Genomic DNA, 288,358 nt, shown 5'->3' with positions numbered 1-288,358 from the left:
GAATTACTTTAAATTTATGTTAGCATACCAAATCAACAGATACACTGTCAAGAATTCATCAGATTGCAGCAAATTTTGGTGAGGGAGATAACTCGCAAATTCTTAGCTGCTGCAACATTGGAGATTGCCGAGAAGTGAAGATAAGTATTTGCTAAGTAACTGTTTTGCCCTGGTATATTGCACTACAAAGACTTAAATTTTTGGGTTAAGTTTAACTGAGAAATTTGTAATAATTATGGAATGTGGTAGAATACTTCATTAAAAACAATAAACATTTCTTTCAAAATTTTAAAATGAAAACTGCCTGGATAGATTACACTATGTTCAAAAGGTCAGTATAAATTCACTGTCCTCCCCCCTTAGTATTGTGATGGATAAACAATGTAATATTTACGACACCCAGCTCTGATGAAAAATTTCCAATTTCGACCCAAAAATTTCGAAGGCTGATGAAACATTAAGAAAAATATTTTGGAACAACGTTGTAACAAGCTAATGCTGTAACTAACTTGCATAAACACTTGCATGATTCTGACGAAAAGTGATGAAGTTTTAAGCTGGAAATTGTTGAGGGAAAAAACAATAACTATAATCTGTGAAAGTAAAGTGCTACCAGTCTATACTCAAAAGATGTATAGCATATGTGCAAGAACAACTATAAAGATGAGCAGAAGCATACAAAAATAAACTACCACTGTTTAACAATAATAATAACATTGCTATTCACAGTGCCTCTGAGCTGTGGGTGCCTTCCCCGTTAGTTGTTAGTACCATAGTTTATGTTAATTAAAAAACGAAATATGCCTCCAGACAAATGAATACTTCTTGGAGAAGCAACAGCCGTGTTTAAACATTTTTGTCTCTCACAAAATATGTGAAAGACCCTGGCAACACTTTGGCAATGTATATTGCGTTGTCATGTAAGGCTACAGTTAGAGAATGAAACGTGCTGTAATTCTATGATTTACACAAAGTAATTAGCTATATTGTGCTATGTAATTCTGTATCCTATCTGGGTTGTGGAAAAGTTATTGAGGGGTTATCTTTTGCAGTTATTTTAAAACAATAGCAAGCTGATTCTGAAGTGGGTTACGCAGTTTACTGTACTTCATGTGAAGAATTACTGAAGAATTTTCATTAGATTCGCTTTAATCTTTGTCATGTTTTGTATGACAGAAAATACTGGTAGATGAAATCTAAGACTATTTGAAACATTATTACAGTATCTTTGTTGAAAATACTTTTGGGGAAATAATTTCATTCAATGTCTTTTTGGTTCATTTGATATTCAGTTTTATGGAACTGCTTATGCATGTTTCTGGATGCATTAGGAGAAACATTTGATGTCGCACATGGTCTTTTACTCTAGGTTGTCTGCACTTTAACAGAATTGTTACGAGAACTGAATCAGCAAAGAGTATTTTGCATTAGGTATTATTAACCTGAGGTGATGTTAATAACTTTTTATCCCATCCCATCCACGTTCTTGAGGTGAATGTTGTTTCCTGAGAGAGAGGGGATTGCTTTTCAGACCACATAGGTGGAATCTGAAAACTATGTTAAAAGATGGGAGAAAGGAAAACGATGAACAGATACTGAGTGATTATAATTTGGATCATGTAAATGCCTTGGTTAGAATATTTTCATTTATTTTTCACTGTGGAGGAGATTGCTGTTATAAGGTGACTATGTGTGTTGATAAATGGGGTGATTAAGGTGATACTGAGATGATGATGTACTGGAAGTGGATATGAAGAATATGACAGATAAAGTAAGAGAACTTATTCTGGTTTATGGTATGGTACATGCAGTTGTAACATGAAGTATGTTTTTACATGAGATGATAGCTTATAACATACTTACTGTGGATTTGGTAAGTAAGAGGAAAATATTAACTGGATTAAATAATTTTAGACATAAAATATGTGATGAGCCAAAAAATATAGAAATTCTGGAAAATACTCTAATGTAATGAAATATTGTGACCAATAGTTTGGTAAGACAAAATATAAAAAGCGAATAGGATGGAGATGATTCGTAAATAACATGAAGTTGAAAGAAATGCATTTTTCATTGGAAACGGAAATAGATAGCTTCTTCTATTAAAGAAATATTGAAGGACAGATTCACAAATTATGAGAGTAATGTATATAGCAGTAATTACAATTATTTTCATTATTTCGTTTGCAATCTATCAACTTTGTATGATGATGTAAATGAATCCTCCTGAGGAATATATATTCATTTGCATTTTATGTGTTTAGTTAGCACAGGGCCTCAAGCTGTTGTAGCAGTGTTTGTTCCTTGTTTTCCACAGTAAGTCCAGTTTGTTTTTAGATCTGTCAATGTTATCTCTTTTTATTGATACTGTGTCTCTTGCATTTGAAGGAATAATGGTTTTGATGCATACAAATTTTGTTTTATGAATTGTTTTATTATCTGCTAGTCTTTGTTGATAATTAAAGAATATTTGCAACATGTTGAATATTGAGTCAGTTTTTATTACAGTTTCAGAATCAGTTGCTGAGCATTTATTACTTGTATATTTATATCAAGTTCTATATTTGTATTTTTCTTTTATGTGTGAATATACATACTTATGATCATTTTTACATCTTCTCTGGCATGCAGAGCTAATAAGTTCAGACACTCTGGTCAGTGACAAGGTTTCTTACACTGTTGTTAGTGCATTGCCTAAAACTGTCTGTTCTGCCAGTCTGCATTGTGAATTTATATTGGTGGATGGATACTATCGGATGCTACTCAGCTTTATTTTTGAGCCCTTCCCTTTCATATTCTTATTCTTCGTTATCACTGTTGCTATCCTTCTTTATGCTTATGCTGATGAGCCATAGTTTTTTTTAAAGTTCTCGAACAGTACCAGCTTTCTATTTTTCTTTCCATCCACTATTATGAACCAACATGCTCCCCTTGTTGCAATATCTGAAGTATACTTTCTCTTATTTCCTTAACCACTGACTTTCATGTTTCTTCTGTAATTAATCCATTGTAAAGTTATGCAGTTACATACAGCTGAATGAATTTTTCTTTGAAAGCATAGTCAATATTTTATAATTGATGTGAAGAATGCTACTTAAGAAAATACATTAATGAAAAAGTCATACTAATTAGTCAAAAGATATTTGAATAGGTATTTCTACATGTGTTGTTACTGAAAATTTTTATGTCATTCTGAAGATGGGTCAGCCCTGGTACACTGTAGAATCACAGTCAGCATTTGAATAAACATTATCATGGAAGAACTCAAACATTTCTAAAAATCTTATTATCAATGAACACATTTAAGATAAATCTTATGCATATTAACAACTTTTAAGTATTGTCCTAATGAAATCATGTAATTAATACCCATTAAGCAATGAAACTGACTACTTCCTCACAGTATATTATTTCCCTCATGAAGTTTGTCATAAGTAACCCACTGCATTTCAAGAGACACAGTAACGCGCATAATTACAATACTATAAGGAAAAAGGAGTTCATTACTCCACATTAAGGTTGTCTTTAGCACAAAAAGGCACAATGCTGCAACTAAAATTTTTGATAACTTATCTAGTGATATAAAATGGCTGAGAGATGGCAAAGTAAAATTTGAAAATAAACTGGAACAGTTTCTCCTCAATAATTCTATTTCATAGAAGAATTTCTATTATTGTAATGTGTAAAAGATGGTGACTGGGAATTACTCTATATATATATATATATATATATATATATATATGGCTACATGCCAAACATTTGTAAGTATATATATATATATATATATATATATATATATATATATATATATATATATATATACTTACAAATGTTTGGCATGTAGCCATATTTACAAATTAATTTGCGATGCGAATGTTAAATCACTGGATCCATATCATTACGATTTAATGTGTAAATGATCTGTGAAACATGAAACTAACTAACAAACTAACTAACTAGATGGGAAAAGTGTTAATAATGGTAATAATATTTTATGATGGAATAGTTGACTGATATGCATGTACTGAAATTGAATGTAGTTTAACTATAAATTCACAATGTATGGAATGGTCTATAGTACGAAGATTATGCTTTTGAAGAATATGTTGTGATGATATGTTTTTGTAGAGTCTTTGTATGATAGAAGAGCAGATATGATAATAATTATGCTGTTAATAATGTTGATTTTCATGTTGATGATGTTGATGAAGAGCTTTAAGTCAAAGTCATGTGTGACTATGGGAACGTGTGTGTGTTGGAAGCTCATTACACAATTACTGTAATTCTGAAAACTGAAAGAAAAAACATAAAAATAACATTGAATAATTATTGTAATAAAAAGTAACTTGGGACAAAAGAAATGATAGCAGTAGTAGAAGAATTGAATGTGAAGAAATATTTGTAATATCAGGATGTGGCTGACAATTTGATAACAAAAAAAAGTTGAAACAGCTACCAAGCCAAGATGTGAGAAGACAGACTACAGATAATGATATTATGTATACCAAGGATATGGAAATGACTGAAGTGAACTGAAGTTGGTTACGAATGCGATAATGTTTCTTATCTTTCTTGTAAAAAACTTGTATATTTGTCAACAAAAATTGCATGAACAGAAGTGAAAACTAATATCTTTCTTCATGTGTGAAAGACGATATTTACATGTTATTAACTGCTATGAGAAAGACTGATGAAGTGAACACTACTTATAAAAAAATTTTCTGAAAAACTTCTGCCCTAAATGTGTTAGCATTCAGTATTGTTTAATTAGTTAACTAATCTTTTTCTTATGTCATTTGCAAATGTCTGTTTCACTAATTATGTTTATAATAATACTTAATCACCAGAAGATCTCCCTCTACATCTACATTTCGCACCCCATCATGAATAGTGACAATTGGAAAATGCTCTACATGAGAAAATTCAACTTAAATATATAATTCTGTAAAAGTTATATTGTAGTAGTTTAAATTTTCTTTAATATTTAGGAGTTGTTGACAGTAAATTCCATTATATCTTTCTTGTGTATTTGGACACTACAAAGGTATTTTTCAGTAAATTGCATTTTTATTGTGCCCTGTACCTCTACTAGTTATTTCCTTTCTTGTTGCACTCATAAATAGTGCGAGGAAAAACGACTGTCTATATGCCTTCATATGAGCTCAGATTTCTTGTATCTCAGCTTCATGGCCCTTACGCGAAATATATGTTGGCGGCAGTAGAATCGCTCTGCATTCACCTTAAAATTTTGATTCTCTAAGTTTTATCAATTGTATTTCTCGAAAAGAAAGTCTTCCCTCCAGGGATTCCTAGTTGAGTCCCCAAAGCATCTCCATAATACACTCTAAGACGCAAAAAAAGACACACCACAAATTGAACCGAAATCAGTAGACGTGATTTACACGTACATACAAACAAATGATTATAATTTCAGAAAGGTTGGATAGTTTATTCAAGAGAAAGGGCTTCACAAATTGAGCAAGTCAGTAATGTGTTGGTCCACCTCTGAGCCTTACGCAAACAGTTAATCGGCTTGGCACTGATTGATAGTGTTGTTGGATGTCCTCTTAAGGTGTATTGTGTCACATTCTGTCCAACTGGCGTGTCTGTGCTTCAAAATTACAAAATGGTTGGAAGTCCCTACCCATAATGCATCAAATGTCCTCAACTAGGGAGAGTCCTGCGACCTTGCTGTCCAAGGTATGGTTTGGCAAGCACGAAGACAAGCAGTAGAAACTATCTCCGTGCATGGGCAGGCATTATCTTGTTTAAATGCAAACTCAGGATGGCTTGCCATAAAGGACGACAGAACGAGACGTACATTCTCTTTGACATGTCGCTGTGCTGTAAAAGTGCTGAGGATGACAACCAAAGGGGCCTTGTTTTGAAAAGAAATAGCACCCCAGACCATCACATTCGGTTTTAGGGCCATATGGCTGGCAACACACTCTTGTTGGTATCCAACGACTGTCCAAAGCGTTTCCAGATGGACTGGAATCTCATTGACTGGAGTAGAACTATCTTCAGTGATGAGAGCCTCTTCAAATCAAGCCCTGATGAGCAGTGAAGACGTGTCTCGATTGAGCATGGGTGACCCAGTGAAGGTGTGTGTGGAGATGTTGTCGACAGCAGTGGTATACAAACCTTACTGTCGCCCGCTATACAGCCTGACAGCCAGGAGTGATAGTCTGTGGTGCCATTACTTTTCAAAGCAGAACCCCTTTCATTGTAATCTGTGACAACATTACAGCACAGCGGTATGCCCTGTTCTGTTGCCCTTCATGGTAAGCCATCCTGGGGTTACATTTCAGCAAGATAATGCCCGTTCGCATATAGCAAGACTTTCTACTGCTTGAATTCATGCATGCCAAATCCTATCTTTGTCAACGAGCTCACTGAATCTCTTCCCAATTGAGAATCTTTGGACCATTATGGGCTGGGCTTCCCAACGAGCTCGGGATTCTGATGATCTAACGCGCCAATTGGACGGATTTTGGTACATTATCCTCTAGGAGAACATCCAACAACTCTGTCAGTCAATGTCAAGTTGAATAACTGCTTGGATAAACGGTAGAAGTGGGGCATGCGTTATTGACTTGCTCAATTTGTGAAGCTCTTTCCCTTGAGTGAATCATCAATTTTTTTCTGAAATTGTTATAATTTGTTTATCTGCACATGTACATCATGTATCACATCTACTGATTTCCATCCCACTCAGATAATATCTTCATGGTGCGTGTTTTCTTGTCTTAGAGTGTACTTGTAAGTTGCTCGAACCGAACAGAAACAAATCTAGCAGCCCACCTCCGAATTGCTTCGATGTTTTCCTTTAATCCGACCTGGTACAGGTCCCACACACTGGAGAAGTACTGAAGAATAGGCTGCACTAGCGTCAGATTTGCTGTCTACCTTTCCTTCTCAAAATTCTCCCAATAAACTGAAATCGATCATTCACCTTCACCACTACAATCCTCAGATGCTCGAGGAGGATTTTGTTATCGTTTTGGATCGTTACTCCCAGATATATACACGAAGGACACAGTTCACTTTTAGAAAGTGGTCTCTGATTTTCTGTTTGTTAAAAACAAACTTCGACAGTTTCGTAATATTGGTGTCAGAATTTTGTCTACATATTCGTGCTTACAAAATTCTCGATGGGCTGTTGTAACAGTAGGCCTACTGTTCAATGCACATCTTTTTTCGCCATGAATCTGAGAACCCCGTACACTATAACAAAGAATACAAACCAAAGAGATAGAAATTGTAACTTATATATTTTCTAGAATTTTGAGTTTTGAAGTGTAATGCTTACATAAAACATTTTATGAGAAACAATTAATTCTGTATTACAATGTGCTTTCCAGTTTTGAACGCTCGTATTTAAATTTTGTATTATAATTATCTACTTATTGTTTTCCATAATTGTTCAAAAAGAAAAAATCAATAGAAGATTGTCTTCCTCTTTGCTTTTATGAAACATTAATCAGTTGTAATTCTTTGGTCAAGGACATCGATTATATCGATCATGTAAACATATCTTTGCATAGAAACTACTATATCTCTGGTGTTGTTCATTATAGTGGTTTTTTGAGCAAGACAGTTGAAAGTTAGTAGTTCTTGTTAAAGAAGTATGTTAATTTCTGAAAATAGATAAATAAGGAATAAAATAATTTAGAAGAAAAAATAAGTTCCTGCTTTAAGGTATTACTTAGTATTAATAAAAAGAACATCTTTGCAGCTTTAGCATGCAGGAATCGTTAACCTATATCCCAAGAGAAAGAAGAACTTAACAACAAACGACGAGAAATAAGTTAAGTGCAAAATTCTTTTTACCAACATTCTCTCTTTCTCTACTTCATACTTTTACTAGCTGAAAACTTATAATCTTCAATGCACATTCAGTGATTACGTAATTTTTTTTAATAAGTGACAACATTGCAATTAAACTTCGCTATTTTTTCGTTGTAAAGAGAAAACATGTATCGGAGAAACAGAACATAACTTTTACATTTGACCTAGAACATAGAATCGTTGATCAATACGACATTACGGCATCACTGAATGCGGCTATAAACAGGAATGCAGAGAAAGGTAGGAGGATCTTTCTGTTTAGCAACAGTGACAAGAGAGATTTCAGGTTACTTGACACGTCAACGCGAAAATTTCATCTCCTTTATTGAAAATTCTGAACACTAATGAGCAAAATTCAAGAACATCATACATTATGTGATCAAAAGTATCCGGACACCTAGCTGAAAATGACTTACAAGTTCGTGGCGCCCTCCATCGGTAACGCTGGAATTCAATATGGTGTCGTCCCACACTTAGCCTTGATGACAGCTTCCACTCTCGCAGGCATACGTTCAATCAGATGGTGGAAGATTTCTTGGAGAATGGCAGCACATTCTTCACGGAGGGCTGCACAGAAGAGAGGTATCGATCTCGGTCGGTGAGGCCTGGCACGAAGTTGGCGTTCCAAAACATCCCAAATGTATCCTATAGGATTCAGGTCAGGACTCTGTGCAGGCCAGTCCATTACAGGGATATTATTGTCGAGTAACCACTTCGCCACAGGCCGTACATTAAGAAGGTGCTCGATCGTGTTGAAGGATGCAATCGCCATCCCCGAATTGCTCTTCAACAGTGGCAAGCAAGAAGGTGCTTAAAGCATCAATGTAGGCCGGTGCTGAGTGCCACGCAAAACAAGGGGTACAAGCCTCCTCCATGAAAAATACGACTACACCATAACACCACTGACTCCAAATTTTACTGTTGAAATTACACATGCTGGCAGATGACGTTCACTGGGCATTCACCATACCCACACCCTGCCATCTGATCGCCACATTGTGCACCGTGATTCGTCACTCCACACAACGTTTTTCTACTGTTCAATCTTCCAATGTTTACGCTCCTTACACCAAGCGAGGTGTCGTTTGGCATTTACTGGCGTGAAGTGTGGCTTATGAGCAGCCGCTAGATCCTGAAATCCAAGTTTGCTCACCTCTCGCCAAACTGACATAGTACTTGCAGTGGATCCTGATGCAGTCTGGAATTCCTGTGATGGTCTGGAGAGATGTCTGCCTATTACACACTACGATCCTCTTCAACTGTCATCGGTCTCTGTCAGTCAACAGACGAGGTCAGCCTGTACGCTTTTGTGCTGTACGTGTTCCTTCTCGCTTCCACTTACCTGTTACATCGGAAACAGTGGACCTAGGGATCTTTAGAAGCGTGGAAATCTCGCGTACAGTTGTGTGACAGAAGTGACACCCAGTCACCTGATCACGTTCGAAGTCCGTGGGTTCCCCGGAGTACCCTATTCTGCTGTCCCACGATGTCTAATGACTGCTGAGGTCGCTGATATGGAGTACCTGGCAGTAGATGGCAGCGCAATGCACCTAATACGAAAAACGTATGTTTCTGGTGTGTCCGGATACTTTTGATCACATAGTGTACAATATGCTTTAGACTGGTACGAGCCGAGCAAAATTTTCAGGATGGAAAACACCCACCGTGGTTCTAAAAAGGTGTTAGAAACCTGCTACGAAAGCAAAGAGATCTTCACTGCAAATTTAAACGTAGTCAAAGCCTCACAGACCATTTAAAAACGAAACGGAGTCCAAATTAGCGTGAGGAAGGCTATGCATGTAGTGTTCCACGCATTCGACGGTACTACTGACTTGACAGAAAAATCATAAGAAGTTTTGTCTCATGTTAAATATGTAGGCGGTTTGAAGCCACCTGGCCGGATAGTCTGTGACCATAATTGCACTGAAACAGAGGACGACACAGAAAAGACCGAAATGCTAAACGTCTTTTTCCAAAACTATTTCACAGATGAGTAGCTCACTGTAGTTCCTCCTTTAAATCCACGCTCAAATGTCAAAATGACATATCGAAGTAAGTGACCAATGATGGAAAAGCAACTGAAATCGCTCAACAGAGGAAAGGCCACTGGGCCTGATCAGACACCGATTCTACGCATAGTGTGCTCAAGAGCTTGACCCTCTTCTAACAGCAGTGTACCATAGGTCTCTAAAGGAGAGAAACATTCCTTACGATTGGAAAAAAAGCACAGGTCATTTCTCTTTTCAAGGAGGGTCTTTAACAGATACAGAAAATTGTAGGCCTATATCTGTGATGTCGGTCTGATGTAGAATTTTGGAACGAGTTTAATGCTTGTGTGTTATGACATTTCTGGAGATCTAAAGTCTCCTCTATAGGAATGAACATGGGTACAAAAACAAAAACCGTGTGAAACGAAGCTCGCTCTGCTCATTCATGAGATCCAGGAAACAGCAGACACAGGCACCCAGCTAGATCCCGTGTTCTTTGACGTGCAGAAGGCTTTTGATATAGTCCCGCACTCCTACTTAATGAACAAAATATGAGCATATGCAACATCAGTCCAACTGTGTGACCAGATTCAAGAGTTTCAAGCAAACAGAACATAGCGGGTCATTCTGAACAGAGAAAAGTCTTCAGGTGAGTTTCAAGGCAGTTTGATAGGACCACAGCTTTTCACAATATACAGGGTGTTAAAAAGTGTCGAATACTTTGAGATGTCGTAGTACTCATGGAAACAAGAAGAACAAGTCCAATAAACATAGTAAATGCATACTTTTCGAGACAAACACTTGTTTGTAATAAGGTCTGCGTGGTGCTTGGTTCTGGATATTAGCACAGTCGTTGCACTGGCGGTCCGTCAAAAGTATCGGCATGGTAGTATGGCGTCTTACTCACAGCACCCTACCTACCATCAGGTGGTCTGCAGTCAGCTGTGTGGTTCGAGCCGTGTTGTAGGCTACGTTACTTTTCGTCCTGTTTCTCTGCCTTATTGTATAGCACTGTCGACCCTGGGCACGTATCATGGTGGTTTACCTTCTTTCAAACGCGGATTCACTTACGTGTTTACTGTTATTGCGCTGTTTGTACGTACAAATGGTAGTAAAGTTGCATTTTCTCTTTTCCATTACTTGTTAGCAATTGAAGCCTACTACTTGATAAGTGAAATGGCGCATATGATCTACTAGGTATACTAACTACTGCTTCCCAATATATTTATTCCCTAATGAAATTTGTCATTAAAAATATATCACTTTTTCAAACCAACAGCTCAATTCATGGAATCAATAGTAGAAATAAGAATAATCTTCACAAGGATTTAAAGTCACTTAGTCTTGTACAAAAAGGTGTGCATTATTCAGGAACACACATTTTCAATAACTGGCCAGCAGCCATAAAAAGCTTAACAACCAATGAAATTCAGTTTGAGAGAAGCCTAAAGGATTTATTGGTGGCCAACTCCTTCTACTCCACTGATGAATTTCTCAGTAAAACCAACTGATATATATATATATATATATATATATATATATATATATATATATATATATATACTTCTGCACAATTTCAGTGCAGTAATGTGTTCATTGTAAATGTGTGTGTGTGTGTGTGTGTAAATACAATCTAACTTCTGCGCCATTTCAGTCTAGTAATGTGTTCATTGTAAATAAGTATTATAGTAGTTGTATTACAAGTCTATTACCTTATAAATAAATAAAAAAGTTTTTTATTTTAAATCCAGTGCATTAGTATTTGTAAAATGACTCTTTCATATAGTGTTAATTAAAAAATGACGATCATTCCACTTGGGACCTGTGGAATGGTACATTAGCTTATTTGTTTTAGTTGTAAATATTTGTCATGTATTGTTGTTTTTCTGACATGTTCTACATCCTGGAGGACCTCCTCACTACGTATCAATTGGAATGAAAGTAAATCTAATCTAATCTAATCTAAGCTATGGCTTTGCAGATGGACATAGCCTGCGAGCCCGTGCCCTCTACGCTGAAAAATATCCATAGTGCAGACTGCCCTCAGGTAAGCTGTTCGGCAAACTTTACCAGCGTCTGAGGGACACAAGTACCCTTGCACTTCTGAAGAGTGACAGTGGAAGGCCCCACACAGTCCGCATGCCTGACATGTAGGAACGTGTGCCACGTTTGGTGAACGAAACCCCTGGGATCAGTGTGCGACGATTAGCAACAGCAGAAGGCTCTTATTCGCGGATCACTTCGTGAACAATTGCTGTACCCATATCATCTACTGTGCGTTCAGGCCCTAAGACAACAGGATCGTCACGGCAGACGGCGGTTCTGTGAATGGCTGTTGCAGAAGTGTGCCGCAGATCTGCTGTTGACATCCAGGATTTTATTTACCGATGAGGCAGGGTAAAGAAGAGATGGTGTTGTGAATTTCCATAACCATCATGTACGGACATATGCAAATCCCTAGGCAATTCAAGAAAGAGGGCACCAACACCGTTTCTCTGTCAACGTATGGGCAAGCGTACTTGGCAATAGATTAATAGGGCCGTGCGTGCTACCACAAAGGTTAACTGGGGCACATTATCTGGACTTTCTCATTTCCAAATCACTCCTCCCTCTTTTGCATCGTCTGACACAACCCTAACAAGGTATTTCTTACATCGTCATCGTCATCATCCCTCTGTTTTGTTTGATCCAAATGATTCATCCTTTTTAATTATTACTAGAGGCTTGAGCTTCGCATTAACGATAGACACGACAGAAGATATTTTGAAGCGATTTTGCTACATCTTTACAAATCATATGTTTCTAGTTAATAATGAGCATATTTCCACGAGTTAAAGCGATAAGGTCGTTTTACACAGTAATTTACTTATTTCGTGATAAACGCGATATTACATGTACATCGAAGAGTAGTTGAACGGAATGGATAGTGTCTTGAAAGGAGGATATAAGACGAACATCAACAGAAGCAAAAGAAGGATAATGGAATGTAGTCGAATTAAGTCGGGTGATGCTGAGGGTATTAGATTAGGAAATGAGACACTTAAAGTAGTCAAGGAATTTTGCTATTTGGGGAGCAAAATAACTGATGATGGTCGAAGTAGAGAGGATATACAATGTAGACTGGCAATGGCAAGGAAAGCGTTTCTGAAGAAGAGAAATTTGTTAACATCGAGTATTGATTTAAGTGTCAGGAAGTCGTTTCTGAGAGTATTTGTATGGAGTGTAGCCATGTATGGAAGTGAAACATGGACGATAAATAGTTTGGACAAGAAGAGAATAGAAGCTTTCGAAATGTGGTGCTATAGAAGAATGCTGAAGATTAGATGGGTAGATCACATAACTAATGAGGAGGTATTGAACAGGATTGGGATGAAGAGAAGTTTGTGGCACAACTTGACCAGAAGAAGGGATCGGTTGGTAGGACATGTTCTGAGGCATCAAGGGATCACCAATTTAGTATTGGAGGGCAGCGTGGAGGGTAAAAATCGTAGAGGGAGACCAAGAGATGAATACACTAAGCAGATTCAGAAGGATGTAGGTTGCAGTAGGTACTGGGAGATGAAGAAGCTTGCACAGGATATAGTAGCATGGAGAGCTACATCAAACCAGTCTCAGGACTGAAGATCACAACAACAACAACGACAACATGTACATCTACATCGATACTCTGCAAATCACATTTAAGTTCCTGGCAGAGGGTTCATCGAACCACTTTCACAATTCTCTATTATTCTAATCTCGTATAGCGCGCGGAAAGAACTAACACATATATCTTTCCGTACGAGCTCTGATTTCCCTTATTTTACCGTGGTGATTGTTCCTCCCTATGTAGGTCGAGGTCAACAAAATATTTTTGCATTCGGAGGAGAAAGTTGGTTATTGGAATTTCGTGAGAAGATTCCGTCGCAACGAAAAAGTCTTTCTTTTAATTATGTCCAACCCAAATCCTGTATCATTTCAGTGACACACTCTCCCATATTTCACGATAATACAAAACGTGCTGCCCTTCTTTTCGATGTACTCCGTTAGTCCTATCTCGTAAGAATCCCACACTACGCAGCAGTATTCTAAAAGAGGACGGACAAGCATAGTGTAGGCAGTCTCCTTAGTAGATCTGTTACATTTTGTAAGTGCCCTGCCAATAAAACGCAGTTTTCGGTTAGCCTTCCTCACAACATTTTCTATGTGTTCCTTCCAATTTAAGTTGTTTGTAATTGTAATTCCTAGGAATTTAGTTGAATTTACCGCGAAATTTGTAGAGAATAACGAGTTTGAAATTTTGTTCTAAGGTTATATATATGAAGCGAAAGGGATGAGAGAACAAAAATTCCTCAACAGGACAGAAATACCTTTTATCTTTAATATTCCTTAAAATCTCTTAAAGGCATGACGCAGAAGAGTAAAGGAGTTTAGGGAGGGCCAGTTGTTTTCTAAGTAATTCGGCAGAAATACTGCCAACTTTGACTCAAGGCTTCTTGTGAAATGGAATGTTCAGAATGTCGTTCTTTGGGTGACTGGGAATGCCACTTCAGCCTTTATTCTCATGCTACAGTGCTAATAAAAATGGTTCAAATGGCTCTGAGCACTATGGGACTTAACATCTATGGTCATCAGTCCCCTAGAACTTAGAACTACTTGAACCTAACTAACCTAAGGACATCACACAACACCCAGTCATCACGAGGCAGAGAAAATCCCTGATCGCGCCGGGAATCGAACCCGGGAACCCAGAGGCAGGAAGCGAGAACGCTGCAGTGCTAATACTCTTGGAAATTCCTCATGGCGTCTGCTGGCTGCTCAGCCGATTGCACAAGGGGTTGTGTTTCGTCTTCCAGTCAGTACTATGTGGGAACTGTAACTTGGCACGCGGACTTAGAGTAGATTAGATTAGTTTTTCGTTCCATAGATCCGTGCTGAGGAGATCCTCGTGGATGTGGAACATCTCAATTTTTATAAAAAAGCTGAAATAACAATACTAATAGTATGAATATATACAATACATCATTTGTTTCTATTAAAATATTCCTCAATGGAGTAGAAGGAGTTGGCCACTAGTAAGTCTTTCAGGCTCCTTTTAAACTGATCTTTATTTGTAACCAAATTTTTTATGTTTGCTGACAGATTATTGAATATGAGTGTTCCTGAGTAGTGGACCCCTTTTTGAACTAAAGTAAGTGCTTTTAAGTCCATGTGCAGATCATTTTTGTTCCTGGTATTGTATGTATGAACTGAGCTGTTTGTTGGAAAAAGAGATATATTATTTAGGACAAATTTCATTAAGGAGTAAATATACTGAGAGGCAGTAGTTAGTATACCCAGTTCTTTGAAGAGGTTTCTACAGGACATCCGTGAATTTACTCCACAAATAATACGTATTACACGCTTTTGGACTCTGAAAACTTTTGTTTGACTTGAAGAGTTACCCCAAAATATTATACCATATGACATTATGGAATGAAAGTAGGCCAAGTATGCAAGCTTTTTCATTTTTATGTCACCTATGTCTGCGAACACTCGAATTGCAAATACAGATTTGTTAGGCGTTTCTGTAGTTCTGTGGTGTGCTCCTCCCAACTGAATTTATTATCAAGTTGTAATCCCAGGAATTTAAGACTGTCAACCTCTTCTATCTGCTCTTCTTCCTACTTTATGCATATGCTGGGTGGAAACCTCTTACAGGTTCTGAATTGCATATAGTGAGTCTTTTTGAAGTTAAATGTCAGTGAGTTGGCTTTAAACCATTTATTAATATCCATGAAAATATCATTAGGAGATCTTTCTAGAACTACACTCAACATACTATTTATTGCAATACTTGTGGCATCTGCAAACAAAACGAACGCTGCTTCTGGCAGTGCAACTAATGAGAGATCATTAATGTACACAAGAAAAAGCAATGGCCCTAAGATGGAGCCTTGTGGGACACCACATACAATTTCTTCCCATTCTGATGATGACTGATGACTTAATTCACTAGTCCCTTGCACTGACATCCTTTGTATCCTGTTAGCGAGGTATGACTTGAACCATTTTGCAGCACTGCCTGTAACACCATAGAATTCTAATTTATTTAAAAGGATGTTGTGGTTCACACAATCGAATGCCTTTGACAAATCACAGAAAATATCTGTTGCTTGTAACTTGTTATTTAATGAATTAAGTACATTTTCACTGTAGGTGTAAATAGCCTTCTCGATATCAGAACCCTTCAGAAATCCTAACTGTGTTCTTGATAATACGTTATTTGTGGTCAGATGGTTGAGAAGCTGCCTGTACATTACTTTTTCTGATATTTTTGAGAATGCTGGCAAAAGTGAAATCGGTCTGACTCCATAATTCTGATCGGTAGCAGTCGGAAACAGTCAGGAGACTTCGTGCCATAGTGACTTTTAGATGTCCATTGCCAAGTACCAACCAATGTGGAGTACCATTAGCTGTTTCTAACTTTTCTAATTCCATCGTCGTCTGCTTTGTTGCTGACTTGTAATGTCATTGCGTGTTTTGTTGCGTTATTTTCATTATGATTTTTTTCGAAAATGAGTGATGACGCAGTTGGTGGTGCATTGCAGGGTTATCTTCTACTCCACTCCAGAAAAGAAAGCAGATTATCAGGAGCTCGTGGAAGCTCAAAACTCGAGTTTGTTGCCTGCACTGCATACTTACAATATATGGGGGCGGAGTTTGCTTCCTCCCGCATCCCGCTTCCCCCATAGCACACCCCACCCGCTCTCCCCACTCCCCTCACTCAAAGTTACAGTTCACGAGTTGTAGCGAAGATGCGTCATTCGACAAGTGTTACGATGCACAGTGGAGCTAAACAGTTTGCGAGTGAAGGTTTATACGTTTCGGAAAGCAATATTTTAATGTGTAAATTTTGTAATGTTCGTATCGAGTGGGAGAAAAAAGATACTATCTCAAAACATTGCTCTAAAAATAAGGAACATTTATATCGTAAATTCAGCAGTTCAACAGTCAAGCGGCGGACAACAACAGAACTCTCATTAGAGAAGCAAAAGAGTGCTAAGAGTGAGAAGACAGAATTTATTCATGAAACGACTGCGCTGCTACTCAAAGCCAACGTCTGGTTGGAAAAGGTAGATCACTCTGCAATACGGAAATGGCTTCAAATGTACGTACCAGGTATGAACTGTCTAACATCACAGTATGTTGCCCTCGACACGAGTGTTCATGAGATACAAAGGTATCGTCAGGAGTGCCCCAGGGAAGTGTGACAGGACCGCTGTTCTCTATATACATAAACGATTTGGCGGACAGGGTCGGCAGCAACCTGCGGCTAGTTGCTGATGATGTGGTGTATGGTAAGGTGTCTAATTTGAGTGACTGTAGGGAGATACAAGACGACTTAGACAAAATTTCCATTGGTGTGATGAGTGTCAGATAGCCCTAAATGTGGAAAAATGTATGTTAATGCCGATGAGTAGGAAGAACAAACCTGTAATGTTCGGATGCAGTATTACTAATGTCCTGCTTGACACAGTCAAGTTATTTAAACATCTGGGCGTAACTTTGAAAAATGATATGAGGTGGAACGAGCATGAGAAAACAGTGGTAGGGAAGGCAAATAGTGGATTTCGGTTTATTGGGAGAATTTTAGGAAAGAGTGGTCCGCCTATAAAGGAGACCGCATACAGGACACTGGTGCGACCTATTCTTGAGTACTGCTCGAGTGTTTGGGATCGTTCCCAGGTCGGATTGAAGGAAGACATCAAAGCAATTCAGAGGTGGGCTGCTAGATTTGTTAGTGGTAGGTTCGAACACGTAATTGTTATGGAGATGCTTCAGGAACTCGAATGGTAATCCCTGGAGGTAAGGCGACGTTCTTTTCGAGAAACACTATTGAGAAAATTTAGAGAAACGGCATTTGAAGCTGACTGCCGAACGATTCTACTGCCGCCAACATACAATGCGCACAATGACCTCGAAGATAAGACACGAGAAATTAGGGCTCATATGGATGTGCACAGGCAGTCGTTTCTCCGTTGCTCTATTTACGAGTCCGCAGTTCGTGGTCGAGTGGCTAGAGTTGCCTCTGTATCGTGGAGTTCCGGGTTCGATTTCCGGCCAGGTTGGGGATTTTCTGTTTTCTCTGCCTGGGGACTGGGTGTTTGTGTTGCCCTCATCATTTCATCACCATTCGTGAAAGTGGCGAGATTGGTCTGTGTAAAGACTGAGAATTTATAAGAGCGCTGATAAGCGCATAGTTGAGCGCCCCAGTAACCAAACATCATCGCCATCTACAGTACTGGCCATTAAAATTGCTACACCACGAAGATGACGTACTACAGACGCGAAATTTAACGGACAGGAAGAAGATGCTGTGAAATGCAAATGATTAGCTTTTCAGAGCAATCACACAAGGTTGGCGCCGGTGGCGACACCTACAACGTGTTGACATGAGGAAATTTTCCAACCGATTTCTCATACACAAACAGCAGTTGACCGGCGTTGCCTGGTGAAAAGTTGTTGTGATGCCTCGTGTAAGTAGGAGAAATTTGTACCATCACGAATGGCAAAACGTATTTTTTTCGGATGAAACCAGGTTCTGTTTACAGCATCATGATGGTCGAATCCGTGTTTGGCGACATCGCGGTGCACGCACATTGGAAGCTTGTATTCGTCATCGCCATACTGGCGTATCACCCGGCGTGATGGTATGGGGTGCCATTGGTTACACGTCTCGGTCACCTCTTGTTCGTATTGATCGCACTTTGAACAGTGGACGCTACATTTCAGATGTGTTACGACCCGTGGCTCAACCCTTAATTCGATCCCTGCGAAACCCTACATTTCAGCAGGATAATGCACGACCGCATGTTGCAGTTCCTGCCTGGGCCTTTCTGGATACAGAAAATGTTCGACTGCTGCCCTGGCCAGTTCATTCTCCAGATCTATCAGCAATGGAAAACGTCTGGTCAATGGTGGCCGAGTAACTGGCTCGTCACAATACGCCAGTTACTACTCTTGATGAACTGTGGTATCGTATTGAAGCTGCATGGGCAGCTGTACCTGTACACGCCATCCAAGCTCTGTTTGAGTCAATGCCCAGGCGTATCAAGGCCGTTATTACGGCCAGAGGTGGTTGTTCTGGGTACTGATTTCTCAGGATCTATGCACCCAAATTGTGTGAAAGTGTAATCACATGTCATTTCTAGTATAATATATTTGTCCAATGAATACCCGTTTATCATCTGCGTTTCTTCTTGGTGTAGCAATTTTATTGCCCAGTAGCGTATTTGCAAGTGAAACAGGATACGAAATAACAAGAAGTGGTACAAGGTACCCTCCGCCACGCACCGTAGGGTGGCTTGCGGAATATATGCGTAGATGTAGATATAGTATAAGTGGTGATAAAAAAGTTTCCGTTTGTATGCCATGCAGTCCAGACGCCAATCAGGCAAAACTGCTGTATTGAGGCAGTCAACCCACTGACACACTAGGTTGAAGATGCCCATTAGGTTACACACTGTGTCGTGCTGCATAAAGAAGCGCGTAACTGCCTGCTGCACACGCTCGACCAACAGAAATGTAGACCCTTCAATGCCTTCCTTAAGAGACTGAAGGCATGAGAACTGCACGGGGAGAGATAAGGATTATGGGGTGGGTGCTCGAGTGTCTCCCACTTGGGCTGACATAACTTCTGTGTTATGACATGCGCGATATGGGGATATCGAACTTGGCAACAGTGGTTTAGACATACATGCTGCCCCATGCACGTTCTGCATTCTCCAGTGGATGTCTACCTGTGTTTGTCTTTCCTCATTTAGCGCATGCATGCCAGAAAGTCACGAACGCTACACTAAGCCTTTGCCAACACGTCAGTGCTCATTTAGCCATGCTACGTTGCATATACACTGCAGTTACGCCCTCAGGCAGGAACTTTCTGATTGTGCCTTATAAAACTAGGATTTCTAAGACCTCTTTCTGATAATTATTTTTCTTTTTTCCATTGGTTAGAATCTGGAGACCTTCCCACAGCCAACTAACTAAGTAAGAAATACGTCTCACGTTTTCCAATGAAGTACTAGCAAGTATAAAACAGTCTTTGTAAAGAAAATCGGACTTTGTTCTTATCTGTGGCGAAGCTACAGACTCTTCATCTCACTGTGTGTCCTTGTCTTGATCAAAACTCAGGATGCAGTATCTGAATAGGAAACACTTTTGTTAGAATGTGCGTTCCTAGATACTGCGAACAGCAGAATGTGTTCACAAACGGTCCTGCATGGTTTGCATACTTTTGAAATTAACCATGAGAATGTAAATTATATAGTAACTGATTCTGCCCCAAATATGTTAAAATGTGTTGAACTGCTGAAGGGAATTATGGAAGAACATTTAATTCACAATACTTACTGAGCTCAAATTCAGCTTGTTCGATCATGTCTTGCAAAAGATTTTGAAAGGGGTTAATGCCATTGTGTCGAAAATAAAGAAATGTTTCCATATGCCAGGAAAATCAAACACTTGTTCCGTTCATACCTAAACGAAAACTTCCCAGATGTGTGAATTTCGTTGTATCCCATGCCTGTGTTGAGTAGACTGGGAAGTTGGCTTAAAGCCGCCTGTCATATGCATATAAATTTAGACAGCCTCCAATAACTTTTCAAGCAATTATCACTGAAATCTGCTCCCATGTTTTGTGTCATCTCGTTGTCACTGTGGGCTTGTACCATGGGAAGCAAGGAGAGGGTGTTGTTTAGTGGCCAGTAACCTCTTTCTATAATACAACTGCACACATATATTAACAGGGTTCTTTTGACCAAGACAAGAAGCTATTTATCTTAAGCTAGTCCATGTGCTATAAGCTGTACTGCAATAGTCCACGTTAGCTTTACTGCTGGTGAACTACAACTCCTGCTATGTACACTACTCTGGTCACTAGGTACTGACCGACTGATGACTTGAGTTGTTTGACTCACTGGATGACTGACTGGGTCCTCCAGTCCGCAGCGGCGATGTAATTACTGGCAGTCCGGGTAGCATTGGCGGCACGTTTCTTGCGAGTTCGTCTTTGGCCTCTCTCCTGATACGCGCGATGCTTGTGCCTACTATCGATCTTCTCGCAACCTCTTTGCCGCCTGGTGTGCTGGCGACAGCTTACGCAAGCACATTCTTCCCCCTCTGAAATGCTGCGCTATTGTCACATAGTGAGGCTGCCAACGACAACGGGGAGGGAGGCAGGACGCTGGACATAGAGATGAGTTGGGAGCCGTAGCTGTTGAGGACAACGTACTCCCAACCGTACCCCGCCATCTAGCTTCCGAGGCAACAGGAACATCCTCTTGAAACTCCTGCCAGGGCACAAGTCCAGGCCTAAGGTGTTTCCTGGGATTTCCTGGGGCGATGACGGCGAGGGCGATGGCGTTGGCGCGTTCAGATACATGGGGTTGACGAGCAGGGACGTCAGGAGCGAGGGGCATTGTCCATCCTCTCCTCCTGGGGTGCCCAGGTGGCATCAGCAGGCGGCTGCGAACGCTGCACGCTCCCGTGAAGTAGTGAATCTCGGGAAGAAAAGCAGCAGAATCACGGGGCAAATAACATGCGCGTATTTGGTTCTGGTGGCGGCGCTGCAAACCATGGGGACCTACAATCAAATTCATACGTACTTCCTGGATGACGCCTCTTTCCCAGCGTCCACGGTTGCCACGAACCATGAAAAGAACAAGATCGTGCGGCGCAAAGCGACACTTGCAGACCATTGGCGGCGCCGGATGCTGGGGTGGGTGTAGCAAGTGTAGCAGCGTCCGATGGCGGCGGTCGTGCAGAAGTTCCGCTGGTGATGATCCGTCTCGTGGGTGGGAGCGGTAAGAGGCGAGAAAGAGTTTGTTTGAGTGGTGTGAAGCTTGGCTATCTCTTGCTTAAAAGTGTGTACGAAGCGTTCTGCCTCTCCGTTGGACTGTGGGTGAATCTGAGCACTTTTGTGATGACGAATGCCACTGCGTTCACGAAACTGTTCAAATTCACGTGAAGTGAACTATGGTCCACGGTCTGACAAGTACTTCTGTCAAACCTTCTAAGTAAAATATGGAGGGCAATGCTTGAATGGTGCTATGTAATGTGGTAGAGTTCATAGCCACCGCGGATGGGAACTTGCTAGAAGAGTCTACCACTATGAGCCAACGAGTGTTCCAAAATGGTCGTGCAAAGTCAATGTTAGGATCCTGAAGAACAGAGGACTTGATGGAACTACACAAGAACTCATAAAAGAAATTCTGACAGACACAAAAGCGAGGGTGAGAATCAGAGGAGCACTGTCAGAAGAATTTGAGATCAAGACTGGTGTTAAACAAGGAGATGGATTGTCACCATTGTTGTCCAATATAGCACTGGACGAAGTGATCAGGCAGTGGAGAGCAATAAACGAGGAAAAGGGAGTACCAAAGACCCATGTGGGGGACAAAAACGACAACAGCGTTCAAGTGGACTGCCTAGCCTTTGCAGATGACATAGCAATAGTAAGTCAGACGGAAGAAGACGCAAAGACACAACTCGACAACTTAAGTAAGGTAGCCAGAAAGGTGGGACTGAGGATCGCCTATAACAAGACAAAGACATTAAACACCACTGCAGACTGGGAAACACCGGAAGGCACTGTGCAAATAGTGGCCAAGTTTAAATACCTTGGGAGAATTTATAACAGGAAGGAACAGGAGCAAGGAGGGAATAACAGAGAGGATAAAGAAGATGAGGTCGGCCTTCTGCATGACGAGAGAGATATACAATAAAAAGAATACATCCACGGAGGCAAAGACAAGCCACTACAAGGCAACAGTGAGGAATGCAGTATTATATGCTGCTGAGACGATGTCAGTAGGAAGAAATGGGGTAGAACAACTAGAGAAAGAAGAGAGAAAAATACTGAGAAAAATACTAGGTCCCAAAAGAGGTGGAGAGAGGTGGATGCGAAGACCTAGGGAAGAATTGTACCGTAACATGAGAACAATATCCGGGGAAATCTGACTCAAAAAGGCAAGGTTTGCTGGGCATGTAGTTAAGATGAGTATGGACAGAATGACGAAGAGAGTGTGGGAAACAACAGGAAGGACAAGGGGAAAGACAGCAACCAAGTGGATTGTTGAACTTCGGAAGGACTGGTTGGAATTGGGGATCAGGGTCGAAGGAAAGGAAAATTGGAGGAACAAATATACACCGACAAATATGCCGGAGATCAATGACAGAGAAGAATACAGGAAAAGATTAGATTGTCACCAGTGGAGCCGCCAGGAGAAACGGAAACTGAAGATCTCGGAAGAAGAGCGGGAGAGAAGAAGAGAAAGAATGAAGAAGTTCTGGGAGAAGCAGAGGAAAATGCAGTCCACGAAGGGGCTACCCGTGGTCCTACAGATGCCGTAACGCAAGAAGAAGAAGAAGAACGTGCACTCGTTGTCATGGCGATTCTGTCTTAGGCCAAGCTGAGAATGTCTGTGGTGGAGCGGATTGGTTTCCCGCATGCGCGACACTGACATCTGTTCAACGTGGGCGTCCGTGCCCTGTCAAGTACAGTGCTGTCAACCTAACTGTTTAGTGCGAACAATTCCCCAAAATCCTTGGTGGAGCAATCGCAACACATCCTTTTGCAGCACTTTGGGAATAAGCGCACGAGATCGTCAACTGTCTTTCTGAACTAGAATCACACCTTGTTGTACCGAAAGGTTATGCTGACGAGCAAAGTATCGGCGTACAACTAGGTTTTGGATACTGTTCAAAGAACGAGACCAAGATGTGCGGATGTAATGCGACAAAATCTTGAGATCTGGGCCGGCTTCCGTAGCCTGTTCTATTTTTCTCTAGTGCAAGAAAAAAAGATCCTAGCAATTCAGAGTCCTCCACATCGATTTGGCAACAAGATGCGACACCGAGCGAGGTGGCGCAGTGGCTAGCACACTGAACTCGCATTTAGGAGGACGACGGTTCAATCCCGCGTCCGGCCATCCTTATTTACGTTTTCCGTGATTTTCCTAAATCGCTCCAGGCAAATGCTGGGATGGTTCGTTTGAAAGGGCACGGCCGACTTTCTTCCCTGTCCTCTAATCCGATGAGACCGATGACCTCGCTGTCTGGTCTCCTTCCCCAAACAACCAATCCCAACGCAACACAAAATGCAGTGCACGTAGGAACCAGCTTTGAAGGATGAAACAAGGACTGCAAAGGCTTTTGATCTGTCACTAAATAGAACTTGAGACCATACAAATAGTGATGGAATGAATAATTGCACTGAGTTTGAGTTAACAACTTTGAGGCAAAAGCAATAGGTCTGTCTTGTACACCAATTCTGTGCGAAAGCACAGCGCCGATTCCGTAGGAAGAAGTATCGACTTCCAAAACTACCGGCTTGGCAGGATCAAAATGCACTAAACATCTGTCGCTGAGCAAAGCATTTTTGAGTTTCTGAAATGCGTCTTGAAAGTCTTTAGTCCATGGAAAAGGCACTGGAGCCGCGACCTGAGTGGAATTCGGTATGAACCGAATGTAGTATGTCATTTTGCCTAGTACTGGCTGCAGTTCAGACACATTGCGAGGAACAGGCAAGTCACGGATTGCAAGCGAATGAGAGTGCAGGGGTGCACGCCCTAACTGTTTATTACACGACCTAAGTACCATAGTTTAGTTTGAAAGAAGTCACTTTTCGAGACAGCACATGAATAGTAGGCAACTTATGTGTCACGCCACTCTGCATTGTTGCCAGATTTATTCAAGATGGTGGATCCAAGATGGCGGTGATAGATATGGCAATGTCGCAATGACGTCATGGCGGGAAGTTCAAATTTTGGCGGGAGGATAGGTCACTTGGGCTACCTCCACTAACCTAAGTCATCCAACTGCCACCTCTTCCTAGGAATTGGCGGGAAAAGGACTCAGCCTGTACTGGACTGCTGGTTAGGATGGCTGTAAGTCTTTGTTTTGCATCCGTGACATTTAAACAATTTGCATCCGCGATATATGCACATATACAGACACACAGAAAACAGAGCAAACGAACTGCAAATGTGGAATATGTGGTGTGGTACAATCGTGTACAGTGCTATACTGTGCTTCTCATCAGTGCATTTGTGCTAGGTGTTGGCAGCTGTACTACATTAACAAGCAATTTTACAACACGGGAAGAGACGTCATGTCATGATTGCATGGGTAGAAGTGACATAAAAAAATCGACAGGATTGCGGAAAATACGTATAAATCGAGAGAAAATACACCAAGATGCGGGGAAATTGAGGATGTTCTGTCAGGATGCATCAGTTGGTGACAGCCTGTGTTCGACTCGTATACAACTGCGTGTGTCTTAGAGCAGTGTCTGTTTGCTATCGTTAACAGCAAATCTTTTGGTCATCAGAGGACTTCCATCTCATGTGTGATGAAACATGATATTTCTCTAAACGAACGAAGATTTATGTAATGTACTCCAGTCCCCTGTCGCATCTTGAGTATAAAATCAAGACTTCAGTGTCGTAACTAAGATTATTCTAAGTTAACTATAGGTTTTTGTGAGGCACTGCAATCCCCGTGTATACATTTGCCCGGCAGATGTCCTGTTTAGAGTTAATGGCGGCATGACATGTAATTTCACATGTCAAACGCCGATGCTATGCATTTATCTGCTTCCTTCTAAGAGGTATTCTCCGTTACTAAAGACCATTTTATATAAGACTGATGTGGGTATAGTATAATTTCTGAACCGTAATCGGATGTGAACAGTGGATGTGCACGTACCACACAGAATCGATATTTTAAGAAAGTCGTTTTTTTCATTTTAGGGTTTATTACTATAGTTTATCGTAGAGAAACTGGCAAGAAGGATGCATGTCATGCGGTGGAAATATATTTCTTACATTGGAATATTAACAACAATACATTCTATACGACTAATAGGTCGGAAACTGGAGCGATCTAACATTATAGCCTGCTTTAAGTGCGGAACCATGTAGCCTTAGGGGTGCGTGTGTGTATGTTCTCTCTTACCAATACCTTCCAGGTACTGATCCCAGAGTCTAGAACAATACTTTAGAGTTGATAGTGCGGTTTATTTACGTAAAAATTCTTCGAGCTCCAACATGCACAAAAACCAGCCGTTCCTTGTTCTTCTTAACCGTCTGCTATTGCATCACAACACTTTCAAATATGTTACTATAAACCGATAAGGGATGCTAACGTCCTCGACATGGGCACATTTGGAGAAATCTTGTGTACTTGGATGGGCGAGGACTCAGCTAGCTCCATTCATTCACAAGATGCGGAATGTAGTGGTCTACTTCTGGTCAGCTGCAGATTAAATTGGTAACGGTGCCGCAGGGCAGGCTGGTCAAAGACAGCGCGAGGGGGTCTTTCAGTCTCTAATGTTATCGTAAGATTGCGAGAATGCTCTGTGACTCCCATCCACATAGAGATAGATCGTAAATTATGCACTATGCTCGAGGTGCTAGAAATATGCTTGAGGTGCTAGAAATATGTAGAGCACTGTCTGGTATACTTTGATGATGTATGTGTTCGAGAATTAACAATGAATGAACGTACTGCACCGTCATCTATCTACATTCGCAATGATAGTGGCAAAGTAGAGAAGGGGCGGTTTAGCTATGAAATTGGGGAAACATGCTGCCGCATCATTGGTCAGTGTAGAAATTACTGTAAAATTGCTGATATTGTTTGCACTATCAACTGTGATGCTTATTATTACAGTACATAGACGGTGTCTTTTCCATCCCATTCGTCCACTGATATACTGTTGGTTACCGCATAATGATTGACTGACATCGCTTGTTTGAGATGGAGAAAGAGTTTTGGTGGAGGGGCAACGCCTTCTGGGGATGGATTGTACTGAAACAGTGATCACATACAAGACTGTAACATGAGGAATCAGTCGAAATGGAACGCAGAACCATCAGCTATTCTATCACTGCAACACATGAGTTTAAATGTAGAGGTCGTCAATCACCTTTGTACAGCAGTTTGGAAATTCTCCACAATGCCGCCAAACTCTTCCAGTTTCCTTATGTAGTAACTGTCTTATTTAAAATCATCCAGTGTGTGTGGTGTGTTATAGTAGCAGCAGCAACAACGTGATTTACACCTTGCAACGTCTAGTTTTCTGTGAGAAGCAATGGATCAGAACGTGTTCATGTCAGTTTAGAACCTGACACAGACCTCGAAGTAAGGGTGGGAAAAGCAAAATGTATGGCAGTGTACAAAGTGTGTTACAGCAGAAAAAAACAACAGGGGTCACAGGGAGGGTCTCTTCGACTTACAGTATAGTTTGTGGGATACGGTTATCCTCCTACAGTACAGGCAATGCAACTTTACACTGGTTTGTGCAATGAATCAATGGCTGTATATTTAATAGGATCGTCACATGTGCTCGATGCCGGCACGCAGACGGTATTTGTTTTCGATATATGGGAGGAGAAAGATGCAGTAAAAATCTTATCAAGTTCTCTATCCGATGAAGTTAGTCACTCTTTTATAGTTCGTAATTTTTCTCTGTTGGATGGTACAGAATAATGAAGATAGCATGGTGGGCTGACAGACGTGAATGGACCCTGAGGGACGTGTATCTGTTTCGGACAGCAGTACTTGTATGTAGTTTGGGGATGCACCACAATGCAGCAGCAGAATCCTCGTCCTTCCCCATTTCCCGTACTGTCTTTTATACTACCTCACGTTGCAGTAGCAGGCTTCGTTTGGCGCTGGCCTTACACATCGTACACTGTTGGCAGAGCTATGACAACATGTTCCCATTTCCACTGAGTGGTCAAAACACAGTCCTGTCGAACCAACTCTGGTCACTGTTTCTACATGGGTTGCAGGAGTTTGTGGATATAGCTCTCTCCGACTTCTCCTCAGTTCCGACTTAAATTGGAACGATCATATGTGCAAAACTGCAGAGGTGGCAGCAGTTACAAGAGACACAGGGACTATCTAAAATTCTACTGTAGCTGATAGGTACGAAAAAGGTGACTCGTTTCAGGATGTGAGAGTGCCAGAACTATGATTCACTAGTGGCTGTAATCATTAAAGGACTTTTCCATATGATCCAACGCAGTTAAGTGGTTGAATAGAAAGACTTGATTCCAAATCATAGACATCATTTCTACCGGAAAGCGTAACACTAGAGATCTGAAAAGCTAGTGTACGTTTCTTGAGACCTAAATCAGCATACCATCTACTGTTTGTGATCCTTCTCAATCAACGATCGTCTGTAACCCAGTCAATATATCACTGAACATCGGACGTGGCATCGAGACAGAATACATTACGAATACTGGAGAAATATCTAGGGGTGGTGTGAGGGAGCTGCAAATACCGGCTTCATACCACATTCCTTAGCTGAATCACTTTCTAATTTCGGTGATTTTATCATGAGGTTGCACAGTCAGCGACGTGTAACCGCACTGTTGGTCTGATAATATGCGCTCTGGCGATCACCATCTATATTCAGTGTCATGGTATTTGTCTGGAAAAAACCACTTCATTCGGAGGTAATGCGATACCTCGATTTATAAAGCCAGTATAGCTTTTAACATGAGTACTTGTATTCCCCTGTAGAACCAAGACCGATTTTGATGGTAATATGGTTGTTGCAGTCTTGTTTTTTAACATATGGCGGTTTGTAAGACGATTACGCCTCTCTTTCTAAGACACAGTGGTACCACTCCCAAGAAAAACTTATGAGACATGTCCACCCATCGCTGATTTTCGGTCAGTTTTATTTTGTATCACCAGCTATCAGTTATTGTCCAAGTATTATACTTAGTAGTAGGCGATGCGTGATAGGGACGCCTTGAGCATCAGGCTAGTGAAGTATGTGTGTATTCCGACACGTGCAAAGGAAATGACCATATCCTGTCGTAATGAAGGTACGGATTTGACGAGGAATACTGTGACAGCGAAGGAGAAAGTATGTTAAGTCATAAGAATGGTACAGAGCCACAGCCATTAGCAGGGTGTATCTCCGATACTTCGCTCATTCTTGAATGTCGTACAATTGAGACCGCGATCGCAATATTTAATTGTAAGTAGAGTGATAAAACATATGTGGGCGGTTTCCTAGGATGATTTGTCTATGCATGCTTGGCGTGCAGCGCCGCTGGCCTGTGGCGGGAATGATTCACGTTTCTGGCTAACGGTAATACCTGTCTGAATGGAGAGGCCTGTTGGGATGTACGAATGTAGCTGACTTAACCGTGTCGTCCTCTAGACGGCCGAATAGCGAACTAATACTTAGTATGTGTTGGACAGCTTTCGTGATCGCGTGGAAATTTTAGAAGATTCAATATGGACATGTGTTTCTGCTGAACCATTATTCCCTCCCATGTGCCGGCCCTCGTGGCCGAGCGGTTCAGGCGCTCAGTCCGGAACCGCGTGACTGCTACAGTCGCAGGTTCGAATCCTGCCGCAGGCATGGATGTGTGTGATGTCCTTAGGTCAGTTAGGTTTAAGTAGTTCTAATTTCTAGGGGACTGATGACCTCAGATGTTAAGTCTCATAGTGCTCAGAGCCATTTGAACCAACCCTCCCATGTAAATTGCCCAGTTGACTGCTTCTACACATTTCGCGCCCTTATTTAGTTGAGGTGACATCGATTGTGGTGTGTGCATCTAGCAAGTGAAAGACAGGTGGAAGACACGTTTGTTGGTTCTGTAGACATAAGAAACACCCTAGTTGACTTTGTACATTATTAGAATGATATGAAATCTGTTACGTCACCTTGGCCGGCCTAAGTGGCCGTGCGGTTAAAGGCGCTGCAGTCTGGAACCGCAAGACCGCTACGGTCGCAGGTTCGAATCCTGCCTCGGGCATGGATGTTTGTGATGTCCTTAGGTTAGTTAGGTTTAACTAGTTCTAAGTTCAAGGGACTAATGACCTCAGCAGTTCAGTCCCATAGTGCTCAGAGCCATTTGAACCATTTTTTGTTACGTCACCAACATCGGTAATTGCGAGTGGAAATATCAGTATGCTCTATTTTTTTCCGAGTTCTCACATAAAGGTCTTCACAGACAGGATAAGTTCCCAGTTACTCAGTAGTTTACAGCACACTCCACCTTGCTAAAGTTTTGGGTTTCTAGAGAAATAATTTCCGGTCAATATCTTCAGAATTATACTGTATGAGCGATACTACTGCAATGCAAGCGATATTGCTGCGTGCTTGATATCGAGAAATATCGCGTAAATGGTACGATATTCCGGCAGACTATTTGAAATTACACATGTTCTTCTAATCCCAGAGTCTGGAGATGGGTGTAGAATACAAGCAAGCGTGCAGGTCAGGGCCAGAAACATTAACGGCTTTGCAGAACAGTTCGGAGAGTGACTTTAGTCGGCTGAGGGCGCTCTGGTCACGCATTGGGAGTGGCAGACTTGTGACTGCCGGCTGTGGGAAAAAATCTAGTGCTGCGATGAGTATATATGGTGCTGCCTGTCTTTGCGGTATATGTTCAAGTGTCTAGCGGTCGATAGCTATATGAATGATGCAAAAGGAGCGATTTTGTATGGCGCAGGATACGAATTGTATGTTTACTACATCGACACAGTACACGATGGTATATTGTCGACTTGGAGATCGGTTTCACACTCTAATATTTAAGCTTCTGTCCTCATTGGCAGAGCTGTGTATTTGAGCAAGAGTTTTTCCGTATTTGACGATATGTGAGGCACTTTTGCAGGGTTTAAATATCAGTGCAATATGGCGATGTGTACAAAATAGTTTTTGGCCACTGAAAGTCTCGTCTGCAGAAATAAAAAAAACAGGTGGACAGTGGTTCCACACTGGCAGCATCAGTAATTTGGCTTGTAAATTCAGTAAGAGCCAATCAGAATGCTCAGTTCATACAATGGGAACGTCTGCATTTCGAAGATGTTTGTTGAAAGCATGACTTTCCAGGAAGGGTAACACGTGATGGACGGGGTGCCATGTTAGGACCATCAGGAGGAATGCATTGGGCGTTATTCTGAGCTGTTTTCGTAAACAGGTTCTGTTAGGACAAGAATTTCCATGCTGACAAGCTGAGATATCATGAAAGCTACTACAAAAGCGACCATTAACTATTTCTGTGACACTTTACAATTTCTGAGAGGTCGACTTGGCTCTTATTTACATAGCCATGTGACATCAGTATAACACTGAGAACCTTTTAGATGCGCCTGCAATGGTGAGACACTACGATAACATTTCGCGATGATGCGTCAGCCATGCTGGGGAGGTAAATGTGTGCACAGCTAGATGCAGCTCGCATGTCCCATTAGAATTGCTAGGAACAGTGCCCCCTGTGGGAAGTATTGGAACAGATTTCTGTAGCGCAACCTGTGATGTAAGTATTCACAGGTAGAGAGGTATCGCATCAGCAACAGTAATCATGTGCCTGCGACCCAGAGGCTTCTCGCATATGGGACCAGCCTGAGCACGCCACCCGGTGTGCACGACTGAGTTCTGTAGGAGGGCAGTTCGCTGATCTGTTGTGGTTGATGATAGTTCGAAAACGTTTTCTTCATGCAATGATTGTCCACTGCATTATTTTCGGCTATTTAAGCGCTGTGACTGTGTTTACATAGAATTACACATACATTATCTTTTGACAATTTACGAGTTGTTTTCGTGTCTGATGCATTATTTTGTGAACAGGTGTGCAGGCTGTGCAATGCATAATTTCGACAGTCGACAATTAGCAAGCGTGTTTGCAGAGCCTTTTACATGAATTATTTTGACAATTTACGAGTTGTTTGCGTCCTGCACATCAGCATACTGCATTGTTTCGGTGATTTACGAGTAGTTTGCAGGTCTGTAGACTATTTACTGCGACCTCAAGCACGCCAGGAGAGTGTTTTGTATCTGTGTAATAAATAAACTATGTGGAATCTGTCCTTAAATAAACTGTTCCCAAAATAAATAAAGTACACTTCTTCCTCTCTCCAGCAGCCCAGAACAAGCCGAGTCCTTTTCCCGCCATTTTGTCCCTCAGACCGCCATCTTGGATTACATCACAGAAGGGACGACAGCGCCCTCTGGTGGCGGTACTGTGTACTAGGTCAGTTGGACTTCAGACCTCATGGTGAATACATTGGATGGAGCTACTGTATCAAATTGTTTAAATAAACACTGCATGCAAAATAAAGGTTTATATCCATCATATCCAGCAGCCCAGCAGAGGCTGAGTCCTTTTCCCCCCAATTCCTAGGAAGAGGTGGCGGTTGGATGACTTAAGTTAGTGGAGGTAGCCCAAGTGACCTATTTTCCCACAATTTTTTTAGGTTAGTGGAGGTAGCTGTGGTGTGTTGCATTGTCCTGCTGGAATTTGAACTTGCCGCCATTTTCTGGGGAGGGGAGTGGGAAGGGGGAGGGAGCCCAATTGACCTATCTTCCCACCAAAATTTGAATATCCCGCCATGACGTTGTTGTAACATTGCCATATGTATCGCCGCCATCTTGATTAAATTTGTCAACTGTTGGGTGGCCGACGCAGCTTGTGCAGCCAGTAGTTGTTGTACCGTCGTCAGCAAGGTAGCAGTTTCTTGGTTCTGAAACTGAAAACCTATGTTAGATCCATCACATTGGCCATCTGCAGCTGAGGCGCATGGGCAGGGGGTGGAGGGGGCGAGGTAGCCATGGTTCACGCAAATATGTTATACCACAAAGCAAGCAAAGCCTCTGAAAGGAGCAATTTTATTAGGTCTGCAGCTCCCCTCCTAAAATACATGCAAGAACACAACAACAAATTAGCAAATAGAAACCCACAAGAGAAGCAAGCAAAATCAGCACTGAGCTACACTCGTCGCCAGATCTTTGTGTCGTCTCGTTTTCACTGTAGGCTTGCACCATAGGAAGCAAGGAGAGGATGTTGTTTGGTGGTCAATATCCTCTTTCTATAAAACAACTGCACGCATATATTAACAGGGTTCTTTATTAACCAGGGCAAGAAAATACTTACCTTAAGCTTTTCCATGTGGTGCAAGCTCTACTGTAATAGTCCACGCTTCACTGCTGGTGAACTACAATTCCTGCTATGTACACTACTCTGGTCGCTATGTACTGATCGACTCTGAGCTAGAGGATGAGCTAACTGAGGCTGGGATTCCCACTGGGTTGCGACTGATGACTCGACTTGTTAGACTCACTGGATGACTGTATCCTCCTGTCCACGGCGGCGATCTAATTACTGGCGGTCGAGAAGGCATTGGTGACGCATTTCTTGCGAGTTCGTGTTTGGCCTCTCTCCTGATAGGCGCGATGCTTCTATTATCGAAACCACAACCTCTTTGCCACCCGGTGTGCTGGCGCAGCTCACGCCAGCACACCGTGGTGAACTGATCAACAGCAATGGAAGATGCCAGAATTTGAAACCTGGTAAAGTTGCAAGCAGCATTTGTTTTCGAAAACTGCTGGTTTATTTTGACATTTGGAATTAGTATGGTGTGATTATCCCTATTCTCACTGACTAGTGTCAAAAATAGGAGAACTGATGGCTAAGATGAATGCAACTACTTCTGGTCATGTTGGTGAACTAGTTAGTAAGATTACTAAGGTATTTAGTGATTCATTAAAAGACGAAGCAGCTCTCGTCTTGCAAAATGTTAGTATTTTAGTTGTAGAGAAAACTGAAAAGTACATATCCCCTAGTGATACTAATATGTTATTTGAACTTTTGAATGATTTATTTCATCGAGCTAATGTAATTCAATCAACCTATACAAACACTTCGGCAATAAGTGTTATCTGTTAGTAAAGTGTTAAAACAGTCTGATGTTATTTCTGAGTACCATGATTTTAAATACATTCTGATAAATCAAACTGAAAATCAACAGTTTGGGATAATTCAGTCACTGTAAACATTGAAAATAATTCCAGTGAACTTTGCAAATGCTGCCTTGACGTCTATTTGCGTCCCTGTTCATCTGTTGATGCGGAGAGATTTTTTCGAAGTATAATTTCATTATCAACAGCCAGAGATGGCTAATGAAATAGAGCTTCATTGTAGTGTGTGCGATGTTATCTTTCACAAAGTAAAGCATGGGTAAGATGACCCAATGGTAGTGTAATGTAAGTGTTATGTATCAGAATATATAATTAAATAACATTGGATGTTTTTTAGTGACTTGTACATCTACCATTTGTGTAAAAAATCGAGAATCACAATAATGAATCTTTTAATGATTCATTTTAGAATTTCATTAAAGCAAAACTTAAGTGATATGGCAACATCTATATCGCGAAATAACGTGAAAATCAGTATCCTTCACACGAATATTACAGGAATTAACGCGAAAAAATCATGCCTCTAATTACTGCATTTAAGCTCCCCATATTCAGCACTTCCTCACCATCCCTTATTGTTTCAGAATTGGTTATTGGTCCAAGAAGAGTCATTTTTACAAGATATCTTTCACATGCACTCAGGATAAAAAATTAAAAAGAAAATAAATATCAATACTTATCTTGGAATGTCTGCATATGTTGCCATTGTTGATTGGGCTAATTCCTTTATTGCCACCTCAATTAATGTGTTATAATTTTTCTCCCTTGTTCAATTATTTTAATTTCCAGTTTTTGACACAGTATTTTTATTTATATACATTTCGTCTCTGAATCATACATGTTATATTAATGCATGTACACACAATGTTGAAATCTCAGCTGCAGACCACCATTCTGACGCCTCTTCTCTCTTTAGAACCATTACAAATATCGAAATCTACATTGGAAGTTATAAGTTTTCAGCTAATAAATACACAAAGTAAAGAGAAAGAGATTCAGTAAAAAGTATTTTGCACTTAACGCATCTGTTGTAAGCTGTTCTTTCCATTGGGATAGTCGTCATAGGTTAATGATTCCTTCGCACAAAAACTGCAAAAGAGGTGTCTGAATTCTTTTCTTCCTAACATCAAATAAGTAATACCATGAATCAGGATAATATTTCCTCTTCTAAATAATTTTATTTAATATTTTGCAGTTTTCACAGAGTAACAGACTTCTTGACAAGAGCTACTAATTCCAGCTGTCTCACTCCAAAACACACACACTCTGAATGAACAACACAAATATAATAGTTTCAATACAAAGATATGTATACACGATCGATATAATTGATGTGCTTGACAAAAGAATTACAACTGATTAATATTTCATAAAATCAAAAATAAATACAATCTTGTTTTGATTTTGTCTTTTTGAGCAACTGTTAAAAACAATAAGTATGGTTACAATACTAAAACTAAACTTTCTCGAATTCACAAATGAACAAAACTTTGAAATACATTTTAATTAAAAAAATAATTATGTTTCTCATAAATTAGTTAATTTTATGCCAGCATTATATCTCACCAATGTACATTTATTCAAAATCTAGAAAACATAGAATTTCCTATTTCGATCTCTTTTGGTCATTTTCTAAGTGTAGTACATCGAGTTCACCGATTCATGACGAAAAAAGATGTGAACTGAACAACTGCATTCCAAGGTCTAGTATGTTATTTTCAAGGATTCGGTTTTCTGATTAAATGCTGAAGGAGATTTTCAGATAAGGCACTTAGAACAATTTCACTTGCTTCTCTGTTCCTACTACACATCCTAATCTCTTGAGTCTTCCAGTCTATAGCTAGTAAGTTAAAATTCCCACCTTTAGCTGTAATATGAGGAGGAAATTTAAGGTAGTTACTTTCAAAATTCTGCCTCAAATGATCCGTTACTATTGCGGCTGAATCAGGGGGTCTATAAAAGCATATAATAACCATGTTTGATCCATATTTAATAATTAACTTAACCCAAATTATTTCACATGCTGATCTGTACTAATATTACTAGATATTATCGTATTTTTTTATCGCTGTTACACGTGCCTTCACCACCAGTGGTCAACCTAACTTTGCTATATAGATACCAGTCAGAGTTTGGAATTTCATTGCTATTTATATCTGGTTTCAGTCAGTTTTCTGTCGCTAGTACTGCATACACTGCCACTGCTATGTAGGGGCTGTATTCCCTACAGACTGGAAACCTTTCTCACAACAAAAATGTGCCAGTGACATATCCTCCAAGGGGTTCCATTAGCAGATGACAGAGCTTCAATCATACATGCTGCCTAGGCCAGCAGATGGCAGAGCAAACGCTGCCAGTGCTCACCTGTTTACTTCCACAAGCCATGTGATTGCAAATAGTTCCTCCAGTAGCTCTACGTAGCCTCAGTATTTAGGGCTGCGCAAAAACCACTCTGAGGCATCTTCCATCAAGCTCTGGGCCAGACACTGACTGACCCCGTAGATCTTCAATCAGAGTCTCGATCTGAACCTTCGCTACATACGACGCCATTCCACAGCAGCCACTGTCGACGGAGGTAGCCGCCAGTGTCTGCTATTGCCGTCAGCAGGGTTTGGCCTCTGCATTGGAGACGACCAGGAACTTTATATGGGCAGTCGACTCTCTCTACATTATTTTGTTCTACTTCTGAGTGAATATTAACTTCGAGTGTTTCATCATTATGGCCTTCAGCCTAATTTCAGATTTGTGAAAATTCAGTGATAATCACAAACTTACACAAACTATTATTGTGATTAACTTTTCTCTGATGGAGGAATATTTTTGTTTATGCACTTTTCAATAAAGTTGTTGTACGCTGTTTGCGATGGTAGGCAACGAAACCCTCGTAACTCCATTTTGTAAATTATGCAGCAGAAGCAAAAACGGTTTCTTAAAAAATGATACAAAGTGTACAGATAATGTTGTTATGTGTGTAACTATATCGTAGAAGCCCAATTATTGACAGATTAGAGAAATCCATGCACTTTCAAACCTTTCTTTGATAATGGAGTTAATTGTTATGGAATTACAAGGTTTTAACAGAGAGATGGAGTTACAAGGTTTTCATTACTTATCATCGCTGGGCTTTCTTCACATAGCGCCTCAACTGGCACAAGACTTTGCAAGTGGCAACGAGGAATTTTTCCAGGAACCAACATTTTCATGCATGTTTTATGCCCTAGATATGTCTAATCCTTCAGATGTAGCTACCTAGGTGTAGTTGCTACTCCAGAGCAGGCCATGCATGTGATGGTACACAAGATAGCCACTATCACCACTTCCAACTCGGAGCTTCTTCTTGGTTCAAATGGCTCTGAGCCCTATGGGACTCAACTGCTGAGGTCATTAGTCCCCTAGAACTTAGAACGAGTTAAACCTAACTAACCTAAGGACATCACAAACATCCATGCCCGAGGTAGGATTCGAACCTGCGACCGTAGCAGTCTTGCGGTTCCAGACTGCAGCGCCTTTAACCGCACGGCCACTTCGGCCGGCAACTCGGAGCTGTCCAATCAGCTGTCCTGCATCGATTCACTGGTGAAAAGATTCCGAGGGGCACCGCTGGCATTCCAAGAGTCCTGGCCAAACTACGTGGCCAGAATGGAGCAACATTACCTGGACCATGGTATCACAGGTGACACCCAGCAGCATGCATTCTTCTTGGTCTAAGATTGCACAGAGATTTATCATTTACTGCAGCAACTCTGCCCTGAAGTGGAGTTCCATGCTTTCCACAACGATCGCTTAAAGATTTGTTTACTAGAATATCTCGACCCTCAAGTGCGCATTATGGCAACCAGCCATGAGATTTTTAGCTGCCACAAGCTTAGTGGATAGCCAAATTGCAGGGTTTATCTCGTGTCTGTCGGTTCCAGCGTACTAACCCTCACTGTAAACAGTCCTATGCAAATTCTCTCGTCAGAGACATGACTTTTGTACATTTTCCAGATGAAGGGCTCGGTAACGACCTCCTCAAACTAAAGGATCCCACTTTAGAGACTTGCATCCTCATCATTGGGGCTTTTTAACGCTCTCTACTAAAATCAGCAACATTACATGACCCTCCACAAGTGTTTGCAGCCTGCCTGACATTCTGGTCATAGCCCCAACCATGGACTTCACAGAATTCTGATTCGCCTTTGGTTGGCAAGTCCTTGACCAATGTATGTTCCTACAGCAAAACAGGACACATGGTGTAAGTTTTCCATTCTTCCCTCAAGTTGAATGTAGATTACGCCCTCATGGATCCCCCTTCAAATGGTTCAAATTGCTCTGAGCACTACGGGACATAACATCTGAGGTCGTCAGTCGCCTAGACTTAGAACTACTTAAACCTAACTAACCTAAGTACAGGGTTATTACAAATGATTGAAGCGATTTCACAGCTCTACAATAACTTTATTATTTGAGATATTTTCACAATGCTTTGCACACACATACAAAAACTCAAAAAGTTTTTTTAGGCATTCACAAATGTTCGATATAATGCCCCTTTAGTGATTCAGCAGACATCAAGCCTCCCACACTCGGCGCAGCATGTCCCCATCAATGAGTTCGAAAGCATCGTTGATGCGAGCTCACAGTTCTGGCATGTTTCTTGGTAGAGGAGGTTTAAACACTGAATCTTTCACATAACCCCACAGAAAGAAATCGCATGGGGTTAAGTCGGGAGAGTGTGGAGGCCATGACATGAATTGCTGATCATGATCTCGACCACGACCGATCCATCGGTTTTCCAATCTCCTGTTTAAGAAATGCCGAACATCATGATGGAAGTGCGGTGGAGCACCATCCTGTTGAAAGATGAAGTCGGCGCTGTCGGTCTCCAGTTGTGGCATGAGCCAATTTTCCAGCATGTCCAGATACACGTGTCCTGTAACGTTTTTTTCGCAGAAGAAAAAGGGGCCTTAAACTTTAAACCGTGAGACTGCACAAAACACGTTAACTTTTGGTGAATTGCGAATTTGCTGCACGAATGGGTGAGGATTCTCTACCGCCCAGATTCGCACATTGTGTCTGTTCACATCACCATTAAGAAAAAATGTTGCTTCATCACTGAAAACAAGTTTCGCACTGAACGCATCCTCTTCCATGAGCTGTTGCAACCGCGCCGAAAATTCAAAGCGTTTGACTTTGTCATCGGGTGTCAGGGCTTGTAGCAATTGTAAACGGTAAGGCTTCTGCTTTAGCCTTTTCCGTAAGATTTTCCAAACCGTCGGCTCCCTGCTTGCTCTATTCGTCGACTTCCACGGGCTACGCGTGAAACTTGCCCGCACGCGTTCAACCGTTTCTTCGCTCACTGCAGGCCGACCCGTTGATTTCCCCTTGCAGAGGCATCCAGAAGCTTCAAACTGCGCATACCATCGCCGAATGGTGTTAGCAGTTGGTGGATCTTTGTTGAACTTCGTCCTGAAGTGTCGTTGCACTGTTATGACTGACTGATGTGAGTGCATTTCAAGCACGACATACGCTTTCTCGGCTCCTGTCACCATTTTGTCTCACTGCGCTCTCGAGCGCTCTGGCGGCAGAAACCTGAAGTGCGGCTTCAGCCGAACAAAACTTTATGAGTTTTTCTACGTATCTGTAGTGTGTCGTGACCCTATGTCAATGAATGGAGCTACAGTGAATTTATGAAATCGCTTCAATCATTTGTAATAGCCCTGTACATCACACACATCCATGCCCGAGGCAGGATTCGAACCTACGACCGTAGCAGCAGTGCGGTTCTGGACTGAAGTGCCTAGAACCACTTGGCCACAATGGCCAGCGATCCCCCTTCCCCTGTAGTCGAGGAGGTGTGCAATGCCTATGCTCCAGATGTGTTACATGTCCATGCTGTGCTCCCAGTATCTGACAGACTCTTAATGCTCATAGTGGAAGTCACACAGTTCCAGTTCCAGTGGAGTCCCAAGTTAATATGGCTTCTTCCTTGACTGCCGCGATTTGGGAAACATATCGCCATTTGGGCACACCTCGGCTGCAGGAGTTCTCCAGACACCTACATAGCTACAGCAAAAACACTATCAAAGCGAAAAACAGCTCACATTCAGTAGCGTTCTACTGTCTTTATGGCACACATACTGGTGGCAAACAGTGATGAGCCACAAATTTCCTTCTTTTGGACCTTTTTAATGCTTCGGACTTGGAAGTACATGACTCCACAAAAAACAATCAACTGTCAGGGGTTAGCTCCTATGTAAGCAACATATGCTTTGAGTACAAGTCAGTTTTCATGCGCGATGGGGCTCCTGCACATTTCAGTCGAAGTGTTTGTACGCTTCTCAACAACAGATTCGGTGACCGATGGATTGGTAGAGGCAGACCAATTCCATGGCCTCCACGTTCTCCTGACCTCAACCCTCTTGACTTTCATTTATGGGGGCATTTGAAAGCTCTTGTCTACACAAACCCGGTACCAAATGTAGAGACTCTTCATGTTTGTATTGTGGACGGCTGTGATACAATAAGCCATTCTCCAGGGCTGCATCAGCGCATCAGGGATTCCATGCGAAGGAGGGTGGATGCATGTATCCTTGCTAACGGAGGACATTTTGAACATTTCCTGTAACAAAGTGTTTGAAGTCACGCTGGTACGTTCTGTTGCTGTGTGTTTCCATTCCATGATTAATGTGATTTGAAGAGAAGTAATAAAACGAGCTCTAACATGGAAAGAAAGCGTTTCTGGACACATGTCCTGGAAGTTTTTAACGGGAATTTCCGACCACCCTGTATACATATACACATTATCTATTTATTTATTTAAATATCATACATAGGATGTAGTATTTCAGGAAAATCATTACACTCTGTATGTATCTTCTTCTTTGCACCTGTACAGCATTTGCCAAATAAATCTTATTCACATGCAATAAATTCAGCATGTATCTCACTCAAGACAATAGATACTTCACAGTACTCAGGTTTTTCACACACACACTTAATCTGTTTCTCTTTCGGTTCAGCCTTCATGTGCAAACAAAGGTGCTGCTTCAGATCATCAACATGTGCATTATGTACATGCAGGGAGTTTACAATATCATTGTATGCAGAGTCTATGCTAGGCAACCAACGGTTCAGTCTCTCCAATGCCAGACATAGCGCAGTATCCAGATCATATAACTTCATAACTGAGGCATGTCATAGACAAACACAGTTGTCATCCGATTTCACACATAATGCACAACCATCATACACAGTTGTAATAGAAAGAGTCACACCAGTAAGGCAAATGTCTGGGGGAGAAAGAGTTGTATAATACTCTGTAGTCATCTGCTGATTGATGTAGCGCTCTGCACGACATACACTCCTGGAAATTGAAATAAGAACACCGTGAATTCATTGTCCCAGGAAGGGGAAACTTTATTGACACATTCCTGGGGTCAGATACATCACATGATCACACTGACAGAACCACAGGCACATAGACACAGGCAACAGAGCATGCACAATGTCGGCACTAGTACAGTGTATATCCACCTTTCGCAGCAATGCAGGCTGCTATTCTCCCATGGAGACGATCGTAGAGATGCTGGATGTAGTCCTGTGGAACGGCTTGCCATGCCATTTCCACCTGGCGCCTCAGTTGGACCAGAGTTCGTGCTGGACGTGCAGACCGCGTGAGACGACACTTCATCCAGTACCAAACATGCTCAATTGGGGGACAGATCCGGAGATCTTGCTGGCCAGGGTAGTTGACTTACACCTTCTAGAGCACGTTGGGTGGCACGGGATACATGCGGACGTGCATTGTCCTGTTGGAACAGCAAGTTCCCTTGCCGGTCTAGGAATGGTAGAACGATGGGTTCGATGACGGTTTGGATGTACCGTGCACTATTCAGTGTCCCCTCGACGATCACCAGTGGTGTACGGCCAGTGTAGGAGATCGCTCCCCACACCATGATGCCGGGTGTTGGCCCTGTGTGCCTCGGTCGTATGCAGTCCTGATTTTGGCGCTCACCTGCACGGCGCCAAACACGCATACGACCATCATTGGCACCAAGGCAGAAGCGACTCTCATCGCTGAAGACAACACGTCTCCATTCGTCCCTCCATTCACGCCTGTCGCGACACCACTGGAGGCGGGCTGCACGATGTTGGGGCATAAGCGGAAGACGGCCTAACGGTGTGCGGGACCGTAGCCCAGCTTCATGGAGACGGTTGCGAATGGTCCTCGCCGATACCCCAGGAGCAACAGTGTCCCTAATTTGCTGGGAAGTGGCGGTGCGGTCCCCTACGGCACTGCGTAGGATCCTACGGTCTTGGCGTGCATCCGTGCGTCGCTGCGGTCCGGTCCCAGGTCGACGGGCACGTGCACCTTCCGCCGACCACTGGCGACAACATCGATGTACTGTGGAGACCTCACGCGCCACGTGTTGAGCAATTCGGCGGTACGTCCACCCGGCCTCCCGCATGCCCACTATACGCCCTCGCTCAAAGTCCGTCAACTGCACATACGGTTCACGTCCACGCTGTCGCGGCATGCTACCAGTGTTAAAGACTGCGATGGAGCTCCGTATGCCACGGCAAACTGGCTGACACTGACGGCGGCGGTGCACAAATGCTGGGCAGCTAGCGCCATTCGACGGCCAACACCGCGGTTCCTGGTGTGTCCGCTGTGCCGTGCGTGTGATCATTGCTTGTACAGCCCTCTCGCAGTGTCCGGAGCAAGTATGGTGGGTCTGACACACCGGTGTCAATGTGTTCTTTTTTCCATTTCCAGGAGTGTATTTCATCCCAGTCGAACTTGGAAGTTGGATCTTTAACACACTTGGATCGTTTTCAATCTCCATTCTCACATACAAGCCCCAGATGTGATGTGCTACTATACCAACATTTACACATTTTGTCCCACTGGGAGTTAAATTGCACGTGGAAGTGAAAAGCATGGGTACACTCAATGCCTTCTTATCCACAGTATCTGCACTCTGTGGTTGGACTTTCACACGGGCGTTGTGCTGGGATGGGTCGTATGTCAGTGACCAGTACTGTCCTCCATCTTGATGTTGTTTAGGACCACTAGCAGCAGTGCTCGATGTGTGGGGGGCAGACTGCATGTCCTCATCACACAAATCGATGAGTGGGATGGACAACAGCAGCTCCTTGTCCTGCTCCAACAAGTGGGCTATGTGCACTACAGGATCCCATGTGGTCGCTACAGGTTGAGATGTGCTGGAGGTTGCTGCTGTCATAGGTCTAGACGTCGCTGCAGGTCTCGACAAGATGGCGGTTGAGGTTGCTACAAGACCAGATGTGACAGAGATTGGCACATTGGCACTCGACCCTGCTGGCTTGGACACATCGAGGGTTACTGCTGAACAAAGAGGAGGAAGTATGAGACATGGAACAATACACAGAAACAATGAATAATAATAATAATGATAATAATGCTAACCAGAGAGAAAGATGTGATATGGAATACTTCCTTTACTATTTCCTCCTGTTATTCATGGCTGTATTGGATTTTGACTGCTGTTGACACTTCATGGTTCTTCTTCTTCTGCTGCTGCTGATTGATTGAGCATGACTGAGGTCCCAGAGCTGCTGAGCTGGCCCTATATCCCCTCCAATGACATCACCAGATACTGCCATCCTGCTGGCTGAAATCTGACTGGATTAAGAGGTCCTATTGGTTAATGACATTTCCCCAACCCCGGATCATCATCTTGGATTATGTCACAGATGAGAGTGCCCCCTAGTGATGGTTCTGTGTACTAGGTCAGTTGCAGTTTTGACCCCATGGCGGCTACACTGTATGGTGGTAGCATCTATAATTGTTTAACTAAATAGTGCATGCAAAATAAAGACTTATGTTCAACACAGGTCGAGTCCCCTTCCCACCATTTCCTGGGATGAGGTGTCAGTCGGATGACTTAGGTTAGTGGAGGTAGCCCAAGCACCCTTTCTTTCCCACCATTTTCTTAGGTTAGCAGAGATACCCCAAATGACCTTTCTTTACCGCCAAAATTCAAACTTCACGCCAATCCCTAGGAAAAGTTGGTGGTTGGATGACTTAGGTTAGTGGAGGTACTCCAACTGCACTTTCTTTCCAACCATTTTTCTTACGTTAGTAGGGCTGTGTTGCATTATCTTGATGGAATTTGAACTTTCCACCATTTTCTGGGGGAGGAGGTTAAGTTAGTGGAATAGCCCAATTGACCTATCTTCCCCCCAAAATTCAAACTTCCCGCCAAAATTCAATGTCTTGAATGACATCATAGCAGCTATCTTGGATTATGTCATCGCAAAATAACTTTTGGGGCACCCTGTGGGGCAGAATACCCCTGAGTTGGGGCTGACGTCATCGCCACCATCTTGGATAACGTCATCATGATGGAACTTTTGAGGCACCCTGTGGGGTAAAACCGGAATTGCTCCAATACTTACTTTCTGCATCAGTCTTGACGAAAATCTTGCCTCGTTGGAGTTGCACCATGATGTCTTCCACATTTGGAATTGGGTAGGCTTCAATGATGGACTGTACATTGATTGTGGCCTTGAAGTCACTGCAGTTTCGAAGTGATCCATTCAACATTCTCATGATAATGACTGGGGTAGCCCATTGACTATAGGTGACTTTGGTGAGAGTGCCTTCCTCTTGGAGGTGCTGTAGTTCTGCCTGTATCTTATCCCTGAGAGTGAGTGGAACAGTCCCTGCTTTGAAGAAGTGGGGAATGGCTGTAGGAAGGAGGGCGACATGAGCCTCAAAACCAGAGGCGCCAGTGGTAAAATGAGAAAAAATTGACTTGTACTCAAAGCATATGTTGCTTACATAGGAGCTAACCCCTGACAGTTGATTGTTTTTTGTCGTACTTGTAAAGGCACATGTTCTAGCAGCACAGGTAGAGTATCCCGTATGAAATCATGATAACGTGCTCCATTGAGCGTAGGTGGAAGAAACTAAAATGAGCACTAACATGGAAATTAAGCGTTTCCGGACACATGTCCACATAACATCTTTTCTTTATTTGTGTGTGAGGAATCTTTCCTAAAAGTTTGGCCGTACCTTTTTGTAACACCCTGTATATCTCTTGAGCCATTGCAGAGGGCAGTTTAAGGTTTCATCACCCGTACTGTAGGAGGACGATCATATCCCACAGACTATACTGTAAGTCGCAAGAGACGATCCCTGTGACCCTATGTCGTTGTTTGAAGCATTGTTTTCTAACATGCTTTGTACACTGCCATACATTTTGTTTTTCTGCCACGACTTCGAGGTCTGTGTCAGGTCCTAAACAGCACGGAGGCTTTCAGACAGTCGTTCTTCCTGCGAACCATACGCGACTGGAACAGGAAAGGGAGGTAATGACAGTGGCACGTAAAGTGCCCTCCGCCACACACCGTTGGGTGGCTTGCGGAGTATAAATGTAGATGTAGATAAGCGCTAAAGTTTCCAGTTTGTAGAGAAATAATTTCCAGTCTATATCTTCAGAATTATGTTGTGCAAGCGATCAGTAGGCTATGGCTGTGTGCAAATCATGCCAAAATACATGTGTTTTTGTAATCCCAGAGTAAGGAGATGTGTGTGGAAAAAAGCAAGCAAGCAAGCAGGTCTGGACCGGAAACAGTAACGCGTTTGTGCCGAGGGGAACGAGCCCGAATTTGTAGATCAGTTCTGAGAGTGACTTCGATTCATTGAGGGAGCTCTGGTCACCTGTTAGGGGTGGATGACCGCCTACCCCACAGCGGGATATCTAGTGCTGCGAGAAGTATATATGGTGCTGTCTGTATTCACGGTATATGTACAAATGATTTAAAGGGGGCGTTTTTTTTATGTTTACTGCATCGACATGGTACGCGGTGATATATTGCTGGGTTGGAGTTTGGTTTCAGGCTCTAATATTCAAGCTCCTGTCCTCAGTGGAAGAGCAGTGTAATTGAGTAAGAATCTTTCCGTATCTGACGATATGTAGGGGCATTTTGCAGGGTTTAATTGTTGATGCAAAATCCCTATCTGTGTAAAATAGTTTTTTCCCACTGAAAGTCTTGTCTGCAGAAAGGAAGAAAAGGCGGATGGTGCTTCCACACCGGTCGCATCAGTAATTCAGAGGGTAAATTCGATAAGAGCCAATCATAATGCTCAATTCATTCACAAGACATTCTTTTGTGCTGGGATATAGCAGTCTCTACATAGCAGAGAGAACGCTTGTTCATTACCTATTTCTGGGACATTATACAATTTCCTAGAGGTCGACTCGCTTCTGATTTTACATAGTCCTGTGACTTGACAACCTTGTTAGATGCACTTCCGATGGTTTGTAGCTACGTGCGCGCACTTTGCGGCATTGCATCAGTCACGTTGGGCAGTTAAGCATGATTAGATGCGTCTCGCATGTCGCACTAGAAACAATGCGCCCTGTGCTATTCGGTGACATCAGTGTCCCAAGGTATCACATTAGCAGTGTTAAAACACACATGCTGCCCAGAGGTGTCTCGCGTATGGGACCGGTGTGAGCGTGCGTTTGAGTTCTGTGACTGCAGTATAACACTGACTGTATACCCGAAAATAGACCGAACTTTCACTTGCAGTGGCGTGAGAACGATGGGTCGCGCTGGCTTGCATCTGGCGGTGGCTCGCGGCGGCGGCAGTACGCTCGGCAAATAGGTCTTCGCTCCCGTCCAGTCGCATCAGCAACGGTGCCTAGGTGAACATGAATTTTGAGAGGAATTTATCAGGTACCAGGTATGAAAGTGATGTCACTGCCTCATGCTTGTGGGACCTGAATGGGCACCTGTGCATGGTTTGACAGCAGATGGCGGTGTCACTTCGCAGGGTCTGCCTGTAGCGTCCTGTGTGGTCTAGTGGACAGGGGGTGGTGGACGGTGCTTGCTCGCATTGATTGCGTGTCTGTTGCGTTATTTTATGAGCAGGTCAGTAGGCTGTGCTATGAGCTATTTGGACAGTTTACGAGTTGATTTTGTGTCTGCACATCTGTGTACTGCGTTATTTAGGAGTAGTAAGCACATCAGTACTGAAATTATTTCGGTAATTTAGGGGTTGCTTACGTGTCTGCAGAACGTTATTTAGGAGTAGTTTACAGGTCTATGGGCTGTGTGCCGTTACCCCATGCATGTCAGAGCGTGTGTTCTGTGTCAGTGTGATAAATATACTCCATTCCTAAATAAACTGTTCCAAAATAAATAAAGGGCACTCTTTCCTTACTCTCTCCAGCAACCCAACACTGGCTGAGTCATTTTCACGACATTTTCCCCTCTAGACCACCACCTTGTATTACATCACAGGAGCGATGACAGAACCCTCTGGCGGCAATACTGTGTACTAGGCAAGTTGGACTCTAGATCTCTTGGTGGAGGCAGTGTCTGCAAAATAAAGACTTATGTCCGGCACCAGCAGAGTCCTTTTCCCGCCATTTCCCCCACGCCAGACGGTAAGCTTGGATTATGTCACAGAACCCGCCCCAATAGCTGAATGGTCAGCATGGCTAATGGCCGTCCTAAGGGGCCCAGGGTTCGATTCCAACCTGGGTCGAGGATTTTCTCTGCTCAGGGACTGGGTGTTGTGTTGTCTTCATCATCATTCCATCCCCATCCAGAATGCAGGTCACCCAATGTGGCGTCGAATGTAATAAGACCTGCACCAAGGTGGCCGGACCTGCCCCGTAAGGGGCCTCCTGGCCAATGACGCCAAACACTCATTTCCATTTACGTCACAGAACGGACGACAGCATCTCTGGTGGTGGTACTGTGTACTAGACCAAGACCTTGTGGCGAACACACCGTTTCCCACAATCTTGGATAACAGTATCACATCATCAGTGGCCATCTTGGATTACGTCACAGATGAGAGCACCCTCTGGCGGTGGTACTGTGTACTAGGTCAGTTGGAGTCCAGATCCCATAGTGACCACGCTGTTTCCTGCCATTTCCCCCATGATCTTGGATTTCGTCACAGGAGGGATGACAGCACCCTTTGGTGGTGGTACTGTGTAGTATGTCAGTTGGAGTCTGGATCCCTTGGCGACCACACTTGATGGTGGTGGTTACTCTAATTGTTTGAATAAAATAGTGCATGCAAAGTAATAAAGACTTGTGTCCAGCACAGGTCGAGTCCTATGCCCTCGAATCCCCAGGAGAAGGTGGCAGTTGGATGACTTAGGTTAGTGGAGGTGACCTTTCTTTCCCGCCATTTTCTTCGGTTAGTAGAGATAGCCCAATTGATCTATCTTCCTGCCAAAATTCAAATTTCCCAACAATCCCTAGGACGAGGTGACAGTCAGATGATTTAGGTTAGTGAAGGTAGCCCAAGTGACCTATCTTCCTCCCATTTTCTTAGATTGGTAGAGATAACCATGGTGTGATGCATTATCCTGTTGGAATTTGAACTTCTCTCCATTTTTGTGGGGGAGGGGAGGGAGGAGGTTAGGTTAGTGGAGGTAGCAAAATTGACCTTCTTCCCATCAGAATTCAATCTTCCCGCTAAAATCCACCGTCTTGGATGATGTCACAGCCGCTATCTTGGATGACATCATGCACTGTTGCCAAGTCTACACTCCGCCATCTTGGATGAAGTCATCTCCGCCATCTTGGATACATCTGGTGACAATGCAGAGTGTGCCAGAATGCAGGTTGTCCCGATACTCCCACTGGGTGTCATATATTATGAAAAATGCAGATATCATCTACTATTTCGACTCACTTGGAGTCCTGCAACTGCCAGAAGAATTACAGTGATACATCACTCACAGAAGATGTGTACTCTACAATTATCGACGCTATCAGGGCTTTAATACACACCTCTGTGGACATTTATACATCATGTTTCTCTTGACGTTCACAAAGAAGAAGAAGAATCACGCTATATAAGGAGGAGCTTTAATAATCCTTCATCAGCTGTGGTTCAGATGCAATGCCATACACTTTGACGTTAAAAGAACCATCATCTGTATTGTGTGCAAAGTACTTCCTGCCAATTGATTTGAGCGTTGGTGAATGGAGTATTGCATTGATTCTACATCTACATCTACATTGATACTCCGCAAGCCACCCAACGGTGTGTGGCGGAGGGACTGGAGATGTACAACAGCATCCCAAATATCACTGAGACTAACAACAAACTGCATCTGGATATTAATGGTGAAAAATATATTGTGGAAATAGAATTGGATGCATATGATATCGACGATTTAAACGAAGTCTTAAAACAGTCAGGAAAAGGTATGGAACTATGTGCAAATATCAATATCCTTAAATCTGAAATAAGGACTGTAAATGCCATGATTGACTTTAACCAGATAGGTTTAATAGGGTACCTGCTGGGTTTCACAAAAGGACAGATTTTCAAGAACGATCCAAGTAAATTTCACAAGTCAGATCAGAGTGTGGACTTCCTTCCTGTCAGCACAATCCATGTTGAGTGTAACACTGCAACGAACTCCTATCTCAGCAATAGTCTGATTCACACTATTTACGGATTCTTCTCCTCAGTTGCAATGGTGTATAAGATTGTTGAGACCCTTGCCAATGCAATATACATCCCAGTGACAGTTCAGACATTGGACTATTTGGAGCTGCGTATTGTGGACCAGAATAATCAACTTGTTGACTTTTGTGGTCAGGAAATCATTGTATGATTACATCTAAGGCAGAATGGGCATACGGTATAAAACAAGTGCACGTAATCCACAGCATGTCACGTCGCTACCGAACAGCAAAGCGATAACACGTGCGAACTACGAGTTTCTTAAATCAGTTGGCCTGAAACAGCGCAATGATGTCCTCACTCAGTATAACAAGTCCAGTACAGTATGATGAGAGAATTATATGTCAGGAATACTTCTCTCATAAACCTTACACTTCAACCACATTTAACAAGAACGATGAAATCAGGATTGTCATCCAGCACCAAGACGCACTCACACTTCCATGCAAAAGTTTCATATATCTAGATGGATCATTCAAGAAAACTGACAGCAACGATGCAGTGAGCTCCAAGCTTACACGTAACGTCTTAGCATTCCTATTCCAAGTGACACTCTATGAACTTAATGGATCTGAGATCGACCGTACACGCAATGTCGGCATAACATCAACCCTTAAAACATATGTCGCTGCATCACCCGCAGATTTGCTTAGTTTAGAAAATGTGGAATCATTCATAGACGATCCAGAGGATAGAAAAGTTGCAGAGTACAAGTGATTTACTGCATGCAAATCTCTAAAAATGCTTATGGGATACTTTGAGGACATGAGACAGGTTATTATGAACGCTAAACAGGAACTCATTTTGGTGGGGAGTGCGGCGGACAATAACTTATACATTCAAGGAGCTCAAGAGGAGAATATGGAAAATGTCTCACATCAGTGTATCAGACAAGGAGCGTTTGAAGCTTTTAAAAGCCCTGAATTCGGGTACATTTCTGTCACTGACATTTCGCTCGTGGAAGGTTTTCAAGCACCCAGTGTTACCGACTGTGGGCAGACAAACATGGTCTACTAAAACCTCCTCCCATCTAGAGACACCTAGATTCAGCATACTTGCGTTTCAGACTGATAGGAGAGGTAATATAGCAAATAATTCCACCGTGTTCGACAGCTGCAAGTTAACTAATACCAAAGTCTACCTCAATTCAGAATTCTACCTACATGACAATTTACATCTGCAGTGGAATCAAAATGTGTACAGTCAAGCGTATGACATGTATGCAAGGTTTCGTGCTTATTACTATGAAATAGTCGAAGGAAAGGAAGGAGGGTGTTTACTTAGTCCACGTAAGTTCAAGGAACTGTCACCGATCATCATAATAGACTGCTCGAAACAGAATGAGATAATTAAGTTTGGACTTATAAATGTGCAAATTGAATTTGAATCGTCGACAAATTTCTCAGAACACACTGCTACATATGCTCTAGTTCTACATGACCGTGTGATCAACTACTGCCTGCTCACAGGTGTTGTGCGACGAGCTGTATAAATGAATAGGTGCTGCACCATACCTAGAGCATTTCATGATGATGTCTCAAGGTGTGAACATCATTGCAGACCCTCAGGGTTTCTATGATGGTGAGTGTAGACAGTCTGTATTTAAAGAAGTTGCATTTGTAGCGTATACACAAGATTCTGAAATAACAGGAACATTCTCAGCAAACAGTCCATCACCAGGGTCTTTCAAGTGTGTGAGGTGTGCAAAGACACGGAAGAGTGCAAAATGTTTAACACATTTCTACCATGTAATTCACTTGGGTCATCCTGGCATAAAGATATGGTAACTGTGCTTAAATTATTAGATCCCTCGGATACCACCATCTACGTGAAGGGAATGGAGAAGATTTCATGGATGTATCGAATATTTAAGTTTGCTGCTATTCAAGACCTGGAATTCTACAGGTGTCCTTCTCTCCATCGACTCAAGAACATGTAACAAAAAAGTTTTCCTGTATCTGCTAATGAAAATGTAACATTACTTTTAAGTTGGGTTAATGAAAATAAACATTTTTTTCCTAACAGTTGGTGTATACTTTTTTTTAGCTCAAAGTCCTTATCATGTAAGTTTAACCATGATACTATACCTGTTTCCATCTAAACCTGCAGTCTACTGGAGGTGTGCGACCTACTTACCACACCCTTGTGCTCTGTCAACAAGGGACTAGCACTACGTGTGCTATTAATAGGTAGCCTTCCACATTCCTGTGCCCTTCCTTGCAGTGAATTCTCTGAAAATGTGTTTAAGGCACTATGTCTTGTAGAGACATTTCCCATAAAATACTTTAATAATAATAAAATTTAATTGGATGGTTGCAACTTAACTGAGCAGCTATAAGTATTTTTGAACTGGGTAGCTCTAGACATTTTCCAGCACAGACAGCTGAAATACCTTAATAATAATAACAATTAATAGGGTGGCTCTAAAGCATCCAACCTAAACAGCCGTACTAAAAAAAATGATCTGAATGGACACACACACACACATACACACACATGAATCACGAAAGAGAAATAATAATTTTTTTTGCAGCACATTGTGCTTATATATATAATAATAAAATGAAAATAATTTTTTCCAGCACATGGTGCTTATATATACACTCCTGGAAATTGAAATAAGAACACCGTGAATTCATTGTCCCAGAAAGGGGAAACTTTATTGACACATTCCTGGGGTCAGATACATCACATGATCACACTGACAGAACCACAGGCACATAGACACAGGCAACAGAGCATGCACAATGTCGGCACTAGTACAGTGTATATCCACCTTTCGCAGCAATGCAGGCTGCTATTCTCCCATGGAGACGATCGTAGAGATGCTGGACGTAGTCCTGTGGAACGGCTTGCCATGCCATTTCCACCTGGCGCCTCAGTTGGACCAGAGTTCGTGCTGGACGTGCAGACCGCGTGAGACGACGCTTCATCCAGTCCCAAACATGCTCAATGGGGGACAGATCCGGAGATCTTGCTGGCCAGGGTAGTTGACTTACACCTTCTAGAGCACGTTGGGTGGCACGGGATACATGGAGACGTGCATTGTCCTGTTGGAACAGCAAGTTCCCTTGCCGGTCTAGGAATGGTAGAACGATGGGTTCGATGACGGTTTGGATGTACCGTGCACTATTCAGTGTCCCCTCGACGATCACCAGTGGTGTACGGCCAGTGTAGGAGATCGCTCCCCACACCATGATGCCGGGTGTTGGCCCTGTGTGCCTCGGTCGTATGCAGTCCTGATTTTGGCGCTCACCTGCACGGCGCCAAACACGCATACGACCATCATTGGCACCAAGGCAGAAGCGACTCTAATCGCTGAAGACGACACGTCTCCATTCGTCCCTCCATTCACGCCTGTCGCGACACCACTGGAGGCGGGCTGCACGATGTTGGGGCATAAGCGGAAGACGGCCTAACGGTGTGCGGGACCGTAGCCCAGCTTCATGGAGACGGTTGCGAATGGTCCTCGCCGATACCCCAGGAGCAACAGTGTCCCTAATTTGCTGGGAAGTGGCGGTGCAGTCCCCTACGGCACTGTGTAGGATCCTACGTTCTTGGCGTGCATCCGTGCGTCGCTGCAGTCCGGTCCCAGGTCGACGGGCACGTGCACCTTCCGCCGACCACTGGCGACAACATCGATGTACTGTGGAGACCTCACGCCCCACGTGTTGAGCAATTCGGCGGTACGTCCACCCGGCCTCCCGCATGCCCACTATACGCCCTCGCTCAAAGTCCGTCAACTGCACATACGGTTCACGTCCACGCTGTCGCGGCATGCTACCAGTGTTAAAGACTGCGATGGAGCTCCGTATGCCACGGCAAACTGGCTGACACTGACGGCGGCGGTGCACAAATGCTGCGCAGCTAGCGCCATTCGACGGCCAACACCGCAGTTCCTGGTGTGTCCGCTGTGCCGTGCGTGTGATCATTGCTTGTACAGCCCTCTCGCAGTGTCCGGAGCAAGTATGGTGGGTCTGACACACCGGTGTCAATGTGTTCTTTTTTCCATTTCCAGGAGTGTATGTGAACTGCTTATTTCAACTTTCTGCACTCTTCCAGTTAGGTATGATTTAAAACATTGGAAAGCTGTCCCATTCATACCACAGTACTTGAGCTTATCTAGAAGTATTCCATGAGATGGATAGTGACAGTTTTATCTACTGGATCAAGAACTGTGATCCATATGAAGTAATTAGGTGCCATGATAAAGAATTCGACACTCTGCTTATGAGGCTGATAATCCTTATGGTGTTGTTCCTAAGAACAAGAAGGTTATGAGTCCTTTGAAAGATGAGATGAGTGATTTACTGATTGTAGAGTTTGTGGGATTGAGGTCCAAAATGTATGCATATCATTCAATAGACAGGGGCACCCAGAGGCAGGCAATGCATGTTAGACGTGAAGCATCTCGTGCCCTCACGGTGGAAGACTACTTGCAGTGCCTGTACAGTTGCAGTGTTCAAGGCGCTCCTCTGCATATGGTTCAGCACACTAGTATTTGATCATGAGGTCACGAGGTGTACACTGTACTGCAATCTAAAGTCGGATTGTCTCCTCATGACGATAAAAGAATCATTTGTGAGGAAGGGGTAGAAACTCTCCCGTACTCACACTATTTACATGAAGCAAAAGTAGGGGTGGGAGAATCTGATTGAGAGTTAGAGAGAGAATGATTGAGAGAAAGGGATGGGGGTTTATGTATCAGATAGTATGGCTCTTTTATCATAGTGTAATTATTGTTTGTGTGTGATATGCGGTGTGAGTGTGTGCATATGTGTGAGTGAAAAATATGTATGAATGTGTGTGCGTATGTGTGAATGTAAAATATGTATGGATGTGTGTGTAAATACATCTAGTTTATACAAGCACCATGTGCTGAAAAAAATTAAAAATAAATACAAAAACTTATTTCCTTATACACTCCTGGAAATAGAAAAAAGAACACATTGACACCGGTGTGTCAGATCCACCATACTTGCTCCGGACACTGCGAGAGGGCTGTACAAGCAATGATCACACGCACGGCACAGCGGACACACCAGGTACCGCGGTGTTGGCCGTCGAATGGCGCTAGCTGCGCAGCATTTGTGCACCGCCGCCGTCAGTGTCAGCCAGTTTGCCGTGGCATACGGAGCTCCATCGCAGTCTTTAACACTGGTAGCATGCCGCGACAGCGTGGACGTGAACCGTATGTGCAGTTGACGGACTTTGAGCGAGGGCGTATAGTGGGCATGCGGGAGGCCAGGTGGACGTACCGCCGAATTGCTCAACACGTGGGGCGTGAGGTCTCCACAGTACATCGATGTTGTCGCAGTGCCGTAGGGGACCGCACCGCCACTTCCCAGCAAATTAGGGACACTGTTGCTCCTGGGGTATCGGCGAGGACCATTCGCAACCGTCTCCATGAAGCTGGGCTACGGTCCCGCACACTGTTAGGCCGTCTTCCGCTCACGCCCCAACATCGTGCAGCCCGCCTCCAGTGGTGTCGCGACAGGCGTGAATGGAGGGACGAATGGAGACGTGTCGTTTCATATACTCTACTGAAACCTTCGACATCTCCACAGCAACAATGTTTTCATTGAAGATGGTAGCACACTTAAAATTTGGCGTGGCGATACACTTTCTCACGCCATAACGCCCATCCCCTGTGGTTCTAATCAAAATATCGCGTTCATTTCTTATATTCTGCATAGTTTCCCCGAACATGGAATTATTCATTAATTTATAAAAATCTTTTTCAAAATCATTAGTTGCGACTGCCCTCATTTCGGTATTTAGTTCAATATACTCCTTCTACCATGGGGGTGCTTGAAGGAGATAGACCAGGTGATTCTAATGAGCTCTATCACTAAGCTGCGACACTGATGGAATTTACAATAATGAATAATATACCTCTGCTTATCTCCAACAGTAGCCATCAGTTTAGGAATGGTGCTTCCTCGCGGAATTTGTATCTCTGGACATAACGGCAAGTCACTTGTCTCTCCATGCAAATTATTAGGATATGTGAGGTCTTCCTCAAGCACATAACCTCCATCAGAATTGGCCGCAAGGCCCATGTTTTTCCACCTAATCCCTTCAATTCGTCTTCAGGCACCCATCAAAACCCACCAACCAGCAGTGGCTGCATCATGGCGTGCCCGTATGAGTTGTTCACATCTAAGTACATAATGTAAGTCGAATCAAGAGATGTGTTAAACCTGACACCCATCCGTGGGTTATTTGCCTTGCCATGCCTGTGGACACATTGGCCAAGCCCTCCACAGATCCCGCTCTCAAAAAATAGAAACATTGCAGCATTAGTAAAAAATTCGATGCTGCACCCCATTTTTTTGAGCATAGCGTCCCAGGACAACCTGGGTGCCATGTAATAAAAGGCGGGGTCCAGAGAGTACGTGGTCATACATACGCTCGGGAACGTTTCAGAAACATCTGCAAGAAAACACACGACTGTGTCCATGTGTAATCTTGCATATTCTCTCAAATGGGGGATGTTGAATTCCCACCAGACATTCACAGCATGGTCATAATCTGCTGTAGTTACGGCAACGCCAGTGAGAGTACTGGTAAATGCAGATATGTCGATAAGCCTGGTTTCATCTAGTTTTGCCATACTGTCAACATACTCTTATGGGAAAAATCCTTTTCTAGTCGCAAGTTGGAACTTTTCCTCATCATAAAATGCAGATCGAGTGATATGCATATCATTCTGAGGTAGAGTTTCAATGAGTTTCTGGAATGAAGTCTGCATAAAATGTAAAGAGTCAAGGAAGCAGAGCGTAATTTTTGGAGTCATTCGTTTTGAGAAAGAAATGTACTTCTCAACACTTTCAGGCAGGACACTGACCTGATCATTCTTCATACCAAAATTAGCCAAGTGCTCAACCAGAAAATGAGCGTCATACTCACTTAAATTATGAAAAAAGACAGGTATGTGCCATGGTAACTTATACTTCAAATTACATGGTTTATGAGCTGCAATGCGGAACTTTCCCGTAATATGGCAATTACGGGGAGTTTCCACTTTTCTGTCTAATGGCAGCCCACAAATATGACAATTAACCGCCTTTTTATACAGTTCATCATCTTCCTTTGATTTGGTTGTGGGAATGTTGGTGCTGTAGAGCTTATCGACTTCCCATGAAAGTTTTTCAAGCTCAGTGAGAAGCCAAACTGCAGGATCGACCCCAACATAAGACTCATAGCGGTTAAGTTTAGAGTCATATCCACATACAACTTGGAATGCTGCCACATAAGGTAAGTGCTTTTGTGTGAAGGTTGTATGTGAGGCTAAGGGGTTCCCTTCACAGCGAGTAATAGGAGCCAGTAGGCATTCAAAGTCAGCGTACACTACAAATGGACATCACTGCTGGTGGTGAGTATTTTGAAATTTAATGAAGTTATGATGATGATGATGATATTTTCCTCTGTGGGCATTATAACACATACTGGGAATTGGAATTACAATCTGACATATGTATTGCTAATAACTCGTCTGATGAAAAATAATTCAGACACGTTAAGCATATATGTTGTTTATGTTCATGTTTATTTAGCTGGGAGGAAAGGAGGCGGGATATGTGTTTGATCCAAACATAGTGATAATTATCACCTTCAGAGAAGAGCAGTATGTTTACATGCAGCTCACGCTCACCTGCAAATTTTGAGAAATGGAGGGGACCAACTACAATATGCTTGTCTTGCTCATCTGACTTGTCGTTATTCTTCTCCAGGCCATAAACATGAACCGAAATTGGGGTATTCTGCGCCTCAAATTTAGGTATGTCCTGAAAATTGACAGGGAACTCGATACCATTGAAGTTATAATATGTCAATATCATGGACTTAGTAACTGTTCGGACGCTCAGGATGATCTCGGTAATTGTACTTTCTTTCGCAAGCAAGTATTCACCATGCAAAACAAACATCATCGTTTATATTTTCGACATTAATGCATGCCTTCTTGTTAGCTATATCTTTAGGGAGTTTGATATAACTGGACCTTCCATTTACCGGATCATAGACACGGATATGGATGTCAAGGTGTGGTATGTAGCTGAATGCCTTAGCTGACCCTGTAACTTCCATTTCGGAAAATCGGACTATAATACCACTCAAGGTGGATTCATGATGCCCGTGGATGTGCTCTGAGAAATAATGCCATTATCACCCCATATACAGTACAGAGTTGTAGCCTCTACATCACCAGGATGTTTAGGTGGGTGATTCAGCTCGCAGCAGACTACTGCACTGAATTTAATGGCGTTAAATCTCGGATCGTCTAGGACTTTGAGGAGCTCGGTCTCCAAGACAGGGAGGCATGCTTCTAAAAATCAGAGAGGGTCGCGATACCTCCCTCCTGGATTCTCAATTCTTGTGAATGAGATACGCCCTTCAAAAGCCCTAGCAACTGTTGAGTATTCTAGAGGGGTCATTATACCATTATTCTGATGTCCTTCACTATCATTAGGACGAGGGAGAGCACTACCGCTAGCCATAAAATAATCAATATTACTATTACTACTGCTACAACTAGGAGTCCACCTCATCGATGACGGGGCTGGTGAGGGTGTGTCTGCTGCAGGGAAGGGTATGCGGCGAGGTACATACACCTTTTGCTGACAGCGGGGGCGAACTGTCTGAGGAGGCAGAGGCAGTGATGACAGGTGGGAGCAACTGGGCTGTGGCGATGGTTCCCGGGGTCTGGTAGTCCCATTACCGACCTGAGAGATGGGAGACAGATGCCCTTCTTCTTCTTCTTCTTCTCCTTCTGTTGGCTGAGTTGCCCATGGGCGCCAGAGGGTTTGCGGCGGTGCACTGGTGGGTGCTGCAGCCACAGCAGCGCGTCTCTGCAGAGTGTGACCAATTCAGACCCCCGCAACCACTGCTCTAGATATACACTGTACTTCGTGTGATAACCCTGTAACATATAAAAAAAAATAAGTTTAATGATCTAGATTTAAAAAAATAAATTGTGGTAATTATTTGTTCTAATGATAAAGTTCCAAAATATTCACCTTCTCCATTCTGGCTCCATGGCTTGAGCAACTCAACAGCGCATTCACTCAGGTGTCCCACCCACTACGGTATCTCCTCTGCCTCATCTAAAAGGATCAGATGGCTGCGCCTTTCGGATTCTTCATCTGCAGCAGCTACCATCTGATGAATCCAATCAGGGATTTCACTCCTGCCTTGGTCTGAATGCTTCACACCCTCGGCAACTCCCTCCCTATCCATAGAATCATATAGAAAGAGAAGGAAAGAAAGTGTCTCAGACAACTCAATGTATGCACTTAGAACACCACTATATATTACACGAAATTATTTTATCTAACAACTACATTTTACAAATATACTTACGTTCGTACTGTGCTTCAGCCTTCTCAACCTCTAGTTGATAGCCGGCCGGAGTGGCCGAGCGGTTCTAGGCGCTACTGTCTGGAACCGTGCGACCGCTACGGTCGCAGGTTCGAATCCTGTCTCGGGCATGGATGTGTGTGATGCCCTTAGGTTAGTTAGGTTTAAGTAGTTCTAAGTTCTAGGGGACTGATGACCTCAGATGTTAAGTCCCATAGTGCTCAGAGCCAATTGAACCATTTTGAACCTCTAGCTGATGGGCTAGCTCCACCAGCATGCGAGGGATGAATTCTACAAAGACAGAAAAGACTGACTATAATATCCAGTATGGAATAAAATTTCTATAGCACACACACATTGAACGCACACATACAATCTGTTAAAGGACGCAGCAGTCTGTGGAGTGTGGCCCAAACAAATATTTGAACACAGAAAACATGTGGCCAAAGGACATTGAACACATAACACAGATACAATCCGTCAAAGGACGCAGCAGTCCATGGACTGTGATCCAAATGGATATTTGAACACAGAAAATGTACTTACCAGGTAATTGGTCTTCATCTCCCAGAGGAACTTGCCGCTGCTGCTGCTGCTGTCGCTGCTGCTGCTGATGCTGCTGATGCTGCTGGTGTGCTTCACCTTGAGGGAAGTACAAGCGATAAAACTCTGTGAAACTCGGAGGAACAAGCTGTAGAACTCCGAAAAACTCGTAGGAACAAGCTGTAGAACTCGGAGAAACTCAGAGAAGCATAGAAGCAGAATGAGAGTGAGTTGCTGTTGCTTATCTATATTCATGTTCCACCGAAGCACCACAGGGCTTTGCCCGTCTGACTTCTAATATGGCTGTATGATATTTAGAGGAATAGCTTTTGTAGTTTATCTAAATCATGTTTGCAGCCGGCCGGAGTGGCCGAGCGGTTCTAGGCGCTTGAGTCTGGAACCGCGCGACCGCTATGGTCGCAGGTTCGAATCCTGCCTCGGGCATGGATGTGAGTGATGTTCTTAGGTTAGTTAGGTTTAAGTAGTTCTAAGTTCTAGGGGACTGATGACCTCAGAAGTTAAGTCCTATAGTGCTCAGAGCCATTTGAACCATGTTTGCATGTCTGCCTGTTTTGTCTGTAACTGTTATGCCCTGAATTCTCCGGTTAATTTTGATATTGGATGCTTGTTTGTAGCATAAGGATAATGGGATCCTAACTGATTTATTAGTTGGAGGGTCGAAGTAGGTGCCTTTTCATAGAGTTTTTCTGATTTTCTTTTAATATAGGTATAGATGGATGGTTCCTCTAAGAGGTCCTTAATATGTGTGTTTGGTGTGTAGCGATCTGCGTCGGCGATGACGCGGAGGATTCCTGTTTTGGAGTCTCTGAATTTTTGGCATATGTCCGTCTGCTGCCATAGACCAGACTTCCGATCCATATAAAATACTTGGCAGGATAACTGCCCTGTATAATCTAAGTTTCATTTCTATGCTGAATCCTCCATGTTTTAAGAGTGGGTACAGTTGTATGAAAGCAGTGTAGCCTCTTCCTCTGGATCTGTTTGTCACCGGCCAGTGTGGCCGAACGGTTCTAGGCGCTTGAGTCTGGAACCGCGAGACCGCTATGGTCGCAGGTTCGAATCCTGCCTCGGGCATGGATGTGTGTGATGTCCTTAGGTTAGCTAGGTTTAAGTAGTTCTAAGTTCTAGGGGACTGATGACCTCAGATGTTAAGTCCCATAGTGCTCAGAGCCATTTGAACCATTTGATCTGTTTATCTGCTTTGCGCAGGTTAAGCGTTTGTTTAGTTCAAGGCCTAGGTATGTAGCTGAGCCACTCCATTCTATTTCCTTTTCAGCTACAAAAAAAAGTCTGTTTGGGGGGGTCAGTTTCCTCGTAAACATGACTGCTACAGACTTTTCAGGATTTATCTTTATTTTCCAAATTCAGTTGTGGCTGGACGTATATAGCTTCTATGACGTCGAATCACGTCACTGATGCAGTAGCCAATAGGATCGATGCATTCTAGGGGCGGGGAGGGGTGGTGCTATGTCATGAATGAATGGTGACAGTCATCCTAGTGGGAAAACCTCGAACTTCTCATTTGATCATTGAATATCCAGGTGATACATTCAGTTATCGAATATCATTAAAATTGGATTCGAATTAATTACTTGGCTAATCCATACAGAATTCCTTTAATTGAGTAATATTTCCACTGAGTTCTAAGTTAGCACTGAATCTCGGAGTGTTACCTTCATTTTCTTTCTTACAGAAGATGGTGGTTTATGAACTGGCAGATGCGAGATACCGAATGTGAGCTGCTTTCACGAGATATGGCTTTCCCTGCAATCTATTAATATACTAGGAATGCCTGTGTCTCTCCCTCATTCACCGCAGGCGTTAAGAGCGGGCAAATAATCTTACAAGCTTGTGTTCTGGAATATATCGGAATATCAGAGCTGAATAATTACTGTCTTTGAGGGCGCTTACAGGTTATATACACTAGAGTGAATGCCATAAGCATTTCCCATTGCGATAAATAGATGTAGCTTTCTCTCCTTGTCTTTTTGAATACATTGATGGAAGAATTCATACTATGTGTGAAGATGCTATTTATAATACACACTGGATGATATTGAATTCAGCCTTTGAATCTGAAGTCATTTTGTGTATATTATGAATTCATCTGAGGAGAATGCAATTAGATATATTCTTGATCAAGGATTTATTGTATCTCGCTCAAAGTCTCTGAGCTTTGTGATTTTCGAACGTGAATGCTATATATGTGTAATTCTGGGTTGCTGGTATTAAGACTAGTGTTTGTTGGATTTAGCTAAGCTTTGTAAACGCTGAAGCAAATCATTTAGAAAGTCTTGAGATGGTCAAATTCTGAATTTTTTTAGTATGTAGGAATGCTGTACAGCAGAAAAGATGAAATTCTGGACTATTTTAGTAAACAGCTTATGTTAGGGCAGGAATTTTTCTATGGAAACATTGCGAAAGCGAACGTTAAGTATTTGTGGGACACTATAGAATTTCCGAGAGTTCGACTTGGTTCTTATTTTTACACAGTGATGTGACTTGAGAACTTCATTAGATGCGCGATGTGTAAGTTACACGTCACACATGTTCTGTTACAATCGCTAGAAGATTTCTAGAACACGATTTGGGACATCAGTATGCGTGTGCGGGCTAGACACTGTGACGTCAGTATGCGCGTCCTCGGGGGCCATACACATCACACATGTTCCGTTAGAATCGCGCGAGAGAGAAAGCAGTTAAACAGATGTGAGGGATCACACCACTCTCTGGTTGTGGTACTGTGTACTAGACTGGGACCTCGTGGCGAACAGACTGTTTCCCGCCATCTTGGATAACGGTACTTACATCATCAGCTGACATCACGGAGTCCATTTTGGAGTACATCATGGATGAGAGTGCCCTCTGGTGGTGGTACTGTGTACTAGGTCGTTTGGAGTCCAGACCGCAGCGTGGCTACACTGGATGGTGGTAGTGCCTATAATTGTTTAACTAAATAGTGCATGCAAAACAAAGACTTACGTCCAGCACAGGTCAAGTCCTCTTCCTGCCATTTCCTAGGATGAGGTGGTGGTCGGGTGACTTAGGTTAGTGGAGGTAGCCTAAGCACCCTTTCTTTCCTGCCATTTTCTTACAAGGGAACCTCCCCATTGCACCCCCCTCAGATTTAGTTATAAGTTGGCACAGTGGATAGGCCTTGAAAAACTGAACACATATCGATCGAGAAAACAGGAAGAAGTTTTGTGGAACTATGAAAAAATAAGCAAAATATACAAACTGAGTAGTCCATGCACAAGATAGGTGTTATCAAGGACAGTGTGAGCTCAGGAGCGCCGTGGTCCCGTGGTTAGCATGACCAGCTGCCAAACTAGAAGTCCGTGGTTCAAGTCTTCCCTTGAGTGAAAAGTTTAACGTTTTATTTTCGTTTATGTGACGAACTCTTATGTTTTCATCACTTTTTTGGGAGTGATTATCACATCCACAAGAAAACCTAAATCGGGTAAGGTAGAAGAATCTTTTTACCCATTCGCCAAGTGTACTAGTTAGGTGGGTCGACAACATATTCCTGTCATGTGACGCACATGCTGTCACCAGTGTCGTATAGAATATATCAGACATGTTTACCTGTGGAGGAATTGGTTGACCTAATGACCTTGCAATCAAATGTTTTCGGTTCCCATTGGAGAGGCACATCCTTTCGTCAACTAATTGCACGGTTTTGCGGTGCGGTCACAAAACACAGACACTAATCTTATTACAGTGAACAGAGATGTCAATGAACGAACGGACAGATCATAACTTTGCGAAAATAAAATTTTCAGTCGAGGGAAGATTTGAACTAAACACCTCACGTCCCGCAGCTGCTCACGCTAACCACAGGACCACGGCACACCTGGCTTCACTGTCTCCTTAGTATTGGCTATCTTACGCATGGACTACTCAGTTTGTATATTTTGTTTATTTTTTCATAGTTGCACACAACTTCTTCCTGTTTTCTCGATTGATCTGTGTTCAGTTTTTTAAGGCCTATCCACTATGCCTAATTATAACTAAATCTGAGGGGGTGCGATGGGGAGGTTCCTTGTTCGATTAGTAGAGTCACCCCAAGAGACCTTTCTTTATCGCCAAAATTCAAACTTTGCACCAATCCGTAGGAAGAGGCGGCGGTTGGGTGACTTGGGTTAGTGTAGGTACTCCAACTGCACTTTCTTTCCCACCATTTTTCTTACATTAATAAGGCTGTGTTGCATTATCCTGATGGAATTTGAACTTCCCGCCATTTTCTGGGGGAGGGGTTAGGTTAGTGGAGGTAGCCCCCCCCCCCCCCCAATTGACCTATCTTCCCACCAAAATTCAAACTTTCTGCCAAAATCCACCATCTTGAATGACGTCATGGCAGCCAGCTTGAATTACATCATCGTGACAGAACTTTTGGGGCATCCTGTGGGGCAGAATCCTCCTGGGGTGGGGGTGATGTCATCACCGCAATCTTGAATGACGTCATCGTGACAGAACTGCGCAGTCATCAGCGCCCATACAAAGTCCCAGTTTTTACACAGTCCTATTTTTTACACAATCCAATTTAGCCAACGTCATGAATGATGTCACATCATTGACATATACAGAGCATCACCCCTCTGCTACACATTGAGTAAGACAAGTCCTCCCACATACAGAAGGAGGGTATGCATTTCATACCTGACCTTAAAGATTGTTCATGCCATCATGTAGTAGCTGAATGCCACTTGCAGTTGAGGTCTAGTTGTGTGTGGTAAGGGTAGTACTTGTATAGTATGCACCTGTTTCTAAGCAATAAGGTGAATGAGGTAGACGATCTGTTGCAGAAGTTCAAGATGGTGGAGCAGATCGTTGTACATCTTGGCGAAAACACTCTGTAACATGCGCCGAAAGTTAGTGGCCATCATACATGATATATTGGAGGTGAAAACAATAATCAAGTACTTCATAGTCTGTAGTCGTGGCAAGGGTGCCGGTTCAGCTTCAGAGAGGCTGCGTCCTATTGCATAGTGCTGCATATTTATTCATGCTCACTGAGCTGCGTGCCTCTCTGCCGTATGTCACAACTGCCTAAATAGTCTGTCGTATTTCCACTCGTGAGCGAAGCGAGAGGAGCAGACCATTAGTGTATTCTCGACAACAGTAAGTGTGTTTTTGTAGCGTGATTCCCATTAGTGTAAATTTGAGGTTCCCAGTGGGGAGTTCCAGTGCGAAAGTGTATAGCAGGTTTGATAGTGGACAGCCTTGTTCAGTAGATAACCATACTGGAACTGGACTCATTAGGCGATTGTTGACTTGTATGTGGGAGTTAGTGCTGTCATATATGCCATGCATAACGTTGAGGAAGGAGGGGGGGGGGGGAGGGACCCCATCTGAGCCACCATGGAGAATAGGAAATTCATGACGTACTTTGTTATATAAGTGTGCTATCAAGATCGATTGCTAACATAGCTGCCCATAGCTGGCATGTCACAGACTGTGCTATCACATTGGGTCTCTAGTTGCTGTCTGCATAGTCACTTAACCACATGGGATAGTCTGTTCCATTGAAAAGGTGCTGTAAATTAGGGGATGAAGGCTTGCAACCATCATGGGGGCAAAACTTTTGTAGACCACATTAAGAAGGGTTAGCAGATGGTAATTGCTGATTGCCACACCACAGTGTGGCTTACATATAGGAATGATGATGCCCTTGACAAATCCAGTAGGGGCAACATAGCCTGGTGTAAAAAGTTCTTGAAACATGCTGGTCCATCTCAGGGCCATTAACATCCAGAAGACATGATAGAACTCTACAGGCAACCTTTCTATACTAGAGGATCTCATAATGGCATCCTTGTCGATGGCAGCCTCCAGTTTGTCCCTAGTGATCTGTTCTGTTGGTTGGGTATCTTCTCTGTTGGAGATTGTGCGGGTGATATAAGACAAGATCTGATCAATTGCTGTAGCATTGGCAATCCCAACGCCATGGATGTTCCCATAGTGATCGCCAAAAGTAGTGACTATTTCATATTGTTGATTGAAGGTCGGTGGCTATGGCATGATGAGTTTGGTTACGAGCAGTCGTCGTCGGCGGCGTCGTCGTCAATCATTGTTAGTGATATGATGCATGGTAGGTGAGTCCTGTAGATGCGTTCTCATGAGGACACCCTGTAGACGACGTCAGGTCATTGGTACTATGCACAACTTAATCTGCTGCTCCTCCCTCTGGATGTATGGGTCGGAACCTTGGATGTCTAAGTCTCAGAAGACGGTATAATAGTAACTAGTTGTGTGTTGGCGCCATTCCGCCATATCTTTCTTGTATCACACCAGTGTTTGCTGTAAGAAGGACTTGGCACACTATAACTACCATTCTAAAATCCTTCTGTAGGTGGGGAATAGTCGTTTGCAAGCCGTTCAAGTTTCTGTTATGTGCCGTTGATATTCTGCCTCCTGGAGGTGTGTGATATTCATTTTCCATGGCTTATGACTGCATCAGAGTGATTGCGATTTGAGAAGAATTGTGCAGATATATGCACTGTGGTCAGACAGCTGCCAAGTTCAACATATTTGACATCAGATGCTAGCTCTCTGCAGACGTAAATCCTCTCATGTCGACTTTCCGAATGCCTTGTTTGATACGTGAGGCCGCAGGCATTGCCAAACTTCACTTTTCATGTGTCGCCAAGCCAGAATTCTCAGTCGATCATGTGGAGTTCTTGACAGATATTAAATGGAGGCGCCTGATCTCTCTGTTGCAAGATATAGTTGAAGTCGCCTTCAAATATGCAAATAGCACAACTCTCTAAGAATAACAGGGCAGTGTCTTTGGAGTGGAATGTGGCTCTCTCCTACCTGTGGGTGGATGTAGCCACGCCCTTGTCAAGGAAGATGAGCAGAGCTGTCCAAGTGTGACTCACGACCTATTCTTACAGCCTTACTTCCATCAGTATCTCGTCTCCTTCCTTCCACACTTCACAGACCTATGGGACTAGCACTATTGGAAGAAAGGAAATTGCAGAGATGTGGCTTAACCACAGACTGTGGGATGTTTCCAGAATGAAATTTTCACTCAGCAGTGGTGTGTGTGCTGATATGAAACTTCTTGGCACCTTAAAACTTTCTTCTGAGAGTGCTAGTCCCACAAGTTTGGCTGGAGAACTTCTGTAAAATTTGGAAGGTAAGAGATGAGCTACTGGCAGAAGTACAGCTGTGATTACAGGTCAGGAGTTGTGATTGGGTAGCTTAGACGGTAGAGCACTTACCTGCAAAAGGCAAAGGTCCCGAGCTCAACTCTCGTTATGGCAAACAGTTTTAATCTGCCAGAAAGTTTCATATCAGCGCATACTCTGCTGCCAACTGAAAATTTCATTCTGGAAATTTGCTATATCGAAAATGTTGACAGATAATCTTCATGAGTTCATTATTAATAACCCTAAAGGCGTACCATATTCAATAAGATTGTTAAATTATTTACAACATACATTTTGGAAATCAAAGAAACATGGTAAGGAATTGGTTAATATATTAATTTATTAATAAACTTCATTTTGAAATACATCTTCCTGGATGTAATTATTGTTGTCCAGATAAAAAACAAGATGAAGGTAAAGGAATCATTTCACTACATGAAGCATTTAAAAAACACAACCTTGCTTATAGAAAACATGAAGATCTAAAACATAGACATGAAGCTGACAAATTCCTGTAATTTTGGACAACATTTTGTTTTCTAAATTTTACATTTTATTGGGACACAACAGCTAGTAGAAGTAATTCACTACCTTAAGTATCACTGCAGAATACAACAGCACTGAGTGAGAAGCTATTACTCATACAGGCATTGGTAATGGGTGGATCATATGGCACGGTAATGAGTTATTGGAGTGAGGAGAGGTGTGCAAGCCATGAGAAAGAATCTTGCTTGCCAGTCATTAGGTGGAGGAACCAAATACGTTCAGGTTTGAAATTGAGAATTTCTTTATTAAATAATATTAATTCTTAAGATCCACTTTTGGCATAGTAAATGCTAGGAGGAGCTCACAGGTTACTAAAACTTCGATACTACTATAACACTATGGAGTAAATCAAGTAAATTAGGAAACAAATGAAAATCATTCTGCTACAGGTCACACTCAAATAACTGTGAACTTAAGCGAAGATTTCTGCTGCACCCTAATCTCGTCAGTCTGCGGTAGGGTGTAAACTGAGTCTATTCTCTGTGCTGTCGTAACTGTGCCTTCGACTTTGAGTAACTTCTGTGATGAAATGTTTCAACTATTTAATTGTAAACTGTTTTACTGTGTTAGTAATAAATGTGTCGTTATGGGATACAGGGACTTATTTCAAATAGATTGGCTAACCACACTCCACAATTATAGACACACAGGTCACCTGCTTGCACCTTTAAATGAATCCAACATTCTTCGAGAACTGCTTTAAGGGACTACATCGTTGAGAGATCTGTAAGGTAACGCTTAACTAACGCATCTAACTAAAATTTGTACGCTGAAGGGCATGTGATAAGACTTTGCCGTCGAAACTAATAACTCCTCACATTGCCCCTAATTAGTAAATACTTCCTGTTAAACAGGCAGCCGTGGTTCAAATCAAATACCGACATTTGCGAATGCTGCGGAACAGTATCTCAGGATCCTTGCAGTTATAACTTTGGTCTTTGTCACAAGACAGTGTGGTGAAACTGTCATTCGTGGCTGAGAAACTGCGTATATTTGCAATTGGTGATTAAGGAAGAAAGAAATTTAGGGAAGATGAAGTTTCAATACAAGGAAGAACATCCGTTTGAGAAAAGAAAAGCTGAAGGAGAGAAAATACGCCGAAAATATCCGGACAGAGTTCCTGTAAGTAATAATGTTTTTGTCTCAAAAATTCTGTAGATATTTGTTGCAGTTGTTTGATGGTCGCTCGAAAACTGTGCAAGTAGACTCCCTTACTACAATAATTAGATTAAGATACAGTTAAACTGTTGATACTTGTGTAGGGTTTATGGAGCTTGACATTTCAAAGGAATTTTCCTTCCAGTCGCCCGCTCTTCCGAGTATTATAATTATTTTTCGTCAAACATTTCGTCTATTTTACTTTTGTTTTGTATTTGAGCACTGTATTTCATTACCATAATGAATTTACTTTGTTGTATTGTAAAAGACGGAACGATCCAGCCTAACACAGTTTCTAGTATTCAAGACGGGAAGAAACACTTTTGAAAATAAAGACGGTTGTTTTGTTTTACCTGCCCCAGAAAATCTGGTATTTCAGGCTATTTGACTTTTTGAGAGTTCAGTACCAGTCTCATAGTTACTGTGTAAACGCTGACGTTAGCACAGTGGCACTACGGAATGGTAAAAGCCCCCCCCCCCCCCCCCCCCCCTTTCTGTTTCTGAGCTAAAAAGTGTGTTGCTACAAACTTACTTACAGTTTAATAATGCGCCTCACTCTGTTTCGTCGTTTGTATTAATTTAGTTGATTATCTAGTTCCGTGAACAGTAGGCCTAATGAAGGAACGCAATCATGGATGAAAGAAAGGAGATGACGAATCGATCAACAAAGAGAAGTAGCAGCCAATAACGAATTGTGCAAGACAGTTAGCTTGCCACGAAACTGCTGTGCCAAATTGCTATTTCGGCAGTCTAAAATAAGCGGAATGAAGTTACCAAGAAGCCCAGTACTTTGAAAGATAACGCTACTGTCTCAGTTTGATATTAATATATCGGAGCTAATAACTGGGGCATACAGTGCTCAAGTCTTGGCGAGTCTATTGTATTTAATTTACTTTATTTTTGCTTTATAAGTACACGGAAAATAAACTGTTATACCTGCAGGTTTGTGAGGTGATTCAGATGTTATGGGTGGGGGAGGGCTTGCAAAAATGTCTGTATTTCTGGCTTAATCTTGCATTTTCGGTGCTCAAAACGGTGGGCAGTGAAGTGCTTATTGTCCTTGTATTCCCCACTATAGTCTTTCTTTGTGATGGTTAAGTATATTGCTGTTGTTTTTATGGTTGTCTTCAGTGTGAAGACTACTTTGATGCAGTTCTCGGATGAGTTATATAAAAAGTAAGCTACATATTTTTTCAGGTTATTGTGGAGAAGGCACCAAAAGCAAGGATTGGTGATCTAGATAAGAAAAAATACCTTGTCCCTTCAGATCTTACAGTTGGACAATTTTATTTTCTTATAAGAAAAAGGATTCATTTGAGACCTGAGGATGCACTCTTCTTCTTTGTAAACAATGTGATACCGCCAACAAGTGCTACCATGGGGTCATTGTATCAGGTAAGGGTGATTACTCATAATATTACATATTTGCAAACCTGGAAATCGTCATTGTTGCCCATTTACAGTACCATATTTCTATAGTGATGCTTATGTTGCCCATTTACAGTACTCTATTTCTGGAGATATTTTAGTAAATTGTTGAGATTAGAAAGGGAGGACAGGTGCCCAACTTCTTTGTTGAATTGTGAATAATGGTATGAAATGCAGTTGCATCTCCTGTTATCACAGATGTGTGTAATAGTTAAGATCCAGGCTGCTTGTTCTTAAAGCAGTGCAGATGCTCTTATAAGTTTACCTGCAGGATATTTTTGTCCTTTTTTCCCCCCTGTATTTATAGGTAAAATTGTACAGCAAATGGTACTTGTAATCACAGAGTTTGGGCAGCTAAATGTGCATTGAAGCTGAAGTTATGAGTCAGTGATATTTTTCCAAGGACACACACTTGATTTCTGTGGTTGATTTGCACATGAAGTAAAGTTTAAGATTCATGTTCATATATTTCATGCTTACTGTTAGCTTTTTTCTTTTTTTTTATTTTATTTTTTATTTTTTAAGTAGTGACACTTCAGTTTTGTACAGTCACAGACTTCATCACATTGTAATATGTTTTGTGAAAGATTGCATCATATGGGAATACATGAAGTGTGTCAATTGACATGGGGCTGTTAAGAAGTGGAGCCATAGATGTCCATATGTCTGTAAAGGGACTGGAACAAAGTAGGAATTTAAACCTTGTGTACATAAAATTGTCACATGATTATAACAATACACATTCCTTCCTCTTTCCCAGAAATTTTAAGGTTTATTTTCAGGTAATAGACACCTACATATTATCTCTGAGGTCTAGGATCTACATTTGAGAAACTGTAAAATAATTTAAGTAAAGAAAGTTTCTTATTTGTGATCGCTGAATAATTAGCAGGTCATTTAATTTCATTTGCTTTTTTTTTAACAAGAAAATGGAGTGTTTAAAAATAAATGCAGTTTTCTTTGCTTCAAATGATGCTGTTCTTAACAATTTGAATTGGTCTTTGCTACTGAAAAATAACCTGGCCTCTTTCGTTCTGGCAAATGGTATTTTTCAGTTTCTTTTCTTTGAGTAGCTGTTAATAGTCATTACTCCTGTAAGCTTCTTCTCTCCAAGAGTGTGTTGTAAAATAATATTGTCAGAAATCTGAGTGGATGTAGCATATATAGCTATCGTGATTGAGGAGTTCTGTGGTTTTGCCATGCAAGTAATAAGATTTTTCCTTCAGCAAGGTAATGAGGCTGAACAGCTATCTTTTATACCCTTAATGTATAGCTCTGTGCTCTCTCTCTCTCTCTCTCTCTCTCTCTCTCTATCTCTCTATATGATGAAAAATACTGTATCATTGTGGTACTTCTCTGAATGAACAAATAAATAGGTGTGTAGGTCCCAGTCTAACCACATATTTGGGGGGGGGGGGGGGAACAGACAAATATTTATGACAACAGTAGAGAAGTGAATTCTTCTATTCCAATGCTAGAAAGTTATTTTCTTGGCTTTCATTTGTTATGTGGAAGTATCATCCCACTGGCTATGTGAAACTGGTGTGTTACCAACCTATGAACAGTGAGAAAAACTGCGGTGACTGCCCCTGGCCCTGACCTATAAATAATTTAGCCCTTTCATTCCCAAACTGTGTGTACAGAAGGCAGGAGATGAGGCTCTGGGGGAACAAAGTTGTGAGGCTGCGGCACAAGTCATACTTGGATATCTCAGTTGGTTGAGCACTTGCCTTCAAAGGCCAAAGATACCAGGTTTGTGTCACAGTCTGGCACACAGTTTTAATCTGCTAAGAAGTTTGAAATTAGAGCACACTCCACGGCAGAGTGAAAATTTGTTCTGGAACACTGATATATTTTCTCTGGGCAAAACCAGAATTCATACGGCGTGGAAGCCCAGTTGATATTTATAGTATCTAATGCATTTACAGCAAGTTTGTAAGTATCCAGAGATTAAATATGGTATATGGTTGTCTTAGTAACTGACGAAAACTGTTATTTTGAATTGTAGGTAAACAAATTTGATTTTTGGAAATGAGATTTTTGTTTGGCATTGTGATTTCTTTTACTGAGCAAATGTTACGTTGTTTGTTATAGTTATGTGACATATGTATCTTTTCTTTAATTTCTAATTCTATACTCCCTTGTTTCTTAGACCATTTATAATTTGTGGTATAAAGCTTGTTTGATTAGTTGGTTATTTCGATTGTGATCTTGCTATGTTATTGTTTGCAACAAGGATTCAGAATTAATCTTCAATAGTTGAATGTTGTGGAGTGAAATGGGAGATGCTGAATCAAGTATTAAATTTTTGCAACTGTTGGGTGTCAGGGGAATACTGTGAATGACGTGTGTGGCAGTGATATGAAATGGACAAAGGTGTCATGACAACATTCTTCTGACATGTGGAGATGTCGCAGGGATAATTTGTGGTGGCCTATCAGGTGCAGAATTTTATTTGAGAAGTCAGGGTTCAATCTTTATGTTTTAGTTATGTTTGACAAAGTTTTTGTTTTCAGTCCTCAGTTAAATATGCCATGCATGAGACTGGTGTTCCTGAAAGTATGGTAATGATTGGTTTACATTCTGAGAGTGCTGTGTGATGAATTCATTAACTAGGTACCAGGGGTGAAGTGGAAGTAGACGAGTCGTCCTTTGAAAAGACGAAGGTGGTTGGGGGCGTAAAGTTGTTATTGGTGTTGCAACTTTTGAGGCCATTGTTTCTGTTGGGGATTGTGATGATGTTTTTTCATATTGTTAAAAATCGCAGTAACTGTGTTTTGACTTCATGAATGCAAGAGTATGTAGCACAGGAGTGTACCTTCATGGCAGACAGGTTTGCTTCATATAACGGGTTGGGCAGTAGGGGGATATATAATCACTTTGATGTGAACCATAATATTTAATTAAAGGCTATGAAACTGGGGCCTGTACTAACACTAACACTCTTGAGGGACATTGGAGGCGGTGGGGGGGGGGGGGGGTGTCATCTTGATGAGTACTGTTGATAAAAAATTATTCCACAGAAGTACCATATTTTTCTGGTGTTTTTGAAGTTAACAGGCAAAATATATGGGACCCATCCAGGTCTTTCAGGTTAAACTGTATAGCTCAACTGATGTTGATACTGTCTTCTGTTAGTTTTCATGATTTTTTCCCTCACTCAAGTCTAAATTGTAATAACCAGGCAGAGATTTGAAACCCACTCCTTCCTAATGCAAGTCCAGTACTTTAATCACTGTGCCACCTTACTCAGTTTTTATTGTGATAGGATGGTTGACTGAAATAATGTGCTGTGTAGAATTTTGTAGCAATATGGCATATTTGAGCTGTGTGTATCCTATTTTTTTTTTTTTTTTTTTTAGGGATAGGTAGCTCTTAATGTGTTGGGGTAAGAATGAGGACAATGTGCAATATTTCCATCTTGGCTGCACTTCTGTGATCAGACAGTAAGGGACATACCAGCCTGATTGGTATCTCTGCAGTGATGTTTTAAAACTGTCAATGCTGTGTTAACTAGTACCACACCTCATATTAAATGGGTTTGCTTTTTATTAAAAAGCACTGTGCCAAACATCTGAAGTTGTTGAGACACTCTACTTATATTGTGGCATGAAACAGAGAAATGCAATTAAAGATAAATGAAATCCACTCTGACCAGGGGTGACATATTTTGAATTTAACCTATTTTAGGTGGTAATTTGGATGATGATTGTATTCTTTTTGTCCACAGCATATTATTGTATCAGCCCATATGACAAGCTCCTGCAAGTTGGTTAATGTGAAATACGCACACCATACCATGTATTTGCTCTCTTTGCACACCACTTGAATCTTAGCCTTAAGAGATGCAGCTACTTCCAGTACATAATGTGTTCTTTAATCATATTTTATTGTGGGCAAGTTTGGTCTTCACAAAGAAAAAAAAATTAATGTTTTTGTTTGTTTGCAGGAACATCATGAAGAAGACTGCTTTTTGTACATTGCATACAGTGATGAGAATGTGTATGGCTTTTGATGCAAGGCCGTTATTCTTACCAGCATGCGAAAACGTGTAAGATCTGCTGTAATGAGAGCTTATGGCTGGTTGGAGTTGCATATTCTACAGAAAAGTATTATAGCAGCAAATTTAAAAACATATTCCCTTGACTAATTTTAGCAGGACTGATACTGCATATTACATTTTATATCAATGTAGCATTTTTTAAATAGATTGTAGCAAGGAATCTGTGTTTTTTTTAATTTTCTGGGAAACTGTGCAGACACTGCATTTTTAGAAGCTACAAGCATTTTAACAGAAAGTAGAAGTTCTATTATCCTTTTACTGTAGGATATTTGGATTGAAATTATGACTTGTGTTTTTTGCACAGTGGGTTTGTGTTGGCCAATACTATCTGTTATTGTTTTATAAATTATGGAACACAGTAACTTTTCAGTATGTATTACAGACTTCCTTTATGCCTTTAATGTAGCAGTTCCAACTATCTCTCAGAGGAGTTGTAAATTTTTATTGTATATAGTCTACAAACAAATCTCCATTGAGTCTGCAAAGTATTCTGTGTAAAAGTTATGTACATTGTATTCAAGAAACACCTGTACAGTAAGTACTGTAGCCAAGTTTACCTTTTGATAAACTGCAGACACCGTAAGTGGTGAAGTATACCATGCAGATGATAGTGGTATTTTTATCATCTCATTTATCATGAAAATGATATTTTGTGTGTAGTAGATGTTCTCATTCCATTATGTGTTATATTGTATCTAACATTAGATTGTACATATTTTATTATTGTGCGGTTCATTGGTTGCTAATGCTTCTTAATGATAAAAAAAAACTAAAATTCAGATGGAGGGTTTTCAACAGTGAGTTCTATATTAATCCTTGTAATAATTCACAAAATGTTTTGTCTTCTGCATCAGATGATCACTGATAACACTGATGATGTCTCCTCGGTATAGCTCTGCTGTGTGTCTCCTGAGAATGCAGCTGTCTAGCATTTATTCAGTTCCCATGACGAGCAATCCTGCCATTTGTACAGAGGAATGGTGTAATTTTCATTCATGTTTAACTACGTGATATTTAGGGGAGATATTTCCTCTTACTACTTGCTAAGTTGAACAATTATGCCATAACTTTATGCTTTGTACATATCTGTATGCAAGATCGATGTGGAACCTAGACTAGCTGAAAATATTGAGTGAGTGACAAAAGCAGTCTGCTGTATTTTTGGATAACGATATACTGTGAGCTATAGTAAATAAATTTGTTTGTCGAATTACACTATAATGACTGACTTGATCAGAATCAAAACTACCCTTTATGTATCTATAAGATCCAAGTAATAATTTTCTAAATGTACCCAATATTCTGTCTCTATCTCTCTCTCTGTGTGTGTATGTGACAAAAATAATTATATTTGCATTGCATTGTAGCTTGAGAAGCTATTTTATATAAGAATATAATAAATTAGACTATATGATTGTCTCATAAATTTCACACCTTTGCCTGCTCTACAATTATGAAATGTTCAAATGTATATGCGAATTCCTAAGGGACCAACCTGCTGCGGTCATCGGTCCCTGGACTTACTACTTAAACTAACTTATGCTAAGAACAACACACACACCCATGCCTGAGGGGGGGCTCGAACCTCCGGCGGGAGGGCTACAATTATCAGCAGTGTTTCACTTGCCACACAGTCCATTATTGTGCTACATTAATATTCATTTTGCCTAGTAAACTACTGTGCACAAAAAATTAATAAAAATATGATAAGGTTCAGCTGTGAGGCAATTTAAAAATTATTTGGATAAATTATGCCAACATGGAATCCGATACATAATATTGCATATTTGATAGGTGCAGAAAGCAATGTTAATTTTTCTGTGCCCTACAAAGATATCAGTTAGTTCCATGTTCCAAAGATAATTTGAATGTCATGATGTAATGTGGTGGAATGAGTTGTTGAACAGACTGCTACATTGTCTCTCAGTGGAACGTATGATATTTAAGTGCCTTGAAGGTAATGGCTGTTTCACAACAGATGAAAACATACATTTATAATAACAACTAGGTGAACTGCAAATGAAAGGGAAAAATCTGTGAACAAGGTACAAATTAGTAAGTTTTCTGTTAAGATCATGGATTGAGGTGCATAGTAATCAGTTTATAATGAAGTAGCCAGTCATTTTTATAGGACTTTTGGAGTATGACTATCTTTCTTGCTCAGTTAGAAAACCTCAGACCTCCCATGTGTTATGTCCACCAAGGACACTTCTTGTTTAACTTTTCATTTGCTGAAAACTGCCATCATAAGACTCTGTACCTAAAATTGAAATCTGCCATCACGAGACACTGTACCAAAAATTTTTCTCCTTTCTTATGCTACTTTTAATACTTGGTTTGGAGATGCCTTATGTCCTCTTTTCAAGAGAAACTTATGCTATAGGTATCTGTCGTAACACAGCCCTATTTGACACATTTGCTTATGAGCTCCAACACTACTTTCATGTCAGCTTTTTAGGTAATCAGTTTCAGTTAACACACATATAGAACAGCCATTATTATTGCTTCATTTGAAAATCTTAATTAGCTGTTGATGAGTTTGCTCTTGCATATATCATAAGAACAAAATTAACCCTCTGAATGGTGCTGTGGTTTTGTCTACATTTTACATAATTTTATTTGTTACAAATTTTTCATCTACCTAAATTTTATAGTTTATTACCATTTTAGTCTATTTATTGCTTAATATAGTCAGTAAAATAACTGGAAGTGGTTTCTGCTTATTAAGCAAGCAAAATATTAGTGCTGAACAGAATAATTATGCTCGAATAATCTCCTTTTGTGGGGTACACTATAAATTGCTTGTACTATTGTGCTCTAAAGTATCTGAATGACCTGAATTGTGTTCTGCCTGATTCATATGTGAACCACATGATATATCTTTCTTCCGTGTGCTCTAATATTTTTTTGGTTTAGTCATTTGACTATATGAAATGGTTACTATGAGAGACAACTAGAGAACATTGTCCTGGATGGCAATCAATCCAGATGCAAATTAATACCACACTAATGCTTGTAAATTCAAATGTGTTACAATAAATGACATTTCAAAAAGCAATCAGCTTGAAATTATACAATGAAAACTTTTGTTCTGGACTGTGATCTGAGACTCCTATCCAAAAACTATTGTCCCCCTTAAGTAAACACGAAAGATCTTATTTGTGGTTTCATTTACAGATAACAACATATGTGCAAGTTGAAACTTGAAATGATATGACAAAGTTTGTGGGGATTTGAACCCAGCACCTAATCAACAATTAACTAAACAATCAAATGTTAGTTATTGAAAACTTTCACAAGTAGCAAGATGATTGAAATAGAAATAATGAGGCGAAAATGTTTTTTTTTTTTCTTTCTGGAATTTGATCTTGGCATCTGATGCCCTTGTTGTCTAGCCACAAATAGATACTAGATATCAGTTTACTTCAGCAGTAGTGAGATGTGCAATGTTTGAACTGGAAATAATGTGACAAAAAGCTCTGAGCTGACTGGGAGTTGAACCTGCACAGACTTCTTGCAGATGATGCAATTATCTTTAATGAATTACAGTCTGAAAGAAGCTGCACAAATATTCAGTTAGATCTTATGGCAATTTGCTCTAAGTGCTCAGAAATATATAATTGTGCACTTCAAATGATGAAAAAACATAGTATCCTCTGACTACAATATCAGGCAGTCACAGTTGGAATTGGTAAACTCATACAAATACCTAAGTGTAAAAGTTTGTAGGGTCATTAAGTGGAATAATTACATAGGTCCATTTGTGGATAAAGCAAGTAGCAGGATTCGGTTTACTGATAGAATACAAGGGAAGTGTTGTAGTCTGCAAAGGAGATTGCTTACAAATTACTCGTACATTCCATCCTAGAATATTGTCCAAGTGTGTGGGACCTGTACTATGAGGGGATATTGGATGTATACAGAGAAGGGCAGCATGAACTGTGACAGGTAATTTGACATGCGGGAGTGTGTCACGGAGAGGATGAAAGAACTGAACGGGCAGATTCTTGAAAATAGATGTAAACTGTCCTGAGAAAGCCTACATACAAAGTTTCAAGAACTGGCTTTAAATAATGACTCTAGGAATGTAGTACAACCCTTGGCATATTACTCCCATAGGGATTGGGAGGACAAGAGTAGATAAATTACAGCATGCACAGAGGCATTTAAACAGTCATTCTTGCCATGCTCCATATATGAATAGAATGGGGATAAGCCCTAATAATTGGTGCAATGGAATGTAACCTCTGCCATGCACTTCACAGTGGTTTGCAAAGTATGGATGTAGTTGTACATATCTTCATTGCTGACTACACACAAAGAGATACAACCACCAAATCATTTTTCACCAGTAGTTAGGAGTGGCATGTTTGTACCTGAAGTGGTATGAAAAGTTCTGTGTGACTGGAATCAAAACCAGCACCTATCCTAACTACTGACAGCACACAAAGACATGTCAAAAGTCATCTTTTTTTTAAATTTTAATTTGGGGTGCACATGCTACAGCTTAAAATGAGAAGGTTAAGATTTTTGCGCCAGACCAGGATTTGAAATCGGACATGAACCTTTTCTGGAGACTTTGAAAAGTTTGGAATCATGGGGAAACAACAAAACGATCATCCTGAAGATGGGTGCCAGAGTTTGTACTTGCTGTAGCTTCTGTTTCTGTCATGGCCCAACCTATACCAACTCTGCTGCAGTCAGTAGTGAAGGTATATTGTGTTTAATGTCAATTTGAACCCATGGTACAACTGTAAGTTGTTCAGTTGGCATTATCAAAGGTAAAGAGGGTCTTCGTTCTTGTAAAATTGGTTGTCTGAAGTGTGAATCGAACCCAGACAGTAAGCATATAATGCTAGAATTATTCCAACAGACCACCAAACTACATGTATGGTTTGTTCATAGTTTTGTCGTAATGATGTATGCTCCACACTGGATGAGAATTCTAATTCCCTGGAGGTGGATCACATGCTGTACAAAACATTCATTTCCTTGTTTGTCAAAATGCCATTCACCGTACACACAGTGCATACTTTTGACTTTGTTATCACTGAAATAAAATCACATAACAACCATCTGCACAAAGTGGCAACATGGTAGGATACAACATTTCTTTAGAAAGCTTCTTTTTTTTTCACTTGAGCTGCTGTGGTGTTTTGTACATTTGTAGTGTCGTAGTAAATATGACCTGTAGCCTCTCATTTGAGATATTTTGTTCACTTTGGATTTAATAGAGAGTTGCAGGTAGTAGAAATAGCTCAAAACATTTGTGCCATGTACGAGGAAAGCACAACAAAGAAATCACATCAGAAAATGGATTTCTTCTATCAAATAGGATTATTTACACGTAAATTTTTGCCCTGTTTAAGAAGACAGTTGATCTTTGATGAAGGACATTTTTATGATTCAGCAATGTGGTCCACGTGTTTACTGGCAAATGTGGTGAACTGCAACCTTCATGAGACACTTGCATTGAGTGGCCAATGTTGGGAAAAAAAGAAAGGGCAGATGATTAAATGCCCTTTTGCTGATGAGGTCATTAGAGATGTAGCAGAAGCTAGGAGAGGGATGGAAATTGGCATAAACCTTTCAAAGGAAAGATCTTTGCATTTGTCTTATTGATTAAGGAAATAACAAAAAACCTCAATCAGGATGGTCAGATGGAGATTTGTGTGTTAACTTCATTAAAAAATAATGGTTGGCCCTAACAGAAAAATATCTTAAAGACCAGTGTGAGTACACAAAATATAACATTGTGTGTCCGAAGACACAAATAGGTGTTCCATGTTATTGGAAATGTCTGTCCATCACAGCTGGCATCTGTTGCCAACAACTGAGATGCCTTGCAATTGCAATATAAGAGAAGCGACAAAGGAAACTGCTGCAAGAGTTAATACTGCATGAAAATGTCCATCTGTGCTTGCTGTTTTCATGAAAGAACCTATCTAGAAGCTTGTCTGGAAAGCCATTCCTACCACATTTGTACTTATAATCTTGCTCCCTCAAATATTTACCCTTCTTGCTTTTCATCAAATAAGTATTAGAAAAAATTTTTGTGGACAACTATGCACTTTAAACTTGAACTGACATCATCTTTATCTCTAAACTAGTTGCTTTCTACAGGTGTGGAATCAAAATCTGCCTGAGTATCATCAGACTGTTTTAGTTAATATGAGAGGATATAATGTTAATTTCTCTCTTAAGCTTTTTGTTATGTTCAATAAACCAATGAAAAACACTACACAAATATGCACTGTTCTTATACAAATGAATTACAACTTACCACAATAACCTTACAACGAAAGCATAATTTAGTAAAACAAATAGAATCCGTTACATGAGCCTGTTCAAAATTTTACGCATTAGTAAAATATTGCACACATTGCCTTCAATATGGTGTGTCTCTGTGTGTGAAGCCCTGTGTGCTACCCAAAAAGTATTTCAGAACTACCATGGAAGTATTTAAGCCTGACAGTGAGAGTACACAAAAAAATTCATTTCCACACACAGTTCAATCAGATTTTGTATTCGCAAAAAAATAAAAATTCTGTCAGTATAAGTAGAAAAATAAAAGTTTTAATAAGGGTACAATGTCACAATTTCTCAAATTTTTCATCTTTAGCTCAAAGGGGTAGTAAATTGAGGACTCAGGAAGGCTTAAGATGGAGAAATTATGATTTCTGTACTGAGTTTTGGTCTGGAGGATTGTAGCTTGGTAAGAAAATAGGTAAAAATATGGCAAAAGTCAAGGTCTCGAGCAAGATTGGAATCAAGAGCTAACAAGTCTTCCAGTTTACAAAGTGTCCACATTTCATTATAAATAGTAAGCAAATGTTCTTGTTGCCGTAGTGACTGGTAACACATAATTTAGAAACCATCATTCATGCAAAACTCAGCTTGCCCTTTTCTCACATGGTATACTGTGAACTATGGATGAAAGGCAACAGACAGGGTCTGAATTTCTAGATTTAAGAAAAGCATTTGGCACTGTTTCCCACTGCAGACTGTTAACAATGGTACCAGGATATGGAATAGGTTCACAGATATGTGAGTGGCTTGAAGACTTCTTAAGTAAGAGAACCCAGTAGTACGTTGTCCTCAATGGCTTGTGTTCATCAGAGACAAGGGTGTCATCAGGAGTGCCCTGGGGAAGTGTAATAGAACTGCTATTACGTTCCACATGCATAAATGATCTAACTGGCAGGTTGGGCAGCAATCTGTGGTTGCTGTGATGCACAGGAAGGTGTGATTGCTGAGTGACAGTAGGAGGGTACAAGATGACGTAAACTAAATTTCCAGTTGGTGTGATGAATGGCAGCCAACTCTCAATGTATAAAAATATAAATTAAGACAGATGAGTAGGAAAAAAAAACTTACAGTGTCTGAATACAGCATTAGTACTGTGCTGCTTGATACAGACATGTTATTTAATGATGTGGGTGTAACATTATAAAGCAATACGAAATGGAATGAGTGTGTGAGGATTGTGCTAGGAAAGGCAAATGACTGACTTTGGTTTATTGGAAGTGTTTTGGCAAAGTGCGGTTCATCTGTAAAAGAGACTGTATATGAGATGCTTGTGCACCCTATTCTTGAGTGCTGCTTAAATGTGTGGGATCTGCATCAAGTCAGATTATAGGAAGACATCGAAGCAATTCAGTGGGTGGGCTGCTACATTTGTTACTGGTAGGTTTGAACAATACGTAAGTATTACAGATATGCTGCGGAGCTCAAATAGAAATCCCTGGAGGGAAAGCGACATGCTTTTCAAGGAACACTATTGAGAAAATTTAGACAACCGGCATTTAAGGCTGACTGCAGAACAATTTTACTGCCACCAACATATATTTCGCATAAGGACCACCAAGGTAAGATATGAGAAATTACGGCTCATATAGAGGAATATAGACTAATTTTTCCCATTCTCTCTGCGAGTGGAACATGAGAGACAATTACGAGTAGTGATCCAGGCTACTCTCCACCAAGTACTGTGTGATGGCTTTAAGAGTATGTACACTGCTGGGGGAAAAAGAAAATAGTACACCTGGAAAGACGACATCAATTTTGATCTGATGATGGCATATGCCACCTGGGGGATATAGTAGATGTACTTGATAATGGTTTCAACATCACCCGCCAGCAGATAGGAGAGCTGCACAGCTACCTGATCGCCACCTGTGTCTACCGTTTAATAGAGAATCCTCACATCCAGAAGACTCATTTTGTTGTGCCAACATGTGAACCAAGCAGGCAACCATGCCATGGAGATGTACTCATGCTTCCTGCAACCAACTGAGCGAGTTTGAAAAGTGTCACATTGGTGCCTTCCAAGTGGCGGGATGGTTCTTTTGGAGAATTGCCACACGTTGGATGTAGTGCGTCATTTGTGCAATGATGCAGGTATCAGTGGTCATTTAAGCATTTTCACACCAATGGATGAGGTTCTGGACATCCACGCAGCACAGACGCCCGCAAGGATTGTCATACTGTAAGGGCAGCACGGATAAGAGGGCTTGTGAGCCCAGATGTGTAAACATGACCCATTGCAAACTGGTTATTAGGAGTAGGACTATGAGCACTCACACCTCTAGCCTGTATTCCTCTCAACCACAGCATCAAAGTGCGCGGCCTGACTGGTACTGTCAGAAGATCTCTTTGAAAATAGATTGATGCACCATGGTCTTCAACGATAAAAGCATATCCTGCCTGCATGCAAGTGATGTTCATTGGTGCATATGTCGTAATCCTTTTGAGCACTGTCTTGTAGCATGCATTTATCCAAGACATACTGACCCCACCAAAGGCCTTATGATGTGGGGTGTGATAAGCGACAGCTCTCATTCACCTTCCGTGTTTCTACAGGGGACACTAACCAGTGCCCGGTATGTGCAGAATGTTGTTAGATCCTTTCTTTTGGCATTCTTACAACAAAAGGTGATATGTTGTCCCAACAGGATAATGCTCTCGCAACCACTGCCCGTAAAACTCAATGTGCTCTGCATGATGTGCAGCAGCTTCTCTGGCCAGCATGATCTTCAAACTTATCTCCAGTTGAGCAGGTGTGGGGTATGATGGGACGAGAAGTGACTCATATGACTCATGAGCCAACAACTCTTACAGAACGGCAGGAACAGATTGAGAAGGCATGGCATAACATATCCCATGATAGTATTCACCATCTGTATGATCAACTGGATGCCAGAGTCAGTTCCTGAATTGTCACCTGTGAAGGCTACACCACATACTAATATGGGTGTTTCAGCATGGGTTGATACCTGCTAACTCTGCTACTGATCTGTAAATGGAATCTGTTCGTATACTCTGTATGAACTGTTGCAACAATAAATCTTGAGTGAATTGGAAACCTCTAAAAGAATGTACCAACTATTTTTCTAGCAGTGTATGTAGATGTAGAATTTGCAACGTAGAATATGAGATTAGCTATAGATTCTGCCTGGAACAACCTTTGTGGACTAAATACATGAATTTGATAACCTGATGTTACATCTTTAGTGAGAATCATTCAGATTATTTTTTGCACATGACAAAAAAAATGTGAAGTGAATTTAGCAGGATAATTCTGAACCTCTCCTGGAAATAAATCAGTGGTCACGTAGTTGCCAAACACATTCTACAATGAAACTTCCTGGCAGATTAAATCTGTGTGCCCGACCGAGACTCGAACTCGGGACCTTTGCCTTTCGCGGGCAAGTGCTCTACCAACTGAGCTACCGAAGCACGACTCACGCCCGGTACTCACAGCTTTACTTCTGCCAGTACCTCGTCTCCTACCTTCCAAACTTTACAGAAGCTCTCCTGCGAACCTTGCAGAACTAGCACTCCTGAAAGAAAGGATATTGTGGAGACATGGCTTAGCCACAGCCTGGGGGATGTTTCCAGAATGAGATTTTCACTCTGCAGCGGAGTGTGCGCTGATATGAAACTTCCTGGCAGATTAAATCTGTGTGCCCGACCGAGACTCGAACTCGGGACCTTTGCCTTTCGCGGGCAAGTGCTCTACCAACTGCAAGGTTCGCAGGAGAGCTTCTGTAAAGTTTGGAAGGTAGGAGACGAGGTACTGGCAGAAGTAAAGCTGTGAGTACCGGGCGTGAGTCGTGCTTCGGTAGCTCAGTTGGTAGAGCACTTGCCCGCGAAAGGCAAAGGTCCCGAGTTCGAGTCTCGGTCGGGCACACAGATTTAATCTGCCAGGAAGTTTCATATCAGCGCACACTCCGCTGCAGAGTGAAAATCTCATTCTGGAAACATTCTACAATGTTGCCAATTCTCCACTAGACTAGTGCTAGGAAGAACATGTTACCATAGCCAATGTGTCTTGCTAGCACCTGGGAAACTCATACGTCAAAAACATGGTGGTGCCAGCTACCACAGAGTCGAGTGGTAGTCAAAATACCTCAAGTACAGATGGATGTGTTTTATTTCGCATTTCTGTAACTATGATTTTGGGCTAAAGTGTAGTTAAAATTAATATCTTTATGCACCCACTGCAACTAGATCATCATAAATAAGAGCAGGAGAAATTATTTGGGCAGTCATAACTATTACTGGTTTTCAGTCTTAAGCATACTGCAAACTGAGAAGCTCATTCAAAAGAAGCTATTCACATTGTTGGCATCATCTGACACAAATCACATTATGAGCAAATAACGTTCTTTTTAATATCACATACTTAAAAAACTGTTTTCCCTATGCATGCTTTCAGTGGTACCACCCCTAATAATAAAACAAATAAAAAGGCAACATAACACTGATTACTGAATGTGAACATCGACAAAGAAATTCCATAAGTTGTGAGTAACATATATTTCCAAATGAGGAAAGTAAACTTTGCAAGGAAATCATCTGCAGTTACCAAAAAATAGGACTCAAAAAGCTGTAAAAAAAGTGAAACAAATGGATGAGTGCATTCCAGCTTCTGATAACATGAAAGGAGAAGCAACATTGATGAGAGTATGGGTCAAGGAACACAAAACTTTGCCATTAATGTCTAGAATATGTCATCCTTAAGGAAAACTGTTATTTGGTCTATAAAAACCAAAGGAAGAAAAATTATCATATACTCATAGTTATAACAATATAACTGCTGATGAATGAGATTTTCAGTTTCCAGACTGCTTAAGATGAAGAAAAATCAAAGTAACATGATGAGCTTCACCTCGGTGTGCAAGGGACAGAATTTCTATGTAGCTCCTTGTGGTTGGTGCATTTTGTTTGTACTTTACTTCCTGTCTGTTCATTGTTTTCATAATTCTTGAAATTGCCCCTACATGGCGAACAAATGGTAAATACATATAACTGAATCTCTCTTCGAGCCGTTTTATGCACTTGCTTTGGTAACTCGACTGCAGTGGGGAGTGTCCACCACCTGCTACTACTATCATCACAATCCCAGTGCTATGCAATATCCAATCTCACTACGCGCCACAATTATGCCATTATGGGAAAAATATATCAGCGTACCTGGAGCAACTCCCAGGTTGTAGATACGCTGCTTCCAGTCTCCACATAACCACAAACTAGGACGTTTTGTTTGGTTGGGAAGCTCAGCAATGATATATTTACAGGAAGACAATCATAAAGAGAAAATACAATAGTACACAAATCACAGGAAATGAAGCACTTCAATTCCCACAGAAACAATATGGTTTAACCTATTTTAACGAGAATAATGTACAAGGTGTCCATAATTAAAGTTCCAGTTTGAAAACGCTGTAGAAAGAGAACCACTGCTCAGAACGCTGTTAAGTTTGAACAGGTTATTACTGGGGAAACGTCATGGAACCAAAAAAAAAAAAAAAAAAAAAAAAAAAAAATTATGAAAATTTGACGAAGTTGTTGTAAGCATCTTAACGTAAGTGGGGTCAGCTACAAATGACAGATGACTCACTATAAGACAGATATGGTTTCAGTTTCACATTACACTATCTGTACTGCACAAGTTCAGCAGTCAACAGTTGTGGCACTGTTAGCTAAGTAAGCCCATCCACCACAACAAGGTCATACCAAATTAGAGGGGGAAAAGTGGGGTTTTAATTGTCCTGAGGCCAAAAACAGCACAAAAAGCAAAATACATTGGTTTGTAATCGACCAGGGGCCAAAAACCACATAAATAGCAAAGTTCCATTGGTTTTTAAGTGTCATGAGACTGGCGCAAGGCATGTTCAATATGCTGTCCACTATTTTCTGCCAAAAGTTGAAATCGAGAAACAGCATGTTCCACAACAGATCGGAGTGTCTCAGGGTCACATTCAGAACTGCGAAATGTGAGCCTCCAGTTCACCTACATTCATAATTAGAGCACTGAACACAACAACTTTCAGATAACCTCACAGCCAGAAGTCACACGTATTATGATCAGGTGATCTGGATGGCCAAGCTGTAGGGACATGATGGCTGACAGTTCTAGTATTTCTGAAATGCCCCTGAAACAGCTGCTTCACTGGCTGTGCATAAAGTCACATTTTGTGGACTCACACTAGTCATTGTTTGAGATTTTTTGTTACGGTCAACGATTATTTTCCTTTTATGACGTTAATACACAGTGGTAAAAATCCTCATCTGAGCATCCTGATTTTAGTTTTCCATTATTGAGAGTTCAGTTTATTTCCTTCCCACTCCTAGCTTCTGCTTCATCTCTAATGACCTTGAGGTAGGTGGGATGTGTAACACTAATCATATTTCCTTTCTGTTTTCCCCTACATCTTTCACTGAATCCAAGAATCTCACAAGTGTCAAATGGTCACAGTTCATCACAATTCCCAATAATCGGGTGGACCATATGGGCAAACTGTAAAAAATTCCTTCAATGCAGGCTGTTGGTGGTCTTAAGTTGGCAAATAATGCACATCAAAATTATCCTACTTGCAACAAGAAAACTAGTTTCTTATATTTCTTTGATGCACTTATTCCATATGTGGCAGAAATGTTTCCAGCTGCCTCCACTGCCTTTATTATATCCAAAGAGAAGAAAATGTCAGAAATGCTAACCTTTTTTCCTGTTTCACACACTGTTTCCTAATTCTTAAACAATGTTAATCTAAACCTTCAACTATGCCATGTTCTGTAAGTCATCACAAAAACAGTTCTAGAAGTTCAAATAAAAAATTAAGATTGATAAATCTACCTACAGCAACCTGCAGGATGACATGCCAAACAAAATTGTCATGAACTTACACACCAGCCTACTTTTATCAGGTTAATTTTGCCCTTGTAAATTACATACAGTTTGATAAATAAGATTGTGGTTGGGTTAATCAATATAAAAATGTATTTGACAACAAACTAATTCATATACATACATCATATATGAACAGAAGAAAAATTCAGTTGCAATTAATAATATGTCCAGTCACCCACAGCATCAATAATTGCTTGGCATTTCTGAGGCATCTTTGAAACCAAGTTTTCTATTTATTCGGGTGGAAGAGACCTCCAAATGCAACGAATTTGCACTGACAGCTGTTTCAAAGTGAATTTTGTTTGCACTTGATGCAACGTTAAGAATGGGTTTCCCGAAAATAGTTTCATAATAATTTTTTCCATTTTTGAGGCACTTTACCTGTTGTGCCACGTTCTTCAAAGCCGTGCACAGTTTTAACCAATTTACAGCATGTTAGCCACTTTTGTACAAATGCCTTTGATTTCCCCATATATTTAGACACTGCAGCACGACTCATTTTAGGATCTTTAGGGTGGCTAAAGAGAAACACGAGTCTCAAAACCTGACATGCAATCTGCACTCATGAATCTTCTTGTGTATTTCAGTCAAGAATTCAAAGCAAACTAATGCTTTACGAACATGGCATTGACTGTGAAGGAACTAAGCTGATATCTTTCACCATTTGTATGTAATGCCAACCACACTCTTAGCAGACTTATTTCAATATTTTTCACATCATATGCTGCATTAAAGAAAGAGACAATGCAGTTTTGCATATTGAAATATGGTATAAAAAATAAAGAGAAGAATGTGCTTGATATCTTGGCTTCACCAGTAAACAATAACTACATACACCACCACAGTACTTCAACTGGAAAGCAGCAGTTCCTGCAGTAATGTTGTATCCTACCATGTTGCCAATTTATGCTGATGACTGTTATGTGGTTTTATTTCAATGATAACAAAATTATGTCAAAATTATGCATTATGAAGCAGAGGCAGCAGATGAACAGTGATGCAGATGCGTGAAGAAATGAATGTTTTGTGAAGAAACGTATGTTTTGTATAGGCTGTAATCCCCCCAATAAGTTGGAATTCTCATCCAGCATGGAGCATCCTTCTATATGAAAACATCATGAGCCCAGCTGTATGTGTAGTTTGGAGGTCTGCTGGAATAATTCTAGCTTTGTGTGCTTAATGTCTGGGTTTGATTAACACTACAGGCAATCATTTTTAACAAGCATGAACAGACCCTCTTTACTTTTGGTAATACCAATTGAACAACTGTGGTTTCAAATTGAAATTAAACACAATGTACCTCAGCTACTGCCTGAAGGAGAGTTGGTACAGGTTGGGTCATGAGAGAGCTGCCAAGACTCTTGTCACCGGTAAGCTTTCTTATACCAGAATCAATCTAATTAATGAGCCAGTCACCATGTAAGGTCACAGACACTTGTTTCTTACTGTATTTGAATTAGAGATGTTGAAAATATTGATGCTGGACTAGGAATTGAACACTAATCTCCCCTTTTGTGGGATTTGACACCTTCAAGACAATTGTTTTGAGACACCTTCAAGACAATTGTTTTGACATTTCCCCAAGATTCCAAACTCCTCAAGGTTTCCATAAAGAGTGCATGTTTGCATTCAAACCCTGGTCTGCCACAAAAAATTTTATCACACCATTTCAAGCTGTAGCATGCGTGCTCCAAATTAAAAGTGAAAAATAATGGTTATTTTTAATGTGACTCTGTGCATTGTCAACAATAACGATATGTGCTGGTTTCAACTCTCAGTGAGAGACAGAATTTTTCATCACGTCATTTCAGGTTCAGGCATGCCACTCCTGGCTACTAGTGAAAAATAATTTGATAGTTAACACCTCTGTGAGTAGTCAACAATGATAATATGTGTGGGTTTGACTTCCATATCAGCACAGAACTTTTTGTCACATTATTTCCAGATATGACATGCACACGTCTCACTACTGCTGAAATAAACTGATACTAAAATCTAGTCATGGCTAGAAAATGAAGGCAATAGATGTTGGGTTTATATTCCTGTGACGCAAAATATTTGCCTCATTAGTTCAGTTTCAGTCATTTCACTACTGATGAAAAAATTCAGTATCTAACATTTGATTGTGCTTGGTTAACAATCTGATTATGTGCTGGTTCGAATCCACATCCAACACAAAATTTTATGCCACTTGATTTCTAGTTTAAACCACACTTTGTTACTTGTGAATGAAACCATATTTATGGTCTGTTAGTTAACAGGGACAATAATTGTTGGATAGAAGTCCCAGGGTCCCAGTCCAGTACAAAAATTTTTGCCATTTAATATCAAGTTTAATCTTTCTTTTTGGAATGTCACTGGTTGTAATAAATGAGTTTAGAAGACCAAGCCATCTTTAATAACATGTTTCCTGATAATTACATTATTTATATATTTTCGTTACAGCCATTTATGGGCTATGTTCACACAACTTCTCTCACTTTCTAAAGTTCTCTTCCTTCCTCTTTCATCAGTACTACTCCATCCGTTCGCTCACTCACTCATGCGCGTTCTTCTACCGAGAATACTCTGTTCTTCCTCATTTTCTCCTCAAAGAAATCCTTCACCTCTGCAACCTTTTTCCTGAAGAGCTGCCTGTTCACAATTTCTTCTGCCGTGATGCCGCATTTTTCTAGATCCCAGTGCACTTCTTTCACCCAGGGAACTAGTGTCTTCCTATTCTCCTGGAAGAGAAGAATCTTGTTGGCAAGCCTCTCTGATTCCATTCTTTTAATATGTCCATAGAAAGACAGACTTCTTTTCTTCATTGTGGTGATGATATTTTCAAATCATTGATAAAGTTCTTGATTTGATTTTAGGCAGAACGTAAATTCATTAGATATTTTTCAGGGCCCAAGCATCTTTCTAAGGAACTTCCTTTCTTTCTTTCTTTTCCAAGTCTGAAAGTCACTTCCTGGCTATTGTCTCAGATTCATATAAACATTCAGGTTTGACGACTGTACTGTAGTGTTGGAATTTGGCCTAGGATGAGAGTGATCTAGATTTGTGTGTGTTCTGACACAATCTGAATGATATTTCCATTTTTCTTGCCTGTTCTTCAATTGTTGCATTTTCATTGTTGTTTGGAGTCAAAATCTCTCCTAGGTGCTTGAACTTCTGAACTCTCTTGATGTCGCCATACTTTGTCCTCATTGTCCAGACTGGATTATTCTGGAATTAATTTTAATCTGGACTGACAGCCATAGAGACCTGTGTTTTCTAGAGATCTCTTGTAGTATTCATTTTGTATGGTCGAACAACTGTACCACAGGGAAATTAGAAGAGCTGCAAGAAAGTTACTTTATGTGGGTCACACACTAATCAGACAGAATGCAATTCATGTCATTACAGATATTTTTTAGTATGATCGTATATAGCAATGATGAAAATGCACAAAATTTCTTAAATATTTACATATTTAAAAAATGTCAAGTATGTACCTGAACCCACATGGATGCCATATAAAAACGACGCAACATTTCAGTTGATCTCTGCTACAGTCATGTTATTTCCTTATCAAAAAATATCTTGGAAACATTGTGTAGTTTCAAAGCATTCATATCTGTATTTTTCTTGACAAGTAAATGCAATCTTTCGAATAGCTATTTCTAACGTGCTACCCTCAGTATCTACAACAGACACCTGCAGCAGAACCACTGAAGTTCCTGCCACCACCACCACCACCACCACCACCACCACCACCACCACCACCACTTCAATTTGAATTGTCATCAGTTTCAAACATACCTTCTTTGTGACAAAATGTATAGTTCTGAATCATTTAATCTAAAATTTGATTGTTAATAATCTTTCACTAGCCACAACACTTGTCTTTCAGTATTTACAACTGTTCAACAGTATGGGGTTAATTTGAACTAAAATCATTCATATTAAACAATACAGTATTCTTGGTTTATAACCACACTAACCAAACAGTCAACATTATGATGAGTGACAATGATGTTTTGCAACAATTAGTAGTGAAATAATCTTAGTCAAATTAATTTTTTTAGAAAAATAAAAATAGATGATATATTTGATTACCCTATATACCCCTATAAATACAATCAACCAAACAAACAAAGGCACAGAACAGCAGGGAACCAACAGCAATTAGAGCTGCAAGGAACTACAGTTGTGAGAAAGACTCACTGATGATCCATCTCATACTCAAGAAGGCATCTGCAGATGACATGATGTGTACACTTCGTGTTTCATCAAGTACCAAGTGATCTAGGATTGCATTGCAGACACGTTACGGGCTAGTGACGCATTAAATGTTTCAGCTATGAAACAATTTGCATAAAACTTTGTTTTATATTGAAAACACTATCAGTAACTTATCAGCTTCATTTTAGAATAATTATAATTTTCATTTCAGAAAGTCAGTTGGATGAAAGTTAAGTTTGGAAAGGTTTTTACTTACCCTCTATGTATTTGTCTCCAGAATGAAGATCAGGACTTAACTTCCAATTAATCTTAAGGTTAATAAAGATGAAAATGAGCTTGGATCGGACAATGATAGGGGAGGAAATAAGGTGTGCGCCTTTCAAAACAACCATCCCAAAATACGTACACTGAAGCCCCAAAGAAACTGGTATAGGCAAGCGTACTTAAATAGGGAGATATGTAAACAGGCAGAACACGGCATTGCGGTCATCAATGCCTATATAAGACAAGTGTCTGGTGTAGTTGTTAGATCGGTTACTGCTGCTACGATGGCAGGTTGTCAAGATTTATGTGAGTTTGAACATGGTGAATATAGTGGGCACACAAGCAATGGGACACAGCATCTATGAGGTAGCGATGAAGTGGAGATTTTCCCATATGACCACTTCATGTGTGCACTGTGAATATCAGGAATCTGAAAACCATCAAATCTCTGACATCGCTGCGTCCGGAAATAGATCCTGCATGAATGGGACCAATGATGACTGAAGAGAATCATTCAACATGACAGAAATGCAACTCTTCCACAAATTGCTGCAGATTTCAATGCTGGGCCACCAACAAGTATCAAGTGTGTGAACCATTCAATGAAACATAATTGATATGGGCTTTTGGAGCCGAAGGCCCATTTGTGTACCCTTGAAGCTTTACGCCTCGCCTGGACCCATCAACACCAACATTGGACTGTTGATGACCGAAAACATGTTGCCTGGTCGGATGAGTCTAATTTTGAATTGTTTTGAGTGGATGTACATGTAAAAGTATGGAGACAACCTCATGAATCCATGGACCCTGCACATCAGTAGTGGACTGTTCAAGCTGGTGGAGGCTCTGTAATTGTGTGGAGTGTCTGTCATTTGAGTCATATGGGACCCCTTAAGCGTCTAGATATGACTGACAGGTGATACATACGTAAGCATCCTGTCTGATCACCTGCATCCATTCATGTCCATTGTGCATTCCAATGGAGTTCGGCAATTGCAGCAGGACAATGTGACACCCCATATGTTCAGAGTTGCTACAGAGTGGATCAAGGAACACATTTCTGAGTTTAAACACTTCTGCTGGCCACCAAACTCCCCAGACATGAACTTTACTGAGTATATCTGGGCTGCCTTGCAATGTGCTGTTCAGAAGAGATCTCCACACCCTCTTACTCTTACAGATTTATGGACAGCCCTGCAGAATTCATGGTGTCACTTCCCTCCAGCACTACTTCATACATTAGTCTGAGTCCATGCCAGGTTGTGTTGTGGCACTTCTGCATGCTCGTGGGGCCCTCCACAATATTAGACTGGTGTACCAGTTTCTTTGGCTCGTCAGTGTATTAACACATTGGCTGCCGGACACTTAAGTGATGGATGTTTCAATGGCGTTAGGCTGTGGCCACCAGTGGCCACACAGCAGTCAACATTTTAAATAAAACCTGAACTTGGTTGGCCATACAGGGATTTAAACCTCACTCAGGAATGGGTGTCTAGTACCATTTGGCTGTGGTTAACTACACTGTTGTTAAATGATTATTAAAAAAACTGCTACCTGTGAATAAATTCTTTCCTCATTCAGCTATATAGTGATATTTTGTTCTCTCATCCACTCATGAACTTTGCTGATAATCATATCAATTGTTGTGTGTGAATTTAATTTAAGTTAATTTTCCATTGTACTGTACTCCTGGGAGAGACTTAACTGCTTGTGCTTTTGGTTTTTCAGTCCACAATTTTACAAAACCCATTATCATGTCTGTGTCTACTGTACAGCATGTTCTCTCTCTTACAATCTCCTGATTCATTTCATTTCACAAATTGATGATATTTCATGAATAGTCTTGCAGAAAGCTTGAACTTTCACTTACAGCAGTTCCTGTTTCTTTTGTCTTTTCCCCCACACACCATAGGTTACCAAGCAATAACAGGTGTGGCATGTACCATATTTGGCAATTAACATTTCCATTTAATCCACAATGGTGGGGAAAAAGAAGTGCACCATTTACCTTTGTTCCTTTAACTTCTGTGCTATGCTTCCAACCTGCGTAACATTTTCTCAATGATTTTAAGCTTCTTGTAGACAATCTGCATTATTGCCTTTCAGTCTAATTTGTATACTCTGTACTTCCCATTTGGGCATATTTATATTTATCAGGCAAACTACTGAAAACCTAAATATGGATGGCCATACACAGAGTTTTTAAACTCATTTCTCCCAAATGCAAGCCCAGTCCACAAACTGCTGTATCACTGCACTGAAACTTAACATTTTTAGTGTGTTCAAAATACTCTTTGCAGTTAGTTGTGAGAGTCATATACAGTGCGACAACTGGACACTCGTGGGAAGAAATACGAGTAGAGACAAATTTGATAACATGTATAAACACAGTTTATTAAAAATATTTGCACTACAAAATGTACAGTGAGTATTTCTCAGTAGTTAATGAAATTTTCAGCTGAATTAGGATATTTCTTACTCCATTTGGAGACAAACATCTCTCCACACAATTAGAACTTTTAAATTCATATGGTAATGTACAAAAAAAGACTGCATCAGGCACCATATGGTGGTGGTATTTTCTCTGTGCCCTGAGCAGAGTATAATGATGGAATGGTGCTTGTTCCTGCTGCATTATTGCTGGGGACTGCTTGGTGGGTTCCACTGTCTATGTCCTCATATACTGTCCTGGTTCTGCCAGAATTACCTGAAAAATTCCAGGTTAAAGGATTTAAAGTTTACAAATATTGTAACACGAGTACACGCTTATGTATAACATAGTAACTCTTATGGTTATGATGCCACCCAGTTACATTATATGAAATATGTACAACTGGCACTTAAATTATTAACTCTCGCGAGGAAACATCCCTAACTTTATCTCATATTTTAAGGAGAAAAAAGCACATCTGCAAGATATTAGCCCCATCAATCAACCTTGTACAAAATTTTGCAGTGGATCAGTATGAGAATATTGTTAAAATAATATTGAATATACATAGGTGTGAGGTTGAGATATTACACAGTCGTATTACTTACTGTTATTCAAGTAGAATAATGTGTGTTCTTAAACAAGATTTTAAAACTCATTGAGCAGATTTGTGCACCTACCCCCTCCTCTTCCCTCTCATCTTCCACATCTCGCAAACAGAGCACTGGTTGTCACTCTGCTGTACTGGCATTAGGTGGTGGTGGTGGTGGTGGTGTAGTGAGTGACCAACAACCAGTGCATGCAAAAGTTTGAGAGTGGTACTTTCAGAAGGTTGTAACTGCATACTTTCAGAATTATGGCCCAAATTTTCACTCGGGATCAATTCCTGGGGGCTGATACCTTACAAGTGCGCTTTTTCCTCCTCAAAATATGAGGTCAAGTTGGTGATGTTTCCTTGACTGAGCAAGCTTTTCAGTAGTTTTGATATTTTTTTTTTTCCAGAGCTCAAGGTGAAGGCTGGAAAAGTGCCTCATAATCCACATTTGGACAAAATGATGAGGGTGCTAAAATTTCTTAGTTTATGAGTTTGTATCTTTCTGGAATGTGGTAAGTGATTTGTAGTACTGGTACTGCTTTAAGGAGTAGGAGCATCCAGAGATGATACAATAAAATTTCAGGAAGATATGCATGAAATGCCATAATAACAGTCACTACCTCCCAACAATTTTGAAGTGCTGTCAAACTGACAGTGTACTTTAACAACTGTGACAAACTTCTCCTATTGGAAAGCTACAAACACCCTATGTCAGTTTAAAGCAAAAAAAAAGCAAGGGTGGGTCCGGTAATCATTTGCAGAAATTGGTGGCAAATACAGATTGTGGTCCACATCAGAACTAATGATACAAGTTGAGAGACTAGACTACATTCCTTCCAATGAAATAAGTACAGTTGACAAGACTAGCCATTGTGCTTTGATATGCTCACCTTCTGCAGCTTTGTTCTGAGAGATGACTGCAGGCCTCTGATTCTGATACATGTGGAAGGCCTGAGCCAGATACTTAGACAATTCTGTGACAATCCACATTGTGACTCATGACAAATGAGTGACACTGGATGTAGCAAATATTCTCTTAATTTTGTTTTCATTACTGCAAAGTTTAAGTTGGGAAGCCATTTTCAAATTTGTACATAGTGTTCAATGATAATTTTTCAGATAGTTTACTCTCCACCCAGTCAAGTAACAGTTACTGACCACACACAACCTTCCACCAGAAGAAAATATTACGATATTAGTAAGCCACTGTACAAACTTTCACAGAACTAGTCCAAGTTGGCTAAACCTAAAAGACAAGCTGTGTAAGACTCAAGTGAAATTAAATCAGTCTCCCCTGAGCCTGTACTATTGGTCCCTTTCAACCTGGGGTAGGAATAAACTGACTCCTCCCTCCCAAACCCATCACTTTTTCTCTCTCCTGAGGAAAGAACGAACTGTTCCAAGAGTTAGGAACAGTTTCTCACTTTTAAATGAGTGCTGATAGTGCTGGAAGCTTACCTCCTGAGGGTAAATACTGGCCAGCTATTCTCTCTTTTTCACTCATAGTTTCATTTGTAAGCAAATCAAATGACAGCCTTGCATTTATGAGTTGAATCTTTCCACTAATTAAGAATCTGGGAAGTGACTCATGCTAGAATAGGCCTCAAGTCAGTGGGGGTTCTGCTTAGCATGCACCTATGAAGGTTGCCTGAAGATCACAAAATTATTGACATGTAATAGTAAAGGAACTGTTGGTAAACCTGAACTATTAGACAGTAAGAAAAATACCAAATATCTCATGAACATTTTCTTAGGAAATTCCAGGAACTAGCCTTCAGGACACTATGTATGAATATGCTACAACGCTCTACATATCACCGACAGAAATGAAGCAGCAAAATTAGACTAATAACTTGCACAATTGTACAAGCAAGCAGTCTGTGAATGGAACTCAAAGAACCCTTAATATATGGTGCAATGAGACAGACACCACCACACACTTCACAGTGACCATAAAGTATAGAATAAGGTATTAATTACAATGGTCTTCAGGACTCTATAATCTCTAGAAACAAATAGCAGCATAACAACACTATGAAAGCCTGACACCTGTATGTATTTAACATTTTGCAGGCAACTGCACAACAAAAAACTCTTATCAAACTTTTTTGTTGTCCTCCAAACTCTTTCAAAATCCATATTAGACACCAGTTTGCAATTAGCTTCAATTAATAATCTGTACATCTACATCTGCATTTATACTCAGCAAGCCACCCAACGGTGTATGGCGGAGGGCACTTTACGTGCCACTGTCATTACCGCCCTTTCCTGTTCCAGTAGCATATGGTTCGCGGGAAGAATGACTGCCGGAAAGCCCCCGTGCGCGCTCTAATCTCTCTAATTTTACATTCATGATCTCCTCAGGAGGTATAAGTAGGGGGAAGCAATATATTCGATACCTCATCCAGAAACGCACCCTCTCGAAACCTGGACAGCAAGCTACACTGCGATGCAGAGCGCCTCTCTTGCAGAGTCTGCCACTTGAGTTTGCTAAACATCTCCATAATGCTATCACGCTTACCAAATAACCCTGTGATTAAACACACCGCTCTTCTTTGGATCTTCTCCATCTCCTCTGTCAACCCGACCTGGTATGGATCCCACACTGATGAGCAATACTCAAGTATAGGTCGAACAAGTGTTTTGTAAGTCATCTCCTTTGTTGATGGACTACATTTTCTAAGGACTCTCCCAATGAATCTCAACCTGGCACCCGCCTTACCAACAACTCATTTTATATGATCATTCTACTTCAAATCGTTCCATACACATACTCCCAGATATTTTTCAGTGTTTGTTCTGCTATTATATAATCTTGTAGTTAGCAGAAGGAATACTACACCACTTTCTTTTCCCAGGAGTAAGTCGGAAACAGATGTTTCCAACATAAAGACAGACTTGTTTACATTTAACATGCTACTAATTTTCACATCCTGTTTACATTTAACATATTGGTAATTTTTTTTATGCTGCAGATGTATGCGACAGCTTCTTATTAGTTACCGTAAATCAGTGTAAGTTACCTTAAGAATTTTTAATTTTCCTGGTGTAGATGTCACATTCATCATGCTACTTATGCATATTTTGACAGTATTCAGGCAATAATGATGTTACTGACACTTAAGAAGACAGTCGTAATTTTGAATGAAATATTCTGTTTTAAAATTTCAAATGAAATACTTCAGCTTTCAACAGCTGTGTCTGCCACTGTTGTCACAACTAAAACTCCTGGGGTTGTCACAGTGTCCCATTTATACAAATGAGGCAGCAGAGTCTGGAACCTTCCAGAAGACAACAGAAATGACATGAGTGGGAAGCTGAGTTGGGCAGCTGGCTATTAATCTGCACAGAGCCTAAGGCTTAACCTCATGAAATACCTAAAGGATCACACTTGACTGATACTTTTATTTCTGATGAGACAGGTGTAATTGAAAGCCACCAACTGGAAGACCGACACAATAATGGGTGGATGCAATTTTAATTTCATGATACACCAGGTCAAATATTTTGAGAGGTTGCTCCCCATACAAATAAGAATTTTGTTGCACTGTCCACTTGTGGCACGTAAAGGAAGATTAAGATTTAATGCCCCTGTAAATAATGAGATAATTAGAAACTAAGCACAAGCTCAAAATTGGAAAGGTATGGAATGAAAGTGGTCACTTCCTTACTTAGGGCTCCTCTTGGCTTTTACTTTAAGCATCTTAGAGTAGCTAAGAGAATCCTAAATCTGAATGGCTGGACAGGTCCCATGAATGTAAGTCCCAGCCCACAAATTCGTGTATTCGGCGAGGGACTACTTTGAAAAAGAAAAGGAAAACAGTAAGCCTTATTTCCTGCTGTTCAGGTTGTTAAGAGAACTGCAGCAGCATTGAAAATAAGCAAGATTGCTTTTTGTAACAACAGGGAAAGAACACTACAGTATTGACAGTGGTGAGAGTGGCACAACAAGGCTGCACACACCAGCAAAGAAGCAGCTGAGGACGAAGCCACTGACAGCTTTGGACGATTTTCAGAAAGACTATTCGTCCTCATACATATGGCTATTATAAGAGAAGCAAACATTCCACTCTACCTGTGTCACTTCACAAAAACGATCTTTCCAAGGATACAAATTTTCATTACATACAGTGCTAAAAGACAGGCTTCAGCTATTCAGTGTTTAATGGACCCAAAATATTCATGGAAAGGACAGATGTAATGGCATGGCAGTGTATATTTCTGCACAAGAACACGGTTGAAAATATAGTGTGGATAGATGAAACGTGGGTTAATGCTAGACATTCATTATGTAGGGGCTGGAGTGATGGAACGCCACAGGGGACCAAGGCAATGCCTGTTGGAAAAGGAGGGCACATTATTGTTTTATATGCAGGTACATCGAACAGTTATGTGCCAAACTGCTTGTTTATGTTTTGTTAAAAAAAGACCGGTTATTACCATGAAGAGAAGAACAGTGGTTTTTCAAAAGTGGTTCGAAAGGTTGCTTATGACGAATCTGACAAGTCCATCTGTTATCGTCATGGGCAATAACCCCTTATCATTCCGTTGTTCACAATAGGACACCAACTTTGGCAACAAAAAAAGAAGATGATATTCAGTGGCTGAAATGACGAAAAGTGGATTTGAAAGAATCTATGAAGAAGGCAGAATTACTCAAGATTATGGCATAAAAGAACCACAATTTCTTACATATGTAGTTGATGAGAGTGCCAAAAGGCACGAGCATGAAATTGTTTGGCTTCCTCCATACCATTGCCACTTCAAAGCCGTTAAAGGGGTATGGCTGCAAATAAAAAATTATTTGCCTACATACAATACAAAATTCATGACGTATGAAGTTGAAATCTTTTTGTAGCAGATATTAATCAAGTACAAATGAGACATGGACAAAAATTGTACTGTTCACAAGTGTCATCAGAGAGGCAGCCAAAAATGAAGGCATTGTGGAAGAATGCATAGAAAATTTAATTATACAACTGGGAAGGAGCAGTGAGAGTTTGAGCAGTGCCGAAGAAGACTATTTCACGTCACATTCTGACAGTAATGAGAGAGGTGTTCCTCCATTAGCATAACTACAACACACTCCGTAATATAAGGAGTGACCAATCATCTTTATTGTGAGTACCACTTTCAGATTTTAACTGTTAACACTTTGCTGTCCACACATCTCTTACAAATGTATTCGCTTGGCACCGGCAGTGCTAGTTCAGATTACTTGGATTGTCGCCAGCAGTTCTTGACATTATCGGGAGGTTATACATTATTAAGTTTTCCTAATCTTCTTGTTAGTTCTCCTAAGGTCACAACCCTGTTTCCCCATTCACATAAAATTTCAAAGTTATATATACATAAATAAATACAAGATCTGTTTTTTTCATATATTTGTTTATTTGTATTGTCTTTGGTACTTAGTACTACTCTTTCGTAAGGTATGCAGCAAAAAGTCTCCAAGATGTAACGCAACTCCACAAGACTTGCACATTAAGTTTGTTGTTCTCCATTTTTTGTTTTTGCTACATACATGGCAGTTCCTTCATTTTCGTTTATTTGTTTCGGAAATAAGTATTAGCTGGTGTTGCTTTACGTGACCGGAAAGTCTGTCAACCAGATCATGAGGAGACGTATGCAATGTAGTGGCAACCCTCAAGTTTTGCTCAGAAGCAGGTACACGGTCTTTTATCCACGAATCACACACGTCCAATAAAAAAAATTGTGAAATCACTCTAGTGGTCTGTACCGAAATATTGCCATGTATGAGACACATTAGATAATGTGCAATTAAAGAGGTACATGCAAACCTTTTTTTGACCATTTTATAATTTTTCTGTATATAGGGTAATAACTCAAATATTGATCTGTCCGATCCACTCCTTTCATGTATTTGTTGTAGTCTAATACACTTCAGCTTTTTTTTATTGTGTAATTGGTTTTTCTACATTTTCTTTGAGTGTCAGTTGAAGTGGCATTATGTATTGTAGAGATCATTTGTATTGTTTTAGTTTTCGAAGCTCTCCATACCTGTGCGAGTACTTCACCTTTCCATTGATGACAAGATTCAAACACGTTGACTTTTGCGTGCTTTAATTTTTCCGAAAATCCTATATTTTGTTGTATCGTTCCAAAAACTAGTTTTCTTTTCCAGTAACTTCTCTGCAAGTTCTACACTATTATTATAATTATCCATGTAGAGGTCATGCCACTTTCCATAAGAAGGTGTAAATAGTTCCATCACCGTTTTTGCTAAAGGCTATCATGCACCGCTATATATCTTGAATGAGGACACGTATCCCACACTCTAATCTCACAGCATCTGAATGACTATCCCATATTACGTAATTTTCAATGGACTGTAAACTTTAAAATTTAACCGTCCACACAACAGTATCATTCCTTCATCAATTGAGATGTTTTGACTTGAATTTGCGAATTGCACTTCGAAAAGCCGGTTGGCATTATCCGGTTAATTGTTGTTGTCAGAAAAATGTAAAAATAATAATATTTGTCTGAATCAGTTGTGGGACATTGTTTTGTGAAATATCGGTGTGGCTATCAATGGATTTGTTGACCAATAATCAGTGATCCTTGCTGTTTTTTTACAATTCCCATAAGGACAGCAAGCCTAAACCATTTTTGAAGTTCGGGTCCAATAATGTTGACAAATTCGCCATTTTTTAAAATCCAGTTTCCTTCTATTGCAATTCTGACTATACTACTTGTTGGTTTTGTTGCTAATATATTCAAATAGATCATTCCCAATATACAATTCTACAATATCCTCGACACTCTGTATCTTTGGGAAATATGTTAGGACTGGGAGATCTTTCAAATTTATTACTGGTCCCCGGTAAATCAAAGTCTGACCACTGTGCACTGTCGTCGTCTTCTGATTCATCCAAATCAGTTGGCAACTGTAGCATTCGCCAAATTCTTCTTGAACGTATTTTACTACCTTCCGACAATTCTGCTTCACTTTCATTTTTTTCATATTCAGTGTCTTGTTCCCACTCGGCCAAGTCATCTGAAACGTCAGACAAGGCATCCGCTCATTCATCGTAAATAATCTTATCGTCTCTCATCTGCCATGATGAAAGGGCACATACTTGTTGACTTGTATAACTTATTGTTACCTAAATAAAACACCAACAGAATGCAAAAGATACTAAAGTGCTGTCGCTTGCCACTGTGCGATACTATGCTCACGACACCACTGTGTTGTCGCCAGCCACTGTGCGATACTAAGTACACGACACCACTATTGTGTCACTGGCTGTTGACTGCTGTTTCGCGCACGGCACCACTGTGGTGTTGCCGGATGGCATATTGTTAATGTACTGATAAATTATTCAGTCTCTCATTGCAGAACTAATTAATATTGCTAATATTTAACAATGGAAACAAAAATTGCAAATGTTCGATTTGAGAAAATTGTTTTCATTTGTATTTTGAAGTTTGACAAATAACTTTATGCTGTATTGGCATATTAGATACTAAATATGCTCATTTACATTTTTCGATATTATACAGGGTGTTCCATTTATCTGGTGACCGTCTGTGCAGTGCAATAGATACTGGGCAATGAGAGCTCCGTTGCCTGGCTATAAGATGCTGTGTCGCCCACCTACTGCTGCGGTACGACATGAATACATTTAAAATTTAAGCAAATAAATTTTGTACTCGCCAATGTCATGCAATTACCTGCCGTTATTTTCCACACATTTCTGACATCTACTCAAGAAATTATCACATGATGTAATTCTGTCCAAGATACTGAATTAATTGATTCATGGATATTATCCTCGAGTTCCTCTGTCGTGTGAGGATTTGTTGTGTACACTTCGCCCTTCAGTGCACCCCACAAATAATCACATGGAGTTAAATCGGGACTTCTAGTGGTCCAGATATTGTTACTTATCATTCTTTCATTGAACACATCATTAATTGCATGCAAAGAAACATTGGTCATATGAAACCTTGCTAAATCCTGTTGAAGAAATGTGAAGCTTCATTCTCTTTCACTCAGTTCATTAAAAAATGGCCGTAAAATGTTTTTTTACACATCTTTCACTTGTAACTGTGTCATCAAAAAGAATTGGGCCTATTATTCTGTCACCACTAACTGCACATCACATCCCTATTTTTTGATCATGAAATGGTTCCTCATGAAGCACAACAGGTCTACCTGCGCTCCAATGTTGACAGTTTTGGGAATTAACATACCTGTGTAATTGGAACGAAGCCTCATCTGAAAACAGAATGAGGTAAGGATCCATTTCACCTTCACGCACTTGTTTAAAAAACCCATTCGCAACACTTAACCCTGTGTGCAGGATCACCAGGTCAAAGTTATTGTACTACTTATACTTCATAGGGCCTTAGACCAAGCAGCTTAGCACCTCTTTATACAGAGGTGCACAATATTTGTGTTTGCTGCAAAAGATGTCCAAGACTTTTCAGGTATGCAGTGTCACCGCGATGAGCTTCTGTGAACACTATACGTCATCTTTTATGCTTCTAGTCTTTAACACTTCTCGCTTCACAAAATTTATTCACTAATTTGAACTCCATCACAACTCTGAACTCTAACACCTTGAAACTTCTGTTCAAACAATCTCCAAACAGTACAAACAATCTCCAAACAGTATGAGTGGACTCTCTACACACAAATGGATTATAAACAAACATTTGTTACGGAACTGAATAATTCGCTCTTGCCATGGTTGCATTCGCAAACTTCCCTGTTACACTTGTGATGCCCATTTCACTGGTCGACAAGGTATGTATGTGTGTATGGCCTTCAGGCATGGCTGGCCTGCAGTATCCCAGGCAGGCGGTCATCAGATAAATGGAACAGTCTGTATATTACAAGTAGCAACTGTAACTAAATTCATGCATACACTATAGCTAATGGCACTTGTGGTCCTGGGCGAACCAACAGAACTATCTTTTTAGGTTTGCCTTCACTTGATCGAATGCCTTCTGCATTTCTGGTGTCTAATGCAGTAACTGCTGGCCACTCATGTTCTTGACCATTAATCCTGCTAACAGCACCTGCGCCCTGGTCATCCTTGGCAGATGTCGATTGCAGTTTCGTGTTCCTAAAAACCTTCCAAGTTGGTGGTAATCAGTTGATCAAAGTATCTCTTCAATTATGGCTATTTTATCCTTCAAGGGGCACATCCCAGCTGCTGACCGTTTGTCACCAACGAATGTCACCTGCTGTTGCCAGAACATGCACTTTGCCTTACTGATTACCATTCCACATTTATTGATGTTCTCAAAAATGGTCCTGAGGTGTTCTTCATGCAACTCCTCTGACTTTGAGAACACCAATATATTGACCAAATATACAAAACAACTTTGCAGTCCCTTTAGCAGCTCATTAATAAACCACTGCCATGTCGTGTCTGTGCTGTGTTCTTCAAGCTAAATGGCATTTGCACATACTTAAACAAACCAAAGGGTTTTGTTACTGCTGTCTTTGGTATATCCTTCTCAGTTACTTGTATCTAATAGTATGCTTTTCTTGCAGTCAATTACGCTAATTATTGTCGCTCCTGCCAGAACTCTGGTGAAATCCTTTATGATGAGTATCAGGCACTGTACCGGTGTTTAACACCCGGTAGTCACATAGAGCTTCCAGTTGCCATCTTTTTGTACCATGTGCAGTGGCGACACTCGGGGTGGGGGGGCAGGGGGGGGGGGTATCAGATCTACATAGCATGTTCACCTTACACAAGTACTCAAATTCTGCCTTTGATACTATGAAATGGTCTGGGGCTAACCTTTGTTGGAGCACTGTGTTGTGCAACACCATTGGCATATGCACCATGTTGTTACCACTTTCACCAGTTACCCAGTTACCACCCAACACTCACTCGTGTGTGTGTGTGTGTGTGTGTGTGTGTGTGTGTGTGTGTGTGTGTGTGTGTGTGTGGTGTGTGCGTGTGAGAGCATATCTGTGATGAATTCCCCTCTTTCCTAATTTGTGTGGTGCTGATGTGTACCTCTATTTCTATCTGACACGGTAAATTGGCAACCACTATGACCTCTGCTAGCACAAAGGTCGACCAGTAACTCTGCTGGCACCCTTAATATCTCAATTTCACATTTTATCCATCATAGTTTCACCTGCTGAGATTCCAGTAACCTCTTCAGAGGAAACTTAATTACTCAAAGTTTTCGCCAGATTGTTCAAACTATGACAAACTCAGCAAACTAGTTATGTGCATTTTATTAGGCACAATGCTACATTAATAAAGGAATAGTAATCACATACTCATGAATATAAACAAGCAAACAGCAGTGTTCTTTTCGTGGCCTGCCATGCCTACTGCTGACTGCTGTCATATGAGTGTGCACAAGGTTTCGTGCATCTTGTTGCTCTGTTGCCAAACCACCGGTGATACCAACAAATCTGTACCTGTTGGCTGTTTTGGGCAGCTCTTAATTGTTTCTTGGCCAGGTAAGTTTTTCTAGTTTTGCAATACTACTGACACTTGCCTCTGTAGTGCACCATATTGTTGTTAAGCTTCTGCATTTGATTAGTAGTATCCACATGCTGGCACTTCCGTATTGCTGCAGTCTCTTGCTGTGCGTAACCATCTCACCATTGTCACGTTTGCTCTATGTGTACTGTCCAATTTTGCATAAATTTGGTCTGCCAGTGATATCAGCATCTAAACATCGTCTTTATCACCAGACATTACTGCTGCCCTCACTGCACCTTGCAACTACGCTAGCCACATGTGTCTCAGTATAGCGTATGGTAACTGCTTCTGCAATGATTCCTTGTAAGTACTACCAATATTTGGAGAGTGTGTTCTATCTTCAGTACCTGTTGTATATTTTTACCTAGTGGTTTACACATTCTGCTGATCAACAATATTTCCGAGCATGTATACTGCTGTTTTACCTATGGCTTAAGTATGATATCTGCACCTATGGCAGCTGCCCTGGTGTCTGATGCTTTTACTGACACTGCAAACCTCATGCATTCATCTTATCTCATTCTGTTCAAATGCCAGCTCAAGCATTGTAAACCAAAGTTCCAGTTTGTGCACTGTTAACTGTGATGTCTGCACCTTTGTTTGGGATTCATTTGTTGCTGCACATCTGCTGCTAACTGCTGGATTTTGGCTCACTGCAGAATTCTCCTGTTCCTCAACTGCCAACTGCAACCCATCTTCTCTGATAGCTGCTAACTCTCTCTGTGTGCGCACGCATGTGTTGCCCCTTGACCCAACAGTATTGCTTAGCTCTGCATGCCCATTTGGGTATCTCTGGTTGGTTGCATGATCACCACTCATATGTTGCATCCAAATAATTACCACACGTCAGGATTTCTCTAAACTTTATTGCCAATCTTAGGCACGCATTGTCAAAAGAAACGCAAAATACTACAACCAAAAACAAATAATAAAATCCAAGGCATAAAGCAACTACCAACTGGGTCTGCTCCAGAGAATAAAAACCAACTTGCACTGTGCGGAAGTCACTCTGGTGGCAACAGCTCCCATAATGTTATTAGTGTTAGGCTGAACATCACACGTGTATCCACACAAGTACTGTGGTTGTAAAACTTCCTGGGGTTGTTTTTACTTGTGATAGCTCTGGTACCTAAGACAGAAGCTTTTCAAAGCAACTGACTGTGGTACAATATGCTTTTCTGTCAGTACGTACAACCTGTGGGGCACCACCTATTTAAAGTATTTCATCACTTTAGGCATGTGAACACTCAAGATCCAGACTTTCACACCTATTCTTAACATTTGTGAAGTTACAATATGACAACAGTACCATTAACAAACAAGAAATCTTGCCTATTTTGATGATCTGTATCGTAATCCATAAAAAAAGAACTCTGTGTCAAAGCATAGAAAACACTAGGTAAATAACACTCTTACACCCACTTTTTATTTTCCTTGCACTTTTTTTGGTGTTAAACCTTATAACTTGCAACATTGCCTAACTAGGTCCAATGCAGTGCGGGTGGAAGAGTAATACTAATTGTTTTAATGCAGACTAAACAGTTTACAATTTACACTACTGGCCATTAAAATTGCTACACCACAAAGATGACGTGCTACAGACGTGAAATTTAACTGACAGGGAGAAGATGCTGTGATATGCAAATGATTAGCTTTTCAGAGGATTCACACAAGGGTGGCGCTGGTGGCAACACCTACAACGTGCTGACATGAGGAAAGTTTCCAACCAATTTCTCATACACAAACAGCAGTTGACCAGCGTTGCCTGGTGAAACGTCGTCGTGATGCCTTGTGTAAGGAGGAGAAATGTGTACCATTACGTTTCCGCCAATCCCAGGAAACGCATTTGCATTTCCTGACCTATCCCAATGAAGACGGTACAAAGTAATGGCTGTGACAGGTCTGACCAGAAGATTTAACATAGCCATTCTACTGCTAAACTTTTCACCTGAAGCTGAAATAATACAATGGCATGTAAATACACAACCAACACGGTCACATTGTAGCCTATCGCGATTGCGGTTTATCGTATCGCGACATTGCTGCTCGCATTGGTCGAGATCCAACGACTGTTAGCAGAATATGGAATCGGTGGGTTCAGGAGGGTAATACGGAACGTCGTGCTGGATCCCAACGGCCTCGTATCACTAGCAGTCGAGATGACAGGCATCTTATCCACATGGCTGTAACGGATTGTGCAGCCACGTCTCGATCCCTGAGTCAATAGATGGGGACGTTTGCAAGACAACAACAATCTGCATGAACAGTTCGACAATGTTTGCAGCAGCATGAACTATCAGCTCTGAGACCATGGCTGCGGTTACCCTTGATGCTGCATCACAGACAGGAGCACCTGAGATGGTGTACTCAACGACGAACCTGGGTGGACGAATGGCAAAAAGTCATTTTTTCGGATGAATCTAGGTTCTGTTTACAGCATCATGATGGTCGCATCTGTGTTTGGCGACATCGCGGTGAACACACATTGGAAGCGTGTATTCGTCATCGCCATACTGGCGTATCACCCAGCATGATGGTATGGGGTGCCATTTGTTACATGTCTCTGTCACCTCTTGTTTGCATTGACGGCACTTTGAACAGTGGAAGTTACTTTTCAGATGTGTGGCTCTAAGCTTCATTCGATCCCTGCGAAACCCCATATTTCAGCAGGATAATGCATGACTGCATGTTGCAGGTCCTGTATGGGCCTTTCTGGATACAGAAAATGTCCGACTGTTGCCCTGGGCAGCACATTCTCCAGATCTCTCACCAATTGAAAACGTCTGGTCAATGGTGGCCGAGCAACTGGCTCGTCACAATACGCCAGTCACTACTCTTGATGAATTGTGGTATCGTGTTGAAGGTGCATGGGCAGCTGTACCTGTCCATGCCATCCAAGCTCTTTCTGACTCAATGCCCAGGCGTATCAAGGCCGTTATTACGGCCAGAGGTGGTTGTTCTGGGTACTGCTTTCTCAAGATCTATGCACCCAAATTCCGTGAAAATGTAATCACATGTCAGTTCTAATATAATATATTTGTCCAATGAATACCCATTTATCATCTGCATTTCTTCTTGGTGTAGCAATTTTAATGTCCAGTAGTGTAATAATCTGTGATTGTAGGAGCAGTGCTACTTCATCATTCAGCACACCATAGAAATTTGTAGATAGAACAAATTATATAGGTGTGTTGCATTAACAGAAATGCGAAAGCTGAAAAATGCATAATAAGCTTCCAAAACCACATATAGCTTGTGCAGAAATTTCGTATCAATTAACTAAATTTCAAAATTGTGTCAGGGATTAGTAATTAATGATTACCAAATATACCACCAAATCCAGGGAATGCATTTGTATTTCCTGACCTATCCCCATGAAGACGGTACAAAGCAATGGCTGTGACAGGTCTGACCAGAAGATTTAACACTGCCATTCCACTGCTAAACTTTTCACCTGAAGCTGAAATAATAAAATGGCATATAAATACACAACCAAATATTTTCAACCATGTTCAAAACTTAATATATCAGGGAATTAACAAGTATTAAGATATTTGTTGGAACATTACACATTAGGCCATTACAAACACTTATTTTCTCATTACTGAAGGCAGGAAGCAATATTACACATTCAGAAATTAAATATTTGACACATTATGAATCACAAAAGTTTATGAAACTGACTGTGCAGCATTTCTTCTAATGTGAAAACATGTTCAGGAATACATTTAGCAATACTGGTAGTCACATACAAGTTTTATGCTTTGCATGCTAATGTACATGGACATTAAGAATTATTCTTTACTTTGTTTAGATATCAATTGCAATCTTTTTCAGATTAGGAAGGAGAACGAGCAAGTTTGCTTAAAGATTGCACACTGAGCATATTCATTTATTGCTCTTTGAGCCCAAATTATTGCTATAAAATTTTAAACTGTAAAATTAGATCATAGTAATGAGTCGTTAAAAGAATGTAAACAACACAGAATACCTTTCATATTATTTATATCACACCCAGAAAAAAACATGAGCCCTTTCTCAATTTAGAGAACACTAGACAACTGAAAAACACACAGTGGCAACTTTTAAAATTTGATAATTAAATTAAAATACAATTTCAGAGCTTCACGCAGTCTGCTTGTAAAACTGAACAAGTTAATGCACTCTTCAAATATATATACACAGGGTGTTACAAAAAGGTACAGCCAAACTTTCAGGAAATTATATATATATATATATATATATATATATATATGGCTATTATTCATTGTTCATCTTTTACTTTTATCTTTATAGCCCCATTGTCACTACCATGTAGCAAAGATTGAATGTAATTACATTATAAAATTTGAGCAGCATTTCTATGCAAATTTTTTTTTACCAATGATCACTGAAAAATTCTGCATAAATAATTAAAACCAACCCATTTATTATCTTTCATTGTTTGTCTCTTATTTGATAAAGCTGCCTTAATATTTTGAATGGTTAAGTTTTTCTGTTACCTGACTTTATTTTAATTAGGTCTTTAAAGTCTGAAAAAGCAGGTTGTTTTATTAACACAAATACTCATATTTTAGTCTTTACTAAGACGGGGGGGGGGGGGGGGGGGGGGGGGGTCCCATCAGATATTACGGTGGGATCCCACCATAGTTAACAAGGACCCATGCCCCAACACAGCTTAAGGAACCTATCATTTCATTTGCTAGTGGAGTGGTTACTCCCATAGTTCCCTAGCTGTATTTGGCCTCTTCTGCTATTTACTTTGGTACAAATATCTCTTTCTGTTCCCTTCTGTTGGTCACACCTACCAACTTTTGTTTCTTCAACACAGACAGGTGAAGCTTTCTAAGACTGAGGGTACATCAAATGTCCTTATCTAATTGTTAAACCATCTCTGTATGGATTAATAGTCAGACGTGGTTTCATCAAAATTTCTGATATGAAAGCTCCATCGTACTCTTACTTGGCAAGATTGCAGTAAGCTCTTCAGAGGAAACTTATTTACTCAAAGCTTCCACCAGATTGTTCAAATTATGACAAACTCTGCAAACTAGTTATCACGTGAATTTTATTAGGCACAATGCTACATTACTAAATAAATAGTAACCACATACTTATTAATATAAAGAAGCAAATATCAGTTTTCTTACACATAATTTAACAAACTTTTATAAAGGAAACTCAAGTGCACACAAAATGTGAAACTGTAAACAGTCTGTCCTTAGAAGTGCTAAAACGTGAATACAATATTACTAAGTAAAAGCTAAAATAAGAATTGCATGATCGCTCTCTTACAAAAGCGTTTTTATGAGCCAATCTCTGAAAGTACATCAAACCTCACTCCAAATTATTTAGGAAGCATATTATTCATTTCAATAAGTCTAAAAAATTCACTTTATAATTAAATCTGTTTTAACAGAGTGCAGTGTTGTTGGTTTATTACCTCTGCTCCCTTATCTACATATGCGAAACAAATTAATATCAGTTGTATGAGGTCACAAGTAAATGAAAACTGATAAAACTGATCACACCAAAAGCAATTTTGAAAAAGATGCTTTATATTTATGGGGGAAGAAAATCAAACTAAACTCTGCATTACAGAGGTTTTAAGCTCTCTCTATTAAAAGAGTCTACATAATACAAAATTCACGAACACAAAATACAGCCCTGTTAAATTGAAAATATCAAAAACAGGACATAGACTAAGGTCATACTTTGTAAACAACAACAACAACAACAACAACAACAACAGCAGCAGCAGCAACAGCAACAGCAACAAAAAACAACAACCTACAGCACCATATGTTCTGCAGAGCTGACCATGGCTGTGGAACAATTCGAAGTCTATCATTAACAAGGTCTGTTCTTAAAGAACTTCCGAATGCTCCTTTAATGACAATGACAACAGTGCACTCGTGCCCACGCACATACACAAATGATAGTTGTTACTTGTGCCATAGAAAATTGGCGCATATGTACAATGGTAATTCCTATGTAGCAGTGATTTCAATCCCTGAACTTTAACAATATGATAAATTATAGAAAGTCATCTAGATTTATTTCTCAACTTCTAAGAATTGCCATTTTCTTGCCTTATGTTTGTGCAGTTACTTGTTAAATATTTTTGGCATCATCAGATCATATAAATCCAATATAATATGCTATTGCAGAAGGCAAAGTATACATAGAAATATTTTTGTATAATATTGTGGTTTCGTATTTCACATCAATAAAACCTATGCCTAAATTCAGGGCCAGCAGTAACATCCTGGGGTGCAAAATATGCATCCCCTGTGTGGTAAAGGACAACCCATGTCAAGACTGTGGGCCCTGCCTTGATCCAAGTTCGCAGGTTAATCACCGGGCGCCTAAAACCCATCCCTGTCTAAAAGATACACTGTCTTGCTGACATTGCACCTGCAAGCATTCACTGTGAAGCTGCTGATTGTCAAATGCAACTGAAGGTTGAGAACATTGAAGCTCACCAACTGTTTGGCCTTCAACAGTCTCAGCCTAGGCCGAAATCAAGGGAAAGTTTCCTCTAGACATCAAAGCCTTTGGAAGTACCTTGAGATAAGGAAAGACTTTCATTGTGGAAACCCAAGCACCAAGACTGTATGGACACGTGTGGACATTTCTGGCTGGTTACAATGAGAACTGGGGTGTTTGGAGGTCCCTAAAATGAATAAAAACTAGTGTCGACAGGGCTAAGTCACTGCTCAACTCGTGGGGCTTCAGATCAGAGGACATCAAGTACAAGTGTGACCAAGAACAGTCAGCCATATGTGCCAATGTCATCTCTGCCCACTCTCATGCCCAGAACAAGATTTCTTGTCTGGCAGTGACAATACCCTAAGTGTAGCTCAGTTCTGGAGAAATGTTATCTGCATGTAGATTTGGTCAATTCCTTTCTCTTATTAATTTTTTGTAATATATGTATACATAACTATGATTGTTATGTTCTCATGTTTATATTTCATTCTATATATTTGGCATACTTCTGGCATGCATAAATACAAATAAACTGAGGTGTTGACTCAGACATCCCAATTAGTCGTGTGTGTTTTTGATACTGACACTGACCCTTGTTTTACAAGTTTTAAGTTGTGATCTGGGTGATAGCAGTAGCTGAAATTATGTTATAAATAAAGATGTTTATTAAATGATTTAGACAGTTTTATTCACAAAATGGACCAAAATAAACTGGCATTTTTGTCTGGAAGTAGTACGATTCTGGACTTGTGCATTTACCACCGATATGAGAGTAATAATTACAGCTTTGAAACTGACATTTGATAGATTTGGAAGTTCATTTACAAAAGTAAATAACAAAAACACAACATGTTACATATTTTGAACTCATCAGCCAGACTTTGATTTTATTCTTATTACTAAGGATTTCTGCACTCTGTTCTGGAGGAAACAGTCCTTCCATTTGGCAATTAATACTATAATTGCAATGAAAATTCTCTGATTACACTATCAGAACATATGTGAAGTTATATGTATAGCTATCCTTAAACAGAACTCTTCAAGGAAGCAACACAGCACGTGTGTGTGTGTGTGTGTGTGTGTGTGTGTGTGTGTGTGTGTGTGTGTGTGTGTGTGAGAGCGTGAGAGAGAGAGAGGTAGGTTATGAATAAATATATTAATGCTACAAGTGTACATCAGAAACAGCATGCAGAGAACATTATAATGAATAGCCAAGTACATTAACTATGATACACTAAAGATAATTACTAGAAAAATAATAAAAGAGTAACTGACCCCAGACCATATGATGCTGGAAATTTCTTTTAAAATAGACTGCAATGAAAGATAAATGTATTAATTTCATTTCAAAACCAGATTTCTAAATTCTTACTAGAATTCACTGACAAATTCTTAAGCTTATCAGCACACTGAAGTGTAGCAAGGTGGAATAGATCCACTTGTTATAATGCACTCCCAATAAATATACTATTATTTTCTGCTATTTCCTGAACGCAATAAATATACCATTTGTATATAATCTCTAAATCATTTCCAAAACATTATTCAGTGTATAATTTAGAGGCAGCCAATAATTACAGTCTAAGTAATTTATATAGCACCATTTTCCTTAATGAAATATTCAGAGTCAACTATTCACTAAAACTATATGTTCTTCAAAATTCAACACAGTTAATAAGCCTCTATTTTAGGACATTATTTGAAAGTCGCTAGTCTTGTGCTTCTAAATAAGATCTCATTTTTCCTGAAAACTTTATAATTACAAAGCTATCTTTATTCAGAATAGTCAGTTTTCACAATATCAATCTCAAAATGTATTCCTTTTAAAAATTCAATGCTGTTGTCCCATAGTCCTAATTTTCCTGTTTCCAAAAAGATATATTTTTTACTAGAACAACATTTTAGTTAATGAAATATCTTAATCAGGAAATTAAAATTTTTAGAAAAATCTTAGCAGGCTTTCCCAGGAATACAGGTGTACGGCCAAAATATCCTTACATGAAACAGAGTTTACCATTTACATAATTTTGAAGATATTTATGCAACTGTTAATCAAAATAATAATTTCACTGCCTAATATGTATACTGAGGTGACAAAAGTCATGGGATAGCGAAATCCACATTACAGATGGTGGTAGTATTGCATACATGAGGTATAAAACAGCAGAGCATGGGTTGAGCTGTCATTTGTACTCAGGTGAGTCATGTGAAAAGGTTTCAAATGTGACTATGGCAACACAATGTGAACAACAGACTTTGAATGTGGAACGGTAGTTGGAGCTAAACACGTGGGACATTCCATTTCGGAAATCGTTAAGGAATTCAATATTCTGAGATCCACAATGTCAAGAATGTGCTGGGAATAGCAAATTTTAACCATTACCTCTCACCATGGACAACACAGTGGCCAACTGTCTTCACTTAATGTCCAAGAGCAGTGGTGTTGGCGCTGAGTTGTCAGTGCTTACAGACAAGAAATACTGCATGAAATAACAACAGAAATCAATGTGAGACATACAACAAACATATCAATTAGGATAGTGCCACAAAATTTGGTGTTAACAGGCTATCACAGTAGACAATCAATGCGAGTGCCTTTGCTAACAGCACGGCATTGCCTGCAGTGCCTCTCCTGCATTCATGGCCAGTGGGTTCATGACCACATCAATTGGACTCTAGATGACTGGGAAACCATGATCTGGTCAGACGAGTTTCAATATCAGTTGGTAAGAGCTGATGGTATGGTTCGAGTGGGGTGCAGACCTCATGAAGCCATGGATCTAAGTTATCAAAAAGGCACTGTGCAAGCTGGCGGTGCCTCCATAATGGTGTGGGCTGTGTTTACATGTAATGAAATGGACTAGATCCTCTGGTCCAACTGAACTGATTATTGACTGGAAATTGTTACGACTGGCTACTTTGCGACTCTTTGCAGCCATTCAACAATGGAATTTTTGAGGATGCCAATGCGCCATGTCACCAGGCCACAATTACTCACGATTGTTTTGAAGAACATTCTGGACAATTTTAGCAAATGATATGGACACCCAAATCGCCCGACATTATTCCCATCTAACATTCATGGAACATAAGAGGTCAGTTCATGCACAACATTCTGCACCGGCAACAATTTCACAATAATGGACAGCTACAGAAGAAGCATGGCTCAAAATTTCTGCAGGGAATTGTCAATGACTTGTTGAGTCCCTGTCATATTATGTTGCTGCACTATGCCTGGCAAAAGGTCTGACAATACTACGAGGTATACTGTGACTTTTTGACCTTGGTGTATATGCATTCTTTTCTTTACTTTTTATTTATGATGGAACAACTTTGTATTTTATTATTCTGTAAAAAAAACCATAACCAAAAAAAGGGGGAAAAGAATTGCACATTTCTTTCAATTGGTGCTGGGCACAAAGCCATAGTCAATCTGTGATGAGTTATAATGGAATGCAGTTAAATGTATATCTTTAGTCAATATGTGCCTTTGATCACATGAAGTCCAAATAGACTGTAGTGTTGTCATTCATTAATGTTCACAAAGTCAGTCACAAAAAGTCAGCACCAAGAAACGAGTACCGAGTACAGACTATGTATTATTGCCAGTTATTTGTCTAAGTTATACTTATCAAAGTATATCTAGTTTAATCTGTCTAATTACAAACACAAAGTATCACTTAATATCATAAATTTAAAGTCTTCTGCTGCATTTTTCTGCCTGCTTACAAAGGTTAATCTCAGAAACTATGCTGTGTTGTCTGAACAAGACACAGCCAGGGTAAAAGCACCACAGGCACAAAGATGCAAGCTGGTGTCAGTGCCACAGAGACTCGTCACGTTTGCAAGTGCCATTGGCAGCACTGAGGATGAAGATATCGACTTCGCCTTGGGACAACGGACAGAAGCCTACTCGCAAGACAGAAGAGCAGCTCTCGCCCACTTGTTTACAGATCGCTGTCCAGGGCTGACTTTGACAGGGAACATCATTCAGTGAACTCTTAGAAGTGAGCAGACAGTAGCTGTAAATTGCATTTGCTATGTACTGTGAAGTTTACCTATGATTATTTACACTTAGACATTGAGGGTCTTTTTTTTGTGTTATGTTACAAGCAGTGTTGCAGATTTCATTATTCAACAGGCCACAAGGATAAGTAAACCTTCTAACTCATTTGTGTGACTGTTACTAATTTGTTGGAGCATTGTAGAAGCTCCGTTCTCCTATTCTGTTACCTGACTATGGGGCACAGCTGTGTAATAGTGGAAGGGAGAAATTGTCTTAGCGGTGTACTGCACCAGAAGCTATTTGACAAACTTCACAAACACTGTCTACTGTACAACAGTGGCAACTCTGCCTCCCCAGCAGTAGCGACAAGACATTTACAAAACTGGGCCGATGGTTTACAAAAAACTACTGCAGGGATTTCGTTACCATTTTCACTAATAGATAGATAGACTGATCCACAAGGAAGGTTTGTGTCTATAATTTATAACGACTATGCCGGACATCATCCTGTCATAGGTACATTGCATTACATGTGCGAGGTGCGGCAGGTCGCTTATCAAGTAGACGTAATTTGCTTCTTCTTGGTTTGGAAATGCTATTGTCATCATTCTGGAATGATACAGCCTACTTGTACACCTGATGTTTCAGTTGTTTGGAAAATGACCCTTTCAATGAGGAACTACAGGTGGAACCTACATCATTAAGGTATGATGTATATGCTGTTAATGTGTCCTTTAACATGTATCTTATTAAAGAAAAAATTATTTCAATGTTGGGACAACTATATGAAGGAACAAAGTAGATATAAGCGGGAGAGTGCTGAAGATTATTCTTAGTAATATATTAATCTACCTATTACACACTTCCTGTCATTTACTGTCTGCTTTCTGTGTTTAGTTGACAGAAGACATGCTGCAGTGTGTATCAATTTCAACAATGGCCTTCTGCAAGGTTCCTAATGGCAAATGTCCATTGCATGCAGTTCCCTTTCGAGTATTTGCTTGGAAACTGGTTGAGATGGATTTGTGATCACTGTCAGCAGCAACTGTTGTCTGGTTTAAACCAGTTCTGGCCAGTCAGGATATTTTTATAACCAAATTATGTTATTTGGCTGTATGTGGTACACTATTCGTTGTAGGTGTGTTAAACAGTTCAAGCTAAGAGCACAAATCAGGCAGCTTCATTCACAATGTTGTCATGAGCACATACAAACATGATAGCTCCTTTCTGCCATTCTCTCATGTCAGACTATTTTACTGTGCCAATTCCGTAAAATGAACTGACACACTCACCATTTCAATGCTACAAGTCATAGCACAGGTGAAAGGTGCCATGATAGCATGTTAACAGTTCTACATCATCTACATTCAAACTCTGGAAACCACAGTGAAGTGCATGATAGTGGGTACGTCCAACTGTACCAGTTATTAGAGCTTCTTCCCATTCCATTCACATATGCAGAGAGGGAAGAATGACTTTACCTCCTCTATATGTTCAATATCCCTGTTAGCCCTATTTGGTACAGGTCGCACACACTGAAACAATATTCCAGATTGGTGGGATAAGTGATTTGTCAGCGATCCCTTTGTAGACCGACTGCATTTCCTCAGTGTTCTATCAATGAACCGAAGTGCGCCACTGACTTTATCTACAAATGAGCCTTTGTGATCATTCCACTTCATATCCCTACAAGGTGTTACACCCAGGTTTTTGTACGAGTATACTAATTCCAACTGTGACTCATTGATAATGTAATCATTGTATCCTATGTTTTTTCATATTGTGAAGTGCACAATTTTACATTAACGTTTAAAGTAAGTTACCAATCTTTACTTTACATCACTCTGAAATGATATCAAGATCTGACTGAATACTTATGCTGCTTTTTTCAAACAGTAATTTATTATAGAGAACTGCATCAACAGTGAAAAGTCTGAGGTTACTATTAATATTTTCTGCAATGTCATCAATATACAATTATGAACAGCAAAGGTCCAAACACACTTTCCTGGAGCACATCTTAAGTACTTCGACATCTTTCAATAAGTCTCGAGACAAGATAACACGTAGCATCCTCCCCACTGAGAAATCCTCAATCCACTCTTATATCTCACTTGATACCCCTATGATTGCACTTTTGGTAAAAAGCATGTGTGCATTATTGTGTCAAATGCCTTTCACATTTCAAGAAACACTGCATCTACTTGACTGCCTTGGTCCATAGTTTTCAGGATGTCATGTGGCAAAAGTGCTATCTGGGCTTGACATGATCAATGTTTTCGCAATCCATGCTGGCTGTCATGGAGGAGGTCATTCTGTTTGAGACTCCTCATTATGTTTTAGTTCAGAAGATGGTCCAAGATGCTACAACAAATGGATGTCAAGGATATTTCATGGCAGTTTAGTTTGTGGATCACTTCTGATAACCCTTCTCGTAGATGGGTGTGGCATATGTTTCCTTCAAACTACTGGGCACAGTTTTTTGTCTGAGGGATTTTTGGTATCCTATGGTTAAAACAGGGCTAAGTCAGCAACAAATTCATTGTAGAATCTGATACGAAAGCCATCAGGCCCTGCAGCTTTGATCAATTTTAGTGATTTCAGCTGATCATCATCATCACTATATCACTTATTTTTGGAATGGTGCAGCAATTAAACTGTATCCCAGGAGTCATTTGTAAAGGAACATTTGAAAACTGAGATCAGCTCTTCTGCTGCTTCTTTGTCACCCTCAATTTCTCTCCCTGCCTCATGTCCAAGTCTCTGGACATTAACTTTGGCACCACTAACAGCCTCTACATGTGACCAGAATTTCTTTGGGTTCTGTGAAACATCATTTGATAATATTTTCCAACTGTAGTCTTATGGGTTCACACAGTGCCCTCTCGATATCCAAAATGTTTCATTCAGCATCTCCCTGTCTATAGCTGTATGCTTTGTTTTACACCTATTATACAGTAGTTTATTTCTTCAGATGTTTCTTTACACTGACTATGCCTCAGAGTTCCTCCCGTCATTTTTTACATATATAAGAAGCATATAATTAACTATTCATTTAGACCTGAGCCACAGTTCTACATGATCCTCTCCCGAGCTGAATGTTTTGAATCCCTTAGTGAGATATGACACTACTGCTTCTTTATCTAGAAAGATGAACATATTTCTACTTGTGTTAGTTACGCGCGCGAAACGGCAGAGTGGCTCATGGACAGTTGAAGAAAAAGTGTTCCAGAGGTGGACAAGCAACAGTTTTGTGTGGGGGTGAAGTCAGAGCTGCGAGGATCTTACATGCCTAATGAACCCGAGGAGCTGTCGCTGGATGGTAAGTGGTAGTTCCCCCGCCTCAGCACAGAGGCTGGGTCTGGTCCTATAAGCACCAGTGGCCGAATACCCTCAGGGTGGACAGTGTCAATGATCTTCAAATACAGAGGCCTCACTGATCCATACACTGCACACCCATAGTCCAGCTGCAAATGCACGAAAGCCTTATAAAACTGGAGCAGACACACCCTGCCTTGCCTGCCTGCCTCCCAAGACCTGCAGCTAAGGCACTTTAAGATATTCAGTGCCTTGAGGGTTCTGGCTTTAAGCTGTGGCAAGCACAACTATTTCTAGTCAAAAATGATGCCCAGAAACCACACTTAGTCTCTAGAATGTGGGATGGTGTCCTCCACATGCAAGTCAGGCAAAGTAAAGAAATTACGAGAATGATTAAAATGAAACACACACACACACACACACACACACACACACACACACACACACACACACACAAAACAGAAAACCCGTCTTCGCAGCCCACTCCTCTAACATCTGCACTGTAAGTTGCAACTGACAGTTTGCTTTTGCAACACTGGAGCATGAAAATTAAACTGTGAAATCGTCCACAAATAAAGAGCACTGTATGGGACTCTTTACGGTAGATGTGATACCACTTATGGCTACGGCAAATAGGGTAACACTTAAAACACTGCACTGAGGGAAACCTGCTCAAAACGATTTGACATCAAGGCACCAACTCGGGTCTGAAATGAAAAAAACCATTGAGACATAAAAAAACCATTGAGACATGAAAGACCCTATGAAGATGGGGAGGTGGCCATGAAAGCCCCATTGCTGCAGTAGTGCAAGAATACATTGTCTCCAAGTCGTATTGTACGTCTTACTGATGTAGAAGAATATACCGATACAGTGATTGTTGCATCGGAAAGGCTGCTGAACAGCTGCCTCTAGCAGGGTCAGATTGTAGACAGTGGACCAAAATCTCTAGAATCCACACAGAGTGGTTAAGGAGTTGTCTGATTTCTAACAATCGGGCCAAACGATGGTTACCCACTCGCTCCGGGGTATTTTCTATGCAGCTTGTAAAGGCGATACTCCTGTAACTACTGGGAGATGTATGGTCTTTTCCCGGTTTCAGGAGAGGTATCAGAATTGCCTCCTTGAGTTGGCGTATTGACTGTCTGCCATAATAAGATTAAAACATTTGAAGAGGATTTCCTTTGACGCAGCTGGCAAATTTTGAAGCATGCAGTACCAGATTTGGTCATGACCAGCTGCTGTATCACGAGTCTCAGACAATGCTGATTAGAGCTCCCGCATGGAAAAAGGACAGTTGTAGACCTCAGAACAGTTGGATCCGAAGTCCAACTTGTCCCTCTCTACAGATGCAGAGTAATGATGAAATGCCAGATCCTGGCTTGCTTGGCAGTAGCTTTTGCAAAATGTTTGGCCAGTGTCTGAGCACTGTCTCCGGCAGTCATTTGGAGACACGTCAGTGCTGCTGTTGGTCAACGGCTGCTTTTACCAGAAATCCTCCTGATGGCTTCCCCTACTTTTGTAGAACAACTGGAATGGTTAATGGAGTCCAGGAACGCTTGCCATGACCATTTTTTGTTTTCCTTAATGACACATCGAGCCTTGGCTCTTGCGACTAAAAGCCATGAGGTTTTCCACTGTCGGGTGGCTTTTAAATCATCTAAGAGCTACATGTCTGGCCCAGATGGCTGAGCAGCATTCTCCTGTCCACAAAGGTACAGGTCGCCTGCTAACAGGAATGAAAGACTGTGGTATAGAGCGGTCAGTGGCATGATGGATCACACGCATGATGTGGTCCACCCATTCCTGAATGTTGTCACGGTGTTCAAACACAGCCAACTGGCTGAACAGTGCCCAGTTAGCCCTGCCAGTCATCCATGTTGGTGGCTTCTGTTTCAAATGCACCATCCAGTAGGTGAATGTGGATTGGGAAGTGGTTACTGGAATAAAAGTCGTCAATGACCTCCCAGTGAACATAGTCAGCGAAGAATGGAGAGCAGACACATAGGTTGATGGCCAAGAATGACCCGGTAGCAGCATACGAATGAGTGGGAGTACCAGTGTTTATGGTGCACAGCTCTTGAGATGTCAAGGAGGCTCTCCAAAACCTGGCCCTGAGGGCAAATAGTGGCTGAGCCCCATAGAAGATGGTGGCCACTGAAGTCTCTCAGGACGACAAATGGTCAGGAGAGGTTTTCCATAAGATCTGTGAGAGCCTCAGAGTCTACTGCATCCAGCAGAGGTAAATACAGAGAGCACACTGTAAACCTCCAACTTGCATAAATTTCAACTGCTACTGCTTGCAGGTGAGTAGCCAGGGGAAGAGCAGAAGAGTTGTGCGCATTAGTAACAAACACTGCGAAACCTCCCTTGGCTCTTTCCCCCCATAGGTCATCCTTGTGGTATACCTTATAGCCCCACAGCAAGGGACATCTGTATCTGTAAATACGTTTGTTGTAAACACAAGGGGCGTGCCTGTGCTAGGAGTTTCAGTTTCTCTACGAGATTCCTGAACCTACTCAAGTTCCACTGTAGTATGGGAGCCATGTCATTGGTGTGATTTTAATTTACCCCTATCTTTGCACTGGAGAGGTGAGGCACTTGTCGAGTGAGGGCAAATGGAGGGGCTGCTTGGATCCGAGGCATCCAACTTCATGATGTCCTCCTCCTTAGTCAGAATTGCCATAATGACATCAGACGGTGCCCGGGACAGCTTGTGACCTGAATTTTTGGATAATTTCCCTACACCCTATCCCATCAACGATGATGGGGAAAGGGGGCATTGCGAGGCACTCTGCTTTACGTGTGCCTTCTGGATGCTCACTGTGGGAATGTTGTTGGTCTTTCCTGTTGCAGCTGCCTGGATTGCTTTGCCCTTACTCTTTTTTTTCCTTGGCATGTACAAGTGCAAGTACATGTGCTAGTGGTGGGTAAGGCACACTAGACATTGTCTGTGTTGAAGCGTCCACCTTGGGAATAGGTTTCTGCACCAAGGATAAAAACAAGATGGCAAAGACAGGCAGTTTTGATACCTTATATTACTTTTTTGGTTTCAGCATAGGGGGTCCGCTTGGTCACTTATCTCCTGTATTTTGTGTTCCTCAGCAAAAACAGGGCAGTCTCAGCTCCAGACTGGGTGGTTCCAAGAGCAGTTGCCGAAGATCGCTGGAGACAGGTAGTCAGTTCCAGCATCATGAGCTGCTTTTCCTTACTCCCTGCAGGTTGCTTCACCTCCACAACTCATGGCTGTATGGCCAAAACACAGGCATGTATAGCATCACATTGGGTTTGGTATTAAGGCCGAACTTTAAGTAGAACAAACCCCACCACAATATGTTCAGGCAGTGTCAGAGAATTGAATGTGACAATGAAAGTGTCCGTCTTTTCAGTGTCTCCATTAGTCCTTCACGTTCGTTGCTGAGATGCCCATTCTTGTTTCATTTCCACTATGTTCATGTACATGATATCTCAGCATGTGACACGCTCTTTCAGGAGTTGGGGGAGGTGTGCATCTCAACAATGATATCATATTCATCCAGTTTCTGCGATTTCTTAAGAAGTTACACCTGCTGTGACCTGTTAGTTTTGACCAACAGTGAGCCATTATGCAGTTGTTTTATAGATTTTAAAGTGACAGCAACGCCTTCCTAGTCTTTAAGGATATAGAAAGGGACACTTTTTCAAATGTCCATCCTTCTTCTTTATCACCAAAAACAGGTTATTATTCAAGACTCCACGAGTCGTCTTTCTGAAGTCCAAAGTATCGTTATCAGGACTACTAGCCTCTCTCGTTCTCTTGGATGAATGGGTGTGAATACTCCCGGGCAGTACACCCTTCCCACTGAAAGGAGAAGATGATTTTGAGGGTTCCACCTCGGGAAGCAGCTAGGGCAATAAGGGTCCACTCAGACAGAGCCCCACGTGCCTGAGTAAGCTTTATGCAACTGAAGGGTGGCAGGTTCCCCAGAGTTCACTCACTAACGACTGTTCCACCTCAACAGCCATATGTCCCATCAGCACGCAGCACACCTTGAGATCGAGGGTTTTTATAGAGGTTTATTCCATCCTTGCGATCCAAGCCGTCAAGCCAAGATTCCATTCCCTGAGACACACAATGTTCCATCGCCACACCGCATTGTGGTTGCTGAAGCATGCCCAGAGCTTATGGTGACGGGGGACTGGCAGTGCTTAGTCGTCTCCAGTTTAGGAACCCCTGCTGTGCCCCTGAGGGTGCATGTACTGAAAGCAGCCATCTAAACACAACCATAGTTTCAACATTTGTCACTGGGATTCTGTAGCAGAACGATGCTAACATCCTGACTAACAGCTACTGAGGTCAGAATGTAAGAATGAAGAGAAAAAGATTGTTAAAAATGTTCTCTGCATTTTTACACTATCTGACTAAACTACATCTGTCAATCGAACTTCCCCTGTAGGCACATTTAGTTCCTTTCCTCTGCATCAAACTGAAATGATTTTCCAGAGTGGATAATTAGCTTACTAAAAACTCTGACAGCCAAATTCCAGTGGGATTCATGCATTAAAATACCCAGTATAATATCTGATAAAGGAAGAGAAGGACAAGGCAGTTGTGAAACAGGGCTAGCAGAAATTGAGGCCAGGAAGGTTATGGAAATAAAGTGTGCATTTCTGGGAGAGTACTCACCCAAGCAATTCAGAAAAGTTAATGTATGGCATGGCTGCTTTCACAAGCAGCTCTGACACATAGGTCATATTCCTGTGGAAAAGTGAAGTGCAAAGGTGAAAGGCCTGTCCTTCCCCACATCTGCCCACTACCTCTTATTCCAGCTCAGTCACTGGCATTTTTGGACACATCAAAGGCAGACATCTGTGGAAGCTCATATCATCTTCACTGCACAACACTATTTAGATATAACCAACAAACTATTGCTGAAGGACAACTAACCACCCAACTGCACAGCCAAACACACTACTGTTTATTTCAACAACTGATTCACAATCTGTGCCATTTAGATTCTCCCAATAAACACTAGCTTTCCTAAACTGCACATACTCCCTGGTCTTAACAACCCCCACCTTCCCTCACTTCTCCATTATATCCCCATCCTAAAAACCACTTCTTTGTTCAAATGGCTCTGAGCACTATGGGACTTAACATCTGTGGTCATCAGTCCCCTAGAACTTAGAACTACTTAAACCTAACTAACCTAAGGACGTCACACACATCCATGCCCGAGGCAGGATTCGAACCTGCGACCGTAGCAGTCCCGCGGTTCCGGACTGAGCGCCTAGAACCGCTAGACCACCGCGGCAGCACTTCTTTGTCATATCAGCTTTTGACTGTCTGTGAATGTTGCCTGCTGTTTGTTTACCAGCAACTGGTAACTTCACCTGACTCTGCAAAGTTTATGTAAGATGATTGTAGTTATATTTGATGTCAATGTATTATTATTAGTAAAGGTGCAACTCTGCACAACTCATGAGGAAGTGCTGCCCACAAATGATTTGGCACTCGGTAAAGTTCTAAATTTAGATTACACACTTTTTGGAGCATATATCGCATACACCAGATATATCACCTTCTGGATCGCATCTACTCACATACGTGAAGAAATTTGTGGTTAGGAAAAATTTTCAACCCAATGAGGGGATTATGACACCTGTAGAGTGATATTTTGCAGACGTTCCAGGATGTCACTTCAGGAAGAGAATCTATTCACTGGTGAAATATCACCATCCATTGACCTAAAAGGGGAGTATGTTGATAAATAAGATAAATCTTAACTCAAATACAGTCTTTACGGCAGACGAAGAAATTTTTATGTGCCCACATAGCAACTACTTGTAACATAGCAGAAGGAAATCAGATTAAACTATTCATTTCCTGGTGGACCTTTCAACTGTATTAACAATATCCATATGTAAGGACATGAGGAAAATTATGGAGCCTGATCTTTTTATTACATAACATGAACTCCAAAGACATCAACTATAACACAAAGAACACAGTCATGCTCTTAATACAGAACACGACTGGTCAAACAAGAATACAGGAGTTGCCGTCAAAAAGTAGGCTGTTATATGGTATTACATGTTCAGCTGGAATTGTTTCTATTACTTTTTGGAAAAAGTGCATAACACTTCCTTAGCTTTGAGGAGAGAAGGGATTGGGGTAAGATGAGGGCACAATGCAAGGCTACGTTCCAATGAGAGAAAACCTCAAGATCTGAAGACTGAGTCCATTACCTTTTACATATATTATTCTTGCTTATTTCACTGAGCACATGCACATTTTTGTGGCTGAGCATTGTCTCTGACAATAACTTAATTCTTTGAGTGAATCTTTTAACGTAACCCAAAATGTCATCCCTAAATTTCTGATCAGGCACCGGGAAAGATGAAGGCACAGAGAGTAATTATTTACCCCGAGAGCTGTCAACCAGAAACAAACAGAATGGCACCCCACAAATTTCTCTCAATGGTTTTCAACAGATGGCAATGTTGCCTTCATTCTGCACATATCACAATGAGTTGAGAATCACAGTCTAAAGGAAACTAAGTGTGTCTGCTTGTGGACTAAGATAACCCATGTACTAGTCCACCACAATAATCAAATTTTCTGATGTGCTGGGTGAGTTGTAGGTAAGTCATGGGCTTCAAGACCTATACATCATACATTCATGACTGTATACACAACTTTGTTCATGGATATCGTTCAGTCACTGGCACTCTCACTTTCAGGCAGTTTCAAGTGTTGTGATTATTCATTCAAAGTATTCATGAAAATGTATTGATCATCAGTGCCCAAATGTTGATAACTGTTTTAACTCCAGGTCTCGTTATATTAACATTAATATCCTGCACAGTTAACAGGTCACTGCAGGCTGTACCCTTAGGCCTCTAACAATACCAGGCTATCCTTGCCCTGCTCCAGTCTTTTACATGCATGCTACCAACATATGCAGGAAAAAAGCTGTCAGTTATTTTGGCTGTTTTCTCTTGCAGACAAAAAAGAGCACTAACACAATTGTGATGTAACCAACCATTACCTGCAATGTTCAAATTCTTTTTTAGTTTCTAATTTATGAAGCATGTGAATTTGTCACGAAATGTAAAAATTTTCATCAAAGAAAATGAAAACCACAGAAGCAAAGGGTGAAAGGCAAGCATTACATCCAGTCATATGGTAAAGGTGGCACTACAACACACATTTTAATCAAACTGAAGGAACCCAATTATAGAGAAGAGTTGTCAAATTCCATTCCAGAACAAAACATCTTAACTCAATAATACACAAAAAATAGAATTAAGCAGGCGGACAATGAGCCATGGAAATCAGAGCTCATTCATGGCCAAAAATTTAAAAAGCCAAGACAAATAATGACTAGAACAGATAAAGAATTTCTGAAAGACACTTCAAGACAACATTGTTAATTTATTACACAACTGCCATCAAAAAATTTTTTACTGTTACTCTTCCCCCAACTAATTTCTTTATTTCATCTTATTTCATTTCTTTCGTCATCCCTAATTTGCACATTTTCAATACTAGTATCAACTTTTCTTGTCACATTGTCCGCCCTGCACTTACATTACTGATCAAGGCCCTTTGCCAGTACAACTGATTTTACCCCTGGTGGTGGTTGTTTTGTCCCAAATTATTAATAGATTTCCTCAATATTTGTAGCCATTATAAATATTTAACAACAATATCTAAAGACAAATAAGATGCTTGGGTAACACTGGCAGATGTAATGAAGCTGAGAAAGAATACCCAAAATGCCTGAAGATTTCCTAAGAGATTCTGTAGCAGTGGCATGCAAATGTTACTGCCAATCAATTACCTCATCAACTTCTCATGAACAACAAACATGAAAATTGAAAATCATGCGAGAATGGATTCCATTCCTGTAATCTGATTCTGAAAAGTCTAAATTACACCTCTACAGCTGATACTGGTTCTTCATTGGACTCAATATGTTCCACAGCTACAAATTGTTAAGCTGTGGGAAGAAGTGCAACTTTAAGGGTAGCACATCTGGAAAATAGGTGGATGTTTCAACGTTTTGCATTTCAAATTATTCAGTTCACTAACAAATCATCTTTGGGGGCAGGTGCACTGTAACAAATGAAGAAGATTTTTTTGTTTGTTTTGTTTTTAAATCCACATCCCTATTCCTGTAATTTGATCCTTTAAGATGGTCCAGAGGATCTGTGATGCACACACCCATAATGGTCAGACTATGCAAAGTATTTAGGGAGTATAATCCCCTTTGGTGCCCAGATAACACTGGACACAACCTTTTTGCCACACAAAACATTTAGTTTGACCTTTGGTGCGAGGCCACCAGCTTCCATTCACTGCACTCATTACTGTTTCATTTCTGGAGTTTGTGGCACAGTAACAAATCATCACACAAAATCCACTGAGTTCTCTTTAAAACAGTCTAGACCTTTATTTTTGCATCTGCTTTTGATCAGCATTCAACCACTTTACTGGAATTAGGTGTGAGGCACTGAATTGATTTCAGTCTTATGTGAACAGCATGAAGCAGAAGGTTGCTTTACATTGTGATATGGCTGGGACCAAGGTTCCATCTGATGGGGTACCGTAATATGGGAATTTTTCAAGATTCCAGTCTAATTATTTGCCATTATCTGTTTCAAGCAACTGTAAAAGTAACAGCATCTGACAAGCATACTTTTAGAAATTCAGTCCATGAGCTGAATAATCAAATCAAATCATGTTTTGAAGATGAGCAACTTTCAGTTCATGAGTAATAGACCAAATTTTAGTTCCAATAAAATATGATACAGCCAGTTTTTTTGAATAATTCTGTTTCTGTTGACATTAAACTATCTTAAAATGTTGGCACTATAAGTGAATCAGAATTATTATTATTATTATTATTATTATTATTATTATTATTTTAAATTTAAGGACTTATGGTAGCTGGGAAGACCTTGTGGCTAGCACACATGCACATCACCCTGCATAAACTGACTGAAGGTGCCTTTATGATAGTAATATTTGCTAGTCAGCACCATTGATCGAAATAGATGACAGAGGGATAGAAAAACAATTAAAATTGCTCAAAAGAGGAAAGGCCGCTGGACCTGATGGGATACCAGTTCGATTTTACACAGAGTACGCGAAGGAACTTGCCCCCTCCTTGCAGCGGTGTACCGTAGGTCTCTAGAAGAGCGTAGCATTCCAAAAGATTGGAAAAGGGCTCAGGTCATCCCCGTTTTCAAGAAGGGATGTCTAACAGATGTGCAGAACTATAGACCTATATTTCTAATGTCGCTCAGTTGTAGAATTTTGGAACATGTATTATGTTAGAGTATAATGACTTTTCTGGAGACTAGAAATCTACTCTGTAGGAATCAGCATGGATTTCAAAAAAGACGATCCTGTGAAAACCAGCTCGCGCTATTTATCCACGAGACTCAGAGGGCCATAGACACGGGTTCCCAGGTAGATGCCGTGTTTCTTGACTTCCGCAAGGCATTTGATACAGTTCTCCACAGTCGTTTAATGAATGAAGTAGGAGCATATGGACTATCAGGCCAATTGTGTGATTGGATTGAAGAGTTCCTAGATAACAGAATGCAGCATGTCATTCTCAATGGAGAGAAGTCTTCCGAAGTAAGCGTGATTTCAGGTGTGCCGCAGGGGAGTGTCATAGGACCGTTGATATTCACAATATATATAAATGACCTTGTGGATAACATCTTAAGTTCACTGAGGCTTTTTGCAGATGATGCTGTAGTATATAGAGAGGTTTTAACAATGGAAAATTTTACTGAAATGCATGAGGATCTGCAACGTATTGACGCATGGTGCAGGGAATGGCAATTGAATCTCAATGTAGACAAGTGTAAAGTGCTGTGAATACACAGAAAGACACTTTATCGCTTAGCTACAATATAGCAGGTCAGCAACTGGAAGCAGTCAATTTCATAAATTATCTGGGAGTAGACGTTAGGAGTGACTTAAAATGGAATGACCATATAAAATTAATCGTCGGTAAAGCAGATGCCAGACAGATTCATCGGAAGTGTCCTAAGGAAATGCAATCCAAAAACAAAGGAAGTAGGTTACAGAACACTTGTTCGCACACTGCTTCAATACTGCTCATCCGTGTGGGATCCGTACCAGATAGGGTTGATAAAAGAGATAGAGAAGATTCAATGGAGAGAAGCGTGCTTCATTACAGGATCATTTAGTAATCGCGAAAGCATTACAGAGATGATAAACTCCAGTGGAAGACTCAGCAAGAGACACACTCAGTAGCTTGGTACAGGCTTTTGTTGAAGTTTCGAGAACATACCTTCACCGAGGAGTCAGGCAGTATACTGCTCCCTCCTACATATATCTCGTGAAGAGACCATGAGGATAAAATCAGGGAGATTAGAGCCCACACAGAGGCATACAGACAATCTTGCTTTGCACGAACAATACGAGACTGGAATAGAAGGGAGAACCGATAGAGGTACTCAAGGTACCCTCCGACACACACCGTCAGGTGGATTGTGGAGTGTAGATGTTATAGAAACTTCTCTACTTTGAACGCTTTCATTCCTTGATGCACTATCCAAGAGATATGCAGTGTTAATTCACAAAGCTCAAGCAACTACATAATGATCTGTGGATTTTTTACATTGATATCACATTACATCTATTTGCTCAGAAGATATTTGACAAAGTGAACAGCCTAATCCATTCAGCGAATGAACACACACACACACACACACACACACACACACACACACACACACACACACACGATCTTTACATTGTAAGCACTGTCATTCTGAGAACTGTGTAATGCTCTGCTGCACATATCTTCGTTAAGAGGCTATAAAATTTGAAGGCTATTTTTCACAAGCAGCATATTTCCCAATCCAACTCCCATGTTACCTTCGTCTTTTTCTTCTGAAGCAATAGCAGAGATTGAAACTGGGCACAGACTTACTATTTTTTTTTAAATATTTTTAAAGTAGATATGTTTCTAATCACTGGAGATGATTTCAGTTTATTGTAAACTCACAGGTGTACACCTTCATTTATAACTGCATAAATTTTTATTTGCCCCTCTGATTTTGCCATGCATTGAAACAGCGATTTTCTTTGTGCTTCTGGAGGGAGTAGAAAGCCTTTTATATATTGTATAGGGTGACACAGCTGCCCCTACAACCATTTTTGCAACATGCAATATTATATCTCGCCTTCACAAACCACATGCATGATTTTCATTTAGTTTCATCACTATGCACAAACTATTAGTCCTGCAGAAAAGATGAACAGGACTTCTGTAAGAAATTTTATGTAGTTAAATTTTGTACTGGGATACATTTTCACTGTAGGTCTTACAAAAGTTACCTTCAAATGCACCTCCATTCCCATGTTCAACCTCCACCGGTCAGTATTTCTTGTATTTTGTTCATAGCACTCCCTCCTATCACTGTACTGCATGAAATATTTCCGGAATTTGAATTTTTTTTGGTCTTCACTGACTAGCATTTTTACACTACCCGTTTAATCTAGCACTTTAAAGTATAACTGACATATGTGTAAATTTTACCTAACAATTTTGTGAATTTTAACAGCATAAAATAAACAATTTTATTGTTATAAACTTCAGGATTTCTGACTATGAAACTACCGTGCTTGTAAGGATTAAGTTTGGACTAAAATTGTCAATGCAATTAGTTTTAGCATAACGATTACAAAAGTCATTTTTCGTTCATTACCCTCATGGTCATGTTTAAATTATGAATGTTAAAGTAACTGACTATGCCAAGGGCTTAATAGCCCCATCAATAGAGGCCAAAAAGGACTAATATCAGGAATAGTTCATAAAGTTGGAAATTTTTGAACAGTGCTAGAGAGGAGTGCCACAAACAACATACTAGAAATCATGACTGGTGAAGGACGAGAGTGAGGTGGAGGTGTGTCTGAAGGTCACTTGAGTACGTTGTTCTTGAATAACACCGTGGCCTCCAGCAAAAATGCTTTCCAGCACAAAATTTAATTATGTTAAATCTCCTACAAAAAAGTCCCACTCATTTTTCTGTAGGACAAATAGTTCGGACACAGTGAGCAGGAGAATATGAAAATCTCGTACATGGTTTATGAAGGCCAGATATAGCACTGCTGGTTACATAAAATGACAGCAGTACGGACAGCTGAATTTTCCTGTATATGGGGGGGGGGGGGGGGGGCCGAAAATAACCGGAATCTTAATGATGCACATTGTATACTTGTAGTAGCACTTTGCACCGCCAGAGGGTTGTAGTAGGAGCTCTGCTGAGTCATTCTGCCACACAGCATCATCACCCAACAGTGAGAAGTGTGGTTTCTTTGGCAGTTCTTTGAGTATGCGTACAGTGCAGACATGACACGAGGAAAAGGCTAGTTCTTACGAACAATGTGCGGCAGTGAAGTTTTGTTTCTTGCTCAGCAAGAATGCAGCAGAAACTGTTGTGATGATTCACACAGCCTACAAAGACTATGCTCTTAGTAAAATGCAAGTGTACGAATGCTTTTCTCTGTTTAAAAAGGGAGAAATGGTGGTTGAAGATCAGCCCCATTCCAGTCGACCTTCAACTGCTCGAAGCGAAGACAACATCGACAAAATCCGTGATCTCATCAGTGAAGATAGACTCAAGACAATCGATCAACTCGAGAACTTGTCCGGGTTGTCCTGGAACTCAATTCAGCACATCTTTAGCATCGATTTGGGGATGTGAAGAGTGGCAGCAAAATTCGTGCTGAAGCTTCTTACCGGAGATCAAAGGGATCATCACGTTCAAGCCTGTCTCTAAATGAAGGACGTGTTCAAAGATGATCCACATTTTTCCAACAAAATCATTACAGGTGATGAGAGTCATGGTGCTATGTGTACAATCCAGGACGTAAACAACAGTCATCACAATGGAAGTCATCTGGCTCACCTCGACCAAAAAAAGCTCGACAAGTGAAATCGAATGTGAAAACGATGTTGATCTGTTTTTTTTTGACATCAAAGGGATCTTAAACTCTGAATTTGTCCCTGAAAACCAGACAGTAAACCAACAATTCTATTTGGATGTTATGAAACGGCTTCGCAGAAGTTTGTCGTGAAAACGTCCGGCTTTGTGGGATTCTGGTGTGTGGTTCCTGCATCACGACAACGCTCCCGCGCACACGGCTCTCAGCGTTCGCCAGTTTTTGGCCTCAACGAAGACTACCACCTTGACCCACGTGCCCTATTCACCGGATTTAGCACCCTCTAACTTCTTCCTATTCCCGAGGGTGAAAAGAGGTTTGAGAGGGAAGAGTTTTGCGGATGTGGAAGACATAAAACGCAGTGTCATGTAAGTGCTAGTAGGTATCAAACAGTGCGAATTTAAAAGGTGCTTTGAACACTGGAATGAAAGTTTGGACAAGTGTATTAATGCTAATGGAGAGTACTTCAAAGAGGATTAAGGTTGTATTTGAAGCCGGCCGAAGTGGCCGTGCGGTTAAAGGCGCTGCAGTCTGGAACCGCAAGACCGCTACGGTCGCAGGTTCGAATCCTGCCTCGGGCATGGATGTTTGTGATGTCCTTAGGTTAGTTAGGTTTAACTAGTTCTAAGTCCTAGGGGACTAATGACCTCAGCAGTTGAGTCCCATAGTGCTCAGAGCCATTTTTTGTATTTGAAAACAAAGTATATGCTTTCTAGAAAGAAATTCTGGTTATTTTTGGGTCCCCCCCTCATATGTAATCACTTCCAGGCTGTTTCCTCTCCCTCCACTGAAAAGGGGGATGGGGTGAAGATGCAAAAATTATAGAAGTGACCAAATTGGAATCATTTTTTAACTATGCTGCCATAGATTGTGTGCTTATTTTCATTTCAAAAATAATTTGATTTAACTTCTGGTATTACACACTCTTACAGTTCTGAATGACTTTCAGTTCACTGAAAGCACATACAAAATGTAGCAAAACTGTAACAAAATACTTCTTTTCAACTGGTAACAAACTATATAAAACAAAGTTCTTGTAAGTATGGTTATAATTATTTGAATAGAAGTTGTATTACATTGGTGGTGGCAGTTGCGATGTATACCATGATGTAGGACAAGACACCAGTGTGACATGGTGTTTTTTCTATTTCTGGCCAGTTAAAACTGTGTCAGACTAGGACTTGAACTCAGATATCTGGCTTTAATAGCCAGTGTGTTACTGATTTGGATAACTCAAGCAAGTCACTTTAACCAACTCAAAGCTTCACTTTAGCAAACACTTCCACCCAATCACTTCCAAAAGTAAATGTACAAAATACTATATTCAATGAGGAATTCAGCGAGTTCTGCTGCAGATTAAATGAGGTTCAGTGGCAAGTATAAAATGAATCACGTGAAAACTTCAAGAAATTTTCAGAGTGTTTTCTGTTTCATTAAACACTTTCACCACTAGTCTGCCAGAGAAATGCAACTCATTACTTGAACTAGACTACTGCTGGCATAAAAATATCTAGTGACAAAGGAAACATGCAGAACTGAAATGCAATTAAAGCCCACGAGTTAATAACTTTTGATGAACACTATAAAAAAAATTAAGAATGTTGTATAGACAGGAAAAGAAATTACATTAAATTCATCCAGAAGCAAGGAAACAAATTAATGGCAGTTTGGACAGTCATTAAACCATAAAGTCAACAATTAAGAAACTTCAAAAATTAAGATACAAGATACACTGGTGGAGAAAAAATTGCAACACAAAGGAGGAGTTGTGTGACAAACAAAAGTTGGAAGGCATGTTTCTACATCTGACAGATGACTTCCATTCCATTGTCACAGCAGTCACATAAGAATGACACTAGCAGCACCACTATGAGGATGCAAATCATGTGTGCTTTAAATACATGCTGTAACAGTCATGAGCGATAGTTACCTTTGAGACTGGATGTGATGAGTTTATGTTTGTCAAGAATGCCTTTAAGGCAGCGGTGGCACCGCAGCCGTCACTATCAAGACCTCACCGATTTTGAACAAGGTCATATAATAGGGCTATGAGAAGCTGGATGGTCTTTCTGCAATACTGCAGGAATGTAGCCAGTGTACACGACTGCTGGCAGCAGTCATCACAAGAATGAACGGCTGCAAGGTCGCACTACCGAGAAGGAAGATCACTGTGTTAGGAACACGGTTCTGGTGCATCGTAACCGCATCTGCAGCAGCAATCGGAGCAGCGGCTCTCACCACAGTGACGACAAACTTTTACAAATAGGTTACTCCGATTACAGCTCTGAGCCAGATGCCCTGTAATGTGCGTTCCACTGACACTAAACAGCTACCATTTCCATCTTCAGTGGTGACAAGCGAGAGATCGTGGGAGGGCAGGTTGGAATTCTGTTGTGTTTTTTGACGAAAGTTGATTCTGTCTTGGTGCGATTGATGGCTGTGTGTCAGAAGGTGGCCAGCTGAGGGCCTGCAGCCAACCTGTCTGCATGCTAGACACACTGGACCCACACTTTGAGTTACAGTCGGGGATGTGATTTCGTATGGACGGCAGGAGCACTCTGATTATCCCACAGACCCTGACTGCACATTTGAAATTTTTACATCAATCTGATGATTTGACCTGTTGTGCTGCCATTCATGAACAGCAAACCAGGGGGTGTTTTCCTACAGGATAACACTAACTGATATACCACTTCTGTCACCCAATATGCTTCATAGATTGTAGACATGTTGCCTTGGCCTGCTTGACCACCACATCTATCTCCTATCGAGCACATATGGGACATCATTGGACGACAACAACAGTGTCATTCACGTATAGTATCCACTGTCCCTGTATTGACTGATCAAGTGCAACAGGCATGGAACTCCACACCACAAACTGACATCCAGGACCTGTACAACACAAAGCATGTTTGCATGCCTTAATTCAACTTTCTGATGGCTAAACTGGTTAGCAGTTCACATCCGCAATGGCTTTTCTCACACTTATGTTAACCTATGCCTACAATTTTAATCACTTAGATATGTTACCTAGACAAATGTATTCTCGAAATTTCATTACTTTATTTTTTTTTTTTCTGCTAGTGTAGCTGTACTGTAAATCATGCTTAAATACTAGAACAGTTAAATGATTTCTTCATAACTGTAGCAAAATATCTCAATGTAAAACAACACCCAGAAAATGAACATTTACTCTCTTTTAATCTAAATGTAAATGTTCTATTAAATTTGATGAAGGGATTGACAAAGAGATGGAAACAACACTATGCTTAAAAAATAAAAACTATGTTGAATGAGATTGAACTAACACCAAGGTTCTTAAAGTAGCTTTTGGTATACAAGCAGGCCTATTATTCATGATTATAAATCAATCATTTGAAGAGGGATACTTTCCAGATGTGCTAAAATATGCTGAAGCCAAACTCTTAATCAAAAAAGGCTCCAAAGACGACATTGAAAACTACCATGTTGTCCTTCCTCTTACAGAATTCCCTAAAATCTTTAGAAAGTTTGTTGCAATACAATTAGGAAATTTAATTTAAAAAATTAATGTCACTTTAGATTTGGTTCCCAAATAGGCAAAGGCTCAATTTCTGCTATTAATGAGTTTGTGGAAAGAATTAGTTTATCCATAGACAAGTCTCAGACAACTGCAGAAATTTTCTGTGACTTACCAAAAGCCTTTAACAGTGTAAACCACTCTTTACTTCTGCAGGAACTGGAAAAACAATGAACTAAGGGCTGATATTTAAAATGGTTCGAGTTATAAGAGGGCAAGTCAATTATTATCCACAAAGTAGTTATAAAATTTTATTGTAATCAAATAGAAAACCAACAAGAACATAATTTTTCGACAGTCTCCTTGCGTTTCAATGCACTTGGTCCATTGCTGTACTAGCTTCCTGATGCCCTCATAAAAGAAGGCTCTCAGTTGACCTGCAATCCAGGAATGCACCGCTTCTTTCACTGCTTTGTCCGAGGCAAATCGATGGCCCCTTAATGCCTGTTAGAGTGGACCAAAAGTGATACTCAGAAGGGACAAGATCAGGACTATATGGAGGATGATCCAGTACTTCAAATTTGGGTTTCTGGAGCATTTCAGCAGTGTGGGCAGCAGTATGCAGATGGGCATTATTGTGCAACAACACACCACCTTTTGACAGCAATCCTTGGCGTTTGCTTCGCTTTCCCCATAATGTTCCAGTACTGGACCTGAATAGTGTACATTAATTACTTTGAATCCCTGGTGAGGAATGGTATTATCTTTTGGGGAACACAAGAAACATGAAAAGAATATAAATCTTTGGGAAAAAACCCTCCCTATCACAAATATGTGCAAAAAAAAGATCAAGAGTGGTTTGTCCACTATTAGGTATTACGAGATCTGAATTTATAAGAATGTAGCCAAATGGAGGGTCGGTGTCGTCCAGACCCCCTTATCACCTAAATTTCATTTGAGTGATAGGTGAAATTACACATGACCTAACTGCCATGTGGTTAAACAGAAAGATATTTTCGTTTTCAATCATACATCGAAGAAAGGATATGCACTGTTGACAGCCAAGAAGGCCATCGATAGATTTAAATTATTGATATATTTATAGCACTATCAGCTATCGTCTACCACTGCTGTGGCCAAGACCATCTACTGTACACTGTTGGCTTTACTTGGCTCAGTTGTTTCGTCAATTAATTCAGTTCTTACTTGCAGTTTAATTCAGTTCTTACTTGCAGTTTAATTCAATGTAAATCCTACAGTTTATGGCTTCTGTTCTGTGTGACATTATGATAGTTTGTAATTATGAACACTTGTAACAAGAAAGAAAAATGAAGTTTGGTTTACCCACTAGCATTATGGGAAGTTAAAAATATGAACATGCCACTAATTGTCTGTCTGTAGCAGTTTCATGTCAGCACTGGAGTTGTTACTTTGAGACTGGAGGAACTTTGGGGGTTGCAACACTTCACTTCACTTCACTTCACTTCACTTCACTTCATTATTTCACAAGGCAGCAGAGCGGTAAAAGTAATAAATAAAATTAAATTAAAATCAGTGTACAAAAACACACTTGTATTTGCCTGTTTTGACCAAATATCGTGATGATCAACAAAAACATCACCTAAACTGCAATAGTTGCATTTCTTAAATTAAAAAAAAAAAAAAAAAAAAAAAAAACGCTCAAAATTCTATCATTACTAGCCCAAATGGCAAAATATCACTCAATTTGGTCACCCGGGCGATTGTCAGTTATAAAAACCAGTTCCGATAAAGAATGACGGGGAGTGGTTTGTGGAGAGTGGAAGAGATACGTGATGATGACACATTCTGTAGTTTGTTTCTAAAATATTTTCTCTTTGGGCTGCTTGAATTCGTCTGAACCAAATGCATCCTCCATTCCCACTCCCCCTCCCCTCTCGTCCATAATCATTTTACACTCTTAATACTACTAACTGAAGTTTTTTCAGGTATTCTGTGATTATCTTCAAACTGTGATGCATTTAAGTTGCAGGAACAGTCATGTAAAATTTTTCTTTTGTTGTTTTTGTAACAGCACTTATCTTGATTTGGAGAATAGTTATTTATTTCTTGGGCAGACCGTATTTGGTTTTAATGCCAGTTTGAATAAGATTTCGACAATATGCATAGTTTGACAATATTTATACTGGAAGGCAGCTAGTGATGACCATTTTGTACTATGTATCTGTGCATAAATATGGCTCAGTTGTGGAATGGTGATATATCGTGTCTTCAAATTTTACTGCAAGAACGATGTTCTACAGTGAAATGTTTTATTCGTAAAATCCTTTCAATATTCAGTCCAGAGTCACAACTGACAACTAACATATTTGTAAATGAACATCATATAAGAGATAACACCTGTCATACCTCGCAGATGCAGGGTTGTCAACTGTGCAGTTTTAGACTAGACAGTCCAGTTTTTAAATAAAAACTGTGGTGTCCAGTCTAACATCCTGACCAGAGGTCAGAAGTCTGGTTTTGGGCCCCCTTAAATTAGGCTAAACTGATATTTACTAATTTCATTTAAAAAATTATAGAAGCCAAATAATGAAAATGCAATCAGTTTAACTTTTCAATTTGATTATTCTTTGGTTTCAATATTTTGTATCATATTGCGTCACAAGTTGAGAGCATTGTGGATTTGTTGCAACAAATTCCAATGTATTTTAATATCAGCTGGCAGGTTCATTTGTTTGACAAGCCTTGTCAAAGAAGCTTTCTTATTACTACACCGCAGTGTCCTTTGTCGTCCACTGTCATCAAGCCATTTGAAGACCGCTCCAATAAGAATGAGCTAGGAAAGACAAATCTATAATAGTGTGTATTTTCTAACGATAGCTGCACGTCACTCCCACGTGGACAATGAAGCAGAGTCACAATATCAGTTTACGTCTATTTGTCCTTCTGCACAGTTATATTTTCCTGTGGCAAAAAACAATAAGCAAAACAAGCTGTAACAATGCCGCATTTTCGTTTTATTATCGGTGCGTGCAATACAGACCTACTAATTTTACAAGGAATACCACTGTCAAACACATGACTACGCCAAGTCTACTCATTGTTGTGCTTGTCTGATTGATGCAGTGAAGTACTTTGTCATGGCTGTATTAGGTGAACTACACACAACATGTGTTTAGTTTAAAATTTGAAGTGTTTAAAAACAGCATTTTAGCAACAGTGATACATGTACACATATATCAGTGAGCTTCTCAAATGCAGCAGTCTATAAAACAGTGCCATGTCATTTGAATGAAAAATGGCTGCAAGAAACAGACTTTTCAGAGTAGCTTTTGAAATAAGATGAATATACTGGATATTGTAAAACATGCCATGTAAGTTTCACAACTCAGTGAAAGCAGTAAATCATCACACCAGTACCAAGACTAATATTGATAAGGTGTGGGATGTGTTAAGAAACTTTGAACAGCAAAGGTAGTTCGTGCCAGCAGGAACTAGTCAGGAAGAGGATGTGTTATGTTTTGCATCACCTCAGTTCCAAGAGTTCTGGAAGCTGTACAGAAAACTGGAAAAATTATCAACAAACATCATTTCCGCCCTTTTTATTGCACATGAAAACCACACATTGCATGTTGTACCACCATACAGCAAGACCTTCACAGGTGTTGTCTTTTTTTTTTTTTTTTTTTTTGTGGGGTTTAAGGGCGCTCAACTACTGAGGTCATTAGCGCCCAGTCACAGTTATTAGAGCACATGGAATGTAGTAAAACTCAAGGGGAGGGGGCACACCAGGAAGGTTTGACAAAGATGCAGATAAAAATAAGTAAAAAAGTTAGATGTCTTCGGACAAGCCAGTCAAAGTTATAAAACGCAGAACACGAGCAGCTGCTCGAGCGTCATCAGCTAAAATATCCGGTAAAGTAGATGGCAGGGACAGGACAACACGAGATTGACTAAAGCGGGGACACGACAATAAAACATGGCGCATTGTTAATGCCTGACCACAAGGGCACTGCGGGGCTGGGTCACCGGAGAGCAGGTAGCGGTGGCTAAACCGGCAATGCCCAATCCGCAACCTGGTCAGAAGGACCTCCTCTCGCCGAGATGGTCAGGAGGAGGTTGTCCAAGCAGTTGGGAGCGGTTTTACTGCCCAGAGCTTGTTTCCTTGGAGGGATGACCAAGCATCCCACCACAACGACACAAGCCTCTTACATACATCCCCACGAACGTCAGATGACGGGACACAATGGGAGGCTGGCCGAGGCAGGAGGACTGCAGCCTTGGCTGCAGCATCCGCAGCCTCATTCCCAGGCACTCCTACATGTCCGGGAACCCACAGAAAGCTGAAAGGAGAACCATTATCAGCGAAAGAATGGAGGGACTGCTGTATCCGTTGAACCAAGGGATGGAGCGGATAGGGAGCTCCAAGGCTCTGAAGAGCACTGAGTGAGTCACAGCAGAGTACATACGATGAATGGCGGTGGCGGCGGGCATACTGAACGGCCTGATGGAGAGCAAAAAGCTCGGCCGTAAAGCTGGAACATTGGTCGAGGAGCCGGTATTTAAAGGTGGCGGCCCCGATGACAAAGGCACAGCCGACACCATCGTCAGTTTTGGAGCCATCGGTGTAAATAAAGGTGTGACCGGCAAGTCGAGCACGAAGTTCGACAAACCGTGAGCAATACACTGCAGCCGGAGTACCCTCCTTCAGGAGTGAGCTGAGGTCGAGATAAATAGGAACTGGAGCCTGGAGCCAAGGTGGTGTCGGGCTCTCACCCTCTCTGAAGGTGGTAGGGAGGGCAAAATCCAATTGTCGAAGCAGGCGGCGGAAGCGGACTCCGGGGGGCAGCAGGGCAGACACATACAACCCGTACTGACGGTCGAGAGAATCGGCGAAGAAGGACTGGTAAGAGGGGTGGTCGGGCATAGACAACAGCCGGCAGGCATACCGACACAGCAGTACGTCGCGCCGGTAGGTCAATGGTAATTCGGCAGCTTCAGCATAAAGACTCTCGACAGGACTAGTGTAGAAGGCTCCGGTCGCAAGACGTATCCCCCGATGGTGGATGGAGTTGAGCCGGCGTAAGAGGGATGGTCGAGTGGACGAGAAGACAAAGCTCCCATAATCCAGCTTCGATCGGACTATGGACCGATACAAGCGAAGCAGGACAGTGCGATCCGCTCCCCAAGATGAACCGCTAAGAACTCTGAGGACATTAAGGGAACGTGTACAACGGGCCGCCAAATAAGAGACATGCGGAGACCAACACAGTTTCCTGTCCAACGTGAGCCCTAGAAACTTAGTTGTTTCCACGAATGGGAGAACAACGGGACCGAGATGCAAGGATGGCGGAAGGAACGCTTTATATCGCCAAAAGTTGATACAAACTGTCTTCTCTTCAGAGAACCGGAAGCCATTTGCCACGCTCCATGTGTATAGGCTGTCTAGACAACGCTGAAGGCAGCGCTCCAGGAAGCATATTCTCTGGGCACTGCAGTAGATCGCGAAGTCATCGACAAAGAGAGAGCCTGAGACATTAGCTGGAATGCAATCCGTAATTGGATTGATCGCGATGGCAAAAAGGGCTACGCTCAAGACGGAGCCCTGAGGCACTCCGTTCTCCTGGAGGAAGACGTCGGACAATACGGAACCCACACGTACCCTAAACTTTCGATCCGTTAAAAAGGAATCAATAAAAATGGGCAGGCGACCGCGTAGGCCCCACCTGTGCATAGTGCGGAGGATACCTCCTCTCCAACAGGCCGGAGAAAGGTGTGCCAGCATCTGAACGTGAATGGCATCTGGCCCCGGAGCAGAGGACCGGGACAGTGCAAGCGCACGTTCGAGTTCCCGCATAGTAAAGGGGGCATTATAAGTTTCCAGATTCAGCGAGTGGAAGGAAGGTCGCCGAGCCTCTTCTGCCTCTTTCCTGGGAAGGAAGGCAGGGTGGTAATGGGCGGAGCTTGAAACCTAAGCGAAAAACCGGCCGAAGGCGTTGGAGACAGCCACAGGATCAACGAGGACCTCATTACCTGAGGTCAGGCCAGGTACCGAGGAGTGGGCCTTAATGCCCGACAGCCGGCTCAGGCCACCCCATACGACAGAAGAGGGAGTAAAACTGTTAAAGGAGCTGGTGAAAGAGGCCCAACAAGCTTTTTTGCTGTCTTTGATGACTCTACGGCATTGCGCTCGGAGTCTTTTGTATCCAATACAATTCGCCAACGTAGGATGGTGGCGAAAGGCGCGTAAAGCACGTCGCCAAGCACGGATAGCGTCTCTACAAGCCTCATTCCACCAGGGGACGGAAACGCGACGTGAGGAAGAGGTAGTACGAGGAATGGAACGTTCGGCAGCATTGATGATAACAGCCGTGAGGTATTCGACCTGATTGTCACAACTGAGAAAATCGTGGTCCGGAAAGGTCGCCAGGGAGGAGTAAAGTCCCCAGTCAGCTTTCAGTATGTTCCAGACGTAGGGATGGGGTATGGTGCAGGAGACGAACGACACAGGGGAAGAGGTCGCTCGAATAGGTGCCAGAAAGGACATACCACTCGAACCGACGGGCAAGAGTGGTAGAACAGATCGAGAGGTCCAAGTGGGAGTAGGTATGAGTAGAGTCCGAGAGGAAAGTCGGGGCGCCAGTATTGAGGCAGACAAGATTGAGATGGTTGAAGACATCCGCCAAGAGTGAGCCTCTTTGACAGGATGCAGGAGAGCCCCAAAGGAGATGATGGGCATTGAAGTCGCCAAACAATAAAAACGGCGGGGGAAGCTGAACAATCAGGTGCATCATGTCAGCCCGACTAACAGCAGATGACGGTGGAGTGTAGATGGTACAAACTGAAAAAGTAAAAGCAGAAAGAGTAATGCGGATAGCTATTGCTTGGAGTGGGGTGGTCAATGGGATGGGATGGTAATAGACATCGTCCCGAACGAGCAACATGACCCCACCATGAGCTGGGATACCGTCCACAGGGGTGAGGTCACACCGCTCCGGGGTATAGTGGGTAAAGGCAATACGGTCAGTTGGGCGCAACTTTGTTTCCTGGACACCAAGGACGAGCGGACAGTGCAGGTGGAGGAGCAGTTGTAATTCCTCCTGATTAGATCGAATACCTCTTATGTTCCAATGTAACAAGGCCATCGCTAGTCAAAAAAGAGGGAACGAGACGGGGGAAGAGCTGGTCACCTCGACGGCCGCGGAGGGCCAGGTTTCGAGGGAACAACGCTACAACCAGCGGGAGGCGGATCCTGTTCCATCGAGTCGTCGCCAGCTGTGGCCGCTGTCCCTGGTTGTGTAGGAGGGGCAGCATCATTTGCCGACGAGAGGCCAGCTGAGCGCCTGGCAGCAGAGCGTCCCGGCGAAACTGAGGACGGCCGGGAGCAGCGACTCACGGATGAAGCGTCAGACGAAACGCGCCGGGGTGGAGAGGGCGATAGAGACTTCTTCTTGGAGGCCTTCTTGGAAGTCCGAGGAGGCACAGGGATGGTGGGCTGGACCCGAAGAAGGTCCTCATGCGCGGGGTCCATTTCGGAACGCCGGACCTCGGAAGCTGGGGTCCGGAACGTTTCCCCGATGGACGCCTGAGAAGAGGATCGCTTCTCAGGTGGCGTGGGGGGAGGAGGAGGAGGAGGAGGAGGAGGAAGGGTGGCCCCTGGGGCAGAGGGGGTGGGGGCCACGGGGGAGGAGGATTTGGAAGGGAGGGATTTGGGAGGCGGAGGCAGAGACCCCGGATGGGGGGAGGAGGCGGAGGGGGGACAGGATAGGGGTGAGGATACCGCGGAAGGAGTGGACACAACTGAGGCAAACGAAGTGGTCAACGGCACAGGATGGAGGCGGTCATACTTCTTCCTGGCCTCAGAATAAGAGAGACGATCCAAAGTTTTGAGTTCTTGTATCTTCTTCTCCTTTTGATATGTGGGGCAGTCTGAGGATCTAGGCGAGTGGATGCTAGGACAATTAACGCACCGAGGTGGTGGGGTGCATGTATGTTTCTCACGAAGAGGACGTCCACAATCGCCACAAAGGGGCTCAGCCTCACACCGTGACGACATGTGCCCAAAGCGCAAACACCGAAAACAGCGCATAGGAGGCACGTCGCACGTCGCACCGGTAGCACATCACCTTTACCTTCTCCGGGAGAACGTCCCCCTCGAAGGCGAGGATAAAGGCCCCGGTGTCGATGCGACTGTCTTTGGGGCCGCGCTGGACTCGCCGGACGAAATGCACGCCGCGGCGCTCCAGGTTGGCCCTGAGCTCCTCACCAGATTGCAGCAGGAGGTCCCAATGAAAAATAACCCCCTGCGTCCTATTTAGTGCCAGATGCGGGACAATGGACACTGGGATGTCCCCTAGGCGGTCGCACGCCTGGAGCGCCGCCGACTGTGTGGCGGAGGTGGTCTTTATAAGAACGGACCCCGAAAGCATCTTACTGAGAGCCTCGATTTCCCCGAAGATGTCCTCAATGTGCTGGACAAAGAACATGGGCTTGGAGGTGGCAAACGTCCCCCCATCGGTTCGAGAACAGACCAAATAGCGGGGGAAGTACTTCGCCCCAAGCCGGCGGGCCTGTCCCTCCTCCCAGGGAGTGGCCAAGGGGGAAAGGGCAGGAGAACCAGAACCAGAGACAGTACCTTACCTTTTGAAAGACTCAACAACAGAGCGACCTGATACGTGTTGACGTTGCATCTGCGAAACGTCCGCCCCGATACCACCCACTCCGACCAGGGGCTCTCCCCACGGGCGCCACCCAGTCTCAGCAAGGGCCACCTGGCAGGATGACCGTTGCCGGGAGTCCTGATGCCCCAAGGAGACTGGCATCTACTCCTTGGCCGACGTGGGGAGGGTGCAGCTCAGGTATCGGCAGTACAATCCCTGTGTTGTCAGGGGGCTACAACCTAGAGGGTACATGACGACCCCACCACAACGGGCTGGCTACCATGCTGGATTTCTGGTGCCATGGAAAGTCCATCATGATCATAGGTGCAGATGGGGACGCACTATGGGCATAACTTGTACAACCCAACAGGCGTGTAGGCCCAATTTGAGGAATAGTGGGTATGGTTACAACGCCGGTGCAATGCTGAGTGCCAAGGTCTTAGTGCACTGAGGACCAGTGGTACACCACGTAAGGCGTCCTTCCCCAAAAGGCTCGTACTTCTGTAGAATTTCGAAAAATGGAGGTCAAACCCCAAGGCCGAAACGGTTGAAACTCCTTTTAGTCACCTCTTATGACAGGCAGGAATAACTCGGGCCTATTCTTACCCCGGACCCGCAGGGGGTATTCCAGAGGTGGTGGTCCAGTCTGCTGCACATATGGGTACCTCTAATACACAGCAGCACATCCTCTTGCATTGATGCACGTCTGCATTCGTCGCTGCATGCTACCCACAAGTTCGAGGCACTGTTGGTCCAGATTGTCCCACTCCTCAATGGCAATTCAACTTAGATCCCTCAGAGTGGTTGGTGGGTCACGTCATCCATAAACAGCCCTTTTCAATCTATCCCAGGCATGTTCAATAGCGTTCATGTCTGGAGAACATGCTGGCCACTCTGGTCGAGTGATGTCGTTATCCTGAAGGATGTCATCCACAAGGTATGCACGATGGGGGGGCATGAATTTTAGTCCATGAAGATGAATGCTTCTCCAATATGCTGCCGATAAGGTTGCACTATTGGTCGGAGGATGGCATTCACATATCATACAGCCATTACGGCGCCTTCCACGACCACCAGTAGCATATGTTGGCCCCACATAATGCCACCCCAAAACAGCATGGAACCTCCACCTTGCTGCACACCCTGGACAATGTGTCTAAGGCATTCAGCCTGACCAGGTTGCCTCCAAACACGTCTCCAACCATTGTCTGGTTGAAGGCATATGCGACACTCATCGGCGAAGAGAACGTGATGCCAGTTCTTAGCGGTCCATTCAGCATGTTGTTGGGCCCGTATGTACCACACTGCATGGTGTCGTGGTTGCAAAGATGGCTCTCGCCATGGACATAGGGAGTGAAGTTGCGCATCATGCAACCTATTGCACACAGTGAGTTTTAACACGACAAGCATTATTCAACATGGTGGTGTTGCAGTCAGTGTTCCTCCGAGCCATAATCCGTAGGTAGCGGTCATCCACCGCAGTAGTAGCCCTTGGGCAGCCTGAGGGAGGCATGTCATCAACAGTTCCTGTCTCTCTGTATCTCCTCCACGTCCGAACAACATTGCTTTGGTTCATTCCAAGACGAGTGGACACTTCCCTTGTTGAGAGCACTTCCTGGCACAAAGTAACAATGTGGACAAAATCAAACCGCGGTATTGACGGTCTATGCACGGTTGAACTACAGACAACACGAGCCATGTACCTCTTTCCTTGTGGAATGACTGGAACTGATCAACTGTCGGCCCCCTCCATCTAATATACGCTGCTCATGCACGGTTGTTTACATCTTTGGGCGGGTTTAGTGACATCTCTGAACAGAAGGGGACAGTGTCTGTGATACAGTATCCATAGCCAACATCAATCTTCAGGAGTTCTGGGAACCGGGGTGGTGCAAAACTTTTTTGTGTGTGTTTGTATTAACATATCAGTGTGAAACATCACAGTTACCTTTCAGAAGACTGTGGAAATGCTCTACTATCAATTTTTGTTTCAAGTTTTGAAAGTATCATACAAAATTCACTGTGACAGACTAAAGCTGAAGCTGTAGTGGATAATGAATTGGCTTCACATTCCCTGTAACAAATTGTGGAAAATGTTGTTAAAACTCCATTCTCAATTGCATGTGATGCTTCAAACAAAGGAGATGTGAAATTATTTTCAGTTGCTGCTATCCTGTACTTTGACCAAGAAACGGGAACAACTTCAGCTGTTAAGGATTTTTACCATGATGCTGATGAAGCATCAATTTCTATAGTCAAAAGATTACAGAGAGCATTATTAAGAGTGGCCTTTCAGGATGCAACTAGCTGCTTATGCTGAGGACAAATGTTGTGTTAATTGTGGGAAAAACCAATCTGTTTTTATGGAGTTAAAAAAAATGTTTGCAGTAGCAAATCTTGTTGCAGGGGATTGTCACATGCAACACTGCACAACACTGTGAAATACAGACTAAAACTACTGTCACATGAAGTTTAATCTTTAGTGGTTAAGGTATTTAATGAGTTTTCTTCAAGCGCAAAGAAGATGAGTGAGCTTAAGGACTGAGTTACAGTTCTTCACACTACTCTGGCATGTTCCTAGACGCTTTTTTACTCTTTTCTGCTGTAGACAGATTGTTCCAGAAATGGCCACTGTTGAATTCCTAATTTCTGAGCCAGGGTGAAGACAGTACTGCCAAACTTATTTTGACACTCATAGCCCATGGAAAGACAGTGAAGTAGACAATGAAGTATCACTCCCAGAGATTTACATTTATTTTGTACACAGTGTTATGCATTTATTTAATACAACCATAAAACTCATGGAAAGTGATTATATACAGATAACTGAAATATATTCTGTATTTCTGAAGTTGGGTATAGAAATTATTAATAGACAAATAATTTCTTCAGATTCTAGGTACTAGAAGAGCTGGAAAATTGTCTGCAAAATGAACAAGCAAAATTTGTCAGAGCAGCTCAGGGAGTCTACTAGGGTTCTGGAAATCCAGAAAAATGGTTTAACTTCAGTGACGATTCAATTTTCAAGCTCAGCTCCCAGTTACATCCTGAAGAGCCCCTTAAAATGGAGAACACAATGAAACTGTTAGATTATTTCAACATAAATATAAATGAAACTTCCTGGCAAATTAAAACTGTGTGCCGGACTGAAACTCGAACGCGGGACCTTTGCCTTTCGCAGGCAAGTGCTCTACCAAATGACATACCCAAGCACGACTCATGCCCCGCCCTCACAGCTTTACTTCTACCAATATCTCGCCTCCTACCTTCCAAACTTTTAATCTGCCAGGAAGTTTCATGTCAATGCACACTCCGCTGCAGAGTGAAAATCCCATCCTATAAATATAAATGGTGATGAGCTGTTCCCTGAAATATGTGAACTAAATGACATCTTGCCATACATGAAGGACCTACCAGACTCAAACATTTCAAGCAAATGGGTGACTTTTTGTTTAAAGAGATGCAAAGCAGACAATTTGTTGAAAGTTGTTCAACATGTCCTAGCATTGCCACCATCCAACGATTTTGTGGAGTGAATTTTCAATGTGATGCTAAATATCTGGAGTAATGAAAGAAACAGACTAAGTGGAAATGGTGAAAGCTGAACTATTTGTGAATTTGAACTACTGTATGAAATGTGCTGAATTTGCTAAGTTGTTCAATCTGACAACAGGAAACAACTTGTCGAAGCTGCGAAGTCAGAAAAGAAACAAAGAAACCAGAGGCTTGTAGAAATAGCAGGATTTGCAGTTTTAACAGTGAGTATCGTGTTAAATAAATGCACATTTCCTGTTGCAGCGGCTATAACTTATGCATTGTGTAATGTGTCACGAATAATAATAATAATAATAATAATAATAATAATAATAATTATTATTATTATTATTATATATTTTTGAGTTGTCCAATTTTGGCTCCAGTTAAAGTTGGCAACCTTACAACAGGAGTTTATTACTATCAAGACTGTATAACCATATTATCATGAATAAACGCAGACTCATTTGTGACTTCACATACATTACAAGCACAGCTGAAATCAATTTGTGAATCAATGATAAGATCCCAAGACTGTTGCTCACAGTATTTATGTATTCCATTTTGTTTTATAAACAAATTTGGTTGCTTTAGTTTCAAGTTGACTGTTGAAATGATAATTTAAAAAGAAGTTCTTGATCACTTAAGAAAATTAAGGAACTTTAATGAAATGGTTAATTTGAGATTGAATGAAGGAACTTAGGATGCTTTGATATGCTGAAGGGATTCTGACTTGGTTTCAGATAATTCGAAATCTTAAATACAACACTGTACTAGGAGAAAGATAGCTATTGTCAAAAGAGGTTTGAACCCTTTGACATTAGAAGTTACTCAGTTCAATGTTAAGATTCTTCTGGTCTGTTTTGTTTTAGGGCACAAAAACAACTGTGGTCATATGTGCCCATGTAAAAACTACAGAACACAAAAGAGGATGAGTTGAAAAACAACTACACGCTAATTCCAATCGATGTAAGAGAAGACAGCTAAAAAAAGGGACATGGAGAAAGGGCTATAAAATACAAAATAGAGAATCAGAGGTCCAGAACTAAAAATTAAATGGCCTTCACCATACTGCTACGATGGATAAAAAGTAAAACGTGGTCAATGGATAAAAAGTAAAACGTGGTCGACAACCTGCGCATCGTTCGCCAAAATGGCCGATAACTCAGGTGGCAAACCCAATCAGGAACGTAAACGGTTACAAAATGGGCATTCTGTCAGAAAATGGTGGACAGTTAAAACTTCGGCACAATGTGCACAAAGTGGTGGGGGAGCACACAGAGACTGACGGTCGCCGAGAGTGTCTGAGCAGAGAACACAATTGGAAAGTCTGTGTCGTCAGATGTACTCCACGGCCTGATACAGGGTGAAGAGCTAGGCTGTAAATAATACTGAGCAGTGTGCCAGAAGCAGATACCAAAAACTGTCAGCACCAGTGACAAAGGCACACCCGACACCAAGGTCAGTCCGAGAGCCATGAGTATACTACACAAAGGTACTATCGTGAATTTCCATGCAAAGGACATGAAACTGAAGGTGATAGAGCAAGGAACGCGCTCTCTCGCTCGCTCTCGCTCGCGCTCTCTCTCTCTCACACACACACACACACACACACACACACACACACCCACCTCTCTCTCGCTCTCGCTCGCGCTCGCTCTCGCTCTCTCTCTCACACACACACACACACACACACACACACACACACACACACTCTCTCACTCACTCACTCACTCACTCACTCTCTGGGAAAGTTGCAGGTAGTGCGAAGTTAAGCCGCCGGAGCAAGTGGCAAAAGTGCACTCCAGGAGGTAACAGAGAAGACAGATTTCCACAGAAAACCATTTATGACATGGGTGGACAAAGTGACTAGACGGTCAACTGCAGAATGGTGTGCTCGAAATCCACACTGTGCAGTGGTTAGTAAATTGCAAGACTCGAGCCACCATACCAGCTAGGCATGAATCATACATTCCATCACCTTGCAAACACTGCTGGTCAGAGGGATTGGCAGGTAGCTAGAAGGAAGGTGTTTGTCCTTACCAGGCTTAGGTATCGGTATGACAGTGGCTTCACGCCAGCTTCCGGGAAACATGCCCTCTGCCCAGATTCATTTGTACATATTAAGCAGACAGTGCTTGTGCACAAGAGAAAGGTGCTGCAGCATCTGAATGTAGACAGCGCGAAGGACTGGGATGAACTGAGAGCATGATCTAGCTCCCACATAGTGAAGGCGGCACTGTAGCACTCTGCAATGATGGTGATGAGTTGGGTTGAGGGGGCACTCGACATCACGATCATCAGCGCCCTGACGAAAAGTCAACATGAAATCTCATGGGTGGGGACGAAGGCTGTCCCACATGCAGAGCAGTTTATAACGTACTACAGTATGCTGCCCTTCCCCACCAGTTTAGGGATGAGGCCTGATCACAAAATTTCACTAATCTGTTAACATTGGTATTGGTATCTGCGAGGCTGGTGGGCAGATCTCCAGCAAGACCAAGGGCTGCCCTATTATCAGTATACAGGACACACGTAGCAACAATATGCTGAACTGAAAGCGGCACGGCACAAACTTCAAAGACAGGTGGATCCTCCTCCTCTCTGTATTGCCGTTTCCAGTAGAATTAACTTGTCAGGAATGGAACGGTAGCACCTGAAACCACAATGGGAGTGGCTCAGGTAACCTCGGGATTCAAGCAGCCGGATGAGGTGGCAGTTGACCATGTGTTCAAGAGTCTTACCCATACAACTAGTAAGGATGACACTCCGATAACTGTTAGGGGCGCTACGGTCCTTACCTGGTTTCCAGAATGGAATTAAGATTGCCTCCTTCCAAGTCATGGGGTACTGTCCATCAAACCAAATCTGATTTAAAAAAGAGAGGAGCTGACCTTTCATTTCAGGGCACAGATGACGAAGCATGGTATAATGGATCTCATCAGGTCCTGAAGCAGTGTCTCTGGCTGCAGATAAAGCTGATTCCAGTTCCCACATGGAGAATGGAAGGTTGTAGACTACTTCATTACACGAGAAAAAAATTGAGTTTCCTGATCTCTGCAGTCCGACAGAATACCTGAACAGCAGGAGCTTGTCTGGATGACTTAGTAACTATAAACAAGTGTTCAGCTAAAATGTGAGCCATCTCTTCTGGCATGTCCACCAAGACCCCATTATTTGACAAGGCCATAAGGGGATGTGGACTACCCTTGCCTGAAATCCATCTTACTGATTCCCAAACATGCGCAGCGGAAGTGGACCGATTAATGGAAGTCTTTAATTACCTCCAGGAAGCCCTCTTCCATTCTTTGATCACTCGCCTTGCATGTGCTCTCGCAGACCTGAAGACCTGAAGATTTTCTGTAGTTGGACACTGTTTGAAGTTCTGAAGAGCTGTCCGTCTGGCCTTGATTGCCAATCGACAGTTGTCATTCCACCAAGGTACAGGCCATCGTCTGAGGTGGTTACTAGACCTGGGGAGGGACTCTGTGGTAGCCCTTTGGATCTCAAGAGTGATACGGGCCATCGCCTCTTGTGTACAATCCTTTTGTTCAAAAATAGCCTGTCGACTGTACTGCAACCAATTTGCCCTTTGTATCATCCACCTGCTTGGTCTCCTGTTGTCACTGTCCTAGGCGGCAGACAAATCCACACTGGGAAGTGGTCACTAGAATGTAAATCTGGAGCCACTTCCCCCCTGAACTGAATCTGCAATAGCTGAGGAACAAAAGCAAAGATCAATAGCTGAAAAGACCCTGTAGCTGTGGGGAAGTGAGTCATCTGACCCGCATTCAAAAGGCAGATATCCTCAAAATGGACGAGTTGCTTGATCAGCCGACTCTTGGAGCAAGTAGTAGCCTAGCCCCACAGCACATTGTGGGCATTGAAGTCCCCCCCCCACAAGAAGGAATGGGCGCGGGAGTGTCTGGAAAGGTCTGCCAGTGCATCCGCATTCAAAGTGTCATAGGGGAGGGGAGGGGGGCAGGTAGGTACAAAGAACCTGTGATAGCAAACGGTGAGAAAACTTTCACAGTAATTGCTTGGATGGTAGTGGTAACAGGGACAACAGAGAAGAGGTATCTGTCATCAAGAAAAATAGCCACTCCACCTTTAGCCCTGCCTACAGTAGTATCATCTTTCCTGTACATGTGGTAGCCCCGTAATGTAGGTGTGTCTGTGACTAAGATGCGTTTCTTGTAAGCAGATGGAGAAAGGTTTATCCAGGACCAACAGCTGCAATTCTTCTAATTGTGAGCGATATCTATTCAAATTCCACTGCAACACCGAAGCCCCTATGGAAACCATTGGGTAGCGATGGTGTTTCTTTCCTTTCTCCCTCGGAGGCGGTGATTTACTGGGTAGGTCAGGGGGAACGTTAGCCGGTTCCGCGTTCTCTACTTCTTCTGACTGGAAGTCCATATCTTCAAGAGCATAGTCGCCATCAGAAAGTGAGAGCGCTCGTCGTTCCGAAGGCTTACCTACTGCTTTCGTGGACTTAGAACTACTTTTAGAACGATGTTTTTCTTTACTGACAGGAGGAGGAGGCTGCCTGGGTTGCTGGGATGGCTTAGGTGGCTTCTGAAGTTGGGGAGTGGTATGTGGCTACTGCTGATGGCTTCCGAGGGACATCAGTTGCAAGTGGAGCACCAGCGACATGGACGCTAGCAGGGTGAAGATATCACTTGGCGACATCCTCGAAGAGGATCTTCAAATTGGTGAAGAAGACCATGCTACCTTAACATTAGGTGATTTCAAAACCTCAGAGCTGAATTTGAGGTCGCATATCTGCAGAGCCATGTCCTTCATGGAGGAACATGTAGCCAGAACAGAATTATACGTGCCAGACTGTAGAATGCAGGGTTTGTGACTAGCCAATAACTTGCGAGCGACGGGGTATGGCACTGTTTCCTTTACCCAGATTCCAGAACAGCCCGCGCATCAAGATACACAGGACAATCTCTAGAGAAGGAGGCGGCATAGCCGTCATTGCAGTTCATACAATGGGGAAAAGGGGTTGGACAGTTGCCCTCATGCGCACCTCTACTGCAGGTTTCATATTTGGCTGGCTGTCGACAAGACATAGTGTAGTTGAAATGATGACACTGGTAGCAGCACATTTGGTTCAAAATGTACGGTCGGACTGTGGTAATTTCATAGCCTGCTTTGATCTTGGACGAAAGCACCACTATCAAAGTCGAGAAGAAGAGTGGGATGGAGGAGGGGGGGGGGGGGGGGAGGGGCGGCACTAAGGAGGAACCTACCTTTTTCAACACCCGATGGATGGCAATGACACCCTGATAAGAGAGGTATGTTTGAATTTTGGCCTCGGTCAGACCGTTGAGCAGCCTAATATAAATAACACCACAGGAAAAATTCAGAGTTCTAAGGGCCTCGACATGAACAGGATACCCACAGAGAAGTGAGGTGGCAAGCAGTAGTGTGCTTGAGAATCCAAAGTAGCTTCCAAAAGTAAAGTACGATTCTGTAAACAATAGCATGATTTCATAGGGCTGGTAACTGCATCAACACCTTTCTGAATAATTAACAGGTTTACCGCTGTGAAGGACTGACTGTCTTCAGTACATGAAACCACTACAAACTGTGCTGCACCTGGAAGGGTCTTTGAATCCATAGCCTCAGTCCATTTACATTTCGTAGTCGCTGAGTGTGAAGATGATTGGCTCATTACGAGAAAATCCCCCATGATTGCCAGCGTCTCTGATGGCATGCTACTTCCAACTGGGAAGCCCCTTCACAAGGGGGCGCACCCGCCTTAGGTGATTGTTCACACCTCAGGTCACATCTCCCGAACACCTGACAGAGGGACCAATCAGCATTTTGGGAAGGTAGCAGCTCAGGCAATCACCCCTCCCTGGGCCTGGCCTGTACCAGGGGGTATGTGCAATTGTTGACCCAGGGCTGGGAATTACACATTACTCAGTCACCTGTGATGCATCAGAGGCATAGACCAGCCTTCAGGCCCGCACAGGGAGTAAGAAGAAAAAAAGAGGAACGTCAAGTGTCAAAGTGGAGGAAGGACAGAAGAAGGGAAACAAAGAAAGGGAAACGGAATGAAAAACAGTGGAGAAACTGTTGTTCTGTCAGAGACTGACAATGTGGAACATTCCCAATAACACCCCAGACATGTTCCCCAAGGGAGAGGAAAAAGAAGAGCAAGAGGAGAGACATGCAGCACGGAAGGGAAAAGATGCTGCAAAGGCTGGGGCCCTATGGTAGCCAAGCACAAACCCACCGAAGAGTGGCGAGCCCCGTGGCGGGGGCCTCTGTGATAGAGAAATATCTGGGTATTTACTGTTTGTATGAAGGCCTCCCAGAAGCAATGTATGTACATAAAATCTATTTACTTTTTCTTAATGTCTTTTTAACATAAAAAGATGAGCCTTTTTATGGGCCTCTAATAAATTTGACTACCCATTTGACAAAATTGTGGCTATGTCCTTGGAATATATTAAGCGTTTCGTGCCTGTAAATATATGCTCTAACTCTCTCTATATGCAATGCTAATCTAGAAGTGCATGCTCAAAAGTAATGCCTCTGAATTTTTTTATGTAAAAAATCAAAGTTCTTTAAATAAAACAAACATTTTACATATTTATTTTTCATATCTATATATTTTCATCCCACTGCCACTAGAGAGCTCCAAATTTTAGCATGTAACATGGTGGCCTGTAACAACTATATCAGTGTGTGAGAAATGGTATACGTAATCGAGTTTTGACTTCAAAAACTTCATCAACACATGGAACACCCTCTCCTTTAGCGATTTTCACCTTTTTCCGAAACTTAAAGAATGCCTTCAAGGACCTCACTTTGATAGTGATGAAGTGTTGCAAGCAGAGGTGAGGTTGGGGCTCTGTGAACAAAGTCAAACATTCTACATTGATGGTCCTAACAAACTGGTCTTTCGCTGGGAGAAATGTGTGTGTCACCAACGTATGTTGAGAAATAAATACAGGAACATGAAGAACAAAGATGCAGAATATTAATAAAGTTCATTTTATTTAAAAATGATTTAAGAGTTTTCACATAAATTCAGCAATTAGTAAGTAATTTCCAGCTTACGCACAGTGCTAGAAATAAACAAAAATTCATGCTTCCAGCCCCAACCTACAGTTATTTACCCAAACCACATAGTACATAAAAAATCTAGGATAGATTGCTGAAGAGAGAATTGTACAGTGTGTTAGTCCAAAAGTGCTATTGCACAGGAGAGGAATTCTTGAATGACAGTGTCATAATTTGAGCAGGATATAGCAAACAGAACTGAAATATGTAAACCTACAAATTCTGTTTTAACAATGATTTGGTTTTCATATAGCGTGTGAAATTAAATAATTATTAAAGTTAGATTCTACAACACCAAAATATCTTAAAACTAGAATTTAGCATAGTATAATGTTGATTAGCCTCCTTCACAACAAATCACCAATTTAACTTTAATTTTATGAAACAAAGTTCTGATTTCAAATCATACGGTTTCTCCTACAGTGCTGTTGAACTAGCACCTCTGGGAGAATGGTTATGGCAAGGAGTTGGGCTTCCCTTCCAGGGTCATTACTTGAATGGAATTACTCCATTCTTTTGTGGATACTGCTCTGTACATGAAACAGAGGTTTCATGCTAACATCCTGAAACCTACAATGTTTTCATTCCTCTTGTATAAATCAACTAGAAGAAAAGTGTTCATTTTATGTGAAACATTTAGTTTCAGATAGTTATATGGAAATTCATAGAGAGATACCTGTATTTTTATCCCTCATTCGTGCCCTATAAGAAACAGATGAATGAAAATGGCAGAATCAGTTAACAGAACAGCTGCATCCATCAAGTCTATCACTGAGTAAAGACACACTGATAGTGACAGACATTTTTTGATACTGTTAGAATATACACTTCCTATCATGTAAACGCAGAAACTTCAGCAGCATTTTCCAATAACACAAGTAGCAAATGATCGGTATCAATGAATACTAAATTAATAAACTAAGGTTACTGAAAGAGATCAAACTCTACTAACTGTCTAAACCAAAACAATGTATTCCAGACAAATTCCCTTATAGGTGTACTTACCTCTTGAACTTGAAGGAAAATAGATGATAAGTATCACAATATCTAAAGCGATACACAAGACATTCAGCATCAGTGCCTGAAATAACAAATCAGCATAAAAAGGTTGGTTTTAACACCAAAGAAACTATGTTACATATTCAGTGACAAACATTTCTTATGTACATGAAAATACATTCATAAATGAGAAAGCTCTTGCTACTTTGTAGGAACCAGCTACTAAGAAAGCACATGCAGATTAAATCTTTTTGGGTCTAAAGATAATATAAAAGTAGTACGGCAACTGTTTGTATGAGGGTTGGAACTTTAATAGTGGCAACTATTTATTTACAACCTAAACACAATAGACGCATGTTTCATAGTTTTACTGCCATATAAAGTTGTCACCAGCATTGTGTATAACCCTTTACCAGTGAACTGGAAGTCATAGGATACCCTTTGCAGTGGCAGTTGTATTGACAGTTCGAGTGGAGCTGTCTATTGCCTGACAAATATCTAACAGCTGTGAAGCGAATGCTATGAAGTGCCTCCTTCAATTTAGGAATAAAGTTGTAGTCACATGGGCTTAAGCCTGTGGAGTGTGGTGGGTGGTACAGCACTTTCGAGGCAAATCAGTCATAATTTGCATCGTATGTGCATGAGCATTGTCCTCCAAAATGATGGGCAGGTCCTGCAGAAAGTGTTGCTGCTTCTTTCTCAAAGGTGGTTGCAGGACCCAACCAATGGCTGCTTCACAACCCGTGACATCTGGTCCCTTCACCCCAGCACCAGCTTTTCTGAACTACATAGATAGGAGTTACCCTTTCAACACATCCCACATCCTTGTAATCCAGATGGCATCAATCTGTGCTAACCACCTGCACTATCTCCCCCCCCCCCTCCCCCCCAGTCTCCTCTTCCTCCTTCGTGCCACCCTATCCCATTGAAATCCCTTACATTATCATCAACATGCACTGCAAGAATTCTCCAGTTAAAATGTCTACGTGTTGCATTTCTCTCTCACAAACCTACTGCTCCCTCCAAGCTATGAGTCACCCTATTCCAAACCTCCTTCATGTTCCCATCTCTCATTCCCTCACTCACTCCACACAACACAACCCATCACCCCAGTTTACAGTCTACCTGGACTGCAGAGAGACAGAGAGAGACAGAGAGAGAGAGAGAGAGAGAGAGAGAGAGAGAGAGAGAGAGAGAGAGAGAGGTGTGTGGGGGGGGGGGGGGGGGGGGGAATGGAGAGGGTGCCTTTTGTAGGCCAATTTGAGGTTGTCTCCCAGCTTCATAGACTATAAGTGTGTCATACCAAACTTCATTTCTACTTGCCTTGTATCACTGTGGTACACTGAAAACAGCTAGATGGGCAAAATATGTGGTGGGATAGTCCAGCAATGGTACACAAAGAAACAAACTGTATTTAATTTCACACTGAAACTGGAGAACAGTAAAGTAAGAATATCACCAAAGCAAGATGATATTAATTTTAACTCAAACGGCAATCATTTTTCACCAGCATTGACGCAATGAAGTGGCGACTAAAGAGAACTTTAACAGGTAGGATATATGCTTTTTGAAACTCCGAATTAGACTAATTCTACACTATAGAAGGAGTAAGTAAAAACATAACATTTGGGAAAAAAGCTCAAGCCATCAAAATATACTAGAAGTCTGAAACTATACAAAAATTTTTAGGCTTCATTTTGATAAAAGACATTTATAGTTAATTGCTTTTAGAAGTTATGTCTATTATACAGCTTTTTGTCTCCAGTCACATGCAAAATATCTAGTCAACCAGATAGAAAACAACCTTAAGAAAAATTCACTTATAGGAAATAAAATTACTGCAGTCATGTATGTCCCAACTTACCATTTCTGTTGCATCAGAAGATTCCTTGTCCTTAATAGCCCAGAAAAGAGCAATGAAGAATAGAAGTGAGTAAAAGAAATATGAATCTGGACACCAGTCGCCTTGTAAGGCCCTGAAAGTGAAGGGACGTGCATACTTTAATTGCCCGGCTAGCAGTGTTAGTAACTAGAATATCAAACAACTGTTGTGTAAATTGTCTAGCAGTATATTCACAAACTTCCTTTAGGTTGATTAGGAATGGAGGCTATTGTTAAAGCATTTTAGAATGGTAACATTAAGAACAATGGAGTCTACTCACCATGTTGATAATATGAAGTGTATAATAAATATAACCTGAAAATGAAATACCCATGATTTTAGTACAAAATTCTCCAAAAAACAAACAAATCTTTTAGCTTATTACTTTCTACAAATGTTTATAATTCTATAATTAATACATATCATTTTAACCAGTGTAATGGTATGACATCCTTATGTTATGGATGTGAAGGTGCTGGTGGCAGTATTACCACTCAAATTTGAGCGAATTAAAGAAAGGCATGATGAAAGATTAGTGTTTTTCCATCAACAATGACACCATTAGCAATGAAGCAGAAGCTTTAAGATTTGGAAGGAAATCTATTATTTTTCAAAACATGATCCCCACATTTATCTCAACTAATTTTAGAAACCACAAAAAACTGAAATTTGGATGGCTGGATACAAGTCTTAATAGAGCTCCTCCCAAATGCAAGGCCATTGTCGTATTCCCTATTGGTTAAAGATGGTCTATAAAAAAAAGGAACATAAAATGTTAAGTATGGACAATTCCTAAAGAGTCTCAATCACAAAATATTTTCATGGTTGGAAGAGGAATGGTAAGGTATGACAAGCAAGTGTCCGAGTTACAAAATTATTTTGCATGCTGCTCATACTAAGAGGGGTTGCAAGCAAGTTTACACAGCCTTTCACCACCCTGAGCATACGTATTGTAAATACAGTTGGTCCAAAAATGTCACTGTGTCTAACAATATTTCTTCATAGTGCCCAACAGTTCATACTTATTTTTACACAAGATAGCTCCACAAACCATATAGCATACATCTACAATCATGTTAATATTGTATGAACGCACTATAAAGCCAGATCTTACAACCTGTGGGTTATGCAATATCACCTGTGTCTTTTTTGACCACACATGATAGGCCACTCACATCTCTGTGGAAGAAGAATCATTTAAAAACACCGGTAGCATGAGTCTGACTCTCCAGGACACACCATCTTTCTATAGGTTCCACTACAGATGATGTCTTTTTAAGATGCTGCACTCTGAGCTCCAGCCCAGATCTCCGAGGACTTGCAGCCAGACCCCCAACTACGAACTTGCGCGACACTACTGATATTCAGTAATAGAAAATAATTGTCAGTGTTCGATCAACATTACTGTACAGACAATTCAGTAACCGTATGAGTATTAAAATGTAACAGAGAAAACAGGAGACTTAAGTTATGAGTAATTGAAGTTACTTTGTACATAGTGTAAAAAATACTCATGTTATTTATTGACTGTCTGTAGTGCCTACACCATCTTTTACAACTACAGACAATGGGTTACACACCCTAAAATTTTTTATACACCATGTCTTTAAGTGTGGCAACACAACAGCCTGACTGAAAATGCCTGTAACTTTGGACACACTAATTTTCTAGAATGTTTAAAAACCATCAGTCTGTGAAAAGTTTTCAGAAGGACAATTCACACAGGTGTTTATAGATGTAATAGCACTAAGCACTACTGAAGGCTTTTTTTTTTTTTTTTTTTTTTTTTTTACAAAAAACTTCTCAGTTGCTACTTGTGTGGAAAAACTAGTTCTATAGCCATCTCTTGTTTGGCAGGGGGTGGGGGGGTCACGTTAACACAACATGACTCTACAATCATGGGACTACAGACAAATACACCTTAAAACACATACTAGTGTGCAGCTGACATCTTCCCTGCACTGTTAGTGAGAAACACTATGATAATTGCTCAGTCAAGTACAAACCTTCCCTGGTGTGAAGATGGACAATGGCTTCTTGCCGAAGTTTGAGACAATAACAAATTTCATTGTAACTTTCTATTGTATCACAAAATGCAGACAATGAGAAATCCTCCTGCTAACTGAACTAATCCACATTACAAGAAAACAGACACTTCCAGGAAATCCTGATCACCCCTTGTGCTGTGGAAAGTTTGCTGGAACAATCTATGGAGTACAGAAACTGTTGCCATGGTTGTCTTGCCCTCTTTAGTTCAATCTACCTCTCAGAAAGCCAAGATGATCTATGTAATTAAAGAATCTGAAAACATTTTTATCTAATCTGGAAAATTACTCTTGCGAGAACAGCCAACCAATGTTGAACTGCCTTACAGGCCTTCTCTGAAGAGGTTTATGGCACGAACCTTTTTAGCCTGAGTTTCTTTATCTTTATTTTATAGAGATGCACAGGATTTACTGTTACAAGCCGTATAAATCCACGGTTTTGACACACATTTGCAGACACAGAGATTGTAGAGGTGGTGCAGTGGGCTGAGAGAGAGAGAGAGAGAGAGAGAGAGAGAGAGAGAGAGAGAGAGAGAGAGAGACTGTACCCTTACATGCCAATACTATGGCCAAACCAATAAGATTTATCAAAATGCCTTTCGTTTCATGTATGTCATAGCTTGAGGCATATGAATACAACAGTAGTGTGCTCTATGATCACTGGTGAATTCCATGGTGGAATTGCTACTATAGTTTTCAGCAACTCTGACACAGTGTCCCAATGCAGACTGTTGATAGGGGTCCAAGCATATGGATTATGTTACTATACATCTGAGTTGCTCAAATATTAAGTAATAGAACCCAATACATTTGCCTCCAAAGGCAGTGTTCAGAGACATGGGTATCATCAGGAGCGGCCCAGGAAAGTGTGGTAGGACCGCTCTTATTCTCTACTGGTGAATCCAGCAATGCTTCACAATTACTAAATATCTATGGGAATTGGATATATTATCTAATCTCTTTCTCCACCCTCTCCCTGCCCATCTTCTCCTCCCATTCTCTCCACTGCTCCTTCCCCTCTCTATGTCTATCTGTCCACCTCCTCCTCTCCCCTCTCTATCCATCATCTCCACCTCCTCCACGTACATTTCCTGCCGCCCCCTGTCCACCTTCTCTCCCTGAATATACAATGTTTGTTTAAAATATATATCATGAGAATTAAAATATATGGCAGAAACAATTTGTCTAATGGTTTGGTGCCCTCATATCGTAATTAAAACTGACTGTGAGAAACAAAACCACACATTTTCACAGCAGAGCACAGTGCAGCATTTTCTTCCTCGCAGTCTGTTTTAACAGAATACCTGTACATTGTTGTTTAAATAAATATATAGCCCATGTCAGTCTGAATGTTTATTAGGGTACCATATAAAAATTTTATGGTAAATTGGTCAGTCGGTCGAGAATATTTTAAGACTTGCCAACAACATTTCCCTGTTTGTGTTATATATAACACACACACACACACACACACACACACACACACACACACACACACCCCTATGTCTGTCCGGAAGTTTATTACGGTACCATGTATAAAGTAAATCAGTCAAGAAATTTGATATTTTGGGAACAATGTTTCCCCTTTTTATATATCCATCTCAATGTTCAGAGTATCACAAAAAGTATGAAGTAAATCAGCCAAGTACTTTGAGATTTTTGCTAATAACATTGCCTCTGTATATTAGATTATACATACATACCATATATATTAAAAAGAAATATGTAGCCTATTTTCATCTCAATGTTTGTTAAAGTATCATGAATGTATCTGCAGTAAATTGGTCACCTACTTTTCTAGTAATTTGGTAACATCATTACATGGCGACTTGTCTTTACACAGTAACTAGCAAACCCAGCAACGATTTGCAACTGCTAAATACATATGGAAATTGGATATACATCCTAATCCTCTTCTCCTCCCTCTGTGTCCACCACCACCACCACCACCCTCCCATCTGTCCATAACCTTATCCACCATCCGCCTGTTTCCTTCTGCCTCATCTCTCTCCATCTCCTCCTCCCATCTCTCTGTCCATTTCCTCCTTCCCCCTCTCTACGTCCCCCCCCCCCCCCCCCCCCCCCCCCACACCTGTACATCTCTTCTTCCCTCCTCTCTCCGACCTTGAGCCTCAATTACTGTCATTGCAAATTTGTATTCTGTAGTATTATTCAAATCATAAACCCGTAAGCTACATACACAACCTTTCTGTTTTCTACGAAAACAGACAGTGAGGAAGGAAACAAAATAACTGTGAGGATGAAAACAAAATTATGCATTGTTGGGCATACTAGTTTTTAAAAATTATATATAATGAGAAAGAATACATATGGGAGAAAGAAGTTGTTTGACTGTGAGAATGGAAACAAAACCGCACAGTTTCACAGCAGAACACTTCACAGAAAACCTGTACATTTCTTTTTAAAAAATATGTAGTCCGTATCTGTCCCAATGTCTATTAGAGTACAATGTAAAAGTTTAAAGTAAATCGATCAAGGACTTTGAAATTTTGGAAAGAATGTTTCTTCTTTATGTATCAAATATATATTGATATATTAAAAAATATACAGCCTATGTCCGTCCAAATGTTCATTACCGTATCATGTAAACACTAAAAGTAAACTATGAGATTTCTGATAACAGTGTTACCCCTTTATTTATTACATATATATTTAAAATATATACCCTATGTCTGTCTGAACGTTTATTAGAGCATTGTGTAACAATTTGAAGTAAACCAGTCAAGAACTTTTACATAAATGATGTGGCAGACAGGGTGAACTGCTGTTTCCTCACGACACTGTGATATGTGGGATGGTGTCGCCCTTGAGTGACTGTAAGGGGATACAAGATGACTGACAGAATTTCTACTTGTGATGAATGGCAGCTTGCTCTAAATGCAGAAAACATTAAGTTACTGCAAATGAGCAAGAGAAACAATCCAACAATGTTCGATTACAGCATTAGTAATGTGCTACTTGACAGTCACAGTGATTCAGTATAACACTGCAAAGCGATATGAAATGGAAGAGCATATCAGGTTGGAAGTCGGGTAGGTGAATGCTCAACTACATTTTATTGGGAGAATTTTAGTTAAGTGTAGCTTATACATCAACAACATGGCATATAGAACACTAGTGCCACCCATTCTTGAGTACAGTTTTAGTGTTTGGAATCTCCACCATATCTGATTAAAGGAAGACATCGAAGTAATTCAGAAGCACGCTGTTAGATTTCTTACTGATACATTCGATCAGCACCCAAGTTTTACGGAGATGCTTTGGGAACTCTAATGGGAATCTGCGAGGGAAAGACAATGCTCTTTTCACAATATTGTGAAAATTTAGAGAAGCGGCATTATCAGCATTCGAGGCCAACTGCAGATCAATTCTACTGCTACCAACGTACATTTTATGTACAGACTACAAATATAAGATGAGGGAAATTGGGGCTCATTAAACAGGCATTCATTTTCCCTTTGCACTATTTGAGAGTGAAGCAGGAAAGGAAATGACTAGTGGTATGTGGTACCCTCTGTCATTCACTGTATGGTGGCATGCAGAGTATGGATGTAGATGTACTCTGCATTCCTTTGTCTCATTTTTAATAAGTCACAACTAAGGTGCAAATTATTATGCCAGACAAATTAACACTCCTCAACTCTGTGCTGGGTTCTTAGATTTACTTCTGGAGGAGGCCTATTTGTGGAATAAAACGTATACTTGACTCTGAAACAATCTATGTACACAGGACTGTCACATGTATTTGTTATTGCCTTTGAACACTAAGTTATCCCTCAATACAGTACAAGATAATAGCATCTTCTCTGAAAGTTCAATTGACAAACTTCGCTACATAGTTCTAAGACAACTCCAACACTGCTGGCTCCATAATGTGACGCCGCTGCAGTCTTCACTGATGATTGCAGACCACCCCGACATCTCTCATTATCGTCTCATCCGGCAGCGCCTATGTTTACTTGTGGTTCCATCGCAAGGTACCAACTTTGCCACGGACCCTCACACAAATAGTGTCCCAAATGTTGGAAACTGCAGAGTGTTCAGCAAATACAACTATTCACTAATTTGGGGAGCTGATCTTGAGGTTGGGGTTTCTTTTTAGAGAGGTTGATAAGTTTATGATCAAGTTTACTGACTGTATTATCCCATTCTCTGTAACAAGTACCAGTCTGGTACAATGGCGACCTGTGATTGCAGAGTGTGCTCACTAAATTATGATTCTATTGGATTGATCTGATAAGCCTCCTGTTCACCAACATCAAGTTTCTCAATTCTTAACACTTCTGCATCCAGTAAAAATAACAACCTGCAAAGCAAGTTGATGGCAGATACAGTGTTTTGAGAAATTATGCTGGCATTAATGGTTGCATACAACAATAATGCAGGACCTCCATCCAATGGAAAAAACCATGAAAATACTATTGAATTGCTGTCCTTTACCTTATAGAAACCTACAATCTTATTAAGGTCCCTGTAGGACTCTCTATGAAACATTGATATTTACAGGATGTGTGTTTGGGTGTGTGTGTTTTTTTTTTTTTTTTTTTTTTTTTTTTTTTTTTTGTAGGGTTTAAGGGCGCTCAACTGCTGAGGTCATTAGCGCCCAGTCACTGGTGTTAGAGAACATGGAATCTGCTAAAACTCAAGGGGATGGGGGGACACCAGAAGGACCTGACAAAGATGCAGATTAAATAAGTAAAAAGGTTAAATGTCTTTGGTCAAGCCAGTTAAAGTTATAAAACGCAGAATACGAGCAGCTGCTCGAGCGTCATCAGCTAAAACATCCGGTAAAGTAGATGGCAGGGACAGGACAACACGAAATTGACTAAAACGGAGACACGACAATAAAACGTGGCGCACCGTTAATGCCTGACCACAAGGGCACTGCGGGGCTGGGTCACCGGAGAGCAGGTAGCGGTGGCTAAACCGGCAATGCCCAATCCGCAATCTGGTCAGAAGGACCTCCTCTCGCCGAGATGGTCGGGAGGAGGTTGTCCAAGCAGTTGGGAGCGGTTTTACTGCCCAGAGCTTGTTTCCTTGGAGGGATGACCAAGCATCCCACCACAAGGACACAAGCCTCTTACATACATCCCCACGAACGTCAGATGACGGGACACAATTGGAGGCTGGCCGAGGCAGGAGGACTGCAGCCTTGGCTGCAGCATCCGCAGCCTCATTCCCAGGCACTCCTACATGTCCGGGAACCCACAGAAAGCTGACAGAACCGCCATTATCAGCGAAAGAATGGAGGGACTGCTGTATCTGTTGAATCAAGGGATGGACCGGATAAGGAGCCCCAAGGCTCTGAAGAGCACTGAGTGAGTCAGTGCAGAGTACATACGATGAATGGCGGTGGCGGCGCGCATACTGAACGGCCCGATGGAGAGCAAAAAGCTCGGCCGTAAAGCTGGAACATTGGTCGAGGAGCCGGTATTTAAAGGTGGCGGCCCCGACGACAAAGGCACAGCCGACACCATCGTCAGTTTTGGAGCCATCGGTGTAAATAAAGGTGTGACCGGCAAGTCGAGCACGAAGTTCGACAAACCGTGAGCAATACACTGCAGCCGGAGTACCATCCTTCGGGAGTGAGCTGAGGTCGAGATAAATACGAACCGGAGCCTGGAGCCAAGGTGGTGTCGGGCTCTCACCCTCTCTGAAGGTGGTAGGGAGGGCAAAATCCAATTGTCGAAGCAGGCGACGGAAGCGGATTCCGGGGGGGCAGCAGGGCAGACACATACAACCCGTACTGACGGTCGAGAGAATCGGCGAAGAAGGACTGGTAAGAGGGGTGGTTGGGCATAGACAACAGCCGGCAGGCATACCGACACAGCAGTACGTCGCGCCGGTAGGTCAATGGTAACTCGGCAGCTTCAGCATAAAGACTCTCGACAGGACTAGCGTAGAAGGCTCCGGTCGCAAGACGTATCCCCCGATGGTGGATGGAGTTGAGCCGGCGTAAGAGGGATGGTCGAGCGGACGAGTAGACGAAGCTCCCATAATCCAACTTCGATCGGACTATGGACCGATACAAGCGAAGCAGGACAGTGCGATCCGCTCCCCAAGATGAACCGCTAAGAACTCTGAGGACATTAAGGGAACGTGTACAACGGGCCGCCAAATAAGAGACATGTGGAGACCAACACAGTTTCCTGTCCAACGTGAGCCCTAGAAACTTAGTTGTGTCCACGAATGGGAGAACAACGGCACCGAGATGTAAGGATGGCGGAAGGAACGCTTTATATCGCCAAAAGTTGATACAAACCATCTTCTCTTCAGACAACCGGAAGCCATTTGCCACGCTCCATGAGTAGAGGCTGTCTAGACAACGCTGAAGGCAGCGCTCCAGGAGGCAAAAAGGGCTACGCTCAAGACGGAGCCCTGAGGCACTCCGTTCTCCTGGAGGAAGACGTCGGACAATACGGAACCCACACGTACCCTAAACTTTCGATCCGTTAAAAAGGAATCAATAAAAAGGGGCACACGACCGCGTAGGCCCCACCTGTGCATAGTGCGGAGGATACCTCCTCTCCAACAGGTATCATAAGCCTTCTCCAAGTCAAAGAACACGGCTACCGTTTGGCGCCTTTGCAAAAAGTTGTTCATGATGAATGTCGACAAGGTCACAAGGAGGTCAACAGCGGAGTGGCGGCGACGAAAGCCGCATTGGACGTTAGTAAGTAGTTGTCGAGATTCAAGAATCCAAACTAACCGAGCATTAACCATGCGCTCCATCACCTTACAGACACAGCTTGTAAGAGAAATGGGGCAGTAACTAGAAGGAAGGTGTCTATCCTTCCCGGGTTTGGGTATAGGAACAACAACGGCGTCACGCCAACGCATGGGGACTTGACCGTCGGTCCAGACGCGATTGTAGGTACGAAGAAGGAAGCGTTTGCCCGCCGGAGAAAGGTGTGCCAGCATCTGAACGTGAATGGCATCTGGCCCCGGAGCAGAGGACCGGGACAGTGCAAGCGCACGTTCGAGTTCCCGCATAGTAAAGGGGGCATTATAAGTTTCCAGATTCAGCGAGTGGAAGGAAGGTCGCTGGGCCTCGTCTGCCTCTTTCCTGGGAAGGAAGGCAGGATGGTAATGGGCGGAGCTTGAAACCTCCGCGAAAAAGCGGCCAAAGGCGTTGGAGACAGCCACAGGATCAACAAGGACCTCATTACCTGAGGTCAGGCCAGGTACCGAGGAGTGGGCCTTAATGCCCGACAGCCGGCGCAGCCAACCCCAAACGACGGAAGAGGGAGTAAAACTGGTAAAGGAGCTCGTGAAAGAGGCCCAACAAGCTTTTTTGCCGTCTTTGATGACTCTACAGCATTGCGCTCGGAGTCGTTTGTATTCAATACAATTCGCCAACGTAGGATGGCGGCGAAAGGTGCGTAAAGCACGTCGTCGAGCACGGATAGCGTCCCGACAAGCCTCGTTCCACCAGGGGACGGAAACGCGACGTGAAGAAGAAGTAGTACGAGGAATGGAATGTTCGGCAGCATTGATGATAACAGGCGTGAGGTATTCGACCTGACTGTCACAACTGCGAAAATCGTGGTCTGGAAAGGTCGCCAGGGAGGAGTAAAGTCCCCAGTCAGCTTTCAGTATGTTCCAGCTCGAAGGACGTGGGGATGGGGTGTGGTGCAGGAGACGAACGACACAGGGGAAGTGGTCGCTAAAATAGGCGTCAGAAAGGACATACCGCTCGAACCGACGAGCAAGAGTGGTAGAACAGATCGAGAGGTCCAAATGGGAGTAGGTATGAGTAGAGTCCGAGAGGAAAGTCAGGGCGCCGGTATTGAGGCAGACAAGATTGAGATGGTTGAAGACATCCGCCAAGAGTGAGCATCTTTGACAGGATGCAGGAGAGCCCCAAAGGGGATGATGGGCATTGAAGTCGCCAAACAATAAGAACGGCGGGGGAAGCTGAACGATCAGGTGCATCATGTCAGCCCGACTAACAGCAGATGACGGTGGAGTGTAGATGGTACAAACTGAAAAAGTAAAAGCAGAAAGAGTAATGCGGATAGCTATTGCTTGGAGTGGGGTGGTCAATGGGATGGGATGGTAATAGACATCGTCCCGAACGAGCAACATGACCCCACCATGAGCTGGGATACCGTCCACAGGGGTGAGGTCATACCGCTCCGAGGTATAGTGGGTGAAGGCAATACGGTCAGTCGGGCGCAACTTGGTTTCCTGGAGACCAAGGACGAGCGGACAGTGCAGGCGGAGGAGCAGTTGTAATTCCTCCCGATTAGATCGAATACCTCTTATGTTCCAATGAAACAACGCCATTGCCAGTCAAAAAGTTGGGGGAACGAGACGGGGGAAGAGCTGGTCACCTAGATGGCCGCGGAGGGCCAGTTTGCGAGGGAACAACGCTACAACCGACGGGAGGCAGATCCGGTTCCATCGACTCGTCGCCAGCTGCGGCCGCTGTCCCTGATTGTGTAAGAGGGGCCGCATCATTTGCCGACGAAAGGCCGGCGGAGTGCCTGGCAGCAGAGCGTCCCGGCAAAACTGAGGACAGCCGGGAGCAGCGACTCACGGATGAAGCGTCAGACGAAACGCGCTGGGGTGGAGAGGGGGATAGAGACTTCTTCTTGGAGGCCTTCTTGGAAGGCCGAGGAGGCACAGGGATGATGTGCTGGACACGAAGAAGGTCCTCACGCGCGGGGTCCGTTTTGGAACGCCGGACCTCGGAAGCTGGGGTCCGGAACGTTTCCCCGATGGACGCCTGAGAAGAGGATCGCTTCTCAGGTGGCGTGGGGGGAGGAGGAGGAGGAGGAGGAAGGGTGGCCCCTGGGGCAGTGGGGGTGGGGGCCACGGGGGAGGAGGATTTGGAAGGGAGGGATTTGGGAGGCAGAGGCAGAGCCCCCTGATGGGCGGAGGAGGCGGAGGGGGGACAGGATAGGGGTGAGGATACCGCGGAAGGAGTGGACACAACTGAGGCAAACGAAGTGGTCAGTGACACGGGATGAAGGCGGTCATACTTCTTCCTGGCCTCAGAATAAGAGAGCCGATCCAAAGTTTTGATTTCTTGTATCTTCTTCTCCTTTTGATAGGCGGGGCAGTCTGAGGATCTAGGCGAGTGGACGCCAGGACAATTAATGCACCGAGGTGGTGGGGTGCATGTATGTTCCTCACGAAGAGGATGTCCACAATCGCCACAAAGGGGCTCAGCCTCACACCGGGACGACATGTGCCCAAAGCGCAAACACCTAAAACAGCGCATAGGAGGCGGGACGTAAGGTCGCACGTCGCACCGGTAGCACATCACCTTTACCTTCTCCGGGAGAATGTCCCCCTCGAAGGCGAGGATAAAGGCCCCGGTGTCGATGCGACGGTCTTTGGGGCCGCGCTGGACTCGCCGGACGAAATGCACGCCGCGGCGCTCCAGGTTGGCCCTGAGCTCCTCATCAGATTGTAGCAGGAGGTCACGATGAAAAATAACCCCCTGCGTCCTATTTAGTGCCAGATGTGGGACAATGGATACTGGGATGTCCCCTAGGTGGTCGCACGCCTGGAGTGCCGCCGACTGTGTGGCAGAGGTGGTCTTGGTAAGAACGGACCCTGATCGCATCTTGCTGAGAGCCTCGATTTCCCCGAAGACGTCCTCAATGTACTGAACAAAGAACATGGGCTTGGAGGTGGCGAATGTCCCCCCATCGGTTCGAGAACAGACCAAATAGCGGGGGAAGTACTTCGCCCCAAGCCGGCGAGCCTGTCCCTCCTCCCATGAAGTGGCCAAGGGGGAAAGGGCAGGAGAACCAGAACTAGAAACGGTACCTTTTCTTTTGAAAGACTCAACAACAGAGCGACCTGATACGTGTTGACGTTTCATCTGCGAAACGTCCGCCCCGATACCACCCACTCCGACCAGGGGCTCTCCCCACGGGCGCCACCCAGCCGCAGCAAGGGCCACCTGGCAGGATGACCATTGCCGGGAGTCCTGATGCCCCAAGGAGACTCCTTGGCCAACGTGGGGAGGGTGCAGCTCAGGTATCGGCAGTACGATCCCTGTGTTGTCAGGGGGCTACAACCTAGAGGGTACATGACGACCCCACCACAACGGGCTGGCTACCGTGCTGGATTTCTGGTGCCATGGAAAGTCCATCATGATCGCTGGTGCAGATGGAGATGCACTATGGGCGTAACTTGGACAACCCATCAGGCGTTTAGGCCCAATTTGAGGAATAGTGGGTACGGTTACAACGCCGGTGCAATGCTGAGTGCCAAGGTCTTAGTGCACTTAGGACCAGTGGTACACCATGTAAGGTGTCCTTCCCCAGAAGGCTCGTACTTCTGTAGAATTTTGAAAAATGGAGGTCAAACCCCAAGGGGGACCATCACATAGAAGGCCGAAACGGTTGAAACTCCTTTTAGTCGCCTCTTACGACAGGCAGGAATACCTCGGGCCTATTCTTACCCCGGACCCGCAGGGGGACAGGATGTGTGTACCACAATAAGACAAGCAAATGTTTTGAAACACAGTTAGTGTCTCATTAGTACTGAATGGGTCACCATAAATTAGATTTTAATGTTGAAGACATGAAAACAGCAGGTTTACCTTCTGCAACACCACTTCTTGTATGAAACATTTTAAGTAAACAGTAAAAGCAGTGGGCTGAACATCATTTGCCACAATAAAACTTGGCACAAGATATATGACACCATACCACGTCAAATATCTCACCTGAAAAACAGCAAGAAAGTGCTAACAAAATGCTATAACATTTACTGATCCAATATTATCTTCTCCCATAGCTAAACTGTGAGCTGTTTACAAACATTACTCAGATTGGTTTGAGGCTCAACCATCACCACCACCTTCGGTTACAGGAGTAGTTTAAGTAAATCCAAAGTAAACAAACTTAATGTCAAGCTTGGAGCCTTGGGTCTAAAAGAGACAAACTTATAATTCCTGGATGTGACAGTGTAAAGGTACTTGACATGGGAAAATTAGATAAATAATATTTGTCATAAAGTGAGAAAGTATATTTCTAATGAGAGAAATGCCATTGATATCCTTTCACCTTGAATTTAAATTCCACTCTTGAACCTTTATTTTATTTCCCTCACGGCTTCTTCGATGTCTAGATTGAACAGTAGGGGTGAAAGACTGCATCCCTGTCTTACACCCTTTTTAATTTGAGCACTTTGTTAAATTATGTTTAAATTGACATTTTGTAAAATTGTTAAAACACTTATGATGTAAATTTTAATTTAAAGGAATGCAGTGTTTTACTATGCCATCTTCAGGCCCCTGACCAACGTATAGGAAGAATCTACCTCTGTTGTGATCAAAACACAAGCCAGCAATAGAGGTGTTAGTATATACTTGCTACAGTGATCACTCCGACTATCAACTGCCAGTGATGCATAGAGAGTGAGTGAGTAATTCGGATGAAGGTCTTCCTGGTCAATCCATTTTCCATATTTAGAGATGGCAGATTTTGCAAGCCATCTTTCGAAACACTGCTTATAACAAATGAAGTGTCCTCTGCATACATGACAGCATCTACTTTAGACATATCTTTTACATCTAAAATAAAGATTAGCCAGCTAAGTACTGATCTTTAAGGTACTCCATATTTAACAAATTCAAAATCTCGATAGACTTCTATGATGCATTGTTCAAATTTTATGAAAAGGATAGTCGCTATATTGTTACATTCCATCTGGGATTTTCCACAGTTTGTTCAAATTTATTGTTATTTCTGTACACTGTTCTCCATTTTCCATTAACAATATTATGATATCAGTCCGATTATGCCTTACACCACAACACTTACACTTATTATCAAATAAGCTGTTGCTTACACAATCAAAGGCTTTTGAAAGGTCAAGAAACATATCACAAACTCTTGTTGGTCTAGTGCTTTAGTTACATACACTGTGAATTCAGCTATTACTGTGTAGCTGAATCCTTCCTAAACTCATGCAGCACATCATTAAGAGTCCCACATTTTTCTATAAAATTTGCTACTCTCTCTTTAATTACACTTTCCACTATTTTAGACGATGCAGGTGTAGTAATTATTGGCTGATAATTTCCTGGATCTTCCTTGTTGCCTCCTTTGAAAACTTTGTTGTTTTCAATCTAGAGACTGGTTTGATGCAGCTCTCTATGCTACTCTATCCTGTGCTGCACCTCCCAGTACCTACTGCAACCTACATCCTTCTGAATCTGCTTATTGTATTCACCCCTTGGTCTCCCTCTGATTTTTACCCTCCATGCTGCCCCCCAATACTAAATTGGTGATCCTTGATGCCTCAGAACATGTCCTACCAACCGACCCCTTCTTCGAGTCAAGTTGTGCCAATAACTCCTCTTCTCCCCAATTCTATTCAATACCTCCTCATTAGTTATGTGATCTACCCATCTAATCTTAAGCATTCTTCTGTAGCACCACATTTTGAAAGCTTCTATTCTCTTCTAGTCTAAACTATTTATCGTCCATGTTTCACTTCCATACATGGCTACACTCCATACAAACACTACCAGAAACTACTTCCTGACAAATCTATACTCGATGTTAACAAATTTCTCTTCTTCAGAAACGCTTTCCTTGCCATTGCCAATCTATGTTTTATATCCTCTCTACTTCAACTATCATCAGTTATTTTGCTCCCCAAACAGCAAAACTCATCTACTACTTTAAGTGTCATTTCCTAATCTAAACCCCTCAGCATCACCTGATTTAATTTGACTACATTCCATTACCTTTGTTTTGCTTTTGTTGATGTCCATCTTATATCCTCCTTTCAAGGAAGGCACTGTCCATTCCATTCAACTGCTCTTCCAGGTCCTTTGCTGTCTCTGACAGAATTACAATGTCATCAGCAAACCTCAATGTTTTTATTTCTTCTCCATGGATTTTAATACCTAAGCCGAATTTTTCTTTTGTTTCCTTCACTGCTTGCTCAATATACAGATTGAATAACATCGGGGATAGGCTACAACCTTGTCTCACTCCCTTCCCAACCACTGCTTCCCTTTCATGCCCCTCAAATCGTAACTGCCATTTGGTTTCTGTGCAAATTGTAAATAGTCTTTCGCTCCCTGTAATTGCCCCCTGCCACTTTCAGAATCTGAAAGAGTATTCCAGTCAACACTGTCAAAAGTTTTCTCAAAGTCTACAATTCCAGAAATGTAGGTTTGCCTTTTCTTAATCTATCTTAAGATAAGTCATAGGGTCAGTATTGCCTCATGTTTCCAACATTTCGACAAAATCCAAACTTATCTTCCCCAAGGTCAGCATCTACCAGTTTTTCCATCCATCTGTACAGAATTCATGTTAGTATTTTGCAGCCGTGACTTATTGAACTGATAGTTCGATAATTTTCACACCTGTCAACACCTGCTTTCTTTGGGATTGGAATTATATTCTTCTTGAAGTCTGAGGGTATTTCGCTCATCTCCTACATCTTGCTCACCAGATGGTAGAGTTTTTCCAGGGCTGGCTCTCCCAAGGCTATCAGTAGTTCTAATGGAATGTTGTCTACTCATGGGGCCTTGTTTCAACTTAGGTCTTTCAGTGCTCTGTCAAACTCTTCACACAGTATCATATCTCCCATTTCATCCTCATCTACATCCTCTTCCATTTCCATAATATTGTCCTCAAGTACATCGCCCTCGTATAGACCTTGTAAGTACTCCTTCCACTTTTCTGCTTTCCCTTCTTTGCTTAGAACTAGGTTTCCATATTCATAGAAGTGGCTCTCTTTTCTCCAAAGGTCTCTAATTTTCCTGTAGGCAGTATCTATCATACCCCTAGTGTTATAAACCTCTACATCCTTACATGTGGCCTCTAGCCATCCCTGCTTAGCCATTTTGCACTTGCTGTCTATCTCATTTTTGAGATGTTTGTATTCCCTTTTGCCTGCTTAATTTGCTGCATTTTTATATCTTCTCCTTTCATCAATTAAATTCAATATTTCTTCTGTTACTCGAGGATTTCTTCTAGTCCTTTTTTTTACCTACTTGATCCTCTGCTGTCTTCACTACTTCATTCCTCAAAGCTACCCATTCTTTTACTGTATATCTTTCCCCCATTCTTGTCAATCATTCCCTAATGCTCTCCCTGAAACTCTCTACAACCTCTGGTTCTGTTAGTTTATCCAGGTCCCATCTCCTTGAATTCCCACCTTTTTGTAGTTTCTTGTTTTAATGTACAGCTCAAAACCGATAGATTGTGGTCAGAGTCCACGTCTGCACCTGGAAATGTCTTACATTTAAAACCTGTTCCTAAATGTCTGTCTTACCAATATATAATCTATCTGAAACTTTCCAATATCTACAGGCTTCTTCCATGTATACAACCTTCTTTCATGATTGTTGAACCAAGTGTTAGCTATGATTAAGTTATGCTTTGTGCAAAATTCTCCCAGGCAGCTTCGTCTTTCATTCCTTATACCCATTCAATATTTACGTACTACATTTCCTTCTTTTCCTTCTCCTACTATCGCATTCCAATCACCCATGACTATTAAATTTTCGTCTCCCTTCACCATCTGAATAATTTCTTTTATCACATCATACATTTCATCAATCTCTTTGTCATCTGCAGAGCTATCTGGCTTGTACTACTATGGTAGGCGTGGGCTACAATAATTAGTTCACTATGCTGTTCGTAGTAGCTTACCTGTGTTCCTATTTTTTTTATTCATTATTAAGCCTGCTCCTGCATTACCCCTCTTTGATTTTGTATTTATAATCCTGTATTCACCTGACCAGGAGTCTTGTTCCTCCTGCCACCAAACTTCACTAATTACCACTATAACTTTAACCTATCCATTTCCCTTTCTAAATTTTTTAACCTACCTGCCCATTAAGGGATCTGACATTCCACACTCCAATACGTAGAATGCCAGTTTTGTTTCTCCTGATAAGTAAGTCCGCCTGAGTAGTTCTCGTCCAGAGATCCAAATGGGGGACAATTTTACCTCCGGAATGCTTTACCAAAGAGGACGCCATCATCATTTAACCATACAGTAAAGCTGCATGCCCTCCGGAAAAATTATGGCTTTCGTTTCCCCCTGCTTTCAGTCATTCATGGTACCAGCACAGCAACGCCATTTTGGTTGATGTTACAATGACAGACTAGTCATTCATCCAGACTGTTGCCCCTGCAGCTACTGAAAAGGCTGCTGCCCTCTTCAGGAACCACACGTTTCTCTGGCCTCTCAAGAGATACCCCTCCATTGTGGTTGCACCTACGGTACAGCTATCTGTATCGCTGAGGCACGCAAGCCTCCCCAGCAACAGCAAGGTCCATGGTTCATGGGGGCATTTGAAAATAGGGATGACTTTAATCATTTTTAAAAAAAGTTGGAATTATTCCTTCTTCTATGGCTAAGTTTATGATAAAAGTCGCAGGATTTACCACCAACTGCATGTGTAATATCTGTTTTCTCACAATCTAGAGAGGCACCTTAAATACTCTTTGGTGGGCAAGAAAGTCTTAGGAATACTACTTGCTTTTGGAAGGATCATATTGTTGCTGTATTCATCTCTGCGTCACCTTCTACAATTTTTACTCCAACACTTCTCTCCAATAAACTGGCGATCCCCTTATGTCTTAGAATGTGTCTAACAACAAATCCCTTCTCTTAGTCACATTGTGCCACAAATTTCTTGTCTCTTCATTTCTATTCAGTAACACCTCATCAGTTACATGATATACCCATCTACTTTTCATGATTCTTCTGTAGTACTATTTCAAAAGCTTCTATTCTCTCCTTGTCTGAACTGTTTATTGTCCACATTTCACTTCCATGCAAAGCTACACTCCACACAAATACCATCAGAAAAAGACCTCGTAACACTTGAATCTACATTCAACATTAAACTTCTCTTCTTCAGCAACACTTTTCTTGCCATTGCCAGTCTGCATTTTATACCTTCTCTACATCGGCAGACACATTATTTTAGTGCCAACTTTAACTATCTCAGCACCTCCCGGCTAATTTGACTACATTCCATTATCCTTGTTATGCTTCTGTTAATGTTCATCTTATATCTTCCTTTCAAGACTGTTCATTCTGTTCAACTGCTCTTCCGTGTCTTTTACTATGTATGACAAACATGTTAAACCTCAAATATTTTATTTCTTCTCAGTGAACTTTAATTCCCACTCCAAATTTTTCTTTGCTTTTTGTAAGTGCTGGCTCAATGTACAGATCAAACAACATCGAGAATAGGTTACAACTCCATCTCACTCCCTTCGCAATCACTGCTTGCCTTTCATGACCTTGACTCTTAACTACACTACTGGACAATAAAATTGCTACATCACGAAGATGACGTGCTACAGAGGCGAAATTTAACCGACAGGAAGAAGATGCTGAGATATGCAAATGATTAGCTTTTCACAGCATTTACACAAGGTTGGCGACGGTGGCAACATCTACAATGTGCTGACATGAGGAAAGTTTCCAACCGATTTCTCATACACAAGCAGCAGTTGACCGGCGTTGCCTGGTGAAACGTTGTTGTGATGCCTCGTTTAACGAGGAGAAATGCGTACCATCACGTTTCCGACTTTGATGAAGGTCGGATTGTAGCCTATCGCGATTGCGGTTTATCGTATCGCGACATTGCTGCTTGTGTTGGTCGAGCTCCAAGGACTGTTAGTAGAATATGGAATCGGGAGGGTGATACGGAATGCCGTGCTGGATCCCAGCGGCACGTTGTCTTGTCCGCATGGCTGTAACAGATCGTGCAGCCACGTCTCGATCCCTGAGTCAACAGATGGGGACGTCTGCAAGACAACAACCATCTGCACGAACAGTTCGATGACATTTGTAGCAGCATGGACTATCAGCTCGGAGACAACAGCTCCGGTTACCTCTTGATGCTGCATCACAGACAGGAGCGCCTGCGATGGTGTACTCAATGACAAACCTGGGTGCACAACTGGTGAAACAACATTTTCTCGGATGAATCCAGGTTCTGTTTACAGCATCATGATGGTCGCATCCGTGTCTGGCGACATCGCGGTGAATGCACATGGAAGTGTGTATTCGTCATCGCCATACTGGCGTATCATCCATCGTGATGGTATGGGGTGCCACTGGTTACACATCTGGGTCACCTCTTGTTCGCATTGATGGCACTTTGAACAGTGGACGGTACATTTCAGATGTGTTATGACCCGTGGCTCTACCCTTCATTCGATCCCTGCAAAACCCTACATTTCAGCAGGATAATACACGACCGCATGTTGCAGGTCCTGTACGGGCCTTTCTGGATACAGAAAATGTTCGACTGCTGCCCTGGGTACCACATTCTCCAGATCTCTCACCAATTGAAAACGTCTTGCCAATGGTGGCCGAGCAACTGGCTCGTCACAATACGCCAGTCACTACTCTTGATGAACTGTGGTATCGTGTTGAAGCTGCATGGGCAGCTGTACCTGTACACGCCATACAAGCTATGTTTGACTCAATGCCCAGGCGTATCACGGCCGTTATTACGGCCAGAGGTGGTTGTTCTGGGTACTGATTTCTCAGGATCTACGCACCCAAATTGCGTGAAAAAGTAGTCACATGTCAGTTCTAATATAATATATTTGTCCAATGAATACCCGTTTATCACCTGCATTTCTTCTTGGTGTAACAATTATAATGGCCAGTAGTGTACTATCTACATCTACATCCATACTCCGCAAACCACCTGACGCTGTGTGGCGGAGGGTACCTTGAGTACCTCTATCGGTTCTCCCTTCTACTCCAGTCTCTTATTGTTCGTGGAAAGAAAGATTGTTGGTATGCCTTTGTGCGGGCTGTAACCTCTTTGATTTTATCCTCATGGTCTCTTCCCAAGATATACTGCTTGAATCCTCGGTGAAGTATGTTCTCTAAACTTCAACAAAAGCCCGTACTGAGCTACTGAGTGTCTCTCTTGCAGAGTCATCCACTGGAGTTTATAATCTCTGTAACGCTTTCCCTATTACTAAATGATCCTGTAACTAAGCGCGCTGCTCTCCATTGGATCTTATCTCTCTCTTCTATCAACCCTGTCTCGTATGGATCCCACACCGGTTAGTAATATTCAAGCAGTGGGCAACCAAGTGTACTGTAACCTACTTCCTTTGTTTGTGGACTGCATTTTCTTAGGATTCTTCCAATGAACCTAAGTTTGGCATCTGCTTTACCTACCATTAATTTTATATGGTCATTCCATTTTAAATCAATCTTAATGCCTACTCCCAGACAATTTATGGAATTAACTGCTTCCAGTTGCTGACCTGCTATGTTGTAGCTAAATGATAAAGTGTCTTTCTCTGTATTCGCAGCACATTACACTTGTCTACATTGAGATTTAATTGCCATTCCCTGCACCATGCGTCAATACGTTGCAGATCCTCCTGCATTTCAGTACAATTTTCCATTGTTACACCCTCTCGATGTACTACAGCATCATCCGCAAAAAGCCTCATATATAATTTTTTGTGAATAGCAACGGTCCTACGAAACTCCCCTGTGGCACACCTGAAATCACTCTTACTTCGGAAGACTTCTCTCCATTGAGAATGACATGCTGCGTTCTATTATCTAGGAACTCTTCAATCCAATCACACAATTGGCCTGATAGTCCATATGCTCTTATTTTGTTCATTAAATGACTGTGGAGAACTGTATCAAATGCCTTGACTTCTGCAAGAAACACGCCATCTACCTGGGAACCCGTATCTATGGCCCTCTGAGCCTCGTGGACGAATAGTGCGAGCTGGGTTTCACACAATCATCTTTTTCAAAATCCATGCTGATTCCTACAGAGTAGATTTCTAGTCTCCAGAAAAGTCATTATACTTTAATATAATATGTGTTCCAAAAGTCTACAACTGTTCGACGTTAGAGATATAGGTCTATAGTTCTGCACATCTGTTCGATGTCCCTTCTTGAAAATGGCGATGACCTGCGCCCTTTTCCCATCTTTTGGAATTTTCCGCTCTTCTAGAGACCTACGGTACACCGCTGCAAGAAGAGAGCAAGTTTCTTCACGTACTCTGTGTAAAATCGAACTGGTATCCCATCAGGTCCAGCTGCCTTTCATCTTTGGAGCAATTTTAATTGTTTTTCTATCCCCCTGTCATCTATGCAACAATCTAGAGAAGGAACTACAGTGCAGTCTTCCTCTGTGAAACAGCTTTGGAGAAAGACATTTAGTATTTCGGCCTTTAGTCTGTCATACTCTGTTTCAATAGCATTTTGGTCACAGAGTGTCTGGACATTTCGTTTTGATCCACCTAGCACTTTGATGTAAGACCTAATTTTCCACTTTTGAATTCGTTGAACGCCTCTCGCATAGCCCTCCTCACACTACATTTCGCTTCGTGTAATTTTTGTTTATCTGCAAGGCTTTGGCTACGTTTATGTTTGCTGTGAAGTTCCCTTAGTTTCCGTAGCAGTTTTCTAACTTAGTTGTTGTAGCACAGTGGCTTTTTTCCATCTCTTACGATCTTGCTTGGCACATACTTATCTAATGCATATTGTATAATGGTTTTGAACTTTGTCCACTGATCCTCAACACTATCTGTACTCGAGATAAAACTTTTGTGGTGAGTCATCAAGTACTCTGAAATCTTGCTTTTTGTCATTTTTGCTGAACAGAAAAATCTTCCTACCTTTTTTAATATTTCTATTTATGGCCGAAATCATCAATGCAGTAACCGCTTTATGATCGCTGATTCCCTGTTCTGCATAACTGTTTCAAATAGTTCGGGTCTGTTTGTCACCAGAAGGTCTAATATGTTATGGACATGAGTCGGTTCTCTGTTTAACTGCTCAAGGTAGTTTTCAGATAATGCACTTAAAAAAATTTCACCGGATTCTTTGTCCCTGCCACCCATTATAAACATTTGAGTCTCCCAGTCTGCATCTGGTAAATTAAAATCTCCTCCCAAAACTATAACATGGTCAGGAAATCTACTCGAAATATTTTCCAAATTTTCCTTCAGGTGTTCTGCCACAACAGCTGCTGAGCCAGGGGGCCTATAGAAACATCCAATTACCATGTCTGAGCCTGCTTTAACCGTGACCTCCATGCAAATTATTTCACATCTCTGTCAATTTCCTTCGACACTATTGCACTTGTTATTGCTATAAACACATCTCCCCCTTCTTCACTGTCCAGCCTGTCCCTGTGATATACATTCCAATCTGAGCTTAGAATTTCATTACTGTTTATATCTGGTTTCAGCCAACATTCCGTCCCTAGTACGATGTGGGCATTGTTACCGTTTATTAACGGGAGCAGTTCTGGGACCTTTCTATAGATGCTCCTGCAGTTTACTATTACCACATTAATACTGGCATTCCCTGTTGTGTTTTGCCTACTGCTACCTTGTCGCGTCTCAGGAGGCGTCTTGTCGGGCCTAGGGAGGGAATTCTCTAACCTAAAAAACCCACATGTGCACTCCACACGTACTCTACTACCCTTGTAGCTGCTTCCTGGGTGTAGTGTATGCTTCACCTATTCATGGGTACCCTACATTTCTCCACCCGATAGCGCAGGTTGAGAAATTTGCACCCCGACCACAATTGGTTCTGGGAACGACACTACAAATAGTTAGCTCAGATTCCACCTCACGAGCAAGGCTTTCTGCCTTCATCAACTCCGCCAACCGCCTGTATGAACTGAGGATGACCTCTGAACCCAGATGGCAGGAGTCATTGGTAGTGACAAGAGCAACAATTTGCAGTCGGGTGCACCCAGTGCCACATCTCAGATGATATCTCCCCAGCAAGAAGATAGAGTGAACATTGGCCTTCTTCCCTGACCTTTCCGCTATTTCCCTAAGGGGCTCCTTCACCCACCTTCCATTGGAGCTCCCAATCACTATTAAACCCCTCCCCCCGTGTGCCTGCTCAGACCTTGCTGAAAGAGCAGCCACATGTCCACTCACAGACAGAGCAGGCGACACCACACCGCCAGCCTCCACATTGACCCTCTGCCTCGTGCGATGCGAACGCTGTGGAACTCGCCACTCCCCTTGGGGAGAGGGTGGTCCAACCGCACCTGGTTCCCATGAAGATGTCTCGACAGCAGGGACCGCGGGAGAAGCATGTAACACCTGGGGTGTACCATGCGATGCACCACACTCCCCACTGCTGCTACACTCTGAGGCAGCAGCCTGAAGACTGCTGACCGTGGCCATCAGCATGTCTCTATACAAGTTGTATTTTACCCCCGCTATATTCAAAATTCACATTATCTATTCTGATATAAATAAATATGACAACAGAAATACCAGGGTGGGATATGTAATGGGTGTAGAGACAGATAGAACTTGCCACATAGTTGAGGCAATGAGCAGTCAATACTTGTGCATTCTCTATTAGTTAGCTCCAAAGGAGGACACTGAAAGCTTAATAATACAAGGTGAGGCAAAAAGGTGTTGACATTAAATAGATGTTCTCTTGTTTTTATTTTTGCAGATTAAATGACCGTGTCCCAATATTCCATATAGGAACAAAGAAAGATAGCTGCCTGGATGGACATCTTTCAGTCTGCAAGCATCGTACAAGAAAAATTCGAGGCCTGGACTGGACTGGACTGGCTTTCATCATTGCACCTGACAATCTGTAGAATCTACGAGAAGTTTGTAATGATGGGGTCTGTTCAAGACAATTGCAAGGGGAACAGTGGTAGAAAGATCTGTCTGAACTGAAACGAATATCGTGCCAGGCCAGGAAGTGACTGTAGCCATCCCAAACAAGGCCTCATGCAGCCTCTCTAGAGATTAACATGTCTTGAAGGTCAGGGATTAGAATTTTGCACTGTGATGTAGGAATGAAGCCATACCACTCACAGATTGTGCAGCAGCTCACAAACGTGGACAAGCAAGCACGTGTGAGTTCTGAATAAATTATCTTGGAAATGGTGCACATGGAGCCTGACATTCTGTTCATGTTATCTGATGCAGCAACATTCCATATCAGTTGTCATGTGAACAAGCACAACTGTGTCATCTGGGTGACCAAGCATCCTCTAGAAGTTCCAGAGCACATGCGGGATTCCCCGCAAGTGAACATTTGGTGTGCAGTGAGCAAATCTGGAGTGATTAGACCCTTCTTTTTTGAAGAACAGACCATCAGGGGAAAGAATTACTTTGCTACGATCAGCATGTTTCAGGAGGAGAACACGCCACTTCCCATTCTCCAGTGAGGGTACGTTCAAGATGACACACCTACCCATTGCAGTCAGACGATTTGGAAGTACTTGAACATTCAGTTAACACTGGATTGGTAGAGGTGGTCCTCTCCCATGGCCAGCATGTTTACCTAACCTGATGCCATGTAATTTTTGGCTGTGGGGCATGTCACTGACCGTGTCTATGCCAGCAAACCTAGCAAATTGGACAACTTGAAGCACCTCATCACTTAGGTCATCACTTCTATCCTTGCCCACATGGCCCACTGGGCTTTACAATCAACAATGGACAGATTCTATATGTGCACTGAGTGGGATGGGTACCAAATTGAAAGCATGTAACCAAATCTTTGACTTGTAATTTCACGTGATTGTACACCCATTTAATGTTAACATTTTTTGCTTCACCCTGTACTTACTGTCTTGCTTACATACTTATCAACCGCTTAACACCCTTACTATACAGAGAGTTGTCAGTACTACCATCATTACTGTTATAAATAAATGTTCAAAAGAGTTACAGTTGAGTTTGTAAAAATGTATTTCAGGCACAGAGTGAAGCAATTTGTCTATTTCCATATTACGCACATTAATTTTTGTTACCACCACCACCACCACCACCACCACCACCACCAATAATAATAATAATAATAATAATAATGCAGAAAAGCTCATTTCTAAAACACTGCAAGACTGGACACAAGAAAAGACAAACTGTAATAAAATTATATGGTACTAACAGCTGGGATATCCCATCTGGGGTTGACCTATTTAACACCTTTTTGGCAACTTGTGCAACACCAGTACCCCCATTTAAAAAAAAAAAAAAAATCACCAACCCATCCGGGAATTTACCCTGGGAACCTATGATCTAGAGGCCATGGCACTAACCACCAGACCATGAGCTGTGGGAAAGGTGTGTTAATATGAGTTTTCCCTGAAAATGTGGGTGAGAGTTGAGGAAGGCAGGACAGGTGATTCCGTTTGTACTTCTGCAAAGCTTAATTTCTGGATTAATTGAAATCTCACACTAAATAAAGTGAATAAATTTACTGGATGCCTACACTGAAGTTACAAGAATTATTGAGTACTAACAACAAACTAGTTACTCACCTTCAAAGGGTTATTTATTATATTCAGTTCCACCATTCTTCTGGATCTCACAAACTGCAATTACTAACAAGTATCTGAAATTCTGAATAAGATAAACAAACTGTTATATGACAAAGTATATATAGGGACACACACACACACACACACACACACACACACACACACACACACACACACACAGAATGTAAATCTATGTGTAACTAATTTTATGATTCACTTCACATCACGCCAAAAATCCATTTGAGTGAACATCCTGACAAGCACCTAAAAAGTAGAAACTCATTTCCATAATTACCTGAAATTTTTTTTTATTCCAAAAACCTGTAAATGTAGTTTTAATAAAGAAGTGTTTCAACAGACCTAACACACCAGAAACACTGAATACCTCACTAACATCTGTCACATATCTTAACTCACACGAAGTATAACCAATTCCACTGTTACAAATAAAATGAATCATTTTAACTATACTTAGGGTGAACTGTAAAAAAAAACAGTTATATACAGCTTACATTTCCTTCATAGGGCAGGAAATCCTCAGCTAGGTTAGTGGCAATACTCACTTCAGAGATGGTCAGTTTAAGCCATATCCAGTACCAATATGAAAACAAGTTTCTCTTTTGGATTTGATGATGCACTTTTCAGCAATCTGGCCAACTATGATGTTACATCAAATACCTCACAGTTAAAATTAGAATACAGAAACAGATTGTACCCGTCAGAAGAGCAGTGTTATGGGAACAGATACTAGAACATAACAAGCATTATGTATTCATACTTGGGCCCCTTGCCATTTCTATATGACTTTGGGTGCAATTCACAGATACTTTAACAACTGATATGGCCTTATCTTGTGGCAAAGAACCTACTCAGAGAATTCTTGTAGCAAATGTTTTATTCAGTATAACAGAACAGAGAACATTGGTTCAAAGAATAGAACATGAAAAAGATTATGATAACTATTGAAGATCTTATGTAGTCTTGGTGATACTGGGTTCTTGAATACATAGGAATTGTGAAATATTGTGTGTGTGTGTGTGTGTGTGTGTGTGTGTGTGTGTGTGTGTGTGTGTGTGTGTGTGTATATAAACATACCTCTTTAAAAAATGAAAACATATAACAACATGCTCATGTGCGTTCTCTCTCTCTCTCTCTCTCTCTCTCTCTCTCTCTCTCTCTCTCTCTCTCTCTCTCTCTCTCTCGTGTACCATTCACCCTTTCATTGCCACATGCCACATCAATTACAGAATTTTTATTATTTTATTCTATGTCTATCTCTAATAGTATCATTGACTGGTACATGATTATCACTTTGTAAGAAACAGTAAAATTTGAAGAGGTTTGGTATTTCAACAAAGAATAGAATCTGCATTAAATTCTGCACTGCTATAGGTGTACCATTATTATTATTATTATTTTTAGTTTTTCCACAAGGAAATTTTCAATTCGTTTCATGTTATTCACAACCAAAAATCACACAGTCTCTCTCCCCCCCTCTTCTCCAAACACATGAAGGAGTAAAAAAAAAAAAAAAAAAAAAAAAAAAAAAAACACATCTGTTATTTCACTTTTTAGTATTGATTTGGCATAAATTTTAAAGAGCTTGTAAGGAGTGAATGTGCTGCACTGTTATCTGTCAGAGTAATACAGCCTAGTGAACTCACACACATACTCCTTTTTTATTTTTTACAATTTATGTTTATGTATACGCATAACGCTTTGCTTGTGTCTTATGATTTTTGTCACAAACAAAGCAATAAATTTTAAAAAGTCTGAAGAAATTAGTGCAAATCATTCAATTGTACCATGTAAAATGATTTAATTAAATTTTATATAGATCACTGACCGCTACCTCTTTTCCCATACTGAAATACTTTGAGAAATTGTAAGGGCACATTGTAGTTCTATCACCCCATATTATTTCTGATCAATATTTTATCAGATCTCCAGAGAGATTTAAGCTCTGGGATGATTCACTATTCCACATGTAAAAAGAATGAGTGCTTTTCATATTCATAAATACCAGTTTTCCATAGCTGAACACCAAGAGAAATTATTTTTTAACACACACTTTGAAATACTGCAGAAAACAGCTTCAGGACCAAACTGTGTGAATCTGAATGCACTCTGCAAGTTTGAAAAAACACCTGCTAACAAGATCATACTTGCACTGTCCTAAGTCGTGTATGGGCTATTAACAACAGTTTCAATTAAAGCAATCCACTCACTGTAATACCTACAATAATTGACGATTTGCTAGTTTACACTTCTAAATTATATAATACACTTTATTAGAGGAAAATATACTTCAAACCCAAAAGTAGTTAAGGAAATGAGTGTGATAATAGCTTTAATAATTTACATTTTGCTTCTGTCACAATGTGGGTGAAAGTTACGCAGTAGAACCCCTTGCATTTTTCACAGTTTATGTTCAATATATGTGAATGATCTACATTAAAACACTCATTGCATAACTGTCCATTTCTTAATATATTCTTTTGGAATTTAGCTTGCAGTTTTAATTTTTAAGATGAAAATCTGGCAAAACGCATTGAAATATGGAGTGAACTTAAACATTAGGCTATGCTACAGATTGAACTGTTTCTATCCCCTTTATGTGGCATTCACATTTGTTGGCTTTGCCTGCTCACAACCAAATTATCACCTTTCTACCTAACCTAGACCTCAGGCGACACTAAGGACCAGTGTTGCCACAACCACGATTTCTGAGAGGGTGAGTGGTCCAATATCACACACACACCAGCATGTGTTCATTAAGAAAATCATTTATTAACAAAGTAAAGTCAGAATTATAGGAATAAAGAAAGGAAAAAACTTATTTTGCTTGGATATAACATCTCAAAACAAGACTTAAATATTTCATAAATTATTTAAATTCTCTTAGCATCAATGAAGTAATTAATGGAGATACAGTTGCAAAAAATACTGAAGTCCTCTTCTGACATGAACTTGTAAACACGTATCACCTTCAGTGCTGCAACTACTGGTACACAGCATTTTCGCTCAAAGACAAAAACAACAAAGCTGATGTACAGAGCTGATTATGGAGAAGTAGTTACAAAATTACTCCTGGTCTACAACAGAATTATGGATAGCTAATGGCACATTGGACAGATCTAGATCTACAAAGAATAAGATCAATTTTTTCTTCCCAGTGAAAAGACAAACGACATGGACTATAGATCATGAAGAATTCACAACTTTTAAGCTGTTACATATTAAAATTTTGCTGAACACACACTTCAGATATTACCACAGAAATGAATACATCATTCATTACATTCAAATGTCTTTCTTTTGCATACAACACACCACATAAAACTCTTCTTAGTATAAACAACAAATATACTGGTGGCCTAACATGAGAATCAATAGCCAAATTCCTCAATACTGAATTGTTGCTTAGTTCGGCGGACGGCAGTGGGGAGAGGGGGGATGGCATATCAGTAGCAAAGCAGTGTGGAGATGAATTACAGCTGAAAGACAAATACGAGTCTTCACTAACAGTTAAAACACGAACAGATAGCTAAAGCATCAACGGTATCTTGAGTGCACCGAGTTATATTTGCATCACAACGTAACAAGCTACATTACTGATATTGGTACCTGGTCCAGATGTAGCTAGCAGATGCTCTTCTTTTACAAAACAGATAAATAGTTGTAAATCAGGACAACTACGTTCACTGGATGTGAAAATTTGGGACAATACATTTATCTGAGGACGCCTATTAATGATACTTAAAACTGTAACTGGGTTAAAAATGTGACAACACAACTGAAAAATTAACTCGGAAGGGGGAGGCAGGGGGGCGGCGGCAAAATGAACTTCTTTTAAACTAAAGTAGGTGTTACGTAACTTTTCAACAGGGCCACAGATCAAATCGGAGAATACTACGGTTTCTGTATCTATAAGCCAATTACAGGTTTATATCACTTCATATTTCGTCATCACACGTCCCATAAACAGTTTTCACGTTAACTCTGAATTCCAAAAATAAGTAAAAACTTACTTCTCTTCAAGAGCTTGACAAGTCACTATATCTGCTGATGATATCTCATTTAAATCAATACCGTCGTCTCACTGACGCAACGGGGAAAATGAAGCTAACACGTTGAGCATTTAACTTATCACGATACGTACACAAACATCCCCACGCGACGATGACAGTTCTGCCGCACCAGAGTTATTTTATTTTGTTTGTGCTTGTCACGTGCATTTCTTCTGGTCTCATAGTGTAGCTTGTGAAACATCTGTGGAAAGCCGTCAATGTGTGTAGAAAAATGCAGCCAGGACGATCTTTTTACGCCCCTGTCCACTTAATAATAATCAGTCTTGTGTAAATGTTAGTTAAGAATTACATTTCCTAATCAGAGTTTTATTTTACAAATTCGCAACAAAGTGCCAGAGTTGCAAGCGCTCAAAAAAGCAATAAAGCTCACATAATACAACGTACAGAAAGCTGTATAAAACCTAAAATTGATAGAAGTGAGAGTTTTGGGGGAAATTTTTGTGTATGCCGAAGGGGTACGCTAACGTGATATGGATAGGCTTAATTTGTCCCAGCAAAAAGAAGCTCAAATCCACCGAGGTGGAAACTTAAGCTGCATGCGCGATGGTCTGGACAAGACAAAGTACCAAGGATAGACATAAGCTTACAATTGCATCTCTTTATTGACCACCAGAATCACGTACAGATGCAACTGAAAAACTTAGAGAAAACCTCAGTAATTTAGTATGCGTGTTCCCTTACCATACTAATCAAGTTCTGAAGGAAATTGGTTTCAACCGTTGCAGTGTTCAGGGTCTCAGAAACTAATTAAATCTACTGGCTTTAAACACTGGTCATAATGGTTTCTCAATATATGGAGTTTCTGCTGGGATATTGAATATTTTCTTCAAAAATGAGAATATTGGGTATAGAGGAATGTTATATACGAGTCACCGGTTTTGACCAGTGATATAGGAAACGTATGACAAACGCCGCAAATATAGCGATGTAATGTGATGATATAGGCGAGTTTTTCAAAGCAATGAAGCTACTGATCAGGCCGTCAGGACAACCAGGTTTTGTTAAAGGCCCGTCCACACGCAACGATCTGTCTGCGCAAATGTCTGCGCACATCACATCTGCGCAGATAGATCGTTGCGTGTGGACAGAAGATTTGCACCAACCTGAGGTGTGTGCAAACCTGCAAGTTGGAGTTGGAGGTTTGAGCGAAACCTCTCCAATCTGTGGGTTCAAACCACATCTGCGCAGACAAGTTGGAGTGTGTGGACAGGAGATCGCCGCAAATCTGGCGCGAAACAGCTGTTTGCTCAGTCTAGTGTTTGTATTTGTGTACATAGGGCATTAAAATGGCTGATACTCGTCAGTGTTCTCGAGAGTTTGTAAGTGAATTCATTGAAATATATAGAAACCACCCATGTTTGTGGAAGATTAAAAGTAAAGAATATAGTGACCGAGACAAAAAGACAGCAGCATACAATGCTCTAATTGAAAAATTGCGGGCAGTTAATGCCTGGGCAAACAGAGAAACGGTAATTAAAAAAAAAATTCGTTGCGAACTGGCGAAATTATTTGCGGATGGATGTCGAAACTTACAATTATCTCTTAAAGCTTGTAACCCTTCGTATTATGAGAAAAAATACTCGTATGAGAAGGGCAATTTCTCCTCATGAACGGCTGGCGGTAACATTAAGATTCCTAGCAACAGGAAGGAGCTACAAGGATTTGGAATTTTCAATTGCAATATCGAAACAAGCGTTGAGTAAAATAATACCCAACACATGTGAAGCTACTTACGCTGTCCTGAAGGATGAGTTCATGAAGGCAAGTCAAGTAAATTAAGTCTGTCAGCAAACTGTTCACCGAAAAGAGTTACCCAAAGTTCAGAAATCTAGAAGATCTGGAGTAAGAGTAGATCAAGTATACCAGCCAACGTTATGGTATTTTGATCTGCTTGGCTTTCTTAGTGATCAAGAAACGCCAAGACGAAGCAGGAGTACAACTGAAGATGAAATTGGAGTGTCAATGTGCCAGTAAATGGAACACGAGGTAATGTAAAACAAAACAGGTTCGCCCTGCAACTCTCGCAGTAAATGTACATGAGAAAACTGCTTTCGCCTTAGCAACCACTGTCTACACCATTGTGACTGCCTTCTCTGTTTCCTGCGGTTGGTCTGAATGTTCTTTGCAACACAAGTAGCGAACACAGACCACAACAGTACGTCCTCCATTTCTATATTTCAAAGTAACTGAATTAAATTTTTGACGTTTACGGGGAGCGTAGTCGCTTGCCACGGATATTTCTTTTCTACACCGACAGGTGGCGGGCGAGTAGTAGATTGCGGTTTGCGTCGTGTAAACACACCACATTTGCAGCGATCTTTTGCATGTACAGACATCTGCGCCAATGTCTGTGCAGACAGATCGTTGCGTGTGGACCGGGCTTAATATCACCTTCGTTGGCTTTGCCGATTCACAACCAAACTGTCACCTTCCTATCTAACCTAGACCTCGGGCAAAGCTACAAACAATCTGCTTCCACAACCAATTTCTTTTGCTTTGTATTCAAAGGCTTCGCCAATTAGCAACAAAACTGTTTATATATATAGCCAAAGAGGATGGAGAATATAAGCAACACAACATGTTTACATGTATAGTTTGTAAGTTTTCCATGTAATCTAAAAGCCAAGGTCTATAAGAGGAGTCTTATGATTCATGTAATTAGTATTGTGTTCATAAGTCTCTGTCGAAATATGTAATTTTTTCAGAAAGCATAAAGTGACCTTGATAATTGCATCTCTATATATATCCATTGTTTATAAGAACCATAAAGCAGGGTTTCCTTGCACCACTTTTGGACAGTTTTTTGAACAGTCTTTTAATGCATAGTAGTTTTGTAAAACGACTTTGAAAAAGAGGTTAGTCTGTTCTATAAAATGCAAAAAACCATCTACTACCAGTAACATACAAAGACATCAAAGATGTGTTTTTAATATTTAACAATATTTTACAAATTGGAACAAGGTAGCCCCTAGAGTGGGTTACTTTGCTCCGCTTAATATAAACATTATTTTAAGACAGGATAATAGCTTGAGGCAATGGTATTGTATTACCTTATAGAGCCATAGTAAATCAACATTTCTGTATTTTTTGGTATTAAAGGGACAGAACTAATAAAACTCCAGGGCAGCGCAATATTTTTTTATTTAAGATGCAAGTAAGTATCAGGCATGAGCAAAATTTAGATTTGTTTTGTTATCAAAGAACTGTCCAATGTTTCATTAGGTATGCTGGCGTGTCAAAATGTCAGTGACTATACCAGGAAAATATTTTCATCAACTTTGACCAGCCCTGTAATGGAGAAAATGCTTCTTTTACTTAACTGTTTTGAGGGGTTTGTACCTTCAATTAAATCATCCCATTTGTGAAAAAGGTACATCTTTATTTACAGGTCATTTCCAGATGTTCAGAAATGGCAGTATTTATGGACGCACCATCTTCAATAAAACTTTCAATAACACCAGGGTAATGTTTATTTTTCACACTGTGCAACCACAAACACAACAATCTGCTTGTTGATTGGTTTCAGTTCTTCACGTGGTTTCGACAGGTCCTCTTCATTCTCAGCAGATGCCGCTAACACTTTCATTTGATTCCTTCTGTGTGATTCTCGATCTTTGTTCAACCTTTTGTCAAGAACTGGTTCTTCTATTAAGTCTTCATCACTAGAATAACCAGGTACTGCTAGAATTTTGTCTTCTTAAGTTGTATGCTAGTAACTGCCACTGGTTTAGAAGCATTGTGTGGCACTTCAAGCACGTGTTCCATTTCTTATGGACTCCAGGCATTCTATCAGATTTTCAGTGTTGTAAACTGCATATAGGCAAAATCCTAACCACTTGTACGATACTATAACAACATAAATGACTTAGTTGTATTCATTTTCAACTAATAAGATTCCTGCCAACATGAATGAGGTAAAACGAAGTTGTGAAAGTACTGTGGAGCTACTTTGATCCACTTTATCAGTGGAGCATAGTTGCCCCATTTTCCCAGAAAGTAACATTCACAGCTGCTTTCATTCAGACAGTCATCAATAACTTGTTGATTACAAGTTTGTGGGTATAATTTAGATAATAAATAATTTACACTTATAAATGAACGTCATTTGACTTCTGTTTAAAATGTTTTCTGGTAGCAAAACACCACTTTTTCGTGACAAAAATTATCTCAAAAATACGCTAGTATAGAGATGATTGGCAGAAAAAACCCAAGATAGCAAGTGGTAGAATAACTCAACATATGATCTAATAGAAACTGTCAAGTGTTGGGCAGAATCAAAACTGTTCCCAAACGTTTATTAGAATATGTGCTAGACAGGACTGAATCTTTTTTCAGAGTTGGAGCAAAGTTACCCACTAGGGGCAAAGTAGCCAAACTTTATGGTAGTTATTTTAAGATTAGTAAGCATGTCTTCTGCAGATGTAGACCAGTGTAACTCCATGCAACATGCAGAAAGAAACTATATGTATATCACTGTTTTTAGATGGTTATATTAAGATAATCATTTCTTTTATTGACATATTCATATTAGTGTGTGATTTCGAAACTTATTATTTTGTAATTTTTTAAACTCCATGTAAACATCAAGTGTCCAAAACCAATGTACTGAATGGTCCACAGATAAATAAGACTATTACTTTCTCTAGGTTGCCTTATGTAATTCAGTGACAAATAGTGTGCATTTCTGTCTATCTGGACTTTTCTATGTATATTTTATTTATTTTCTGTTAGTCTTGTGTAATGTACAGTACCTCTGTTATATGTAATTCATGTATGTATGTATGTATAGTGATGAAATCCATACCAAGAAATTTTTTCTAGAGATGAATGAATAAATAAGTAAGCAAATATACTCTTCTACATTACGATTCCTCTGAAACAAAGCAAAAATTATCTATATTTTTGCTGATTTTAATGTTCACTTTCTGAGTGCAAATAGCAGTGGGACTGAACTTTCGCACTTAGTGAATACATATAATCTCATTGCTTTTGTTGATTTTACCTCAGCGGTCACAGATAACTGTAAATCTCTCACTGACATTTACATTAACATGACCAGAAGCCCTAACATAACAGTAAAGAAAATTTTAAACTTTTCTTTGCCCATGATAACCAATTACTTATAATCAGAAGTCTTACCACACATACCAAAATCAATGTATGTAGTACCATTACAGAAAAACTTATAGGCTTCAGAAATTCCTTACAGAACATAAACTTGGATCCAATCTATAATGTTGAAAATGTAGATATTAAGTTTAATCTATTTTTCCGAGATTTTATGTTCTTGTTTCAATCATTCCTAAAAAAAAAACGGTTCATGAAAACTACTGAGTACCCATGGATAAATGTTAGATTACACAAGGGATCAAAACTTTGCATAAATGGAGATGAGAGCTGTTTGCTTCATTTTGATAATCCAATGTCCTGGAGAGAAAAGCACACTACCATACTGCAGTATCCTAAAAATGGTTCTGAAAAAAACAGAGAGTTTGACTATTAAGTATGGAATTGATGCTTCCAATAACAACATGAAGACCATATGGGATATAATAAAAAAAGAGAAAGAAGAAAAATTTCACCAGACTCCAACATTGGGGAATCAAACATGATGGGATGGTTTCCAATACATCTGAAAAAGTAGCAGAGATTTTCAACAATCATGTCCCATCAGATATATCCCCAAACTGAACGTAGGGGCTCTGTTTATGAGGAAATGGCTCTGCTTCAAAATGCAGGTATCTCAAATTTTAACCAGTTGTAGATGTCTACTCTCACTTTGAATAAAACTGAAACGGTATTAGTGAAATGAGAAATAAAAACTCCACTGATAGTGATGAAATATCCATAAAAATTCTTAATTGCTGCTATTATCCTACAAATGGGATAGTGTGCCATGTCTTTAACAAACAACTACAACAAGGAACTGTTCTAGATACTCATTAATATGTCATTGTTAAAAGTATTTGTAAAAATGGTGATAAAGTTGAAGTAGGTATTTATTGTCCAGTTTTCCTCCTAAGAAGCTACTCAAAAATTCTAGAAGAGCTTTCTCTTAGAAGGCTTTTAAACCATCTCAGCAACTCCATCTTACTGAACAAAAAGCCATTTGGCTTCCGGCTGGGTACTGCTGACCAAATCTTAGATTTCATTAAGAGAAAAATATTTTTTACTTAATTTTTTTGTGATGTGTGCACATTCTTCGACTATGTCAACTATGATATTCGTTTAAGAAATGTGTTTTATGAGACAGGTGGAGCGACCAGCATGTGGATGAAATACTTCCTGAATGACATGACAGATTACACAAGGGATCAAAACTATGCGTAAATGGAGATGAGAGCTCTTTGCTTCATTTTGATAATCCAATGTCCTGCAGAGAAAAGCACACTACCACACAGCACTATCCTAAAAATGGTTCTGAAAAAAAAACAGAGAGTATGACTATTAAGTCTTGAATTGATACTTCCAATAACAACATGAAGACCATATGGGGTATAATAAAAAAGAGAAAGAAGAGAAATTTCACCAGACTCCAACATTGGGGAATCAAACATGATGGGATCGTTTTCAAAACATCTGAAAACGTAGCAGAGATTTTCAACAATCATGTCCCATCAGATATATCCCCAAACTGAACGTATGGGCTCTTTTACTGAATGTTAGATTTGTTGACTATCTCGTATGGAATACCTGCAGGATGTAAGTGGGGCACTGTCAAGTGTAAAGTCTCACAGGGCTCCGTGCTTGATCCCCATCTTTGCTAACGACCTTCCAATGTGTACGAGCTTTGAGATAAATTTTCCACTTTTTGCAGATGACAAGACTATCGTGGTTAACAAAGAAGGTAACTGTAATCTGGCTGTGTCTGGTATAAGGAAGTAAAAAAAACTGTGCCCTGGTTTGGATGAAATGAGGTGTAGAAGTAATCAGCTTTCCACGAAATCGGACTCTTCGGCCTTTAGGAAGACGATAGTACACGATAAAAATCTCAAATCCAAATTGAAAAAAAAGAATAAGACCCGAATATTTCGAAAAATCATATATCAGCGAACACAGTGACACTATGAACACCGAAGTGTGACTCGCATTTCGTCACTTCTTTTATTAATCATAAGTTGTCCATCAGACACAAATCTAAGCAGCAGAGGAGAGTGAACAGTGGTCGCGAACAGAGCTCATCGTTCTTATCGGTGCTGGAGAGTGTAAACACTGGAAGTCATGCATTTCAGACTATATTCCGTATTTCTACTTGTTTAGGATGTTCATACAAACTGATTTTTAATGTGGTACTCAAATGAAGATAGGGAAACACTCCCAATAGATACTGGTTAAATGGTAGCAGCTGGAATTGCAGCATTTTATACTGACTCCACTTGCGTGTATAGGAATTACATCCCTGTAAAACAAAAAATCAATCAGGTTGGCCATAACTTCCAAATCAACCAGAATGTAAAGAAGCCTAACATGCATTTCCGTTACCAGACACAGAATTAGTTTCAGCAACTGCTATAGCTCCACAGGTGCAGCACAATGACTGGAAACTATCAGTGGTGGCAACAAAAAACACAACAGCAGCAGCGTATACGTCTAGAGCTACTGCCACCCCATCACGAAGAGTTTCATCAGCCCATGTGCCCCCAGTGGGAGCTACAACAGCAGCAGTGGGAGCAGGGCATGAATGTGTCGACACTGTTGGTCACAGGAGTCTGCATAAAATTTGACTTGAGTTTATTGAGCCATACTGCCAACAGCTTGTTACAATTATAATATCACATATGCAGAAAAATTACAAAATCTATAGTTGATTTAAAATTATTTTACAGCGTCTAAGGTAGGTACAATATTTATGTCTTATGAACATTCACTTATCAACTACAGACAAAACAGAATATAAAAAAGAACTCAACAGAGATTGGAAAACGTACACTTGAAGATTAGAGTATTTATACAACCACAGGTAGTACACAAAATTCCATTTACAGTCATTACTACAGGAAAACAGCATGTTGCTTACATCTCCTTCTTCTTTCTTCTGACAGTCGCAGAAAGTGTTACCCCTGATGACTATGAGATGTAAATGGGAAGGAGTTGACCGATGGTTAGGATGCGTTCACAAAAAGGTTGCTACCAGTTTTTTGCTCACCTGAAATTATCGAAACTAGGGAGTGATTATAATTACTGATTGGAACACAGCATATTATTGACGTTTATGGCAGATTGAAAGGCGCCAGTCCTCTGTCCATGCTACCTTGGCCAGTTTCTGCATTCATAACTTGAAATCAGATGTTATTAGATTGAAGTTCACTATGGGACCAACTGGTCGACCTTTTCATTGTAAAAGAATCGTGAGCTGGCCCCATGAAATGGAGATACTCATACCTCTTCCGTTATTTAGCAATGATTATTGTATAATTTCCAGTAACTGAATATTCATTCCACTTTTCCACTTTTGGTTTTCAGTAACCTTCAAATAAGTTTTTGATTCTGACACTGTCATTGTGTTATGGAGCTCTGCATGATGGCCAAATTTGAGAACTTCTTGAATCGTTATCGCCTCTGCATATAGAATAATATGGTGCAGACAGAGTTACTTAAAATATTTCAGTTTGGGGACAAGAACTGCACATTATACAGCTCCTGTCTGTTGATATCAAGAGCCGTCCATATACTTATGAACAAAGTGTGGTCAATAAAGATTAATGTGTAGCACTGAAACTTTAACTAATTGTGCCAGACCAATTGCTCATAAAACTGTAATAGTGAATATTGAGGTTTTTCATCAGATATCTGAATGGGATTATGTTGCTACGTGTTTGAATCCAGTGACTGATGACAAGCACTGAGTCTAATGCTGCCACAAGTAGAGGGCAAGGGTTCTGCATTTCTGATGAAGACATTAATGGAAGACGGTCTCTCATTTCTTGGAGGAGGGTGATTAACCTACTATATTTTAGGCGGGTAACTCCTCTAGCAAGAAAATACACAGCATGTTCAGCGAATTACAGTGAGGCTTCAATGGAATCAATCGTGTTGCTCCTAGGCAAATCCACAGCCATCTGAACTGTATCATGTCAAATTCATGAGGTGCACATTTAGTTGCATTGTAATATAAGAAGCATCTATAATCGATGATGAGTAGACGAGGCCATTGTCTATAATCAAGAGAATGTAAGGGCCTGTATCTCATCAAGTTCCAGCTTCAGATGTCACAGTGTTAATGTTATTATCTGTTTTCTTGATTGCATGAGATATGTGGATCAGTCCAGATTAAGAACATGTCACATACCATGCCTAAGACCTTCACTTTAGTCTGTGAAGCCTGGAAGGCAGGGCATGAGGTACTGGCGGGAGTAAAGCTGTGAGGACAGGTCGTGACACCTGGCAGGGTAGCTCAGTTGGTAGAGTACTTGCCCGCAAAAGTCAAAGGTCCCGAATCCGAGTATCGGTACAGCACACAGTTCTAATCTGCCAGGGAGTTTCATATCAACGCATACTCCACTGCAGAGTGAAAATACCTTTCTGGAAACGTCCCCTCAGGCTGTGGCTAAGCTATGTCTCTGCAATATCCGTTCATCCACTAATGGTATTCCTGCAAGATTCACAGGAGAGCTTCTATGAAGTTTGGAAGGTAGGAGACGAAGTACTGGCGGTAGGAAGGCTGTGAACTCAGGTCGTGTGTAGTGCTCGGGTAGCTCAGTCGGTAGAGCACTTGCCTGTGAAAGGCAAAGGTTCCGAGTTTAAGTCTTGACATTGTACTCAGTTTTAATCTCCTAAGAAGTTTCATATCAGTGGTCTTTCCTTTCTTCTCTTTAGCTGCTCACAGGAAAGAAAGACCTCCTAATAGGATGTCTAAGCTGGTTGATTACTTCTTTTAGTGACTAAACTACTGAAGATGGCGCGGTTGAAACCGTTAAGCTGTTGATATATAACTAGTGGGTTAATATGTAAATGGTCCTGCCTGATTTACGCAAAGAGAGTCAAGATCGTGACGTGTAGAAGAAAGGCATAAATCGTCAGCATACTGGAGAGTTTTAATGCCCACTGAAACAGCATTGTCCATATTTAGTGTAGATATTAAAATAGAAAAGAGTTGAGGGTTGAGTCATGGTGCAGTTCTTTTGATGCTGTACAAGGACTGAATAATTTGTTCTGGAAACTTACCTATATAGGGCGAGTCTTCTAAAACCTGCACCACAAATATTGCTGAAATGGAAATTGCTATTGATGTGCTGGTTTCACAGAATGGATAGGTAGTCAGGGGCTTGAATTGTTAGCCAATCAACAGATTGTAACAATACTTAGAAAGTGTATTTTTTGTGTAAACATACACTTTTTTAATTGATGCACTGCCTATTGCGATTTACAAACTACAAGTAGGGTGAATTATAATGTCAGTGGAGTTTGTTGCAGGATGGTTTACGAAATATTGTATTTTGAAAAGTTTCCACACTGACACTTGTTTGAGCCATTCAGCACACCTAGTTGCTTCGTAAAATGTTGCTGTGTTTGCTTACAGTGTGCTTGTGTGTCTCTTGTGTGCACTGCAATTTGCTAGTCAGTTATTGCATAACACATGTGTGACGTAGTTATATGCATTCTGACCAGTAACGAGACAGTTGACCATCACAGGTAGTGTTGAAAATGACCATCGGCAGCAGCAATACACTCTTCCAGTCTGGTATGGAACGACTGCTGCACACATGCTAATGTTTCAGCGGAGACGTCCGAGCAGGTTGCAGTAATACGTCGTTGCATATCATCAGGTGTAGCTGGTATTTCCTTGTAGACAGCGTCTTTCAGATTTCCTCTCAGACAAAAGCCTACAGGCGTCGAATCCAGGGAAACAATCTGTGAAGACATGTTGTAGTACTTTGTGCTTTATAGGCTGGACAGCCCTCTAGTTGGTACCACAGATTTTCCACAGTTTGCAGAGGAACGTCTTCTAGCATCCTTGGAAGAGGGTCCATTAGGAGGCCGCGATAATTGTGCGCGTTCAGTGTTCTATCTATGAAAAACAGCCCTATGGGCAGATGGTTCAGTATCTCAGGCCACACGTTTAAACTCTGTTGACACTGACATTCTGTGTGACAAAACCAACAAGCATTCTCAACAGTCCAATTGTACATGTTTTGGTGGTGTACCTGGTCATAACTGGTAAATGTGGCTTTATCACTAAATAAGATACATGATATATCTGCAGTATCTTGTCTTAATGCGCCACGTACAGAAGTTGACATGAGTCTCATAATCGTTTCCAAGCAGTTCTTGATGGAGAGAGTTGTGACAGGGATGGTATCTATGTAGATGGAGGATGCGTAGGACATTTGCCTGGCTCATGCCATTGTGCAGGAGCTGACATGAGGATCAACTGCAACAGTATCAAGAACAACAATTTCCCCATCTCCTGTCGTCACTTATTTCCTTCTGTTACGTTGTCCAGATATTACACTACCACTTTCACGTAAAGGTTGAAGAGGTTGATAAAGAACTGCCGATATGGTTAAAGTCTATCAGGAAATGTTGCCATATTCACCATACGAGAACAAACTGCATGCTTGCTACACTCTTCATACGCCATGAGCTTGTCGGCTTTTTCTGCATTGGTAAAATCCATCGTTCACTCAACGAGTGTCACACACTAACTGACTACCAAGTCGCAATGTACTGAAGGGACGCACAAGCACACTGTGAGCAAATATAGCAACATTGCACCAAACAATTACGTGTGCTGAATGGCACAAACAAGCGTCAGTGTGGAAACTTTTCAAAATACGATATCTCATAAACGATTCGCACTAGGATCCTGCAACAAACACCACTGACATACTAATTTACCCTACTTGTAGCCTGTTAATCTCAAAATGCGTCGTTTCATTTAAAAAAGTGTGTGTCTACACAAAAATACACTTTCTAAGTGTTGTTACAATCTGTTGATTGGCTAACAAATTGAGCCCTTGACTACCAGTCCATTTTGGAAGAACAACACATCAATAGCAATTTCCATTTGCGCAATATTTGCAGTGCAAGTTTTACATGAAAAAATGAAATGAAATGATTGTGTGTCATCGTTGGCCAGGAGGCTCCATCAAGGGAAGTTCGGCCGCGGTGTTGCAAGTATTATTTCAGGTGACACTACTGTGGGTGACTTGCACATCAGTGATGATGATGAGGACAACACAATACCCAGTCCACGAGCAAAGAAAATCTCCAATCTGGCCAGGAGTCGGACCTGGGCGTGCTACATGGTAGGCAAACGCGTTACCACTCAGATACGCAGGCGGACAGTTCTAGATAATTCCCCCTGTATATGTAAGTTTCCAGAACAAATTACTCAGTTCTTGTACAGTGTCAAGAGAACTGCCCCATGGCTCAACACTCAGTCCTCTTCTGTTTCAATATATACACTAGATATGGACAATACTGTTTCAGTGAGCATTAAAACTCTCTAGTAAGCAGACGGTTTATGCCTTTTTTCTAAACGTCACGATCTTGAATCTCTTTGTGTAAATTAGGCAGGACCATTCGCACATTAACCCACTAGTTGGATGTCAACAGCCTAGCCGTTTTAACTTAGACATCTTCTGTAGTTCAGTCATTGAAGGATGCAGTCAACCCGTTTAGGCACTCTATTAGGAGGTCTCTCTTTCCTGTGGGTGACTAAAGTGAAGAATTTAATTTTCCCTCTGCAGGTGTCCGCTGATATTAAACTTTGTGGCAGATTAAAAACTTGGCTTGGGGCTAAGAAATGAAAGAGGAAGCCGCCTGGTAGAATTTTGCACAGAGCATAACTTAATCATAGCTAACACTTGGTTCAAGAAGCGTGAAAGAAGGTTGTATGCATGGAAGAACCCTGGAGATACTAAAAGGTTTCAGATAGATTATGTAATGGTAAGACAGAGATTTAGGAACCAGATTTTAAATTGTAAGACATTTCCACGGGCAGATGTGGACGCTGACCATAATCTATTGGTTATGAACTGTAAATTAAAACTGAAGAAACTGCGAAAAGGTGGGAATTTAAGGAGATGGGACCTGGATAAACTGAAAAAAACCAGAGGTTGTACAGAGTCTCAGGGAGAGCATAAGGTTACAATTGACTAGAATGGGGGAAAGAAATACAGTAGAAGAAGAATGGGTACTTTGAGGAATGAAATAGTGAAGGCAGCAGAGGATCAAGTAGGTAAAAAGACGAGGGCTAGTAGAAATCGATGGGTAACAGAAGAGATACTGAATTTAATTGATGAAAGGAGAAAATACAAAAATACATTAAGTGAAGTACGTAAAAAGACGAGGGCTAGTAGAAATCGATGGGTAACAGAAGAGATACTGAATTTAATTGATGAAAGGAGAAAATACAAAAATGCAGTAAGTGAAGTAGGCAAAAAGGAATACAAACGTCTCAAAAATGAGATCGACAGCAAGTGCAAAATGGCTAAGTAGGGATGGCTAGAGGACAAATGTAAGGAAGTAGAGGCTTATCTCACGAGGGATAAGACAGATACTGCCTACAGGAAAATTAAAGAGACCTTTGGAGAAAAGAGAACCACTTGCATGAATATCAAGAGCTCCAGTGGAAACCCAGTTCTAAGCAAAGAAGGGAAAGCAGATAGGTGGAAGGAGTAAATAGAGGGTCTATACAGGGGCGATGTTCTTGAGGACAATATTATGGAAATGGAAGATGAGGTAGATGAAGATGAAATGGGAGATATGATACTGTGTGAAGAGTTTGACAGAGCACTGAAAGACCTAAGTCGAAACAAGGCCCCGGGAGTAGACAACATTCCATTAGAACTACTGACAGCCTTGGGAGAGCCAGTCCTGACAAAACTCTACCATCTGGTGATCAAGATGTATGAGACAGCCGAAATTCCCTCAGACTTCAAGAAGAATATAATAATTCCAATCCCAAAGAAAGCAGGTGTTGACAGATGTGAAAATTACCTAACTATCAGTTTAATAAGTCACAACTGCAAAATACTAACGCGCATTCTTTACAGACGAATGGAAAAACTGGTAGAAGCCTACCTCGGGGAAGATCAGTTTGGATTCCGTAGAAATGTTGGAACACGTGAGGCAATATTGACCCTACAGCTAACCTTATAACAAAGATTAAGGAAAGGCAAACTTACGTTTCCAGAATTTGTAGACTTAGAGAAAGCTTTTGACAATGTTGACTGGAATACTCTCTTTCAAATTATGAAGGTGGCAGGGATAAAATACAGGGAGCGAAAGGCTATTTACAAATTGTACAGAAAGCAGATGGCAGTTATAAGAGTTGAGGGGCATGAAAGGGAAGCAGTGGTTGGGAAGGGAGTGAGACAGGGTTGTAGCCTCTCCGCGATGCTATTCGATCTGTATATTGAACAGGCAGTAAAGGAAACAAAAGAAAAGTTCGGAGTAGGTACCAGTTCAGGGACAATGGGCCCATTAGCCTTCTGAAGTAAACAAAGCCAGCCACTTATTCTGTTTATTTCCAAAACTTGTGTAAATAAATCGCACCTCAGCAAGCCACTTACACTATTATGCAGTATTTATTTTAGTCAAATTTATGACCTAATTATCTCAATGGTTCTAATTTACGACCAAGAATAAAAGAAACGGTTACCTCTATATTTATGCTACCTTACCTTAATTGCTATTATTCACGATATCCTTATCTCAGTTACTATCATCAGTCACCCAAAACTATACATTGCAGTCAGTAAGGCTGCCCAGCGCTAGCCAGACCCTTTGACATTACAATGGATTTGTTAAAACGCCAGGAAATTAAAAAAATCCCAGTGATATAGAACGGTCTATGACCTGAATCTGCCAGTATTATGTAAAAAATCACACCAGCATAGTGCTAATAACAGAAAGCACAATAGCTGACGTGATATAACTTTTTAAAAATGTATTTACTGTAAGGAATTTGTTCTCACATTATCAGGGTGCTCAAGTAAATCAAAATGCACTTCCTGACATGTTATAACTTCCTAGTGATGAATCACAATGCGTATCCAGTGTAAGGAGTGAGCATCAAATAGTTCCTGCCGCACGCAGATGCTGGAACAGCATATCACGTGGCCAATAAGCAATGAGTGGAGACAGAGAGAGAGAGAGAGAGAGAGAGAGAGAGAGAGAGAGAGAGATAGGTAGATAGATAGAGAGAGAGAGATAGTGTGTGTGTGAGAGAGATAGATAGATAGGTAGATAGATAGATAGAGAGAGAGGGAGAGAGAGAGAGAGAGAGAGAGAGAGAGAGAGAGAGAGAGAGAGTGCATCTAGTGCATCAAGTGGACTCACTGTCTTATGATGCACTCCAGCTTCCTCAATGTTTACTAATAGGGTCATGTGTAGTGAACAACTGTTTGGCTATAAACAAACTCTGGCCAGAAGCAGTGGGGGAACACGCTATAGACAGGCATCTCTTTGTTACTCTCTGTCTAATCGCTGCTGTTGCATTCTATAGAGGCGACCAACAAGTCACACAATGCTCTGAAAAAACTCACTTATCTCTGTGTTATACCAGTTCATAATATAGCTAAGCTATGGGGGTCACTACACTTCCAACTACCTAGTTTCAACTAGTTTTCAGTATCATCCATTACCCTGATCAAAAAGACTCATATCGTAAATAGGAGACTCTTTAAAATTTTTAGCAGCGTAGTGAAAAAGAAAACGAATGTTCTCATACAAAAGCTTTTCTTAATTTTTACATGCATATTTACATGTAAAAAACAATTCTTTTTATACTTATGTTTGCTGTAGTTTTAATAACACTGAGCTTAATTTTTATCTTATAATTTAAATCTTCATTAAAATCATCTGACTCTTTTTCCAACATTTAAGTTTATTAATACAAAGAAGGTATGTTCTCCAAACCAAAATTAGCCGAGTTCATAACGATGAAATGAACATAATGCCAACTCAAATGGTGGTGTAGTCATGGCAATTGGTAGTTGGAGTTGCATGCATTGTGTGCTGCATCGTGGAACTTGCCAGCTGGATGTCAAGGATCCCTATGTGGAATTTCGACTTTTTTCCTGCAATGACAGCCAACGAATATGGAAGTTCACTGCAGTGTTATATCCAGGGTGATCCAAAAAAAGTTCCCAAGCTGACATAGTACGTCAGGAATACAACAAGAATCAGTAATCTCATAGGAACCAGAGGTCGCAAACGCCATGAGAGGGCACTATGATCGGAAGAGGGCATTGCTATACGAACATGGGCAGAGCACATGGAGGATGTAGCCATTAATGCCTTGGAAGCGTTATGGGTAACATGGATGGCTACACATGCTGCGAAATGGCTGAGATGACTTTGATTTATGGTGTGGCCAACTGCCACAGTAGCGTGATTGCACTGTGTGAAATATCCCAATATAAAGGTGCCATGTTACACATTATTCGCCATTCTGCACCGCTAATTGACGGAACTGTCTCGTTCTATGTACACAACCTGGATGTTGCTCGCCAACAACCAACATGGAGAGCTGTGGCTGAAGAAAGCGTTCTCAAAAGGGTACAGTGTATACCATCAGCAAGTACACGAGGTTTGTCCCAAGCCACTTATATCCCCAAACTCTTCGCCTCTCGCATTGTACATGACAAAGGAGTACATCCATTTAATTTCCAGTGCATCCAGATGTTGCAAACAGGGGAATACAATGAGTGCATGGTATTTGTGCATAGGTTCCTGCAGGAGTCCGTTACAGACCAAAGCTTCACAGCAAGTGTCCTCTTCGCTAATGAAGCTGCATTATCACTTGAGGGTGCGATGAACGTTCACATCCTGTATATGTGGGCGGATTTCAACCTACATGCCACACATACACATGCCTGACAACGCAAATTTGCCTTTAAAGTGTGGGCTGGCATTGTCGAAGACTGTTTAATTGGGCAGTACATTCTCCTGGATCTACTTGTTGGTCGCATGTATCTCATATTCCTGAGAGAATTTTTTCCAGACATGCTGAAAGGTGTTCCCATGCCTTTTCGTCGCTGTATTCAATTTCAGGATGATGGAGACTCCATAGATTTCAGCAGACAAGTGAGGGCACATTTGCAGGCGACCTTTTCTGGCCGCTTTCTTGGTCATGGTGGGCCAGTCGCATGGCCACCATGCTTACCCGATCTGTCGAAAATCGAATTTTTCCTGTGGGCCTTGTGTATGAAACATATCATGTCACTGAAGGACCTAGTGGGCAGGATCGTTGCAGCAGTATGATGTCTTAGAGATACACCAGATATCTTTAAGAGTGTGCACTGTTCATTGCAGTATCAACGTCAAGTGTGTCCCGGTGCATCTGGACATAACTTTGAGCACCTCCTGTAGTGAGAGTCCATTTGTAGCATGTGGCTAAATAACTGCAACCTTTGCAAATGACTGATCCTTGTTGTATGCCCAATTGCCACGTCAATTTGTAAATATTTTTTTGAATCCCCCTGCAGATAATTATTTTCCTATGATTCTGTCATTTGACTGTTTATGCAATAAATCACAATATTCCTCGCTAGTTGCTGAAGCTCAGAGAGGAAACATCTCTCTGGATTTTACCCGATGTATGAATTAAAATGATTGTGACTCAAGTGATATATGTGTACAGCATGGTATGCCACCACATAATGTACGTGTCATTTTGAAGATAAAACGTGAGGTATTGGGGTACTCTCTCAGCACATTATAGGGGCGAGGAGCCACTCAAACTCAGCATATACTACAAAGGGGATTTGGTCCTGGTTGTGGACATTTATGAATTCTAAGAACTTATTTTCCTCAGTGGGCTTTTCCACATGTGCTGGTTCTTGCGTAGAGGAATCCAGCAGATGCTCTGGTAATCGCTCACTCATAGTAAATGAGCTGAGACATCCAGGACAATAATGTCATTTACGACCATCTATACTCAACAGGGAGGAAGTTATGTGAGACATGGCCTTGACCTAGGTGTAATGTGGTTTCTTCCCCTGAGAGAATAACAACTAATCTACGTGTTTCTCTTGCTAACCAGCAAAATTAAAACAGTGAAGGGGACCAATGACTTTGTGTGTAACAACACCATTATCTGCCTTAGTTTTCCCTAGGCTGTAAACATGAATAGATATATGAGGATTCTGCCAATTGAATTTAGATAAGATCGGGAGTTTAATGGGGAAATTGATACCATTGAAGCTATAAAATCCACGAAGATCATCCATTTCGTTCCAAGCTGTAGCTTTAGGATGATTCCTGTATTTTCTTTCACAATACAGGAGTGACCAAACAATGGAAAAACCATCATCTTTATTTTGAACTTTATAACTGTTCTGTTTTTTGCTATGTTCTCTGTACCTGGGATATATGTGGGCTCCCCATTTAAAGAGTAAAAAAACATGTGAATGAATATCCAGGTGATGCACATGGCTGAGTGCCTTAGCTGAGCTCTTTACTGCATTTCAGAAAATAGGTCCAGTATGACACCCCAGTCATAATCTCAGAACCACTCAGCAACTTACATGCCTTGTTATATCACACCATTTCCTGTCGAAATATGGAAAATAATCTTCTGTTCACCATGACCATCTTTTTTAGTATTGACTGAGTTCATGGCATAAAACTGCATTGCACTTAATGGCAGAACACTGCAGATCATTAACGGTTTCAGGAAACCGTCTTTCCAAAATGGGTAGACATGTGTTTAGGAAACGAATTGGGTCCTGGTAGCCTTAGTCGAGTTATCAATGCAGGCATATTAGATCCAGCCCCTGATGTGACTGTAATTATTTTAAGCTGCTGTGCAGCTAACCTGGAGCAGACCTACACTAGTGCAATGGACAGGGAAACTACTGCTAGTCAGTAGATAATTAAAAGCAATAGCTGACCCTACAGCATGAGCTGGATTGGTTCTACCTGAGGCGACATCTACAGTCTGAGCCAAGATGGTGTTGCTGCTGCGAGACTGCTTCGAGACAGCAGCTAAAGTTTGTATGTTCTGCCTCATTTTTGGCCCACCAACTCACTCATGAGTTTGTTAGCTAGTTCACCAAAGTTAGCCAAAACATACAAACTTTAGATACTATAACATAAATTTTTCAGCTCAATTTCACTATATTTTTAAAAAAGGTGAATGTAAGAAAGTAAATTAATATAATTTTTTATAAAAGGTGAATGTAGGAAAATAAATAAGATGAATTGGTTAATGAAAATTATTCACTAACAGTCGTAAGGTTTTTATGTAGAGCAGTTTGTAATTATCTTTTTAAATGAGGTCTGTTTACAGTTTTACCACAGTCACATGTGACTTTAATTGTTTGGTAATGATACACACATTCTCTACATATATTTCGATGTCCGTCTTTTCGATGTATATCTTTATTAAATTCAGTAATATTTTGTTCATCCATACATTGACTACATTGCTTTGCTGTATGGTGTTGTCTATTTAAAGATTGTGAATCAAATAAAAATTAAAAAACTCACAGCATCAAGAACTCTATATCACGAAATTCATTATTTTAATTTTTAAATTTCTTCATCATTTTATATCTCTTCTGCTCGTTTTCGATCAACTCAAAAGCCCAGTTAATAATTAATTTAGAAAATGTATCTGGTAAAATAATCTTCAACTCATCATTAAGCTCCATACCATTTTATTTCTCCATATCTAGTATTTAAATATTCGCATCCAGTAACAATATGTAAAACATTTATCTCTAACACACGTATTTCTTAAATCTTTTTTGAGACAGTTGCATTGTTGAGCTTCTTGATTAGAGTCGCCATTTTACCTAAATAACGTAAAATTTTAATAGAGAAATAATTATTTTTTTACTGTTAAATTTCATGCTTTATAAATGGACTCAGAAAATAACAATAATAATCGTACAACAGTTTATACTGTTGAAGAGATAGCGGAAATGATATATAACAGACCCAAATTAATTTCCTTATTTTTAGGGAAGAAGATTATTATGAATATGAAGATTATCCTGATTATTATGAATATGACAGTAATGAGTAATGTCCATAAAGTAATTTATCAATTTTATTTACCAAAACATCTTTTATTATCACGAGTGCTGAGTGCTTTCTTGTTTGTTTCAACTGTGCATATTTTGTGCTTTTCACCTCAAATTGTATTAATTTTTCTGTACTGTTCTCTATCGTTAAACAAGCAATCTTTATGATCTTCTAGACTTACTCTATTTTTGACAACACATTTCTTAACTCCTTTAGATTTTTTCTCTATTTTATCACAAATTTTATAAGCATACATTTTTGATCTTAAAACACAGAATTCTTCCATTATTTTCCCATTACATTCATCTTTCATTTTTCCGAAAACTTTCTTGTTTGCTTGTGGAATTCCATAAATATTATTTGCTGGATAATCACTTGTATCAAAATAATTAATCATCGATTTCATGTGCTCATAAATATCTTCAGTTTCAATATTGTAAATGTAACTGTCTGTATCTTGATATTGTAACTCAATATTTTCTCCGTATTTTGATTTCTCTATTCTATAGTGAAAATCATACATCAATTCTTTAGATGAATCGATTATACTCATTCCAACATAGACAGGCTTATTAAATGTGATTTTTGTCTTGTTCATATGGATAGCAACAAGAGGTTCATGAAATATAGTGCTTCCTTTAAAGTTTGGCTTTGCTCTTAACTTATCACATTTTCTCCATCTGATACTAATTTTATATCACGTCTATTTCTAATATTTTCCATTGTCTTCCCACACATAGAATTATTCAGTTATAGAAATCTTTCTCAAAGTGATTTGTAACCTTGGTCCTCATTTTTAGTATTCAAATCAATATATATTTCTTCAAGCAGTCTGATTGATTAAATTTTAAAACTCTGTGTATTTTTGTTAATTTCATTCTGAGAGACAAATACTGTTCAAGATTTCTATAATGAACTATATATTTATGTTTGTCATTCAGAGTAGTCAACAACTTGCTTTCTTTAGTTGCTGGCACAACTTTATTTTCCGAAACAAATGGTAAATCTTTATGTAAATCATGTAACTCTTTCGAATATTCTAAATATACTTCAAAAATATATCCAATTTTAGCAGTATCTGATATTCCTCTTATTTTTGCACAATCGCACTTAACACTCAGGTCTTCAGACCAATCAAAATTATTTGTTTCATCCCATTCAAATCCACAAAATGGCAAATGTTGACTCATAGCATAAACATATAAATTGTTTGCATCTAAATATGCTAAATAATTCGATATTTTTTATCATCAAAATCTTTTAGTATTTATTATTTGCTTTTACATATATTTACAACATTGGGATATTCTTCTCCTTATTCCTTTTTCAACCATAACAATAATATCATTATCATGTAATAAATCAAGTGGTTGTTTAGTCTTTTTCAACATTACATCAAAAGATAAACCAGGTACATTAAAATACCAAGATGGATCTGAATCACAGGCTTTTATACAAGATCTTCTAAAATTTTCAAACACATCAGACAACAACTGTAGAACAGTTTTAAGATGTAAATCATTATATTGACTTAGATTTTTCATAATAAATTTTTCTCAAAATGTTTTTGCATGTTTATAAATATCATCATTTATTTTGCAGTCGTCAGTTTATTGTAAAATTCTTCTTTTGCTGGTAATTGTGTTTCTTCAAATTTTTCCAATGAACCTATGTAATCATATGGATAAACAGCTTTTCTGATCACTAGACTGACTAAATCTTCTGAGTAAAATTTTATGATGTTTTTCATGTAATTCTTTTTCAGATTTGACTAAAGTTTGTCAAGTGAAGAAGCTATAAATTTAAATGTGTCAATAAATCTCACCTTCAATGACTCTGTCTTCTTTCCAAAACTAATATATGTATCTTGATTGTTTGGTATGAAATCTATTTGCTTATTATATAACCAAGTTCTTTCACAAACAAATGAGAGTCATATCCAGATAAATTATGTAAATAAACTGGTACGAAAGATGGATGTTTAAACTGTAAATTACATAATGGATTTATATGTTATCTGGTCAAATGATCATGATGATAAACCTTTTTATTTTTCTGTAAGTAATGACATTTAAACAAGGTACAAATTTTTGATTTATTGTGTCTTGATTTTTCTTCAGAAATGAATGGACTAATTTCTTCAACTTCAGAATGTATTCTTCCAATTTCTTCCACTTTTGTTTTTATACATTCAATAAAATTTTGATAGAATTTGGTCCTCTATAAACAACAGGGTCTTTATAATGTTCATTTACATAGTTGATATACTAGCAGAATCCACTTGATTCGTGTTTTTGATATTTGATTGTATATGAACTTTCTGGATTTGGTTGGCTATTATCCATTATTAATCAGAAACTTTCAGAACCAGCATAAATAACAAAAGGAACTTCCATTGTATGTTGATAATTTTTAAAACGACCATATCAACCTTTTTCTGGTATCTCTACTTTTAATGGTTTGTTAATTAAGCATTTTTTTGTATGACCATGTAAATTTTTCTTACTGTTGAAATGTAGTTAACACATATCACAAATAAATTTTGCTTTTGTGTCTTTTGCAATTTGACTTGAAACAAGTCTAGGTAAATCTTTTATCCAACAACAGTGTGAATTTTCACCATTTTTAAAATATAATAAACTTACATGTTTCTCTTTCTTACATTTGGTAATTTTTAGTGGATACACTTGATATTTTTCATCAAATGTATAAACATTAACAGACACATTAATTCGACTCTCAATTTTTGCAATGTGATCAACCACTATAGGCAATTCAAGGTTCTTAAGTTTCTGATAAAGATCAAGACCAACATTTTATATTTTGTTACTTTTTCTAAATTTTTATCTACAGGATACAATGCAGATTTTATTGCCTACGGAAAATATTTTTGATCTTTATTTTTGACATTAATATGGGATTTTTAACTTTTTATTTTATCTGATAATTCAATGTAAGATGATCCTCTCAATGGAACATAACTGTTAATACCTAACTGAAGCCCAATAATTCTGTTTAATGTCCACCCTGATCCACGAGCTTGACAATCACCCATTGCCAATAAAATGTTTCATTTACTTGTCTTACATTTTTTAATTAGATTTCTTCCATTTGTGATCCTATAGGTCTGTGTCAGGAACTGAAATTCCATAATATTTCTATTTGTCTGCATTTGATAATCACAAAAAGTTTAAAAGCTATTTTCAGTCTGTGATATATTTTTAGATTATCTTTCACAATTTTCATAATTTTGGTTTTGCTGCAATCAAGAAGTTATTAGGTTCAATTGAGTTTACATTATTCTCAAAATTTATCGTTTGTAATCTCTTTACAAATGCAGTATCTACTAGATAATCTCTAATAGTTTCTGTCTCTCAATTTCTCAAATAAATTAGTATGAAGAGGAAATAATAGTTCATTATTCGTTCTGTCGCATCCCAAGGGTGGGTTTTGCCAGGGATTGAGCGACATGGTTCGTGAAAGAGATCTAGCCAGTTGACCTTAGTGAGAGGGAGAATTTTTGATCTGCCTAAGATGTTAAAATCCCTGGTGTGAAGCTACAAGACTAGGAGGTGGTAGAAATAAACTCTTCTGAACGTTACACAAGTTCTAGTTTATTCAGTAAGAACACAGATCACCCTAACTGCATTGGTGATTGTACCCACAGAATGGTGAAGTATTTCACAGGGACAGTGGCTGACTTCCACCATTCCGACTGCCTGACAGAAGCTCTTCAGTAAAACTGCTGCCCACACTAACAGTCTACATCAGGGTCCTGTGGCTACTGCCTAACACATATCAGCGGCTATCTCCAGTTGACTGCCTACAGCCCGTTCCTGAGCCCAAGTCAGCTGCTGCTATTCACACTGACTACACTGACTACTGTCGCTACTGGAAGCCTAACCTCGAGAGCGCCAGAGTGGTGTGCTCCCGAATTTTGTTAGCTTTCTCCCTTCGACCCCGCCAGCGCCTGATATGATGCAACATTGAAGGCAACTTGTCCTTATTTGGTTCTGTTTAAGTGTTAATTTAATTATTTTCCTTCAGAAACTGGGTGGAGGGATAGAGGTGCCTCTCTCTATATGGTTGCGTACTGTGTCCTGAGCCCTTCATTGGCTCCTCCTTACGTAGTGCTGTGCCCACCAAGGGCCCTCTTTCTTTCTCTCTCCACTCCCAGACTTCTCTCTCTAACCAGAAGTGCCCTCTGTTGATACTTTTAATTGACTGCTTATCACAGGTCCCCTACACAGAGCTTCTATTGTCTCTTTATAACTTGGTGGCTGTTTGCTTCCTTATCACGTACACCTGCCAACAGTTTGGACTTCCGCCTTGGCTATCCAGCTGCATTCTGTTGCTTTGTGACCCCTTTGCCACACCCGGCATCCAGCTTTACATTTTAACTCACCTAATGTTTACATACTATTTCCGTCACGCTGCCTGAGAAGACTGTATTTAAACATGGCTTTTTCCTGCAGTTACAACAATTTTAGTGTTTTGTTTCGCAAACACATTAGTGGAGAATGGAAATATTTTTTTCAATGTTTTATTTTCTTTAGTTTCGAAAGCATCATCTTTATTTTTAATTTTACCATAAGGTAATTGTTTCCAAAGACTGCTTCCTTCTGTGATCTGATTCATCTAGCACTGATGTCTTTTAATAAATTTAATTATATTGGTTTGATTTAATATATTATAATCTCTTAAATTATTGCTTTTGCAATAATCACAAAGTTGAACAACTGTGAATTGGCAATTGGCCAAGTAGTCCTTAGACTGCGTCTGCTCCACTTGGTCCTTCTATTTATAGAAAACAAAATAATTTTTTTTTAAAAAATTATGGTCTCAAACTTTCAAGGCTTATTATTTCTTATTTAATTGATATTTAAAAGTTAAGTACAAAATTTTTCTAATTTCTTATTTCTCATATATTCTCTAGTACATTTTTACATTTACTGTCATGTTTATCTTTATGTGATGGATTTATATAAAAACACTTAATATTTAATATCTTGACCAACTACGTTATTTTGTAGCTGGATCAGCGACAGCTTTGTCATTATTCATCGACAACAATATTTATGAATATTCTTCATTCGGAATTCGTTGTGAACGACCTTTATAGTAATAGTTGGCAATATTTTTTCCACATATCCAAGGATTTTGATTTTCATTATAATTTTTTAAATGATGTTTATTTACACAATGTCTACACATCGTTCTATAACCATCTTTTGTTTATTTCTGAAAAGTAAACTTATCAATTGACTTCTCAGAATTACAACATTTACAAAATTTGGATTGGATTGGGTGCTCCATTTATGTAGAAAAAATTTATTAGCTTTGCAATAAAGTAAACTTTTCCAATTTTTAATGTAATTTTTAATATATTTGTTGCCTCAACCACTAATGTTGTACATTTAATACTAAATAAAGTTAAATCACTTTTGCCAGCTCTAACCACTTTTTTTAAATTCATTATATTTGTAGAAAGTATCATCCTTGAAAAGATACCACATTCCATTAGTGTACCTAAATGCAAAATTCATTTTAGTTGGCAACTGTGGAAATTCTCTTGTTATAACTCCTCATGATTTGTATGTAAAATTACACTCATCTAATTCCACATAGAAAAGTTCATTAAAGAATAAAAACGTTTTCCCTGAATAAGTGTTGACTGCACCATTTAATAAAAATTGGTCACGTAATCCGGTAGCAGAAATCAGTTTCAAGTATCCTGAAATTAAATGCAATGTTTGTAAGTTTACCATATATATCATATTGTCAACAAATAATACAATTTCGCCACTTCGTCTTTGATATATTCAATCTATTTTTTGGGAATTTTGAGGTACGAATGTTAACCAACTGGTTATCAATTGTGGCTTATTACCATCTCTTGAAACCCAGTTCCCTTAAAAATGTATAAAACCCCATTTAAAAAAGTAAGTGATCGAATTTTTTTATTTGACATAATGACTCAATTAGTTCATTTAGTATAGAAGGTTGTGTTGATGATGGATGAACTGGTACAGTTCGTTGTGTCATTATTTTTTTACCATACAAACTTTGAATAGCATGAATACCATCTTGAAATTATTCTAAATGTGAACAACATTAGTATGGATACATTATTGACTCATAAACATCTGAACGATATAAACCTAATGAGTGACCAATTTGTTATCTAAATTTTCAAATAAATTTGTCTGGTGTTTTGGTGTATTTTTTCAGTTTCTAAGTATGATAACTTATCATCATCCATATGTATCTCTACTGGATCATTATTCTTATTTGGAATAATCCATGACCTAACACATTTCCTTTTCCATCTAGATCCTTTGGACATCGATGACCACATATTTCATTTTGATGTAACTGTCTTTTATTTGAAATTAAATTAGCAGGGTTGTTATTGAGGTGAAATTTAATATCAGTATATTTTTGCCATAAATGAAATGTTTTTTCTAATATTTCTAATACTTTCTTAATAGCTCCTTTATAGAATCGTTTTATATCCTATTCTCCATTGATACATACTAGTTGCATATGTTCTAGAAGAATCTCTTACACTGCATCTAGTTAGATGTATAAAATTTAAATTATCTTCAATTAACTCACTGGTGATTTCAAGATCATGTGTTAATTGAAAAAACATTAATGATTCTCTTAGTAGAGCTTCACAAACTTGAGTGTTTTCTGTTGTTGATGAAATATGTAAGTACCCATAATCAGATAAATTCTACTTTGCTCTTTTCATTTGCTAGTACTATTTTAACAAAGAACAATAGCAGAAGTATCTTCATTGATATATAATTAAAATATTATAAAGCATTTTTTCCCAAGAAGAACTGGTTAGTGCTCAAAATAAAAATCAATTTCATTTTCGTGTGTTTGACTTGGAACATTGATTTTAATACTTTTTCCACAATATGGTCAACTCTCTTGTTCATTTAATCATTCATCAGTACACTTTTTATCAAAAATATGCTTACAACCTGTTTTCACAAATTGGTGATTTTCATTAGTTAAGCATATAACACATTCCATACCTTCAGAGTGTTCAATTACTTCATAAGATTTAAATACTTTCTCTTTAATGCTTTTGACAGATATTTATATTCTAAAATTAATCCCCAATTAATTTTGTCTTTAAATTCCATTAAAAACCCTCATTCAATTTTTGAGCAGTTAATATACGATCCCAATTCAATTTATCTTGAAATTCTCTTATAAAATTTTCAGACAACTTATGTCTGTACTATATAACTTCCCAATCTAATTTATCTTGAAATTCTGTTATAAAATCTTGGGATAATATCTGACTATATGATATTCTTCACCAATCTAATGTCTCTTGAAATTGTTTCATAAGATCTCCACTCAGTTCTTGATACCTTGAAATATCGTTCCAGTGTATTTTATCTTGAAATCCTCTCATAAAATCTTCAGCTAATGTTTGATCGTATGATATTCTTTCCACATCCAATTTATCAGCAAATTCTCTCATAAAATCTTCAGACAGTTCTTGAAGAGGTAAAACAGAAATTCAATTCATTTCATCTTGAAATTCTGTCATAAAATCTTCACTCAGTTCTTGTTTATATAGCATTTCTAATGTAGCTAATATATCTTGAAATTCTCTTACAAAATCTAGAGAATTTTTTTTTTTTTGGAATATAGATATGTGATTCCAATTCAATTTATCTTGAAATTATTGCATAAAATCTTCATTGAATTCTTGACATCTTGAAATATCATTCCAATCTAATTTCTCTTGAAATTCATTGCTAATATTGATCATATCAATAAGGTCTTGTTTTCTCATTTTAGAATAACCACTAATTCCTAATTCATTTGCTGTAGCTCTCAGTTCGCAGACTTTCAGATTAATTAGGCTCTACCATTTATTAGAAATAAATTTTAATAATTTTGCAAAAAAAGGGAAATCAAAAAATGAGTTAATCATGAACGATATTTTGTCATTTATTCAACTTGGAATTTCATACTGGAAGGTCATCCCGAATGAAAATATTAATGAAAATCACCGATCGAATTTTACAATTGTTGAAATAAGGATAAAAAAGCTGCTTTGATAACAAACGACATTTTATGCTCTATTAAATTTAGAATATTACAGGTGCCAACCACCACCTACGGAAATATAAAGCAAATTTAAAGACATCTAATTGATTCTTTAACAAATTACAACCTTGAATACAAGTAAATTGAACAGAGATGCAATTATTAAAAATGTTGATAAAGAAAATAAGCGAAATTTTAGAAATTTTTTGGACGTCGTTCTGAGAGAACTTTCAGATTCTGAAATTTCTATCATACCTAAAAAGAACATTAAAACACTTCCTGGTGACTCCAATTTGCAAATTGAGAGGGAAAAGTAATTTAGGACTATTGTAGGTGAATATCCAGCACACTCAAGAACAAAAAGAAATGGTGAAAGGCTGATCAATATGTGTGAAATGTTCCAGTTAAACCTCATGTCCAAACATTTCCGCAAACTACCAAGAAAAGCCAAAACTTGGAGACATTCAAATCCAAACCTAGAAGAATTTCAACTGGATCACATAGCAATATCTAAAAGGTATATCATGGAAATTATGAATGGTAAAATAGTTAGAATTGGGAATTCGACTCAGATCATTATCTCTCTAAAACAAAAAAGGTGACCAAGAAAATGAGCAGATACAACACCACAACAGCTAATATTCCAAAAGAAAATATAGAAAAATTTAGAGAAGAAATTGATACAAGTAAAGAAGGTGATTGCTGTGAACTCCAGATGCAAATAAACCAAGCAGCACAGAAAACTTTAGGATTGGCCAAGAATAAAAAGAAAACATGGTGGAATGAGGAATGTGAAGAAGCACTAATACAAAGAGCTCAAAAATGGAGAAATTTGAGATGTTCGAAAAAAGAGGAAGTCCTTGAACAATACAGACAACAAAGAAAATAAAAATAAAAAATAATCCAGAAAATCATAAGAAACTTTGAAAATTCTCAGCTTGTTGAAACAGAAGACAATTTTACCAAAAATAATACTAGAAATTTTTACCAAATTTTTAAACACATACTTAAAGGATTCAGACATCAAAAATTTTTTCAAAGACGAAAATAGGAAAATGGGATTAATTAACAAAGAAAATTTTAGAAAAATTTCTTGAAAAGCTGTTAAACTGTCCAGATCCATCAGATAAAATAGAATTTCCCGTGACACCTCAAAAACTAGAGGAGGATTTCCCACCAACACAGCTGGAAATTCATGAAGCCATCAAAACACTCAAAAACAATAAAACATGTGGTCAAGTCTTCAGTACTGCAAAATTATTGGTCAGAATCAAAAATCATGAAGGTCCTACAACAGCTTCTTGAGAATGTGTTGAAAACTGAAAAGATTAGAGTTGAGTGGAAAACAGCATTAATCCACCCACTACATAAAAAGGCTGACAAACAAAATGTCAATAATTACAGAGGAGTGCCACCTCTGCCAGTGGCATACAAAATATTATCAAAAATTCTCCTGAACAGAGTTGTCGATACTTTAGACAAACAATTGGGAGAATATCAGGGCGGTTTTCGAAAGGGAAGATCCATTGCAGAACAAATTTTTAACTTAAAGTCAATAATTCGCCATATAATGTCACCCAGCATACCAATAATAGTGTCATTTATTGATTTCAAGAAAGCGTTTGATTGTATGGACAGAGAAACAATAGATAAGGTCATTAGAGAATTTGGTGTTAAATCAAAATTAGCAAATATGATTCGTGAAACACTAACAAGTAAAAAATCTAAAGTCAAATTTATGGGAGAAGTTCTCAGTCATTTGCAATAAAAACTGGTGTTAGACAAGATGATGGTTTATCACGTTTGCTGTTTAACTGTGTTCTAGAAACAATTGTAACAATCTGGATTTTGGAGCTAAAAAATCGCAAAATTGAACCAATAACTCTGGGAAGGAAAACAAATGGAATCAAGGTATACTGATTGGCTTTAGCGAATGATTTTGCAACACTTTCAGAAAACCTGACAAAAACAGTTATTCAGATTAACTTTCAGGAAAAAATAGCAAACAGAACTGGTATCAAAATTTCAGATGAAAAATCAAAATTCATAACAAATATAAAAAATACCAAAATTCATAGAAACACAAATAGGTAAAATAGATTCAGTAAATAAATTTAAATATCTTGTAGAGACTATACAGCAGAATGGACTAGAGAAATCTGGAATAGATGTAAGAATTAACAAAATGGAAATAGCAGATGGTTTGACCAAAAATATTTAAAATAAGAAACTTATGTCTAGAAAAACAAAACTAAGACAATACACCATGGTGATTCGACCAGAATGTTTACATGGATCTGAGTGCTTAACAATAAACTATAAGATGGACAGACTTGAGGTACTGGACAGAAGGATTATTAGAAAAACAATGGGTGCAACAAAAACTGTAGATGGTTGGAAAATAAGAAGTAATGAGGAGATCTACAAAAATATGTTATAATCTAGAATACACTAAAAAACTGACATATAATAAATTTACTTAATTTTTACAAAACTAATAAAATTATTTCTCTTAAATGGGGTCGATTGTAGATCTAATCAACAACATACTTACATATAATAATAAACAAGTGATTATTGATGAAGAGAGCAATCCTTGGTTTAAAGCAAAAGACATTACTGAAATTTTAGAATACAGAGATACAAAAAAGCAATACACAAAAATGTAGATGTTGATGACACAAATAATTATGAAAATTTAAAGGAGGACTCTCAGTCCCTATTAAGAGATAATGAAAAATCTTCAATATTTGTCAATTAATCTGGATTATATTCTTTAATTTTAAAATCGAAACTTCCAGCTGCAAAACAATTTAAAAGAAGGGTTACCCATGAAATTTTTACCTTCAGTTCTACAATATGAAGAATACGAAATGAATGAGAGGATAACTCACTTGGAAAATTTAAATAAAATCATAGATGAATGTATGGAAGGGTTCAGAGAAGTAATTCCTGATGCAATTGGAATAATAAGCCAAAGAAATAAAAAAATAGATGCACTCTTACCTCATTTGATTCCTCCAACAGTTGATGAAAATTTAAGACCAATCTTTAGTCTTTCGAAATTATTTGATGATGAATGTGATTATAATTACTATGTCATTAGAACACAGTGAAAAAATTTATGGAAACAGCTACATAGAATCGAAGATAGGCATCCAGATTGTGAAGAAATGTTGAGACTTAATTACAATCCTAACTCAGTCAATTTATACCAAAGAATGAGATTTAAGTGATTCATTTAGAGATATAAATATTTTATACTTATTTTTCAGTTCAAGTGATGGATTATTGAACTGTGTTACATATAAAAATCGCAGTTCATCAAAATTGAATCTTTTTATCTCTATTTTAAAATCAGTAGGCGACAGGTCACGATTTACATTGGCTTCAAATAAAATAATTCTCTTGATTTTTACATAATAACCAAATGTGTATTTCAATATTTCTGTACCAGGATTAAAATCAAACTTCAATTTATCTTTGTCACACATTCTTTTCTGAAAATCACTTATTGTAGTGTTAAGTCTACCTTTGAAATATAATCTGTAATAGCTTTTTCTGCTTTCTTGTTTGTAAAGAAAATTGTTACAATGTTATAGTTATCTAGATGAATCTGATTAATTTTTATATTAACCTATGCAACAGTGACATAGTTATAAAACTGTGTTAAAATACTTGTGTATTCAGGTTTTGTAACACATTCTCTTTCTATGTATTGTTTAGTAACTGCATCATAAGCATTTACTCGATCTTTTGCATCTACAGTTCTTCTACCTTTAAAATCAATATAAGTTTTAGTTGCTTTAAAAATGGTGTGAAGTTATTTACAAAAATGTTTGATTAAGCTTTCTATTTTTGGATCAATTTCACTTTGGATTTTTCTAGATCTCCATTTTTTAATTTCAAAAAAATGGCTGAAATGGCTCTGAGCTCTATGGGAGTTAACATCTGAGGTCATCAGTCCCCTAGAACTTAAAACTATTTAACCTAAATAACTTACAGACAACACACACATTCATTTCTGAGACAGGATTCGAACCTGCGGCCGTAGCGGTCGCGCGGTTCCAGACTAAAGCGCCTAGAACCGCTCAGCCACACTGTCGGCTTCCGATTATTTATTCCACCTTTAGGCAATATTCATTTCGAAAGCTGTCCATTTATTAGGTACAACATATAATTAAAATTGAAACTATCACACAACAGTTTGAAAACGAACAGACACAAATGACCACATATCACTTCATCAAAATTTGGAATACGTTGTCCTTTATAGTACAGCTGATTCCAACAGAGATATTTAGCCAGTTCTTAAGGAATATTTCCCCCAAATCAGCCAAAAACAAAATTTTCATAATGATTCTTATAACAGATCCAGTGAGTACCAATATAATCAGATGTATTTAAATTAACTATTCCACATTCATTATTGTTTGGTTCATTAGGTAATTCGTTAATCATAAAGACACACCACGAAAGTGATTGATTTTTAATTGTTTAACTAAATTTTCTATGTCAAAATTAGGTAAATGATTATTGTGCTTTTTGATTATTTTTTCGATTTTTTTTTGCGTTTTGAGCCCAGCTTTCTTTTCCATCTCTAAATTATGTCTCTTTTGTTCTTTCAATTCCTTATCTGCTTTCTTTTTATTTATAACCACATTTGCAATTGCTGCAGATATGCCATCAAGTGAACCAATTGTTGGAAGATATAGTAAAGCTGTTAATAATAAAGGAAGAAATGCACTATCATTGTTTGTTAGTCCTGCGCCTCTTCTTTTTTGTTAGATATTCAATCTCTTTTTCACAAATCAATAGTTACAGCAACAAACAACTATGCACCTATGTTTTCTCTTTCTTTCTTTTTTGAACATCAGTGAAAACTGGTTCAATTGCATTTAATTGATCTTTATTTAATTCAAGTTTAATTGATTTTGGCTTAGTTTTGCCACTTGGAAGCAAAATATAATCAATTGTAAAGCTGCTCATTTATATAGATAAAATTTTATTAAAGAGTTATAAACCTTATCTGTTTTCATCAATATCTAAACCTATTCCTAATTTTCGTTTTCCATACATTACTTATTTCACCTATAGAAATGTGACTTGCAGGGATTCTTTCTTTTTAGCTAACTAAAGTTCTTTATCAGCTTCATGTCTTTTTTCTAAATGTTTATTATCTCTAAAAGGTATATCGTGTTGTTTACAAGTTTCAAAAAAATGGCTCTGAGCACTATGGGACTTAACTGCTGTGGTCATCAGTCCCCTAGAACTTAGAACTACTTAAACCTAACTAACCTAAGGACATCACACACATCCATGCCCGAGGCAGGATTCGAACCTGCGACCGTAGCGGTCACGCGGTTCCAGACTGAAGCGCCTTTAACCGCACGGCCACACCGGCCGGCTTACATGTTACATCTAATGGATTAATCCTTGATCTCCGCCAGCCAAACATTCTTCTAGTTTGGATCCCGAACCACAAGATTGATAACTACGAAGATGCATCAAGAATGTTAATTTGTTATTCATAGTTTTCACTAATCTTTTTCCATATTTTTCTCTTTTCCAAAGTGGATGTGGTAAATTATTCAAAAATCTGATCAAATATGGGATTCCTTTTGGATTATTGGTAATAAAATCACTAAACGTATTTTTAAACTTCTAAGTTAGTCCAACTTTCTCATTATGATCATTTTTATTTCCTGCTAATTCTTCACCATGAATTACTGCTAATCTATCGACTAAATCTCTAACATCATTTATCCAAACACATTAAACTGGTTTTTCTGTACATTTTTTAATTAAGCCTTTACCCATTTTCTCAGGTGAACTTATTTATGAAGAATATGAATCTGATGGCACTTGATATACTTTTGGAAAATAGACATTAACAATTTCTTTTATCAGTTAATTGTATTTTTACCTCTACTTGCCTTTATTTAATTAGTATTATTTTCAGAATATAATACACCTGCGTGGTATAATATATCTGCATGGTTTGATAAATCTTACCATCAAATTTATCATCCAATGCATCCATAGTAATTTGTTTTTTAGTAGTGTCGTTAATCCATCTGTGCCTTCATATTTTTTCCACCAATTTGTAATTTATTGCTATCGAAATCAACAGGAAAACGTTCAACAAATTTAAATTTATCAACAGGTCTTAATCCAAAAGTTGGCTCTTCACTTTGATTAATATACTTTAACATTCGTGTGTTTACATTTTTAACATTATCAGGCTGTTTTTAATTTGATTGAGTCTATTTTAATTTTTTAACATATTCAAACTTTTTTCCTTTTTTCATATTTATTCAATGCATATTGAATTTTTGATTCACTTAATGTATAGTCATATTTTCCTGGAATTACATCAGATGAATCATTCAATTGTCTAATTGGTGATAAATCTCCAAATTCTTCGTGATGGTGATATAGAATCATTTGTTTTTCAACTTCGCAGTTTTCTGTAACAGCTTACAGAACATTGTAACCTAATCATTCGACTCCTTGTTTAACTTGTTGAATAGCATCGATAACTGGTTGATCCTTTTTATATTTTTCATATTCTGTTCTTGCTTGTTTTTCCAAAACTCCAATTGTTCTTTCAATTCTTCAGCTTTCTTTCTGTTCTGTTTGGTTTTTTTAACAACCTCCTGATTATATTTTGCAAACATTTATTAAGGATGAAAACACATGAATTAAACATTTAATGTTTATATTGAACGTTTATGTTTGCATTTTGTTATGTTGTTATGTAATGTTCTATTTCATTTCTGAACTTTCCCTCATTTGTTTTTCTAGTCATGTCTATCGTAAAAAATCCGAACTCATCATTCCAACACATATTACAAATTATTTTAAAATCGTCAGACTTTAAATCACCTCCAACATATTCATGATAAATATGATTTAAATTTGTGTCATCCTGTCCAAAAATATTTAGAAAATTTAGATTATCTATTACCAATTGTTTTGGTATTTTTGAGTAGGTTTGAGGTAAATAAAAACGATCTTTTCCTTTATGTCTTCCTCTAGTAAAATATTCTCTAACTACGTCTTGATTTTCGGGATGAAGTCATCAAATACAGCAATGGAATTATCTAGAAATTGATCTAGTGCAATAATTTCATTACTGTTTTCAATAAACATAGTAATCTTTTCAGTATTTCTATCTTCAATTTTTGTACACCTTTTTACAGATTCAGAATTTTTTGGCTGATCTAAACTTTTGGAGTAAACATACAAGTGATTAATTTTATTCCAATATAATCATCCCAGATCTAGAACATAATTATCAGTCATTAATGTATTTTTCCACAACCACTTAGTCCTATGATTGCACATCGAAAAGAATTTCGTCAAAGTTTATCATGGTTACTTTTTGATTTCTTTTCTGATACTCTTATTTTTCGTCCCCAGTCAATTTTGTAAAATTTATTTTAAAAACTTAATAAATGTTTCAGTTAAATTAACTGAGTGTAAGGTCATCTGTTTTAAAAAAAAGATTGACTGTACCTTTACCTGAAAGTTATAAAAATGTTTCACTTGTTGGTTTTTATTCAACTTTTTTAACTCTGAATATAACATCAAAAAATAATAAATTGTATACTGATGGAGAAACGATAGAAATTCCAATTGGTCAATAAACTTTGAAAAATTTATAAGAACTTATTTATTCGAAGAAACAAAGAGTCACATTAAAGCAGATGAAATTCTGAACAGGGTTACTGTTGATAGTGATGTTAAATTATATATGGATATAAAAGAATATAATGTTGCAAGTATACTAGGATTTAAGAATCAAATTATTGAAGCTAATGAAAAGACTGTTACTAAGGATGTTCCCAAAATTATTCCTTTTGAATTAATAAATATAAATTTTAATCTAGCTGCTCGAATGTTTGTGAAATATGATGACCATTTTCACAGAGAAACTAATATTATTGCTTCATTGAAACCTAATGCTGAATTTGGAGCACCAATAATCCATGAACCACATTATCCAGTAACTACTGCAATTTTTGATGCTATTCAGGATTTGGAAATTACTATAACTGATCAAGATGAAATTTAATTGGCTTTAATGGAGCTACAGTAACAGTTGTTTTAGAAATGACTTAATCTTAATAAACTATTTTCCTTAATAAATCAGTGACAGCTAAAACAGTCTTTGTGCGTATCACGAATAAAATCGAGAATTATCAATTTTACTCATTGCCTTTGAATCAGAAAACTGTAAATAATTTAAATGTGTCAAATAAGGATACAGAAATTGAAATAAATATTGATGATGGATGGCTTCATCGGAATCATGCACAACTTTATATGAATTTCAGTATTATTGGAACTGATGCAACAGGTTATCCAACATATGGTGCAAAATCCAATAAAAATTAATAGACAATTATGTGGCAAAAATGTTTGGTTTTATAACCATACAGAAAGGAAATAATATTTTACTTAGAATCGAACATCCTATTATTTCCTCATCAGGTTTGCTGCATTTGACTTCAACTGTTAGTGATAAAATAAGCTTAGATTGGCATATTCTTAATAATGGAATAAGAGAAATAAAGTGCTATATCCATTGTCAATGCTTCGTGGATTTTTTAAAGATTATAAGGAAATTATGTGTGAAGGATATTTAACTATTGTTTTTACTAGAAGTTAAAGTTCTGAAGATGTAATTCTTCGATGGTCTGATTATAATGATGCTGGGATTGAAATAAAAGGCACTCTTAGAAAGGAAGGAAAAATTATCATTGAGTCGATGGAAATTCGTGTACCATTTGTTAAATATGAACCAAATTATGAGATAGAGTGATGAGAAAATATTCTGAAAAATCCAAAAATTCCGTTATCTTTTTATGAACTGTAGAAGTTGCTGGATTAAGTGGCAAGAAAAATTTTCAGTTATATAGCGATATCTAACTGAAAACTATTAAACTACTATAACTCAGAGGAATTTGACATGCCATATTTTCTAGTTGTTATAGTTCAGACACATCTTAAAAATAATCAGGTAACTGATTCATCGTTATTCGATCATGTTACACTACAGAATATATGTTTTATAAATGGAAGAAACGAAATTTTCCCACAGGAGATGTGGAATATTAATCCTCCAGATAATTTTGTCATAGCATACGATGCATTTCTCGATTTTAAACGAGTTACTGTACTAGAAGGAGATGTAGATATTTTTCTAATGATAATTTAAGTGTTTTAACTATCGTTACATTTTATTTACAAATTCGACTCTTCAAATAAAAGTATATTTTGATAAAATAATTTGCCTTTATTCAAAAATAAATTGATGAAAAATGGCACTTTTAGAACATGCTTTGCCACTCGAATAACAACTATATATACGATTTGTACATAGAATTTCTTTGCTCTGCAGATTAAAAAGCTGAATTCCTATAGAAACTGATTCAGGTGGGCAAATGTTATTGTAATTTGCTATCATCGTTCACTGGTTGAGCCCATCAAGAAAAAGAAGATGCCAATAAGAGCCATCAGGAGCTTTTCCATCCATTCCAGAGACAGATGACAAGATGCAACAACAAGAAGAAAAGAATATGATGGGTGGATGATGAAGCAACCAAAGTCGCAGAACAACAGCGACACTCAGAAAAAAATATCCCTTGAGGGTGAAAATGAAATAAAGAGAGTACCATCAAGAAGAAAAACACCTTCCAGATTTTCCTTCAAATGGCTTCGAAGGTTTTGCATTTTTGGACAATGAATTTATTTTAATTCATTTTATTTATTTTTCCCTGTTGAAGTTTATATTCTTTAAATGGAACAACTAAAGCAATGTGGTATGTGTGTAGAGAAAAAGAATGTTAGTGAATTTTACAAGGATAAATATCGAAAAGGTGGATATCGTAGAATGTGTATAGAATGTAGTAAAGAATATCATAAAATAAATTTTACTTGTGAATGTGGTAGAACTGTGTTCAAGAAATCACTCAAACAACATAAACAATCAGGAGTTCAAAAAATCTTATTGCTGCTGAAGAAGAAAGAATTAGGAAAATTTTAGGTAAGAAATAGATTGCCATAATCAATATTATTTATATTATTATGTTCGCCTTGTATAAGAAATTATATTACATTTATTTTCTTACATTCAACTTTTATAAAAAAAATATTATACTTATTTTCTTACAGTCACCTTTTATAAAAATGTATTAAATTTATTTCCTTAAGTTCTCATTTTAAAAAAATATAGTGAATTTAAACTGAAAGCTATATGTTACAGTAGCTAAAGTTTGTATGTTCTGGCTAATTTTCGTGAACTAGTGAATGAACTCATGAGTGAGCTAGTGAGCCAAAAGTGAGCCGGAACATACAAACTTCTGCTTCTCCAGACAGTTCCAATATTCCGATTGGAAAAAACACGATGTTGATAAGTAATGCATGACGATTCTGAACAAAAATCGTTTGCAAGCATAAATATTTTTCTGGTATTTATGTAGACCACAGTCTATGGCAGTGTCGATCCATTTGGAGTACATCTCCTTATCATTATGAGATTGGATATTTCTCAATATATTATTCACCTTGGCATGGGGATCTATGTGTGCCATCACCAATCATTATGAAGCACACCTAGAAACAAAGCAAATATATGACAGAAGTTATATATGTTATGTCGAGGTCCTGCACTTGCTCAGCCAGCAACCAACACCATAGACGGATTATGCAGGCGTGGACCTTGCAGGGGCAGCTCTTGAGACGATAGACAAGGTGGCTGCACTCTGCCTGGACACCAGGTGGCAACCCAAGTGCCACCATGGTCACTGGCCACACAGACCTTTTCTCATCTCCTTCTCTTCTCTGAAAGTAATACCTGCAGTATCCTGGTGCTTGGGCCTATTTAGGCTCGCGCCCAGGCTACATTCGAGCAGTTCATTCAGAGTGAATGTCCTGTGCCAGGCACTGATTGCGAAAACGTTTATGCAATTTCACTCTGGAGCCGCCACTATGATGACGATGCATCCACATAGATCTTTGTTCTCAGGAGCTGCCAACTATGGAACTACACCGTTTGAGGTCTCTACACTGAAAAGACATGGCCTCTGATGCTGTGACCAGCAACTGGACTAAGTAATATATGTTTTTGTGTTTTTGTTTTTCATTGGCAATACTCCAGACTTACTCTTTTGTGCAGCCCTTCAGGACTTTGACTGCGACACACTTAGTGTTTGGACATTGGATTTTGGCACTTTCAATTAACTTTACCATTATCAGACCTTCAGCCTTCAGATATTATTGTTGTTCTCTCAGTATTCAAGAAGTGACTTGTCAGAGAAGATTGTTTATGTCTGTTATAGCAAAACTTCATATTCGTTTGATACCTGGGCATTTTTCCTGCACTGCCTCCTGAGGACACATCAGTTGGCGATGAGGTACTTTTTTTCAAGTCAGTATATCATGTGTGTGCTTTGACACAGATAGACAGTGTTTTGGGCAGTGTTTGTTCTTCCACTTTCAGTTATTATCATTTTACTTCCAGTATGATGGAAAGTAAGGCCCAGGTGTTGTTTCTGCTCCAGCAGATGCAGAGCACCCACAAACTCCAGACTGAGTGATTGGCAGCCCCATCTCCACGTCACTTCCAGAGCTCTCCAACCACTTCTCCTGCATCTACTCTATGCTCAAGGGTTTCCACTCCCCCCCCCCCCCCCCCCACCATTGTAGCATCTCGACAAGAAGGTCGAGCGGTGGGCAAACTGCATCATATTCATGGAACTGCACTTCTTCACCTAGCCTATGGCGCCACAGGTGATTTCCAGCAGAGTGCGCTGTTTCTGGCATACATGTTGCTGGACATTTACCACTTTCTGCAACAACTAAATCCAGTAGTGGAATCCCTCGCTCTGACCTATGACAGGTAAAGTCCAATTTTGAAAATTTGGAAATTTGTGGTAAGTTCATATGGGACCAAACTGCTGAGGTCATCAGTCCCTAGGCTTACATTCTACTTCATGTAACTTAAACTAACTTACGCTAAGGACAACGCACACACCCATGCCCGAGAGAGGACTTGAACCTCCGATGGGGGTAGCTGCACGATCTGTGGCAATGTGCCTGAGACTGCATGGCTACCCCGTGTGGCTTAGTCCAGTTAATACTCTGACTCCCAGGTGCATCTGGTGGCAGCCCACCACAGGTTTATAAGCAGTTGTATGGATTTTCCTTGGTCCAAGAATTGATTCTCATGCATGCTGCTGATGAAGGACTATGCATTGATTTCTTTAAATTGAAGGACCCTTCCTTAGAAACAGTCTCTCAGATCATTAGCCACCCTACATGACACATCACAAGTGTTTGCTGCTTGTTCAACACACTGTGTTCAGCCCCAGTCATGCTCCCCACTCAGGTCAGATCCACACAATGTAGGCAAAGAGTTAGTGGTCAGATGGTGGCCTCAACAGCTTCCTTCCTGCAGCCAGTGTTTTATCAGTCACCAAAGACACCACTGCCTCAACCAGTGCACTAAGTGTACCTCTTGTGGGAAATCTGTACATAGGGCTGAAGTGTGCCAGTAAGGACTCAAAATGAATATTTACTGTGCATGTATGGACCTCTCAGATGTGGGGTAGGACGAGAGGATGGACCTGTTCTCAGACATGTCATACATGCAATCTGTGCTCTATCACTCACACTAGCCATCATATCTGAGATAAGCAACGCTGATAATGAAATTTAAAAAATTGAAATATTGTTGAAATGGAAACAGGGTATCCAAGAGCACAGGAAGACTGTATTACCAAGAAACTGAATGAAAAGTTGATCAGCAAAAAGCCAGAGGTTGAAAATATTTTTAATAATCATCTTTTTAAATGTTGTGGGGAAAAATAGGATTCAGATGTTCATTAGAAAAGGCAAAGCTCTATATGGAAGAGGCAACACCTGTACAATTTAATAAAACTGAAATTCTGCCCATCTCTCCTTCTGAAGTTAGGAAAATGATAAACTCACTCTAAAGTAAAAGCTTGCATGCAATTGATGGCATCTCTAACAAAGTATTGAAAGCTCGTTCCCAACAGATAAATAGGATTCTCAACGACATACATAATAGCTCACTGAAAGAGAGCATTTTTCCTGATAGATCGAAATATACTATTGTTAAACCATTGCATAAAAAAGGGGATAGGTCTAATGCCAACAATTACCCTCCAGTCTCAATTCTGACAGCTTTGTCCAAAAATTTTGAAAAAGTAATGTACTCCAGAGAAGCTTCACATATTTGTAAAGAAAAGTACTAACAAAATGCCAATTTGGCTTTCAGAAAGACTTCTCAGCAGAAAATGCTATATATGCTTTCACTAACCAAATTTGATAAATTCTCTAAATAACCAAACATCACCAGTTGAGATTTTCTGTGGTCTCTCAAAGCCTTTTGAATGCGTACATGATGGAATTCTCCTAGATAAGCTTAAGTATTGTGGTAGGAGTGGAACAGTGCACAAATGGTTCATATTTAACTGGAAGAGCACAGAAGGTTGAAATAAACAATTCATATAATGTGCAAAGATCAGCAGATTCCTCAAACTAGGGAGGTACCAAGAATGGGGTCCTACAAGGTCCAATCTAGGATCCTTTGTTCTTCTAAATATATATTAATAACTCTATATTCATGAAGGTGTAAAACTAGTTCTTTTTGCTGATGATACAAGTATAGTAATGACAATCAAGAAACAAGAATTAGCTGCAGAAATTGTAAATAATGCCTTTCAGAAAACTATTAAGTGGTGCTCCGCAAAAGGACTCTCATTACTTTTTGATAAAACATAGTATGTATGGTTCTGTACAGTAAATGGCACAACACCATTAATAAATATAGAGTTTGAACATAAGTCTGAAGCTAAGTCAAATTATTCCATATTCATTGATGAGAGATTGAACTGGAAGAAAGACATTGATGATCTACCGAAATTTTTGAGTTCAGCTACTTATGCTATTAGGGTTATTGAAAATTTTGGCGATAAACATATAATTAAATTAGCTTAATATGCCTATTTTCATTCACTGCTTTCGTATAGCATCATATTTTGTGATAATTCATCATTAAGAAAAAAGATTTCATTGCACAAAAGTGTTTAATTAGAATAATAGTGGGAGCCCAGCCAAGATCATCTTGCAGACATTTATTTAAGGAACTAGGAATATTCACAGTAGCTTCGCAATATATAAATATATTCACTTACGAAATTTGTAATTAATAACCCATCCAATTCAGAAGTAATAGCAATATGCGTAGCTACAACACTAAGAGAAACGCTAATCTTCATGACTCTGTGTTAAATCTAACATTGGCACAGAAAGGCTTGAATTTTACTGCAACAAAAGTCTTTGGTCACTTACCAAATATCATCAAAAGTCTGATAGACAGCCAACCAACCTTTAAAAACAAATTAAAGGAATTTCTAAATGATGCCTCGTTCTGCTCAATAGATGAATTTTTAGATATAAATTAGTAAGCTTACAAGAACAAAAAGTTGAATTACGACATGTAAAGAAACCTTTTGTTAAACTGTTACATTCCACATCATTATGGAGTGTCGTATTCATGATCTATGGAAGAAATATTAATCTAAACTAATCTAATCTAATCAACAATGTGCCCATCCAGCTGCAGATAGACACAGGGTCCTCCATGACCATCATATATTGGTAATCTTATTATCACTTAGGGCTCCTGCTCCTTCAACCTTTTGACGCTCCGCTGTGTAGCTACAGCAATGACATCTCTACTGTCAAGTGTCTGGGCGCCAAATCCTACCTAAAAGACCTCTCTTCCAAGTTTAGCTCAGTCTTCGTACAACACTCCTCATGTGTCAAAGTTTTTGAAGCACATGTGGCTCTTCTCCCAGCAGTGACACCAAAGTTCTTCAGAGCCATAAATGTTCCCTTCACACTCTGAGATAAACCTTGGCTGGAACTAACGTGGTTGCAAGAAGAGAGTATTCTCACCTCTATTCCCAGCAGTCAATGGTCCACCCCAACCATCACCATAGAAAAACCAATCGGCACATTGCACATTTACAGGGACTTCAAGACAACCACTAATGCCCAATCTGTCACAGTCACTTATCCTGTTCCCAAGGTAGAGGACATAATAACCTGCCTCACAGGTGGAAAAGTATTTGCCAAGATTTACCTCCGTAACGCATATCTCCAGCTTCAATTTGGCAGGTTTCTTGCACTTCTTGGTGATCAGTACTCCATTTGGAGTGTTTCAGTATAATAGACTTCCATTTTCTGTGCTACCTCGAGCATGTTACCTGCAGTGTGGCAGGTATGGCAAACTATTTAGACAACATTCTTGTCACAGACAAGGACAGACAGGACTTGGCTAACAACCTACAAGCACTGTTCACAGTCCCCCAACAGACCAACCTCAAATGCAATAAAAACAAATGCTGTTTTTTTTGTTCACCAAGTGGAATACTTGGGGCATGCAAAATTGTGCATCAGGCATTTTCCCTACCCTGCGGTATATTGAGGCGGTCCAAAAACTTCTAACCCCCACCAACACCATCCAGCTGACATCAGTGTTGAGACAACTCAATTATTTCCTTAAATCCACTGGCAGCAGCACCTGAAGAACCATTACACCACCTCTTATGCAAAGATGTTTGCCTGTAGTGGACCTCAGCACACGATAAAGTCTTCAGGGACTTGGAACAGGCCCTCCTCCACCCCATATGTCTTAAGGGCATATGACCCCACCAAGTCCCTAAACTTGGCAGCTGATGCATCAGACTATGTGTTGATGCAGGCCTTTCACATGTGATTGATGAGGTGGAACGACCAACTGCATTTGCGTCTAGGAGTCCCTCCACTGCACAGAGTAACTACAGTCAGATAGAAAAAGGAGTCATAACCATAATATTTGGCCTAAAGAGTGACATGGGCGCCAAACTTGTCATCTACCACAGTACCAAGGACTCAGTGCTCTATGAGTTACTCTGCATGGTGGAACATGGTTGGCTGCTGGACTGCAAACAGGTATGACATCCAGAGGTTTATGTATTGCCAGGATGAACTCTTCACCCTTAATGATGTGCTCCTGCTCCAGGGTAACACAGCCATACCATGGTCATCATCCTGGTAGCCCCCCAGCAGCATTTATTGTCTGTCTCGTGTGTCGGCCACTGGGGTGCTGTGCTCAACAAGTGCCTGGCCCACCAACATGTCTTTTGGTGCGGTGTGGGATTTGGGATTGGGTTGTTTGGGGGAAGAGACCAAACAGTGAGGTCATCAGTCTCGTTGGATTAGGGAATGACAGGGGAAGAAGTCGGCCATGCCCTTTCAAAGGAACCATCCCAGCATTTACCTGGGAGTGCTCCTGGTTAATCGCCATATACGCTAGGAGTGTCTTTCCCTACATCTCAAACATGTCTACTGCATCTAGAGAGCAGACTATTCAAACCCTGTGGCCCACATTTTTTCAGTTGAAGGGCTCCCAGAAATTATTGTCTTGATAAACATCCCCAGTTTGTTTCCTCAGAAGCTCTGCTTTCTGTGAAGCAAATGGAATAATGCTGATACATACTGTGCCCTTCCACCCTCTTTCAAATGGTCTAGCGGAATACTTTGTACCTTTAAATCCCAGCTGTTAAGGCTCCATCACCATCAAACTTTGGATGAGGCCCTTATACTCCTTTTGGCTTCTTATCGTTCCACACTCAGGACAGGTCAACACCTGCAGAAAAGCTCTGTGATTGACCATGTTGGGCGCTATTATGTAATACCAGTCCCACCATCACTTCCTCTCAGCAGTCTGGCTGCCGCTGTCTCTCTCTCCAAGATCCTGTGTGGACCCTTGTCTTTACTAAAAGCCGACAGCATTCGATTCCTGTGGTCGTTTTCAATCATCAGGGCAGCGCCATCACTGTAAGCGCCTTAGCGAACTGAGGCATCACTGTGGTCCTCTTTCTGAGTTCAATAGTCATCTTTTTTTCCAGAGGTGGAGTCCTCCACAATGCCGATCCCATACACTGCCGATCTATCTCAGCTCCAGCCTTTGGCCAGCACCCTGGAACGGTTCGCAGCTGCTCCATATGCAAAATCAGGGCCAATGGAGGCAGACCTCAACTCCTCCCCCCCCCCAACCTCCCCAAACCGCCAGCTAGGACCCAGCCCCTTCCAGGGACATTGAGATGTGCAACCACCTCTCCTCCCCTTCAGGGCGATGGGGGAGGGGGTGGGGGAGAAATGCTGTGTTGAGGCCTTGCACCTTCTCAGCCAGCAACCAACAGCAGAGAAAATGCAGAAACGGACCTTGCAGGGGACAGCTCTTCAGATTAGAGACAAAGGATGGCAGCATTCTGCGCAGTCGCCATGTGGTAACTCAGTGCAGCCAGATGTCACTGACTCCATGGACCTTTTCTCCTCTGTGGGTCACGTGATGGAAAATAGTACTTGCAGTGTCCTGGTACCCAGGTAGTATTTAGGCTGGTGCCCAGGCTAAGCTCAAGTAGTTCACTTCGAATGAGTTTCCTGGGCCAGGCACTGAATGCAGAAGCATTTTCACAATCAGAATCTCACTCTGGAGCTGCTACTACTTTGACACCGTGGTCCACGTTGATCTTCACCCCCAGTACTTACCAGCTGTAAACCTACACCATTCATGACCTCTACTCAGAAGAGGCATGATCTTCAGCACTATGACCAGCAACTGGACTTTGTAACATTTGTCTCTGTTTTTCATTGGCAGGACAAAAAACTTTAGCTTTTACTTGTCCTCTCGGAACTTTAACTTTTGCAAGTCCTTCTGAACCTTAGTAGTGTCATGCTTAGTATATGGATATTGGATTTTTGGGATTGCAATGTACTGTAACATTTTCAGGTCTTCAGACTTCATATACATGGTGGGGTAAATAAAAGTGGCCCAGATGAGTGGACACAAGTGGACGTGAATTCGTGGCAGGATTAACGGAGGAGGAAAAGACCTACAGTTACTTTCACCTGGATGGAGCAATTGCCCATACAGCTAGCCGAACCTTGGAGCATATTTACGCAGTCTTCATGCCTGACAAAGTTGTTAGCAGAGGTCAGGGCTGTCTATAAATACGAGGAGTAGGAGATCTCTTCTGAACAGCACTTAGCAAGGCATCCCAGATATGCTCAATAATGTTAATGTTTGGAGAGTTTGGTGGCAAGCGGAAGTGATCGAACTCAGAAGAGTATTCCTGGAGCCACTCTGTAGCAATTGTGGACGTGTGGGATGTCGCATTGTCCTGCTGGAATTGTCCAAGTCCGTCGGAATGCACAATGGGCATGAATGGATGAAGATGATCAGACAGGATGCTTACATACATGTCATCTGTCAGAGTCGTATCTAGGCTATAAGGGGTCACATATCACTCCAAATGCACATGACTCCAGACCATCACATAGCCTCCACCAGCTTGAACAGTCCCCTGCTGACATGCAGGGTCCATGTATTCATGAGGTTCTCTCCATACCCGAACACATCCATCCACTCGATACAATATGAAACGATACTCGTCCGATCAGGCAACATGTTTACAGTCAACAGTCCAATGTCGGTGTTGACGGGCCCAGGCGAGGGGTAAAGCTTTGTGTCATGCAGTCATCAAGGGTACACAAGTGGGCCTTCAGCTCCGAAAGCCCATATCGGTGATGTTATGTTGAATGGTTCGTACGCTGACACTTGTTGATGGTCCAGCATTGAAATCTGCAGGAATTTGTGGAGGGGTTGCACTTCTGCTATTTTGAACGATTCTCTTCAGTCGTTGTTGGTCCAATTCGTGCAGAATCTTTTTCCGGCCTCAGCGATGTCGGAGATTTGTTTTTTATCGGATTCGTGATATTCACGGTACAGTCGTGAAATGATCATAAGGGAAAATCCTCACTTCATCGCTACCTCGGAGATGTTGTGTCCCATCGCTCGTACACCGAGTATAATACACGTTCAAACTCACTTAACTCTTGATAACCTGCTATTGCAGCGGCAGTAACCGATCTAACAACTGCGCCAGGCCGCGCAGAGTGGCCGCGTGGTTTGAGGCGCAATGTCACGGATTGCGCGGCCCTTCACACCGGAGGTTCGAGTCCTCCCTCGGGCATGGGTGTGTGTGTTGTTCTCACCGTAAGTTAGTTTAAGTAGTGTGTAAGGCTAGGGACCGATGACCTCAGCAGTTTGGTCCCTTAGGATTTCACACACATTTGGACAGTGATTTGAACTGCGCCAGACGCTTGTCTTATATAGACATTGCCGACTGCAGCGCCGTATTCTGGCAGTTTACATATCTCTGTTTTTGAATACGAATGGCTATATCAGTTTCTTTGGCGCTTCAGTATAATAAACTTTATTTTCATTCGATTCCTGGGCATTCCTCGTGCTCCACCTTTGGCGGACCCAACAGTATGTGAACGTAAGTAATTGTAGATATGTCAATTACTGCTTATGTATTCAGTCATCTATAAGTGGCGTCTATTGCTGTGAACTCATATTCGAGATTGACGTCACAGCGTGGGATGGAAAAATATCAGCCATCTCATTACATTCAGTGTCGGCGTCTGTGACGTTAACCCATTCTGCCACGGTCAACTCCTTACCGAGCACACCTGGAAACAAACACATTTGGTAAGCACTGTATGCAAAAATAGATTATTATTGCAGCAAACGGATTACCACTCTTGTATTTGGTTATCTATAATCGGAACCCGGCACTGTGAACTAACAGCTGAGAATTCCATCACCAAATCCACATCATCTACATGAGAGCAAAGCATCTCATCATCATGGATCTGGCTCTCTCTGATATAACGGCCACTGACAGAGCTCCAACCCTGGGTGCTGGGCAGTGTCGAGTACTGGAATAGTGGCTCAATATTTCTAAAAAACGCAACGGACGATGGCATGTACGTATCTAATTGAAATATGCAGAGTGAAGAAAAAAGCTGCGCTTGGTTGTCGGCATATGATTCCTCATTCCAACTCAAGACTAAAGAGTATCCAGCAAAACCTGGTCCTGCCAATAGGTTTAATAGGAATGTGTCTTACAAAACGATGCTGTGGCAACTATGTAGCTACATGCGGCGTGGCTAAGAACAGGTGGCATGAATTCTGCGTTGTGCTGGAGCTGTCCCTTTAGCTCAGTGCGACTAGGCAATTCCGTGGGGAACAGATATGCAGACTCGCTGATGTCCCAACTGCGTTCGCACCAAACTTCTTTTTTCAGTTAAAGCGTCAAATTGTATCCAATATACCCCTCCACAATGCGTTACCTTGTGTATTTATGTCACTGTTAGCTTTACTTAAACATTTAAGACATAGCATGAACTTCTTATAGTCGTAAATGACCACTTTGTTTGGTCCATGACACAAATAAAGCCAACAAAAAATAACAGTGGATGCAGTAACATCGCCTGTATCCTGTGAGATACAAAAAAACACAATAGGTAGGATACATTAGATTGCACATTATGCTATGCACAATTAATCGAGTATGTACATTTGACGTCCAGGCTTATCTTCACAGAGCCGGTACATACACGTACGACCAACGTTCGTTTTGGAGAAGATGTTCAAAGCGACTACCTCAGATCTGCAAACACTTCGCCACTCGCTGTATGATACGTCACTGGACCCTACACAACACACCTGCATGCAGTATTGCCGAAGCGTCATGCACACGACCTATTAGGATATGTACATCCATGGGTGGAGTATTATAAACTTTTTCCTTTAACTGTCCCACAAATAAAAATCTATTGGGTCTGGGGAACGTGGAAGCCAGAAACATTAGATCTCCACGACTAATCTATTTCCCTGCAAACGTTTCATTTAAACAGAAACGCACATCGATTCCAAAGTGGGACGGTGCACCACTACGCTGAAACTATAGCTGTCGGTGAACACCAAGTGGAACGTTTTCTGCCGCGTCAGACAAATTTTTGCAGAGAAACGTACGATAAAGGGGCACATTCAACTTGTGTGGCAAATTGGTAAAAGCCTAAAAGCATTCCTCACAAGATTTTAGCCCACAGGTTCATGCCAAAGCATGCCTGAAAGCCACATTCAGGTGTGAGATGTGGGCTGTGTTGGGACTAATAACGGCTGTTGCAGAGGTTGAAAATACCTTCACGACTGAAGCTACATTCGTCAATCCGTATCACGTTATTTGTAAAATGTTCGTTATCTTAGACTTGGTGCAAAAGTCGTTCACAAAACCGAATGCATCAAATGCGGTCTTCTGGACGCTCGTTTTGAGCTTACGTTTAGTGATATGTATGTAGTTCTTCATCGTGCAACACGTCCAAAACCAGTCTTTGAGATATCTGAGGTTGCCTTGCAGTATCATGGGTACTTAAGCCACGTGACTGGTGAACGATTTAAGGAATTGTGTCATCTGTTAGTGGAGTACGTCTAGTCCTCGAATGACCTCTGTCAATTATTTGTGAACAAAGATTACCGGTTTACCCTTAGGCGTTGTTCCAGGCGACGAAAAACATTCTTATCAGGATGGTGCCTTTAAGGCTTCCGAACAGCATACGCAAGAACAGTAGCAGCAGCAGCAGCGTGACTATCAGATGCATCCAGAAGCAAAAGCATATCGTCGTATTCATCGTCTGTGTACTCCATTGGAAAGCTACCACACATTAAAATAACAAGACCAGTTATGGTTGTACACTGTGCAGTTAGTAGAAACAAGTGGAGTTCAATGGATCCCACTGTCATGTGATAGGCTACAATCATGTGACAAAATAATGTCCTGAGTAAAAACGACGAGAACTGGGGAAAGGACTTCTAAAAAATAAAAAGGAACGTGGTGAGTTTCTTTGTCGCCTTCCCATTTTTTTCCGCGAGCGGCCACCTTAACGGTTTTTCTACAATAAACTTTAGTTTTATTTTTTTATTTTTACAGAAAGGAATGTATAGGGGTAAAAATATATTATGTGTGACCATCACCAAAATAACAAATAATTAAGATCAAATAGGACGCCCTCCAGGCGAAAAATAGTTATGTGCAGTTAGCATCTCTAACAAAAGAAACATTAATGGAAGTAAAAACGCCCTCCCGGCGAAAGAAGCGAAATAGCATCTGCTCGCCGCCTAGCCTGCGAGTAGATGCACTCAGAATCCCAAGCAAATCAGGCATGTTCTGGGCACGTGTTATCGGAGAATATTCCATTTTGTCGGTGCACTGCTCTGACAGGTGAGTTCTGGTATTACACACTCACAATGAAATCACCTTCTCACATGGGGGACACTCCAGCTGTAGGAGGGGTGGGGGATCCAATAAAGCACAACTCAAACAGTTAGCATAGTACTGACGGTATCTCGAATTGTGTGTGAGAAAGGTAAAGCGATCCTGCAGAAGTGTCCAAAAAACAAGTAAACTCTTATCTTCTTCAGGAAACAAGTAAGAAATTGATGGGTCCTTTATCCAATTCACCGCATTGCCTTCATAAATGGGTAATAGGTCTCATCTGGGAAAGGAAGTGAGTTCGGTGCAGTGGCATGGGGAACTGTACATAGAAGAAAGGAAATCATTTTTCGAATTAGTTGCCACACCTCTGCAGAAGATCCACACATCAGCTGATGTTTATCCATGTCAAGTGTGAGAAACTGGGGACAAAACGGCGAATCTGTCTAGTTAATGACATGTAGACGAAGTTGTGTCATGTATTTCCCGTTAACAACCAGATACCAGGTTGTACAAGCGTTTGTTTTGAGGAGGACATGGTGCGGTGCACAGGACGTCAGACCATGGGACATGCGACCATAGGATATTGGCTTTCCACCACATTCTGGGTAACATCTCTCATCATTAGGCGATAAATATCACGTGCTGTAGGGTTCCTGGTGCAAGGCATATCGGCATAAACATAACTGTATTCGATGAAAAAGGTCCTGACATGTGAGAGGGAGACAGAAATATGCGAGACTGCAACTTGCGCCACTTGGGAGGGAGGGACCAGTTCATCAATCAAGCTTCCCGTTAATCCAGTTGGATAGTGGGTCCACTACTTAACCATTGCACATACATAAATTGCAGTCGCTCTCGCATGTACGTTGACAAGATCGAGACCACCATCTCAAGGAGGAAGAGTTATCGTGTCGTAGCGGACTTTGATGATAAAACTCTTGCTTACAAAGTAGACAAATGCCACATGCAATTTGTGTGCTATTGTCTTTTGCATTGGTAAAACCTGTTCCAAATGAGGTAGTCGTGAAGACAGATGAGTGTTAACAAAATCCACCCATTTTATCATATCTAATGCTCCCAGGAGGTTGCAACAAACGTTTGTGCAGACCATTTGAAGGAGGCATTTATAGCTAAGTGAGACTATTCGCTGTATATCATGCACGAAAGTGATCCTCAAACATTTGAGCTTGTCCTTAAATGGCGATGGGAACACATTCCCTACTGGGAGACCTCTACCAACGAACATAGCACCAGATTTCGTCTGATTCACATGGCTTCCCATAGCAGTCCCATATTGGTTGATCCATTCCAGTGCCTCTCACACTCTATCTCCCAATAGATCCAAGAACACCAGGCCATCGGCATATGCACGACAGATGAAAGCTCATTGTGATCCCAGTCAGTCGGCTCTGCAAAGCGTGTAACAATGGTTCAAGGATAATGGCTTGAAAAAGCATCTATAGAGGACATCTGTGTCAGACCAACTGCCTGATAGTAATATGGCCTGCTGCACTGCCATTGACTAGCACTCATGATGTGGCCCCTCGGAGGAGTTGCAAGATGATGTGTGCAAATGAGTGGGGGAAGACCATCTCTCACAGAACTTTCTCTAGAAAGTGGCGAATCACTCTATCAAAGGCGTCAAAGGCGTGGTCGAAGTCCACTGTCACTAAGGCACTGTATATGCAGCAGGTTCTAATTTACCGTCTAATAAAATCATCAGACGATCAATCCCAATCACAAAATGATCTAGAGAGAATTTCTGTATAGTGCGAAAAGTGCTAATTGGCACTAAACAAAGAAAAGTGTGAGGTCATCCACATGGGTACTAAAAGAAATCCGATAAATTTTGGGTATACGATAAATCGCACAAATCTAAGGGCTGTTAATTCGACTAAATACATAGGAATTACAATTACGAGCAACTTAAATTGGGAAGACCACATAGATAATATTGTGGGGAAGACGAAACAGAGACTGCGCTTTGTTGGCAGAACACTTAGAAGATGCGACAAACCTACTAAAGAGACAGCCTACATTACACTTGTCCGTCCTCTTTTGGAATATTATTGCGCGGTGTGGGATCCTTACCAGGTGGGATTGACGGAGGACATTGAAAAAGTGCAAAGAAGGACAGCTCGTTTCGTGTTATCACGCAATAGGGAAGAGAGTGTCACTGATATGATACGCGAGTTGGGGTGGCAGTCACTGAAACAAAGGCGGTTTTCTTTGAGGTGAGATCTATTTACGAAATTTCAATCACCAACTTTCTCTTCCGAATGCGAAAATATTTTGTTGACACCCACCTACGTAGGGAGAAATGATCATCAAAATAAGAGAAATCAGAGCTCGAACGGAAAGATTTAGGTGTTCGTTCTTCCACCCACCATTCGAGAGTGGAATGGTAGAGGAGTAGTATGAAAATAGTTCAATGAACCCTCTTCCAGGCACTTAAGTGTGAATCGCAGAGTAACCATGTAGATGTAGATGTAGGCACTGCCAGGGCTATAATGTCGTGATAATCACTGAGTGCTGTCTGAATTTTACTGTCGCCACCAAAGCACGTTTGATCCCAGGAAGAGTCCGGGTAAAAATATGAAGTCACAGTTTAACATGGTCAACAGCCGATGATATCCAACTCCCCAACCCCCAGATGGCTTGGGCACTGGGATAAGCAGGCCTTCTACGAATTCAGGTGGATGGAGAAGGTCAGGGTTCATCAGATCCTGATACATCACAGTCCAGTGTGAAGCCATGATGTCATGGAATGCACAGTAAAAATCCAGCGGGAAGCCGTCAGGATCTGGGGATTTGTTTCTCTCTCCCTTATGGAGAGCATCAGCGACATCATCAGTCGTAATCGACGCTGTGAGAATCTCCACAGCCGGCCGAAGTGGCCGTGCGGTTAAAGGCGCTGCAGTCTGGAACCGCAAGACCGCTGCGGTCGCAGGTTCGAATCCTGCCTCGGGCATGGATGTTTGTGATGTCCTTAGGTTAGTTAGGTTTAACTAGTTCTAAGTTCTAGGGGACTAATGACCTCAGCAGTTGAGTCCCATAGTGCTCAGCGCCATTTGAACCATTTGAAGAATCTCCACAGCAGCCCCATCAAGGGTTCCTATCAACGAGTGGAGGACATCATTCATTGCTGTGGTGTCACGGTCCTCTGCCACACAGAACTGTTTGTAGTGGTCCACAAAGGTGCCTGTGATATCATTCTGGCCGGCCGGAGAGGCCGTGCGGTTCTAGGCGCTACAGTCTGGAGCGGAGCGATCGCTACGGTCGCAGGTTCGAATCCTGCCTCGGGCATGGATGTGTGTGGTGTCCTTAGGTTAGTTAGGTTTAATTAGTTCTAAGTTCTAGGCGAGTGATGACCTCCGAAGTTAAGTCGCATAGTGCTCAGAGCCATTTGAACCATTTGATATCATTCTGGGACATCAACTGGCGACCATCTGGTATGTCGAGGGCGTGGACAAGCGTTCTTTGACAAGACTGATTCTCTTGGATAATGTGATGCACATCTTCTCACACCCAGCCTTGACATCTCGCACATACTATTGTGCTCTCAAGGAGGCGACACATAATCGAATTTATCTTCACCTTAATCTGTTGAATTTCAACCTCTCTTTGAACAGAGGGAGTGTGTCCTGAGAACCGCTACGGTCGCAGGTTCGAATCCTGCCTCGGGCATGGATGTTTGTGATGTCCGTAGGTTAGTTAGGTTTAAGTAGTTCTAAGTTCTAGGGGACTGATGACCTCAGAAGTTAAGTACGATAGGCTCAGAGCCAACCAAGCAATTGAGAGACTGAACTTGTAAATTCTAGAACTACAGTCCATACTTAACCTCAACTAGAGTAATTATTCATCATCTACTATGTTAGGTTAGACTGGGTTCAGAACATTAACATCGGTGACAAGCCTGCCCCTCAAGCAAAAGCTGAATATGTTTTAATGTGTGCTACATGCTTTTAATGACTATTTTTATTTCTCATGTGTTGCCGTAGCTATTGTATTGTAGATATACAATAACGACCCAAAACACTGCGACCAACTGCTTAATAGCTTCTTTCTCCGTCTTTGGAACGAGATGCATCACTGATTCTGCGTTTCAGCGATCCGACAGTTTGCTGATAGGTGATAGGTTTATGGAGATGTCTGGCATTAGATGTCTACGCACAGACTATGTAATTCGCGTAAATAATGGGCCGCTGATTTGCGTACACGGTGATGGCGCCAGATAGCGGCCCAGATGGGTTCCATAGGAATTAGATGAGGCGAATTTGGTCGCCCAGACATCAGCGTGAGTTCACTATAATGCTTCTGAAACCACTATGCATCTGAGAAGACATCAAGCATGAAGGGATGCAGGTTGTTCGCAGCTGTCAGCGTGTCTTCGATCACTACCACAGGTCCCATGCAAGCGCAGGAGTGAGTCTTCCATAGCATAATAATATTCCCACCAGCCTGGGTCCGTAGCGCGCTACACGTTTCTAGCCGGCGTTCACCTCAATTACGGCGTTTGTAGAGACGACCAGCGACCTAGTGTAGTAAGAGTGTGACTGACCCGAAGAGCCGACATGTTTCCATTGATCTACGATCGAATCCCGATAGTCCCGTGCCAACTGCAGTCGTAATCTCCGATATCGTTGGGTCAACATGAGAACACATAGGGGTGGTCTGCTGCAGAGCTCCATTTTCAACAATGTACGATGAACGGCGTGTTCCGAGACACTTGTGCGTGCTCCAGCATTGTGCTCTTTCGGCAGAGATGCCACAGATCACCATCTATCCTACTTCACAGAGCAGATAAGCCTCTGAGCCCCAGGCTCTCTGGGGACGCATGGACGTGCAACCATTTAGCACCTAATGGTAGTTTCACTGTTCTACCTCTTCCTGTAGATGCTCACGACGGTAGTACGTGAATAGTCGACTAGCTTCACCGTTTTCGAGACATTCGTTCACAGGTTTTGCTTAGTAATAATCTGCCCTTTGTGAAAGTCACTTATCTCAATGGATTTCCTCATCTGCAGTCCATATCTTCGCTAGGATGATCCCCCATCTGTGTCTGCTCCGCTTACATACTTTTGTTGTCGCGTCACGTGCGCGCAATGCCACCAGGCAGCATCCAACTTCGCGGTGGGCAGCAGTCATAATGTTTTGGCTGATCAGTGTATTTCCCTGTGAAGTGACCGTGGCAAGCGTGCAAATAGGCCACTTTCCAACAGCCACGGAACTCCGTAGCCGGGGGTTCGTTTCCGGCTACCTTTAAACTGGGCACCTTAGTTATTGGTGAACACACTATAAGTTGGTGACAAGGTAAAGTCCTTCAACCTGCCAATATCAAATCAGAAGGAATAATCCCAGCGTTACATAAACTGGCGACAAGAACAAACTGTGACAACTGTCGATGAATTTTCAAGGGGATTTAAGACAGGATTTAAAGCTAGTACAATTCAGCTGGCAAACAAAAATTTTGAGAGAGCGAATTCACAGATTTATGTGGCAACGTTTTCACACTGCGTGGCCTTTACATTGATTACCGATTTTTTAAATCTGTCTGTGGATTTCCAATCCCGTTTCCTTTTCTGGAAGATTTCAGAGAATTTTGTTTACTGTTTTGGCTGGTATTTTTCAGATATGGCTCAACCTGACTTGTGCAGCCAATGATGTTGTGTTTACAACAGCACTCAAATATGCAAAGCTGCTTCTGGTGATGCTGGCAAAACTAGAAGGCGTGAAGCAACATTGCCAAAAATTATTTAAGATGCTGCCGCCATCACTCCCGGCGTTCGACCGGAAGCTTGAAGCTTGGCACAGTTATATCTCTCGAATGGAACAACATTTTACTCATACATCAAGCATTACGAGATGCTGAGCGTAAAGCTTTCTTTATTGCTAATCCTGGTCGTGAAGTGCTCAAATTAGTGAAAACGTTATGTCCAGAAGTCGCGCCAGTGACTCTGCTCTATTCAGAAATGAAAGATAAATTAGAATCATATTTTGGGGCTCAAATTGGTGTTGCCGACGCTAGGCATAAATTTTTTCGGTGCTGAATTAGGGTTATGGAAAGTATATTGCACAATTACACGGCTCAGTTAGAGAGTGTAAATTTGAGTGCGGAAACGACGAATGTTGAAAGTCAAGTGCAGGGTCTCTCATTCAAGATATACTGAACATCCACTTGCTAGACAGTAAAATAAAGAAAGAAAGATCTGTTTAGTTAATCTGTTGTTGCAAGACTCTGCCATTAATTTGGGCGTCTGAACAGACGCAAGCATCAGCAGAGCCGATACATTTTGACGATGCTGACGAGTCTGCAACATAAACACCTCGCTTTCCCTAGCACTCACACATGGTATGCCAAGAACACGACATAATCAGATTCCATAAACGATTTCTCTAATGCTAAATTAAAATCCTATGCACGCTGTCGAGTTAACTACACGCAAGAAACTGTTTCTTTCAAAATAAACAGTGATATTATTGTAAAAAATCATACAAAAGTGGTTCAGAATAAAAATTAAAGCGAACACGTACAAATCAATAAACTCTCACGATCTATACGTAATGTGAATGCAACAATTTCAGTCACTTACAAGGCTTTATGGGTAACACTTTGTGTTAAGAAAGTGCCGTTAAAATTTCAAACTGACACAGGCTCGTCAATTTCCATAATTAATCTATGGGCGTACAAGAAATTGGGATCACCGAAATTGAATGAATTTCAGTGTTCGCTTGTTAGTTACTGCGAACAACAGATCGCTATCAAAGGTCAATTCATTACAGATGTTGCGCGCAAGCAATTTACCGGACAGGCCCGATTCATAGTTCTCATTTCACAGATAGTAACAAATTTGTGGGACTTTCATCTATTCAACACACTTGGCTTCATCATTCAGGACGGAGCGAATCAGATTCATACTGATGTTCCAACGGAATGATTACAAAAACTGTTGCAGGGAACATGATCACCTTGAAAAGAGAGTGGTATTATGTGCTCCATAATCAGTAGTTAATGGGCAACACCAACTGTGATAGTTCAGAAACTGAATGTCACACTAGAGATCTGTAGAGATTTTAGAGCGACAGTCAATATGCAGTCCATCACTGATTCTTATTCAGTTCTGAAACAAAAAGAACTGCTGTCTAAATTAGTGGGTGATCTATACTTTGCAAAACTTTATCTCAAGGAGGCCTGTTTACAAATATCTTTGGATAGCGACACACAAAGATTCATCGCTCTAAATACTCCATTCGGTCTGTATAAATAAAAGAAGTTACCATTTGGAATTGATAGTGCTCTGAGTTTGTTACAGTGATATTTAGAATAATTAATTAGGAAGTCTACTCACGCTTTGAACTATACAGACAACATCACTGTCTCAGAAAAAGCTCCAGACGAGTTGTTAAATAATTTGGTGTCTGTCTTCAAAATTTTGCAAATGGCAAATTTAGGATGTAATAAAGATAAGTGCACATTCTTCCCGCGTGAATTATAATACTGAGGACACATTCTGTCTGCACACGGCATCAGGCTGACGCCGCACAACATAATGAAACAATCCAAACCCTTCAGGCTCCCAGAGACCTCAAGTAGTTGTGTGCCATCTTAGGAGAAATAAATTTCTACAAGAAGATCATTCCACATGCAGCTTTAATAAGTGAACCTCTTCGCACATTATTATGCAAAGGCACAAAATGGAATTCGAACAGTGAATGCTAACGTGCATTCGACAAACTGAAAAAAAAAAAAAATTCTGCTCGATGCCAAATGTATAGCAACATATCACTCACTTAAAGTGTAGAGAATTGCAGATGACACGTCAGATTACTGAATCAGCGCCGTTTTGTCGCATTGAAAGCATGGTTTTGACCAGCCTACAGCTTTCCGGTGAAAACATTGTCAATTGCTCAGAGGAATTGCAGTCGGATTTCGAAAGGCACATTTGCAATTATTTTCGATGTTAAAAAGTTTCGTGGGTATAATTACGATCTTAGATTCATTCTATTTATGGACTACAGCCATTCGGTGGGTATCTTTGAACCAAGTAATACGGTTACTTCCAGAACATCTCAACGTTTGCAGCATTGGGCGCTACTTTTGTCGAGCTATGACCACAGAATAATTATCAGGTCCATAGAACAACATACAAACACAGTTTTGCTTTTATGACTGTCAATAGGGCAAGATGAAAAGCTCGAATCTTCAACAGGAATATGTTTTTCATTAGATTTAGTTAACAGAGACATTGCTGAACATTTACCACTGAATTCTAATTTGATTGCAAAACTTGTGCCCAAGGTTCCAGTTTTATCTAGGATTGAACAGAACATTCAGATGGAGTGGCCTATGGATCTAAAACGTTGATAAATAGCCCGAAATTAAATCATACTAGCACATGAGACATACTCTCACTGTTTAAAAAGCTGTCCTTGTGACGAATTCAGATTTAGGAAAGACACACTTGGTTAGTTGCAAACTCCTTAAGTCCAAAGTACTTCAAATGCTACACCAGTGCCACTGGGGCATAGTACATACCAAATGCATTGCCTAAGAGCAGTGCTATAAGAAAAATATAGACAAAGGTATCAGAGTGATGCTGTCTAAATGCCAATTACGCCAAAAGTACCAGTCAGCTCGATAATTTCCGTGGCCACAGGCATTGGGAGCCAGGTCACGTTTGCATATTGACTTTGCTGCACCATTTTTAGGTGGCTGCTGGCTCATCATCATTGACATTTTTTCCTAATCTGTGATCATCTATGATCATCTGTGCTCCAGATGTCATCGATTGCGTTCAAGTAAACAATTCAAGCTTTATCAAGGATTTACTCCAGTCAATGATTGCCAAAAGCAATAGTTACTGACAATGGCAATCAGTTTTCTTCTCATGAGTTCAAACGTTTTTGCGAAAGAAATGGCAGTTCACCCTTTAAAACTACATCTGGAAGTCAATGGATTACCAGAAAGATTTGTGCAGATCATCAAGTCGTATATGCCACAGCAGTATAATAAGAATAATGTTTTAGTGATATTTCACTCTCAATGCAGAGCCACTCCTCATGAGGCAAAATCTCTAGCTGAAAGACTACATGGGAGACAACACGTACTCTAATGCCAATTTTAAAGCCACTTGTGCGTCCTTAGCTCGAGGATCAACAACAGTTAAGGCAACAGTTTTTTAAAATTAATAATCCAGTACTCATTACATTGTAAAAGTTTAGAAAGAAATTCTGGCTACCAGGCAAAGTAATACAGCATTTCGATAGTGTCATGTTTAGAATATTAATTTCTCATGGTGTCTCAACACGCCATAGGAATCAAATAGGGTTGCAACGCGCTCATACACATATGGGCAGAGCTCCTCAGCTGCTCTCTTTTACAGACTCGCGCCTTCGATGCAGCCAATCGTCTGGAGGATCCACAGATAAAGTCGGGCAGCCTCCGGCAGCAGGGCCCAGCTGTAGCCAACCAGCGGCCACTAGCCTCGTCCCACAGACGAGCCTATGAACCTGGACGCGGCCAACGTTTGACCGACCACCCCCTCACTGATGTTTTGCGTGTAGCTTCTAGCGGTGCCACAGGCGGCTGCCAGGGGAGCAACATACGTGCACCCACCATGTTTGCACTGGGGATGAGGAAGCAAGAAGTGGTTCTTCAGTTTCTCCAGGCGTATCTCATGACGAAATAAATCTCGGGTGAACAGCCTGGTGTGAGTGTACAAAGGACACAATATTTCGGCAATAGACCTTGTTTCCACCATCAGGTGTGCTGTGTACATCAGCACACCTGATGATGGTAACAAGGTCGATTGCCGAAATATTGTGTCCTTTGTACACTCACACCAGGCTGTTCACCCGAGACTTATTTCGTTAGAAAGCAAGAAACTACCGAAGACAACTTCATCAGCTTCACACACCCCTCCCCTCCAGGGACGGTGTATTGTGTATTCGCCAACTGCGGTACACAATGTCATCATCAGACAGCGCCGTACAACAGGCAGTCTCAGCGAGTAGTATGGTCAATCGCCTCCTACATGGCGCACATACGAGGAACTAGTTTATGCTTCCACTACTAGAAATTTTATAGGCCATCCATTCGCCAACTGTTCTATCTGCCACTACAAAGGATGCTGAAACCCGCAGCTGCTTCAATACTGAGAATGTTATGCACCTGTCGTCAAATGAGAGATTTTTTAGCACAACATGGTTCGGGACTACATTATCCCATTATCAAGTGCTATAAAACAAGGAAACAAATCAATACATTGCAATACTACACATACTGACACCCATGTAAATATCTAAATTGTCCTGCAGCATAAGATATGTTGAATTTTTTATGCCATTAGACACCGTCAGACGCAAAAGGTCAGCAACAAACACATATTGTCAAACATTTAAGTCTTCTGTGGACACTTCATGTCGACGAATCATACTCTCTCAAGGCCCAGTTGTGAACTAAAGTCAACTGCCTTCATCTACCAAAGATGCTATAACGTATATACATGGTCCAGTCACATTAACGTGACCACCACCTATGTTCGACATCAACGTGCAATAACCACTCACAGACGGCAGGGGGCAGCTCTAGCAGTGGAGCATATACAAACTGTGTCGGGGAAAGAGTGGAGGGGGAGGGTGGGGGGTGGACACACAGTGCAGTCGTTTACATAATGCGGCGAAGTGGAGCAATTTATCCGACTTTGAAAAGGGCACGATTATTGGCTTTCGGGCCGCAGGTGGAAGTATTTCCGAAACGGCTAAGTTTGTAAACTGTTCGCGTGCCGCGTGGTTCCAGTACACCGCGCTCGGCAAAATGGCACTATCGAAAACTGGCGCCAAGGCAACCGTGTCGCACCATGGGTCATACATGACAAGGGCCTACAACAGCTGTGGAGATGTGTACGGGCGAACAGACGTGCAACTGTTGAGCAGCGGACAGTTCAGATGATCCAAGGGACTACCAATAGTATATCCTCAACGACCGTTCGGCTAACACTGCTACGTATGAGTCACCACAGCAGCCCCCTGGTTAATGTGCCAATGCTGACTGCTTTTCATTGGTGCAGAAGACTGGAATTTACACGCTAATAACACAGCTATATGTCCACTGAGTGGAGACATGTAGCGTTTTCATATGAACCATGTTTATGCTCCAAAGGACAGATGACCTTGGCGTGTACTGCGTCAAACGTTTGAAAGACTTCCAGGCCGGAGGAGGGAGCGTTGTGGTCTGGAGAATGTTTCCGTGGCATTTCCTGCGTGATCTCGTCAGCTTGTCGCATGAATGACACCAAGTATCACTTGAGCTTGTAATAAGACAAGTCACTAATATTTGTATCTGGTTCCAGAGATATCCGAACTGCATGAACTTGTGTGTTCTTCACACATGTCAGTTGTCACATGCGTGAAGAGCACGAATACTCATGAAGTTCGGATATCTACGGAACCAGATAAGAATATTGGTGCCTTGTCTTGTACACTGAGGTGACAAAAGTCATGGGATAGTGATAGAACAAATACAGATGGCGGTAGTATCGGGTATATAAGGTATAAAAGGGGAATTCATTGGCGGAGCTGTCATTTGTACTCAGATGATTCATTTGAAAATGTTTGCGACGCGATTATGGGCAGTCGACGGGAATTAACAGATTAACACGGACTGGTAGTTGGAGCTAGACGCATCGGACATTCCATTTCGGAAATCGTTAGGGAATTCAATATTCCGAGATCCACAATGTCAAGAGTATGCCGAGAATGCCAAATTTTAGCCATTACCTCTCACCATGGATAACTCAGTGGCCGACGACCTTCAGTTAACGATCGAGAGCAGCGGCGTCAAAATGATCAAATATGTGTGATTTCCTAGTGGATCAAACTGCTGCGATTATCGTTCCCTAGACTTACACACTACCTAAACTAACCTATGTTAAGAACAACACACACATCCATGCCCGAGGGAGGACTCGAACCTGCTGCGGGAGGAGCCGCGCAATCCGTGACATGGCGCCTCAAACCACGCGGCCACTCCGTGCAGCCAGCAGCCGCATTTGCTTAGAGTTGTGTCTGACAGACAAGCAACACTGCATGAAATAACCGCATAACTCACTGTGGGACGTGCAACGAACCTATCCGTCCGCAGCTCGTGGTCGTGCGGTAGCGTTCTCGCTTCCCGCGCCCGGGTTCCCGGGTTCGATTCCCGGCGGGGTCAGGGATTTTCTCTGCCTCGTGATGACTGGGTGTTGTGTGATGTCCTTAGGTTAGTTAGGTTTAAGTAGTTCTAAGTTCTAGGGGACTAATGACCATAGATGTTAAGTCTCATAGTGCTTAGAGCCATTTGAACCATTTGAACCTATCCGTTAGGACAGTGCGGCTAAATCTAGCTTTAATGGTCTATGGGAGCTATACGACCGACGTGAGTGCCTTTGCTAAAACCACGACATTGGATCCTCTGGTCCAATTGGAGCGATCATTGGCTCTAAATGTTTATGTTAGGCTACTTGGAGACCATTTGTAGCCATTTATGGACTTCAATTATGGATGATAATGAGCGATGTCACTGGACCACAACTATTTGCGTCTGGTTTGAAGAACATTCTGGACAATTCGAGAGAATGATTTGACCATCCAGATCGCCCGACATGAACCTCATCTAACACTGACGGGACATAATCGAGAGCTCAGTTTGCGCACAGTATCATGCACCGGCAACGCTTATGCTATTATGAGTGGCTGTAGAGGCAGCATGGATCAATATATCTGTAAGAGACTTCCCACGATGTGTTGAATCCACGCCACGTCTAGTTGCTACAATACGCCGGGCAAAAGGAGGTGCGACACGATGTTAGAAGGTATCCTATGGCTTTCGTCACCTCAGTGTACATTCACGATTGGTACTCGGTGTCATTCATGCGACAGGCCTAAAGATGACGCGACTGGTAAGTCGAAATTGTTTGCCTAATAAAACAGTATCAAAATAACGGCTTTTGGTATTTCATCGACCAGCTGCTGTCGCACGCTTCTGAGCCCAAGACGGAGTTACATTTACTCCATATGTTTAAGTCGCTGAACGACACTGAGGTCCAAGAAAAACAGAAGACGATACACGCTAGCGCACGGAGGCTAGACAGAGGACGCCGGAAGCATTTATGCAGCTCAATTGGCTGAATTGGCCCAACACCGGTTGAAGGAGAGATGAACGAAATAGGCGTGACAGGGACAGGCGTCGTGATCCTCGCCAGAGAGTGCAAGGCTGAACGAAACACAGGACCGCGGACGCTATGTCAGTCGCCTTCAAGCGTCGCGTAAAGAGAGAGGGTATGAAAGTAATGTGTGCGCGCCACCAGTGGCCACGGCTAAGACACAGATGCTCGAGACTGTATTAGTAAGTGGTCAAAGACAATAAGATTGCCCAGGAGACTATTCATTTGTAACTATCACATACGGAATGTGTGGCACTGGCGATCAGAAGCGCAAGGCGACATTGACTAGCATTGTGATGACCCAGAGATACCTGAGAATGGATACAGCCAGTGTCCCCCCATCGAGATAGCCTTGGAGGGAATCAAGACCAGGGTGCGTCTGTATTCTGGTTCCAAAGAGATGACACTTTCAATGTCATTTTACTCAAAACCTGCATGGTGTGACAATAAATTAGGTGAGATGCCCGTAAAGAAATTCCCACGTTTCGTGGGAAAAAGGAGCGTGTGGAAAAACAGTTCCTGGTGTCGGTAAGCGACGGAGGAAGCAACCTTCAATTAAATGCAATGATTATCGATTTTATAATCATCAATGATTTATTCCAGAGCAGAATGTGTTCATGGACTGGACCACAAAAAATGTGACTAATTTTTTTAAAGATTTGCTTGCATAGAGTGCAAAGGGCACTATTGGCGCATGTAATTTAGTAAATTATAAGGAAGGCAAAGAAATGTGTATAGGTGGGCCGTGAGAACTAAAAGGTAATTTATTAGATGGAACAGGGGTTCCAGTAGTAATGATCATTCCAAGCACCTAGCCGATGAAAGAGAATCTGATAGACATGTTACGACTGCTAGTGGATTAAAGGAGCTCGCATATTTGTTGATAACGTTTGGTAGGCAAGAGGCCGTTAGCCTCCCCAAGGCGCCCATGCGAATACGGAAGTCACGCACCGAGAAGAATACGCTAGTACGTGACAGACGAATATAAAGATGGGAAGTGGCGTCGCCATAGTAACGGAGACGCTCATTTGGAGCGGAGATTGCAACAGAGATCGCAATTTAGCAGAGAAACACTTCGAGTTGCTACAAGAAAATATAGGAAATGCCCCCCCCCCCAATAATAGTGAGACTCGATGTCGTCCGTCCACAGTTAGGTGATTGTCAGAGGACGGCGAGTTTCTCCACCCATCAGTGTGGTAGGAGAGAGCGCGAATACCTCATTCAGATGAGGTTGATAAGTTGTAAGGACCGGAAATACCCAATTTTTGTCAATGTGTTGCATGTAATCATAGTTATTACATAATTATTGTGGTTAGATAATAATTTCCGTACATGGGGAGTCTAGGATATTACTATGGATGAAAGAGAGACAAGAGCGGATTTTGGTTGTGAGGCAGGCGAGGTCACAGCTTGTTGCTGTCCTCCCCCATTTTTATGGATGTAAGAGACAAGGGCGGATTTAGGGTTTGGTTGTGAGGCAGGGAGGATAACGTATTGTTGCTGTCCTTCCCCCTTTAAAATCAAAAAGAGAAAAAGAGCTTGCTGTCATACATATGTGTGACAGAAGTCTACATTTTACTCCGCCAGCCAACTTACGGTGTATGGTGAAGGGTAAATCTTGTATCACTACCTTTCCCAAGTTCCGTTTGCTAACGTCTCATGGGAGACTGACGGTCGGCAACCTCCATATTAGTTCTCAGTGTGTGTATAATAGCGACTCAGGATATAAAATGACCTTAACGGCAGTCATTGAACTTGAAGGTCATCATTTGCACATGAAGTGATCACCCATGATGTCATCACGACTCCCTCTCCTCCTCCCCAACCTTTCCTCTCACCAGCCAAACAAACTGAAGTATTGTAATGAGGCAATCAATCGGAATGTAACTGCAAGTTTCTGGGAGCTATTTTGAAGATATGCATCATTTCTGACACCTTCACTTGAAAGTCAAAGATATTTGCTTAAAATTGCTTACTCACACAGTCGATACAAACCAGGTTGGCACTCAGCATGGTGACTGATAGGAGCGACCATGAAGGCATCTGCCTCTGTAAATACTGTACTATTTTGTCATTTAAATTTAATCTCCGATGTGTGCGATAAAATATTCTCAGATTTGTATGATTTATAAACCCCTGTAAATTTCGTATCTCTCTCTGTCCACCACTGCCTCGTTATATAGTTAAGAAACGTGGGTTGTCGTGCTTTCAACTGCTAGTTCAACTACTATTCAAGGTCACCCAACTATCCACTTTTGACTACTTTGCTAGTTCATCAATCAAAAGACAGAAGAAAAAATATTATTTTTGGGTTTTGAAACAACCATCATCGTGCTGTTATCTGCGACAATGTGCCCAAATGCTTTGAATTTTTTTACACTGTATTCAAAATAATTTATCTAAAAGTTATGTAAAGGGTGTAACTTGCAGTATTTTTGGCCATGCTCAAAAGTATCTGAACGCTGTGAATTCTTTTGCACCATGTTCAAAATAATTTATCCTAAAATTATGTAAATGATGTAACTTACAATGTTTAGAGGTACTTTACGCAAGTAGTATATTGACGAGAGTTCTGGCATAAAGAGATATTTGGAGTAAAAATTCCAGGATGCAAACCAAGAATCTAATTTCAGTTTTTCCCAACCAAAAAATTTATCTATACCCACAAAAACAATATCTCATTTTCTCATTTTTAAAATTTACAGATCTAATAAATTTTATTCTTGATAAATAGGAACCATCAAAACTAATTTTCCTATATTGGAAAAACCAAATTCTAATTTTCTCAGTTAAAAATTTACAAACCTAATAAATTTCTTCTTTATAAATAAGAACCATCAAACCACACCTATCTATATCATCTACTGAAATTTTAATTAAAAATCTCAAAGGTACATTTTAACCATTAACATTTTAATAAAAATAAGAATCAAAGTTCATTCTACATGAATACATCTACATCTACATCTACGTGATTACTCTGCTATTCACAATAAAGTGCCTGACAGAGGGTTCACTGAACCACCTTCAAGCTGTCTCTCTACCGTTCCACTCCCGAATGGCATGCGGGAAAAACGAGCACTTAAATTTTTCAGTGCGAGCCCTGATTTCTATTATTTTATCGTGATGATCCTTTCTCCCTATATAGGTGGGTGCCAACAGAATGTTTTCGCAATCGGAGGAGAAAACTGGTGATTAAAATTTCATGAGAAGATCCCGTCGCAACGAAAAACGCCTTTGTTTTAATGATTGTCACTCCAATTCACGTATCATGTCTGTGACACTATCTCCCCTATTTCGTGATAATACAAAAGGAGCTGCCCTTCTTTGTACTTTTTCGATGTCATCCTTCAGTCCCACCTGATGCGGATCCCACACAGCACAGCATTACTCCAGAATAGGGCGGACAAGCGTGGTGTAAGCAGTCTCTTCAGTAGACCTTTGCACCTTCTAAGTGCTCTGCCAATGAATCGCAGTCTTTGGTTTGCTCTTCCCACAATATTATCTATGTGATCGTTCCAATTTAGGTTATTTGTAATTTTAATCCCTAAGTATTTATTTGAATTTAGAGCCTTCAGGCTTGTGTGACTTATCGCGTAATCGAAATTTAGCTGATTTCTTTTAGTACTCATGTGAATAATTTCACACTTTTCCTTATTCAGCCGGCCAGAGTGGCCGAGCGGTTAAAGGCGCTACAGTCTGGAGCCGAGCGACCGCTACGGTCTCAGGTTCGAATCCTGCCTCGGGCATGGATGTGTGTGATGTCCTTAGGTTAGTTAGGTTTAATTAGTTCTACGTTCTAGGCGACTGATGACCTCAGATGTTAAGTCGCATAGTGCTCAGAACCATTTGAACCATTTGAACCAGTTATGACCACAGCAGTTGAGTCCCATAGTGCTCAGAGCCATTTGAACCATTTTTCCTTATTCAGGGTCAATTGCCACTTTTAGCACCATACAGGTATCTTATCTAAATTATTTTGCAAGTCGTTTTGATCATCTGATGACTTTACAAGACGGTAAATGACAGCATCATCTGTAAACAATCTAAGACGGCTACTCAGATTGTCTCCTATGTCGTTAATATAGATCAGGAACAATAGAGGGTCTATAACACTTCTTTGGGGAACACCGGATATTACTTCTGTTTCACTCGATGACTTTCCGTCTACTACGATCTGTGACCTTTCTGACAGGAAATCACGAATCCTGTCGCACAACTGAGGCGATACTCCGTAGGCACACAGTTTGGTTAGAAGACTCTTGTGAGGAACGGTGTCAAAAGCCTTCTGGAGTCTAAAAATGTGGAATCAATTTGACATCCCCTGCCGATAGCACTTATTACTTCATGAGTATAAAGAGTTAGTTGTGTTTCACAAGAATGATATTTTCTGAAACAGTGCTATGTGTCAATAAATCGTTTCCTTCGAGGTACTTCATAATGTTCGAATACAGTACATGTTCCAAAACCGTACTGCAAATCGACGTTAGTGATATAGGCCTGTAATTCAGCGGACTACTCCTGCTTCCCTTTCTGGGTACTGGTGTGACTTGAGCAATCTTCCAGGCTTTAAGTACGGATCTTCCAAAAACAATGGCTCTGAGCACTATGCGACTTAACATCTGAGGTCATCAGTCCCCTAGAACTTAGAACTACTTAAACCTAACTAACCTAAGGACATCACACACATCCATACCCGAAGCAGGATTTGAACCTGCGACCGTAGCGGTTGCGTGGTTCCAGACTGAAATGCCTAGAACCTCTCGGCCACACCCGCCGCCATGGATCTTTCTGTGAGCGAGTGGTTGTATATAATTGTTAAATATGGAGCTATTTTATCAGCATACTCTGAGAGGAACCTGACTGGTATACAATCTGGACCGGAGGCATTGCCTTTATTAAGTGATTTAAGCTGCTTTGTTCCTCCTAGGATATGTACTTCTATGTTTCTCATCTTGGCAGTTGTTCTTGACTGGAATTCAAGAATATTTACTTCGCCTTCTTTGGTGAAGGAGTTTCGGAAAACCGTGTTTAATAACTCTGCTTTAATGGCACTGTCATCAGTGACTTCACCGTTGTTATCGCGCAGTGAAGGTATTGATTACGTCTTGCCACTGGTGTGCTTTATGTATGACCAGAATCTCTTTGGGGTTTCTGCCAGATTTCGAGACAGAATTTCGTTGTGGAAATTATTAAAAGCATCTCGCATTGAAGTACGCGCCATAATTCGAAAACTTTGCCAATCTCGGGGATTTTGCGTTCTTTTAAATTTGGCAAGCTTTTTTCGTTGCTTCTGCAACAACGAGCTGACCCAGGGATCAGTATCATCACTTATTAATTTATGTGATGTATATATCTCATTTGCTGTCGATACTATCTCTTTGAAAACATTCCACAACTTTTCTACACTTACATGATCAGATCGGAAGGAGTGAAGACTGTCTCCTCAAGAGGTGTTAAGAGCATTTATATCAGCTTTTTTAAATAGATATACTTTGCGTTTCTTTTTGATGGCTGTAGGTGTGTAAGTAGGCTGTTTAGGTTTTCTTATTGGTAACGCCACGTAGCGCTCTGTATGAAAATCACTGGCTGTGCTGTGTGCAGTCTGTGGCTAGTTTGCATTTTTGTCTGCCATTGTCGTGTTGGGCAGCTGGATGTTAACAGCGCGTAGCGTTGCGCAGTTGGAGGTGAGCCGCCAGCAGTGGTGGATGTGGGAAGAGAGATGGCGGAGTTTGGACATTTGTAAGACAGGATGTCATGAACTGATATATATAATATGACTTTTGAACAATATTAAGGTAAATACATTGTTTGTTCTCTATCAATATCTTTCTTTTGCTAACTGTGCCTATCAGTAGTTAGTGCCTTCAGTAGTTTGAATCTTTTAATTAGCTGGCAGTAGTGGCGCTCGCTGTATTGCAGTAGTTCGAGTAACGAAGATTTTGTGAGGTAAGTGATTTGTGAAAGGTATAGGTTAATGTTAGTCAGGGCCATTCTTTTGTAGGGATTTTTGAAAGTCAGATTGCGTTGCGCTAAAAATATTGTGTGTCAGTTTAAGGACAGTCATGTATAATTGTTCAAAGGGGACGTTTCATATGTCGACCCTTAGCCGAGGATACCTCACTGGAATCTTCTGATTTTTTTCTTGTAGTTTGTGTAATTAGTGTAGCTATTGTTTATTGCTAGCGCGTAATTGTAGAGAGAATCTCCTTTGTAGTTGCAGTCTTTCATTGTTGTTGTGGCATGCATGTAGATTTGCACCAAGTATTTCGCAGCTGCACTTGCAATTAACTAGTTATTATTTTCAATGCTATGTTAATGTGTTTTCTTATTTTGCTCTTCAAATTGTGCTTTTCTGTGTTGTCGTGTGAAATATTGTGACAATAATGGCGTGTGAAAAACGTAATACTAGGCTCCAAAGTAAACTGAGAAATAATAGTGACGACGAGCGTAGTTTATCAGCACCACTGTGTAATGAATTAACAGACATTCAAAGTAGTAATTTGGTAATTGTGCATAGGGAAATTGAGCCGGCGGCAAATAATGGCGTAGACAGTGAAACAATTAGTGAACAGGGAAGCATTATCGATCGATAGCTCGGCAACAGCTTGCCTCAGGAATCCGAAATGACAGGACACAATCTCGCAAATACTGTAGATTCAGGTTTTGGGTCCTCACCGTTTTCTCAAATAAGTCAAGACACATTTTCTGCTTGTCAAAACGTGAATGTTGCCGGTGGAAATTCACTGCTGAAAAGCACTGAGGAACATGTTTCGGACACCAGTGCATTGTTATTACAATTAATACAACAAATGGGATAAACACAGCAAAAGCTTCAAAAGTTAGGCACAATGGAACAAAATCTTCAAAAGTGAGACACAATGGAACAACACCAGAGACAAACACAGCAACAGTTAGACGCAATGGAACAAAATCTTCACACCACACTTGAACAAACACGTGAAGATTTAACTACTGAGTTACATAAAATCGAATCGAAATGTCAAAAAGTCTGTGATGACGTAAAAACACAAATTTGTGAGCATTTCCAACCTTTTTTTCGCGTCATGAAAATGCATTACAGAATCACGAAGCAGCCATAAAAGAACTGCAAACTATTGTTCATGAAAATCGTGAGACCTTGCAAGCTAAAATTGACTCAGTTGCATCTACCGATTCGGGTATGCAACTTGCAAAAATTCAGGAAAACTTAAAGGACATAGTAGATACTATGAAAATTGGTTCAGAAAGACACATGGAGGAAATTAGTTCATTATCAGAGAAAGTAGTTGAACTTTCGGATCAGCTAAATAATTTATCTACGAAGGTAGATGATAATCTGAATGACACAAAACCGGTAGTCTTTAATGACACAGAAGAGTGCGAACAAATTAGGAAATTCAAACAAAATCAGAATCAAATTAATACGTAACACCAAAGAGAAATCCGGGAAGTACGAGATCAGCTGACACAGGTAATACAAGAATTACGTATTTCAGAGGACACTCGCGCCCCAATACGGGAAGAGGGACATAGAAATTCGGAACAGCCACAAAATAATAACACAGCGAATTTCGGAAATTATGAAAGAAATTGGCAAGGTGCACCGAATTTTGAAATGGAACCGCCGAAACGATGTAACAATGACCAATATGCGACTCGCCGACATGATGATTTTGACTATAAGCTGTTCATTACTACATGTAAATTTAAAACATTTAAGAATTCTGGCAACGACATTCATCCACAGGCGTGGTTCCATCAATTCTCTCATTGTTTTCCTCCCAACTGGTCATTAGAGCACAGATTAGAATTTATGTGTGGCTACTTAGAGAATGAACCAGCTGAAAGAATGCGATCGGTCATTCACGATTGTCACAGTGAAAGAGAATTTTACCATGCCTTCCTCTCAGCATATTGGTCTCAAGCTACACAAGACTGAGTAAAACATAGCATCATGATGATGAAACACTTTGAACAATCTGAATTTTCCAGTTTTGTCAAATATTTTGAAGACATGTTGCATAAGAATCAATATCTTTCAAACCCATACAGCCCTTCAGAACTCATCCGCGTTTGCTTAACGAAATTGCCTGAACATTTAAGAAATATTATTTTGGCAGGACGTTGCAAAGACGACATTGAAGCTTTTCAGGGACTCTTACAAGAATTAGAAATTGACACTGACAATCGCGGAACACGAAAACAGGAGTACAACAATTACAGGTCACATCTGTCACAATTCCGCGATGACAGAAATAATACACGACAAGGCTATTCTTACAACGTAAATCGTGACCAAAACAGACACCACCCGTATGACAACCACTGGCAGAGTAATAATAGTTACAGAGAAAGATCGCATTTCTGTAGTAATGAATATGACAGAGATTACCATAGAAACAGACAATATGATAACCAGAACTATTATTATCAAGGGAGACAGAATAATTTCAGACGCAACAGTTCAGCGCGTAGTTACGATTCCGGGAGAAATTCTCCACCACATGACCGACAAACAAGAAACTATGTAAACTACCGACAAAACGACAGACCTGAATTCCATCAGAACCGGCGAGCTTCAATCAGGGCAGGGTCTTCTCGTCATGGTGAATTTGTAGAAGTTAGGTCTCCTGATCCCAATAACGACGCGCGCCAACAAAGAGACAGACAATGACTCGCACTGCAGGCAGCTGCGTGCGCCGGCTGGCTCAGAGAAAAATAACATAGATGCTAACCTTGAGAAAAATTCCAGTATTCTTTACCGACATATACCACACGATGTTTCCGTTGAAGCTGGAGCTCTGCATAGTCGTAAGAGTAAAGGTTTACACCACATTTCACATGTAAAACCGTTTATTGAAATATAATTTGCTTTTTAACTTTGTCTTTGCCATATAACTTTTCACTTTACATTACTAGTATGCTTTGTCAAACTTAGTATCTGTTAACAGGCAACAATGTTTGAAGTTAAATATCCAGTCAAGAACCAAGAGAACTTATTTAAACAGAAATTACGAATGCATTGTTATAGTGAACAGACGACACAGTGTTATTGTGTGTGTACATTCTTGCTTGTTAGTTGCACGATTACATGATGACTATAAGGCTCACATACTTAGAACATTTACCAGTACTGCTAATGAGATTTTAATGCAACAATTTGGTTTACTTGAAAATACATTCTAGATTTAAAGTACTTTCTGCGAGATACCAGATGACACAGTGGTTAGTTTATGTGACAGCTATGCGATTTTATCACGACGCTACTAATGAGTGACAATTTACAATGTTGCTTTTGCGGCGTTTCTCTTTCATATCTGCACAGTTTTTCTGTATTATTCTGGAAAGTAAAACAAGTTTTAGTAGTAACTTTTGTGGTATAGCTACGATGAGACTGCCTTTTCCGTAGCACAACAATACGTTACAGCACAGTACTTTCTTCATCACGGCAATAAGCGTAATTACTAAGATATCTATACGCAAAGCATTTCACTTTTGTGTATCATGAGGTAAGTACATTTACTTTTGCGGAACTTAGCTTTTGGAGGACGATAACTACGACACTTCGACAGAGACTATCTTACAGCAAGACGCACATTTAGCGCTACAGGACACGTATTTGAGTGATTAATTTTGTACTTAAATCATTTTTTTAAAGATATTTGAAGTACAATGATACAAAGGTTTTCCGTGATACATTTCATTCCATTGCTGTAATCTGTAACACCTGAGGGTATAATTACATTAATCCTCAGGCGGTACACGCTTACTTTGTGTACCACGTGTGTGGCAAGCACAAGGATCCCTAGCTAATATGGTATTTGCTTATACAACTTTACACATCGGTACCATATTTCTCCAACACAGAATTACACAGCTACCTGATTATTTAACAGAGAAACAAACATTTTTTCTACTACATCAGTGACCGATGTTTACATAATTACACAGTTGGATAACTTCACACTTATGAAACTGTATTTTGTCTGTACTTTGTGAACTGTTCATATTTTTTCGGAACCATTGTGATACTATGAGAGCTTTGAGTGATGTATTTGGTAAGGGAGCATGATTTTAAAGTACGTTTGAGGTAGATGACACTATTGAAATGAGGAGAGAATATTTTTTAAGTTTTGAAATTATTGGAGGAAGCTACGACGATTTTGAGAATTGACTGAGATGTTATGATATTATTACGACGACGATGTGTATTATGCTGTTGAGATATGTTTATAATCAATATGATGATGCTAACGTATATGAGGAATTTGATTATGCTACATATTTCTTATGATGAAATATTGAAGAAGTGTCGACGAATATGTATATGTATAATAAGGTAAGGAATAATGAGTAGTGGTTAGGGACTCTGATTTGTGGAAAAGGATGTTGGAAACCAAGAATCGTACTTTAAGAATTATGAAATGTGTGTATATGCGTGAATGTATTACAATGGTGTCGAAAATTTTTTGGACGCTGTTATATTTATAGAATTTTATTTTCTACACATTTGTAACGCAAATTCTCAACCTGTGAAAATGTTTTTATATGAGACTGTCACTGTAGCGGAAACTGCTGTCGTAAATATTTCAGTAAGAAAGGTAAGTGACCTTGACGTAATGTGTTTTGGGCGCCCAGCTGAGAGATAGTCATCTGACAAAAGAAAGCCATTAGGTGGAGAAAAAAAAGGAGGCCATTATCCTCGCTATTGACATTCCTTTGTAGAAAGCATCGCAAATACGACACGCTCAAACTTGAAAACATATGATTATACTGTGGAGCTCTTAATTTATGATATTTACTAAAATACCTAATGAAACGATGAGAAACATTTCACGGATATTGTCTTGCTAGTTGAGAGAAATGCCATATGGCTTGCTTTATGTATTTGTTTACTCATTTTGTTAAATATCTAGTTCCTAGCTGCACTGCAGCATTGGTTAAAATAAAATTTTATAGATGTACTAATATAAATATTTTATGCCTACAGATCCAGTAAAAACTAACTTTGTGATGGATGTACTCCAAAAAAATGAGGGAGCACAAAAAGACATTTCCACTTCACAGGAATTGCATACATAATTTTTGTCAGTGACTTGGTAACTTGTCTGCTAGAGCAAGTTACAGTGATGCATCACTCTAGTGTTAAGATGTGACATAGGTATTAAACATGGCCATTTTTACTGTAATATTTTTTCTGCTTGAGCTATGTCATGTTTAGATATAAGTTATTGCATTTGCTGCTGCTGTCTGCAGGCATAGTGCTACTAAATTTCACTTTGTATTACTCTGTAAAGCCAATTTTACTACTGATTTATTTTCCTTGTTGCTGCACATTGGCTCATATTAGTTGCAATGTTGCATTTGCTTGGTAATTTAGATTTACTGTAACTTGCTTTGACAATTTACATTTTTTTTATTGCTGTTTGTATTAATTGTTTTGCGCTGCTGCATTGCCTTGTCCTTTAGTCTAGCATCTGAGCTCAGTAGATTTAAGTTAGCTTAAGAGGGGGTAGACTATATAAGAGAATGAGTTGCGATGCATTGGAAGAAATGCATTGAGAAGTTATACGGAAAAAGTATAGAAAGCAGGTATAGACGGGACTTTTTGGAAATAATGAAGAACGAAGGGAGATCTCCGAGAAGTAAAGAAAGTTTTGTTTGCAAAATACTGCAGTAAAATAAACCCTGTCCTTTCCTTGTGTTATCCCACAATGTGTTCTTCCTGTCTTTATGTGTTTATCTGATGAGAGTTACGTTGTATAATTTTTCTGATAATATGTTATTTACTCTGTAAAGATGTTTAGACATTATTTATTCTGTTTTGTTTTAATGCTCATGTGTGAAGTAGATCTTTCAAAAGTTATTGTGATCTTTTATGTATTTACTTATGTCATAATTCCTATAACACTGATGTATATGTTTATGTCTATTCTTTTGTAAAGGCCCTATTACTACAAATGTCATCTGTATTGTTATGTTCTTTAATGATGTATTTTGTACCTTTGTAATTGTATTCTTATGTCATAAAATTGTAATTGACACCAGTTCATCATATTATTAACTTGTAAGTTTCATTTCACTGCACACGTTTCTGTTGGTCATAGTATATGGACAATATGTGAGAAGTAAGGACTGTTAGTGTTTGCACGTGTGTTAATAATTCAGCAAGGGAATGGATAACAGCATTGCTGGTTCTAAGGACAATTCCAAAAATTTTGTGAGTGCACAAGTGGTGGTTATGGACTTGCTATATTATCTGCAAGACTCTTCAATGGTGATTGTGCACCTGCACAGTCACAACAGATGGCTGCTGGCCATCTCTACAAGGACTACAGTGGGTCTGCAGCTTTGATGACCCACCAATACCATTATTTCTACAAGGACTGCAGTGGGTCTGCACCTCTGGTGGCCCACCAATACCGTAATCTCTACCAGGACTACAGTGGGTCTGCTCTGTGATGACCTACCTACCAATATTCTTCAAAACGTCGAATGACTCTGCTGTTGGTTTGTTCTGTTGTGGCCCATTACCTGTCAGCATTTCAAGAGTCAGCACTGTCATTCTGTTGGAAGGACAACACCACTTCTTCAAGACTGCATGGAAATCCACTACTTCCATGTGCGTTGTCTTTTACTGCTCAGACTTTGAGAAGAAGAAAAAAACAACACTGCAATTTTACTGTGATGAATGGTCAGGACTGTCTTTATGGACTGTGAGAAAATTTTAGCTTTTGACCAACATTGTATCAATAAGTGTGTGCATTTGATATCTTTGTTGTTGCAATTATGAAAAATTTTATCAAATCAGGCATAGTGCTACTAAATTTCACTTTGTATTACTCTGTTAAGCCAATTTTACTACTGATTTATTTTCCTTGTTGCTGCACATTGGCTCATATTAGTTGCAATGTTGCATTTGCTTGGTAATTTAGATTTACTGTAACTTGCTTTGACAATTTACAATTTGCAAAATTTTTTGTGGGGAGCATGGAGGCTATGTAAGTAGGCTGTTTAGGTTTTCTTATTGGTAACGCCACGTAGCGCTCTGTATGAAAATCACTGGCTGTGCTGTGTGCAGTCTGTGGCTAGTTTACATTTTTGTCTGCCATTGTAGTGTTGGGCAGCTGGATGTTAACAGCGCATAGCGTTGCGCAGTTGGAGGTGAGCCGTCAGCAGTGGTGGATGTGGGGAGAGACATGGCGGAGTTTGGACATTTGTAAGACAGGATGTCATGAACTGATATATATAATATGACTTTTGAAAAATATTAAGGTAAATACATTGTTTGTTCTCTATCAAAATCTTTCTTTTGCTAACTGTGCCTATCAGTAGTTAGTGCCTTCAGTAGTTAGAATCTTTTAATTAGCTGGCAGTAGTGATTTTGTGAGGTAAGTGATTTGTGAAAGGTGTAGGTTAATGTTAGTCAGGGCCATTCGTTTGTAGGGATTTTTGAAAGTCAGATTGCGTTGCGCTAAAAATATTGTGTGTCAGTTTAAGCACAGTCATGTATAATTTTTCAAAGGGGACGTTTCAGGTGTTACGGTATTCAGCCTACTAGCAACTGCCTTACGGTCGCTAATCCCTGTATTCGTCACAGTACTCACTATTAGTCCAGGATTATCTGTTGCTGAAAGGTCATATATGCTTTCGCAACCATTTACGCTTCGAGCGGGCTAATGAACTAATTGTTCAAAATAATTTTCTGAGAAAGCATTCAGCATAATTTCGAATGTCGTTTTATGCCTACCACCGGCTTTAAACGTATAATTTCTCCAGCATATCGAGGGTAGATTAAAGTCACTACCGACTATAGTTGTATGCGTGGGGCACTTATTTGAAATGAGATTCAAGTTTTCTTTGAACTGTTCAGCAACTATGTCTTCTGAGTCGGGGGTGGGGGGGGGCGGTAAAACGATCCAGTTAGCAGTTTAGTCCGATTGTCAGGTGGAACCTCTATTTCACACGAACTATCAACTTCAATTTCGCTACAAGGCAAACTACCTCTGACAGCAATAAATATTCCACCGCCCACCGTATTTAATCCATCCTTTCTGAACACTCTTGGATAGTTTGATAAATTTCGGCTGAACTTATTTCCAGCTCTCTGTACCAACAATTATTTGAGCTTCAGTGCTTTCTGTTAGGGCTTGGAGCTCTGGTTCTTTCCCAGCACAGCTACGACAATAAATTTACAACTACAATACCAATCGTTTCTACAACCACCCTACTGTGTTTTACCTGCTCACTGTTAGACGGACGTCATTTCTGTGGTTGCCTAAGACCCTCTAACCTAAAAATCCGCCAAGTCCCTTCCACACAGCCCATATAACCACTTCCTGTGTGTAGTGGACTCCTGACCTATTAAGCGGAACCCAGAAACCAACAACCCGATGGCGCAAGTCAAGGAATCTGCAGCCTACAAGGTCACAGAACCACTTGAACCCCTGAATCAGACCCTCCACTCAGCTCTGCACCAAAGGATCACAGTCGGTTCTATCGACGATGCTGCAGATGGTGAGCTCCGCCTTAATCTCAGAAGCAAGACTGGCAGTCTTTACCATTTCCGCTAGCCAGCTGAAACCAGACAGAATCTGCTCCGATTCAAAGCGACACACGTCATTGGTACCGACATGAGCCACCACCTGCAGTTGGTGGCACCCTGTACCCTTCATGGCATCTGGAAGCACCCTATCCACATCTGGAATGACTTCCCCCGGAATGCACATGGAGTCCACACTGGCTTCCTTCCCCTCCTTGGCAGCCATATTCCTAAGGGGCCCTATTACCCTCCTAACGTTGGAGCTCTCAGCTACCAGGAAACCCACCCTCTGTGAATGCCCATACCTTGCGGGCTGAGAAGCTTCCTCTGGAATAGGGCGGACAACTGCATCCGGCTCAGAGACATCGTCAGCTACAGATAATGCCCGAAACCTGTTCGTCAAACGAACCGGGGAGGCCCTATGATCGGCCCCTCGGAAAGTTTTTCGCTGCCTGCCAGACTTTCGAATGATCTCTCACATGACCACAGGAGAGGGGTCAACCTCAATGCAGGCAGTACACGGGGCGGCCACAGCAGTGGACTGATCGGAGGACACGTGGGAAGTACTCGACGTCCCTTGCATCACCATGTTCGATCCCACACAGTGACGTCCCTTGGCAGCAGCCTCAAGCTGTGTCATGGAGGCCAAAGCAGCCTGGAGCTGTGAGTGAAGGGTCGCCAGCTCAGCTCGCATCTGTACACAACAATCAAAGTTCCTATCCATTACTGCAGTCGCTCCTGTTTGAAGCTGTTAAAAATATGTAACAAGCAAATGGTGTACTAGCCTTATTAGTAGCAGTAACTAGCGGTGCTGCTCTTGCTGATGGTCTAACCGACACTGAGCTGTTTTAACCAAACAAACAAGAGCCTGTACGATACCAGGGTCGATACAAGCGTCGATAACAACGGCGGGACTGTACACTACACTGTTATTAAAATAAAAGGTTGTGCCTGGTAAGAACTCAAACACGCAGGAAATTACAAAAATAAACCAGTAATTACACAAAAACTGAAAACAAGTGGCTCCTGTTTGAAGCTTGTAAAAATACGTAACAAACGAACGATGTACTCGCCTTATTAGTAACAGGAACTAGTGGTGCTGCTCTCGCTGACAGTCTAACCAAACAAACAAAAGCCTGTACAATTCGAGGGTCGATAGAGGCGTCGATAACAATGGCAGTACTGTACGCTACACTGTTATTAAAATAAAAGGTTGTGCCTAGCAAGCACTCAAACACACAAGAAATTACAAAAATAAACTAGTAACTACCCAGATAACTGAAAATAAGTAGCTCCTGTTTGAAGCTCGAAAAAATATGTAACCAGCGGACGATGTACTCGCCTTATTAGTAGCAGGAACTAGCGGTGCTGCTCTCGCTGACAGTGTAACTGACCAACACGACAAAGTGAACAACAAAGTTGAGTCACTAAAAACTCAGAAAATTATAGGAAAGGAAAGTATGGACTGAGTTATAGGGACTTAGAAAATTATTGTAAAGAAAATCGTTATTCAAATGTAACTAGACAAGATGTGTTGGAATCTATTGAATATTTTAATAGGAAAGAAAAGAGTAAAGAAATGGAGAAGAGAGAATTAAAATATAAAAAAATAAAAGACTTTGTTCAATCGCTAAAACAGAAAATTTATTGTACTGTTCCAAACTTAATAAACAACAGTTAAACACTCTTACTGTAAACCCTGTTGACAATATTAATAACAATGACAACAATAATAAATCGAATAAGAATTTTTAAAAGAACTTTATCAAATCTGTAAATTGAAAAAATAAAAAACTTAGACTTTTATTAAGTCAATCACCCATATACAAAAATCAGAAGTTAAAATTAATAACGATAACGATTTAATTATAAAATCTTTAATTGAACCTCATGAAATATATGAAACGAAAATTTTAAAAATAATTCTAATCTTAATATACAGTTAATCAGTCTTCTCAATAAAACAGAGAACAAAATTAATTTTAATGATAATGATAATTATTTTCAAAAGCATGTAGTACATAAATAACAATAAATTAAACAAACAAAATATAAGAAAAATTTACCAAGTTTCAATTTTCTAGATGATGAAGATTTTTTCCAAATCAGCCAAAGCAGTTTGTAGAAATGTTCTGGTTTCATATCATGAATAGTAACTTATGGAATTAACAATGATGATAACATTGTTAAACCACGAGATTTTTTAATGAAATTAAAGATTAAGTAATCGCCAAATTAAAGAATATTTTAATATAAAGAAGAGCATTAAAGTTAATATGAAAGCTTATTATTATTTTAAAAGGCAAGGTGAAATACAATGAATTAATTTTAAACCAACTAAGCAAGTTTTATGAAGAATAAGTGGTTTAGAAAATTATTATCAAAAATCAACTAATACACTCTTAACTGAAATGGAAAAATATGCAATGGCTAAAATGTGGGTGGTATTTATTTTATATAGATAATTTAGAAATTAAGTGTTAATAAACGATGTACAATTTTTGGTTCCTCTTATATCGATATACTTAAACTAATTTAAAATAAAATACTGTAGTTAATGTAAAAATACAGAGCAAAAATGATTCTGTGGGTTCTAAAATCTGCATTATGCCCTGTAGGTAAAAATTCAGACAGACTTAATAATTATAAAAATATTGGATCAGGTATAAAATAAATTTTTTGAAAACTGAAAATTAATTTGCCAGTTCAGGTAATAAAAAATCCAGAATTTGAAAAGGAATCGAATATTTCAATTAACGGTTATGCATGTGAAAGCAATGAAGAAGATGTAAAAAATATTGTATGTCCTCTTTGTCATACACAAAATATGCAAGAAAAACAAGTTAATCTTCTTTTAATTCGAGAAGAAAATAGTTCACATGATTGTTGGATAATAAAATCTATCTAGATTAATTAGTTCACAAACAAGTAAACACAATGAAAGAATTTATCTTTGTGATAGATGATTAAGATATATTCAGTAACAAGAAAAATTAGGTATGTAGTAAAATTATTGCAAAGAACATAAAGAAGTAAAATGGAGATTTCGAATGTTATTTAAAGAAATTAAAAGTTGACTACCAAATCCTGAAAAATCTTATACTGACAATAAAAAATTTAGCAATTTCATTCAGATATTATGTTAAATTTTGTAGTGGTGATTATAAAAATACATATACATTATAAAATTACATATACCACAAAAGATGAAGCAAAAACATTCATAGAAATGCTAAAAGAACAATCTAGAGAAATTGATTGAATATGTCGATGAAATGGACAGTGTCTTGAAAGGAGGATATAAGATGAACATCAACAAAAGCAAAACAAGGATAATGGAATGTAGTCTAATTAAGTCGGGTGATGCTGAGGGAATTAGATTAGGAAATGAGACACTTATAGTAGTAAAGGAGTTTTGCTATTTGGGGAGCAAAATAACTGATGATGGTCGAAGTAGAGAGGATATAAAATGTAGGCTGGCAATGGCAAGGAAAGCGTTTCTGAAGAAGAGAAATTTGTTAACATCCAGTATTGATTTAAGTGTCAGGAAGTCATTTCTGAAAGTATTCGTATGGAATGTAGCCATGTATGGAAGTGAAACATGGACAATAAATAGTTTGGACAAGAAGAGAATAGAAGCTTTCGAAATGTGGTGCTACAGAAGAATGCTGAAGATTAGATGGGTAGATCACATAACTAATGAGGAAGTATTGAATAGGATTGGGGAGAAGAGAAGTATGTGGCACAACTTGACCAGAAGAAGGGATCGGTTGGTAGGACATGTTCTGAGGCATCAAGGGATCACCAATTTAGTATTGGAGGGCAGCGTGGAGGGTAAAAATCGTAGAGGGAGACCAAGAGATGAATACACTAAGCAGATTCAGAAGGATGTAGGTTGCAGTAGGTACTGGGAGATGAAAAATCTTGCACAGGATAGAGTAGCATGGAGAGCTGCATCAAACCAGTCTCAGGACTGAAGACCACAACAACAACAACAACATGTCGATGAAATATTCCAATAAAAATGAGTAAAGAAAATTTTATCAATTTAAAAAATTAAAAAGCTTGTAATATTTGTGAAAAAGAATTTACTTTTGGTGAAAAGAATGCAAAAGTGCATTGTTGTTTAACAGGAACATATCGAGGTACTGCACACAATGATTGTAAACTTAATTACGAAAATACTAAATTAATTCTAATTTATATTTATAATTTAAGAAATTATGATGTTCAGTTGGTTCTTATAGAATTAGCTATATATAAGAAACATTTTTATGCATTGCCAAATAATGAACCAAAATATATTTCTTTTCCTAACCTTGTTGAAGATGGAATTACATTAAGATTTCTGAATACATTTCAATTTATGGCTACTACTATTGATACATTTCATTAAATCTTAGAAAAGAAGAATTTAGAGAAACAGCAAAATATTTTGAAGGTGAACAGTTACTCATAGATTTAATAATTAAAAAATGCGTTTACCTTTACAAAAATATGGATTCTTAAAAAAATTACAAGGAACTAAATTAACAAAAAAGAGTACTTTTATTCAAGACTTAATAAAGATAATATTTCTGATGAAGAGTATAATATAGCGAAATCGCTCTGGAAAAAATGCAATATTTAAAAACTAGATGAATGTACAAAATTTTGTCATAAATCTAATGTTTTAATTTTAGCAGATATTTACGAAAATTTTAGAGACAAATGTATTAAATCTTATGAACTTGATATATCTTGGTATTTTACTGCAACAGGATTATCTTGGGATTCTATATTACAAATGCCAAAAGTCAAATTAGATATATTATATGATTATGATATGATTTTATTTTTCCAGAAAGGAATTTGAGGTTGAATTTCTTAAAGTATTAAAAGATATGAAAAATAATTTAACAAATATATAAAAAATTTTAAGCCAACAAGATAATCATATTATATATTAGATGCAAATAATTTATGTGCCTGAGCAATGTCTCAATTTTTCCCATTTAAAAATATCCGTTGGGGGGAACTATAAAGTTTTAATTCTGAAAAAATACTTAAAATGTCAGATGATCATAAATATTGTTTTATTTTGGAAGCTGATTTAGCATATCCAAAGGAATTAAGTAATATGCATAAAGATTTATCATTAGCACCAGAACAAGCAAATAAATTATTGACAACTTTAAAAAATAAGGAAATATATATTTTACATTATGAAAATCATAAACAATGGTTTTGGGTTAAAATTAAAGAAAAATCATAGAACTCATTTGAACAATCAGATTGATTGAAGCAATACATTGATTTTAATACCGAACTGAGAAAAAGGGAGCTAAACATTTTGTAAAAGAACTCTAGAAGTTCATGAATAGCTGAGAGTTTTGAAAAACAATGGGAAACATTAGAAACAAACAATTTATTTAATTAATTACAGCTCTAAAATTATGTACAAACTATATTTGAAAACCAAATTATGAATATACTACTATATTTCCAGAAAACTTATTTGCAGTTCATATGTTTAAAATATAAATTATGTACAATAAAAAAAGTTATTTTAAAATGTGTATTCTAAATACCTAGAAAATAAAAATGTGTCTTTATCATTATAATTTTATGAAACCAAAATATGGTGAAAATTATCATTTATGTTTTATGGATACTAATTATTTTATTATAATATAAAAAAATAATGATTTTTATCAACATATGAAAGCAGTGATATATATATTTTTTTACTCAAGTTATAATCGAAAAGATAACTTTGTAGGACTTCCACAAGTAAATAACAAAGTTTTGGAAAAAATTAAAAAGGGGAAATTGTGGAAAAATTTTGCAAGATAACTATAGTTTAAGATCAAAAATGTATTCTTATAAAATTGATGATAAAGAAGAGAAAAAATTTCAAGGGGTTACGAAATCTGTTGTGAAAAAGGAAATCAGTTTTGCAGATTATAAGAAAGGCTTCGAAAACAAACTAAAACAATATAGAAAATGAATTGTTAGTGGGTCGTTTAAGTATGAATTATATGCAATTGAATGTAATAAAGTTGTTTTAATTTCTAATGATGATAAACGTATTGTATTACAAAATGGAATAAATACATTACCATATTGTCATACAAATTAAACCCAAATTAAACAGAACATGATAAAATAAGTTCTTAAGGAAATTCGAAAGATGCAGGGAAGATAATATAAAATAAAAATTAATTACTTTTTAATATACATGATATTAATATACATTTCATGACATGGTAATTTTTTATGCATTGGAAAAAATTTACAAACATATTTTCTACAAAAACAATCAACTTTCTGAAAATCTTATTTTGTGTTTTGTGGGTAAAGTAAAACTCTCTTTTGATGTTTTGAATGACGACAGTTGTGAATATATTTAGAAGAATTTTAAATTTCCATTTTACATTTTTCACAAATAAAAGTATTATGTACCACTTATAAAAACTATTCTTTTATTATCTTTCGTTTACAGTAATTACAGCCTGATTTTGAAAGAATAGGCTCTTTTGTCATTTTAAATTCTGTATAAAGTTATTTTTCTTGATTTTACCATGGAAAAAATAATTTGATTTTCGCTTACCATTTACAAGGAAAGAAATTTATTGACATAAAACTAGAAAAAACATTAAATTAATGGGGTCGCTTGTGGATCCAAAAATTAATAAAGAAGTTTTAATAATCAGTGGTGAAAAAATAAACACTGCTTTTATACAAATTCAGGTTGTGATATTTTAACATATAAACGTTCTCAAGATGGTATAAAGCTAACATTAAAGAAAAAAATTCTCAAGTATATGAAAATTTCAGTACTGGTATTTCACTACTATCTCATAATGTTCAACCACATTTGAGAGTTATTGATGAACCTGGCTTATATTCTTTAGTCACAAATTCACAATTACCATTTGCCAAAAGTTTTCAATTTATGGTTTATGAAGAAGTTTGACCATGCATTAGAAAACATGGTGAATATGAAATGAAAGAGAAAATAACTCATTTGGAAAATTTAAATAAAACCAAAGATGTAATTATGGAAGGTTTCAGAGAAGAAACAAATACATTTTCACCACACATTGTTGCTCAATTATGTAACCGAAATTTAAGACCAGCTTAAGTTACTTTATGATTATGTTATTTTAATTATGAATAATATGTTATTCAAACAAATTTAAAACTTTATAAAACCGACAAGTCATTATAAGAAATAGACATCTAAATTGTGAAGAATTCTTAAGAATTAGTTATGTATCAAATTCATAACATTTATGTACATGAATGAAAGAAAATTTCAGAAATGTTTGCTAGCGAAATTATTTCAGTACTCTGGTTGAGTATTCATAAAATCAATTGCATGAAGATATAAATAAAGTAGCAAACGTTTGTTATGTTATAAGACTAAACTTTTGTAATCAAACACTAAATAACATTTATAAATTTTTTATATTCATTTAATAAACAAATCTCACTAATTCCATCATTTTATTCCATTAACTCAAATTTAAGGTCCTAAAATAATTTTGACTCAAAATCGTTTTTTCAAACCCTATTTGACTACCAAAATATACTCTATGTTCCTTAAAGAAAGAATTAGCTCAATGAAAATACTATTCATTGTCGAACATGTTTAAATTTTCAGTAACGGATTCGATTTATGTCTAATATTTTTTATTGACACAAAAAATTACTTTACTTATATTTACCCAACGATAATATGAATTATTAAAACGGTGCCATTTAACAAATACTTTAACATATTTCTCATTTAAAACATTTTCAACAAGGATCCACAGGAAAATTTGTTTTTGCTAGTTCTTATTCATAAAACTTACATTTTTTACTTGAAATTTAAATATTCTATCTTATGTGTGATTGTAGTGCAAAGTGTAGCAACTTCCCTTTCAGAAATATCTGTTGACCAATATTCTGTACAATTTTTTTAAAAAAGTTGCTTTTAATTTATTATTCTTACTTCATCAATTATTTAATATTGAGGTTCAGTATCTAGCAAATTTATCACATGAACAGTTTTCAACAAGATTTCTTCACTTCCTTTATTCATATCTTTTGGGGCTATTTTTATAATTGAATTGTACTGTATTATTATATTCATAAGTCAGTTTAGAAACTAAGTCATCTCATTTATAATTTCCTTGAAGAAAAAGCTTCTCACACATTTTTTTTCTTTCAATGTTTTATTAAATCGTTCAATTACAGTTGCTTTTAATTCACTCAAAGTTAAATAATGGTTAATGTTAAATTTTTTAATTAATTCTTAAAATTCTTTATTATATAATTTTTTGCAATTATTTGATTTGGTTTTCTGAATTCAAATATTTTGCCTAAAGAATCGACTATATTTTTACTGGAATTTTAACTGGAATTAAAAAAAGAAATTTTGAAAAATCATATATAAGTATAATTAAATATTTCTATCCTTTATTTATTTTTGAAGTTACTTTCAACTGAGCCGAATCCATCAGGTTGCCATAAATCATCCATTGCAAAAGAAATTACCTTATGTAATTTATTAATAAGTTGGTCACAAATCTTTAGAACTTCACCTACAAAATGTATTTAGCGAATTTACTATTTTTAGTTGTAAAAATTGAACTTAATTCTCAGATACTTTGATTTCTATTGTTTATTGTTAATCTATGAAGACTATGTGTTACAGTGAACATTTCGCACTTTAAACAGTAAATGTGATTATCAATGTTAATTTTTATAGAATAAAGGTAATTACATTGTTTTGACAAATACAATTTCCTTTACATCAACTGGAAGAATTTCAACACAATATTTTAATGTTACAGTTGGAAAATTTGATCTGGAAACTATTTTTATTACTGTGATTTCAGGAATAATTTTGAGAAGTTCATTAACAACACTCATCCATGAATCAGAATCATTAAATGTGAATTCTGTCCATACATTTATATCAACAAGAATAAACCTTTTAAGCATTTTATCATATTCATAGAAATTGTGATTTTTTGTTTGCTTCTAGTCTTCAGTAATTTGTTTCTCATACACTTTTTAATTACATTTCCTTAACTAATTTAAGAATTGGATTCATTTCAGTTTTGTAATGACTTACCCAATTCCCTACTTTGTAAAGTATTTAATTACTCCTTGTTTATTAATACGATTACTGAGTTGTTTTAGAATAGTTGTGTATTCAGGCTACATAAAAAGATTTTTCAAGTCATTCTGAAATTAATAATTGTTCACTGCATCTTTTTCATCAATTGGATCATTAACACTCACAATTCTTCTACCATTAAAATCAATGTAACCTCTAATTACATTAAAAATACCAATAAATTTTTCTAATTGTTCAATTATAATAACTATTTTTGAGTCTCCTGATGGCTGAATATTATTAATTTTTGCAACTGAATAATTATTAATTTTTGTTCCAGTGATTAAAAATCTTTTATTTTTTCCTTAATCAGTGAGTTTATTTCCAAAAAGGATATTTCATAAATTTTAAAATACCATTAAGCTTATAATTTGTGCAAATAAACACAAAGGCCCACATATTACTTCATTGAAGAATTATATCATTTCGATATTTTAGAATATCTTATTATTTCCCATACAGTTAACCAGTTGTTTAGGTATTTTTCCTCCGTGTGTACAAATTTTATACCTTTAATCGTATAGTAACAAATCCAATGAGTACCAACACGATCATTAGTGTCCAAATTTACTATTCCATATCGTACGTTTTTTGGTTCATAAGTTAATTCATTAATCATATAAATGCCAAGAAAACAATTAATTTTTAATTGTTTAACCGATTCTACTATGTCAAAATTAGGTAAATGATTATTAAATTTTTTTGATTACTTCCTTGAAATTTTTTTTCGCGTCCACTTCCTTTCTTTCCAATTGTTAAATTATGTTTTTCCTGTTCTCCTAATCTTTATCACCTTTTTTCTTATTTAAAACTGCATTTGTAATTCCTGCAAAAACCCGAGCAAGTAAACTAATAGTTGCTAGATATTGAAATGAAGCTACTAAAATGGTAAAAATCAATATTTGTGTTTTGTTTCTTTTTTGCTTATTAAATATTCAATAATCTTTTTCACAAAATAAATAGCTAATGTAAAAATCAAATTTGCACAAGTTTTTTCTGTCTCTCTTTTTTGAAAATCACTAATAATTGGTTCCATAATATCTAATTGTTCATTATTTAAATTAATTTTAATTGATTTTGGCTTGGTTTTACCACTACGCAACATTCTGTTAACAATTAAAATATTATTCATTTATTTAGTTTCAAAAATAATATGGAATTTTTATAAACCATACCAATTTTCATTTTCCATGCATTATTCCTCTAACTGCAGTTGCAGTAGTTTTTTTCTCCTATTGAAGACGTACTTGCATGTATTCCTTGTTTTGCAAATAATTGAAGTTTTTAATCTGCATCATATCTTTTTTTCTAAATCTTTATTATCTCTATAAAAATATTATGTTCTTTACATTGTACATCTAAAGGATTAATTTCTGTGTCACCTCTGTCTAATCTTTCTTGTAATATTCTTGCTTAACAACAATAATTATAACCAAGTAAATGCATATAAAATTATGTTAATGTATCCTTTTCAACATTTTTCTCTTTCCCAAAACGTATATGGTAAATTATTAAAAAATTTAATCAAATAAGGAATTCCTTTTGGAGCACTAATTATAAAATCACTACATTTATTAGTTAATATTTGAGTTATTTCACTTTGTCATAATAATAATTTTTATTTACAGTTATTTCTTTACCATTATTACTGTTAAGCTGTGATTTAACTGATGAATGTCATCAAACATATTCAGCTGGTTTTTCTGATTATTTGTATAGTAAACCTTCACCAACTTTTTCAAGTGAATCATTAAGATTTTCTCGTGAAAAATTACAAAAATATTCTTCAAGAATGGGCTTAATCAAATTACTATATTTATTTCCTTTACCTGTTTTCAATTTATTTGGGATACTTTCATTATAAACAGTATTTGAGCAGAATAAAATTCTTACATAATTTTGTAAATCAAGAGAATTAAGTTCTGTACTTAAAGCAACAGTAGTTACTTTTTTGTAGTTAAAAGATTCATTAATACATCCATTCCTTCACATTCTTCTTCATAATTTTTTATGTTATCATAATAAACATAAACATTATCTACCAGTTTTCCAACCTGTTGAAATATACCAATGGGTCTAAATGAAAAAATATTATTTTCACTATGATTACCAAATTCTTATATTATATCAGTTTCATTTCTAAGATGTCTGTCTTTCTTTTTCAAAATTTAAATCACTTAATATATCATCAATATCATATTGTTTAAATGATTAAATATCATTACATTCTTCTAAATAGTGTCGATTATAAGGAGTCATTGATTTCCAGCTTCCCTGGTTCCTTCAATTCCTTTTAAAACTTTTTCACCTAATCCTTCAGTTAACATTTTTAATTGTATCGATAACTGGTCAATCTCCTTTTCAAATTTTTAGTATTCTGTTCTTGGTTGTTTTTTCCATATTTTAAACTTATCTTTTAATTGTTCCTTTACTCTTATGTTTTGTTTGGCTTTTTTAACAACTTATGGATCGTATTTTGCAAGCATTTACTAAGGTAAAATATGATAATCGTTTCTCATCTGCATATACATCTACATAATTACTCTGCAATTCACATTTAAGTGCTTGGCAGAGGGTTCATCGAACCACAATCATACTATCTCCCTACCAAATCACTCCTGAAAAGCACGTGGGGTAAACGAACACCTAAACCTTTCTGTTCGAGCTCTGATTTCTCTTATTTTATTTTGACGATCATTCCTACCTATGTAGGCTGGGCTCAACAAAATATTTTCGCATTCGGAAGAGAAAGTTGGTGACTGAAATTTCGTAAATAGATCTCGCCGCGATGAGAAACGTCTTTGCTTTAATGACTTCCATCCCAACTCACGTATCATATCTGCCACACCCTCTCCCCTATTACGTGATAATACAAAACGAGCTGCCCGTTTTAGCATCCTTTTGATGTCCTCTGTCAATCCCACCTTGTAAGGATCCCACACCTCGCAACAATATTCTAACAGAGGACGAACGAGTGTAGTGTAAGCTGTCTCTTTAGTGGACTTGTTGCATCTTCTAAGTGTCCTGCCAATGAAACACAAACTTTGGCTCACCTTCCCCACAATATTATGTATGTGATCTTTCCAACTGAAGTTGTTCGTAATTTTAACACCCAGATACTTAGTTGAATTGACAGACTTGAGAATTGTACTATTTATCAAGTAATCGAATTCCAATGGATTTCTTTTGGAACTCATGTGGATCACCTCACACTTTTCGTTATTTAGCGTCAACTGCCACCTGCCACACCATACAGCAATATTTTCTAAATCGCTTTGCAAACTGATACTGGTCTTCAGATGACCTTACTAGATGGTAAATTACAGCATCATCTGCAAACAACCTAAGAGAACTGCTCAGATTGTCACCCAGGTCATTTATATAGATTAGGAACAGCAGAGGTCCCAGGATGCTTCCCTGGGGAACACCTGATATCATATTTCATGTTCAACATTTATTTTTAATGTTTATTATTCAACATTTATGGTTAATGTTTATGTTCGACATTTATAAAACTCTTAATCTTTTATCTATATATACCTTCAATTATGTTTCTTCTCATATCTGTTGTAATAAGACAAAATTAATCATTATTCCAACAATAATTAAATTTTTCCTTAAATTTACCAAGCTCTAAATCACCACCAATAAATTCATGATAAATTTGACGTAAATTTCTATCATCTTGTGTAAAAATATTTGAAGAAAGGAAATTATCTCTAACCAGTTGTTTTGCTGTTTTTGAATATGTCTGACGTAAATAAAAACAATCTATTACTTTATGTCTTCCTCTAGTAAAATAATCTCTAACTGCATCTTGATTTTCAGAATTGAAATCATGAAAACCTACAACTGAATTATTTTTATATTCATCTAATGGAATAATTTCATCATTGTTTTCAAAAGAAAATGCCAGTTTTTCAATAATTTTATCTTTAATTTTTTCACATCTTTTTGTGAATACTTGATGTTTTGTTGATATAATTTTTAGAATAAACATACAAATGGCAAATTTTTTTCCAATTTAACTATCAAGATGCTAAAATATAATCATCAATCATGAATGTAGTTTTACCACAGCCACTTCATCCTATAATTGCATACTGAATAGAAGTTTGTACATGTTTGCCATGTTTGATTTGCAATTTCTTCCCCTGAATTGTTATTTTCCATTCCCAATCTGGCATTTAATAACATAATTTTTAGTAGCATAAGTGAGAAGATTATTTCAACTGTGTGATAATTTCTCTGTTCTGAAAGAACGATTAACTGTTCAGTAATAAAAAATTATAAAAGTTTTTAACTATTTGCTTTTTATTCAAGTTTACTAACTGTAAATATTACATCGAAAAATAATAACAATAGAAAAACTGTTAGCTAATGTAGTTTGAAAAATTTAGAAAAATTTGTTCATTCGAAAAATCCAAATATTGATATTGAAGCAGACAAAATTTTGAATAGAACTGTTATAGAAAATGATTAAAAATTGTACATGGATATAAAAGACGATTATATTGCTAGTGTTTTAGCTTTTAACAATCAAATTATTGTACCTAATAAAAAACTGTTGCTTAAGATGTTCCTATAATCATTTCATTTGAAATAATTAATGTAAATTTTAATTGGCCTATGAAATGTTTGTTATATATAATGATCAGTTTCATTGAGAAACTACTGCTGTTGCTTCATTTGAAACTAATTCAGAATTTGGTGGTCTAATAATTTATGAACCAAATCACTCTATAAATATTCCAAATTTCAATACTATTCAGAATTCAGAAATAATTATAAATGACGAAAATTGCAAATGAATTGATTTAAATGGTGCTTATGTAAAGGCTGTTTTAGAAATGAATTAATAAACTGTTCGCTTAATAAATCATGAATCAAATCGAAAGTTATTAAATTTACTCACTTCCTGTTATTGAGAAAACTAAAAATAATTTTAATCCTCCTAACAAATAAACAGAAATTAATAGTAGTATTAGTTATGTTTGGATTCATCTTAATTGTTTAGAACTTTATATGACTTTTGATGCTATTCACACAGATGGAACTGATTTTTCTGTGTATGATAGTAAATCAATATTAAACTAACTGATAATTGTGTTTTAAAATTGTTTGATGTTACTAGAGTTCAAAAAGGAAATAATATTTTACCTGCAATCGAACATCCTTTTACCTCTTTTCAACTCTTATATGATTAACTTAATCACTTTCAAATGAATTAAATATGCAAGATCATATTATTAACAATGGGAAAATAAAAACCAAACAAAATGGAGTTTTTTATTCACTAGAATTATTTGGTTAATTTTTTTTGAAGAGTAAAGAGAAATTATATTTGAGGTTGATTTAAATATATTTTTTACTTGGAGTTCAAGAAAGGATGAACAAGAGTCTACTCTTTGTTGCACTATGGGAAATGACAATTCTACACTTCCAAAAGAAAATAAAATCGTTGGAAAAGCCTCGGAAATTCGTTTTCCGGTTGTTTAATGTAAACCAGAATATTCACTTGAACTAGAACAAGAAAAACATTAAAAAATCCAAAAATTCCTATTTCTTTCTTTGAATCCAATCAATTGGCTTTCTGGTTTACAGGGAAACAGTAATTTTATACTTAATATTACTAATTATTATAATTCTACCTAATTTGATATGCAATTCCTTATGTTCGTTGTTTGCCAAGCAGATAGAAAAAAATAATCACTTACTCGATTCTTCTTTATTCAGTCATGTTAAATTTCAAAACATCCATGTTAAAAATGGAAGAAATGAAGTTTTTTCTCAAGGATTACAGAATCTTGGTCCACCAGATAACTTCTTAAAAGCTTATGATTCTTTTAGAGATTTTAAAAGAATAACCCTATTAAATGATTTTGTAAATGTAAGGCCATTTAATGTTATTGAAAATTATCCTCTTTATGTATTTAATTTGTCTTGGAGAATGAATGTTTCAACTACTCAAAAACAACAACGAAATTATGTCCATTCCTTAATGAAAATATCCCAGATGACACAATTGCATATGTTATCATGTATGCTAACAAGAATGTAACTTATGATTGGCAACACAGTAGGCTCACTGAAACCTTTTAATTGGACAAATGAATAAAAAATTAGAAAAATTTAGACCTTTTAACTTCATGTTTTCATTTCCTTTTGAAATATTTTCAGAAAACGAGAGAAAACTTTACTTTTTCAAAAATTAAAACTTTTCTAAACATTTGAATAATATTTCAATTTTCGATTCCTTAATTTTTATGTATAAATATAAATGAAAATGAAAGGTAGCATTGAACTTCTATTAATTGAACCTAACAATCATAGTAATGGTTGTTCAGAAGTGCTCACTAAACTATGAGAATTCAAAAAAACGTAAATCTTATATGATTTCAAAAGACGAAATTTTACCAACTAAATATGCTGGTAAATCTTTATTACTTTTAGATGATAAATATAAAATTACTCTTCCAGATCATTAACTGAAATCTTTACAAATGATGATGATAAATTAGATAAAATTGTGTGATTACAATTTATTTATCATGGTAAAACAATAAAGATCATCCTATTTATGTTCCTGAATTTGAATAAATTTTAATATTTTTGTATTTTTGCCAGAGACAGAACTCTCATATAATACATTACTTACAGAGTACTCAAAAGTATCTGAACACTCAGAAATTTTTTGCACCATATCCAAAAGTATTTGTACAAGAAATTATGTAAAGTAGCATTTGAATACAAATGGAGCCTCAAATTTATTATTTTCCTGTCCTAAATTGTTATAATTGTTATATGACACTTGTCTAGTGTCACAGGGCCAGCAGACATGCAATGTCAAGGCTTAACTTGGTAAATAAGCGTTTTGCCTGTTCTGATGAATATTGTCTCAATGACTTCCACTGTATTTCACTCTCATGTTTTATACACCAGTTTCACAAATATTTGTCTGTACGTAGAAAAAAACACTTTGATAGTGTGTGTGTGTGTGTGTGTGTGTGTGTGTGTGTGTGTGTGTGTGTGTGTGTGTGTGCATTTTTAAATACCACAGCAGCACTTGACAAGCTCCGTAGAACAATTTCAGTTTAATCTGAGGTTTCATTGCACTTTACGGCAAGTGTAGGATTAATTAACTACATTCTTTCAGTAATTCACACTACTTATTTTTTGTGTTCTTGTGTAGTATGTATTTTAGATAACACATATTTTCTGCAGTTATAAGCCCAAACTTGTTAATTTTACAACATCGATCTTTTAGAGATAAGTTGTAATGTTAACTATCTGTTGTTTTCCTATTTAAGCATGGAAAGAGCATTTTGGTAGTTCAAATTCATGTTTTACATACCAGTTTCACGAATATTTTTGTGTATGTGGAAAATAACACTGACACTTGATGTGAGTCTTTCATATTTGTGAATTGCTGACGTATTTTTGATATACTTGGAAAGAACATTGTGACACTCGAGAAACGTCATACTTTTGAAAAATAACCAATTGGTCTTGGTGCTTGACGTCTGCTGAAGTGACGGTTGCATTTTTTTGGAAATAATGCGTATCTTTGAACCTGACACTATTTTTACAGAGTTCAAGTAATATTATGCTGATTAAATATAGTGTTACCCATGTGTAGGCAATTTAATGCGGTAATCTTGGACTTTCAAGTGAAGGTTTTGTAAACAATGCGTATCTCCAAACTTGGAGCCAGATACTTGTAGCTACATTCTGATTAATTGCCTCGTTTTAATCTACTGACAGAAAACAATCGCAACACCAAGCTGGAGTTGTGTGACCTAAACGAAAATTGGTAGGAGTGTTTCTACATATGAAAAATGATGTCTATTCAAATTTCGAGCCAGTCGCATAAGAGTAACACCAGCAACGCCACTATGAGGATGCAAATCACTTCTGCTTTAAGTACATGCTGTGACGGTTGTAAGCATTAGTTACCTTGGACATTGGATGTGGTGGGGTGATGCCAAGAATGCTTTCAAGGCGGCAAACACGCCAGTATCAGCATCTCACTGAGGTTGAATGGGGTCATGTCATTGGGCTACGATAAGCTGAATGTTGCTTCTGCGTTTCTGCAGAAAGACTTTGAAGGAATGTAATTGCTGTCCATGACTTTTGGCAACTGCGGTCAGGAGAATGTAATGAAGACCCAGCTTCCGATGGCTCTGAGGCACTGCTGAGAGGGAAGACCATCATGTTCAGCATATGACCCTGGTGCATCGTACTGCATCTGCAGCAGCAATCTGAGCAACAGTTGACACCGCAGTTACATTATGAGCTGTTACAAATCAGAGATTTCAAGGAAAGCCCCGAGCCAGAAGCCCTGTATCGTGCATTCCACTGAACCCAAACGACCGCCATTTGCGACTTTTAGTGGTGTCAAGCAAGAGCTTATTGGAGGGTAGGGATGGAGATCTGTTGCGTTTTCTGATGAAAGCTGGAACTGTATCAGTGTCAGTGATGGCTGGTTAGAAGGGGGCAGTTGAGGGTCTCCAGCCTACCTGTCTGCATGCTAGACACACTGGACCTACACCTTGGATTATGGTCTGCAGTACGGTTTTGTATGATTGCCGTAGGACTCTCGTGGTTATCCCATGCATCCTCACTGCAAATTTGTACATCATTCTGGTGATTCGACCTATTGTCCTGCTATTTATCAACAGCGTTCCAGGGGGTGTTTTCCAACAGGGTAACGCTCGCCCACATACATCTGTTGTAACCCAACATGCTCTACAGAGTGTTGACATGTCGCATTGGGCATGACGATAACCAGATCCATTTCCAGTCTAGCACATATGGGACATCAGTAAATGACAACTCCGACATCATCCACTAACAGCATTAATCGTCCCCGTGTTGACCAACCAAGTGCAACAAGCTTGGAAGTCCATACCACAAGCTGATACCCGGCGCCAGTACAACACAAAGCATGCACGTTTGCATACTCGCATTCAACGTTGTGGCGGTTACACCAGTTATTAACGTACCAGCATTTCACATTTGCTGTCGCTTACCTCGTGGTTACATTAATCTATGGTCTTGGGATGTTAATCACTTAAATACGTTACCTAGACAAGCTTGGTGGTGCGATCTTTTTTTCTGTCAGAATATTTTTCAGTGATTGGCTAAAGGGGGAGGGGGAGGAGAGGGGAAAGGGAAGGGCAGGTAGGAGAGAGAGGATGTGGAGAATAGGGATGGGAGTCAACATGGCGTAAAGGGTGATCACTTAATGTGCAAGTGATGACCTTCAGAGACAATAACTGTGTTCCAGATCATTTTATATAAAAAAACCTCGGCATTGCGTAGCTACTGCTCTAATTCATCAGATTTTCTCATTGTGGTCATTTCGTGGGATGCCTGTGTGAAAAACTAATATGTTGCTCGACTCTTAAAGGAATGTAATCTTTCACTCTTTCAACATTTCAACAGTAAACATCTCAGTCATGTCTAACTCCTTTCTTTTGGAGCCTGGCACAGGAGATTTTTGAGCATGTGCGCTAACGATCTGGCGCCGACCAAACGATCCTATCACGAGACTTTTCGCTTTTCGTTGGATTTTGTCCGTATCTTCTACTAATCCAACCGGACTGGTTTGCAATACTCAAGAATCGGTGTTTTGTAAGCCCCTTCTTTGATGATTTGATTGTATTTGCTAGGGATTCTGCGAATGAATTCCAGCCTGGAATCCGCTTTCCCTACTTTTTTATGTGGTCATTCCACTTTAGATCGCTCCACACAGCTACTCCTAGGTATTTCACAGCAGTTACTCTTTCCAACGATTAATAGAGAATAGTGTAATCGCATAGTAGTGAATTTCTTTGCCGATTTATGAGCAGTGCGTCGCATTTATATATGGTCAGGGTCAATTCTAGTCCTTGAACTAGTCATTATCCTCTGCAGGTCTTTCTGCAGTTCGCTACAGTCTTCTGAAATTGCTGCATCATAGACAGCCATCTACGTTACCTGCGAACAGCCTCATGGGCTTCCAATGTTACCATGTTACCCAGTAGATCTCATATATGTTGTAAACAGTAATGATCCTATCACACTTCTTGGGGTACTCGTGAAATCACCTTTATATCTGTGAGTTCGTGTGTTTTTTTCCGTTAAGTGCGCTTGTTGAGTTGCATCTGTGACGATGTCCTGATTATAGTCGCAAATGTTGTTCGATACAAGGTGAAACGTCCCCTTTGAACAATTATACAAGACTGTGCTTAAACTGACACACAATATTTTGTTAGCGCAACGCAATCTGACTTTCAAAATTCCCTACAAAAGAATGGCCCTGACTAACATTAAACTATACCTTTCACAAATCACTTACCTCACAAAAATCTTCGCTGCTCAAGCTACTGCAATACAGCGAGCGCCACTATTGCCAGCTAAATAAAAGATTCAAACTATGGAAGGCACTAACTACTGATAGGGATAGTTAGCAAATGAAAGATATCAGTAGAGAACAAACAATGTATTTACCTTGATATCATCATATATAAATATAGCAGTTCATGACAAATTACAAATCTCCGCCATCTCTCTCCCCACATCCACCACTGCTGGCGGCTCACCTCCAACTGCGCAACGCTACGCGCTGTTCACATCCAGCTGCCGCTGCCCAACACTACAATGGCGAGTATTACAACAATGCAAAGCAGCCACAGACTGCACACAGCACAGCCAGTGATTTTCATACAGAGGTGGCGTTACCAATAACAAAACCTAAACAGCCTACTTACATAGCCCCCATGCTCCCCACAAAAAAATTTACAAATTGTTTTGGGCAGTGGCCAATAATGATTTGATAAAATTTTTCATAATTACAATAACAAGGAAATCAAATGCACACACTTATTGATACAATGTTGGTCAAAAGCTAAAATTTTCTCACAGTCCATAAAGACAGTCCTAATCGTACATAACAGTAGAATAGCAGTGTTTTTCTCAAAGTCTGAGCAGTAAAACAAAATGCACACGGAAGTAGTGGATTTCCATGCAGTCTTGAAGAAGTAACGTTGTCCTTCCAACGGAAAGACAGTGCTGACTCTTGACATGCTGACAGATAATGGGCCACAACAGAGCAAACCCACAGCAGAGTTATTTGACGTTTTGAAGAATATTGGCAGGTAGATCATCACAGAGTAGACCCACTGTAGTCCTGGTAGAGATTACGGTATTGGTGGGCCACCAGAGGTGCAGTCCCACTGCAGTCCTTGTAGAAATAATGGTATTGATGGATCATCAAAGATGTAGACCCACTGTAGTCCTTGTAGAGATAATGGTATTGGTGGGCCACCAGAGGTGCAGACCCACTGTAGTCCTTGTAGAGATGGCCAGCAGCCATCTGTTGCGATTGTGCAGGTGCACATTCACCATCGAAGAGTCTTGCGGAGAATATAGCAAGTCCATAAACCACCACTTGTGCACTCACAAAGTTTTCGGAACTGTCCTTAGAACCAACAATGCTGTTATCCAGTCCCTTGCTGAATTATTAACACACGTGCAAACACTAACAGTCCCTACTTCTCACATATTGTCCATATACTATGACCAACAGAAACGTGTGCAGTGAAATGTAACTTAATTTGAAGAACTGGTGTCTATACAATTATAAATTTACAACATGAAAATACAATTACAAAGGTACAAAATACATCATTAAAGAACATAATAATACAGATAACATTTGTAGTACAGGCTTTACAAAAGAATCGAAATAACATATACATCAGTCTTACAGGAATTATGACATGAGTACATACATAGAAGATCAGAATAACTTGCGAAACATCAACTTCACACATGAGCATTTAAACAGAATGAATAATGTCTAACATCTTTACAAAGTAAATAACATATTATTAATGCCAATTATATTTGAGGATAACAGTATTCCTCATCATAGTGAATGTAGCTTATTATTAAAAGAGGAAAATATTCTATGAAACTACACAGAGACAGGAAGAAAACAAATACACAAGGGTACACAAACATATAGTGGGATAACACAAAAGGAAAGGACAGGGTTTGTTGTACTGCAGTATTTTGCAAACAAAACTTTCTTTACTTCTTGGAGATCTCCCTTCATTCATCATTATTCCCAAAAAGTCCTATCTATACCTGCTTTCTGTATTCTATTCATATTTCTTTCAATATAATTATTTCTCAGTGTACAATACTCATTTTGGCCCAAATCTTTTTCATATTGTCCATAGTCAGTTTCTTATATAGTCTACCTCCTCTTAAGCTAACTTAAATCTACTGAGCTCAGGTGCTAAACTAAGGAACGAGGCAATGCAGCAGCACATAAAACAATTAATATAAACAGCAATAAAAAAAATGGAAAATCGCAAAGCAAGCTACAGTAAATCTAAATTACCAAGCAATTCAACATTACAACTAATATGAGGCAATGCGCAGCAAACAAAAAATAAATCTGGCTTAGCAGAGTAACACAAATTAAAGTTCAGTAGCACTATGCCTGGCAAACAGCAGCTTATATCTAAACATGACATAGCTCAAGCAGGAAAAATAGTACACTAAAGATAACAATGCAGATAAGGGAAATGTATAATCACATCTTAATGTCTAAGTAATTAAAGTGGTGCACCACAACAACTGATTGTAAAAAAAATATTACCATGTACTTGAAAAGAAAATTATGTATCCAGTTACTGTTACTAGTCCCTTCTTATTGTTCTTTCCTTTCCAAGTGCTCCTTTTTTTTTAAAGAATGTGGATTACAAAATAATCATTTAATAGATCTGTTGACAGAAAGTGTTCACATTAGCAAATGCATCTAAGTTTATTTTATAAAACTAATGCTGTAACGCAGCTGGAAAACAGGTATCAAATGAAATAAGCAATTACGCAAATCAAAGCATACAAATATCATTCAATAGTCATGTGACATTTCATAAGTTAGTAGAAATTCTCTCAACTCTTGTAGAAAGACGCTTGTCGTAATCAAGTGTGCAGATGTAAAAATATTTCTCGTCATTTCATTAGGCATTTCAGTAAATATCATAAATTACGAGCTCCACAGTATGCTTTCAACAAGGAAATGTCAATAGCAAGGTTAATGGAAGTAATGAGGGTGTCGCATTTGCAATATTTTCTCTAAAGGAATGTCAATGGCGAGGATAAAGGCCTGCCTTTTGTTTCTACCTGTGCTTCCGGAAAGGCACACCCTAATGGCTTGTTCTCCAGGTGTTTGACAAAGCTGTGTGCCCACGACGCATTACGTGCAGGTGGTCACTTAACTTTCTTACGGAAATATTTACGACAGCAGTTTCCGCTACAGTGACAGTCTCACATAAAAATATTTCACAGGTCATGAATTAGCGTTGCAAATCTGTAGAAACAAAATCCTATAAATATAAGTGTCCAAAAAAATTTTCGCCGGCATTGTGATACATTCACGCATTTACACACATTTCATAACTCTTAAAGTACGATTCTTGGTTTCCAACATCCTGTTTCACAAGTCAAGAGTCCCTACCCACTACTCATTACTCCTTACCTTATTACACATATACGTATCCATCGACACTCGTCAATATTTCGTCATTATAAATATGAAGCATAATCAAATAACTCATGTAGCCTCAGCCTATTAATCATAAACATACCTCAGCAGCATAATACACATCGTCGTCGTAAAAATAACATCATAACACCTCAGTCAAATCTCAAAATCGTTGTAGCTTCCTCCAATAATTAAAAAAATTCTCTGCTCATGTCAAAAGTGTCATCTGCCTCAAACGTACTTTAAAAATCATGAATCCATACCAAATACATCATTCAAAGCTCTCATAGTATCACAATGGTTCCGAAAAAATATGAAGAGTTCACACAGTACAGACAAAATACAATTTCGTAAGTGTGAAGTTATCCAACGGTGTAATTACGTAAACATGTGTCACTGTCGTAGTAAAAAAACATGTTTATCTCTCAGTTAAATGATCAGATAGCTGTGTAATTTGTGTGTTAGAGAAATATGGTACCGATGTGTAAAGTTGTATAAGCAAATACCATATTAGCTAGGGTTCCTTGTGGTTGCCACACACATGGTACACAAAGTAAGCGTGTACCCCCCTGAGGATTAATGTAATTATACCCTCAGGTGTTACAGATTACAGCAATGGAATGAAATGTATCACGGAAAACTTTCTTTGTAATTCAAAAGTCTTTAAAAATAAATGTTTTAAGTACAAAATTAATCACTCAAATACGTGTCCTGTAGCGCTAAATATTCGTCTTGCTGTAAGATAATCTCTGTGGAAGTGTCGTAGTTATCGTCCTCCGAAAGCTAAGTTCTGCAGAAGTCAATGTACTTACCTCATAATACACAAAAGTGAAATGCCTTGCGTATAGATATCTTAGTTATTACGCTTATTGTTGTGGTGAAGAACGTACTGTGCTGTAACGTATTGTTGTGCTACGAAAGAGGCTGTCTCATTGTAGCTATACCACAAAAGTTACTACTAAAACATGTTTTACTTTGCAGAATAATACAGAAAAACTGTGCAGATATGAAACAGAAACACCGCAAACAGATTCTAAGTCTGACAAATCATATTAGTAATGTGAAGCGAAAAATTTTGTGGGAAAGACAAAGTTAAAAGGCAGATTATCTTTCAATAAACGGTTTTACATGTGAAATGTGGTACAATCTTTTACTCTTCAAAGTACGCAGAGTTTCAACTTCAACGCAATTATCATGTGGTATACATCGGTAAAGAATGCTAAAATTTTTCTCAAGGCTAGCGTCTTATGTTATT

The 288,358-nt window shown here is 39.9% G+C and overlaps 2 protein-coding genes across 4 annotated transcripts; one reads left to right on the top strand and one right to left on the bottom strand.

The window, feature by feature from the left end:
- The first annotated feature begins 67,612 nt into the window (after positions 1-67,612).
- Positions 67,613-74,563, top strand: LOC126469848 (gamma-aminobutyric acid receptor-associated protein). The gene is made up of 3 exons (XM_050097148.1): positions 67,613-67,815; positions 69,049-69,246; positions 73,229-74,563. The coding sequence occupies exons 1-3, from the start codon at positions 67,726-67,728 to the stop codon at positions 73,292-73,294; spliced, it is 354 nt and encodes a 117-aa protein (XP_049953105.1). The 5' UTR covers positions 67,613-67,725; the 3' UTR covers positions 73,295-74,563.
- An 18,815-nt stretch (positions 74,564-93,378) lies between these two features.
- Positions 93,379-186,544, bottom strand: LOC126469847 (type-1 angiotensin II receptor-associated protein). Of its 3 annotated transcripts, none has more exons than XM_050097147.1 (7): positions 186,327-186,544; positions 182,296-182,377; positions 157,241-157,275; positions 156,943-157,054; positions 155,085-155,160; positions 107,858-107,986; positions 93,379-93,717 (listed from the first exon to the last, which is right to left on the bottom strand). In XM_050097147.1, the coding sequence occupies exons 2-7, from the start codon at positions 182,329-182,331 to the stop codon at positions 93,566-93,568; spliced, it is 540 nt and encodes a 179-aa protein (XP_049953104.1). In that variant the 5' UTR covers positions 182,332-182,377; positions 186,327-186,544; the 3' UTR covers positions 93,379-93,565. The 3 variants fall into 3 exon arrangements, with proteins under 3 accessions (XP_049953104.1, XP_049953103.1, XP_049953102.1); XM_050097146.1 differs by having other exon boundaries at positions 107,849-107,986; positions 186,458-186,543; XM_050097145.1 differs by having other exon boundaries at positions 107,849-107,986; positions 186,327-186,532.
- Between the last annotated feature and the right edge of the window lie 101,814 nt (positions 186,545-288,358).

This window comes from Schistocerca serialis, chromosome 3 (assembly GCF_023864345.2).
Source record: "Schistocerca serialis cubense isolate TAMUIC-IGC-003099 chromosome 3, iqSchSeri2.2, whole genome shotgun sequence".
Lineage (NCBI taxonomy): Eukaryota > Metazoa > Arthropoda > Insecta > Orthoptera > Acrididae > Schistocerca > Schistocerca serialis.
The sequence above is the reverse complement of the archived record's forward strand: the minus strand, read 5'-3'. Positions and strand labels throughout refer to the sequence as shown.

Coding starts and splice junctions, on each gene's coding strand:
- LOC126469847 (XM_050097146.1), bottom strand. CDS start 182,331: ATGGTGGAACTGAATATAATAAATAACCCTTTGAAG. Junction 155,161..156,942: donor CTTCTGATGCAACAGAAATG/GTAAGTTGGGAC, acceptor TTGTTATTTCAG/GCACTGATGCTGAATGTCTT. Junction 107,987..155,084: donor TTTTCCTTCAAGTTCAAGAG/GTAAGTACACCT, acceptor TTATTATTTCAG/CTTCAGGTGAAAAGTTTAGC.
- LOC126469848 (XM_050097148.1), top strand. CDS start 67,726: ATGAAGTTTCAATACAAGGAAGAACATCCGTTTGAGAAAAGAAAAGCT. Junction 67,816..69,048: donor AATATCCGGACAGAGTTCCT/GTAAGTAATAAT, acceptor ATATTTTTTCAG/GTTATTGTGGAGAAGGCACC. Junction 69,247..73,228: donor CCATGGGGTCATTGTATCAG/GTAAGGGTGATT, acceptor GTTTGTTTGCAG/GAACATCATGAAGAAGACTG.